The 288,358-nt window shown below is 39.8% G+C and overlaps 10 protein-coding genes, 1 long non-coding RNA gene and 3 other non-coding genes across 17 annotated transcripts; 11 read left to right on the top strand and 3 right to left on the bottom strand.

The window, feature by feature from the left end:
• The first annotated feature begins 6,200 nt into the window (after nucleotides 1–6,200).
• Nucleotides 6,201–6,307, top strand: LOC131217902 (small nucleolar RNA R71). The gene has a single exon (XR_009157487.1). It is a non-coding gene; the product is annotated as a small nucleolar RNA R71 (small nucleolar RNA).
• Nucleotides 6,308–10,553: 4,246 nt separating this feature from the next.
• LOC131257644 (disease resistance protein RPM1-like) lies at nucleotides 10,554–44,119 on the top strand. Its single transcript, XM_058258424.1, has 2 exons — nucleotides 10,554–13,342; nucleotides 43,956–44,119. The coding sequence occupies exon 1, from the start codon at nucleotides 10,554–10,556 to the stop codon at nucleotides 12,873–12,875; it is 2,322 nt and encodes a 773-aa protein (XP_058114407.1). The 3' UTR covers nucleotides 12,876–13,342; nucleotides 43,956–44,119.
• On the top strand, nucleotides 32,073–42,938 carry LOC131257643 (disease resistance protein RPM1-like). Its single transcript, XM_058258423.1, has 2 exons — nucleotides 32,073–32,115; nucleotides 40,019–42,938. Exon 2 carries the CDS (start codon nucleotides 40,173–40,175, stop codon nucleotides 42,936–42,938), a length of 2,766 nt encoding a protein of 921 aa, XP_058114406.1. The 5' UTR covers nucleotides 32,073–32,115; nucleotides 40,019–40,172.
• Nucleotides 44,120–55,057: 10,938 nt separating the features above from the next.
• On the top strand, nucleotides 55,058–55,164 carry LOC131217880 (small nucleolar RNA R71). The gene has a single exon (XR_009157466.1). It is a non-coding gene; the product is annotated as a small nucleolar RNA R71 (small nucleolar RNA).
• Nucleotides 55,165–58,672: 3,508 nt separating this feature from the next.
• LOC131257841 (putative disease resistance protein At1g50180) lies at nucleotides 58,673–63,952 on the top strand. 2 transcript variants are annotated; one of them, XM_058258755.1, is made up of 2 exons: nucleotides 58,673–62,162; nucleotides 63,539–63,952. In XM_058258755.1, the coding sequence occupies exon 1, from the start codon at nucleotides 59,373–59,375 to the stop codon at nucleotides 60,687–60,689; it is 1,317 nt and encodes a 438-aa protein (XP_058114738.1). In that variant the 5' UTR covers nucleotides 58,673–59,372; the 3' UTR covers nucleotides 60,690–62,162; nucleotides 63,539–63,952. The 2 variants fall into 2 exon arrangements, with proteins under 2 accessions (XP_058114738.1, XP_058114737.1); XM_058258754.1 differs by having other exon boundaries at nucleotides 58,691–62,162; nucleotides 63,539–63,950.
• Nucleotides 63,953–74,384: 10,432 nt separating this feature from the next.
• On the top strand, nucleotides 74,385–88,948 carry LOC131257642 (disease resistance protein RPM1-like). Its single transcript, XM_058258421.1, has 3 exons — nucleotides 74,385–74,427; nucleotides 84,736–87,696; nucleotides 88,651–88,948. Exon 2 carries the CDS (start codon nucleotides 84,877–84,879, stop codon nucleotides 87,637–87,639), a length of 2,763 nt encoding a protein of 920 aa, XP_058114404.1. The 5' UTR covers nucleotides 74,385–74,427; nucleotides 84,736–84,876; the 3' UTR covers nucleotides 87,640–87,696; nucleotides 88,651–88,948.
• LOC131257843 (putative disease resistance RPP13-like protein 3) lies at nucleotides 75,049–267,516 on the top strand. The gene is made up of 3 exons (XM_058258758.1): nucleotides 75,049–76,713; nucleotides 171,462–171,588; nucleotides 265,552–267,516. The coding sequence occupies exon 3, from the start codon at nucleotides 265,985–265,987 to the stop codon at nucleotides 266,945–266,947; it is 963 nt and encodes a 320-aa protein (XP_058114741.1). The 5' UTR covers nucleotides 75,049–76,713; nucleotides 171,462–171,588; nucleotides 265,552–265,984; the 3' UTR covers nucleotides 266,948–267,516.
• Nucleotides 104,437–105,055, bottom strand: LOC131257851 (uncharacterized). The gene is made up of 2 exons (XR_009177670.1): nucleotides 104,675–105,055; nucleotides 104,437–104,596 (listed from the first exon to the last, which is right to left on the bottom strand). It is a non-coding gene; the product is annotated as an uncharacterized LOC131257851 (long non-coding RNA).
• LOC131257840 (disease resistance protein RPM1-like) lies at nucleotides 144,765–148,740 on the top strand. Its single transcript, XM_058258753.1, has 2 exons — nucleotides 144,765–146,975; nucleotides 148,091–148,740. Exon 1 carries the CDS (start codon nucleotides 144,765–144,767, stop codon nucleotides 146,934–146,936), a length of 2,172 nt encoding a protein of 723 aa, XP_058114736.1. The 3' UTR covers nucleotides 146,937–146,975; nucleotides 148,091–148,740.
• Nucleotides 195,661–195,767, top strand: LOC131217741 (small nucleolar RNA R71). Its single transcript, XR_009157332.1, has one exon. It is a non-coding gene; the product is annotated as a small nucleolar RNA R71 (small nucleolar RNA).
• On the top strand, nucleotides 205,102–207,864 carry LOC131257641 (disease resistance protein RPM1-like). The gene has a single exon (XM_058258420.1). It carries the CDS (start codon nucleotides 205,102–205,104, stop codon nucleotides 207,862–207,864), a length of 2,763 nt encoding a protein of 920 aa, XP_058114403.1.
• On the bottom strand, nucleotides 220,618–241,448 carry LOC131257849 (protein COP1 SUPPRESSOR 2-like). The gene is made up of 4 exons (XM_058258764.1): nucleotides 241,410–241,448; nucleotides 240,124–240,238; nucleotides 239,520–239,593; nucleotides 220,618–220,739 (listed from the first exon to the last, which is right to left on the bottom strand). Coding segments are annotated over exons 1-4 (270 nt in total). The 5' UTR covers nucleotides 241,412–241,448; the 3' UTR covers nucleotides 220,618–220,660.
• LOC131257847 (uncharacterized) lies at nucleotides 224,673–228,077 on the bottom strand. The gene is made up of 4 exons (XM_058258761.1): nucleotides 227,957–228,077; nucleotides 227,158–227,245; nucleotides 225,867–225,967; nucleotides 224,673–225,768 (listed from the first exon to the last, which is right to left on the bottom strand). Exons 1-4 carry the CDS (start codon nucleotides 228,012–228,014, stop codon nucleotides 225,668–225,670), a joined length of 348 nt encoding a protein of 115 aa, XP_058114744.1. The 5' UTR covers nucleotides 228,015–228,077; the 3' UTR covers nucleotides 224,673–225,667.
• Nucleotides 267,212–269,781, top strand: LOC131257842 (disease resistance protein RPM1-like). 3 transcript variants are annotated; one of them, XR_009177668.1, is made up of 2 exons: nucleotides 267,212–268,528; nucleotides 269,687–269,781. XR_009177668.1 is itself a non-coding variant. In XM_058258757.1 (2 exons), the coding sequence occupies exons 1-2, from the start codon at nucleotides 267,212–267,214 to the stop codon at nucleotides 269,747–269,749; spliced, it is 1,233 nt and encodes a 410-aa protein (XP_058114740.1). In that variant the 3' UTR covers nucleotides 269,750–269,775. The 3 variants fall into 3 exon arrangements, 2 of the variants coding, with proteins under 2 accessions (XP_058114740.1, XP_058114739.1); XM_058258757.1 differs by having other exon boundaries at nucleotides 267,212–268,381; nucleotides 269,687–269,775; XM_058258756.1 differs by having other exon boundaries at nucleotides 267,212–268,510; nucleotides 269,687–269,775.
• Nucleotides 269,782–288,358: the final 18,577 nt, after the last annotated feature.

Raw genomic sequence — 288,358 nt, 5'->3', positions numbered from 1 at the left:
AGAGGATCACCTCAACATGTTCATGATCTGATTCCCTCTACAATACTTACCTACTAAACATGAAGATCACCATTTATGCAACTACCTCCCTTTCAGCTATAAATAGGAGCATCTCCAATGGTGAAAGGTATGCACAATCTCAAGCGTAAAACCTTATTTACAACCAAACGTTCTACTAGACCTAGCTTGCCTATCCGACTTTGGCATCGGAGGGTCCCCAGTCCAAGGTCTTCATCTTTGTCTTCTCTTGCAGGCATCAAGTGGTCAAAGGAGGACATCCGGATTTCTACATCAACATCCACCATCCATCATGTGGGTCCCACCTTCGATGTAGATTTCTATTAGGTGGGGTCCATGTTCACATCCCAAGTATAGGGTTGTGATGTAGTAATAATCTAGGTAAGATCGAAGTCGAATCCACAAGGATTGAACCTTGTATGTATTCTGAAACTAACTAGAACTAGAATAAGTGAAATCTAAATTGAACGAATATGAGGGAATAATGGTGAAATAGGAAACTAAATTTTGTAGAATTCAAAAGTAGGAAACTAGGGATTCAAAGGATTCACTTGTAGAGATCGGGAAATCTACGCTTGATTCACGAACTCAACTGGACTTCGAGTCCTATCTTCATCCTGTTGGAAGATATCTCACTAAAACCAAATCTAACTTCCTTTGATCTAGTTTTCAAAAGATAAGATAGATGTAGATTAGAATGGATTCCATCACCAAACCATGCCGATGAGACAAAGTAAACAACGAGAATTAAACCAATCCACAGCCAATCTGAGAGATGTATGAATGTTAGGAAGGATTCCATCATCCAACCATGTTCAAGGGGCAATAGTGAACAACAAGGCTTCCTAAATTCACAATCAAAATAATGGAAAAGAAATACTCAAAGCTATCGCAGACTCATTGTAATTTTAGTTACAATAAACTATTAAAAACTAGAAGCATTCCTATTAATCAAACTAAAATCAACATAAGTTCAGTCTAACATCAATCAGAGCCATAGAAATATTCCCATCACTCCATAAGCTTCACCTCTTAGCCCTAGCTAAGAGGTTAGCTAACCACAGGCATGATTAACTAATTCTTAAAAGAAAAGGAGGAAGAAGAACTTGTTTTGTCGCTCACGCCCCAGGATCTCACTCTCTCTCTCCTCTTCACGTGTGTAAGATAGCCTACACAGCTGCCCGTCTCAGGTCTTCTCCCTCTCTTTTATAGACTGGAGGGAGGACGGTGGCTGGAGTCGGTGCTAGAGTCAGACCAACTCTGTTTCGCAACAGAGTGTGCAGCTAGCAAATACAAACCATGTTTGGCATGCTTTTGACACTGATAACTGATCCGTTGCAGGGATCTGAGTCGTTCAGGCTTCTTGGCTCTGGTTGGCCCCACCTTGGGAGTGTTTTGAATGGTTCAGATCAGTGAACCGATCATGATCTCGATCGTCGAATGGCTAGGAACATCGGATAATGTCCAGACGTGCGAATTCCTTACGCACTTGTGCTGTGATGCTCGGTGGGCCTCTGATCATTCGTAAAGAAGAAATCCACCATGTTCATTGGATTCCTGGCGAAAAATCAGTCGGGAAGGGGTGGTTTTGGTAGGTTCTAGCGTGGCTCACTGAATCAACTCAAGCTACCGTCCATCTTGCGTTTGACGGTAGAAATCATGTGATCGCGTGCATGGGCCAAAAAGGAAATCTAGGCGAGGGTCTTGCCCCCCCATGGAGTGAATGGACGGTCCGGATTACTGATCCAGACGATGAGTGGGGTCCACTAGACACCCAATCGGATGGGACCGTCCCTGACATGTTTTGAAAAATTTTTAAAAGAAGCATCGGTCAAACCATGCTGACCAATTTCTTGATTTTTGGTGCTCGTCCAGTGCATGTGTGTTGTGTACATGCACTATGTAAAGTGGGTCCCACCTTAATGTATATGAGATATCCTCTTTGTCCATCCATTTTGTCAGCTCAATTAATGAGTTGAGACCAAAATTAAAGCGTATACAGATATCAGGTGGGCCCCAAATTGATAATTCATGGGCTAATCTGACCATTAGACCACTTCCACAAGGATCCAATGGTTGAAATTTGATGTATACGGTTAATTCAAGGTCCTCGGGCCAGATATAAAGTTTCAAGCCGAACGGATGGTGAGAACCCTGTGATCTTGCATTGTGGACGACTGTCAAGCCCTTTTAACTTCAATCACTTGATTTTCTCGGATCTCTAGCATGTAAATTCTTCGATCTCGGTCCCCTGGGGTCTATCCCTTACCTTGGTGATTTTAGAGCATTAAATCCATGCTTTTAGTACCCTTTTCAGTCCAGGCTCCTCAATTCACCTTGCAGCACAAACATGATTAAAATAGGGCGTGAAATGGTATCATGGTCATAAAATCAGGTAATAACTAGGGTCTAATATGTAATATTTGACCCTCAACACAAGTCTCAACCAACATTTTGCTAGTCCCAAGCAAACTATGTGAAAAATAAGTTGAGAACTACGGCATAATTTCTATATATTCAAGTGAATTTTGCAAAAATGATCCAGATACGAGAAATCTAAGATTCATGAATATTGGGCATTCTTTCTTCTGGACTAGTACGTGACAAACTTCATAGTCAAGTTCAAAGTATTAATCCATCGATTAGAAAAATCCTAAATATTGAGTTCCATGGGTGTAAAGTGTAATATCGGCTTATCAACATTAACAGTCACTTCTCTATTTCATGATATCATTGGTAACCAGCAAGAGAATTCATGATGACCAAAACCTAAACCAAAACTTGCCTCACAGATCATCTTTTCATTCTACCAACCTTTGATTTTTCCATTAAAAATAATGCCAAGAGGGGAATCAAATCTTCACCTATAGGGAGCAAACCTATGGTGAAGACCATTGCCCACCCCTTTCCGAATGTCAACCTTAGGAAATCAAATCTTCACCTATAGGGAGCAAACCGATGGTGAAGACCATTTGCCCAACCCTTTCAATTCTTCTTTATGAGCATGATGGGCAAATTTTTCAGGCTAGTTCCTTTCATACTTAGTGATTACCAAGTTAATCCTTCAATATTGAACTAAAACCTCAATGTGTAAGCGAGATGTGACATGTGAAATCATGATTCAATCAATGTTTACAACTTCTAATCATGCATTAATAATTCAAACTCAACTATGAAATCTAACAGATGGCTAAATCCAAGAGACATAAATCCCCAACACTCCGTATCTTATACTTCTCAAATCATGACTATCCTTCAAAATTACTTGAATTTATAAAAGAAGTCCAAAAATTTTAAAAATTTTCACAATTTTGCTCAAGACCGAAAAAACACTGATTAAGTGACCTAATCGCCCACTCTCAACCTAAAATCTACATTGTCCTCAATGTAAAAGAAATAAGCATGCAATGCACATAGGACAACGAAAGTAAAAGAGGAGTGATGGAAAGATAGTATTGGATGAAAGAATTAAGAGGTTTTTCCACAAAGATCTCAACATGAAAGCAAGTTAGCGCAAGAGAGAAACCAACAAAAGCAAACTAACCTAATGACATAGAACCATTTATCCTAGAAAACCTAAAGCAAACTACCCTAGTCCCATGAAATCTAATTCTAATCCTTAATTGTGATGCACCAAAAATCTACTCAATCATGCATCCAAGTTCTTCCTTCGGCCAGTATAATGTAAGTGTGGAAGGGTTTTCAACAAAATCATCCAAAAGTCCATTTTGTAGGAGACTTAAATGTCCTGGAGTGTGAATGTCTAAAGAAATTGAGGAACCTCAGCATAAAGTTTTCTTTTAATCATCTGAAGTGTCCAAAGTATATACAATTCACCTGTGGCAGAAAAAATCTCAGAGTTAGTACACCATGATGAATCAGAGACTACAAGTAGATGAAATTCAGAAAAATTTATAATAGGTGGTGTAGTCTCAACACATACCAAATTTTCACTCTTTAGTTCAATTTTCAGCTCCTCCTCCTTTAATGGTAAACATTCAGGATCTGGGGGAGGAGGTACTTCAGAATAAGGGTTCTCTCGGTCCGTGACAACTACCGAGGTATTGTCTTGCGAGACATCCACTATTTCTTATATCATGGGATCGTTTGAATCTGCAAAGTGTATCAAGCAATCATCCAAAGAGTCGAAACATTCAGTTAAAATAAGTTCATTCATCCTATCGAGATCTGTGATGATATGTCCAATAACTCCTTTATCTTCTTCGAGAGTAAAAATGAGCTTACTCTCTTGTTTGTTCTCAAGGTGGGATGAAATCACCACTGGGTATGTCTCTTCTTGACCTAAATAGGCATATTCCAAATCAGAGGGTAAAGGTTTTAGGTCAAGTGACGGTGCTTTGAGGTTAGACAGTAGAGGCACTGCATCAGTTTGGGGCAACTCTTCAATTTGTGGCCTCCACTGGTTAACTTCAAATACCGGCGTAGTATCAAGCATGACACCCATCTCCCTAATCATGTCATCATTAAAATTATAGGAGTGGGCCAGGCACATCTCTAGAGGGTCAGAGGATAAGGTCAGAGGTGTCCTATCTTCCACGAAAGAGTCAATCATGTTAATGTCGTGAAAATCGTCATCATCCTCGAACCGTCTGCCAGTATTAAAAAAGATATTTAACTCCAATGTCATATTCCCGAAAGACATACTCATAACTCCATTCCTACAATTGATGATTGCATTTGAAGTAGCCAGGAATGGGTGACTAAGAATGACTAGAATCCGAGTGCTCATGTTACTGATGGGTTCAGTATCTTGGACGATAAAATCTATAGGATAGTACAATCTATTAACCTGGACCAACACATCCTCAATTATCCTTCTCGATACACGAACAGAGCGATCAGTAAGTTGTAATGTGGTTAAGGTGGGTTTTAATTCACCGAAACCTAACTGTTTGTACAACGAGTAGGGAATCAGATTTACGCTCACTCCTAATTCAAGAAGTGTGTGCTCAATGTGGTAATTCCCGATTACACAGGTGATGGTTTGGCTACCAGGATCTTTAAATTTCAGTGGCACATCTTGCTTTAGTATGACACTCACTTTTTTAGTTAAAAAGATTTTCTTTTGAATATTTTGCTATCTTTTGGTCATACATAAGTCTTTCAGAAATTTAACATATAAAGGTATTTGTTTTACGGCATCAAGTAGAGGCATATTGACCTTCACTTGTTTTAACACCTCTAGAATATCCTGAGAGTTAAAGAGAGGTTTTGGTGCAACCAACTGTTGGAGAAATGGAGCAACTGGCTTGTCTTGAAGATCCGGTTCTAATTCTTGTAGAGCAATGCTAGGTCTATTATTGTTAGCCTCTTATAGGTCCTTAGGCTTTTCAGCCCTAACCGGAATAGTTTTGTCAATGGTCTTCCCACTCCTAAGAGTGGTGATAGATTTAGTCTACTCCATTTGATCTGAAGAGCTTGGATCACTTATCTCATATTGCAATTTGGGATTGGAGAGAGGTTAAGCAGGAAGCATCCCCTTTCCCCCAATCATTATGTGTGACTCTATCCTTTGAATGGATGATGTAAGTGATCCTATTACTGATCTAATATCTTAGTTGAATAGCTCTTGGTCTTGAATGTGTTTTAGAACTGGATCCTATTGAGGTTTCCCTTGATTTGGAATTTGATTGAAGAAACCTAAAGGGGTAGCAGTTTGTCCATTCCTCCAACTGAAGTTTGGATGATTTCTCTAACTAGGATTGTATGTATTAAAGGTGGGTCTATTGAAAGGTCTTTGGTAATTATTTATGGCATTGGGTTGCTCAGTTAGTATCTCTTGAAAGGCAGATATAATTGGACAATTTTCAGTTGTGTGACTGTTACAACCATAAATACCGCAAACAACTTCCTTACCCTTATCCTTCCTTGATTCCATGGCCTCGAATTTCTTTATGAGATTAGCCACTTTAACATTGATATCATCATCCTCTTTCAGCAGGTATACTCCGCCCCTTTCCTTTGATTGAGTGGGCCTAGAAGTGGTACTCGATTTTGGGTATGTGTCCCATGATTGTGCGTTTTCAGCAAGTCTATCCAAGTAATCCCACACATCATCGACATTTTTATTCATAAATTCTCCATTGCACATCGTCTCAACCAATTGGCGTATGGAGGATGTCAGCCCATCATAGAAAAAGTGCGTAATGTGCCACGTTTTAAAACCGTGTTGTGGGCAAGAGTTGACAAGATCCTTGAACCGCTCCCAACATTGGAAGAATGTTTCATCCTCCCTTTGGGCGAAGTTCATGATTGATTTTCTAAGGGTGTTCGTTTTATGATATGAAAAAAATTTCTTTATGAACTCCCTTTGCATATCATTCCATGTGCCAATAGATCTAGGACGTAGTGAATGTAACTACATCTTAGCTTTCTCTTTCAAAGAAAAGGGAAAGAGTTTCAGCCTGACTGTGTCCTCAGACACGTTTGGAAAATATAAAGTAGTTATAATCTCATCAAACTCTTTCAAGTGTAAATATGGATTTTCTAATTCAAGCCCATGAAATTTAGGAAGGAGTTGGATTACCCCTAACTTGATATCCATATGTCCTGTATTCTAAGGAAAAACTATACATGAGGGCATGCTCACCCCCTCCGGTTGTAAATAATATTGTAAAGTATGAGGCGAGGGTGCTTGATGCACCTCATTCTCATCATGGACTTCCTCTGCCCCATGTGGAGGTAGTACTTGAGCTTGCTTTGCAGCCATAAGCTAAATTAACTCAGGAAATTTCGAGCGGTGTCTAGTCCTGCGATAGACAGCTAACCCCCCAACCAATCCTCCTTCAGTCAAGAGATGTCGAGTGTTGTCACGAGCCCACTTGGGCATGAAACACTCACAGCCCTCAATTCAGATTCTAAAACTAGACCTAAAAGAGAGAGGAAATAAAAATCTAGAAAGAAAGAGAGGATTTGGAAAGAAGTTACCAGATCGGAGTCCCTAAGTTAAAAACCTGCGAAACAAACCAAAACAAGTTAGTTTCTAAAAATAGAAAACCTAAACCTAAAATCTAAGGTTAGAAAAATCCTAATCTTAAACTAATCCCAAAACTAATTAATTTCGAAAACGTAACCGTCAATCCCTGAACGGCACCAAAACTTGTTCACACCCCAAGTATAGCGTTGTGATGTAGTAATAACTGGGTAAGACCGAGGTCGAATCCACAGGATGAACCTTGTATGTATTTTGAAAGTAACCAAAACTAGAACTAAAATAAGCTAAAATCTAAATTGAATGAATATGAGAGAATAATGGTGAAATAGGAAACTAAAATTTGTAGAATTCAAAAGTAGGAAACTAAGGATTCAGAGGATCCACTTGTAGAGATCGGGAAATCTACGCTTGATTCACGAACTCAATTGGACTTCGAGTCCCATCCTCATCCAATTGGAAGATATCTCACTAAAGCACAATTTGAACTTCCTTTGATCTAGTTTTCAAAAGATAAGATAGATATAGATTAGAGTTGATTCCATCATAAAACCATGCCCATGAGATAAAGTAAACAATAGAATTAAACTAATCTACAACCAATCAGAAAGATGTATGAATGTTAGGAAGGATTCCATCATCCAACCATGTCCAATGGGCAATGGTGAACAATAAGACTTCCTAACTTCACAATCAAAATAATGGAAAGGAAATAGTTTAAGCCATCGTGGATCTATTGTAATTTCAGTCACAACCAACCATTAAAAACTAAAAGCATTCCTTATAATCAAACTAAAATAAATATCAATTTAGTCTAACATGAATCAAAGTCGTAGAATCATTCCCATCACGCCACAAGCTTCACCTCTTAGTCCTAGCTAAGAGGTTCAGCAAATCATAATCATACTAAAGCCAGAAAAATAATAAGAGGAAGAAGGAACTGAAGATGAGAAGGCGGAGAAGAAGGATGCCGGCCCATGCTCCAATGCTTACCTCCACGGCTGCCCCCCTACACACTCTCTCTCTTCCTCTTTTTATAAAAACTATAGTCAGTCCACTGGAGTCATGGAACCGACTCAATTTACGTAGCTCCATGCGTAGAAGAACCGGACGCATACCCTATTTTTGCGTATCAAGAAAATGCTAAAAAATCCTGCGTTTGGCCTGAGTTTGGGAGGCTAACCGTCTAGATTCATCAAAACTGATTTCTTGGTTGTGCTTATGGATACCTGTTGCAGCCTGTGAACGGTCCGGATCATGGATTCAGACGTCCCCTTGATCACAGAACGGCCCCACAATGCCGATTTTCATGGACGCACGTAAGCTTACGCACGAGGGCTGTGCTGAGCTCTCGGTGGCCCCCAAGATGATGTTTTCAATGAAATCCACCCCGTCCATTGAATTCCTGGCGAAAAATATGTCATAAATGGATGATCTTGGATTGTTTTAGACGCGGTCCACTGATGTTTTTCTTCCGTCGTCCATCGTGCTTTTGAACGGTGATCTGTCTTTCTTTAAGTGCATGAACCAAAAGGACACCTAGACGTCGATTACACCCGCCCTATGAATTCAATTGACGGTCTGGATCGTTCGTTTGAATGATGAATGGGGCCCACTAAGCAAAACCGACGGACGTCGTTCGTCCGCTATTTCCTTTCGCAGGAAGGAGACGGGTCTCCTTCCTTTGACCGGTTGTCCCAGTCCGGTGCACGTCGAGTGCACTTGTGCACTGTGCACTGTCACTGCCAGTGGGGTCCACTCATGATGTTTCTATCAAATCTGCTCCGTCCATCTGTTTTACAACCTCATTTAAGGGGTTAAGACTAAAATTGAAGTACATCCAGATTTCAGGCGGGCCCCAAATCATGATTTTAGGTGCTGAACTGTCAGTCGGGCTACTTCCACAAGGATCTAAATTGACGTGTATGGTTAATTTATGGTCCTCAGGCCAAATATAAAGTTTCGAGTCGAAGAGATGGTGGGATCTTGCACTCTGGACGATTTTCAGGCCCTGAGTGGCTTGATTTTTCCGGATCTCTGGTGTGTGAATTCACCGATCTTGGTCACCTGGAGTCCTACCCTTGCCTTGGTGATTTGTGAGCGTTAAATTCATACTTTTAGTACCATTTTCCAGTTCAGGCTCCTAAAGTCACCTTGCATCACAAACATGATTAAAATAGGGCGTTAAATGTAATCATGCTCATAAAATCCGGTAATAACTGGGGTCTAATATGCAATATTTTAGGTGGGGTCCACTTGATGTGAATCATCGATCCTAGGAGGCCAAACTTTGATTGGGCAATCCATCATGAGGGGCCCACTTTTGTTGTGAACCATGCATAATGTCGGCCCTCCTTAATGTGGGCCATTCATCATGTGGGCCCACCTTCAATATTGTCGTTCACCATGTCTGCACATGAGAGAGAGAGAGGTCCTAAAGAGGAGAAGAAGGTAATATGGAAATTATTTAAAAAGTTCGTGACCAAACTTGTTCTAAAATTAATTCAAAAATGTCTACTCCTTAGCAAAATAAATCTTAAAATAACAATTAAAGTTCTCTTATCTAAATAATTAGGAAATAAATCTCTTATTTCTAAATTTTGTAGGTGTAAAATTAAACAATTACTTAACAAACTTTTTTTTAAAAGACTTTTTGTCCTTAAAAAAGAAAAAGAAAAAGAAAAAAAAGAAATAAGGTAATAAGCTATCATTAGTAAAGATGCCAAATGCTCCATATCAGTAGCACTACCATCTTGGTCATCCATCCTTTTTTTTTCTTTTTTTTTAACACGCGCACACACCGCAACACACTCACACCTTAGTGGGATTTCGCCTCCTATGGATGCTTGAACCCTTGACCAGGTGTTGAAACTCCTAGGAGTCTATCGCTGGAGCAAGAGCAAGGACCTGAATTTGGAATATCTTTGCACCAAACAAATCTCTATTGATCTGAGTCTGGGGATATCCCCCAGTGGGTCCCACTATTTGGGCTGATTAATTTGAGGCATGTGGATGCCAAGTGTACAATTTCAATATGCATGCATATGGAGCTTCACACTCCACCCGTGTATCAAATAACTTCTCCATTTCCCTTCAGGATCGCCCAATTCTGGGCATTCCACCGAGACCAGAAAACGTTAATGAAGGCCAAGAAATATTATATCACTCAGAAATTTCATTATCTTCACAGGAAACTTGTAATGAAGGCCAAGAAAGCTACCATTCAATTCCAAAGAAATCCTCTGAAGATATCTTTTTATCATCATCGATACAAGTCATAAGAATTACACATTAATATTTTATTTGTAATAAAGCCCAGATTAGCTTAAGGTCACGAGCTGAATCTTTGTTTCCTTTGGCTCCCCACGAAGGACTTGGGAAACAATCCAAGAAATGCAAAAAAGATCCTAACTGATTTTATTTTTTTTCTTTACAGTAATCGTAGTGCAGGATAAAGGAGTGAAGAAAGAAAGCAAGGAGAGGTTAATGTAAGAGGTGGAGGAATCGGAGTTCTCTGCACCCCAAATTCAAAAGAAGGAGAAGTTCTCATTGATTCAGCAGAAAGTGAAACAAGAGTGTAGCAATGGCTGGCGCTGTTCTTTCCTTTTATGTTCAAAAATTGAGTGAGCAAGTCATCCATGAAGTGGAGCTCCTCACTGGAGTTCATGATGATGTTGAGTGGATCAGGAAAGAGCTCCAAACCATTAGAGCTTTCTTAAAGGACGCCGATCAAAGAAAGGAGAGGGAGGAAGTTGTGGCGGCTTGGATTACCCAAGTAAGGTACTTAGTCTTCAATGCCGAAGATGCAGTCGATGAGTTCATGATCCGAATGGAGTCACAACGGGGTCTTCAGAATGAACACATGGGCTGCTTTGTCTTTCATGCCTGTTTCATCAAGCGGTTGATATTTCGGCACCGATTCAGTACTCAAATTCAAAAGATTAGAAAGGAGGTGAAGGAGATACAAGAAAGAGGCGAACGGTTTGGGTTTCACTCTGCATTTCAAGAAGAGAGAAGTTCAATTGCTACAGATGCTGGCAATCGAGATCCTGGAGTTGCTGCTTCTTGGGTCGAAGAAGCAGACATAGTGGGGCTCGAGAATGACGCCATGAAACTGGAGCAATTGTTGCTGGAAAAAGAGGAGACACAACAGCGTACTGTCATTTCGATTGTGGGGATGGGCGGTTCCGGAAAGACGACTCTTGCAAAGAAAGTGTACAAAACTGCAAAGACAAGTTTTGATTGCCATGCATGGATTTATGTGTCTCAATCATTCCAAAAGAAGGAAATCTTGAAGCGCATGCTTGAAGGATTTTATGAGAGCAGGCGGGAGGCGGCTCCAAATCATACAGAGACAATGGATGAGGAAAAATTAGCAGAGATGATCAACAACTATTTGCAAGTAAAAAGGTACGCTCTGTTCCTTGATGATATATGGGATACTAGTGTTTGGGAAGCTGTCAAATATGCTTTGCCTCATGAAGGTGGTAGCAAGATCATCTTCACCACTCGCAGTGAAAATACAGCCCGCCCTGTCCATGAGAAATGGCATATGCACAAAATGAAGCCATTATCTCATGAATTGGCTTGGGAACTCTTCGTAAAAAGGGCATTCATGAACGAAGACACTCAGGGAACCTGTCCGCAGCACTTAGTCGAAGTGGGAAATGCCTTGGTCAAAAGATGCAAAGGGTTACCACTCGCCATTGTGGTAATTGGTGGCCTCATGTCAAATAAGGGAACTGATCTAGCTGAATGGAGTGAAGTGTTTGAAAATCTTGATTCGGAACTGAAAGATAATGAAGATCTTGCAAGATTAAATCGAGCCCTGCTAACGAGTTACAACTATTTACCTTTTCACCTCAAATATTGTTTCTTGTACTGTGGTCTGTTTCCTGAGGATCATGTGATTAAGAGAAAGAAGCTGATTCGCATGTGGGTGGCCGAGGGCTTCATTGAGGAACATCCACGAAAGACACTCGAAGAAGTTTCAAGTAATTACTTTGCTCAGCTCATTGATAGGAACCTGCTCCTACCTGTCATTCATCATGATAGAAGGGAATTGATAGCGTGTCAAGTGCATGACCTCATGCGTGACATTGCTATTCACATGTTTAAGAAGGAAAATTTCGCAGCAATCCTACCAAATCGAAGAAATAATTTCAAAGAAGTGCAACGTCGGTTGGCCATCCAAAACACTGCAATTGATATTCCAGGAAGCATGCCTGAATTGAATCCTCGGTCACTTCTTCTATTTAACGACCAGGAATTTCCCTCTTCCTCTTTCTGTAGAATGTTTTCAAAATTCAAATTATTGAGGGTATTAGATCTAGAAGGCACTAAAATAAAGATTTTGCCGAATGAAGTTGGAGGGTTGATTCACTTACGGTATTTGAGCTTGAGGAGGACAGAGATTGAGGAACTCCCTGTTTCATTGCAAAGACTGCACAACCTACAGACGCTGGATGTCAGAGATTCCCATTTGAAAGGTTTACCCACTGGAATAGAGATGCTTACGACATTGACGCATCTTAATTTGATGAAATTTATTGGCAGTAGGGAATTCTATAAGATGCCTGAGCGAATAGCCAGTTTAAGCAACCTCCAAACACTATCAGGTGCATCAGTCGACGGTGGCTTTTTAAGAGAGTTGGGTTACTTAACCCAACTTAAGAAATTAACAATTGGATTAGTAAAAGAGGAAGATTGTAGACAACTATGTGATTCCATTAGTCAGTTGAAATGGTTGCGATCTCTCAAAATAATGGGCATGGGCTATGATCAAGAACTCAAAGTACAAGAATTGTCGCGGCCTCCACAGTACCTTGAGAAACTTTCTTTGGTAGGTGTGATGAAGGAGTTTCCCCAATGGATTGGTTCACACAACTGTCTCCGGAACATATAACTGTTGCATAGCCAATTTAAGGAAGATCCACTCATTACCCTTGGACAGTTACCCAATCTGGTTTCCCTGTGTCTCAATACTGCTTATGTGGGGAAGCAGATTTGCTGCACGTCTGGAGGATTTCCTAAGCTCAGAACCATGATTATCAGAGACATGGAAGAATTGGAAGAGTGGAGTAGAATAGAGGAGGGTACAATGAAATCTCTACAGCATCTTCTTATTGACAGATGTCCAAAGCTAAAGATGCTCCCAGATGGCTTTCAGCACCTCGCTGCCATCCAACAACTATTTTTAGGTGACATGTCAGAAGAATTCATGAAGAGGGTAAGGGGTGGCGGAGATGACCATCTCAAGGTGCGTCACATCGCTGAAATTAGAACAGTTCGTATTGTTGGTAGAGAAATAATCTCAGAATTGCTATAGATGGGTTGTGCTTTGTGGGCAAGGAGGGACAGCGATGAACAGTTGTACGTCTCCCTCTCTCCCTCTCTTTCTCTCTCACTTGTAAGCAGGGCGCTTGAAATCTGATCTGATGGTGTACCACACATCACCCAACTATGTGGTATGTTAGCGTCACCAAGTTCCTTGGGCTAACCATGAGGTATGTGTTATATCCATACCGTCCATCCATTTTATGAGGTCATTTTAGTCCATGGGCTTATAAATGAGGTGGATCCGAAGCTTAAGTGGGCCACAGAAGTTTTTGATCAACCTAATATTTTTTTTTTTTTCCACACAGGTCAGTGTGACCTTGTGAAGAGGTTGGATGACAAATAAATATCATGGTGGGCCTTAGGAAGGTTTCAACGGTGGATATCATTATCCCCACTTCTGTGGTGTGGTCTAGTTGAGCCTTCTATCTGCCTCATTTTTCTGGCTCATGAACTAAAATGATTTTCCAGAATGTATTGAATGTGTGGATATAACACAAGGCCTATACAACTCGGTGACCACCACCAAGGTGGCTGGTATGTGGCACACCACGTAATCCACTTGCCTCCCTCGCTGGTACTTGTAAGTGGGGCCTACAGTTCATTAACCAGAACATTCATCCGCTGGAAGCGAATTCTGCAGTGACCCCACCAACACCCGCTGTGGTGACCACGGTGATGTGTGTGTTTTATTTCCATGCTCACTTTGATGCCAATTGACGCAAGGATGAACGTGATGAGGATAACTACTCCGAATCCACGGAGCTTCTCTGGACTCCTCACGAGGAAAGAAAGCACGAGTAAAAGAAAGCAGAAAATAGAAATAAATTCTAATAAATTCGAAATTGATTAATTGATGAATAAAAACGAGTTCACAACCCTTTAAATAGGGCTACCAAGCAATGGGAAAGAAATTAGAAGCAAACTACAACTCAAACTCTTAGAATCCGCGACTTACTATAAATAGTAAACTTACTATTTATAGACGGTCGTGATGTCTACTAGTGCGCAAGGTTTTCGGCCAAAAATAGTAAGTGTCCTATTTGGCTTCACCAAACCGTTCTCCTAATTATTCTAAGCTCTTTTCACGTTGGGCGCAACTCCTAAAGCCCGACAGATGAAGAGTTATAATCAAACTAAAACTTACTATTTATAGTAAAAACGAAATTAAAACAGGGAAACGACCGTCAATCCAGGGATTTTTCGCAATTCCGGGCTGCGCAACCCGGCATAGCCGGGTTGGTTGGCTTCAGTAGCTCGTTCTACCCCAAAATCATATATTTTACGTCAGATAACTCATTCCGGATTGCAAGATACGCCCGATTTAAGGTTCGATGGTCTGGATCACTTCTGTCGTCGACCGGGCCTTTTCTGATCCATCTTGGTCATATAACTGTCCGTAACTCACTCTACATCAGTCTCCTCCACTTCAAAAGAACTCGTCCTCGAGTTCTCGTCATGCTTTGGTTCATGATACTCGGTCAGGTCCGCGACATTGAAAGTCTGTGAGATTGCCATGTCATCTGGAAGATCAACAATATAAGCATTATCATTAATCTTTCGGATGATTGGGATGGGTCCAATCTTCTTATTTTTCAACTTATTGTACGTCCCCGTCGGAAATCTCTCTTTGCGCAGATGGACCATAACGCGGTCGCCCACCTCGAACACTTTTTGTCGCCGATGCTTGTTCGCCTGTTCCTTGTACTTCTCGTTCGAGGCATGTAGCTTGGTCTGTACTTCTGCATGGATGCCCATGATCTTGTCTGCCATATGTTCTGCTGCGATGCTCGTGCCTGCGTGCTTGGGCAGAGGGACCAAGTCAAGTGTGTGACGAGGCACTCGTCCGTAAATAATCTGAAACTGTGATTTCCTTGTCGAGCAATTCACCATGTTGTTAAATGCAAACCTACTTGAGACAAGGCCAAATCCCACTTCTTCGGTTTTTCTCCTAAAATACAGTGAAAGAGGTTTCCTAATGTGCGATTCACAACTTCGGTCTGCCCATCAGTTTATGGGTGGTAAGCACTGCTGAATTGAAGTCGTGTATCGAATCGATTCCATAAAGTCCGCCAAAAGTGGCTAATGAACTTTGTGTCATGATCGAAAGTAATGATCTTAAGGACCTCGTGTAGCTATACAACCTCCCTAAAAAATAGATTCGCCACGTGTGTTACATCGAGGGTCTTCTTGCATGGGTTAAAGTGTGTCATGTTGGAGAAACGATCTACCACCACGAACACCGAATCCATGCCACGTTGTGTTCGTGAGAGACCAAGTACGAAGTCTATTGATAAATCCTCCCAAGAACCGTCAGGCACAGGTAATGGGGTGTATTCTGAGATTGCCCCTTGTACGGCTTTTCCCACATCGCGTACTAATTACGGCCAGTAATACCGCTCTTCCACAAGAGCTCACATCTTGTCTCGCCCCAAGTGTCTACCGTAGCCACCTCCATATAGCTCCTGAATAATCTGCTCCCTCAGAGAACTTTGGGGGATACATAATTGATTCCCTTTGAAGAGAAAACCATCCTGTATATGAAGATCACTGGGGTGACCTTCTTAGCACTTCATCCAAGAATCTTTGAAGTCCTCATCCTCGGCATACAGCTCCTTGAGACAGTCGAAGCCGACTACCTCGTTGCTCATTGTTACTAGTAGTGATGCACGACGGCTAAGTGCATCAGCCACCTTGTTCTGCTGCCCTGACTTGTGCTTCAGAACGAACGTGAATTCCTGTAAAAACGCAACCCATCTAGCATGCACACGATTCACGTTAGTCTGACTATTAATAAACTTTAATGCTTGATGGTCAGTGTACAAAACAAACTCTCTTTGAATCAGATAATGTCGCCAATGTCGCAGCGCCTGAACAACTGCGTACAACTCAAGCTCATAAGTCGACCACTTCTTTCGGGCTTCGCTGAGCTTCTCGCTGTAGAAGGCTACTGGCCTGCCTTCCTGTGATAATACTCCTCCAATTCCGACGTATGAAGCGTCACACTCAACCTCAAACAATTTGTCGAAATTAGGAAGCACCAAGACCGGTGTTGTAGACAAACGATGCTTGATCTCATGAAAACTCTTATCAGCTTTATCGGTCCACTGGAACGGTCCTTTTTCTATGCAATCTGTTATAGGCGCGACTATGGTGCTAAAATCTCGCACAAATCGACGATAGAAAGTCGCCAACCCGTGAAAACTCCTCACCTCATGAATGTTTGTCGGGATCGGCCATTCCCTAATAGCTCGCACCTTTTCATCGTCCACACGAATGCCTATGGACGTTACAACAAATCCTAGAAACAATAGGCTGTCAGTTAAAAAACTACACTTCTTCAAGTTGAGGTACAACTTGTTAAGTTGTAGGACCTGTAGCACCTGCCTGAGATGTTTCCTGTACTCCGCCTCATCCTGGCTATATATCAATATGTCATCAAAATATACTACCACAAATCGGCCAGTGAACGGTTTTAGAACTTGATTCATCAAACGCATAAAAGTACTTGGTGCGTTCGATAGGCCGAAGGGCATGACCAGCCACTCATACAACCCTTCCTTGGTCTTGAATGCCGTTTTCCACTCATCACCGGGTCGAATACGAATCTGATGGTACCCGCTCCTTAGATCTAGTTTAGAGAATACCTTAGCCCCTTCTAACATATCGAGCATGTCGTCCAACCGTGGTATTGGAAACCGATATTTGATGGTAATTTTGTTGATTGCTCGGCTGTCGACACACATGCGCCAGCTTCCATCTTTTTTTGGCGTTAATAATGCTGGTACGGCACATGGGCTCATACTCTCTCTCAAGAGACCCTTACGGATCAATTCCTCCACTTGCCCCTGAAGTATCTCGCACTCCTTCGGACTCATCCGATAATGAGGGCGATTGGATAAGCTAGCCCCAGGGACGAGGTCTATGTGATGTTGGATGTCCCTCATGGGGGGCAATCCATCAGGTAAATCCTCAGGCCAGACTTCTTTGAATTCGTTTAGCAACAGTCTTAAACTTGGAGGGATGTTTGAGGGTTCCTCTTCCTCGCCCTTCACTACTACGGCGTATACCTCGCCAGTTTCCTTAGATTCCTCCATGAAATCCCGAATGGTCAAGAGAGAACTCCCCTCCACTTTAGAGGCTTCAGGGTGGTTCTCTGGTGCCATAGGGGCAAGGATTATTTTTCGACTATCCTTGACAAATACGTAGACATTATCTCGTCCCCGATGGGTCGCATCACGGTCCGACTGCCAGGGTCGACCGAGTAACATATGACAAGCTTCCATATCGACCACGTCACAAAGTATTTGATCCTTATAATTTTTGCCAATTGAAAACGAGATAGTGCATTGTTCAGTTACCTTGGTCTCATTCACCTTTTTTATCCAGCCAATAGAGTATGGGGAAGGATGTTTCATCGTTGGTAGCCGCAACTTGTCCACCATTACTCTTGAGACGATGTTTTCGCTACTACCACTGTCTATGATCACATCACAGACCTTTCCGTTGACGGTGCACCGAGTACGAAATATATTGTGTCGCTGTGGATGTAATTCCTTTCGTGGGGCATACAGTAATCGCCTCACAACTAGAAATTCGCCACGATCCTCGCCCGTCACTTCATCGCCACCTGCTATTTCTTCAGTGGTTTGTTCATGTTCATCAAAGCGATGGTCTTCTTCTGCAGCCTCATCTTCAGTGCCCCCTTCGTTTATAGTCAAGTGCGCTGCGGGACGTTGAGGACAAGTGTTTGATAAGTGGCCTGGTTGGCCACAGCGGTAACAATTATTCGACCTTGGCCGAGCATAAGGATTTGGAATCCTACTCGGACTCGCTGTTGCAGGTGCTGCACGTTGAGGCCTGGATGAGCCGCTCCCTGTATCACGGTTTGCGGTTGTAGGAAGTTGAGGTACTGGGTCTTTTCCTCGTGGCAGCACTGGATCCTGCGTGGGACCCGTCATGGGGGGTCGAGTTGAAGGATATGGACGAGCAGGAGCTCTTGCAAGTTGTGTTTCCGCCCTACCCGCCAATTGAACCGCTTCATCCACAGTCCCGACTGGGTACATCTGAACTCGGTCCTGAATTGTCGGTCGCAACCCACCTATAAATCGCGCCACCTTCTGTGACTCCGATTCTGACAGATCGTTTCGTGTAGCCAGCCGTTGGAATTCTTTAGTGTAATCTGTGACTGCTCGATTTCCTTGCCTGCAATTTTGATATTGCTGGAATAATATCTGCTCATAATCACTGGAGAGAAATCGAGATCGAAGAAGACGTCTCATCCGTGGCCATGATGAGATAGGCGCCTTGTTCTGGCGAGCTCGTGAGAGTTGTAATTGTTCCCACCATGCAGAAGCACCAGATTTTAATTTAAACGCTACCAATTTTACCCTTTTATGATCTGGCACGTCCATATAATCAAAATATCTCTCTACTTCGGCTAGCCAATCGAGAAAATCTTCTATACGTAATAAACCGTTAAAACTAGGAAGTTCAGCCTTACCTCGATAGTCTCTTTCAGCACGATCTAGATGATCACCTCCATGGATTGGTCGTCGAGCAAAACCCTCATTAAGGTCCTCGTCGCTAGAACTTGAATCATCTGGTGTAGCCCTACGGTTTGCCACTGGTAGTGCTCTACGAAAATCGGGGTTGTGTCGTACAGCAACCATGGGTGGTGGAGCCACCACGAGTGGTGGAGCACCGCCTAAGGCTCGGGGCGGAAGTAGCGCATCCGCAAGACGGTCAAGAGTTGCCTGCAGCCCTTGCATGGTCAACTGACTCTCCCGGTGGAAAGCTTCCATTCTTTCCGAAAGATAACGAATCCCTGGATCACCGTCCACAGGATTTTGATTCATACCTTCGTTGTTTGCCATCGGCCCGAGGGGAATCCTCGCTTTGATACCAATTGACGCAGGGATGAACGTGATGAGGATAACTACTCCGAATCCACGGAGCTTCTCTGGACTCCTCACACGAGGAAAGAAAGCAGAAAATAGAAATAAATTCTAATAAATTCGAAATTGATTAATTGATGAATAAAAATGAGTTCACAACCCTTTAAATAGGGCTACCAAGCAATGGGAAAGAAATTAGAAGCAAACTACAACTCAAACTCTTAGAATCCGCGACTTACTATAAATAGTAAACTTACTATTTATAGACGGTCGTGATGTCTACTAGTGCGCAAGGTTTTCGGCCAAAAATAGTAAGTGTCCTATTTGGCTTCACCAAACCGTTCTCCTAATTATTCTAAGCTCTTTTCACGTTGGGCGCAACTCCTAAAGCCCGACGGATGAAGAGTTATAATCGAACTAAAACTTACTATTTATAGTAAAAACGAAATTAAAACAGGAAAACGACCTTCAATCCAGGGATTTTTCGCAATTCCGGGCTGCGCAACCCGGCATAGCCGGGTTGGTTGGCTTCGGTGGCTCGTTCTACCCCAAAATCATATATTTTACGTCGATAACTCATTAGGATTGCAAGATACGCCCGATTTAAGGTTCGATGTGGTGACCACGGTGATGTGTGTGTTTTATTTCCACGCCGTCCATCCATTTTTTCGGCTTATTTTAGCAGAAAAGCCCAAAAATGAAGTAGATTGGCAGGGATCCTTACTCTTGCTTGGGTGGTAGACTTTCAGGAGTTTCAACACCCGGTCGACGGTTCGAGTATCCATAAGTGGCAAAATTCCACTAGCGTGAGTGTGTGGGGTGTGTGTGCGTGTGAAAAAAAAAAGAAAAAAAGATTGGGAGCTCAAGTGGACCACACTACAGGAATCAGTGGGGATAATGACAGCCATGATTGAAACCACCATAGGCCGTACTGTAACATACATTTGACATCTGACCTCTTGATAAGATCACACATACCCAAATGAAGGGAAAACACAAATATCAGCTTCATCCAAACGTTTAGTTTAGTGGCCCTAGGTAGTTTTAAATAGTAGTCATTCAATCACCACTGTTTCATGTAGTGGCTTTTGATTCACTTTGTTTTAGGGCTTATAATCTAAAATGACCTGAAAAAAAAATGGATGGATGGCCAGGATATAGAACGCATAAATCAGGGTGGCCCCATAGCACTCAACACCACCTAGCTGGGCAGTGTTCGGGTCACCCCAAACCAGTTCCTCCTCTGATGGGCACCAATGGTGATGGGGATCCTCTGAAAATCCCACTAAAAGGTCATATCTCTCTACCTTTTGGTTTCTTGTTCAGTTGAATGCGGACCACTGCCATATTTCCTTTTGATGGCCTAGTTCTAGCATACACATAGAAGGATTGGGATTGTTTAATCTAGGAGATTGCTGAGAATCCCCCATTCATGATCTGGTGCATCAGATCAATGGGCCCAACTTCCTCAGATTAAAAAGATATCTTCCATTCCTCTCTTTTCTTTTCTTCTATTTTCATTTTCTATTTATTATTTTTTATGTACAAGGAGGTGGATGATTTCACTGGGCTTTTGGAGCGGCTTCGTGGCTAATCGTCCTTGGCAAAGTGAAGAAAGGACATGTCGGTTGCTATTACAGCCATCATCAGAACGCAATCGAGTCATACTGCTTTGGTGTGCATTATGGTTCTCCTCGTACCATAATGGCTTTTACTTGGCAAGTGGGTAGGAGCAGGTGCTCATAATTGATTACCTTCATTAGAGGTCAATGATTATTCCTAATATATGCTTTATATGTATGCAAGATGTAGATGATTATCCATTTCTAGATTGCAAGATTGGTGTGTGTGAGGTTCTTTGGCCTCCTTAACATGTCACGGCTGATGTTGGGGATCGAAGGCTTGTTCCTAGCATGGAAAGATGGAGAATTAGAATATTGTGGAGGCTAGCTTGTGAACTATATGAGAAAGTTATGTATTTTGGGATGGGCTTCTAGTTTAGAAGCTTGATGAATGTATCTGTCTTTCTTAATTCGGGCTGGTGCCAATAGTGTATGTTTTTTTTTTTTGGTTATTGTATTTCTTTGTGGTGTTTTTGTAATAAAAATTCATTGTCTATCAACAGAAAATGTTCCCAAAGAAACATGAATCTTTGTGGCAGTTTTCCTAAAAAACAAAATTCATGACAACAAAACTAAGCTTGCATATGCATGAATCTCTCGAGATAATGAGGTTAAACAAAATAATCAGTATTACTTTCTATGCTCAAATGAACATTTTCCAGAACTTTTCAACATAGAAGCAGGTATATTTCCAAAAGCAAATACTGTAAAAATTAAGAAGCAAGCACTGCAATTAGTGGCCCTGGGAGACCTCCATGTCCTCAAACGGCCTTTTGGATAATGTGATAAACAGGCCATCAAGGACCTGGTCTACAGTGGGCTGGACTTGGGCTTAGCCAGCAATTGGTTGACGGTGATCCGGTGGACCAGATGTGCCTAATACCTGACGAGTTGTTGGCCGGGTAGTGAATCCAGCTCATAAGTCCATTGGGAAATAATTCCTCCATGACCCTTGAATGTAAAGCATACCGTGTGAATGATCGTAGCCATCAGCTTTTCCTGTTGATATTGACCATTAACATTTCGCACAAATGATAGCCCCGTTGAAAAACCCAAACTTCTGAAGTGAAGTTTACCACACTTGCTAGTTTCCATGTCGGCATGAGATCCAAGCTGACCATTAAGTGGGTCTTAGAGGCTAGATTTTTTGGCCAAGGCCGGCCAGTTTATCATGGGGACCAATCTATAAATCGTTGTGCATCCTCCACAAGTGTGTCATGTCTGGCACATTTGGTATTGGGAATCACATAAATTAAAGCAAAAGTTGAAGGAAAAAAAAAAAAAAAGAAGAGGAAAAGGGTAAGGGAAAGTAACCAAAGAAGAGGAAAAAGAAATTTGTTCTTTTCACGGATACATTACTATTATGTGTATTTCAATAAATCTATGCATTTTTTAAAAAGCCAATGTATTGGTTTGATATTTTGTCCTTTTATACTTTTCTTTAATTCTATATCACATAAAATGGGAGAAGAAAAATGTTTTATATATTTGATGGACGTAGATTATTGTCAAACGAGTGTGAAATTCACATCAAATGAACATTTGGTGTGTTTCCCATTCCAGAACTCACCAGAACTCAGGTTTCCCCTATAATTCATCCGGAACTCTGGTCATGGATGGGCTGGATTTCTTAACCACATCTCAGTGGTGGTCGACTGTTATCTATGGTGAGGCGCACCTAAGGATTGGCCAGATTTTTAAGAAAGAATAATTCACAGCAATCCTAACAAACCAAAAAAAAAAAAAAAAAATTGTGAAGAAGCGCAAGGTTGGCAGTCCAAAGCACTGCAATTGACATTCCAGGAAGCATGTCTGAGTTGAATCCTCAGTCATTCCTCATCTTTAATGACAACGAGTTTCTGATGTAGAGCGGGTCACACTTTCATGTCCAAAATAGTTTTTGATTTTCCAAAGGGCAATATTCTTCTCATGAGGGACCGGTTGATCTGTTTTCCCTGTAACACAACTCGTACAGGAAATTACAGAGAACAAGATTTCCCACTGTGCTCTCTGCAGTAGCCCCTGTGCAAAATTTGAAAAGAGGTAATATTAATGGTTCTTATCATCCGAACCAAGAGTTCATGGTACACTTAGTTTTAAAACGTTGAAAAATAACAGTCAAGAATTTCTTGCATCAGGAATTTCTCTAGAAATTATAAATTTTGAGGATTTTATTAACAACTTATAAAGAAAATCTCTCTACAATAAATAAATAAATAAATAAATATATATATATATATATATATATATATATATATATATATATATATATATATATATATATATATATACACCATTGTAAATTAATAAATAATTTTAAATTTAATAATAATTATTTTATTAAAAATTTAAATAATTTTTATGTTAATATCAGAATATTTTCCTAATAATTATTCAATGCTACCCGTATTTTGAGCATATCGTAATATTATTACAAAAATATCATCACACTGGTTGAGAGTCTTGAGAGACCAAGGTCTATCCAATATCCTCAGCCTTGTCAAAGCCCAACATACAAAGTAAAACAAAACAGGCCTGAGCTCAGCCATTATGATTATGTATGGCACAAGCCTGAGTGAGCTGTTTATTGAGTATGCCTCATCATCCAATACGGCAGAAATACCCTTGAAATCCTAAATGGGCTGAGGGTAGCCAGGTTGTCGGGGTCTTCAACAAAGCCCAAGTCCAACCGGTTATTAAATGTGCTTGGCTTTTAGGCCCAGGCCAGTCGTGTTAGGCCTAGTATTCCAGCCCAAGTAGGGGTGTTAATAGGCATCGAGACCAACGGGATAGCTGAATTCACCCTGTCCGATTTTAATGGGCCCAAGTGCTATATTTTGGATACGTTGATAATTCCAGTTAGGTTCAGGTGTCAGCTTTTGGACCGGTTAAAAGTGGACTTTAGTTGAGCTCAGGTCACCTCATGTGATGGACCTAGTTAAAAGTAGGACGGGCCATGTTTAGTCGGGTACAAGTCAGGTCCGATGGTGTTCTATAGTACATTTAGATATTTATTTAATGGGTTTTGCTAACGTATGGTACACCTCCACATGGATGTTAACTTCCCAAAATCTTTTAAATGGCGCCTTGGGTGATCTATCATCAATCCAAACCGCTCATTCATTCATACAACTATGAGCAAGACATGGTGTAAAAAAACGTGCCCATTGTCACCGTGACGTAAGCTTTCAATTAATAGCATGAAAATGGATAGTCATGATTGATTAGAAAAAACAAAATAGGTCCAATTATTATCTTGAAACATATACTAGATTAATCTCACTTTGTATTTATTATAATTCCAAAGTAACACTATGATTTGATGGTTCTAATCATGTGATTTATGCTCATAAATAATGGACGGTGGTAACAAATTAGTCTCATTTAAAGGGTTTGGATAGTCCTATCAGTGTGATTCTTGGACACGGTGACACAAGATGAACATGATGAGGTCGATCACCATCTTCCTCAAAGATAACTACTCCGAATTCATGGAGCTTCTCTGAACTCCTCACATAGACTTCTCGAATCTACGAGGAATAAAAATAGAAATAATTTTAAAATATATGAAAGAAACTTCTTGAATAATTGATGACTGAAATAAATGAGCCTACAACCCTTTGATTAGGGATACCAAGACCTGGAAAAAGTTTAAGAATTAAACTATAACTAAAATTTCCTAAAATTCGCAACTTATTATAAATAGTAAATTTACACACGTTATTCTCTTAATTTTTCTAAACACTTTTCATGTTGTACACAACTCATAAAGCCCAATGGATGAATAGTTATATTTAAACTAAAACTTATTAAAAATAGTAAAAATAGAAATAAACATGGAATTTGACCGTCGTTCTGATGGAATCTCGCAAATTCGGCGTGAGTAACCTGGCTATGCCTGGTTGGTTGGCTAAAGTAGCTCATCCTACCCTAAAATCATATATGGCACGTCGAGTAACTCATTTTGGTTTGCGAGATATGCCTGTTTTAAGGTTCTGACAGTCTTGATGACTTTTGTCGTTGATCGGGCCTTTTCTGATCCATCTTGGTTGTGAAACTGTCTGCAACCTGCTCTACATTAGGTCCACTTGATCTTTGGATATTAAGAGAACATCCTGGTTCAGCCAAATAGGACACTTACTATTTTTGGCCGAAAACCATGGGCACTAGTAGACATCACAATTGTCTATAAATAATAAGTTTACTATTTATAGTATGTGATTTCTGAGAGTTTTAGTTGTAGTTTGATTATGAAACTTCTCTCATACCTTAGTATCCCTATTTAAAGGGTTGTGAACTCATTTATTTCATTCATCAATCAAATTACTAATTTTATAGAATTTATTTTCTATTTTCATTGCTTTTTCCTTATTAATTCAAAAAGTCTCTGTGAGAAGTTTGGAGAAGTTTCTGGAGTTAGAGTAGAATTTATTTTCCATTTTCCTTGTTTTTTCTTACTGGATTCATGAAGTCTTTGTAATGAGTCTAGAGAAGCTTCGTGGATTCAGAGTAGTTATCCTTGAGGAAGATGGTGATCGACCTCATCACATTCATCCTTGCGTCAAAAGCCAGATCCAAATACCTGATAGGTACCTAAACCTGATTGGCTCGAGTCTGGTTAGTCAAGAACTAGATATGGACCCAAAGGGACATGGGCTTGATAAGACCATAACCTGATTATCCCGCGCATGAGTACTATAGGACCGGATCTAAACTTGAAATGTGGATAGCATTAACCTAAGCCCAACCTGGAGAGAGCTAGGCCCAAAAGCCTGATGGGCCATCCCAGCTAACAACCCTACGATCATGGTATCTTGACCACTGATGCACCATCTACTGTGATCTTGATCCCTCTTTGCCCTTGACTTGCTCCTAACATGCATGTAGATGTCCTCGGATGGCATCTAAAGTACCATTACAGAAGGTATGCCCACACTTAGATAGTTTTGTGATGGTGGTCCACAGGGCTCATGTGCCCATAGTCGAAGTTGAAAATGTCCTCCCAAGGTTAAAGACACTGATCCACATATAATAACTGAAAAATCCTTCGAGTCGCCTCGATCGTCACTCGTACAGTCGTACTGGTTAAAAACCTATAGTGGTGGGAATTTAATCTAGCTGCAAGCTGCATGAACGTAAAGATTAGATCCTACGGATGCCATAATGCAATTATTGAAGCATATGGGACCCAGGTAAAAGATCAGTCGGTGGCATAACATGAAAGAGATAACGAGGGGTTTGTTTCGTTCACAAACCAACAGGTAAGGCATAAAATGATTTGGAAAAATGGATGGCCAGTGTGGATATACAACACATTCATCAAGGTGGGCTCATGATCAGAGCTTATCTAAACTCAGTGTTACCGGACCTGACTGAATCTGCTCCCCAGTGGCTTCCGCTGGAAACGTAATAAGTTAAAAAAGTTAAAATAGAAAAATATAATTTTTTACCTGAAAATCCCTCACCAATGACAGTTTTTCAAAAGATACTTTCCGCTCTCATATTTACCCAAATATAGCCCTTAAGAGGAGATTCAAACCCGACAAGATAATAAAGAAAGAAAGCAAGAATCCTGTTAGGCGCATATGTGTGTAAAATAAGGTCATGTGCACAGCCCACGCGTTCCAACGTTGTTCATATATGTGAGATCTAATCTATCCATCATGTTAGTCTGACCTTGTAAATGTTTTCCCAGCAAGAAAATATAGTTTATTGAAAACATTTGAATGAGTTGGAGAAAAATTTCATCCATGTCCTTGTACAACCGTTGAAAGCATGTTGAGGGCTAAGATTTTTTGGATCAATCTTATATTTGTGTTTTCCCTTTATTTAGGTATGTGTGATCTGATAAATAGGTTGGATGACAAATAAAACATTATAGGCTAAGAAGTTTTCAACAATAGGAATTCTATCCCTACTGCTATATGTGATTTGGTCCACTTAGCTTTGGATTTGCATTTTTTTGAGCTCATGCCATCAAATAACAAGAAAATTGTATGGCCGATGTAGGTAGATAACATACATCACATGGGACCCACAAAACTTGGGCCACGTCACACCATATGACTATACCTGTGGCAATTCGCACAGCAGGGCAAGACTCTCTTATAAAATTTAAAATAAATAAATAAATATTTATTTTTTCGCACAGCACTGCAATTAGTGGCCCTGGCTGGCATTCACGTCTTCCACCACATATGGATGGTTGGTCTAGCTCATTTAATGTTTAATACCATCTTCAAAGAGAGTATAATAGACCCCACCAAAGGCCAAGAACTACAAAGCAGCGATTGCAATTCAAACAAGAAAACGCATGATGTTACATGGAGAGAACCATTTTTTATTTTTATTTTTACTTTTGGCCCAACAATGGTACCCGTGGTGCGCATATTTCAGGAACCCAAACCATTGATCTAGTGGCCACACACGAGAAAGGTCATACCTTGATATCTCTCCTATCAAATGATCCTAGCTGTTTAATGAAAATAGGCAATGACAACCAATGGTCCACATTTAATGGCACCCAGTCTCACATTGCATGGTTAAGTCGTCAAATGGGTGAGATTCTTGGGTTAAGTGATGCACCATCCTATTATGATCCCTGACTATCCATATGTACCCTTGACTTGCACCATCCAGTTATGATCCCTGATGATACATATGCGCCCTTGAGTTGCACCTGATCATGTGTTCTGAGCAGTGATACCATCCATGAATGTGTGTCCACTTGAACAGCTTTGTTCCGGTGGTCTACAGGACTGCTGTGCTCATACATTATGGTGGAAACTATCCAACAGGGCCAAAGACCGCATGCAATGTCAGAAAATTTCAGGCCTTTGGATGACCTCGATACCCGGACAGGTAATCAAGCTGCATCAAACCAAGACAATTAATTATTATAAGATGGGGACCCAAGAAAGATCAGTCACTGGCCAACGCAGTTTGGCTGGTTACCCTAGCACCAGCCAGCTAGCTTGTGTTAAGGCTGTATCAACGACACCGTGATGTATGTGTTTTATCCACACATTCTATTCATTTTAAGCCAGAAGCCGAAAACTGAGGTAGATCCAGAGCTCCAGTAGACCACACCAAGGAAACAGCGAAGATCGAACGCTTACATGTAACTTTGATCTCCTTTGAACCGTTCGCACAACTCAGAGCTCGAGGAGCGTCGGTGCTTGTCTTCGCACGACACGTACCTACAGCATGTCAGCAAATTTTGCGGATCCCATCATGAGGTATGTGTTATATCCAAACCGTCCATCCATTTTGTGAGCTTGTCTTAAGGCTTGAGACAAAAAATAAGACAGATCTAAATATACAGTGGACCACACCAAAAAAAGCAGCGGGAGATTGAACGTCTACCATTGAAACGCTTTTGAGGTCACAGAAGTTTTGGATAAACATGAAATTTGTTTTCCTATTTATACAGGTATTTATAAACCTATGAACAGATTGGATGGAAAATAATCATTGTAATAGGCCCTACGAATATTTTAACAGTGAAAATCATTATTCCCGCTGCTATTTTTGGTGTGTGGTAAATTATAATTAATTTTTTGTATAATAAATACATCATTGTGAGGCTTACGTAATTTTGATCTCCTTTGAATCGTGCGTATAAACCAGACATCGAGGAGCGTCTGCGCTCATCATACGCATCTACAGCAGATATCGAGCTGGTGTGTGGTACACCAGCCAATCGGCTTCCCATCTTCACACGACACGACACGTATCTACACAAGCTATATTGCCGGTGTGTGTTACAGCTGCCAATCCACCTCCATATATAGCTCTAGGTCAGTCAACATCGCCCAGCACACCCATAGTGCAATTATTGAAAGACGTGGGATCCACTGTAACGCTTTATCAAAGGATATAGATCCCAGGAAAAAGAACGATATGGGTCCACCATGGTGCATTATTGAGGGCTTGAGATCCGACCGTGACTTGGCCCTGACGGTAAGGTTCACACCAACATATGAATTGAATATCCATGCAGTCCAGCTGTTTTTTCATATTATTTTAGGACATGATTTTAAAATGATGTAGATGTAAATTTCAAGTGGACTGACCACACGAAACAGCAGTCATTGAACACCCACCGTTAAAAACTTCCTATTGTCCAGCTCAATGTTTATTGAGCATCAAACCGATTGATAAGGAAACACACACATGGACAAAACTAAAAACAAATATCAGATTGATCCAAAACTTTTATGACTCATGAAAGGTTTTTAAAATTCAATATTCACAGTTTCCTATAGTGTGGTCCACCTGAAATTTTTATCAGCTTCATTTGTAGAAAATGGTCTAAAATAAGTTGGAAAAACATGTGAACAATATGGATATATAATTCATCCATCAAAGTAGGCCTTACAGTCAGGTCTCACTCACATCGCTGGTACCGGGGCATGCAGGCAAGTGGCGCTCTTGAGATCCTCCGAAGTGCCTCGTCTCAAGAGTCACGAACATGGGATCTAACAAAAGGGGGCGCGGATCTCCTTCCTTAGCTGATGTGTTGACCCAAAGTTCTACGTACCCCCTACACTATTCACCCATTTTTCGAAATCATTTTAATGCATGGCCCTAAAATATGACAGATTCAAAGCTCCAGTGGATCACATTGTAGGAAGCAAATGGGGATTGAATGATCACTAGTGAAAACTTTTTGAGGGTTATCAGAAGTCTACAATCAAGCTAATATTTGTATTTTTCCTTCATCCAAACTTATGTGACCTAATCAACAGGTAGGTTGGATATGGATGATAAGCATTATAGTGGGGCCTAGGAATTTTTAAATGGTGAGACTTCAATCATTATTGTGTTCTATGGCCTTGTCCAGATGAGATTTAAATCTATCAATATTTTCTTATGGCTAATAGTGTTAGATGAGCTAACAAAAAATGGATGGACAGTAGGTATAAAGCATGTATCATTGTGGGGCCAGCGGGGCTTTGACACCAGCTAATTGGAAGGTGTAGGGGTAGAGTTGGGCACAGGACAACGGGATTTGGCAGACTTGACTCATCCAACTTGTTTAGACTTGAACCCGGGGCCAGTCGATCCAAACCAAGTAAACTTCGTCTAATCCAAACTCAAACTGAGTCAAGTTCAGGTCACACAGTGACTTAACTCGACTCAACCTGAAATCTAACTCGGTACTAACTTGACTCGATTTGAAATCCAGCTTGTTAGTATAAAAAGAAAAAACACAGATTTGACATTACAGATTTATGATACCATGTAGCTGACGGAGAGTTTTTAATTCTGGCATGTGCATTTAGGTTCTAAGCTGTGATTTCAACTTGCAAATATCCACCGCACTCGAACCGGCTTTGTGTTGACTCGACCCGACTCGGTACCTATGATTGAGTCAGACTCGGTTCGAGTTAGTCAAGGCTAGACCCAAATTCGGATCAGGCCAGGCATGCCGAACTTGGTACCGAGTCAATTGAGTTCGAGTTAGGTCTGTTTCAAAATAGGGTCAAGTCGGGTCAGCCCTAACTTGTCCCACTCGACTCGATGCCCAGCTATATGCAGTGGTCAGCAGCCAAACCATCGGGATAATACATTAGTGGTGTTACCCTTACCCTAGTGCCCACCTTAATGCTGTCTGTCGGTTTCTCCAGCCAGTTTAGGACGTTTTGTCAAAAATTAAGCATTTCCAAATCCCAGCTGGACCAGACCATAGGAAACAGTGGTGATTGAACTTACACCAAAAAAAAACTTCCTAAGGCCCATAATAACGCCCACCGTAATATTTCCTTTCCATCTAACCCGTTGATAATTTCAACCAAATCTGGATGAAGGGAAAATATAAATATCATCTTGATACAAAACGTTTGTGGCCATGAAAATCTTTTAATGGCCATTCACCACTGTTTCCGGTTGTATGCTCCAACTGAAATTTGGATTTTCGTTATTTTTGGGATCACACCCTAGAATGATATGGGAAAACAGACGGACAACATAGATGTACCAAAAAACTCATCAAGTTGGGCCCTACATTAGGGTAACACCTAATCCACTCCCACTGGCAAAACATCATAAATTAATATTTGATTAGTCACCTATGAGTCCCACCGTGATGTATGGGTTTTATCTACACCGTCCATTTATTTTTTCAGATAATTTTAAGACAGGAACCCAAATATTGATGGATTCAAAGCTCTAAGTGGATCACACAGTGGAGATTGAACTCCCCACCATTAAAAACTTTATGTGAGCGGCCAAAGTTTTAGATCAAACTGATATTGATGTTTTCTATTCATCCGTGTCTATATAACCTTACAAATAGGTTGGATGACAAACAAATATTAATGTGGCCCTTTAAGAAAACTTGAACAGTGAGTTTCACTATCTCTTTCTGCTTCCATGGTGCGGTCCACTTAAAGCGTCCAAAGCGTGCCAGGATGCAATTCACTTCCATCTGCAGAAGCTACATTAGTGCAATTATTGAAAGATCTGCCATTGCGCGTTACTGAAGGGCATGGGATCCAAGAAAAGAGAAGGATATGGGTCCACCAAAGCGCGTTATCGAAGAATATGTGATCCGAGAAAAAGGACTCGGATCGGCAGTGTCCGTGGTGTGTTGATGCAAAGTTCTATGGTCCCACCACGATGTATGAGTTATATCAACACCGTCCATTCGTTTCCTGAGATTATTTTATGGAATGAGCCCAAAAATGAGGTAGGTCCAAAGCTCAAGCGGAACACACCATATGAAGCAGTGAAGATAAACAGCCACCGTTGATTCTTTCCTGGGGGCACCGTGATGTTTATTTACCATCTAACCTGTTCATAAGGTCAGATGGGCTCAGATAAATGGAAAACACAAATATCAGATTGATCCAAAACTTCTACGGCCCTCAAGAAGTTTTGGATGATGGGAATTCAATCCCCACTGTGTGGCCTACTTTAAATTTGGATCTGCCTCATTATTATTTTTTTTTGGTTCATACCCTAAAATGAGCTATAAAAATGGATGGAAGGCGTGGATAAAACATTACATCACAGTGTGCCCAGAGCTTTGGCACGCAGGGGCAGCAGGCAATCATACTACTCGTGTGCGAAGGAGTGCATAGAAAACGGCTCCTTTTCCTTTCCTTACTGGTCTTCCAAATTCCAACCGTCCTGAAAAAATAAAAAGACGAAGAAGAAGGAAGAAGGAAGAAGCAAATACGGGAGAGACGCTGATCGTGTTGTTTCCTTATTTGTATTTATTAGGAGAGATGGGAAGTGAGACGATGATGTGGAGTTTTTCTTGAAATCGATCTGTCATTTACAGGTAATTGGCCTCGCAATACATGTGATTCAATTTATACATCATAATATTCGAGTGTTTATTGTATACACAATCATTATGTGGGATCCTTTAATCAACCAATGATCTATTCCTGTTGAAATTGAATGATTTTGACGGCATACAGAGCTGAAGATCTCATCATGATCATTTCATAAATTAAGATAGCTATCTCTCTTCGGCATATGCATTTTAATACTGCAGCTTTCCTGTTATGCATACGTAAACAACATGCATGCACTTTCTCAATAGTTTACTTTATCCAAGAAGTAGATCAAGCCTTCGATCAACCAATATTCGTCAAATCTTATCATGAAAGCTAATCTTTACACACACAGGGGAAATGGTTCTATGCGGTCGAGCTCATGGGAACTACCCATGAGGTCGAGCTATGTGGGCCCACCATGATGTGTGCCGAACATCTACCATATCTGTCAGATACAGAATTTCACGGTGGGTCTCTTTCTTAAAAATCAAGTCAATCCATGACTAGTGTGGACCACACCATATACAAAAGTAAAGAGGGGTTTTCCTCCCTTTAAAACATTCATAATCATCTGTTGGGCCACCGAGGTGTGGTTCACAAATCCAGCCCATCCATTATGTGTGTCTCACTTGGAAGAAGGGTCAGACCAAGTTTCAAACACATCCAAATTTTAGGTGGGCCCCACCAAGTGCTTTTATATGTTTTAGGCATGTCTTCACGTAATTTTAGATGTTATGGCCTATCGGAGTTCCTTATATGGTTGATTTTTGGGATATCCCATCATTTAAAGGGGACTCATCAAATGCACGGTGTTGATGTTCGACACGCATCATGATGGGGCCCACAAGGCTCAACCCCATGGGAAGTTCCCATGAGGCCGACCTGGTAGAACCATTTCCGGGGGGGGGGGGTGTTCCATGCGGTCGAGCTCATGGGAACTTCCCAAGAGGTCGAGCTATGTGGGCCCCACCGTGATGTGTGTCGATCATCTATCCCATTAGTCACTTGCACCATTCCATGGTGAGCAAGGGTTAAAAAACAAGTCAACCATGACTTTAGTGGGCCACACCACATATAACAGTTGAGAGGAGTTACCCTCCCATTAAAACATTCATAAACATTTATTGGGCCCATTGAGATGTGGTTCACAGATCCAGAACATCCATTGTGTGTGGTCCACTTGGATGAAGGGTCAGACCAAATTTCAGCCACACCAAAACTCAGGTGGGCCCCACCAAGAACTTTTATATGTTTGTCTTCACATGGTTTTAGACGGTATGGCCCACCTGACTTCCGGATATGGCTGATTTTTGGGTTGATTGATTTGAGACATATGGATGCCAGTGGACAATTTCTATGTGCATGCATATGGAGCTTCACGCTCTATAGAAGTATTAAATAACTTCTTCATTTCCCTTTAGGATGGGCGAAGCAGAAGCATCTCTAAGTCCAACACGAGCCAAGACATGTAACCCATCCTAAGATAAACCTGGATTAGGACTGGGATAGGTTGGTATAGCATCTAAACATTGAGACCAACGAATTTTAAGAAACCATTTGGATGGACTTGTTAAAAGGAGTGTTTTCAAGAGGAGTGGTTTCAAGCCTGCTTTTTTGACCAACTTGACAAAAAAAAATCAAAAAAAAAAAAACAGTGTTATGGTGATGTGCAATATCTCGGTTTCATGAGTGCACTAGAGAATTAACTTAATTTTCATAGAAAGCGGCCCTATTTCCACACTCATATAGGTGAGAGTTTATCAATGGTGTTTCTCTAACAACTTTTCATCCCTCCTTAAGTCAATGATATAAATTCATCTAGGGATATACCCAACCTCGAGATGTTACAGAAATTTGCATTACTAATAATCACAGAAAGGGACTCAGAAAAATATTTTCTCCTATGTATGTAATATTTTCTCCTAACTATATAACGTTGTTCAACCAATGAATCACATAGAAACTTTTCTTTTTTATAAAACCAAATTCTTGAAATATCTAATTCTCATGTTTGGTTATTATTTTTAATGATTTAAGTCTCATCTCTTAATTTTTTTTTAAACATTTTCTCTACCTAGAACCTTTGTTAAAGGATTTGCAATATGATCATTGGATTATATAAAGTTCATAGTTATTACACCATTATTTAGTAATTGTCGCACATAACAATGCTTCGGGATGATTTTTCAATATTTTTCATTGTAACACTTGTTATTAGCTTTCCCTATAGTAGGCGAGTTATGACAGTGAGTGAATATAGGTGGTACTGGTTTCACCCAAAAAGGTATATTGATTATTAAGGTTTTAATCCATTTTGTCTTATCACCAACTGCTGTCAAGGCAACCAGCTCAAATTTCATAGTGGATTGGGCCATATAAATCTTCTTATTTCTTATTTTTTTTCATAAAACAACTTTGTCTACTATTGAAAATAAAACTACCAGAAGATTTAGAATCATTTGATCTTAAATTTTGATCAATGTTGCTGTAACTTTTAATTACTATTGAAAATCTTTGATAACAAAGACCCAAGTCATAAGTCCTTTTAAGATATCCAAGGACTCTATATATTGTATTATAATGCATGTTACTCAGATCTACTTTACTTATAACAGATGCAATATCTATTCTAATACACAGTTTTTAGCATAGGCTAGACTACTAATGATGTTAGCATATTCTGTCAAAGATATTCCTTCACTAGTATTATCACGCCTCGAAAATCGACACTTGAGAACAGAGACCCCGGTCCTAAGTTTCCGGGTGTGAATCAAACAAAAATGCACGTGTGACCTCGTTCAGATTCACATTCCTTTTACATACAAGCAATCAGATTAACACAATTCAAATTAGTGGATCCAAAGCGAGGTAGAGATAGTAAAATTAATAAATATAAAGAAGACCATTAAAGTACAATTGAAAAGTGGTGTCCACCCAAATGAGGATTATACAAGCCACAATATACATACCCAAGATGGTTAAAGTGTAAAGTTTTCGATTTACGCCCAATCCTACAAAATATAACGGTGGTGCCACAAGTCGATCTAAGCCTACTCGTCTGAGGTCTCACTAGTACCTTTATCAATTATATGCCTGGTTGGTGCTTTAAAACACCGTCCTAGGTGGGAGTGAATAACTAACTCAGTGGTTCCATTAGTTCTAAGTTACACATGTTATTAACCTAATCAGAACATATAATGATAAAACAAGAAATCAATTAATTCCTAAATACTCTTGTTAAATGCACATATGAAGATATGACAAGATGCATGCTCTTTTCAAACAACACTTCCTCCTAAGCGACTTCAACACCTATTTCGCATATGCCAATACTTCCTCACAGGTGACCCAACGCCAAATCGCAAGTCTTATCTAATGTAATGCGGTGAATACACATGTTAGTTGAATAGTTATTAGGTTTCATTCATCCAACATATTAGGGAAACTAAAGTACCCTCATTTTATCGTGATCTCAATTGAATCATTAGGATCGGGGCGGCTGAAACAACTCTTTACCTATGTCCATTTATCCATATTTGGGTTTACCACCCAGACAATAACTCCCCAATCAATGTGAAACTAACACTGACCAGACCAACTAGCCCCACCGATCTCACATCAAGGATCCGGATGACATAGTTCGGACGCATAGGGTTAAGTAGCCCATCGACGGGTGGTGGACGCCCACAAATGATATAAGAGTTGTCACCCAAACACAAATGTGGAGTGGTCGTGGCATCATTACAGTTTGATGTACTTGGCTCATATTCTCGGTTGCTCATTGGTTACTATGGAGAGGCTCATCACCCCAGTGTAGGCCAACAGATCGAACACGGTATCCCATACTACCATGTCCGACTCATGAGTCATGCGGATCGTACCCCTAACAGTTATAAGTAGACTCATTTAATGGGAATAGAGGTATCCTAGATTCTATTTATCATTGTCATACATTGTGAACACACATGATCAGTTGACTATTGGGTTAATTCGATTGACTTAGAGAACTCCAGCGCAACTAGCATTAGGTGCTAGCATCCCATGTAGTTCAGCTACTGTCGGTTGTCCGTGTTCGACCCAAGTCAACCGAACAAGTCTAAGATAGCCGACCTAGCTTGGGCCCCCAATTAAATTGGTGATTAGCTGACTGACCCAACATCGTAGGCAATTCTAATGTCACTATAAACGTAGCTACTCATCATGTGATCATTGTAAGGTTTCATAAGAATCATAGATTCAACAACCCAAACACTTGGGTATTTCATCAAACATGTGAGCTTCAATAGAGTAATACATTCACTGGAGCATTTTATTAAACACGTGAGCATCAATAAATCAACACATTCAATCTAGAATTTGATCAAACATGTAAGCATATCATTAGAATAACAAGTTTAATCACTTAGGCATTCTATCAAACATGTGAGCATGCATAGACAAGCAATGACACACATTACAATCAAACACAAAATACGAACATACTAGCTACTTACAAATCATTCACCACAAGAAATCATTAATTAAGACCCTCAAGGGTTGATAAATGGAAACCTAGGCGTAATGGTCCGCAGCTTTGTAATAATTCACCTAACTCAAAGTGCTCATAGGATTAGGAATTTGGGAAAAAATGATTCCCATATATACCAATTTAGAAGTAATTAGGTAAGATTCATGCAATTTAATCTAAAAAAGTTTAGGTTGAAAAATAGGGTTTGTTTCTTACCTCTCGATCGTGAGTGGGATGGATTCGATGGAGGAGAACGTCGAAGTTAGGACTTGATTGAAGGGAATCCATCAAGAACACTCTAAGATCTCCCTCTTTAACTCTTTCTCTCTCTCTCTCTTTTTCTTTCATTCTTAGAAAAAATTCGTATGGAGAGATGGAGTGCCCAAATGAAGCCTTTATATAGTTTCAGAAGTTGTACAAATGGCCCCAAGGGCTAGGTTTTTATTATACTAGTGTTATGGGAGAGTGTTTCTAACTTGTAAGGCCCATTATAGGGTGTACATGTCGATATACACCATATGATAGTTAGTCCTAATGATGATCTACGTATGGATATGATCGGCCTGTATTTGGATGCGCTGATCAACGGGTGTGATCAGAAGTCTGTTCGACTGATGGTCGATTGGGGTCGCGGCTAAATGGATATGTGTGGAAAAATATCTTTAATCGGTACCCCGACTTTCGCTATGACTCGACGATTCAAAAGTTACAACTTCATGAAAGAACAAAGTAGCTAGTTTCACTTAAGCTCCAGATTTTCATCTAAGGTATTCGCACAACCCAAGTACTCACCTTACGAGTCAAAGTTAAACGATCCGAGAGACGATCTCGGCTCGATGACCCGTGATGAACATCAAGCCCACAAAGACGAATGTATTTCTATAACCTCAGGTTTAATGGCCCACTAACGAGCGGTCTAGATCTTGTTTGGATAATCAGGGCATTTCTAGAATGAATGTAGCGCCCTGGAAATCGGGGGTCGCGCATCCGCTCGACTCCCGAGTTCCTGAGAGTCACCATTAATAGATAATCATTAACAACGATTCGATCATAATAACCCTAAACTATTGATTCTTAGGCTAAAGAAGTAACTGAATTAATTTGGTTTGTTAATTAAGATCTGACCTTTAGTTACCTCAGCTTTTGGCAGGCTTTTATTTAGTTACAGTCATCTCGATTAGTCAGTGATAGGTCAGCTATATTTGGACCCTACGTGAACAAATTCCAAGGCTAAGCTCGGTGTTTAAGTGATCAGGCGGATTCGTTAACTTCTTACAATTGATTAATCAGATTTGTACGGTGTTTTACTGGTACCACCCGCTTATAGGCTCACTCTGAGCATCAAGGGCCAATAAGCGACAATGTAGCCTAGTCATATTGAAGGTTTTCAAGGGTTTTTGGAAATTCAAAATATTGAAAATCTGGGATGTTACAAGTATTCTATTTTAGCTTTTTATTAAGATCAAAAGAAATGTAAGCTGGTGTATACTATAGCAGTTATATATGTATAACGAATCTACTTTACTTACTACTAATGATGCTGGCATATTTAGCTAGAGATTTTCCTTCACTAGTATTATATTTTAGCTTTATATTAAAGTCAAATGAAATGCAAGCTGGTGTATATTATAGTGGTTATATATATATATATATATATATATCTTCTTTCAATTTATCATTTAAGAAAATAATTTTAGGATTTATTCGGTGAATTAAAACAAAAGCCATTGTTAGTTATTATTATTTAATCCAACTAAATAACCTGCTTTATCCCTACCTTCTTCATAAGATATATGGAAACCAAATTCTTGCATATGTCTGGCATGTGAAAGACATTTGCCATGACAATAGTTTTTCCAGAGATAAAAACTAATTCAACCTTTCTATGTCCGATCAAGTTTACAGTAACAACATTCCCCATTTAAAACATTTTTAATGAAGAAACCTCTTCAGAGCTCTTGAACCATGTGCGATTGTAACACACGTGTGTGCTAGTAGCTATGACTATCCACCAACAATTGCAAGGATCAATATGAATATATTCACCTATGCAACTATAGTCATTATTTTACTTCTTCTTGTTATTTATTTATTTATTTATTGGATTTGCCTAAGGTACATGTGTTGGTTTCTTTTTACGTTTAGAGCATTCTCTCATGAAATGACCTAATTTTCCACAAAACATAGCAATAAGATGATTTGTCCTTTTTTGTTTTTGTTCTTTTTCTTAAGTTTGGACTTCTTTTTTTAAACAAATTTCAATTTGTCTTCAGGTTATTTGATTTCTTTTATTGATTTTGGCTATATTGCTTATTTACTAATAAAACTTTAGATATATCTTCTTTCTTGCCTTCTATTTTATCTTAGAGCCTTGCCTCTTCCTTGATTAAAAGACAAATGGCTAGTTGCTCCATCAAGAGTTCTTTTATTTTATATTTTATGTCGTAAGAAATTTCAAAATCCTTCAAAAAAGCAACAATTTATCATTCACAGCTGCTACTTGGAAGAATTTGTTTAACTTAATTCATTAAGATATAATTTCATGGGCTATGAGATCAAACTCATTCACCTATTATACCATAAATTTCTCATCTACCATCTAGAATGAAAGTATCCACTTATGTTAGATTTCTTCACGTCCACATCTTAGGTTTTGTACTTCTACTTTAGGGCTTTTCAGATTTTAGCTGAGTTATCATAATCTCATATAACTAGTTTGACATTGCACGAAGAATATAGTTCTTCCATATAACTGGTTCGAAACTGTTCAAAATTTAAAAGATTGGCTAACCATTATGAATTTAAAACACTACATAATCGTCAGCCGTTGTGAATTTTAAATTACCCGCTCTTTTATTTTTCTTTTGAAGTACACTAGCAGGATGGTCTCGGGCTGGTCCGAGACAACCCATTTGCCACCCTAGCTTTTGCAAGTCGACCGGAACCCAGCCTACTGGATCAGGAAGGCTCCTTCGGTACCAATACCTAACAAGGAAAAGCAGAAGCAACCAAAGGAGAAGAGGAAAATATATAATTTTGTTCTACCTCTCTTTTATAATTATTTGCATGAGTCTTATGAGTATAGAAATTTCATAAAAGTACGACATTATATATATCACTCAGAAATTCCATTATCTTCACCGGAAACTTGTAATGAAGACCAAGAAAGCTACCATTCAAATCCAAAGAAATCCTTTAAAGAAATTTCTTATCATCATCGAATTAAGTCATAAGCTGTAAAAACTAATTAAATTTCTTATTTGTCATAAAGCCCAGCTTAGCTTAAGCTCACAAGCTGCATCTCTGTTTCCTTTGGCTCCCCACAATGGATTTGGGAAAAAGATCCTAAAATGCAAAAAAGATCCTAAATGGTTTTTTTTTTTTTTTCTTTACAGTAATCGTAGTGCAGAATAAAGGAAGGAGTGAAGAAAGAAAAACGTAAGGAGAGGTTAAAGTAAGAGGTGGAGGAATTAGAGTTCTCTCCATCCAAACTACAAAAGCAGGAGAAGTTTTCGTTGATTCTGTGGGAAGTGAAACGAAAGCCTAGCAATGGCCGAGGCTGTTCTTTCCTTTTTCGTTCAAAAATTGGGTGAGCAACTAGTCCATGAAGTGGAGCTCCTCACTGGAGTTTGCGATGACGTTGTGTGGATCAAGGATGAGCTCCAAAGCATGAGAGCCATATTAAAGGACGCCGATCAAAGAGGGGAGAGGGATAAAGGTGTAGAGGCTTGGATTACCCAAGTGAGGCACTTGGTCTTCAATGCCGAAGATGCAGTTGATGAGTTCATGATCCGAACCGAGTCACAACGCCGTCTTCGGAATGGACCGGTGGGATGCCTTGTCTTTCATGCCTGCTTCATCAAGCACTTGATAGTTCAACACCAATTTGGTACTCAAATTCAAAATATTAGGAAGGAGGTGAAGGAGATTCAAGAAAGAAGCGCTCGGTACAGGTTTCAGGATGCATATCAGGAAGGGAGCAGTTCAAATGCTACAGATTCTGGCAATCGAGATCCTGGAGTTGCTGCTCCTTGGTTCGAAGAAGCAGACATCGTGGGGCTCAAGAATGACACCATGAAACTCGAGAAATTGTTGCTGGAAAAAGAGGAGACACAACAGCGGACTGTCATCTCCATTGTGGGGATGGGCGGTTCGGGAAAGACGACTCTTGCAAAGAAAATCTACAAAACAGCAAAGACAAGTTTTGATTGTCATGCATGGATTTATGTGTCTCAATCATTCCAAAAGAAGGATATCTTGAAGCGCATGCTTGAAGGATTTTATGAGAGTAGGAAGGAGGCGGCTCCAAATCATGGGGAGACAATGGATGAGACAAACATAGCGAAGATGATCAACGACTACTTGCAAGGAAAAAGGTACGCTCTGTTCCTTGATGATATATGGGATGCTAGTGTTTGGGAAGCTGTCAAATATGCTTTGCCTCGTGAGGGTGGAAGCAAGATCATCTTCACCACTCGCAGTGAAAATGTAGCACATCCTGTTGATGAGAATTGGTATATACACAAAGTGAAGCCATTATCTCATGAATTGTCTTGGGAACTCTTCCAAAAAAAGGCATTTATGAAGCAAGACACTCAGGGAACTTGCCCGCCACACTTAGTCGAAGTGGGAAATGCCATGGTCAAAAGATGCAAAGGGTTACCACTCGCCATTGTGGTAATTGGTGGCCTCATGTCAAAGAAGAGCACTGATCCAGCTGAATGGAATGATGTGTTTGAAAATCTTGATTCGGAACTGAAAGACAATGAAGATCTTGCAAGATTAAATCGAGTCCTGTTAACGAGTTACAATTATTTACCTTTTCACCTCAAATATTGTTTCTTGTATTGTGGTCTATTTCCCGAGGATTATGTGATTAAGAGAAAGAAGCTGATTCGCATGTGGGTGGCCGAGGGCTTCATTGAGGAACATCCACGGAAGACACCTGAAGAAGTTTCAAGTAATTACTTTGCTCAGCTCATTGATAGGAACCTGCTCCAACCTGTCATTGATGAGAGAAAAGGGGAATTGAAAGCATGTCAAGTGCATGACCTCATGCGTGACATTGCTATTCACATGTTTAAGAAGGAACAATTCGCAGAGATCCTAACAAATCGAAGAAATAATTTTGGAGAAGTGCAGCGTCGGTTGGCCATCCAAAACACTGCAATTGATATTCCAGGAAGCATGCCTGAATTGAATCCTCGGTCACTTCTTCTATTTAACGACCAGGAATTTCCCTCTTCCTCGTTCTGTAGAATGTTTTCAAAATTCAAATTATTGAGGGTATTAGATCTAGAAGGCACTAAAATAAAGATTTTGCCGAATGAAGTTGGAGGGTTGATTCACTTACGGTATTTGAGCTTGAGGAGGACACAGATTGAGGAACTCCCTGTTTCATTGCAAAGACTGCACAACCTACAGACGCTGGACGTTAGAGATTCCCACTTGAAAGGTTTACCCACTGGAATAGAGATGCTTACGAAATTGAGGCATCTTAATTTGAAGAAATATTCTGACCATAGAGAAGTCTATAAGATGCCTAAGCGAACAGCCAGTTTAAGCAATCTCCAAACACTATCAGGTGCATCAGTTGACAGTGGCTTTTCGAGAGAGTTGGGTTACTTAACCCAACTAAAGAAATTATCAATTGGAAAAGTAAAAGGGGAAGATTGTAGACAACTATGCGATTCCATTAGTCAGTTGAAATGGTTGCGATCTCTTCAAATAGAGTGCCCGGGCATAGATGAAGAAGTCGATTTACAAGAATTGTCGCAGCCTCCACAGTACCTTGAGAAACTTTCTTTGGTAGGTGCGATGAAAGAGTTTCCCCAATGGATTGGTTCACACAACTGTCTCCGGAACATACAACTGTCGTTTAGCCAATTTAAGGAAGATCCACTCATTGCCCTTGAACAGTTACCCAATCTGGTTTCCCTGCGTCTCAATAATGCTTATATAGGGAAGCAGATTTATTGCACGTCTGTCGGATTTCCGAAGCTCAAAAGCATGGCATTCATAGGTATGAAAGATTTGGAAGAGTGGAGTAGAATAGAGGAGGGTACAATGAAATCTCTGCAGCATCTGTTTATCGTCAGTTGTCCAAAACTAAAGATGCTCCCGGATGGCTTTCAGCACCTCGCTGCCATCCAATATCTATATTTACGTGACATGTCAGAAGAATTCATTGAGAGGGTAAGGAGAGGCGGAGATGACTATCTTAAAGTGCGTCACATCCCTCACATTAATACAATTAGTAGAGATAGTGATGGGAAATACATATATGAATCACTCTCGGATAGAGAAAAGAACTGATAGCGTCATCCATGCGGGTTGTACTGTCTTCGCAAGGAGGTACAACAATCAACAGCTGTAAGTGGATACTTGATCCACCGAGGTGTGTGGATCCCCATACTGTGGGGACTACGGTGATGTATTATCCTTAAATCCCCACCGTCCATCCGTTTTTCAGGTCATTTTAAGGCATGTTACCAAAAATGAAGTAGATCTTAGGTGGATCACACCACAAGAAGTTGATTGAATTCCCAACATTAAATGCTTCTTGGGGCCACCAGAATGTTTATTTACCATCCAACTTATTGATAAGGTCACAAAAATCTAGATAAAGGTGACACAAAAATATCAACTCATTCAAAACTTTTGTGACTCATACCAAGTTTTTAATGGTCAATCACCACTGTTTCCTGTAGTGTGGTCCACTTGACATTTTGATCTACTTAATTTTTAGGATCTTTACTTAAAATGGGTTGGCAAAACGGATGGATGGCATGGATGAAGAGGAAAACACAAATATAAGCTTGATCCAAAAGTACTGTGGGGCATATATGTTTCACTTGAGCTTTTGAATTCTTAATTTTTTTTGGCTTATACTTAAAAAAAATTGAGTTTACAAAATGGATGGACGGCGTGGATATAAAACATATACTTTACCGTGGGCCACACAGCTCCCAAGCGGTGTTGGGGTCACCCCCAATCCACAAAGATCATTTGGTTTTTTGTTAAGTTGAATGTGGACCACTGCTCTATTTCCTTCTTGACTGCCAAGTTCTACCAGGCAGATTTGAGGACTCAGATTGTTTAATCTAAGAGATTGCAGGGATCCCATTCATGATCTAGTGCATTAGATTAAAAGACGTTTTCCATTTTATTTTATTTTTTTGGGGTCCCCGTTGAGAAATGGACCCAACTTCGATGGATTAAAAGACGCTTTTTAAAAATAAATAAAATTTAATTTTAATTTTAATTTTTAAACATAATAAAGTTCTTTTTACCCCAGCTGAGTTGTATATGGTTTTATGTTCAATGGATAAGGAGGTGGTTGATTTCATTGTACTCTTGGAGCGTCTTCAAGGCTACCACCGTTCGCAAGGTTAGGAGGATGCAATGGCGTGGAGGGAGGAAAAGTCCAGTCAATTTTCTGTCCGATCTTTTTATGGGTTGCTATTTCAGTTATCATCACAGAGAGCTTGCATAACACCGCTGCTCCTAAGGTATTGGCTTTCACTTGGCAAGTGAGTAGGAATAGGTGCTCAGAGACTGAGGGCTTGTTCCTAGCAAGGCATGACAGTGAGATTTGGAAAAAGTAAAAAGAAGTAGAAAGTAGGGTATTGTGATGGTTGGCTTTGTTCGCTAGGGTTTTTAGAATAAAATTAGAGTGGTCTTTGTATTATTTTCTAGTGCAAGTGATGTATTTTGGGATGGGCTTCTAGTTTAGAAGCTCTTGACAGGTGTTTCTTTCTTTCTTGATTTGGGCTGACATTATTGTTTATATATGTGTGTCTGTGTGTGGTGTTTTTCTAATAAAATTCCAGTACTTGTCAAAAGAAAATGTTCCAAAAAGTTTCTTATGCAGTTGTCTAAGGAATATAATCTTTTATGAATATCATGATGAAAGGATGACATATTGCAAGGTTAAACAGGCTAGAATTGTATGGGATCATGGGCCATACAGGGTCCATGGATACTTTTTTTTTTGGACGCATGGACCTCAATTCAGGCCATATTTAATGTGGTTATCATTACCAACTAGGACATTCACCAAATCTGCACATCAGGTGGTGTATCCATGGGACCACAACATGTGCGTAACATGTGGACCACAACATGTGCAGATTTAGAATGGACAGAGTCTACAGTACACCTAGCTCCATGGGGCCACAAGACATGATCATCATCAGGTCACTTGAAGTCAAGAACATAGAGATCAACACCTGGACAATGATCGTGTGGACCCTACATTTGCTGGGAAGGTGACACATGGGCGCAGCTTAGAACGGGATAATAATTTTCCTCCCTTATCTCAATTGTCTGGTTCCGGAATACAGATCAAATGGCTAGGAATAGGATTGTTTAATCAAAGAGAGTACTGCTAGGAAATACCCCATTCATGTTGGGGAATATTGTAGGGGTTCATCATATCAATGGTCTGAACCACCAACTGATGGGCCTAACTTGCAAACACCATAAAAGAATTCTCTTTTTTCTTTTCATTCTTTTCTTTTTCCACCATATTCTTCATCTTCTTTCTTCATTTATTACTTTCTACCACAATTGAGCTTTATATGGTTTCATGTTCAGATTGGTTTGTGATACAGCCTGCCTTAGGCCCAAAATCTTTTATGATTCTCTTTGCAGGCTGGACACCTTTTCAAATGAAAAAAGAATGTGTGGACCCACCATGTTAATAACTGAATATTAGAATGGGCGGTGTGTTGGGTGCCTGGCTGCATGGGATTTGATTTGGCTAGTGACCCCAACGCCAGCCAACGCCAGCCAGCTAGCTAGGTCAAGGCTCTATGCGTCCCATCATGATGTATGTGTTTTATCCACGCCGTCCATCCATATTTCTAGCTCATTTTAGAGCTTGAGAACTAAAATAAAGTAGATCCAAATCTATGTTAGACCACACCATAGGAAACAGTGGGGATTGAACACTCACTGTCGAAAACATTTTAGGGGCCACAGAAGTTTTGGATCAAGCTGATAATTTTTGTTTTCCTTTTATCCTGGTCTTTATAACATTATCAATAGGTTGGATGCCAAATAAACATTATAGTGGGTGTTAGGAAGTTTTTAATGGTGGGCCTTCAATCAACACTATTTTCCTGTGGTGTGGTCCACCTGAGATTTGGATTTGCTACGTTTTTGGGTTCATAACCTAAATTTAGCTGGAAAAATGGATGGATGGCATGGATAAAACACATACATCATGGTGGGGCACACAGAGCTTTGACACCAGTTGGCTGTGTTGGGGTCACCAGCCAAATTGCGTTCAGTTGCATTAGAGATAGTTCTTGTTGGGTCTTCAGATCCTTCATGGAAGGATTTGAAGGGTTTTCTCATCCCCAAGTTTAGAAATCCATGTTTTAATTTCCACTAATCATTTAATCATAGAAAATGCTTTGATTAGTTCTATAAGGTTAGTATATAAGGACATGTTTCTTTTCCTTCATTGAGTGCGTAGGAAACCATTGGATGCTTACCAACAGATTGTTTTAAATTAATGCACACATGAACCCTAGTTGAATGGATTGGCCTGGTTATTAGGCCAAATCATCTACGAGCAGAGCATCCCAGTTGACCTGTGGGCCGCAGAGGTGAATCATGCCATTACACAATTCATCTAATTGAATATGTGGATCGCTGTCCATCAGACCATTCAGTTGGCCTGACCCTTACTCTGGCAGCAGTTGGGCCCTTTTTGTTGATCTGATTGTCCTTTGCAAGAATTCCGAATGCGGTCAGCTTTAGTATGAATGGTTAAACAGAAAAGGGTTTTAGTTAAAATATGACGCCTGGAGATTCCCAAATACAATTCATTCTGTTTCTGCAAGTATTGTTTTGAAAGGACGGAGAGATTGATGAGTATATTTTGAATGATGTGAAGATTTCTTCTAGTGGTGGAGCAGCGGACATGACCTTCTCATCTTCTTCCACGCTTCCTCCCCTCATCAGGGGAGCTCTTCTACTAGACAGAGAGAACGTGGGGCGGCTGAGGAGAAGGAAACGGAAAATGGGAATTGGTTAGCTTTGCTGGAGTGTCTGCCAGGGGCTTCTCCCCGTGCAGCACCCCAATTGATTGTGACCTCTTTATTTCAGACCCTCTTTTGTTTCTTGGTCAGCCTCTTCCCCTGTGCGATGTCTCGTCTCTGTGGTCTCGCTGTTCTGTGGCGGTCCAGGGTCCGGACCCTGGATTTTTCACTTTTCCTCTGTTTGTTTTCCCTGTTGCTAGTTTCTTTATATGATAGATGAGGCCCGACCTTTTTGTGGTGCCCATCTGAATCTGTGAATTGTACAGGCTCTTATTTTCAATTTTAGGGGCTTGACCCCACCTTTTAAAAAAAGAAAAGAATAAATAAATAAATAACAGACAGTTGCTTAACCAGGAATGTAGGGCATATTATGACGCACCATATCCTGAGATGAGCATTGTCGAGACAAGGACATCGAGATGGATGCGTGCGAAATCTGTAAGAATGAAGAACAAAAGCAGCATATGAGTGGGACTCGGTTAATTATGATGGAAAGCTAACCGAAATGGTTCAACCATGTGGTGTGGATACCAGAGATGGCCTGTAAGAAGGGAACTTTGATTATGATTGAAGGGGGCTTGAAAAGAGGATGATGGAAAGGCTTAAGGGTAGGAAGGCTGGTTAAGGCCTGTGATGAAGTTAATGAATGGAGATAATGATGATGGCGGACAGCCTATTTGAACCGTGATATCTTCAATCAAATTTCAGCACTGATGCAGCCTGCATTATAAGCCCAGCTCACAATTTATCTGAACTCTGTGCTATGTTTAGAGTTGGGCACGGGACGACTTGAAGAATTCTAGCTTGTAGAAAAACGTGGCCACCTGGCCCATGGCAACGACTGGGTGGATGTCCACTGCCTCAGTAATCTCGCCTATCCACGGAAGGATGCCCTCTGTCACGATGGAGGCAGATTGAAGAACCACCCGAGCCTCGCCCTCTTGGCGACTAGCAGAACTGCTCACATAAGCTCAGGCAATGGGGGGTTGAGCCTCGGAGATAAGCTCTGTTCGAATCGCAGAGGGTTGGGCTTTGGCAACATGGACTGCCTCCCTTGCTGGGGCGACCTCAACCACTTCTGGAACCACTGGAGGGTCCAAAGTGATTGTAGCAAGAGTGACAACAGGGTCCGCAGCCGAGCTCGATTGACCCGCAGTGGGTGGAGGGACAGTCGCCCTCCTCTTTGGGGGCGGTTTCTGTTTCTTCTAAACCAGTTCAGCCTCAGAAGGAGCGTGACATTTGAAGTGAGGTTGGTCAGCCATCCCTACACAACAAAACTAAATGATCAATAATATAGAAATGAAATTATTTTTAACTAAGTCAACCCGGATATACCTGATACCGACGGGGTAAGACCAGAACGGTATAACAGCTCGGGCATGATCAACAACTTCCAAGATCTCACCGAAGCATCCACCGATCTTGCCTCGGCAATTTGGTTGCGCTTTGACTCGCTCACCCTAGAAGAATACTTGGGCAAAACTTCCAAAGACCACTACAATTAGGAATAAGACAACAAAAATAAAAGCTGAAAGAAATGACGGTTTGGATATACCCGACTTAAATGAGTAAAGCAGGTCGGAACCCGGGGTCATAGCCCAGAAGTCATTGAAGCCTCCCAGTTTCCTGATACCCAGAACCATTTACTTTTTCAGTTCTTATTTGAGGTCGGGGCGTCTATAATGAAGGCCTTTCCTGTTTATGGTCAGGAAGAAAAAAAATTCCAACCCTCATGGTGAGAGTTGGCCTTCACCTGGTAAAGGTAGAGGAACTCATTCACATTCAACTCGGGTTGTTCAAGCTAGAACCATAAAATAAAAGACCCCACTAAGGCTCTCTAAGCGTTCGGAATTATCTACCTAGAAGCCATCCCCAGGCGCAAGAGGACCTCCTTAATAATGCGATGGAAAGGAAGTGTCAAACTGCACTGCGGGGAAACTAGGAACACAATCACCTCACCATCCATGGGATCGCTTGAAATTTAGCCAAGTGCAGGAGCTGGAGCACCACTGAGTCCAGAATGTGGTACTCTAACCTGATCTGCACTGGGGCGAATTCCTTTAGCATCGACCCAATCGGGCTAGTATCTTCTGACTCTGCCGAAGACTGGGCAGCCTCTTCCCTTGTTGGGGCAAACCCCTCAGCATCCATTGGTTGCTCGGCCGAGGACTGAGCAGCTATCCTCAACCGAAGATCTCTGAAGATAACTTCAACACGAGTTTGCTCAAGATCTCAAACAAAGATATCAGAGGATCACCTCGACATGTTCAGGATCCGATTCCTTCTACAATACCCACCTACTAAACATGGAGATCATCATCTATGCAACTACCTCCCTTTTAACTATAAATAGGAGCATCTCTAATGGTGAAAGGTATACACAATCTCACGTAGAAAATATTCTCCAAAACCTTACGATTTAATTAGATCCAGATTCCTTTTCTAATTTAAGCATCGGAGGGTCCCTACTTGAGCCTGGGTCTTCCTTGTCTGTCATTTATGCGGGTTCGTTGGTCTAAGGAAGGCTAACTAGATTTCTACATCAACAATTATCTAGTTCAAAGACACCAATGAAATCATTATAATTATTCTATTAAAAATAATATAGTACTTGACCAATCAATCAAAAGGTCATGTTTGAGAGTTATATTAAAATTCAGCATAGATACACTAAATTTGATGAATATGAGGGAATAATGGTGAGATAGGAAACTAAATTTTGTAGAATTCAAAAGTAGGAAAAGTAGGGTTTCAAAGGATCCACTTATAGAGATCAGGGAGATTTACGCTTGATTCATGAACTCAATTGGACTTCGAGTCCCATCTTCTTTCAGTTGGAAGATATATCACTAAAACTTAATCTAAACTTCCTTTGATCTAGTTTTCAAAGAGATGAGAAGTATGTAAATTAGATTTGATTTCATCACAAAACCATGCCCATGAGACAAAGTAAACAACAAAATTAAACTAATTCATAACCAATTAGAAAGATGTATGAATGTTAAGAAGGATTTCATCATCCAACCATATCCAAGGGTCAATGGTGAACAACAGGGCTTCCTATCTTCACAATCAAAATAATGGAAAGGATATACTTAAAGTTATCGCAGATCTATTGTAATTTCAGTCACAACAAACTATTAAAAACTGAAAGCATCCCTATTAATCAAACTATAATCAAATTAGTTCATAACATGAATCAAGGTCATAAAAATCACCCCATCATGCTACAAGCTTCACCTCTTAGCCCTAGCTAAGAGGTTAGCTAACCACAGGCATGATTAACTAATTCTTAAAGGAACAAATAAAAAAACTCTAAAACAAACTCTCTCTCTCTCTCTCTCTCTCTCTCTCTCTCTCTCTCACTGACGTCCCAGCTTGAATGCCATTACACTTTCTCTCTCCCTCTTTTTATAAAAACTGTAGTCGGTCCACTGGAGTCATGGAACCGTCTCAATTTACGCAGCTCAATGCGTAGAAGAATCGGATGCCTGTTTTTGTGTAAAAATCCTGTGTTTGGCCTGAGTTTGGGAGGCTAACTGTCCAGATTTATCAAAACTGACTTCTTGCACAGAGTTAGGACCATCATCACAAGAGTTTGGACGGTTTGGATCATCAATTTGATCCCGATCTTGACAACTCAGCGCTCGTCTTGGGATGGATTTCACGGACGCAGGGCGTGCGGGAATCGGCTTACGCTGATGCTTGGTGGGTCCCACTGCATCTGTCATTTGAGAAATCCACGCCATCCACCGGATTCTTCTCAAAAAACCAGTTGGGTATGGTATATTTTGGTTCAGATTCGTTGTGGCCCATAGGTTCTTCAAACCGCCGTCCATCCTCCTTTTTTCAACGATCCTCTTATATATGTGCACAACAGGCAAAGAGCCACCTAGACGAGGGTCATGCCACACCTCTAGAGCAGATGAACGGTCTAGATCGTCCACTTGGACGATGGGTGGGGTCCACTAACAAAACCCGACGGACGTGGTGCGTCCGCTGGACGTCCGCGCTGAAGAAGGATCGGGTCATCCTTCTTGTTGACTAGATCTTGGTACGGTGCACGTCTGCTACATGTAAACTATGTACACGTGTGTGTACATGTGGGTTCCACTGTGATGTTTATGCGACATCTTCTCCGTCCATCCATTTTATCAGATCATTTAATGAGTTAAAACCAAAATTGAAGCATATCCAGATATCAGGTGGGCCCCAAATTGATAATTCATAGGCTGATCTGACCTTTGGGCCACTTTTACAAGGATCCAATGGCTGAAATTCTACATGTACGGTTAATTTATAGTCTTCAGGCCAGATATAAAGTTTCGAGCCGAACGGATGGTGGAAACCCTGTGATCTTACATTCTGGACGATTTTTAGGCCTGTTTAACATGAGTGGTGTGGTTTTCTCGGATCTCTTATATGTAAATTCTTTGATCTCAGTCCCCTAAGGTCTGTCCCTTGCCTTGGTGACGTTTGAGCGGATGACACCATATTCCTTCCCAACGCAAAGAGACATAGTTATTGCATGCATGACACTACACAACTACATCAGAAAAGAATCCATTAAACGGTATCATGCTCGTAAAATCCGGTAATAACTGGGGTCTAATATGTAATATTTGACCCTCAACATAACTCCCAACCAGCATTTTGCTAATCCCCAGCAAAGTGCGAAAAATAAGTTGAGAATTACAGGATAGTTTTTATGAAACCAAGTGATATTTTGAAAAACGATCCAGATACAAGAAATCTAAGATTCATGAATATTGGGCATTCTTTCTTCTAGACTCAAGTGCACGGCAAACCTCATAATCAAGTTCCAAGCATTTACCCCTCAATTACAAAAATTCTAAACATTGAGTTCCATGGGTATTTAGTGAAATCTCGACTTATCAACATTAAGATTCAATTCTTTATTTAATGATATCATTGGTAACCAACAAAAGAATTCAAGACAACTAAAACCTAAATCAAAACTTGCCTCACAGATCATTTTTTTATTCTTCTAGCTTTTAATTTTTCCATTATAAGTAACACCAAGGAAGGGAATCAAATCCTCACTTATAGGGAGCAAACCTATAGTGAAGACCAGTCACCCATCCTTTTCCGAATGTCAACCTTGGGGAATCGAACCTTCACCTATAGGGAGCAAACCTATGGTGAAGACCATTTGCCCAACCCTTTCAATTCTTCTTTATAAGTTGATGTAAAATTTCTCAAGCTAGTTCCTTTCATGCTTAGTGATTACTAAGTTAATCCTTCAATATCGAACTGAAACCTCAATGTGCAAGAGAGATGTGACATATGAAATCATGACTCAATCAATGTTTACAACTTCTAATCATGGATTAATAATTCGAATGTAACTGTGAAATCTAACAAATGGTTGAATCCAAGAGTCATAAATCACCAACATTCCATATCTTATACTTCTCAAATCACGACTATCCTTCAAAATTACTTCGAATTCACAAGAAAGTCTAGAAAAATTTTAAAAATTTCTACAATTTTTGCTCAAGACTAAGAAAGCACTGATTAGGTGACCCAATCTCCCACCCCCAACGTAAAATCTACATTGTCCTCAATGTAAAAGATATGAGCATGCAATGCACATGAGACAATGAAATTGAAAGAGAAGTGATGGAAAGATAATACCTGGATAAAAGAATCAAGAGGCTTTTCAAAGATATTAGCGTGAGTGCGAGTTGGTACAAAATCAACGAAAGCAAACTAACCTAATGGCATAAAACCGACTATCCTAGAACAACATAAAGCAAACTACCCTAGTTCTATGAAAGCAGCAAATTCTAATCCTTAACTGTGAAAGCATGGGAAATCTACCTAGTCATGCATCCAGGTTCTTCCTTCGGCCAGAATCTTGGTAAGTTTCTCAGAAGGTTTCTCAACAAAATCATTCAGAAGCCCTTCTTACAGTAGGCTTGGATGTCTTGGAGCATGAATGTCCAGGGAAATTGATGGACCTCAGCATAAAGTTTCTTTTTAATCTTTTGAAGTGTCAAAAGTATATATGATTCACCTGTGACAGAAAAAATTTTGAAGTTAGTACACCATGATAAATCAGAGACTACAAGTAGATGAAATTTAGAAAAATTCGTAGCAGGTGTAGTCTCAACACACGCCGAAGTTTCACTCTTTGGTTCAATTTTCAGCTCCTCCTCCTTTAATGATAAACATTCAGGATCTAGGGGAGGAGGTACTTCAGAATAAGGGTTCTCTCGGTCCGTGACAACTACCGAAGTATTGTCTTGTGAGGCATCCACTATTTCTTGTATCATGGGATTGTTTGAATCTGTAAAGTGTTCTTAGCAATCATCTAAAAAGTCAAAACATTCAGTTAAAAGGAGTTCATTCATCCTATCGAGATCTGTGATGATATGTCTAATGACTCATTTATCTTCATCGAGAGTAGAAATGAACATACTCTCTTGTTTGTTCTCAATGTGGGATGAAATCACCACTGGGTATGTCCCTTCTTGACCTAAATAAGCATATTCCAAATCAGAGGGTAAAGGTTTTAGTTGAAGCTTCGGTGCTTTGAGGTTAAACGGTAGAGGCACTGCATCGGTTTGGGGTAACTCTTCAAATTGTGGCCTCCACTGGTTAACTTTAAGGACCAGCACAGTATCAAATATGGTAATCATCTCCCTAATCATGTCATTATTAAAATTATAGGAGTGGGCCAGGCACATCTCTAGAGGGTCAGAGGATAACGTCAGAGGCGCTCTATCTTTCATGAAAGAGTCAATCATGTTAATGTCATGGAAATCTTCATCATCCTCTAACCGTCTGCCAGTATTGAAAAAGATATTTAACTCCAATGTCATATTCCCGAAAGACATACTCATGACTCCATTCCTGTAATTGATGATTGTGTTTGAAGTGGCAAGGAATGGGTGACCAAGAATGACGGGAATCTGAGTGCTCATGTTACTGATGGGTTCTGTATCTAGGGCGATAAAATCTACTAGATAGTAGAATCTGTCAACCTGAACCAACACATCCTCGATTACCCCTCTCGGTACACGAACTGAGCGATCGGCAAGTTGTAATATGGTTGGGGTGGGTTTTAATTCACCCAAACCTTAACCGTTTGTACACCGAGTAAGGAATCAGATTTACGCTGGCTCCTAAGTCAAGAAGTGCATGCACAATTTGATAGTTCTTGATTACACATGATATGGTTGGGCTACCGGGATCTTTGAATTTTTGCGGCACATCTTGTTTTAGAATGACACTCACCTTTCAGTTAAAAAGATTTTCTTTTTGATGCTTTGTCGTCTTTTGGTCATACACAAATCTTTTAGAAATTTGGCATATGAAGGTATTTGTTTTATGGCATCAAGTAGAGGAATATTGACCTTCATTTATTTCAACACCTCTAGAATATCCTGAGAGTTAGAGAGAGGTTTTGATGCAACCAACCGTTGGGGAAATAGAGCAACTGGCTTATCTTGAAGTTCCAGTTCTAATTCTTGTGGAGCAATGCTAGGTCTATCATTGTTATCCTCTTTTGGGTCCTTAGGCTTTTCAACTCTAACCGGAATAGTTTTGTCAATGGTCTTCCCACTCCTAAGAGTGGTGATAGATTTAGCCTGCTCCATCTGATCCAAAGAGCTTGGATCACTTATCTCATATTGCGGTTTGGGATCAGGGAGAGGTTGAGTAAGAAGCATCCCCTTTCCCCCAATCATTATGTGTGACTCTATCCTTTGAATGGATGATGTAAGTGATCCTATTGCTGATCTGATATCTTGGTTGAATAGCTCTTGGTCTTGAATGTGTTTTAGAACTGGATCCTCTTGAGGTTTCCCTTGATTTGGAATTTGATTGAAGAAACCTTGAGGGGTAGCAGTTTGTCCATTCCTCCAACTGAAGTTTGGATGATTTCTCCAACTAGGATTGTACGTATTAGAGGTGGGTCCATTGAAAGGTCTTTGGTAATTATTTACGGCATTGGATTGCTCAGTCAGAACCTCTTGAAAGGCAGATATAGTTGGACAATTTTCAGTTGTGTGACTGTTACAACCACAAATACCGCAAACAACTTCCTTACCCTTATCCTTCCTCGATTCCATGGCCTCGAATTTCTTTATGAGATTAGCCACTTTAACATTGATATCATCATCCTCTTTCAGCAAGTATACTCCTCCCCCTTCCTTTGATTCAGTGGGCCTAGAAGTCGTACTTAATTTTGGGTATGTGTCCCATGATTGTGCGTTTTCGGCAAGTCTATCCAAGTAATCCCACACATCATCGATATTTTTATTCATAAATTCTCCATTGCACATCGTCTCAACCAATTGGCGCATGGAAGATGTCAGCCCATCATAGAAAAAGTGCGTAATGCGCCACGTTTCAAAACCGTGTTGTGGGCAAGAGCTGACAAGATCCTTGAACCGCTCCCAACATTGGAAGAATGTTTCATCCTCCCTTTGTGCGAAGTTCATGATTGATTTTCTAAGGGTGTTCGTTTTATGATATGGAAAAAATTTCTTTATGAACTCCCTTTGCATATCATTCCATGTGCCAATAGATCTAGGACGTAGTGAATGTAACCACGTCTTAGCTTTCTCTTTCAAAGAAAAGGGAAAGAGTTTCAGCCTGACTGTGTCCTCAGACACGTTTGGAAAATATAAAGTGGTTATAATCTCATCAAACTCTTTCAAGTGTAGATACGGTTCTTCAGATTCAAGCCCATGAAATTTAGGAAGGAGTTGGATCACCCCTGGCTTGATATTCATGTGTCCCGTATTTTCTGAAAAAACCATGCATGAGGGCATGCTCACCCCCGCCGATTGTAAATAATCTCGTAAAGTACGAGGCGGGGGTGCTTGATGCACCTCATTCTTATCTTGGACTTCCTCAATCCCTAGAGGTCGTCTTCCCGATTGATTTACAGCCATAACCTCAATTAACCCAGGGGATTTCGAGTGGTGTCTAGTCTGCGATGGATAATTAACCCCTCAACCAATCCTTCTTCGATCAAGAGACGTCGAGTGTTATCACGAGCCCACTTGGGCATGAAACACTCGCAGCCCTCAATCAAATTCTAAACCTAATCCTAAGAAAGGAAATAAAAATCTAGAAAGAAAGAGAGGGTTGGAAAGAAGTTACCAATAGAAAATCAGAAAGATACTACCAATTTAGAACGTATATATTCCTACAAAACAGGAAAAATAGGTTAGTTTCTAAAAATCAGGAAAACCTAAACCTAAAATCTAAGGTTAGAAAAATCCTAATCTTAAACTAATCCCAAAACTAATTAATTTCGTAAAGCGTAACCGTCAATCCCTAATGGCACCAAAATTTGTTCACACCTCAAGTATAAGGTTGTGATGTAGTAATAATCTCGGTAAGATCGAGGTCGAATCCACATGGATTGAACCTTGTATGTATTTTGAAAGTAACTAGAATTAGAACTAAAATAAGATAAAATCTAAATTGAATGAATATGAGGGAATAATGGTGAAATAGGAAACTAAAATTTGTAGAATTCAAAAGTAGGAAACTAAGGATTCAGAGGATCCACTTGTAGAGATCGGAAATCTACGCTTGATTCACGAACTCAACCGGACTTCGAGTCTCATCCTCATCCAATTGGAAGATATCTCACTAAAACCAAATTTGAACTTCCTTTGATCTAGTTTTCAAAGAGATGAAAGGTATAAGAATTAGAGATGATTCCATCACAAAACCATGCCCATGAGACAAAGTAAACAACAGAATTAAATTAATCCTCAACCAATCAGGAAGATGTATGAATGTTAGGAGGGATTTTATCATCCGACCATGTCCAAGGGGCAATGGGGAGCAACAGGGCTTCCTAACTTCACAATCAAAATAATGGAACAGGAATACATAAAGCCATCACAGATCTCTTGTAATTTCATTCACAACAAACCATTAAAAACTGAAAGCATTCATATTAATCAAACTATAATCAATATCGGTTCATAAACATGAATCCAAGCCGTAAATCACCCCATCACGCTACAAGCTTCACCTCTTAGCCCTAGCTAAGAGGTTTAGCCCAATATGATTGGGCTGGATCTCTAAAAAAAATAATTAAAAAAAACAGTAAATAAACAAATAAAAAAACTCTAAAACAAACTCTCTCTCTCTCTCTCTCTCTCTCTCTCTCTCTCTCTCTCACTGACGTCCCAGTAATTGATGCCATTACACTTTCTCTCTCCCTCTTTTTATAGAAACTGTAGTCGGTCGACTGGAGTCATGGAACCGACTCAATTTACATAGCTCAATGCGTAAAAGAACCGAAGAACCGGACGCATACCCTATTTTTACGTATCAAGAAAACACTAAAAAATCCTGTGTTTAGCCTGAGTTTGGGAGGCTAACCATCCAGATTTATCAAAACTGACTTCTTGGACAAAGTTAGGACCATCATCACAAGAGTTTTGACGGTCTGGATCATCGATTCGATCCCGATCTTAATCATGAATCGGCCCGCAGCGTTCGGATTTCACGGACGCAGGGCGTGCGGAAATCGGCTTGCGCTGATGCTTGGTGGGTCCCACTGTGTCTGTCATATGAGAAATCCACACCGTCTATCAGCTTAGTGACGAAATTTTAGCTGGAGAGGGCTGGTTTTGGATTGCTTCTGACACGGCCCACTTGATTTTCGAATTTGCCGTCCATCCTACGTTTTGACGGTTGAAATCTGATACATACTGCTTCTTGGAAAATTTCCACCCAGGTGGGGTCATAGCCCCCCTCCGGACATGATGAACGGCTCCAATCATCTAGTTGCACGATGATGGTGGGCCATTGATGGATCAGCGGACGGACAAGTGGACGTCCAGCGACAAGGAAGGAAGAAGGAGTGTGTACATGTGGGGTCCATTGTGATGTGTATGAGAAATCTACTCCGTCAATCCGTTTTATTAGCTCGTTAAATGAGTTGAAACCAAAATTGAAGCATATCCAGGATATCAAGTGGGCCCCAAATCAATAATTCATAGGCTATCCGTTAGGCCACTTCTACAAGGATCCAATGGCTGAAATTTGACGTGTACAGATTAATTTGTGGTCCTCGGGCCATATATAAAGTTTCAAGCTAAACGGATGGTGAGAACCATGTGATCTTGCATTCTTTATCAATTTCGGGTATCTCTAATGGTGAAAGGTATACACAATCTCACGTAGAAAATATTCTCCAAAACCTTACGTTTTACTAGACCTAGTTTTTCTTGTGACTTTGGCATCAGAGGGTCCCCTGCTTCAGCCAGGGTCTCCATCTTTGTCTTCTCTTGCAGGCATCAAGTGGTCAAAGGAGGACATCTGGATTTTTGCATCAACATCCACCATCCATCATGTGGGTCCCACCTTCGATGTGGATTTCTATTAGGTGGGGTCCACTTAATGTGAATCATCGATCCTAGGAGGTTACACTTTGATTGGGCAATCCATCATGAGGGGCCCTCCTTATTGTGGGTCATTTGTCATGTGGGGCCCCACCTTCAATATTGTCATTCTCCATGTATGCACACTTGAGAGAGAGAGGTCATAGAGAGGAGAAGAAGGTAATATGGAAATTATTTAAAAAGTTCATGATCAAACTTGTTCCAAAATCAATTTAAAAATGTCTACCTCTTGGCAAAATAAATCTTAAAATAACAATTAAACTTCTCTTATCTAAAGAATTAGGAAATAAATCTCCTATTTCTAAATTTTGTAGGTGTAAAATTAAACAATTACTTAACAAACTTTTTTTTGAAAGACTTTTTGTCCTTAAAAAAGAAATAAGAAATAAGGTAATAAGCTATCATTAGTAAAGATGCCAAATGGCCTGAACTTACCATCCTAGTTGACTGATTTTGAGGACATGCAATGGATGGTTAGAACTCAAATAGTCAATATTCTATGTTAAAGATAATAAGCTATCATTAGTAGAGATGCCAAATGGCCCTGAACTTACCATCCTAGTGGACTGATTTTGAGGACATGCAATGAATGGTTAGAACTAAAATAGTCAATATTCTATGTTCAACAAACAAATCTCTATTGATCTGAGTCTGGGGATATCCCCCAGTGGGTCCCACTATTTGGGCTGATTAATTTGAGGCATGTGGATGCCAAGTGTACAATTTCAATATGCATGCATATGGAGCTTCACACTCCACCCGTGTATCAAATAACTTCTCCATTTCCCTTCAGGATCGCCCAATTCTAGGCATACCATCCAAACACTGAGACCAGAAAACGTTAATGAAGGCCAAGAAATATTATATCACTCAGAAATTTCATTATCTTCACAGGAAACTTGTAATGAAGGCCAAGAAAGCTACCATTCAATTCCAAAGAAATCCTCTGAAGATATCTTTTTATCATCATCGATACAAGTCATAAGAATTACACATTAATATTTTATTTGTAATAAAGCCCAGATTAGCTTAAGGTCACGAGCTGCATCTCTGTTTCCTTTGGCTCCCCACAATGGATTTGGGAAACAATCCAAGAAATGCAAAAAAGATCCTAAATGGTTTTTTTATTTCTTTACAGTAATCGTAGTGCAGAATAAAGGAAGGACTGAAGAAAGAAGAAAGCAAGGAGAGGTTAAAGTAAGAGGTGGAGGAATTGGGGTTCTCTCCATCCAAAATTCAAAAGCAGGAGAAGTTTTCATTGATTCAGTGGGAAGTGAAACGAGAGTGTAGAAATGGCTGAGGCTGTTATTTCCTTTTTCGTTCAAAAATTGGGTGAGCAACTAGTCAATGAAGTGAATCTTCTCTCTGGATTTCATGATGATGTTGTGTGGATCAAGAATGAGCTCCAAACCATGAGAGCTTTCTTAAAGGATGCTGATCGAAGAAAGGAGAGGGAGAAACTTGTGGAGGCTTGGATTACCCAAGTAAGGAACTTAGTCTTCAATGCCGAAGATGCAGTTGATGAGTTCATGATCCGAATGGAGTCGCAACGCCGTCTTCAGAATGGACTCATGGGCTGCTTTCTCTTTCATGCCTGCTTCATTAAGCACTTAAAAGTTCGACACCAATTCACTACTCGAATTCAAAATATTAGAAAGGAGGTGAAGGAGATTCAAGAAAGAGGTGATCGATTTGGGTTTCAGGCTGCATTTCAGGAAGGGAGAAGTTCAATTGCTAACGATGACGGACATCGAGATCCTGGAGTTGCAGCTTCTTGGGTTGAAGAAGCAGACATCGTGGGGCTCAAGAATGACACCATGAAACTCGAGAAATTGTTGCTGGAAAAAGAGGAGACACAACAGCGTACTGTCATCTTGATTGTGGGGATGGGCGGTTCCGGAAAGACGACTCTTGCAAAGAAAGTGTACAAAACTGCAAAGACAAGTTTTGATTGCCATGCATGGATTTATGTGTCTCAATCATTCCAAAAGAAGGAAATCTTGAAGCGCATGCTTGAAGGATTTTATGAGAGCAGGCGGGAGGCGGCTCCAAATCATACAGAGACAATGGATGAGGAAAAATTAGCAGAGATGATCAACAACTATTTGCAAGTAAAAAGGTACGCTCTGTTCCTTGATGATATATGGGATACTAGTGTTTGGGAAGCTGTCAAATATGCTTTGCCTCATGAAGGTGGTAGCAAGATCATCTTCACCACTCGCAGTGAAAATACAGCCCGCCCTGTCCATGAGAAATGGCATATACACAAAATGAAGCCATTATCTCATGAATTGGCTTGGGAACTCTTCGTAAAAAGGGCATTTATGTACCAAGACACTCAGGGAACCTGTCCGCAGCACTTAGTAGAAGTGGGAAATGCCATGGTCAAAAGATGCAAAGGGTTACCACTCGCCATTGTGGTAATTGGTGGCCTCATGACAAAGAAGAGCACTGATCTAGCTGAATGGAGTGATGTGTTTGAAAATCTTGATTCGGAACTGAAAGATAATGAAGATCTTGCAAGATTAAATCGAGCCCTGCTAACGAGTTACAACTATTTACCTTTTCACCTCAAATATTGTTTCCTTTTATTGTGGTCTGTTTCCTGACGATCATGTGATTAAGAGAAGGAAGCTGATTCGCATGTGGGAGGCCGAGGGCTTCATTGAGGAACATCCACGAAAGACACCTGAAGAAGTTTCAAGTAATTACTTTGCTCAGCTCATTGATAGGAACCTGCTCCAACCTGTCATTCATCGTGATACAGGGGAATTGAAAGCGTGTCAAGTGCATGACCTCATGCGTGACATTGCTATTCACATGTTTAAGAAGGAAAATTTCGCAGCAATCCTAACAAATCGAAGAAATAATTTCGAAGAAGTGCAACGTCGGTTGGCTATCCAAAACACTGCAATTGATATTCCAGGAAGCATGCCTGAATTGAATCCTCGGTCACTTCTTCTATTTAACGACCAGGAATTTCCGTCTTCCTCTTTCTGTAGAATGTTTTCAAAATTCAAATTATTGAGGGTATTAGATCTAGAAGGCACTAAAATAAAGATTTTGCCGAATGAAGTTGGAGGGTTGATTCACTTACGGTATTTGAGCTCGAGGAGGACACAGATTGAGGAACTCCCTGTTTCATTCCAAAGACTGCACAACCTACAGACGCTGGACGTTAGAGATTCCCATTTGAAAGGTTTACCCACTGGAATAGAGCTGCTTACGAAATTGAGGCATCTTAATTTGAACAAATTTAGAGCCGGTAGGAGATTCTATAAGATGCCTAAGCAAACAGCCAGTTTAAGCAACCTCCAAACACTATCAGGTGCATCAGTTGACGGTGGCTTTTCGAGAGAGTTGGGTTACTTAACCCAACTTAAGAAATTAACAATTGGAGAAGTAAAAGGGGAAGATTGTAGACAACTATGTGATTCCATTAGTCAGTTGAAATGGTTGCGATCTCTCAAAATAGTGGGCCTGGGCTATGATCAAGAACTCAATTTACAAGAATTGTCACAGCCTCCACAGTACCTTGAGAAACTTCATTTGGTATGTGCGATGAAAGAGTTTCCCCAATGGATTGGTTCACACAACTGTCTCCGGTGCATCGCACTGACGAATTGCCAATTTGTGAAAGATCCACTCATTACCCTTGGACAGTTACCCAATCTGGTTTCCCTGTGTCTCAATAATGCTTATGTAGGGAAGCAGATTTATTGCACGTCTGTCGGATTTCCGAAGCTCAGAACCTTGATTATCACAGATATGGAAGAATTGGAAGAGTGGAGTAGACTAGAGGAGGGTACAATGAAATCTCTACAGTATCTCGTTATTGGCAGTTGTCCAAAGCTAAAGATGCTCCCAGATGGCTTTCAGCACCTCGCTGCAATGCAACAATTATATTTAGTTGGAATGCCAGAAGAATTCATGAAGAGGGCAAGGGGCGGCGGAGATGACCATCTCAAGGTGCGTCACATCGCTGAAATTAGAACATTTCGTGAAGTTGGTGGAAAATACATCTCAGTATTGCTATAGATGGGTTGTGCTTTGTGGGCAAGGAGGGACAGCGATGAACAGTTGTACGTCTCCCTCTCTCCCTCTCTTTCTCTCTCACTTTTAAGCAGGGCGCTTGAAATCGGATCTGATGGTGTACCACGCATCACCCAACTATGTGGTATGTTAGCGTCACAAAGTTCCTTGGGCTAACCATGAGGTATGTGTTATATCCATACCGTCCATCCATTTTATGAGGTCATTTTAGTCCATGGGCTTAAAAATGAGGTGGATCCGAAGCTTAAGTGGGCCACAGAAGTTTTTGATCAACCTAATATTTTTTTTTTCCACACAGGTCAGTGTGACCTTGTAAAGACGTTGGATGACAAATAAATATCATGATGGGCCTTAGGAAGGTTTCAACGGTGGATATCATTATCCCCACTTCTGTGGTGTGGGCTAGTTGAGCCTTCTATCTGCCTCAATTTTCGGGCTCATGAACTAAAATGATTTTCCAAAATGTATTGAATGTGTGGGTAGATATAACACATGAGGTAGGCCCATACAGCTCGGTGACCACCACCAAGGTGGGTGGTATGTGGCACACCACGCAAGCCACTTCCCGCCCCCGCCAGTACTTGTAAGTGGTGCCTATAGTTCAATAACCAGAACATTCATCCGCTGGAAGCAAATTCCGCGACCCAACAACACCGGTTGTGGTGACAGCTGTGATGTATGTGTTTTATTTCCACACGGTCCATTCAATTTTTTCGGCTTATTTTAGCAGAAAAGCCCAAAATTGAAGTAGATTGGCAGGGATCCTTACTCTTGCTTGGGTGGTAGATTCTCAGGAGTTTCAACAGCCAGTCAAGGGTTCGAGTAATGAAGGGGAAAACACAAATATCAGCTTCATCCAAACGTTTAATTTAGTGGCCCTAGGTAGTTTTTAATAGTAGTTGTTCAATCACCACTGTTTCAAGTGGTGTGGTTCACTGGAGCTTTTGACTCACTTGGTTTTAAGGCTTATAATCTAAAATGAACTGAAAAAAAAATGGATGGATGGCCAGGATATAGAACGCATAAATCAGGGTGGCCCCATAGCACTCAACACCACCTAGCTGGGCAGTGTTCGGGTCACCCCAAACCAGTTCCTCCTCTGATGGGCACCAATGGTGACGGGGATCCTTTGAAAATCCCACTAAAAGGTCACATCTCTCTACCTTTTGGTTTCTTGTTCAGTTGAATGCGGACCACTGCCATATTTCCTTTTGATGGCCTAGTTCTAGCATATACATAGAAGGATTGGGATTGTTTAATCTAGGAGATTGCTGAGAATCCCCCATTCATGATCTGGTGCATCAGATCAATGGGCCCAACTTCCTCAGATTAAAAAGATATCTTCCATTCCTTTCTTTTCTTTTCTTCTATTTTCATTTTGTATTTATTATTTTTTATGTATAAGGAGGTGAATGATTTCACTGGGCTTTTGGAGCGGCTTCGTGGCTAATCGTCCTTGGCAAAGTGAAGAAAGGAAAAGTCGGTTGCTATTTCAGCCATCATCGGAAAGCAATCGAGTCATACTGCTTTCGTGTGCATTATGGTTCTCCTCCTACCATAATGGCTTTTACTTGGCAAGTGGGTAGGAGCAGGTGCTCATAATTGATTAGCTTCATAAGAGGTCAATGATTATTCCTAATATATGCCTTATATGTATGTAAGATGTAGATGATTTATCCATTTCTAGATTGTAAGATTGGTGTTTGTGAGGTTCTTTGGCCTCCTTAACATGTCACGGCTGATGTTGGGGATCGAAGGCTTGTTCCTAGCATGGAAAGATGGAGAATTAGAATATTGTGGAGGCTAGCTTGTGAACTATATGAGAAAGTTATGCATTTTGGGATGGGCTTCTAGTATAGAAGCTTGATGAATGTATCTGTCTTTCTTAATTCGGGCTGGTGCCAATAGTGTATGTTTTTTTTTTTTTGCCAATGTATTGGTTTGATATTTTGTCCTTTTATACTTTTCTTTAATTCTATATCACATAAAATGGGAGAAGAAAAATGTTTTATATATTTGATGGACGTAGATTATTGTCAAACGAGTGTGAAATTCACATCAAATGAACATTTGGTGTGTTTCCCATTCCAGAACTCACCAGAACTCAGGTTTCCCCTATAATTCATCCGGAACTCAGGTCATGGATGGGCTGGATTTCTTAACGATATCTCAGTGGTGGTCAACTGTTATCTGTGGTGAGGCCCACCTAAGGATTGGCCTGATTTTTAAGAAAGAATAATTCACAGCAATCCTAACAAACTGAAAAAATAATTTCTAAGAAGCGCAAGGTTGGCAGTCCAAAGCACTGCAATTGACATTCCAGGAAGCATGTCTGAATTGAATCCTCAGTCATTCCTCATATTTAATGATAATGAATTTCTGATGTAGAGCGGGTTGCGGACACTTTCATGTCCAAAATAGTTTTTGATTTTCCAAAGGGCAATATCCTTCCCCTGAGAGACCGGTTCTGTTTTTCCCGTAACACTACTTGTACAGAAAATTACGGAGAACAAGATTTCCCACTGTGCTCTCTGCAGTAGCCCCTGTTCAAAATTTGAGAAGAGGTAATATTGATGGTTCTTATCATCCGAACCAAGAGTTCATGGTACACTTAGTTTTAAAACGTTGAAAAATAACAGTCAAGAATTTCTTGCATCAGGAATTTCTCTAGAAATTATAAATTTTGAGGATTTTATTAACAACTTATAAAGAAAATCTCTCTACAATATATATATATATATATATATACACCATTGTAAATTAATAAATAATTTCAAAGTTAATAATAATTAGTTTATTAAAAATTTAAATAATTTTTATGTTAATATCAGAATATTTTCCTAATAATTATTCAAAGCTACCCATATTTTGAGCATATCGCAATATTATTACAAAAATATCATCACACGGGTTGAGAGTCTTGAGAGACCAAGGTCTATCGAATATCCTCAGCCTAGTGCAAGCCCAACATACAAAGTAAAACAAAACAGGCCCGAGCTCAGCCATTATGATTGTATGGCACAAGCCTGAGTGGGCTGTTTATTGAGTATGCCCCATCATCCAATACGGCAGAAATGCCCTTGAAATCCTAAATGGGCTGAGGGCAGCCAGGTTGACGGGTCTTCAACAAAGCCCAAGTCCAACCCGGTTATTAAATTTGCTTAGCTTTTAGGCCCAGGCCAGTCTGTTAGGCCTAGTATTCCAACCCAAGTAGGGGTGTTAATAGTATTCCAACCCTAGTATTCCATACCAACGGGATAGCTGAATTCACCCTGTCCGATTTTAATGGGCCCAAGTGCTATATTTTGGATACGTTGATAATTCCAGTTAGGTTCAGGTGTCAGCTTTTGGACCGGTTAAAAGTCGACTTTAGTTGAGCTCAGGTCAGCTCATGTGATGGACCTAGTTAAAAGTAGGACGGGCCATGTTTAGTCGGGTACAAGTCAGGTCCGATGGTGTTCTATAGTACATTTAGATATTTATTTAATGGGTTTTGCTAACGTATGGTACACCTCCACATGGATGTTAACTTCCCAAAATCTTTTAAATGGCGCCTTGGGTGATCTATCATCAATCCAAACCGCTCATTCATTCATACAACTATGAGCAAGCCATGGTGCAAAAAGCATGCCCATTGGGTGACCTATGCTTTCAATTAATAGCATGAAAATGGATAGTCATGATTGATTAGAAAAACAAAATAGGTCCAATTATTGTCTTGAAACATATACTAGATTAATCTCACTTTGTATTTATTATGATTCTAAGGTAATACTATGATTTGATGGTTCTAATCATGTTATTTATGCTCATAAATAATGGACGGTGGTAACAAATTAGTCTCATTTAAAGGGTTTGGATCGTTTTACCAGTGTGATTCTTGGACACATTGACACAGGAATGAACGTGATGAGGTTGATCACTGTCTTCCTCAAAGATAACTAATCTTAGTCTATGGAGCTTCTCTGGATTCCTTATAAAGACTTCTCAATCCTCAAGGAAAAGAAATAGAAATAATTTTAAGATATATAGAAGAAACTTCTTAAATGATTGATGGCTGAAATAAATGAGCCTACAACCCTTTAATTAGGGGTATTAAGACTTGAAATAAGTTTATGAATTAAACTATAACTAAAACTTTCTAAAATTTGCAACTTACTATAAATGGTAAATTTACCCACCTTATTCTCCTATTTTTTCTAAACACTTTTCATGTTGTACACAACTCTTAAAGCCTAACATATGAAGAGTTATAATCAAATTAAAACTTACTAAAAGTAGTAAAAACGAAAATAAACATGGAATTTGATCGTCGTTCTAATGGAATCTCACAAATTCGGCAAGGGCAACCCAGCATAATAGCTCGTCCTACCCCAAAATCATATATAGTACGTCGAGTAACTCATTCCGATTTGTGAGATATGCCTATTTTAAGGTTCTGACGGTCTTGATGACTTTCGTCATGGATCGGGCCTTTTCTATCCATCTTGGCCGGGAAACTGTCCGCAACCCACTCTACATTACATCCAGCATGGAAACTGCTTAGAGTAATTAAGAGAACATCCTGGTTCAGCCAAATAGGACACTTACTATTTTTGGCCGAAAACCATGGGCACTAGTAGACATCACAACTGTTTATAAATAGTAGTTTACTATTTATAGTAAGTTGCGATTTTTAGGAGTTTTAGTTGTAGTTTGATTCCGAAACTTCTCTCATAGCTTAGTATCCCTTAAAGCGCTGTGAACTCATTTATTTCATTCATCAAGCAAATTATTTTCCTTGTTTTTTCTTAGTGGATTCGAGAAGTCTCTATGAGAAGTTTAGAGAAGTTTATGGATTCAGAGTAGAATTTATTTTCTATTTTCCTTGCTTTTTCCTAGTGGATTTGAGAAATCTCTATTATGAGTCTAGAGAAGCTCCATGAATATAGTTATCCTGAGGAAGACGATGATCGACCTCATCACGTTCATCCCTGCGTCAAAAGCTAGATCCAATACCTAATAAGTACCCAAACCTAATCGACCCGCGTCTGGTTAGTCAAGAACTAGATATGGGCCCAAATGGACGTGGACTTGATATGACCATAACCCGGTTATCCCGCGTATGAGTACTATAGGGCCAGATCTAAACTTGAAATGTGGATAGCATTAACCTAAGCCCAACCTGGAGAGAGCTAGGCCCAAAACCGTGATGGGCCAGCCCAGCTGACAACCCTACGATCATGGTATCTTGACCACTGATGCACCATCTACTGTGATCTTGATCCCTCTTTGCCCTTGACTTGCTCCTAACATGCATACAGATGTCCTCGGATGGCATCTAAAGTACCATTACAGAAGGTATGCCCACACTTAGATAGTTTTGTGATGGTGGTCCACAGGGCTCATGTGCCCATAGTTGAAGTTGAAACTGTCCTCCCAAGGTTAAAGACGCTGATCCACATATAATAACTGAAAAATCTGAGCCTTTGGGTCGCCTCGATTGTCACTCGTACAGTCGTACTGGTTAAAAACCTATAGTGGTGGGAATTTAATCTAGCTGCAAGCTGCATGAACGTAAAGATAAGATCCTACGGATGCCATAATGCAATTATTGAAGCATATGGGATCCAGCTAAAAGATCAGTCGGTGGCATAACATGAAAGAGATAACGAGGGTTTTGTTTCATTCACAACCAACAGATAAGGCATAAAATGATTTGGAAAAATGGATGGACAGTGTGGATATACAACACATACATCAAGGTGGGCTCATGATCAGAGCTTTCCTAAACTCAGTGTTACCGGACCTGACTGAATCTGCTCCCCAGTGGCCTCCACTGGAAACCTAATAAGTTAAAAAAGTTAAAATAGAAAAATATAATTTTTTACCTGAAAATCCCTCACCAATGACAGTTTTTCAAAAGATACTTTCCGCTCTCATATTTACCCAAATATAGCCCTTAAGAGGAGATTCAAACTCGAGAAGATAATAAAGAAAGAAAGCAAGAATCCTGTTAGGCGCATATGTGTGTAAAATAAGGTCATGTGCACAGCTCACATGTTCCAACGTTGTTCATATATGTGAGATCTAATCTATCCATCATGTTAGTCTGACCTTGTAAATGTTTTCCCAGCAAGAAATATAGTTTATTGAAAACATTTGAATGAGTTGGAGAAAAATTTCATCCATGTCTTTGTGAGCAACCGTTGAAAGTTTTTGAGTGCTAAGATGTTTTGGATCAAGCTTATATTTGTGTTTTCCCTTTATTTAGGTATGTGTGATCTTATAAATAAGTTGGATGACAAATAAAGCATCATCACAATTAGGCTAAGTTTTCAACAATAGGAATTCAATCCCTACTGTTTTCTTTGGTTTGGTCAACTTAGCTTTGGATTTGCATATTTTTGAGCTCATGCCATCAAATAACAAGAAAACTGGATGGCCGCGGTAGATAGATAACATACATCACATGGGACCTACAAAACTCGGGCCACGTCACACCATATGAATATAGCTGTGGCAATTCGCACAGCAGGGCAAAACTCTCTTATAAAATTAAAATAAATAAATAAATATTTATTCGAACAGCACTGCAATTAGTGGCCCTGGCTGGCATTCACGTCTCCCACCACATATGGGATGGTTGGTCTAGCTGATTTAATGTTTAATACCATCTTCAAGAGAGTATAATTGACCCCACCAAAGGCCAAGAACTATAAAGCACCGACTGCAATTCAAACAAGAAAACGCATGATGTTACATGGAGAGAACCATTTTTTTTTTTTGGCCCAACAATGGTACCCGTGGTGCCCATATTTCAGGAACCTAGACCATTGATCTGGTGGCCACACATGAGCGAGGTCATGCCTTGATATCTCTCCTATTAAATGATCCTAGCTGTTTAATGAAAATAGGCAATGACAACCAATGGTCCACATTTAATGGCACCCAGTCCCACATTGCATGGTTAAGTTGTCAAATGGGTGAGATTCTTGGGTTAAGTGATGCACCATCCTATTATGATCCCTGACTATCCATATGTACCCTTGACTTGCACGATCCAGTTATGATCCCTGATGATACATATGCGCCCTTGAGTTGCACCTGATCATGTGTCCTGACCAGTAATACCATTCCTGAACGTGTGTTCACTTGAACAGCTTTGTTCCGTTGGTCTACAGGACTGCTCATATATCATGGTGGAAACTATCCATCAGGGCCAAAGACCGCATGCAATGTCAGAAACTTTCAGGCCATTGGATGACCTCAACACCCGGACAGGTAATCAAGCTGCATCAAGACAATCAATTATTATAAGATGAGGACCCAAGAAAGATCGGTCACTGGCCAACGCAGTTTAGCTGGTTACCCTAGTACCAGCCAGCTAGCTTGTGTCAAGGCTTAATCAACCCCACCATGATGTATGTGTTTTATTCACACTGTCTATTATTTTTTCAATTCATTTTAAGCCATAAGCCTAAAACTGAGGTAGATCCAAAGCTCCAGTGGTCCACACCAAGGAAACAGTGGGGATCGAACGCTTACATGTAACTTTGATCTCCTTTGAACCGTTCGTACAACTCGGAGCTCGAGGAGCGTCGGTGCTGGTCTTCGCGGAAGCGGATTGGCTGGTGTAGTTGCTGTATTGATGTCAGCAAATTTTGCGGGTCCATCATGAGGTATGTGTTATATCCAAACCGTCCATCCATTTTGTGAGCTAGTCTTCAGGTTTGAGACGAAAAAAATAAGACAGATCTAAATATAAAGTGGACCACACTGAAAAAAGCAGTGGGAGATTTAACTTTTACCACTGATACTCTTTTAGGGTCACAGAAGTTTTGGATCAACATGAAATTTGTTTTTCCTATTCATAGAGGTATTAGTAACCTTATGAACAGATTGGATGGAAAATAATCATTGTAATATGCCCTACGAATTTTTTAACAGTGAAAATCATTATTCCCGCTGTTATTTTTGGTGTGGTAAATTATAATTAATTTTTTGTATAATAAATACATCATTGTGAGGCTTACATAATTTTGATCTCCTTTGAACCGTCCGTATAACCAGACATCGAGGAGCGTCTGCGCTCATCATACGTATCCACAGCAGATATATAGCTGGTGGGAACGGATTGGCTACTCCCCCTGACACCACCCAATGGCTGGTGGTCAGTGCTACGTGGGCCACACCATGATGTCTTTTTTTCATCCATGCCATCCATCTGTTTTTACAGATCATTTTACGGTATAACGCCAAAAATGAGATATATCCACATCTCAAGTGGACCACATTACAGGAAACAGTGTTGAATGAGGGTCGACCATTAAAAACATTTTGGGGGCCATAAAAGTTTTGGATCAAGCTGATATTTGTTTTTTCTCTTCATCTGCAAATTTATGACCTAATCAATAGATTGGATGTCAAATAAACAGCATAGTGGGCTATAGGAAGATTTTAATGGTTGATATCCAATCACTATTGTTTTCATGTGGGGTGGTCCACCTGAGATTTATATTCCTCTCATTTTTGGGTCAAAGTAATAAAATGGTCTTTAAAAATGGATGAACGGAATGGATGAAACACATACATCATGGTGGGGCCCACAGAGCACCGAACACCAGCCACGGAGCTGGTGTCAGGGGGAGTAGCCAATCCGTTTCCATAGCTGGTGTGTGGTACACCAGCCAATTGGCTTCCCGTCTTCACACGACACGACACGTATCTACACAAGCTATATTGCCGGTGCGTGTTACAGCTGCCAATCCACCTCCATGTATAGCTCTAGGTCAGTCAACATCGTCCAGCACACCCATAGTGCAATTATTGAAAGACATGGGATCCACTGTAACTCTTTATCAAAGGATATAGATTCCAGGAAATAGAACGATATGGGTCCACCATGGTGCATTATTGAGGGCGTGAGATCCGACCGTGACTTGGCTCTAGGGTTCACACCAATATATGAATTGGATATCCATGCCGTCCATCTGTTTTTTAAGATCATTTTAGGATATGACTTTAAAATGATGCAGATGTAAATTTCAGGTGGACTGACCACACGAAACAGTGGTCATTGAACACCCACCATGAAAAACTTCCTAGCGTCCAGTGTAATGTTTATTGACCATCAAACTGTTTGATAAGGTAACACAGACATGGAGAAAACTAAAAACAAATATCAGATTGATCCAAAACTTTTATTACTCATGAAAGGTTTTTAAAATTCAATATCCATCGTTTCCTATAGTGTGGTCCACCTGAAATTTTTATCAACTTCATTTGTAGAAAAATGGTCTAAAATAAGCCCGAAAAATAGATAAACAGTATGGAATACAATTCATCCATCAAAGTGGGCCCTATAGTCAGGTCTCACTCACATCGCTGGCACCGGGGCATGCTTGCAAGTGGCGCTCTTGAGATCCTCCGAAGTGCCTTGTCTCAAGAGTCAAGAACATGGGATCTAACAAAAGGGGGCGCGGATCTCCTTCCTTAGCTGATGTGTTGACCCAAAGTTCTACTGTCCCTCCTACACTATTCATCCAATTTTCGAAATCATTTTAATGCATGGCCCTAAAATATGGCAGATTCAAAGCTCCAGTGGATCACATGGTAGGAAGCAAATGGGGATTGAATGATTACTAGTGAAAACTTTTTGAGAGTTATCAGAAATCTACGATCAAGCTAATATTTGTATTTTTCCTTTATCCAAACTTATGTGACCTAATCAACAGGTTGGATATGGATAATAAGCATTATGGTGGGGCCTAGGAATTTTTAAATGGTGAGACTTCAATCATTATTGTGTTCTATGGCCTTATCCAAATGAGATTTAAATCTATCAATTTTTTCTTATGGCTAATAGTGTTAGATGAGCTAACAAAAAATGGATGGACAGTAGGGATAAAGCATGTATCATTGTGGGGTCAGCGGGGCTTTGACACCAGCTAATTGGAAGGTGTAGGGGTAGAGTTGGGCACAGGACAACTGGATTTGGCAGACTTGACTCATCCGACTTGTTCAGACTTGATCCGAGAGGGTGAGTCAATCCAAACCGAGTAGACTTCGTCTAATCCAAACTCAAACTGAGTCAAGTTCGGGTCACACAGTAACTCGACTCGACTCAACTTGAAATCCAACTTGGTACTAACTTGACTCGATTCGAAACCCATCTTGTTAGTATAAAAAGAAAAAAACACAGATTTGACATTTCAGATTTATGATACCATATAGCTAATGGAGAGTTTTTAATTCCGGCATTTGCATTTAGGTTCTAAGCTATGATTTCAACTTGCAAATACCCACCGCACTCGAACCCACTTCGTGTTGACTCGACCCGACTCGGTACCTGTGATTGAGTCAGACTCGGTTCGAGTTAGTCGAGGCTAGACCCAAACTCGGATCAGGCCAGGCATGCCGAACTTGGTACCGAGTCAGTCGACTTCGAGTTAGGTCTATTTCAAATCAGGGTCAAGTTGGGTCAGCCTTAACTTGTCCAACTCAACTTGATGCCCAGCAATATGCAGCAGTCAGCAGCCAAACCACCGGGATAATACATTATTGGTGTTACCCTTACCCTAGGACACACTTTAATGCTGTCTGTCCGTTTCTCCAGCCAGTTTAGGATGTTTTGTCAAAAATTAAGCATATCCAAATCCCAGGTGGACCACACCATAGGAAACAGTGGTGATTGAACTTACCCCATAAAAAACTTCCTAAGGCCCATAGTAATGCCCACCATAATATTTCCTTTCCATCTAACCCGTTGATAATGTCAACCAAATTTGGATGAAGGGAAAATATAAATATCATCTTGATCTAAAATGTTTGTGGCCATGAAAATCTTTTAATGGTCATTCACCACCGTTTCCCGTTGTATGTTCCAACTGAGATTTGGATTTGCTTTATTTTTGGGATCACACCCTAGAATGATATGGGAAAACAGATGGACAACATAGATGTACCAAAAAACTCATCTAACACACTCCCACTGGCAAAACTTGGTATATTAACATTTGATCAGTCACCAATGAGTCACACCGTGATGTATAGGTTTTATCTACACCATCCATCTATTTTTTCAGATCATTTTAAGATAGGAACCCAAATATAGATAGATTGAAAGCTCTAAGTGGATCACACGGTAGAGATTGAACTCCCCACCATTAAAAACTTTATAATGTGAGCGGTCCAAGTTTTAGATCAATCTGATATTTATGTTTTCTATTCATCCATGCCTATATTACCTTACAAATAGGTTGGATGCAAACAAATATTAGAGCGGCCCCTTAAGAAAACTTGAACGGTGAGTTTCACTATCTCTTTCTGCTTCCATGGTGCGGTCCACTTAAAGCGTCCAAAGCGTGTATTAGTGCAATTATTGAAAGATCTGCAGAAGATCTGCAGAATCTGCATTAGTGCAATTATTGAAAGATCTCCCATTGCGCGTTACTGAAGGACATGGGATCCAAGAAAAAAGAAGGATATGGGTCCACCAAAGCGCCTTATCTAAGAATATGTGATCCAAGAAAAAAGAAGGATATGGTCCACCAAAGAGCGTTATCGAAGAATATGTGATCCAAGAAAAAGGACTCGGATCGGCAGTGTCCGTGGTGTGTTGATGCAAAGTTCTATGGTCCCACCATGATCTATGTGTTATATCAACACCGTCCATTCGTTTCCTGAGATTATTTTATGGAATGATCCCAAAAATGAGGTAGGTCCAAAGCTCAAGCGGAACACACCATATGAAGAAGTGAAGATAGACACCCACAGTTGATTCTTTCCTAGGCGCTACCGTGATGTTTATTTACCATCCAACCTGTTCATAAGGTCAGATAGGCTCAGATAAATGAAAAACACAAATATCAGATTGATCCAAAACTTCTACGTCCCTCAAGAAGTTTTGGATGATAAGAATTCAATCCCCACTGTGTGGCCTACTTTAAATTTGAATCTGCCCCAGTTTTTGGTTCATACCCTAAAATTAGCTATAAAAATAGATGGACAGCGTGGATAAAATATTACATCACGGTGGGCCAACAGCTTTGGCACGCAGGGGCAGCAGGCAATCATACTACTCGTGTGCGAAGGAGTACATAGAAAACGACTCCATTTCCTTTCCTTACTGGTCTTCCAAATTCCAGCCATCCCGAAAAAATAAAAAGACGAAGAAGAAGGAATAAGGAAGAAGGAAGAAGCAAATACGGGAGAGACGCTGATCGTGTTGTTTCCTTATTTGTATTTATTGGGAGAGATGGGAAGTGAGACGATGATGTGGAGTTTTTCTTGAAATCGTTCTGTCATTTACAGGTAATTGGCCTCGCAATACATGTGATTCAATTTATACATCATAATATTCAAGTGTTTATTGTATACACAATCATTAGGCGGGATCCTTCTGATCAATCAATTATTTATTCCTGCTGCAGTATATATGCTTGAATGATTTTGACTACTACACAGCTGAAGATCTCATCATGATCATTTCATAAATTAAAACAGCTACCTCTCTCATCGGCATATGCATTTTAATTATGCACTCTTCCTGTTATGCATACTTAAACAATATACACTTGCACAGTAGTTTACTTTATGAAGAAGTAGATCAAGCATTCAATCAACCAATATTGGTCAAACGTGGGATAAGGGATAAGGCAGACGGTATGGATGAAGGCGCTCTTTTGTGTGAGTTTTCTTATCTCGCATGCATTTTACCCTATTCTCTCTCTCTCTCTCTCTCTCTCTCTCTCTCTCTCTTATTTTTTATTTTTAAATTTTAAACTCACGCCACAGTGGGATTGCACCACCTATGGATACTCTTACCCTTGACCGAGTGTTGAATCTCCCGAGAGTCTAACACCAGAGCAGGAGTAAGGGTCCGATCTTCACCAATTCTCTGACTCTCCAACGGATGCGGCGGAAATTCTTCTGCTGCAATTTTAGGTGGGTCCCACCAAGATGTTAGTGATAAATCCATGCCGTCCATAAATTTTTAAAAATAATTTTATGATATGAACCCAAAATTGAGGTAGATCAAAATCTCAAGTGGGCCACACAGTGTTGATTGAACTCTCACCATTAAAAACTTCCTGGGGCTATCAAAATTTTGAATCAAGCTGATATTTGTTGTTTGCCATCATCCAGGTCTGTATGACCTAATCTACTAGTTGGATGTCAAATAAATATCACGGTGGGCCCTAAAAAATATTTAACGGTGAGAATCATTATCACCGCTACTTCATGTGGTGTGGTCCACTTGAGATTTGGATCTGTCTCAGTTTTGGGATAATGCCCTGAAATGATAAGGAAAAATGGATGGACGGTGTGGATAAAACCCATACATCATGTGACCACTCAAAGCTCTTGCCGATTCCTAGATGGAGACGGGCAGCGGTAGGATGCAAAATCGGATTGCTACTGAGTAAACTCAGTCGGGCCCACCCTGAATCTATGTGGTCTATCCACCTCGATCAGTTTTTCCATCTAATTTAAGGGTTGGTGCCCAACATTGAAGCATATCCAAAGATAAAGCGGATCATACCACTGGAAATAATGGGGATAATGATTTCCACCGTTGAAACCATTCTAGGCCCAACAGTGATGTTTATTTGTCATCCAATCTGTTCGTAAGATTATACAATCATGGATGAAGAGAAAAAACAAATCTAAGCTTGATCCAAAACTTCTGTGCCCCGTAAAAATTTTTCAGCAGTGACGTTCGATTCAACTGTTTCCTCGTATTTTGGCTCAAGAAAAATGACTCGGGTAGGCAGCGTCGGTGGTATGTTGATGCAAAGTTCTATGGTCCCACCAAGATGTATGAGTTATATCAATATTGTTCATTCATTTCCTGTGATTATTTTATGGTATGAGCCCAAAAATGATGTAGATCTATAAAGCTCAAGCGGAACACACCGTATGAAGCAGTGAAGATAAACACCCACCGTTGATTATTTCCTAGGGGCCATAGTGATGTTTATTTACCATCTAACCTGTTCATAAGGTTAGATGGACTCAGATAAAGGGAAAACACAAACATCAGATTGATCCAAAACTTCTACAGCCCTCAAGAAGTTTTGGATGATAGGCATTCAATCCCCACTGTGTGGCCTACTTAAAATTTGGATCTACCTCATATTTCTTTGGTTCATGCCTAAAATGAGTTATAAAAATGGATGGAAGGCATGGATAAAACATTACATCACAGTGGGCCCACAGCTTTGGCACGCAGGGGCAGCAGGCAATCGTCCAACCTCTCTCGTACTACTCGTGTGCGAAGGAGTGCATAGAAAACGACTCCATTTCCTTTCCTTTCTACATTCTCCAACTGATCTCTTACTGGTCTTCCAAATTCCAATCGTCCTCAAAAAAATAAAAGGAAATAAAGAATAAAAAGAGGAAGAAGAAGGAAGAAGCAAATCATGGAGAGACGCTGATCGTGTTGTTTCATTATTTGTATTTATTAGGAGAGATGGGAAGTGAGACCGGAGTATAGCAATGGCTGATGCTAATCTTTCCTAATTTCTCGTTCAAAAAATGAGCAAGCAGCTCGTCGATGATGTGAAGTTCTTCTTGAAATCGATCTGTCATATACAGGTAATTGGCCTAGCAATACATGTGATTCAATTTATACATCATAATATTCAAGTGTTTATTGTATACACAATCATTATGTGGGATCCTTTGATCAATCAATGATCTATTCCTGCTGAAATTGAATGATTTTGACGACATACAGAGCTGGAGATCTCATCATGATCATTTCATAAATTAAGATAGCTACCTCTCTTCGGCATATGCATTTTAATACTGCACTGTTCCTGTTATGCATACGTAAACAACATGCATGCACTTGCACAATAGTTTACTTTATGCAAGAAGTAGATCAAGCCTTCGATCAACCAATATTCGTCAAATCTTATCATGAAAGCTAATCTTTACACACACACACAGGGGAAATGGTTCCATGCGGTCGAGCTCATGGGAACTACTCATGAGGTCGAGCTGTGTGGGCCCACCGTGATGTGTGCCGAACATCTACCATATCAGTCAAATATAGAATTTCACGGTGGGTCTCTTGCTTAAAAATCAAGTCAATCCATGACTTGTGTGGGCCACACCATATACAAAAGTAAAGAGGGGTTTTCCTCCCATTAAAACATTCATAATCATCTGTTGGGCCACTGAGGTGTGGTTCACAAATCCAGCCCATCCATTATGTGTGTCTCACTTGGAAGAAGGGTCAGACCAAGTTTCAAACACATCCAAATTTTAGGTGGGCCCCACCAAGTGCTTTTATATGTTTTAGGCATATCTTCACATAATTTTAGATGGTATGGCCTATCGGAGTTCCTTATACGGTTCATTTTTGGGATATCCCATCATTTAAAGGGGACTCATCAAATGCACGGTGTTGATGTTCGACATGCATCATGGTGGGGCCCACAAGGCTCAACCCCATGGGAAGTTCCCATGAGGCCGACCTGGTTGAACCTCCTGGGAACTTCCCATGAGGCCGAGCTGTGAGGTCGTGATGTATGTTGAGCATCAACACCATCAGTAGATGCACCATTCCAAGGTGGCTCGTGTTCTTAAAAAGCAAGTCAATCCATGACTTGGGTGGGCCACACCACATATAACATTTATAGTGGTTATCCTCTCATTAAAATCTTCATAATCATTTATTAGGCCCACTAAGATGTGGTTCACAAATCCAAACATCCATTGTGTGTGGTCCACTTGGATGAAGGGTCAGACCAAATTTCAGCCACACCAAAACTCAGGTGGGCCCCACCAAGAACTTTTATATGTTTGTCTTCACATGGTTTTAGACGGTATGGCCCACCTGACTTCCGGATATGGCTGATTTTTGGGTTGATTGATTTGAGACATATGGATGCCAGTGGACAATTTCTATGTGCATGCATATGGAGCTTCACGCTCTATAGAAGTATTAAATAACTTCTTCATTTCCCTTTAGGATGGGCGAAGCAGAAGCATCTCTAAGTCCAACACGAGCCAAGACATGTAACCCATCCTAAGATAAACCTGAATTAGGACTGGGATAGGTTGGTATACCATCTAAACATTGAGACCAACGAATTTTAAGGAACCATTTGGATGGACTTGTTAAAAGGAGTGTTTTCAAGAGGAGTGGTTTCAAGCCTGCTTTTTTGATCAACTTGACAAAAAAAAAACAAAAAAAAAAAAACAGTGATTTAACGCTTATTTTATTGAGTGGGGAGATGAGATGAGGGTTCGGAGGGTGCATCTATAGGCACGAGATAGACTACAATTTGGATCGAAATAGAGTTTAGGCCTCAAATAGCCTTTCGGATGATGTGGCCAAATGGGCTAGTTATAAAAGAATGTAACATTATCTTGAACCTCACTTAGTGAACCGTGTTTAGACCATAAGAAATTAGTAAATTGGGTCTTTAATTAAATTTCTTTACAAGTATAATATATATAGAACACAAACTGTAGTTTAGATCTTACAAGGTGTTATAATTGCATGTTATGGTGATGTGCAATATCTCGGTTTCATGAGTGCACTAGAGAATTAACTTAATTTTCATAGAAAGCGGCCCTATTTCCACACTCATATAGGTGAGAGTTTATCAATGGTGTTTCATCCCTCCTTAAGTCAATAATATAAATTCATCTAGGGATATACCCAACCTCGAGATGTTACAGAAATTTGCATTACTAATAATCACAGAAAGGGACTCAAAGAAATACTTTCTCCTATGTATGTAATATTTTCTCCTAACTATATAACGTTGTTCAACCAATGAATCACATAGAAACTTTTCTTTTTTATAAAACCAAATTCTTGAAATATCTAATTCTCATGTTTGGTTATTATTTTTAATGATTTAAGTCTCATCTCTTAATTTTTTTAAAAACATTTTCTCTACCTAGAACCTTTGTTAAAGGATTTGCAATATGATCATTGGATTATATAAAGTTCATAGTTATTACACCATTATTTAGTAATTGTCGCACATAACAATGCTTCGGGATGATTTTTCTATATTTTTCATTGTAACACTTGTTATTAGCTTTCCCTATAGTAGGCGAGTTATGACAGTGAGTGAATATAGGTGGTACTGGTTTCACCCAAAAAGGTATATTGATTATTAAGGTTTTAATCCATTTTGTCTTATCACCAACTGCTGTCAAGGCAACTAGCTCAAATTTCATAGTGGATTGGGCCATATAAATCTTCTTATTTTTTATTTTTTTCATAAAACAACTTCGTCTACTATTGAAAATAAAACTACCAGAAGATTTAGAATCATTTGATCTTAAATTTCGATCAATGTTGCTGTAACTTTTAATTACTGTTGAAAATCTTTGATAACAAAGACCCAAGTCATAAGTCCTTTAAAGATATCCAAGGACTCTATATATTGCATTATAACGCATGTAACTCAAATCTACTTATAGCAGATGCAATATCTATTCTAATACACAGTTTTTAGCATAGGCTAGACTACTAATGATGTTAGCATATTCTGTCAAAGATATTCCTTTACTAGTATTATCACCCCTCGAAAATCGACACTTGAGAACAGAGACCCCGGTCCCAAGTTCCTGGGTGTGAATCAAACAAAAATGCACGTGTGACCTCGTTCAGATTCACATTCCTTTTACATATAAGTAATCAGATTAGCACAATTCAAATTAGTGGATCCAAAGCGAGGTAGAGATAGTAAAAATTAATAAATATAAGAAAGACTATTAAAGTACAATTGAAAAGTGGTGTCCACCAAAATGAGGATTATATAAGCCACAATATACATACTCAAGATGGTTAAAGTGTAAAGTTTTCGATTTACGCCCAATCCTCCAAAACATAATAGTAGTGGCACAAGCTGATTTAAGCATACTCATCTGAGGTCTCACTAGTACCTGCATCAATTATATGACCGGTTGGTGTTTTAAAACACCGTCCTAGGTGGGAGTGAGTAGCTAACTCAGTGGTTCCATTAGTTCTAAGTTACACATGTTATCAACCCAATCAACACAGGTAATAATAAAATAAGAAATCAAATAATTCGTAACTACTCTTGTTAAATGTGCACATGAAGATATGACATGATGCGTGCTCTTTCCAAACAACACTCCCTCCTAAGTGACTTCAATGCCTATTTCGCATATGCCAACACTTCCTCACATGCGGCCCAATGCCAAATCACAAGTCCTATCTAATGCAATGCGGTGAACACGCATGTTAGTTGAATAATTATTAAGTTCCATTCATCCAGCATATTGGGGAAGCTAGGGTACCCTCATTTTATCGTGATCTCAAATGAATCATTAGGACCGGGGTGGCTGAAACAACTCTTTACCTGTGTCCATTAATCCATATTTGGGTTTACCACCCAGATAATAACTCCCCAATCAATGTGAAACTAACACTGACCCGACTAACTGGCCCCACCGATCTCACATCAAGGATCCGGATGACATAGTTCGGACGCATAGGGTTAAGTAGCCCATCGACGGGTGGTGGACGCCCACAAATGATATAAGAGTTGTCACCCAAACACAAATGTGGAGTGGTCGTGGCATCATTACAGTTTGATGTACTTGGCTCATATTCTCAGTTGCTCATTGGTCACTATGGAGAGACTCATCACCCCAGTGTAGGCCAACAGATCGAACACGGTATCCCATACTACCATGTCCGACTCATGAGTCATGCGGATCGTACCCCTAACAGTTATAAGTAGACTCATTCAATGGGAATGGAGGTATCTTAGATTCTATTTATCATTATCATACATTGTGAACACACATGATCAGTTGACTATTGGGTTAATTCGATTGACTTAGAGAACTCCAGCGCAACTGGCATTAGGTGCGAGCATCCCATGTAGTCCAGTTACTGTCGGTTGTTCGTGTTCGACCCAAGTCAACTGAACAAGTCTAAGATGGCTGACCTAGCTTGGGCCCCCCCTTAAATTGGGTAATTAGCTGACTGACCCAACATCGTAGGCAATTCTAATGTCACTATAAACATATCTACTCATCTTGTGATCATTGTAAGGTTTCATAAGAATCATAGATTCAACAACCCAAACACTTAGGTATTTCATCAAACATGTGAGCTTCAATAGAGTAATACAGTCACTGGAGCATTTTATTAAACACGTGAGCATCAATAAATCAACATATTTAATCTAGCATTTGATCAAACATGTAAGCATATCTTTAGAATAACAAGTTTAATCACTTAGGCATTCTATCAAACATGTGAGCATGCATAGACAAGCAATGACACACATTACAATCAAACACAAAATACGAACATGCTAGCTACTTACAAATCATTCACCACAAGAAATCATTAATTGAGACCCTCAAGGGTTGATAAATGAAAACCTAGGCATAATGGTCCGCAGCTTTGTAATAATTCGCCTAACTCAAAGTGCTCATAGGATTAGAAATTTGGAAAAAAATAATTTCCATATATACCAATTTAGAAGTAATTAGGTAAGATTCATGCAATTTAATCTAAAAAAGATTAGGTTGGAAAATGGGGTTTGTTTCTTACCTCTCGATCGTGAGTGGGATGGATTCGATGGAGGAGAACGTCGAAGTTAGGACTTGATTGAAGGGAATCCATCAAGAACACTCTAAGATCTCCCTCCTTATCTCTTTCTCTCTCTCTCTCTTTTTCTTTCATTCTTAGAAAAAATTCGTATGGAGAGATGGAGTGCCCAAATGAAGCCCTTATATAGTTCCAGAAATTGTACAAATGGCCCCAAGGGCTAGGTTTTTATTATACTAGTCTTATGGGAGAGTGTTTCTAACTTGTAGGGCCCATTATGGGGTGTACATGTCGATATACACCATATGATAGTTAGCGCTAATGATGATCTACGTATGAATATGATAGGCCTGTATTTGGATGCGCTGATCAATGGGTGTAATCAGAAGTCTGTTCGACTGATGGTCGATTGGGGCCGCGGCTATACGGATGTGTGGAAAAATATCTTTAATCGGTACCCGGACATTCGCTATGACTCGACGATTCAAAAGTTAGGCTAGTTTCACTCAAGCTCCAAATTTTCATCTAAGGTATTTGCACAACCCAAGTACTCACCTTACGAGTCAAAGTTGAACGATTTGAGAGACGATCTCTGCTCGATGTCCCGCGATGAACATCAAGCCCACTAAGACGAATTTATTTCTATAACCTGAGGTTTAATGGCCCACTAACGAGCGGTCTAGATCTTGTTTGAATAATCAGGGCATTTTTGGAATGAATTAGGTATCAAGATTTCTTGTGCGCAATGATTAGGGTTTGGATTAGCTAAGTTCATAGTGTGACCTATTTGTAATTGCGGAAACAACGATTCGATTATAATAACCTTAAACCATTGGTTCTTAGGCTAAAGAAGTAACTGAATTAATTTGGTTTGTTAGTTAAGATCTGACCTCTAGTTACCTCATTTTTTGGCAGGCCTTTATTTAGTTACAGTCATCTCGATTAGTCAGTGATAGGTCGGCTAGATTTGTACCCTCCGTGAATAAATTCCAAGGCTAAACTCGGTGTTTAAGTGATCGGGCGGATTTGTTAACTTCTTACAATTGACTAATCAGATTTGTACGGTTCTTTACTGGTACCACCCGCGTATAGGCTCACTCTGAGCATCAAGGGGCTAATAAGTGACAATGTAGCCTAGTCATATCGAAGGTTTTCAAGGGTTTTTGGAAATTCAAAATATTGAAAATCAGGGATGTTACAAGTATTCTATTTTAGCTTTTCATTAAGGTCAAAAGAAATGCAAGCTGGTGTATACTATAGTGGTTATATATATATATATATATATATATATATATATATATATATTTCTTTCAATTTATCATTTAAGAAAATAATTTTAGCATTTATTTGGTGAATTAAAACAAAAGCCATTGTTAGTTATTATTATTTAATCCAACTAAATAACCTGCTTTATCCCTACCTTCTTCATAAGATATATGGAAACCAAATTCTTGCATATGTCTGGCATGTGAAAGACATTTGCCATGACAATAGTTTTTCTAGAGATAAAAACTAATTCAAAGTTTCTATGTCCGATCAAGTTTACAGTAACAACATTCCCCATTTAAAACATTTTTAATGAAGAAACCTCTTCAGAGCTCTTGAACCATGTGCGATTGTAACACACGTGTGTGCTAGTAGCTATGACTATCCACCAACAATTGCAAGGATCAATATGAATATATTCACCTATGCAACTATAGTCATTATTTTACTTCTTCTTGTTGTTATTTATTTATTTATTTATTGGATTTGCCTAAGGTACATGTTGGTTTCTTTTTACGTTTAGAGCATTCTCTCATGAAATGACCTAATTTTCCACAAAACATAGCAATAAGATGATTTGTCCTTTTTTTTTTTGTTCTTTTTCTTAAGTTTGGACTTCTTTTTAAACAAATTTCAATTTGTCTTCAAGTTATTTGATTTCTTTTATTGATTTTGGCTATATTGCTTATTTACTAATAAAACTTTAGATATATATCTTCTTTCTTGCCTTCTATTTTATCTTAGAGCCTTACCTCTTCCTTGGTTAAAAGACAAATGACTAGTTGCTCCATCAAGAGTTCTTTTATTTTATATTTTATGTCGTAAGAAAATTTTGAAATCCTTCAAAAAAGCAACAATTTATCATTCACAGCCGCTACTTGGAAGAATTTGTTTAACTTAATTCATTCAGATATAATTTCATGGGTTATGAGATCAAACTCATTCACCTATTATACCACAGATTTCTCATCTACCGTCTAGAATGAAAGTATCCACTTCTGTTAGATTTCTTCACATCCACATCTTAGGTTTTGTACTTCTTCTTTAGGGCTTTTCAGATTTTAGCTGAGTTATCATAATCTCATATAACTAGTTTGACATTGCACGAAGAATATAGTTCTTGCATATAACTGGTTCGAAACTGTTCAAAATTTAAAAGATTGGCTAACCATTATGAATTTAAAACACTACATAATGGTCAGCCGTTGTGAATTTTAAATTACCTGCTCTTTTATTTTTCTTTTGAAGTACACTAGCAGGATGGTCTCGGGCTTCACTGGTCCGAGACAACCCATTTGCCACCCTAGCTTTTGCAAGTCGACCGTAACCCAGCCTACTGGATCAGGTAGGCTCCTTCGTAACCAATACCTAACAAGGAAAAGCAGAAGCAACCAAAGGAGAAGAGGAAAATATATAATTTTGTTCTACCTCTCTTTTATAATTATCTGCATCAGTCTTATAAATATATAAATTTCATAAAAGTACGACATTATATATATCACTCAGAAATTCCATTATCTTCACAGGAAACTTGTAATGAAGACCAAGAAAGCTACCATTCAAATCCAAAGAAATCCTTTAAAGAAATTTCTTATCATCATCGAATTAACTCATAAGCAGTAAAAACTAATTAAATTTCTTATTTGTCATAAAGCCCAGATTAGCTTAAGCTCACGAGCTGCATCTTTGTTTCCTTTGGCTCCCCACAAAGGACTTGGGAAACAAGCCAAGAAATGCAAAAAAGATCTTAAATGATTTTTATTTTCCTTCCTCTTTACAGTAATCCTAAGAAGAAAGGAAGGAGTGAAGAAAGAAAGAAAGCAAGGAGAGGTTAAAGTAAGAGGTGGAGGAATTGGAGTTCTCTCCATCCAAAATTCAAAAGCAGGAGAAGTTTTCGTTGATTCATTGAGAAGTGAAACGACAGCATAGAAATGGCTGAGGCCGTTCTTTCATTTTTCATTCAAAAATTGGGTGAGCAACTCGTCCATGAAGTGGAGCTCCTCTCTGGAGTTCACGATGATGTTGTGTGGATGAGGAATGAGCTCCAAACCATGAGAGCTTTCTTAGAGGATGCCGATCCAAGAAAGGAGAGGGAGCAACTTGTGGAGGCTTGGATTACCCAAGTAAGGTACTCAGTCTTCAATGCCGAAGATGCAGTTGATGAGTTCATGATCCGAATGGAGTCACAACGCCGTCTTCGGAATGGACACATGGGCTGCTTTGTCTTTCATGCTTGCTTCATCAAGCAGTTGATATTTCGACACCGATTCAGTACTCAAATTCAAAAGATTAGAAAGGAGGTGAAGGAGATGCAAGAAAGAAGCGAACGATTCGGGTTTCACTCTGCATTTCAGGAAGGGAGAAGTGCAATTGCTACAGATGACGGACATCGAGATCCTGGAGTTGCTGCCCCTTGGGTCGAAGAAGCAGACATCGTGGGGCTCAAGAATGACGCCATGAAACTTGAGCAATTGTTACTGAAAAAAGAGGAGACACAACAGCGTACTGTCATTTCGATTGTGGGGATGGGCGGTTCCGGAAAGACGACTCTTGCAAAGAAAGTGTACAAAACTGCAAAGACAAGTTTTGATTGCCATGCATGGATTTATGTGTCTCAATCATTCCAAAAGAAGGAAATCTTGAAGCGCATGCTTGAAGGATTTTATGAGAGCAGGCGGGAGGCAGTTCCAAATCATACAGAGACAATGGATGAGGAAAAATTAGCAGAGATGATCAACAACTATTTGCAAGGAAAAAGGTACGCTCTGTTCCTTGATGATATATGGGATACTAGTGTTTGGGAAGCTGTCAAATATGCTTTGCCTCATGAAGGTGGTAGCAAGATCATCTTCACCACTCGCAGTGAAAATACAGCCCGCCCTGTCCATGAGAAATGGCATATACACAAAATGAAGCCATTATCTCATGAATTGGCTTGGGAACTCTTCGTAAAAAGGGCATTTATGAACGAAGACACTCAGGGAACCTGTCCGCCACACTTAGTTGAAGTGGGAAATGCCATGGTCAAAAGATGCAAAGGGTTACCACTCGCCATTGTGGTAATTGGTGGCCTCATGTCAAAGGAGAGCACTGATCTAGCTAAATGGAATGATGTTCTTGAAAATCTTGATTGGGAACTGAAAGATAATGTAGATCTTGCAAGATTAAATCGAGCCCTGTTAACGAGTTACAATTATTTACCTTTTCACCTCAAATACTGTTTCTTGTATTGTGGTCTGTTTCCTGAGGACCATAAGATTAAGAGAAAGAAGCTCATTCGCATGTGGGTGGCCGAGGGCTTCATTGAGGAACATCCACGGAAGACACCTGAAGAAGTTTCAAGTAATTACTTTGCTCAGCTCATTGATAGGAACCTGCTCCAACCTGTCATTGAAGAGACTACGGGGGAATTGATAGCGTGTCAAATGCATGACCTCATGCATGACATTGCTATTCACATGTTTAAGAAGGAACAATTCGCAGAGATCCTAACAAATCGAAGAAATAATTTTGGAGAAGTGCAGCGTCGGTTGGCCATCCAAAACACTGCAATTGATATTCCAGGAAGCATGCCTGAATTGAATCCTCGGTCACTTCTTCTATTTAACGACCAGGAATTTCCCTCTTCCTCGTTCTGTAGAATGTTTTCAAAATTCAAATTATTGAGGGTATTAGATCTGGAAGGCACTAAAATAAAGATTTTACCGAATGAAGTTGGAAGTTTGATGCACTTACGGTATTTGAGCTTGAGGAGGACACAGATTGAGGAACTCCCTGTTTCATTGCAAAGACTGCACAACCTACAGACGCTGGACGTTAGAGATTCCCACTTGAAAGGTTTACCCACTGGAATAGAGATGCTTACGAAATTGAGGCATCTTAATTTGAAGAAATATTGTGATAGAGAATTGTATAAGATGCCTAAGCAAACAGCGAGTTTAAGCAACCTCCAAACACTATCAGGTTCATCGGTCGACGGTGGCTTTTCAAAAGAGTTGGGTTACTTAACCCAACTTAAGAAATTAGATATTGGAGAAGTAAAAGGGAAACATTGTAAAGAACTATGTGATTCCATTAGTCAGTTGAAATGGTTGCGTTCTCTTAAAATAGTGGCCCTGAGCATAGATGAAGAAATCAATTTACAAGAATTGTCGCAGCCTCCACAGTACCTTGAGAAACTTTTTTTGATATGTGTGATGAAAGAGTTTCCCCAATGGATTGGTTCACAAAACTGTCTCCGGTATATAGTCCTGGAGAATAGCCAATTTGTGAAAGATCCACTCACCACCCTTGGACAGTTACCCAATCTGGTGTACTTGTTTCTCTTTAAAGTCTATGTGGGGAAGCGGATTTGTTGCACGTCTGATGGATTTCCAAAGCTCAGAACCATGTTCATCAGAAATATGGAAGAATGGGAAGAGTGGAGTAGAATAGAGGAGGGTACAATGAAATCTCTCCAGTATCTCGTTATTGACAGTTGTCCAAAGCTAAAGATGCTCCCAGATGGCTTTCAGCACCTCGCTGCCATCAAACAACTATATTTAGAAGGCATGTCAGAAGAATTCATGAAGAGGGTAAGGAGAGGCGGAGATGACCATTTCAAAGTGCGTCACATCCCTCACATTAATAAAGTTGGTAACGATGGTGATGGGAAATACATATCTGAATCACTCTGCGATGGAGAAAAGAACTAATAGCGTCATCTATGCGGGTTGTGCTGTCTTCGCAAGGAGGTACAACAATCAACAGCTGTAAGTGGATACTTGATCCACCGAGGTGTGTGGATCCCCATACTGTGGGGACTACGGTGATGTATTATCCTTAAATCCCCACAGTCCATCCGTTTTTCAGGTCATTTTAAGGCATGTTACCAAAAATGAAGTAGATCTTAGGTGGATCACACCACAAGAAGTTGATTGAATTCCCAACATTAAATGCTTCTTGGGGCCACCAGAATGTTTATTTACCATCCAACTTATTGATAAGGTCACAAAAATCTAGATAAAGGTGACACAAAAATATCAACTCATTCAAAACTTTTGTGACTCATACCAAGTTTTTAATGGTCAATCACCACTGTTTCCTGTAGTGTGGTCCACTTGGCACTTTGATCTACATAATTTTTAGGATATTTACTTAAAATGGGTTGTAAAAACGGATGGATGGCATGGATGAAGAGGAAAACACAAATATAAGCTTGATCCAAAAGTACTGTGGGGCATATATGTTTCACTTGAACTTTTGAATTCTTAATTTTTTTTGGCTTATACTTAAAAAACAATGAGTTGGCAAAATGGATGAACGGTGTGGATAACATATACATTACGGTGGGCCACACTGCTTCCAAGCGGTGTTGGGGTCACCCCCAATCCACAAAGATCACATTGCTCTGACATTTGGTTTTCTGTTCGGCTGAATGTGGACCACTGCTCTATTTCCTTCTTGATTGCCAAGTTCTACCAGGCAGATCGGAGGACTTAGAGATTGTCGGGACCCATTCATGATCTAGTGCATTAGATTAAAAGACGTTTTCCATTTTATTTTATTTTTTTGGGGTCCCCGTTGAGAAATGGACCCAACTTCGATGGATTAAAAGACGCTTTTTAAAAATAAATAAAATTTAATTTTAATTTTAATTTTTAAACATAATAAAGTTCTTTTTGTCCCCAGCTGAGTTGTATATGGTTTTATGTTCAATGGATAAGGAGGTGGTTGATTTCATTGTACTCTTGGAGCGTCTTCAAGGCTACCACCGTTCGCAAGGTTAGGAGGATGCAATGGCGTGGAGGGAGGAAAAGTCCAGTCAATTTTCTGTCCGATCTTTTTATGGGTTGCTATTTCAGTTATCATCAGAGAGAGCTTGCGTCATACCACTTTCATGTGACGTTATGCTGCTGCTCCTAAGGTATTGGCTTTCACTTGGCAAGTGAGTAGGAATAGGTGCTCAGAGACTGAGGGCTTGTTCCTAGCATGGCATGACAGTGAGATTTGGAAAGAAAATAATTTAAAAAAAAAACAAAAGAAAAAAGTAGGGTGTTGTGATGGTTGGCTTTGTTCGCCTGTGTTTTTAGAATAAAAGTACAGCGGTTTTTGTATTATTTTCTGGTGCCAAGTGATGTATTTTGGGATGGGCTTCTAGTTAATTTAGAAGCTCTCGACAAGTGCATTTTTCTTTCTTGATTTGGGCTGACATTATTGTTTATATATGTGTGTGCGTCTTTGTGTGGTGTTTTTCTAATAAAATTCCAGTACTTGTCAAAAGAAAACGTTCCAATGAGTTTCTTATGCAGTTGTCTAAGGTATATAATCTTTTATGAATATCATGCTGAAAGGATCACATATTGCAAGGTTAAACAGCCTAGAATTGTATGGGATCTATGGATACTTTTTTTTTTTTTTTTTGGACACATGGACCTCAAATCAGGCCATATTCAATGTGGTTATCATTACCAACTAGGACATCGACCAAATCTGCACATCAGTTGGTGTATCCATGGGGCCTTCTAGATTAGATCTCATTTCATCTAAATGCATAACATGTGGACCACAACATGCCCAGATTTAGAATGGACAGAGTACCGTACACCTGGCTCCATGGGCCACAAGACATGATAATCATCAGGTTACTTGAAGTCAAGAACATAGAGATCAACACCTGGACAATGATCGTGTGGACCCTACATTTGCTGGGAAGGTGACACATGGGCGCAGCTTAGAACGGGATAATAATTTTCCTCCCTTATCTCAATTGTCTGGTTCCGGAATACAGATCAAATGGCTAGGAATAGGATTGTTTAATCAAGGAGAGTGCTGAGAAATACCCCATTCATGGTGGGGAATGTGGGGTGCGTCATATCAATGGTCTGGAACACCAACTGATGGGCCTAACTTGCAAACACTATAAAAGAATTATCTTTTTTTTCTTTTCTTTTTCCACCTTATTCTTAATCTTAATTTTTCATTTATTACTTTCTACCACAATTGAATTTTATACGGTCTCATGTTCAAAGAGATTTGTGATACAGCCTGCCTAAGGCTCGAAATCTTTTATGATTCTCATTGCAGGCTAGACACCATTTCAAATGAGAGCAGAATATGTGGACCCCACCATGTGAATAACTGAATATTAGAATGAGCGGTGTGTTGGGCGCCTTGCTGCACGGGATGTGGTTTGGCTAGTGACCCCAACGCCGGCCAACACCAGCCAGTTAGCCGGTTTCAAAGCTCTATGTGTCCCACCATGATGTATGTGTTTTATCCATACCGTCCATCCATATTTCGAGCTCATTTTAGAGCTTGAGACTAAAAATGAAGCAGATCCAAATCTAAGATGGACCACACCATAGGAAACAGTGGGGATTGAGCACTTACTGTTGAAAACATTTTAGGGGCCACAGAAGTTTTGGATCAAGCTGATAATTTCTGTTTTCCCTTTATCCTGGTCTATGTGACATTATCAACAGGTTGGATGCCAAATAAACATTATGGTGGGTGCTAGGAGGTTTTTAATGGTGGGCCTTCAATCAACACCGTTTTCCTATGGTGTGGTCCACCTGAGATTTGGATCTGCCACTTTTTTTGGTTTCATGCCCTAAATTTAGCTGGAAAAATGGATGGACGGCGTGGATAAAACACATACATCATGGTGGGACAAACAGAGCTTTGACACCAGTTGGCTGTGTCGGGGTCACCAGCCAAATTGCGTTCAGCTGTACGAGAGATGGTTCTTTGGGTCTTCAGATCCTTCATGGAAGGATTTGAAGGGTTTTCTCATCCCCAAGTTTAGAAATCCATGTTTTAATTTCCACTAATCATTTAATCATAGAAAATGCTTTGATTAGTTCTATAAGGTTAGTATATAAGGACATGTTTCTTTTCCTTCATTGAGTGCGTAGGAAACCATTGGATGCTTACCAACAGATTGTTTTAAATTAATGCACACATGAACCCGTGCCATTACCCAATTCATCTAATTGGATATGCGGATCACTCTCCATCAGACCAGTGAGTTGGCCTGACCCTTAGTCTGGCAGCAGTTGGGCCCTTTTTGTTGATCTGATGGTCCTTTGCAAGAATTTGGAATGTGGTCAGCATTAGTACGAATGGTTAAAGAGAAAGGGGTTTTAGATAAAATATGACGCCTGGAGATTCCCAAATACAATTCATTCTGTTTCTGCAAGTATTGTTTTGAAAGGACGGAGAGATTGATGAGTATATTTTGAATGATGTGAAGATTTCTTCTAGTGGTGGAGCAGCGGACATGACCTTCTCATCTTCTTCCACGCTTCCTCCCCTCATCAGGGGAGCTCTTCTACTAGACAGAGAGAACGTGGGGCGGCTGAGGAGAAGGAAACGGAAAATGGGAATTGGTTAGCTTTGCTGGAGTGTCTGCCAGGGGCTTCTCCCCGTGCAGCACCCCAATTGATTGTGACCTCTTTATTTCAGACCCTCTTTTGTTTCTTGGTCAGCCTCTTCCCCTGTGCGATGTCTCGTCTCTGTGGTCTCGCTGTTCTGTGGCGGTCCAGGGTCCGGACCCTGGATTTTTCACTTTTCCTCTGTTTGTTTTCCCTGTTGCTAGTTTCTTTATATGATAGATGAGGCCCGACCTTTTTGTGGTGCCCATCTGAATCTGTGAATTGTACAGGCTCTTATTTTCAATTTTAGGGGCTTGACCCCACCTTTTAAAAAAAGAAAAGAATAAATAAATAAATAACAGACAGTTGCTTAACCAGGAATGTAGGGCATATTATGACGCACCATATCCTGAGATGAGCATTGTCGAGACAAGGACATCGAGATGGATGCGTGCGAAATCTGTAAGAATGAAGAACAAAAGCAGCATATGAGTGGGACTCGGTTAATTATGATGGAAAGCTAACCGAAATGGTTCAACCATGTGGTGTGGATACCAGAGATGGCCTGTAAGAAGGGAACTTTGATTATGATTGAAGGGGGCTTGAAAAGAGGATGATGGAAAGGCTTAAGGGTAGGAAGGCTGGTTAAGGCCTGTGATGAAGTTAATGAATGGAGATAATGATGATGGCGGACAGCCTATTTGAACCGTGATATCTTCAATCAAATTTCAGCACTGATGCAGCCTGCATTATAAGCCCAGCTCACAATTTATCTGAACTCTGTGCTATGTTTAGAGCTGGGCACGGGACGACTGGAGTCTTCCGACTCATTCGAGTCGATCCGAACTGAGTAGCCTTTGTCCATTCCGAACTCAAACCCAGTCGAGTTCAGGTTAAACTTGATCCAAAACTCGACTTGTGTGTGTATAAACTCAGATTTAACGTTTTATGGAGAGGCTGCAATTCTGGCAATTGCACCTAAGTTTTGAGTTGTGATTTCAGCCCGTGGATACCCACTGCACCCGACCCGACTCGGTACTTGTGACCGGGTCGGACTAAGGCCGGATTAGTCCAGGCCAGACCCAGACTTGGATTGGGTTAGGCATGTTGGACTCGGTACCAAGTCGGGTCGAGTTCGGGTAAGGTCTACTTCAAAACCGGATCGACTCGTGTCAACCCTAACTCAGTCCAACTCGACTTGATGCCCAACTATTGCTATGGGTGATCGACATTACTACCAACAGGATGGATGGTCTTGATAACCCGAAATGAAGCCACGTGGACCCCATTCAACAAGACATGCTAGATCAGTGTGATTTACCACCCACAAATGGTGCAGTCAAATAGCTTAATCTCACCAGTGATTGTTTAACCTATGATGTTGTGCAAGCCTTAAACCTTCAAATAGAATAAATAACTCATGTTTTTTTTTTTTTTTTTTTGATTAAACATCTACGATGAGAAGATTACCTCAGGATAATCAAACAGCTTTTCTCTTTTTACATACCAAAAGCCCATGGATCGCCCAACATTCATTTTACAAGGCAACAGCAAGAGGACGGCCAGCCCGGCTAATTTTCAATTCCAGCTGGCCAGACTCAACCGAGCACCGATTGGTGATGCTGGGGAAACACAAACTTCAGTGAGGCCTTGAAGTGGGGCCCACCTTGATGTATGTGTTGTATATCCATGCCATTCATCTGTTTTGCAACATCATTTTAGGGCATGGGCCCAAAAATGCAGCAGTGGTGATCCGTCACCACTGTTACCTATGGTGTGGTCCACCTGTGATTTGGATCTGCTTCATTTTTGGGCCCATGCCCTAAAATGAGCTGGAAAAATAGGTGGACGGTGTGCGTATACAACAAATTCATGTATACCTAGCTAATTTGAAACATAAGCCAAAACATGTCTTTTTCTTTTGTGTTTCTTCCTTCTTCTTTGTGTTAATCCCTAAGTTGTTTTATAATAAAATCAAGTGAGGTCTGGATCCTTACTCTTGCTCGGGTGGTAGATTCTCAAGAGTTTGAACACCTGGTCAAGGGTTCAAGTATCCATAGGTGGTGAAATCCCACTACGGCATGAGTGTGTGGGGGTGTGTCTGCGTGTGTAAAAAAAATAAATAAAATAAATAAATAAAATCAAGTGAGGTCTTGGTATGTAGGCCAGCTTACCAACTAAAATATAGTATTATGCAATGCTCAGATCGTGGAGCAAGTACGACTCATGGTTCATTGGTCTAAACAGTTGAGAAAGACAATGCAACAACAGATCACAATAACCAAGAAAAGGGAAAATATCATACAGGCATGGATCTTCCAAACTGCAGTATGCATGAAAACCATGCAATAACATGATCTCAACTAGACAATCGAACAAATCGAAAACTCCTAATCGTTCAATTGGTGACCTGAAGACAGAAACAAAATGGACCAAGGCCCACTAATAGTTTCCAGTTAACATGGAAATCATCATTTTATTTGATGGTTGTGGTCATCTAACAGTTATGACTGGTTAGGAAATGGTGAGGGAGCATATTCTTTCCATCACCACCCTAGGCTCGGTCTCTTCTTTTTGTGACTTTTTATGTGTGGATTATATGACAGGTGAGGCCCTGTTCTTTTCATGGCACCCACCTGAATGATTGTTCATTGAGTTTTTTAATTCAATGAAGTTACAGGTGGTGTACTCCCACCATCCTGTAAAAAAAAAAAAAAAAACAGAGAGAAAAAGAACAAGAAGAAGATCATATAACTGGCTATAGTAGTGGCTCATTTATGACGAGTATTACCAATGAATGGTTAAAAATCTAAATCAACACATTGGTGGAAACACGTAGAGTAGAGATGGTCCAAGCATGAAGGACGAAAATAACATCTATTATTGAAGTAGCAGCTATTAGCACAACTCAGACCCAGCATCCCCGATAGCTGCAAGACTATCGCAACTCAAGCTGCAAGAAAAGGTCTCGGTGTAGTCTAACTCATCAACTTAATGATAACCCCTTACTACAACTCGAGCTTTGAGACGATCTAGTGAGTCATCTGGTTTGAGTTTTGACTTGAGCACCCATTTAGAGCCAATAACATGCATGTCAGAAGTGTGAGGAACAAGTTGCCAAGTCTGATTTTTATGAAGAGCCTCAAGTTCCTCATCCATTGCAGCCTTCCAGCCAGGGTGAGCTAAGGTAAATCGAATATTATGAGGTTCACGAGGGATATTGGCTGAGGATGTGGAGGAAGTCAAGGCATATTTTGGATTAGGTTTAACAATTCCTCTATGTGAGCGAGTAACCATGGAATGTGAGAGGGGTGCTTGTGCTTGTGCTTGTGGAGGTTGAATTATTTCAATTAGGGGCTTTGAGATTGTTTGAAAGGGCTCAGACTCAGGCTGTGAAGAATATGTGGGTTGCTCATGCATCTCAGACTCGAGTTGGAGTGAGTTGTGCTCAAGGGGTGCCAACTGCACTGGATCATTTCCTTACAACATAAATCTAATTTTGTAAATGCTTATTTAGTCTTTGAACAGTATGTTACCAAACAATTCAACAAACAAATCAAGATTTTTCACTCTGATGGAGGAGGAGAATTCATAAACTCCATTTCTTTCCACAGGTATCATAACAACTCAGTTTCCTGTTAATTGTGAATTCTCTAATATTGACTTTTATGTTAAGGATCGACAAACCGGACAACTGGTGATCACAGGGAGGCGCAAAGGTGATCTCTATGTTCTTCCCACTTCGCCAAAGCTCTATTTTTCTCATCGATTCAAATCCGGCTCAACTAACGTTTGGCATCAACGCTTATGACATCCTCAGTTTTCTGTTTTACAGTTATTAAAGAATAAATGATTGATTGATGTTATAATCTCTCAATGTTGGTAATTTATTACCCTCAAACTCAGTCCTACAAATTATCCCTTGTGGCGTGAACAAGTCTTGGCTCTTGCAGAAAGCCAAGAACTGGTCAGCCACCTTACTATTAAAGATCCTACCCCCACCAAATACATCATACCAGATTCAAATAACATCACAGATACAAAAAGTTCTGCACTAAGATTAACCGAAGCATACATCGTCTTTTTCATGGGTGGATAATTAGAACACTCTCTGAATAAACTCCCGGCCTTGTTGTTGGCTTAGACACAACCCATACTGTCTGGTATGCACTCAAGAATGCATATGCGGAAGATTCACAAGAACGTGAATTCACACTTAGACAACAGGTAACATATCTTCGCAAAGAAGATGACAAACCCATTGGAGAACATATTCGCACCTTCAAGGGTTTAAAGCAAAGACCAAGACCTCATCTACTGACATCTTATTAGACGATCCAAGTTACTTTCGAGGACTTGTTGGTGCTTTACTGTAGCATCGAAAGCATAGGATTCTTTGGAGGTCCCAAAGCATATGAAATTATAAATTGCTGGACTCTGGTGGGCATTAAGAGCATTATAACTCTCTCTCTCTCTCTCTCTCTCTCTCTCTCTCTCTCTCTCCCCAATATCTCTCTCTTCATAGATAGAAGAAGAAGAAGAAGAAGAAGAAGAAAACAAGTGAATTTTTGCAGGCATGGCTGAGGCTGTTGTTTCCTTCTTTCTTGGAAAATTGGGGAAGCAACTCTCACAAGAAGCGCAGCTCCTCTCTGGAGTTGAAGACAACGTAGCATGGATCAAAGCCGAGCTTCAATCCATGAAATCCTTCCTGAAAGATGCTGACCATCGAAGAGAGAGGGATGCTGGTGCAGAGGCTTGGATTATGCAAGTCCGGCGGTTAGTCTTCGACACTGAAGATGCTGTGGACGAGCACATGATCGAAACAGAGGTGCATCTGTCTCAGGGACCGATACATGGGCTGTCTAGTTTTTCATGCTTGCTTTGTCAAGCACATGATAGCTCAGCATCTATTCAGTACTCGGATGCAAAGGATTAGAAAGGAAGTGAAAGATATCCATGAAAGGAGAGCTCGATATGAGTTCATACTCCACCTCATGACGGGACGAGTTCAAATGTTGCTGATGGCGGCATGGAGATGAAGGAATTGCTCCTCCTTGGGTCGAAGAATTGGATATCATAGGGCTTGAGGAAGATGTCAAACAATTAGAAGAATGGCTGCTAAAAGAAGAGGTGCCGCATCAGCGTAAAGTAATTTCGATAGTTGGGATGGGCGGTCTGGGCAAGACCACTCTCGCAAAGAAAGTTTACAAAGTTGCAGAGAGGTGTTTTCAGTGTTTTGCATGGGTTCATGTGTCTCAATCCTTCGAAATAAAGGATATTTTGAAGCGCATGTTGAAAGATTTCTATGAGAGCAGGAGGGAGATGGCTCCAAATAATTCAGAGTCATCGAATGAGATAGAGCTAGCAAGGATGATCCACACCTGGACACTGATCATGTGGACTCTACATTTGATGGTCATGTGACACATGGCAGCTTAGAATTGAAGTAGATTTTTTGAGAGATTTTTGCACTCTTGGTTTTGACAGATCTTTGAAGAGATGTACTTTCCTTCCATTGTATGGTAGAATTGGAGTTTCTTTTATATTCTCCTGCTGTATAGAAGCTCGCCACTTCTGCATACTGCCTCATGATGTTCCAGACCATTCATCTCGAAGGTCTCACCATAGTTGGGCAACATGGCAAAAACTTCACAAGGTGTGTTGGATATCCAGCTCTTTATGGCGCAGCATTACGATGTGCTGGTTCTACTAAAGGCAGCACCAGTGGCACTGGACACTGTGCCTTATCCTGGCGCTACACCACCATTTAAACCTAGAGAACAAGGGAAAGAATGAAATGCACAATTTAAGAGTAAGGAAATATGATACACAAATAATTGTATCAAGAAGGTAATGTAGCACATTTTTATATCAATTGAACAAGAAATGCATTTCCTCGAAACATTTTTGTTGTGTTTGGATCTAGCAAAGTGCTTCAGGCCAGACCTGAATTGTTCCAAGTATTGATTTGGGTGCCAAAATTTCAAAGTTAGTGTAATTTTGTTAGAAGATCCCTACCACCCAAATGCTTTATGGAAGGGAAAACAATCTTTTTAGCCAAAATGTCTACTTAGCAATTTAGGGCACATTAAAATGTAATCACAAGCGCATTTAAAAAACAAATCAATGATTAAGAAAGCATCTTCATTCAACAATATGCAACAACAAAAGTAATGTATTTCAAGATACATACTGAGGTAGAAATTAAGATCGGTCCTGCTTTTCTATGCTCAAGTAAACATCTCCCTAGCTTTTCAATGTGGAGATACAAAAGAAGATAGAAAAATTGAGAAGTGAGTACTACAATTAGCGGCCCCTCGACAACATCCCAATGGTCTAGCCGATTTAATACTGACACGGGTCATACAGACCCCAGATGCATGCGTATAGACTTACCTATTATAGTCTGTGTATATATTGAACCGTTTAGGAAGAATAAGAAGTGACGTAGTAGGGATCCAAACCATTGATGGTATATGTGGCACTATGGATCGCCCACACACCATACATCTCCTTGACGAAAACAAATCTTAGCCCTTTAATAAGTGGCCAACAAATGGACGGTTAAGTTAGATAATACAGCAATGGTTCCATTCTAACAAAGCACCAAATAATATTTCAGGGGTTTTCAAATGGCCACTTTTTTATGCTAGAAGATGTAAACAATGCATTGTATGTGGAAGGATGTCCATTGCATGCCTCGTAAACTCTGTGAGACCCACAATGATATGTACGTAAATTACACGTGCCATCCATCGCTTAATTTAAGACAAGTTAGAATTTAAGCATGAGTGCGGATCCTCTGCCTCTGGAAGGCAGGTGCCTCCCTGCCTCCCGCGTTTTCATTGGTCAACGTCATTATAAGTGCCACGTCATTCGATTTTTTTAATGAGTGCGGGTCCTCTGCCTCCCGGAGGCAGGAATTCCCTACCAGCATTTTCATTGGTCAACGTTACTATAAGTGCCACGTCATTAGAATTTTTTAAATAGATTTAAAAAAGTGGTAATGGAGACGTTAAACGGAAGCAATTTGCGTGCCGAGTAAATCAGTATGGCAAGCGTACTCAGTAAAGTATGTGGAGCCCACCGTGCACTATATCAACTCCGCCCATCTCTTTTATCATCTAATTTTAGGGTTTTACAACAAAAATTAATCATATCCAAAGATCAATTGGACCATACCACTTGAAACCGTGTGAATTGAATTCTACCATTGAAAAGTTGTTGGGGGCCCACGGAAGTTTTATATCAAGATGATATTTGTTTTTTCCATTCATCCATATCTTTGTGATCTTATGAACAGTTTGGATGAAAAATAAACATCAGTGGGGGCTTAGAAACATTTCAATGGTGAAAATCAATACTTCCACTGTCTCGTTTGGTATGGTCTACTTGAGCGTTTGATATACTTCATTTTTGGGGTCAACTCCTAAAATGATATGAAAAAATGGATGGACGGCGTGGATAAACCACATGAATTCACAGTGGGCCCAACAGAGTTTACTCAGTACGACAAGACTCAGTACGCAATCCGGTTTCACGTGTCTAACAGGGACACGAATTTCCTACCAAAGCCTTTTGCGGTAAGCAGAGCTGGGCAAAACAGGTTCGAACCGGTGGATCCGACCCGATCCTAACCGAACCGATGGCCTAGATCAGGCAGATCAAGTTAGGCATTTCGAATCCGAAAGATTTTCAGATCAGGATCGGATCCTGGTCAACCTGGACCAATCCGATCCAAATAGACCCGATCCAGAGCCTTAGGAGGATTTTAATGGAGGATATCCAATCATTATTGTTTTCTTGTGGTGTGGTCCACCTGAGATTTTTATCCCTCTAATATTTTGTATCAAGCATTGAAATGATCCGTAAAAATGAATGAACGACATCAATGAAACACATACATCATAGTGAGGCCCACAGATCACTAAACACAGGACTAGGCAGTAGTCAATCCGTCAGCGTCAGTACAACGCAATAGCCTAGAGCCTATTGCCTACTGTTGTTGCTTAGGAAACGAGGGAAATAGGATTGTGTATTGAGCTACTCGGTAGGCTTTTATCATACAGAGTAAACTTTGTTGGGCCTACCATGATTGTATTGGATTATCCACGCCGTCCATTCATTTTTCAAGATCATTTTAGTGGTTGAATTTAAAATAGAAGTATTCCTAATGCTCAAATGGACCACACTATAAGAAACAATGCGAGTAATAACTTTCACTATTGAAACCTTCTAGGGCCCATAGTGATTTTTATTTGTCATCCAACTTGTTCATAAGATTACGCAGACATGGATGAAGGTAAAAAAACAAATATCAGCTTGATCCAAAACTTCCATAGGCCCTAAGAAATTTTCAACGGTAGAATTTCAATTCGCACTATTTCCCATGGTGAGGTCTTGAGATTTGGATATATCTCATTTTTGGGATGAAACCATAAAATTATCTTTTAAAATGGATGGACATAGTAGATAAAATATGCAAATCACAGTGGACCCCACAGAGTTTACTCCGTACACTTGTACTGAGTTACAATAGTACACAATCGACTTCCGTAGCTATGGTAGCTAGCTAGGTACGTGGCGTGCAACGACCCTCCTCGAGCTCCGAGTTGTATGAACGATTCAAAGGAGATCAAAGTTATATGGGCCCTACAGTGATGTATTTATTATATCTACACCGTTCATATATTTTTAGATATCATTGTAAAATATTATCCAAAAAATGAATAATATCCAAAGATCATCTGGACCACATTACAAATAGCAGTAGTGAATGATTTTCACCATTAAACATCTCATGGGGTCCACTTGATAGTTAGATCTGTCTTATTTTTCGCCTCAAGCCTTAATACAAGCTTGCCAAATGGATGGACGGTTTGGATATAACACATACCCTATGATCAAACCCACAGAACATGCTAACATCAACACAGCAAGTACAACACTTGCATGAAACATTAGGAAACGTCACTGCACTTTCGTGCAGTGCATGTCTAAAATATCTAATATATATCCCATGAAAGTAAGGATACGTAGATGGGTAGTTCCTTCAAATCCATGTGGGGGCCCCCTTGATGTATATGTTTTATCTAAGCCGTTTATCCATTTTGACATATCATTTTAAGCTTTGAGCACAAAAAGGAGGTATAATAAAGGCTGAAATAGACCACACCACATAAAACAATCAGATTAAATTTATATGATCCGAGTTCTACAAAATCCGATCCAACTCGGTTTCCCTGACCGAGTCGGACTCAGTTCGAGTCAAGCCAACCAAGTATCGGATCAGTCCGAGGCAGGTAACCCGTACTCGGTTCCGAATTGGATCGAGTTCGGGTTAGGACAATGAGACTTCAGATCAAGTCGAGTTATACCCAATCCGGTCCGATCCAAACCGATGCCCAGCTCTAGCGGAAAGATCTTGCGCAAGGATTCCGGATGGGCCCACTGTGACGTTTGTGATAAATCCGACTCATTCATCCATTTTTAGATATCATTTTAGAACATAATACCAAAACTAAGGTGTATACAAAACTCAAATGGGCCACACAAGAGGAAATAGTGGGGATTTAGTGTCCACCGTTGAAATATTTATATGGCCACAAAAGTTTTGCATCGATCTAATATTTTGGTGTTTTCACTTCATCCTAGTAAAAATGACCTTATAAACAGTTTGGATGGCATATAAACATCAAGACACCTAGGAAGGTTTCAACTGTAGGAATTTCTTTCTCCACTGTTTCATCTTGTATGGCCTAGTTGAGTTTTTGATCATCCTAATTTTTGGTTACATGTCTTAAAATGAGCTCTAAAAATGGATGAATGGATTGGAATTCTTATAAACATCATGGTGGACCCCACCATACATCCCAGCACTGGAACTTCATGCAAAAGGCTTTCCCCAGTGAATCCACGTCCACGGTTTCCATTGGAAATGGACTGGCTACTCCCCTGCCACTCGGTGCTATGTGGGCCCACCATGACTATGTGCTTCATCCATACCGTCCATTTATTTTTCTAGATCATTTTATGGTCTGAGACCAAAAATGAGGTATAACCCAATCTCAAGTGGACCACATTATATGAAATAGTGTTGAATGAACGTTGACCATTAAAAACTTTTTGACGGCCATAAAAGTTTTGGATTAAGCTAATCTTTGTTTTTTCCCTTCATCTGGGTCTTTATGACCAAACCAATAGATTGGTTGTCAAATAAACAGTACGGTGGGCCTTAGGAGGACTTTAATGATGGATATCCAATCACCATTGTTTTCCTGTGGTGTGGTCCATATGAGATTTATATCTCTCTCATTTTTGGGATCAGCCCCTAAAATTATATGTAAAAATAGATTAATGGAATAGATGAAACACATACATCATGGTAGGGCCCATAGAGCACTGACCATCACCACTAGCAGGCTTGGGGGGTGGGTTTCAGTGCCACATTGAACAGTGAGACTCGCTATTAAAGTGATGTCACCTATTTATATAGGTCCCACTATGATGTATGTTTTGTATCCACACCGTCCATCCATTTGGAGAGATCATTTTAGGGCATGAGCCAAAGAATGAATCAAATCCAAAACTCGAGTGAACCCCACCACAAAAAATATTGGAGAGAGTCATGCCCACCATATATTTAAAAAATCTGTTGACGTGGCACTTATAGTGACGTTGACCAATGAAAACGCTGGAGGCAGGGAGTTCCTGCCTCCGGGAGGCAGAAGATCCACACTCTATTGTTTATATATGTGTGCGTGTCTGTGTGTGGTGTTTTTCTAATAAAATTCTAGTACTAGTCAAAAGAAAATGTTCCAATAAGTTTCTTATGCAGTTGTCTAAGGTATATAGTCTTTTATGAATATCATGCTGAGAGGATCACAAATTGCAAGGTTAAACAGGCTAGAATTGTATGGGATCATGGACCATACAGGGTCCATGGATACTTTTTTTTGGACGCATGGACCTCAAATCAGGCCATATTCAATGTGGGTATTATTACCAACTAGGACATCCACAAAATCTGCACATAGGTTAGATCTGATTTCATCTAAAATGCATAACATGTGGACCACAACATGTTAATGGACAGAGTCTACCGTACACCTGGCTCCATGGGCCACAAGACATGATAATCATCAGGTCACTTGAAGAACACTTTAAAAGAATTGTTTAATCAAGGAGCGTGCTAGGAAATACCCCATTCATGGTGGGGAATGTGGGGGTGCATCATATCAATGGTCTGGATCACCAACTAATGGGCCTAACTTGCAAACACTACAAAAGAATTATCTTTTCTTTCTTTCTTTCTTTTCTTTTTCCACCGTATTCTTCATCTTCTTTCTTCATTTATTACTTTCTACTGCAGTTGAGTTTTATATCGTTTCATGTCCGGATAAGTTTGTGATACAGCCTACCTAGGGCCCAAAATCTTTTAGGGCATGTGTGGTCCATGGAATTGAATGGTGTTGAATTGTATTAGATGGGATTGACATCATTGCATGTCTGGAAATACTATGGTATTGTAACCATTCAATCCCATGTTTGGAATAAAATTTTTGCAATGGAAAAACACCATATTAAACAAAATCATGTTTGGTGGACCATTGAATTGTAGTCAATGACCAAATTCATAACGGATGTCATTCACTTGTACACATATATATAACTAGAATGTCATGTGTAAACAGTGTATATGGATGGATGGCATGGATAAATGCATGCATCAATGTGGGGCCCACATGCGTAGTAGATTTTAAAATCAACATAAATCCTACATGGGACCAAATACAATTCCATGGGACTAAATGGAGTTCCATCCAACTTAATTCCGACCTTTCCCATCCTCTCCAAATTCTGGATGTAATTGCACGGACCGAATGCAATTCTATTACACCTAATCCCATCTAATACCCTGGGCCAAACGCCCCCTTATGATTCTCATTGCAGGCTAGACACCATTTCAAATGAAAGCAGAATATGTGGACCCCACCATGTGAATAACTGAATATTAGAATGGGCGGTGTGTTGGGCGCCTGGCCGCGTGGGATGTGGTATGGCTAGTGACCCCAACGCCAGCCAACACCAGCCAGCTAGCTGGGTCAAGGCTCTATTGGTCCCACCATGATGTATGTGTTTTATCTATGCCGTCCATCCATTTTCTAGCTCATTTTAGAGCTTAAGCTTAAAAATACAGTAGATCCAAATCTAACTTGGACCACACAATAGGAAACAGTGGGGATTGAACACTTACTGCTGAAAACATTTTAGGGGCCATAGAAGGTTTGGGTCAAGCAGATAATTTCTGTTTTACCTTTATCCTGGTCTCTATGACATTATCAACAGGTTAGATGTCAAATAAACATTATAGTGGGTGCTAAGAAGATTTTAATGGTGGACATTCAATCAACATTGTTTTCCTGTGGTGTGGTCCACCTGAGATTTGGATCTGCCACATTTTTTAGTTCATGCCCTAAATTGACCTTACAAAATGGATGGACAGCGTGGATAATACACATACATCATGGTGGGACACACCAGGCTTTGACACCAGTTGGCTCTGTTGGGGTCACCAGCCAAATTGCGTTAAGCTGTACTAGAGATAGTTCTTTGGGTCTTCAGATCCTTCTTCGTAGGATTTGAAGAGTTTTCTCATCCCCAAGTTTAGAAATCCTTGTTTTGTGTTCAACATCTTGTGGTGAGATTGTTAGCAACTCAATGTAAGACTAACAGACAAGCATTTTAATTTCCACTAATCATTTAATCATAGAAAATGCTTTGATTAGTTCTACAAGGATAGTATATAAGGACATGTTTCTTTTCCTTCATTGAGCGTGTAGGAAACCATTGGATGCTTACCAACAGATCGTTTTAAATCCACACATGAACCCTAGTTGAATGGATTGGCCTGGTTTTGAGGCCAAATCATCTACAAGCAGAGCATCCCATTGACCTGTGGGCCACAGAGCTGAGTCGTGCGATTACACAATTCATCTAATTTGATATACGGATCACTGTCCATCAGACCATTGAGTTGGCCTGATCGACCTTTAGTCTGGCAGCAGTTAGGCCATTTTTGTTGATCTGATGGTCCTCTGCAAGAATTCGGAACGCGGTCAGCTTTAGTATGAATGGTTAAAGAGCAAAGGGTTTTAGTTAAAATACAATTTCAGGAGATTCCTTAACACAATTCATTCCATTTCTACAAGTATTGTTTCGAAAAGACGGAGAGATTGATGAGTATATTTCAAATGAAGTGAAGATTTCCTCTAGAGTGCTGTGAAATCGCAACATGCTGATGGAATTTATGAAAATAAATAAATAAATACAAGACGGTTGCTTGACTAGGAATGTAGGGCAGATTGAGACTCACCATATGTTGAGATAAGCATCATCGTCATCGAGATGGATGCATGCGAAAATCTGAGGAAAGAATGAAGAACGAAGGCAAACAAAATCAGCATACGAGTGAGACTCAGTTAATTATGATGGAAAGCAAACCTAAATGGTTCAACTATGTGGTGTGGATGCCAGAGATGGCCTGTAAGTAGGGAACTTTGATTATGATTGAAGGGGGCTTGAAAAGAGGATGATGGAAAGGCTTAAGGGTAGGAAGGTTGGTTAAGGCCTGTGATGAAGATAGTGAATGGAGATTATGATGACGGCCGAGAGCTTATTTGGACTCAATCAAATTTCAGCACTGATGCGGCCTGCATCAGCCCAGATTATAATTTATCTGAACTCTGTGATATGGTTGATCGACATTACTGCCAACAGGATGGATAGTCCTGATAACCCAAAATGAAGCCACGTGGGCCCCATTCAACAAGACATGCTGGATCAGTGTGAGTTACCACCCACAAGTAGTGCAGTCAAATAGCATAATCTCACCGGTGATTGATTAACCTGTGATGTTGTGTCAGCCTTAACCTTAAAAAAGAATAAATAATTCATGTATACCTAGCTAATTTGAACTAATTAATCTTGTTTACATAAGCCAAAACATGTCGTTTTCTTTTGTGTTTCTTTCTTCTTCTTTTTCTTAATCCCTGTGTTGTTTTATAATAAAATCAAGGTCTTGGGTCGCAGGCCAGCTTAGCAACTAAAATATTGTGTTATGCAATGCTCGGATCTTGGAGCAACGGCTCATTGTTCAATGGTCTAAATAGTTGAGAAAGACAATGCAACAACATATCACAATTAACCAAGAAAAGGGCAAATATTATACAGCTTGGATCTTCCAAACTGCAGTATGCGTGAAAACCATGCAACAACATGATCTCAACATTGGTGACCACTTAAAGTTCATGAAGTGTGGATGGGCCACACCCAAACAAAACGAACAAATCAGAAACTCCTGCCTGTTCAATTGGTGACCTGAAGACAGAAACAAAATGGACCAAAGCCCACTAATTGATGTAGAGCAGGTCACAATATCCAAACAAATAGAACAAATTGGAAACACCAATCGTTCAATTGGTGACCTGAAGGTATAAACAAAATGGACCAAGGCCCACTAATTTATCTAGAGTGGGTCACAACATCCAAACAAATAGAACAAATCGGAAACTCCTAATCGTTCAATTGGTGACATGAAGACAAAAACAAAATTGACCAAGGCCCACTAATTAATGTAGAGTGGGTCACAACATCCAAACAAATAGAACAGATCAGAAACTCCTAATCGTTCAATTGGTGACCTGAAGACAGAAACAAATTGGACCAAGGCCCACTAATTGATGTGGAGCAGGTCACTGACACTTTCATGGCAAGGATGGATCAGACAAGGCCCGATCGGAGGCAGAAATGATCAGGACCCTTAGAACCTTAAAACAGTTATATCTACTGAAATGAGTTTTTGGACATCACATATGATTTTGGGATAGGAGAAGCTACTTTAGCCAACCAACCCGCTATGCCGGGTTGCCATGCCCGGTTTGTGAGATTCCATCAGATCAATGGTCAAAAGTCCATTTTATTTTCATGTTTACTATAAATAGTAAGTTTTAGTTGATCATAACCTTTGATCCTTTTGTAGGAGTCGTGCCCAACATGAAAAGGGCTTAGAAAAATTATGAGAATGATGTGGTTAGGCCAAATTGAACACTTACTATTTTTGGCCAAAAACCATGAAATGTAGTGGGAATGGTGACCGTATATAAATAGTAAGTTTACCATTCATAGAAAGTCACATTTTTAAGGAGTTGGAGTTCGAGTTTTAGTCTAAAACTTCGTCCTAGGTTTGAGCTCATTATTTAAAGGATTGTAAATTCGTTATTTATTTATTTATTTATTTTATCATCAATCAAATTATTTTCGAATTTATTAGAAATTATTTCTATTTTATTCCTCATGGATTCGAGAAAATTCTGTGAGGAATCCAGAGAACTCCGGGGATTTGACTCCCACCATCAGGCAGGCCACACATTTATACTGAATGAGACTATTAACACATCTAATTCAAACTGTCCGTTGTTATTTCATAAGTGATCTTCACTTCGGGGTCGACCTTATGACTGCTCTGATGTTCTCCACACACACCACATTGGTTTGTAAGATAGGTCGATAACAAAGATGATGATGGTGATGATGGCAGTAATGATATTTAAAATCCCAAATCTTAAAGATTTCGAATATAGAAATATCTTCAAATCAAATATCAACTTTCAAAAAACTTGGCATTGACTAGAGGATCAATTTACTTCTGAATTGAGTTCATCTCAGCTCAGCCTAATCGATTTTTTTATAAAAGAAAGATTGTAACTTTTTTCCGAATCGAGCATCCAAACACAACCCAAGAATGGAAATCTTACATATTAGGATCTTCGATCGTCGGTTTCTTGAGCGAATGTATCCTGTGTTATATTTTGTTTTAAAATAGTATTAAAATTTGAATTTTCAATTTTTCGGTAATTTCCCTCCATTTTTGAAAAGTTGTAGTACTTTTGAGTTGTGGGTTTTATCCCACATCGGATTTGACATAGTAAACTATCTTGTATATAAGATAGTCTTTTTGCCTAGGGCTTGAGCCCCTTTCAGGGGGCATGTGAATTTGGTCCTGTGGGGGGGCTATGCCAATAGCTCTAATCTATGCCATTGACCACACGTGCGCGCACCGAGCCAAGCCGAGCCGTGCCGAGCCGAGCCGAGTCCGAGTCCGAATCCGTGTTCGTATCTGTGTGCGTGTGCGCGTGCGCGTGTGCGTGTGATGTCCCCATCAAAGGCTGGGCTGTGCGCGGGTGCGGTGCGGGTGCGGTGTGTGTGTACTCGCATGGGTGTGTGTATGGGTACTCATAGGAGTGTACTCGCACTTACGCTTTTTCGTTTTAAACAAGAGAGATGCGTCCCTTCAAGTTGGTCGCCCCTGTTGGGTTTAAACCCAACGGACCTAACCTTTTATAAAGGGTGCTTATGCACCACTTCGAAGTCTATATAAAGATTACCAATTCCAGTTTTAAATATATAAAATTATTATCTATGCCATTGACCACATATGCGCGCGCGCCGAGCCGAGCCGAGTTGAGTCCGAGTCCGAGTCCGTGTCCGTGTCCGTGTTCGTGTGCCTCTGTGCGTGTGCGCGTGTGCGTCTTGCGACGCGACGGACGGCCGGTGTGGGCGGCGCGTGCGGAGTGCGGTGTGTGTGTACTCGCATGGGTGTGTGTACGGGTACTCGCAGGAGTGTACTCGCACTTGCGCTTTTCGTTTTAAACAAGAGAGATCCATCCTTTCCGTTGGTCGCCCATGTTGGGTTTAAACCCAATAGACCTAACCTTTTATAAAGGGTGCTTATGCACCACTTGAGTCTATATAAAGACTATCGATTCCAGTTTTTAAATATACAAAAATTATTATCTCTCTTATAAAACTCTCTCGATATAATTTTAAGAATTTTCGAGTTCATCGTTGAGTCAACTCGGCACTTTCGGATTAAACCGTAAGTGGTTCGAGCTCGTTTACAAATGAGTGCACCGCTGGGACCGGGTCATAGTCGTTGTATCCTGGAGGTCGATTGCTCTGGAAACCTGTTGCACTTGGGACGCTGTCCAAGGGGAGCAAATTCGATTTCAAGCCGAGTGACTCAGTCACGCCTCGACTCAATTCAATAAGTTCTTCTTTCTCAAAATTTATTTTCCTTTTTTGGTTCTCAATTTTTAATAGTCTATTTAATTCAACCAAATATTCCAACAATCTTGAAATCGAATTTGTTGAATTACATAGACTATGGCTACAGTAACAGTAAATGCTTCTACTGAGTTAGCCAAAATCGAACCGTTCGCTGGACAATGCTTTAAACGGTGGAAACAGAAACTGATGTTCGCTCTGACCACCCTGAAAGTTTCATACATTTTATCTGAATCATTTACTATAGATCCAGCAAATCAAACTGAAGTAACAGATGAAAATAATTGTAAAAATTATATTCTAAACTCTTTATCCAACGAACTATATGACGTGTATGCTTCTTACGTGTCTGCTAAAGACATATGGACTGCTTTGGAAAAGAAATACATATTAGAAGATGCAGGCGCTAAGAAACATGCAATTGCTAATTTCCTTCATTATGAAATGACAGATGATAAACCTGTCACAAATCAAATTCACGATTTTCAAAGTCTAGTTCATGAACTATCGACAGAAGGAATTAAGTTGGATGAAGTGTTTCTGTCAGGAGCACTAATAGAAAAGTTACCGCCCTCCTGGAAAGAATATAAGAATAGAATGAAACATAAAAAGAACGGTGTTTCTTTGGAAACCACTATCGTACACATACGAATAGAGGAGGCCAATAGAATCAGGGACCAAAAAGAAAATAAAAATGAGATAGATTCAAAGGCGAATCTTGTGGAATCAAGTCGGGCAAATAATAAGAAAAAGGGCAACTGTCATAACTGTGGCAAACCTGGACATTATGCAAATGAATGCAGGCTCAAAAAGAAGAATGCAAACAATCAATTCAAGAAAAAGGGAAACTGCTACAACTGTGGAAAGCCTGGGCATCATGTTAAAACCTGCAGGCTTAAGAAAAACAAAGATAAGCCGCAAGCTAATCTTACAGAAACAAGCAATGAGTCTGACATGATAGTAGCTGTGGTATCAGAAGTCTTCCTTGTAAACAACTTGGAATGGGTACTTGACACTGGTGCAACTAGGCACGTGTGCAAGGATCGTAGCATGTTTACCTCCTACCAAATATCAGGAGATGATGAACAGGTGTTCATGGGTAATGCTAAAACGTCTCCAGTTGTAGGGAAGGGGAAAGTACTTCTGAAACTCACTTTTGGAAAGACTCTAATGTTGAATGATGTCCTACATGTGCCCGACATTAGAAGAAACTTGGTCTCTGGTTCACTCCTCAATAAGGCTAGTGTTAAGTTAGTATTTGATTCAGATAAGCTTGTAATGACTAAGAATGGAACCTTTGTTGGTAAGGGGTACTGTAGCGACGGTTTATTCATTATAAATGTATCCAATGATAATAATAATAAGACATTCAGTTCTGTTTATATCGTTGAACCTTTTTATCTATGGCATAGTAGATTAGGTCATGTGAATATAGCATTTTTAAAGAAAATGAAAAGATTAGGTTTATTACCTAATATATCTAATGAAGAATTTGACAAATGTGAAACATGTGTCGAATCAAAATTCATTAAAAAACCCTTTAAACAAATAGAAAGATCATCTGTTCTATTAGAGTTAATACACAGTGACTTAGGTGATTTTAGAAATCATATGTCTAGAGGTGGAAAAAGATATTACATAACTTTTGTAGATGATTACTCTAGGTTCACTAGAGTCTATCTGTTAAGGAACAAAAATGAAGCTTTAGATGCTTTTTCTAAATACAAAATTGAAGTTGAAAATCAATTAAATATAAAAATTAAAAGACTTAAAACAGATAGAAGAGGTGAATATGAATCTTTTCAATTTAGAGAATTATGTGAAAAGAATGGAATAATTCATGAAACTACAGCTCCTTATACACCAGAACATAATGGAATAACAAAACGTAAGAATAGAACTCTAAAAGAGATGATGAATGCTATGTTAAATAGTTCAGGCTTACCCTCAAATATGTGGGGAGAAGCAATTCTATCTGCTTGTTATATTCTAAACTTCTAAATCTTCTGAACAAACACTATATGAACTTTGAAAGAATCATGTTTCTAGTTACAAATATATTAAAGTGTGGGGGTGTCTTGCTAAAGTAGGATTACCTGAAACTAAGAAAAGAAAGTTAGGTCCTAAAACGACCGACTGTGTATTTATAGGTTACGCACAAAACAGTGCGGCCTATAGGTTTTTAGTTTTAAAAACTAAGGATAATATTCTAGATCCTAATACAATTATAGAAGTTAGAGATGCAGATTTCTTTGAGAACGTATTCCCTATGAAATCTAAATCTATAGGAATAGAGGAAGTCAATGAATCAGATATTGCATCTACTAGTAAAAATGCATACGAGAAAGTAGTAGAAGAGATACAACCAAGAAAAAGTACTAGGGTTAGAAGAGAAACTAACCTAGGAGATGGTTTTTTCACTTTCTTAGTAGAAGATGATCCTACAACCTATATAGAAGCAATTAACTCTCCAGATGCAACCTTTTGGAAGGAAGCAATAAATGATGAGTTAGAATCTATTATATCTAATAAGACTTGGAAAATTGTAGACCTACCACCTGAAAATAAACCAATAGGTTGTAAATGAGTCTTTAGAAAGACACTAAAACCAGATGAGACTATTGATAAGTTTAAGGCTAGGTTGGTAGCGAAAGGCTTTAAACAAAAAGAAGGAATAGATTACTTTGATACATACTCTCTTGTAACTAGAATTACAACTATCAGGGTCTTAATAGCGATAACCTCCATATATAAACTGGTGGTACACCAGATGGACGTTAAGACAGCTTTTCTAAATGGAGACTTAGAAGAAGAAATATATATGGAACAACCTGAGGGTTATAAGATATCAGGAAAAGAAAATAAAGTATATAGACTAATTAAATCATTATATGGTTTAAAACAGGCTCCTAAACAATGGCATGAAAAATTTAATGGTGTTTTAAAATCAAATGGTTATCATATAAATGATGTAGATAGATGTGTATCTGATAAAAATTTTGAAAATGAATATATTATTATATGCCTTTATGTTGATGACATGCTTATTTTTGGAACTAATATTAAATTAGTTAATACAACTAAGAAATTTTTGTCATCTAAGTTTGACATGAAAGACTTAGGAGAGGCTAGTGTAATCTTGGGTATTGAAGTAACCAGGAAAAATGGTATTATTATATTATCTCTCTCATTTTATTGAGAAGATATTGAGAAAGTTTAACCATTTTGACTATTTACTTGTCAATACTCTTATAATTATAGTATGACTCTCATGAAGAATACAAAATAGTGTGTCTCAATTGGAGTATTTCAAAATAATTGGTAGCCTTATGTATCTAACAAACCGTACTAGACCAGACTAGCTTTTGCAGTAGGAAGACTAAGTAGATATACACATAACCCTCGGAAAAGAGCATTGAAATACTTTGTCTAGGATTTTGAGATACCTAAAAGGCGTATAGTCTATGGTTTACATTATAATGGTTTTCTTGCTGTATTAGAAGGATACAGTGATGCTAACTGGATTAGCGATTCAAATGAGACAAAATCCACTAGCAGATATGTCTTCACTTTGGGTGGAAGAGCAGTCTCTTGGAAGTCTATTAAGCAGACACGTATTGCTCGGTCAACTATGCAATCTGAGTTTATTGCCTTAGAAAAGGTTGGATCAGAAGCCGAGTGGCTTAGAAATCTCTTAGTTTATGTACCATTGTGGCTAAAGCATCTATCGGCCGTATTTATTCATTGTGATTGTCAAGCAGTTATATCAAAAGCAAAGAGTAAAATATATAACAAAAAGAGTAGGCAAATTAGACTCAGGCACAACATAGTGAAACACATGTTGCATGATAGATTCACATCTATTGACTTTGTGAGGTCAGAAAAGAATCTAGCAGATCCTCTGACCAAAGGACTATCTAAAAGGTTAGTCAATGATACATCGAAGGGAATGGGGCTGAGCCTAATATATGAGCTACCAGTGTCGGCAACCCAACCTATACAAGTGGAGATCCCATAAGATAGGTTCAATGGGTAAAAAACAAGACACGAGGTAGACGATTGCACTGAGTTGTATGAGCCCCTTCTATGGTGTATAGTGCGAGCAACAACGTAGAAGGATGAGTTGTTAGAACTCTTAATGAATCCATAGCCATATATTTGGTGGTGTATACAGTTGCTGCATACACTTGATGGAATTCACCTATATGGGTGTGGAGGTGGAGGCCGCTTCCTATGAGAATCTAGGCGAATTCTCTAGAGCACTCATGAAATCCAGGTAATGGTGTATGGCCGAAACGCACCGAACCGCAGAATCACTTGCAGAGGAAGAGTTGTGTGAGTGGCATGTACTTGCGATCTACATTAAAAGGATTCAGGTTCAAGACTATGGTGTCACCTGATTCCTGTAGACCTGTCTTGCTTACTCTAATGTCGGTTCAAGTCTATGGTGACACCGGCACCATTGCACAACTATTACGCTTTAATCCGAAAGGGTTTTATTTTAAAACATGTGGGGGATTGTTATATTTTGTTTTAAAATAGTATTAAAATTTGAATTTTTAAATTTTCGGTGATTTTCCTCCATTTTTGAAAAGTTGTAGTACTTTTGAGTTGTGGGTTTTATCCCACATCGGATTTGACATAGTAAACTATCTTGTATATAAGATAGTCTTTTTGCCTAGGGCTTGAGCCCCTTTCAGGGGGCATGTGAATTTGGTCCTATAGGGGGCTATGCCAATAGCTCTAATCTATGCCATTGACCACACACGCGCATGCGCGCGCCGAGCCGAGCCGAGTCGTGCCGTGTCGTGCCAAGCCGAGTCTGTGTCAATGTGCGTGTGCGTGTGCGTGTGCGCGACGGGACGAGACAGGTTGGGCTGGGCTGGGCGTGGGCGCGGGTGCGGGTGCGGTGTGTGTGTACTCGCGTGGGTGTGTGTGTGGGAGTGTACTCGCATTTGCGCTTTTTCGTTTTAAACCAGAGAGATGCGTCCTTTCCGGTTGGTCGCCCCTGTTGGGTTTAAACCCAATGGACTGAACCTTTTATAAAGGGTGCTTATGCACCACTTCAGAGTCTATATAAAGACTACCGATTTCAGTTTTAAAAATACAAAAATTATTATCTCTCTTATAAAACTCTCTCTGATACAATTTTAACAATTTTACTGTGTTCATCGCTGAGTCAACTCAGCACTTTCGGATTAAACTGCAAGTGGTTCAAGCCCGTGTACAGTGAGTGCACCGCTGGGACCGGGTCATAGTTATTGTATCCTGGAGGTCGATTGCTCTGGAAACCTATTGCACTTGGGACGCTGTCCAAGGGAGCAAATTCGATTTCAAGCCGAGTGACTCAATCACGCTTCGACTCAATTCAATAAGTTCTTCTTTTTCAAAATTTATTTCCTTTTTTGGTTCTCGATTTTTAATAATTTATTTAATTCAACCAAATATTCCAACATCTTGCAACACCAAATCATCCTTCTCCCCATCACCTCCTTCAGTCTTCTCGCTTGGCTTCGTAACTACGCCGACGACCGATTGAATGGTCAAGATCGCAGGGATTCCTAATTTCCTCTCCCGCTGCTTCTGAAGGAATTTTACCTCCTCCAATACAAATCTAAGAAAAATCAAAATCCAATTCTAGAAAATAAAAGAGAGAGAGATAGAGAAATTTACCTCCTTTCCTCTTCATCTTCGGATAGAGTATCTTTCTGTTTTTCCTCATCTACGAGATTTCTCTTCCTATAATTCTTTCCCATTGGAATTTTCTTTTTCGTCGACGATACTGAAAAGCTTACCCTAACTCGTTAGGATTATATGATACACGGCCCGCGTCGTATATGCGGGTTATTAATTCTCGCAGGCGGAGCCCACTTTTGGGTAATGGTCTGATGTGTCCCACCGACGATGGACTATCTCTCCGTGACGCGGATTGGCTTCTGACAGGTTGGGTAGCGAGATTGCTGCTGAAGTGACGTCACCAAGTTTTGTGGGCCCTATCATGATGTATGTTTTGTATCCACGCCGTCCATCCATATGGAGAGATCATTTTAGGATAAGATCCAAAGAATCTTCCTGCTGTTTTCTGTGGTGGGTCTACTAAAGCTTTGGATCTGCTCGCCCATGCCTTAAAATAATATCTCCAAATGGATGGACGTTGTGGATACAACACATACACCATAGTAGGGTCCACAGAACTTCGTGACTACTCAACCTTTCAAAATCTAATCCGCGTCCCATGAACTCTATGCTTCCCACGTTAACATGCGTTTCATCCCTGCCGTTCATCTGTTTTTACAGCTCATTTTGGGGTGTGAAGCCAAACTTGAAGTATATCCAAAGCCCAAGTGGACCACATCATAGAAAACAGTGGGGATAATGACTTCCACCGTTGAAACCTTCCTAGGTCCAGGCAGGGCATACTCGTTGGATCCTTGGACACAATCCAATGTCCAGTTCAATTAATCATGGGTCTAAAACTCAGCTCCAAACCCAACGGCCTCAAGGCCCACATTGAACTAGACCAGCCAGCTGGATCAAGATTGTTGTGCCCAACATCTTTATAAATTGATGGTGGGTCAGTAAATCCAGTCCATCAGTTCATTGAGATATAATTCCACGTAAAGCTCACTACATGAATGATTCGTAGCCCCACCGGTGCTGGATCCAAGAAATGCAAAGAAAGATGCTAAATGTTTTTTTTCTTCTTCTTCTTCTTCAAGTAATCTTAGCAGAGAATAAAGAAAGGAATGAAGAAAGAGATAAGGCAGGGAGAAGTTAAAGTGAGATGCGAAAGATGAAGAAGCAAAGTATATTTTCTTTAAGCGACCAACAAGGCAAATCATTCTATATAAGAGGTAGACGAATTGGAGTCCTCCCCATCCTATTTTTTTTTAAAAAAAAAAAGAGGAGAAACTTTGGTTGATTAAGTGGGAAGTGAAGCTCTTCTTTGAATCGATCCATCACTTATAGGTAAGCGGTCTTGCAACACATGTGATTTAATTCATACATTATAATTATCAAGCATTTATTGTATATGCAATCATCAACTAATAATCTATTCCAGCATTAATATGTAGGCTTATACAATCTTGATAGGATGCAGAGCTAATTGTGCTGATCCCCGTGAGATCTTACCGTGATTTTTTAATAAATTAATATGAAGGTACATGTCATATGCACTTGCATCTCAATTATACACCATTCCTATTGTGAATACTGCACAATAATTTTTACTTTCTATTAGTAGATCAAGCCTTTACTCGATGAATATTGGCCAAACCTCATTTTCAAATTCAATCTTAATATCTATGTGCATACATCATATATTCATGAGCATAAAAAAATACCAACATAATCCATTGAATAACTATGTACACATGTCAAAAAAGGGTCAGATGGGCGTCATAAAGTCTAGCTCATGGGAGCCTACAATCAATGGCTGCCTCTTGTACAGGTGGTGTGGTTAGTCAAGACAAAATATGTCCCTTTGGAGGGAAAAAATGGTCATATGCACAACTAGGTGGCAATTTGTACATAAACTATACACGTGCCACACACATGACTCATGGGTCATCCATCATGTCGAACATTGGATGTGGATTGTCTACAATGTGGAGCTCGCCTTTGATGTTGATCATCCATTGTGTGGGCGAAACCTTTGAAGTAGGCCGTCCATCATGTGGTTGCCTTTGATGTGGACTATTTATCATTAGGGGTCGATCTCTTATGTGAACCATCCATTATATAGGGCCCACCTTGATGTAGGTCATCAATAATGTGAGGCCCACCATTAGTGTTAATTGTCCTTTCTACGGTGCCTTCAATATTGTCCATTGCCCAACACATGGAACCCATATATATTTGATGTTCCCATCATGTGGGCACCACCTTTGAAGCGGGTTGTCCATCAAGCAAGGCCTTGCCTTGGATGTGGGTTGTTTGTCATTAAGGGCCGACCTCTAACGTGAACCATCCATTATGTGGGGCCTACCCTGATGTGGTCATCCATCAAATGAGGCCCATTTGATGTGGGTTGTCCATCATGTGGGGGCACACCTCCTATGTGGATCATCCATCATGTTGGGCCACTTAATTTGGATATGATTCATCTATCATGTGAGACCTTGGATGTGGACAATCCATAAGGTGGGGTCTACTTAATGTGGATAGTCCGTCATGCGGGGCCACACTTTGATGTGGGTCATTCATCATGTGAGGCCCACTCCATCCATTATGTGGGCCCACCGTATTGTGAATCATTCATCATATGGGGCCCCACCTTCAATATGGGTCATTTATTATATGGACCCACCTTTGATGTCAATCGTCCATCATGTCAGCCCACTGTCATTGTCCACCATCCATCTTGTGGGTCCTATCTTAGATGTGGACAGTCCATCAGGTGGGGCCAACTTGATGTGGATGGTCCATCATGTGAGGCCACACTTTAATGTGGACCATCCATCATGTGGGGCCCATCTTTGATGTGGACCGTCCATTATGTGGGTCTACCTTGATGTGGACCATTCATCATGTGGCCCTTTAATGTCAACCTTCCATCATGTGGGCCCACACCCTCAATGTCCACCATCCATCATGTAGGACATCCCACCTTTGATATGGACTATCCATTAGGTGGGGCCCACTTAATGTGGATCATCGATCATGCAAGGCGACAGTTTTGATGTGGGCCATCCATCATGAGGGGCCCACCTTTGATCTGAACCATCCATTATGTCGACCCTCCTTGAAGTGGACCATTCATCATGTGGGCCCCACCTTCAATATTGGTTGTTCATTGTATGAGCCCACCAGAGAGAGAGAGAGAGAGAGAGAGAGAGAGAGAGAGGGTGTAAAGAAAATAGAAGAGGGCATGATTAAAATAACTTAAAAAGTTCGTAAATAAGCTTGTTTCAAATTAACCTAAAAAGGTCTACCTGCTTTAGCAAAATAAATCTTAGAAAAAAAAACTTTCTATTGGACCGCACCAAGGTAGCCTGCAGGATGGTTCGCGGGAGACCATTATATATATATATATATATATATATATATATATATATAGATATATATATTAAAAAAGACTTATCTTTTTTAGAAATAAGCAAATAAACTCTTATTAGTAGAGATGCATGTTGTGAGTAAACCCGCTCTATATCACGCCTCAATGATGTAAAACTGAACCAACAACAAACACGTATCAAACCCTAGGTGTTAAAAATTTGAATTTGATCTAACACCATCGCCAATCCGTGCACTTTGCAAAAGCACGATAAACGAAGATAAAATAATATAATGATGCATGATAACTAAACTAAAAAATAAACAACCACAAATACAATGATATTTTACATGGAAAAACCTTTGCGGGAGAAAACCATAGCACAAAGTGACATAGATCCATTATAATAAAAACCTTGGAGTTGTACAGACTCACTTTCTTCAATTACAGTTGTACCCGATCTTCCTTTGCGATGCACACCTCTAAAAAACCCCTAGACCCCATGAGAAATCCTTTCTAAGACCTTTACAAGTGTATAAAATCCTCTCCCTTAACTAATCTTAGTCCCTTGAAAGAAAATACTTGTATTACTCTTAGCCCTAATGAAAAAAAAAAAGAGTTTATATACTCCGTTTCATGCAAAATCATGAAAATCGACGGTTGACCGTGAACATCATAGAAAGTCATGGTAGATTGTGGAATTCCACAGTCGACCGTGAACATCATAGTGAATCATGATCAACTGTGGATCCTCACGGTCGACCACGCCTCGCAGAATGCAAGGCATCTACACAACAATGTCTACCTTGACTTGCATTCTGTCAAGTCATCTTGAAGACCTCTCATGCAATCTCCACCTTGAGCGTAAACTGCTCCCTACATCCCTCCACCTGGAACACAACTATATCCGCACCCCTGTGCAAGGATGCTTAATCTCATTAATGGCTAATAAGATTGATCAAGCTGAAGCAATACTTGAACTTCTTTATGGTTATTGGCTTTGTCAACATATTCGCAGCATTCCCATCCGTATGAATCATCAGAAACATAATTTCCCCTTAAGCAATGAGCTTCCGTATATTGTGGAACCTCACATCGATGTGCTTGGTTGGTGCGTGATACACATGATTCATTGCCAGATGGATAGCACTCCGACTATCACAATGCAACCAAATTGCCTCCCACTTCAATCCAAGTTCACCTATCAGACCTTTTAACCATAATGCCTCCTTTGACGCTTTTGTCACAGTCATGTATTCCGCTTCAGTTTTATACAACGCTATGTAGACTGTAACATATATCTTCAACATACCGGTCCGCTTGCTAATGTCAAAACATACCCCATAGTGGACCTCCAGTTGTCTAAATCACCTGCATAATATGAATCCACGTAGCCTACAACTTCACCTAAAGCTATGTGTCCTGTCCACCAAACATGATTCCAGTATCGACTGTGCCCCTTAGATACTTAAGAATCAACTTGACAACATTTCAATGCTCTTTCCCTAGATTCGTCATGTACTTGTTGACCACACTGATTGCCTATAAGATGTCTAGCCTCGTGCAAACCATTGCATACATCAGATTTCCCACTGCACTAGTGTATAACACCCGTGGCATTTTTGAAATATCTTCTTCTGTACTTGTACATGACTTGGCTGATAACTTAAAGTGACCTACTAGATGTGTGCTAACTAGCTTAGCACTTTTCATGTGGAACCTCTCTAACGCCTTTTACACATGACCCTTCTGAGAAAGCCATAGTTTTTCGGACTCTTTGTCTCTATTAATTTCCATGCTTAAGATCTTCTTCGCAACGCCTAGATCATTCATGTCAAACTCCTTACTTAACAGAGATTTAAGTAAGTGTATCTCCATCTTATCCTTTGTAACAATCAACATATCATTTATATAAAGTACCAGTAGAATGTATGACCTGTCATCAAGTATCCTGTAGTATGCGCAACAATCTTACTCGCACTTGTTATACCCAATCTCAACCATGTAAGAATCGAACCGCTTGTACCACTGCCTTGGAGACCGCTTAAGCCCATATAACAACTTCTTCAGCCTACACACATGGCCCTCCTTACCAAGTTCCTTGAAACCTTCAGGTTGCCTCATGTAAATGACTTCTTCTAAGTTCCCATGAAGGAATGTCATCTTCATATTGAGTTGCTCCAATTTTAAATTGGATTCCGCTACCATCTCTAGTAATACCCTGATTGAGCTATATTTTATGACCGGAGAGAAAATTTCATTGCAATCTACTCCTTTCCTCTGCGAGTACCCATTCGCTCTAAAAGCTCAAACTGTTAGAGTATGACGAATTAATCCTTTTATCTCATAGCCCATGCCTCACATCTCATGGTTAGGACCTCGGCCGAACCCCCTTCGTGGGTCCCAAATCACATGGGTCGTCTACCCCGAGTGTGTCCCCACATCCCACGGGCTACCCCACTCGAGCCCGGTGTGAAATGCGCATTACTCACCCCTGGTAAGGAGTCTCGAATACGAGACCTCCCCCGTGGGCCCCAAATCACATGCGAGCCACCCACCACGAGTGTACCCCTGCATCCCACAAGCCATATCACTCGAGCTCGATGTGAAAATGTCCCCGCATTAATCACCTCCGGTGAGGAGTCTCGAACACGAGACCTCCCGCTCTGATACCAATTTGATGCAAGACAATTAACCACTTGCTCTAAAAGCTCGAACTGTTAGAGTATGGCGAATTAATCATTTTATCTTATAGCCTAGACCTCACATCTCATGGGTTTAGGATCTCGGCCGAAATCCCTTCGTAGGCCCCAAATCACATGGGCCGCCCACCCTGAGTGTGTCCCCGCATCTCACGAGCTACCCCACTCGAGCCCGGTGTGAAATGCGCATTAATCACCTCTGGTGAGGAGTCTCGAACACGAGACCTCCCCTGTGGGTCCCAAATCACATGGGTCACCCACCTCGAGTGTGTCCCCGTATCCCACGGGCTACCACACTCCAGCCCGGTGTGAAAATGCCCCCGCATTAATCACCCCCGGTGAGGAGTCTCAAACACGAGCCTTCCCCCGTGGGCCCCGCCCACCCCGAGTATGCCCTTGCATCCCACAGGGGACCCCACTCGAGCCCAGTGTGAAAATGCCCCTGCATTAGTAGGTAGATATAAGGCTCAAGTGGAACAACTTCTTCAGCCTACACACATGGCCCTCCTTACCAAGTTCCTTGAAACCTTCAGGTTGCCTCATGTAAATGACTTCTTCTAAGTTCCCATGAAGGAATGTCATCTTCATATCGAGTTGCTCCAATTTTAAATTGGATTCCGCTACCATCTCTAGTAATACCCTGATTGAGCTATATTTTATGACCGGAGAGAAAATTTCATTGCAATCTACTCCTTTCCTCTGCGAGTACCCATTCGCTATGAGTCTTACCTTGTACTTTTCATCATCATTTTCTTTTAATGCTTCTTTATTCCTGTAGATCTATTTGTGCACTATAGCCCGCTAACCTTTAGGAAGTTCCACCAACTCCCATATTCGATTCTTGTGGAGTGATTCCATCTCCTCTGCAATGGCTGATAACCACTTGTCGACATCCTTTTCAGATTTAACTTCTTGAAATGTGAAGGGATCTCCACTCCCAATGAATAACGCAAACAAGACTGTATCCACGAACCTGTATCGAACATGGGCTCTAATGGTTCTTTCTCCTTGTTCCCGGCTAAACTTTCCTGTGTATCTTGCAGATTATTTTACTTAGTGTCTTGCTCCTGCTAATTTTAACCTTTAGTAACATACTCAACTGGCTCCACTTGCACCAACAATCTCATGGTCTCATCTGACATATCAACCGCAACTTCCTTGTTGGTTCTCAACATTGAGGCCACATTAAAGATGACATCTCTGCTAAAAACCACATTCTGAGCATATATGAATCCCAAAGTTTTTAATCCTTCACACATTTCTCATACCCGATAAAGATCCATTTTCTAGACTTTAAAGCTAATTTCGTCCTCTGTCTACTCTACACGTGAACATGTGCTGGATACCTGAAGATTCTTAGTTCTGAGTAATCGACGTCCTTACCTATCTAAACTTCCTCTGCAACTTTAGAGTCTAGCTCTGTAGATGGTGATTGATTTACAATGTAGCATGCCATAGTTACCGCTTCAACTCATAAGCTTTTAGGCAGCCCTGCATGCAATCGCATACTTCTCGCCCTCTCCAACAAAGTTCTATTCATCCTCTTTACCAACCCATTATCTTGTGGGGTCCCTGGAGTTGAGAAGTGCCTTGCGATGCATTAATTCTTGTTGAATTTCATGATTTCCCCTCTTTGTACTCCATACTATTGTTTGACCTGAGACACTTGACATGTCTGATCTGGTTTGCTACTATACTTTTACCTTCCATTACTTGAACCTAGCGAACACTTCAGTTTTGTGCTTCATGAAGTAGACTTAAACCTTCCTTGAGTAATCATCTATGAAGGTTATGGAGTATTGTACCCCTCCCTTAGACGGTGTTGTCACTAACCCCTAGACATCAGAATGAATATAGTCAAGCACCCCGCTGCAAGTGTTCAATCATGCCCCTCTCGCTCATATGCCCTAACCGTATATGCAATATATTTGTATCATCTATGCCGCATATGCCCTAACCAGATTCTGCATGCGAGGAGATGTAATACCCCAGTTTTTGAACCCCGAGCACAACACTCTTTAGCTTCGAAAATCCGAGTGTTATCTAAGAGTGCCACACACGTGTAGCAATTTACAGTAATCAGAGTGCAAGGAATTTAAAAGTAAACATAGTGAACCATTTTATAGTAAATCATATCCAAATCCTAGTCCACTCAATTGGGGACTATTATTAGAAAACCATAAATTTTAAATGTTTTAAGAGTCAATAACTAGAAAGAAAATAACTGCAACTACTGATTGAGCCCATAAAATTCTGCCACCTCCTAGCGGCATCTCCTCTTCATATAAGTCTTCTCACAATCCTGTGGGATCTGCGTCCAGGTCCGCTCCATAAATACCCTCATCTACGCTTGCATTATCTGTACGGTTATATATTCAAAGGATGAGTGGCCAACTCAGTGGGAACTCCCCTCAAAATTACACATTACCGCATTAGTTACACATAGTTGTAAATAATAAGACATACAAAATAGTCCATGATACGATCTTATTTAAGTGCATAGATGCACGAGTGCACATCAACTGGGGAGGCACATCCAGTTGGCCAAATGAACGGACCTTTCAAACAGTCAGTCCATTCATGTAAGGTAATGGGCCTTTCAAACAGTCAGCTCATTTAACTTGCAAGGGAACGGGTCTTTTAAACAGTCGACCCGCTCACGTAGAGGAGTGGGCCTTTCAAACAGTCGGCTCACTTAGACATGAATGGGTCTTTCAAACAGTTAGTTCATTCATGCCTGGGATGGGCCTTTCAAATAGTCAACTCATCCCTAATAGGGGGATGGACCTTTCAAATAGTTAGTCCATTTAAGCAAGAGAATGAATCTTTCAAACAGTCGACTCGATTAACTTACAAAAGAATGGGTCTTTCAAACAGTCGACCAGCTCAAGTAAGATTGTGGGCCTTTCTAACAGTCGGCTGACTTAAGCAAGAATGAGCCTTTCAAACAGTCGGATCACTCAAGCATGGGAATGGGTCTTTCAAATAGTTAACTCATCTTTAATAAGAAAATGGACCTTTCAAACAGTCAATCCATTAGAATGCTAGTGCCATGAATGCATGATTAATCCCTGCCATTATTATTCCAATTTACAAACAGCCAATTTAGAAAAACTCAAAGATCACTATGGGGGGCTCGTCACCTAACATAGGCCGACAGCTTGGGTGTAATGTAACATCCTGAATTTTCACTGTTTTGAATTTCCAAAAATCCTTGAATTTTTATTTTATTTTTATTTTTATTATTAATTAACTTATTATATCACTTAAATGATCAATAGCACTTAATGTTAGTCTATACAAGGGTGAAGCCAGTAAAGAACCGCACAAGTCCGGTTAATCATGTAACGTCCTGTCCAACCAGAACAGTGTACTGAGGCGTCCTTGTAAGATTTGCCGCAGGACCGTTCATTTAAACTACTCATGGTTTGGTGCCATAACTAAATTAAGTTAGGATTAGCCCATTAGAGTAGACCAGTCGGGTTGTGATTGGGCCAAGTGCGGGCCGTCAAGCCAAATGGCCATTTACACTTGGCAGCAGCCCGTGCGGGCTATACCGCGACATAGGAAGGTCAGAAAATTATAAAAATTGAGGGGAGCATAGATCTCACTGGGCTTGGGGACCATCGCGGACCGCGGACCCGGTAGACACCTAGAAGTGGGCACTTGCCAGATGCGCCCCCCAATGCCAAAATTGGAATCTGGCACGTGTAAATAAAAACTGAAATGTAAGACATTTCAGCCCTCGGATTTCTTCATAATTTACGATGAGGGTCTAATGTATTTTTCTACGCCCGTCCATAAAATTTGGGTCCCGATCGTGGCACGGTGACCGTTGATCGCGAATCAGACCCGTGCGACCAAACCCCATATTTGATCATTCTCAAATTTTGCATGACCCTTCATCGGGCCATGGAGCACCTATCCTATAAGTTTCATGGTCAGAGGGCCACCAGAACTGCCCCGGTTATCCAAACAAGCTCTAGACCGCTTGTTGGTGGACCACTAGTTCCAAAACTATAGAATAATGTCCGTCTCATTGGGCTTGACGTCCATCGCGGGAATCGGACCTGGGTACGGTCCAGAACCGGTCAACTTGAGCTGAAGGACGAGTGCATGAGAAGTGCAAATACCTTAAAGGAAGGAGTTGGAACTTAAGTGAATTGAGTCGTCCACTCTTATGCAAAGTTGAGGATTTCGGACCGTCGGTTTGCGACCAAACTTCACACATAGAGTGAGGATATTTCCCTGCTCATATCCGTATAGCCGCGGCCCCGATCGACCATCGGCGACCGTTGAACAGACTTCTCATCATATCTGTCGATCGGCGCATCCAAATGGCGGGCCGATCATATCCATACGTAGATCATCATTAGGGCTAACTATCCTACGGTGTATATTGACTTGTACACCCCATAGTGGGCCCTAGAGCTTAGAAAGACCCTCTCATATGTCTAGTATAGTAAAAACCCAACACTTGGGGCCATTGTCACTAAATCTGGCATTATAAAAGGACCTCATTTGGGGCACCCCTCTCTCATACGAATTTACCCTAGGGAAAAAAGGGAGAGAGGAGAGAAAAAGGAGAAGGAAGAGAGGAAGAAGAGAAAAGAGGAGAAAGAGAGAAGGAGAGAAGGAAGAAGGGAGAGAAAGGTGGGCCAAAGGGAGGTGAGATCTAGAAACCCCTCTTCCCTTTCCTCAAGAAACCCCACATCCACAAATGCAAGCGATTTCCATCCAATTAGGGAGGTAAGCACCCATCCTTTTTGTAATTCTTTGTGTTGAGCTAGGATTTGTATGAAATCCTAACATGCAAGTGCATTGTCTTAGGATTCTGGCCGATCGACACTGAGTTTGGCGCTTCTAGGTCATTTCTCAAAACTTCAACGATCCATAGGTGCGGACTATTGTTCTTAGGTGGCATAGCACCAATTTTTAATATGAATCTAATGATTTTGCTTGCTTGTATGATGCATTTTAAGAATCTAGACAAATCTAGGGAAGACCACACCCTTGATCCTATCGATTCACATAAAATGGTTATGGAATGTTGTTGCCTTTCGTGTAATTTGGTTTGAATGGATGATTGCATGTACTTGTCTTATTTGGTTATCACATGATGTTGCCTCATAGCATGTATGATCCATTAACTCTTGTGTGATTTGGTTCTATTAAGTATAGGAAGTGCTTAGCTTCCTCACTAACCCACACAAAACACTTGCACTCTTGATTCATGATATTAGTAGCTTGCTTGATAGGAAAATCTAAATTGTATGTTGAGAAAATATGAAATATGATATTATTTTATGCTAGATGATAACCCTGCTAGTTGACATGCCATGAGTCACTATTCCTACCCTTGGGTTGGTCAGGAACATGAGGAGAGCGAAGGTGGTTCCGTTGGTAGGACCACCTTGAGGCTAAACCCATAGGTTTGGACGAGTATGTGTGGGCGACAGTAGTCAGGCTACATGGGTCGCTTGTACCCGATGTCGTTCCACCACATACTTGCCTAAGCTCGTGCGGTTTAGTCCACTGGCTGACCCACATAGTTTGTTAACTTTGTTTGCTCACATATGTATGGAAACTAGAACACCCCACTACCGTTGTAGCCCATCGATACCGGATGGAATATTGATCCACAATCTCGTGAGCCGGGCATGGTGGAATGGGACACTATGTCCGAGCTGTCGGCCTACGCTGGGTGACGCGCCTCCCGTAGTGACCTCGAGCAACATTTCATTCAGCACCCCGCATGTGCTTGAAGTCGGGGATGGGGAAAACCCGACGGGGTCAAGGATCGCGGGGTCTCGGCCTCACACATTGGGGGGTCTTGGCCTCGCAACTAGTTCAGGGCATTTGATACGTGGGGTGTATCAGATTCTCAAATCTGCTGGATGAATGGACTTAACTAAGAACCCGGTTAACATCATCATTGCATGACATTAGCTAGGTTGGCGACTCGGCAGTCGAGGTCGCACTGAGGGAGTGTTGGCATTGGCGATCGTTAGATGTTGTCGCACGAGGGAGCGTTGTGGTGAGGGCATACATCATATCATCCTGCATGCATGCACATTAACAAGACTAGATAGATGTTTATGATTGATTGCTTTTCATTAAATTCTTATTAAAATTGATGCCTGTTGCAACTTAAGACTAATAGCACCCACTGAGTTGATCACTCACTCCCACTCTGGGACGGTGTTTTAAAACACCAACCAGACTCTTTAGTAGTTGCAGGTAGCGATGAGTTCGAGGAGGACGAGCTGTTCTACTTCCAGCTGATGGGCGGTTCGTCATAGATTAGCAGCCTATTGTGGATCGCTGAGTGGTGAACTCAGCTTATCATCCTTTTTTTAATATATTTTTGTAATTTTGTTGGGCAACGCCTTGGGCGACCCTTATATATTCTTTTGGGCACTCTTTTCATTTCAGTAGACTAGTTGTGGTTGTGTTCCATGTTCCAGGTAACTCTAAGCTGCGCATTTAAACTTGATTTAAGCGCATATTAATGAAAACCAGTTATAAGTGACCCCGGGAACTCGGGAGTCGAGTGTATGCACGACCCCCGATTTTCAGGGTGTTACGGCATAATGTCCCATTCCACCATCCCTGGTTCATGAGACTCCATCATTAGGATGTTTTAATGACATCCTCCTCAACCAGTGGTCAGTCACGATTTAACAGTGGGGCTTGTCATTGCAGGACTTGGGCTACTAGTTGTCCCAGCTCATCCCGAGTCGAGTTTACTCGGCTACCTGGTGTGGTGCGGCACCACAGATGTGCCGATGCTCTCTCTCTCTCTCTCTCTCTCTCTCTCTCTCTCTCTCTCTCCCGCCTTCTCTCCTCCTTTCTCTCCCCCCTTTTCTCCTTCCTTCTCCCCTTCCAGAGCTACCGAGGCGTGCCTCAACTCGGGTTAAGATGGCAGTGAGTCCAGGCGCCAGCAATCCCACTCTCTCACCCTCTCTCTTTCTTCTCTCTTTTCTTCTTGTATCCCCCCGGAATCAGTGCTACTGGACCACCCCAACACACCCCTGAGGCAGCCCTGTTCGAGTCGACTGAGTCGACTCGATGCAGTTGACTGAGTCGACTGGTGTAGTGCGGCACGACGCTTGCTATTGTACCCTCTTTTCTCGATCGCTCCCTCTCTTTCCTCTCCTGAATTCTTGGTGGGAATCATGAGAGGAACGGGTCCCATTTATAGCCTTAGGGTTTATTCACGACCGCTCCTATCCTTACGGTCAGGATAGGTGGTTACATCTCGAGCTTCCTCTCCCTAGCTTTGTTTTGCATGGTAATGATCCATCAGTGGGATGGATTTCTCGTTTCCATGGCCCAATGGATGAGTGTGTTTGATCTGGAAATGAGGCCCACTGCATCGCGGTGGGTTCTTTAGTTAGACGTAGAAGATGGGTTTGCCGTTGCAGATTTTTATCGATGGTCCATCTTGTTGATCCAATCCATTTGGAGGGACCGGATGGATCTTATGATCATTGTAGGGCAATCTTTTCGGGGAAGCTACTAGGGCCGTTTCTGCCCTAGGTTGGAAGTTCGAGATGGTCAGGCGAAGTCTGGGCGAAAGGCTCGGATTGAGCCAGCGTGCTTTCCCGAAGAGGAAAACATCTGACCGCCTTTCGCCATCAGCAGGATGTCTCTCCCTTTTGGTTATTGGGTTAAAGGCAGGGATTGACGAAGGAGGGACGGTTGGGATTAAGAGGGGAACGGAGCACGCAGATCTCCAGCATGGCAGCCTCATATTTCCCGTTTTGAAAGGGAATTGTTGCACACTTCCGTTTGGGCCCCTGCTTGTGCGCATGAAAATTTGAATGGGCTCAAACAATTGACAAGGTTCTGGTCATCTGGGGTCCCTCTATCCAATTAACGGTTTGGATCGGTGATCTGATCACCATAGGTGGACCACTTCGACGTTTGCATGGACGGCTTGTTTGAATCCTCACACGCGGGAAATGAAAGAGGAGAGAAAAGCTCCTCTTTGGTCGGGTCAACAAGGTTTGACTGGGTCCCATCATCTAGTGCACCGCGAGTGCAGCTCCTACGGTGTACACATGACGTGTTGTGGGGTCCATAGGGATGATTTTCAAGGATCCGCTCTGTCCTTGACACTCCATGGGTTTATATGGGCCACTTGACTTGAGAAGAGGCAGATCCAACCCATCGATGGGCCTCCTCTCGTGATCTTGGCTCCTACTGGTGCTCCTACCAATCCGACAGTCAAACCCACTTTTAGATCTGATCTTTGGGGCTAGTGTCTGATCCTAGCCTATTTTGAAGGAAGTTTAGCAGTTGGATTGACCTACTGCCATTGCTTAATGGCTTAAAGGGCTCCAACTAACCTAGGTGATCGGTGCATTTTTAGGTTACGATCAATGTGGGTCATCGATCATGGTCTTGTGGCCTGATGGGTGATGTTCTCTAATGATCCAGGGTTTAATACTGTAAGTGTGGTGTGATGGCCCATCTTGAATGTTAACAAGTGAATCGCTTAACTTTCAAGTGGGGTTTTTCCCCAACGGTTGGATGTAGTCCATTACGATTCTGGACATTACCTTTAGTTAGGTTTAATTTCACATTTGATTAAGTTATGTGGTAACACCCGAGTACCGAGAAGGCGGGGTGTTACAGGTGGTAGCGGCCTCACCCATAATTGTGCTCCCGACCAACTTATATAGATTTTCAACCTTATATCCCTTTATCAACACCATTGCACCTCTGGTGACATTTAAGACACCGCTAGATGCGATGAATGTGCAATCATTCATATCTAAAAACTCCAAGGATATTAAGTTTTTCTTCAGATTTAGAATATGCCCTGCATCACTAAGAGTTTGAATGACTCCATCAAACATCCTTACTCTGATGGTCCATATTCCGATAGCCTTACATGCTGCATCTTTCCCATTAGAATACTTCCACCATCATTGGACTTGTACAAATCAAACCAAGTCCTATCTGGGCACATGTGATTCGAATATCCTGAGTCTAGAATCTAAGTATCTAAGAGACGATTCATACCTAAGAGATTGAGAGGAGGTATCCTTTGGAGTTCTCTTTTGCTACTTTCGTTGATTCACTTGTATTTCGTTTTCCTTTGCTTTTACTTTCCATGTCATCCTTCTGTTTTCGACAGTCTCTCTTGAAGTGCCCCTTAATGCCGCAATAGAAGCATTCATCCTTTGCCTTCAACTTCGATCTGAACTTTTTCTTCTTGTCAGATTGATATCGCTCCACAGATCGCCCATGTCCCTAACCCCATTTTGTGACTAGCACTTATGCCTGAGAGTCCTCATCATCCAACTTCTTCCTCATCTCGTTAGAAACGAGCGCCGTAGTGATTTCTTCAACCTTCACTATATTTTTCCATATAACAAAGTAGTGACGAGATGTTCGTATGATGAGGGAAGTGATGCTAGAAGTAGCATTGCTTTGTCTTCTTCCTTGATCATCTCTCCGAGCCTTACCAACTCGCTACATAGCTTTGTAAACAAGTTCATGTGCTCCAGGAGATCTGATCATTCCTTTTATTTCAACTCAAAAAGTTATTTATTCATAAACGACTTATTTATGAGGGACTTTGACATATACATGTCTTCTAGCTTCTTCCACATCATAAGGGGAGATTCCTCATTCAGGACATTGTACACAACCTCATCCGACAGATAAAATGGATTGTGCTCATAGCTTTCTTCTTGAGATCACTTTAGTCATCATCCGACATCTTCTCCAGTTTTATTTCCAATAAATGTCTTTCTTAACCCTTGTGAAACTAGAATGTTCTCGACCTTCCGTTGTCATAAACTGAAATTGTTCTTCCCACCAAACTTCTGTATATTGAATTTTGATCTTGATATCTTTACTCAAACCCAAACGTCCAACCTGACCCTCTGATACCACTTTGTTATGAGTGAACCTACTTTATATCACACCACAATGATGTAAACCCGAGCCAACAACAAACTTGGATCAAACCCTATGTGTTAGAAATTTGGATCTAATACCACTGCCAATTCATGCGCTTTCCAGAAGCACAATAATTAAAGATAAAACAATATAATGATGCATGATAACCAAACTAAAAAACAAACAATCACAATTACAATGATATTGTGCGTGAAAAAACCCTTGCGGGAAAAAACCATGGTACAAAGCGATAGAGATCCAGTATAATCAAAACCTTAAAGTTGTACGACTCACCTTATTCAATTACAGATGTATCCAATCTTCCCTTGCAATGTGCACCTTTAGGAAACCACTAGATCCCTTAAGAAATCCTTTTGAAGCCATTTATAAGTGTAGAAAACCCTCTCTCTTGACCAATCTTAGTCCCTTGAGAGAATACACCCGTATTACTCTTAGCCCTAATGAAAAAATGAACTTAAATATTCCATTTCACACAAAATCACGAAACTTGATGGTCGCACCAATGGTCAAGCATAAACATCACAGCGAGTCACGATCGACTGTGAACATCACGGTGAGTCAGGGTTGACCGTGGATCCTCACGGTCGATATATAATGCCATGTAGAATGCAAGGCATCTACATAACAATGCTAAATGGCCTCAAACTTGCTATCATAGCTAGCTAATTTTGAGGACATCCAATGGATGGTTAGAACTAAAATAGTCAATGTTCTATATTCAACAAACAAATCTCCGTTAATCTGAGTTTGCGTATACACCCCATTTATTGTGGGTCCCATTATTTGGGTTGATTGATTTGAGACATATGGATGCCAAGTGGACAATTTCTATGTGCATGCATATGGAGCTTCACACTCTATAGAAGTATTAAGTAACTTCATTTCCCTTTCAGATGGTAAATGGGCCAAGCAGATGCATCTCTAAGTCCGACACAAGAGCCAAGACATGTAAGTACCCATCCCAGATAAGCCTGAATCAGGACCGTGCTAGGTTGGTATACCATCTAAACACTGAGACCAACAAATTTTAAGGACCCCATTTGGATGCACTAGTTAAAAGGAGTGTTTTCAAGAGGAGAGGTTTCAAGCCTGCTTTTTTGGTAAACTTGACAAAAAAAAAAAAAAAACAGTGATTTAACGCTTATTTTATTGAGTAGGGAGATGAGATGAGGGTTTGGAAGGTGAATCTACACGCATGAGATAGACTACAATTTGGATCAAAATGGAGTTTAGGCCTCAAACAACATTTTGGATGATGCGGCCAAAGGGGCTAGTTATAGGCCCAGCCAAGGCATACTTGTTCTGGTGTTTGTCTAGTTGCCTTTTCTGTTTTCGGCCTCACGATTGGCTCAGAATAGGCTATGTGCCTTTCGAGCCTGAATGTAAAGCGGCTGTACATGCTGATTTTGATCAATGAAATTCCTTTTGTTAAAAAAAAAAAGGCATACTTGTTAGGCCCTTAGTTAGACACAAGCTAGTGTCTAGTCTAATTAGTCATCGGGTCCAAAACTCAACTCCAACCCATGAGCGTTAAGGCCCACATCGACCCTGACTAACAGTGGGCCATGTTAAAAACCAAAAAAGATTGGTATAAAAAATAATTTATAAAATGGAATCTCACACCTATAGATCGAAAAGAACATACATCGACTAGGCAATTAAACTTCAAGATTTCTACTGGGTGGAAGCGCGAACTAGGTTGCTATCTTTGAGATAGTTCTCAGTTTTCGGTGAGTTGAACCACTACAGAAGGCTCCAACACACTATCCCTAGGATACAATCATCCCTTATTTCGGATCACCACTGTGTGCACTGGTGGTGGTAAAATCCCATCACGACCCTTAGTTAAAAGCCAACAAAAGGTCACCTCCGTATTGCTATAGAGAGAGAGAGAGAGAGAGAGAGAGAGAGGGAGAGAGAGAGAGAGGATTTCTTATGTTGTTGTAAAAGGAGAGGTATATATGGGGGTGTTTTTTTAGAGATTGGAGTTCTAACGCTTGACCGTTATAGATTTAAAAGACTACGTAATGGTTAATCGTTACAAAATTAAAAGATTATGTAACAGTTTAATGTTATAAACCGTTATGAATTTTAAAATATACATTTTCTTTTACTTTTCTATTGAAATACACTAATAATCCCCCTCTTATTTCAAAAATAAAAAATGATAATACATACAAGTACTGTACATAAAAGAATGTGACATTTTCTTAACCCTACTTAGTGAAACGTGTTTAGACTATAAGAAATTAGTGAATTGGATCTTTAATTAAATTTCTTTAAAAGTATAGTGTATATGGAATACATACTGTACTTTATATCTTACAAGGTGTTCATAACTGCATGTAATGACCAAGTGCGATATCCCGGTTTCATGAGTGCATTAGAGAATTAACTGAATTTTCATAGAAAGTGGCCCTATTTCCACACTCATATAGGTGAGTTCATCAATGATGTTTCTATAACAACTTTTCATTCATTCCTAAAGTCAATGCTATAAACTCATCAAGGAATGTACCCAACCTCAAGATGTTATAGAAATTTGCATTACTAATAATCATAGAAAGGGGCTTAGAGAATTATTTTCTCCTAATTATATAAAGTTGTTCAACCAATGAATCACATAGAAACTTTTTTTTAAAATTTTTTTTTATATTAAACCAAATTCTTGAAATATATAATTCTCATGTTAGGTTATTATTTTTAATGATTCATTTTTATGGATTTAAGTCTCATCTCTCATGATGCTTTTTAGACAGACATTTTCTCTACCTAGAACTTTCGTTAAAGGATTTGCAATATGATCGTTGGATTATATAAAGTTCATAGTTATCACACCATTATTTAGTAATTGTCTCACATAACCATGCTTCAGATGGATTTTTCTATATTTTTCACTGTAACACTTGTTATTAGCTTTCCCTATAGTAGGCAAGTTATAACAGTGAATGATTATAGGTGGTACTGGTTTCGCCCAAAAAGGTATATTGATTATTAAGGTTTTAATCCATTCTGTCTCATCACCGACTGCTGCTCATTAGGCAACCAGCTCAAATTTCATAGTGGATTGAGCATTACAAATCTTCTTTCTTTTTCTTTTTCTTTTTCTTTTTCTTTCTTTTCTTTTTTCTTTTTCATAAAACAACTGTCTTCCATCGAAAATAAAACTACTCGAAGATTAAGAATAATTTGATCTTAAATTTTGATCAATGTTGCTGTAACTTTTAATAACCGCTGAAAATATTTGATAACAAAGACCCAAGTCATAAGTCCTTTTAAGATATCTAAGGACTCTATATATTGCATTATAATGCATGTAACTCGGGTCTACTTATAACAGAGACAATATCTAGTCTAATCCGCAGTTTATAGCATAGGCTAGACTACTACTGATGCCGGCACATTCAGTCAAAGATATTCCTTCACTACTATTATATTTTAGCTTTATGTTAAGGTCAAAAGAAATGTGAGTTGTTGCATACTATAGTGTTTATATATATATATATATATATATATATATATATATATAAACTCGAATCTACTTACAACAAAGGCAATATCTAGTATAATGCGCAGTTTATAGCATGGGCTAGACTACTTAATGATGTTGGCATAGTCAGTCAAAGATATTCCTTCACTAGTATTATATTATAGCGTTATCTTAAAGTCAAACGAAATTTTTTGCGTTTCGTGTTTCCAGGTTGTAATTTTTTGCCATATATGATATCAGGTGGTGCGTTCCCACCTTTCTCTAAAAAAAAAAAAATGTCAAAAAAAGTCAAACGAAATGCTCTCTCTCTCTCTCTCTCTCTCTATATATATATATATATATATATATATATAAACCAAGGTAGGGATTTGACATATTTCTTTCTTCTGTTTTTCTGTTTTTTTCAAAAAAGAAGCCTCTTTTCATTTCCTTCACAACAGAGTACAAACCATGTACAGTAATTCGGGCATCTGCATAGAGAGAAAAGACTGAGCGGAAGCCCATAATAAGGGCCTCATGCTGAGCACCCGAAGGACATGACCTCCCCAAGCGGAGCTACCAAACACTTTTTAAGGGGAAACTGCTTTTCTAATCGAGCTTAATCCTGCATTATCCAAGAGGAAACAACCCTTAACAAGGCAAGGAAGGGCTGAGCCGCCATTGAAAAAACTGTCAGACTGATTTCTGCTGCCCGGCCACTTGGCTAAACCATCCGCCACCCCATTCGCTTCTCTAGGGATATGGGAGAGACGAAAGGAGCCTCTCGAGCTGAGCCTCTTAATCTTAGAAATCTAGTACTTCCATTTTCAGGCGCAGGTAGTCTTCTCCAACAAGCTATCCACCACCCACTTAGAGTCAGATTCGATGTAAACATTCCCCACCCCACGAGCTAAACAAAACATCATCCCCTCATAGACTGCTCGAAGTTCAGCCCCATTGTTGGACGAGGTCCCGTACCCTTTGACGAAAGAAAAAATCATGTTACCGTTGTGGTCCCTGCATATGCCACCCCCACCAGCTGGCCCTGGATTAGAGAGAGCTGAGCCGTCAATGTTTAACTTACTCCAACCCTCTCTCGGCATATGCAGTATATAGAAGCCGTGGGGATGGTGGTCCTGACGGGGCACTGACGAAGGGCAACCGGATGAGGGGAGACCTCCATCTGGAAGAGAGAGTGCTGAATATGAGGGAAGCTCAAATCCAACCACCATTTGATCCTGGCGAACACACCTTGAACCGAAGAACCTTGGCCGTCGAATCTAGCTCCATTCCTGGCCTTAAATTATTTTCTTCAATGATAAATTGAAAGAAGATATATATATATATATATATATATATATATATATATATATATATATATATATATATATATATATATATATTCTTTCAACTTATCATTTAAGAAAATAATTTTAGCATCTATTTAGTGAATTAAAACAAGAGCCATTGTTAATTATTATTATTTAATCTGACTAAATAACCTGCTTTATACCTAACTTCTTCAAAAGATAATTTGAAACCAAATTCTTGCATGTCTGGCATGTGAAGGACATTTGCCAAGATAATAGTTTTCTGGAGGTAAAAACTAATTCAAACTTTCTATGTCTGAATAGGTTTACAGTGACAACATTCCCCGTTTGAAACATTTTTAATGAAGAAACCTCTTTATACTAGTTAAACAATGTGCAATTGCGACACAAGTGTGTGCTAGTACCTATGACTATCCACCAGCCATTGCAAGGATCAATATGAACATATTCACCTCTTCAAATAGTCATTATTTCAGGTTGTTTTGTTCATATTTGCCTGAGGTACATGTGTTGGTTTCTTTTTACATTTTAGAGCATTCTCTTGTGAAATGACCTAATTTTCCACAAACATAGAAACCAGACTATTTGTCCTAATTGCTACTTTTTTTCTTTTTTTTTTTGTTGTTCTTTTTCTTAAGTTTAGACTTCTTTTTAAACTAGTTTTAATTTGGCTTCAGGTTATTTGGTTTCTTTGATTGATTTTGGCTATACTGCTTATTTACTAAAAGAACTTTAGATATATCTTCTTTCTTGCCTTCTATTTTATCTTGGAGCCTTGCATCTTCCTTGATTTAAAGACAAATGACTTGTTGTTCCATGGAGAGTTCTTTTATTTTATATTTTATGTTGTAAGAAAATTTTGAAATCCTTTAAAAAAAGTAACAATTTATCATTCCAAGCCACTACTTGGAAGAATTTGTTTAACTAAATTCATTCATATATAATTTCATGGACTATGAGATCAAACTCATTCACCTATTTTACCACAAATTTCTCATCTACCATCTAGAATTAAAGTATCTACTGATGGTAGATTTCTTCACGTCCACATCTTAGGTTTCGTACTTCTTTAGGGCTTTTTCAGATTTTAGCTGAGTTATCATAATCTCATATAACTAGTTTGACATTGCACGAAGAAAATAGTTCTTGCATATAACTGGTTCAAAACTGTTCAAATTTTAAAAGATTGGCTAACCATTATGAATTTAAAACACTACATAATGCTCAGCCGTCGTGAATTTTAAATTACCTGTTCTTTTATTTTTCTTTTGAAGTACACAAGCAGGATGGTCTCGGGCGTCACTGGTCCGAACCAGCCCATTTTCCACCCTAGCTTTTGCAAGTCGACCGTAACCCAGCCTACTGGATCAGGAAGGCTCCTTCGTAACCAATACCTAACAAGGAAAAGCAGAAGCAACCAAAGGAGAAGAGGAAAAGAATTTTGTTCTACCTCTCTTTTATAATTATCTGCATGTCTTATAAGTATATAAATTCCATTATCTTCATAGGAAACTTGTAATGAAGACAAAGAAAGCTACCATTCAAATCCAAAGAAATCCTCTAAAGAAATTTCTTATCATCATCGAATTAAGTCATAAGCAGTAAAAAATAATTAAATTTCTTATTTTTCATAAAGCCCAGATTAGCTTAAGCTCACAAGCTGCACTCTGTTTCCGTTGGCTCCCCACAATGGATTTGGGAAACAATCCAAGAAATGCAAAAAAGATCCTAAATGGTTTTTTTTTTTTTTTTTTAGAATAAAGGAAGGAGTGAAGAAAGAAGAAAGCAAGGAGAGGATAAAGTAAGAGGTGGAGGAATTGGGGTTCTCTCCATCCAAAATTCGAAAGCAGGAGAAGTTTTCATTGATTCAGTGGGAAGTGAAACGAGAGTGTAGAAATGGCTGAGGCTGTTATTTCCTTTTTCGTTCAAAAATTGGGTGAGCAACTAGTCAATGAAGTGGATCTCCTCTCTGGATTTCATGATGATGTTGTGTGGATCAAGAATGAGCTCCAAACCATGAGAGCTTTCTTAAAGGATGCTGATCGAAGAAAGGAGAGGGAGGAACTTGTGGAGGCTTGGATTACCCAAGTAAGGTACTTAGTCTACAATGCTGAAGATTCAGTCGATGAGTTCATGATTCGAATGGAGTCACAACGCCGTCTTTGGAATGGACACATGGGTTGCATTGTCTTTCATGCTTGCTTCGTCAAGCAGTTGATATTTCGACACCGATTCAGTACTCAAATTCAAAAGATTAGAAAGGAGGTGAAGGAGATACAAGAAAGAGGTGATCGGTTTGGGTTTCACACTGCATTTCAGGAAGGGAAAAGCTCAATTGCTACAGATAACGGACATCGAGATCCTGGAATTGCTGCTTATTGGGTTGAAGAAGCAGACATCATGGGGCTCGAGAATGACACCATGAAACTCGAGAAATTGTTGCTGGAAAAAGAGGAGACACAGCAGCGGACTGTCATCTTTACCGGCAGTCAAAACCACTGGCAAATCCTTTGCCCGTGGTCAGCTAACAGCTGGTAAAGCCTCGGTTGGTAAAGGCTTTACCGGCGGTCAGGACCTTTACTGACAGTTGTGCTGGACGCCGCTAAATTATCAGTTTTTTGCTACACTACCAGAATGTAGGTCAAAAGCTACGGATAAAATCCGTAGCGGAAGATGACCATCCCACAGTACGACCGTAGCCATTCGGATCGTAGCTCTTTAAAACTTCTTACGGTTTAAATCCGTAGCTATAGAGATCATGGCCACCTAAAACCCGTAGCAATAGAGAAAATCTTTCTTATCAAAAAGTATTAAAAAAAAAGAAAAAAAGAAAAAGAAAAGGTGACCCACATGTATCCTAGTTTTTTTTTTTTTTTTAATTATACACCAATCTAAGCAGCTAACATACCTTGGTTAATGTCAATGATCTCCTCGTTGCCAATGATTGCCATTGTTTCCAAGGGACTGGTTTCTTCTGTCGATCTTTGGTGAGCTGTGTAGCTGCCATTGAGGTTCACTCTACTTGCCTTCAAACAGGCTGTAAGAGATTCTCTACCTTGTAGAGTGTTAACTAGCTTGCAGCGGGTGAGAAATTGCGGGTATGCCTCCACCTTGTAGACAACTCAGAATTTGGAGTTCTTGTTGAGCTTCCTTGGGAGTTCACCTTATACACATTAGTCGATGAAATGGATCTCTTATCAGGAGAAGACCAGTCCGAGTCTACGGAATAAAAATCCGCTGAACTCTCGGCATTATTATTTGATAATTCCAGTTCATTGATTTTTCCTACAACAGATCAAAGGTAAAATGAGAATTGGTTGATGCCAATTCAGATCCAGCAAAATTCAGATAAAACCAAACAATAATTTAATCAAAACCAATTGAGAAATATTATGCATTCATCTGGCTGCAAGCAAGATCCAATCGAACTTGCTCTGCTTAAATGAAACAACTAAAACAAGCTCAAATCGTTTGACCCAGAAAAGGTTCAGTTTCATAGTCTGCTGGACTACCAAAGAAAGATGTTTGAGTGGAACAAATGGACCAACTTATTTTCAATTAGAACCAGCATCACCATCATCAAGGTTTACTACTCAAGGAGGTCTGCTACTCTGCTTAGGGTGAATCAGAATCCAAGTGGCCAATTCAAAAAACCAGCATCACCATGAAGGCCACATCTCGGATTGGCGACCACCTGATGATTGGTCATGATTGATTTTTGGGCCATGTCATCTTAAGAGCAGATCCCATCTATGAAAATGAAAAGTATTGCTTGCTAATAATAGATACAACATTTCCAAATAACTTCATGCACAACATAAATAGGAACACAGATGGAAAGTTACAAAATAATAATAATAATAATAAGGAAAGCAATATCTGCTAGTACAATACTTCGATTGGAAACAAAAGCTGAAATAATGAAAAAGTGCCCTGGCCAACAAAACAATGTACAAAACCGATTGGAAAATCCAAACAAGCCTTTTGTACTATTTTCAAAATGAGGGCAGTCATCAACTGTATTGCCCACATTGTACACAATTTAGTCTTGCAATGACCCACCAGGATTTATTCTCATTGGATTGAAAGCTTAAATTTCAACATAAATCAAGATGTTAGAAGTTAAGAACTAATGAATGACCCTTGCATTACTCATCATGTACAATTTTCTTCTTTCGACAATTGAGCCTAAATCAAAGCTTATTTAGCAATCTGCCAAGAAAAAGTACCAGAAAATTAAGCACAGTAACTTGCCTCACAGACCCACCAACCAACCAAAAAACAGGATAGTCGTTTGATTGGACAAAATATCAGCAACCAATTAAGCTAAGAAATTAATTACCCAAGTTATTGGAACAGAAAAATACTAGTGAATGGTCAAACAAATCAGGATATAACTGAAAGGATTTGAAAAAATGGATGGACAGCATGGATGAAACAAATACATCATGATGGATCCACATATAAATGAATTGATTAAGTACTTGTAAGTAAAAAAGTTACTTATAACTAATCATAAACAAAACTTATCTGAAATAAGTTACTTATCTACTGCTGTAAATTGAAAAAGTAACTTATTTGACGATATCCAAACAGGGCCTTAATCATAAATTCATACTTGTCAAATAAAAAAATAAAATTAGTGGAATAGATTTGAAGTGTGTAAGAGAAGTTGTATTCATTAAGTATATGCAGAAACAACTATCTGCATATCCTGTCTTTTATCGAAATTCCTTTCAAGGCAACATAGGTCAGATATGGTTGCCCAAACCTAAATCTCTGCTTTGTTAGTGTCTTCTATTGTGGAATGATCCGATTTAAACACTTTAACAAAATCTAATGTGTTAGCAAACTTTGGGATCATCATACAATTCTGATCATTCCTCTAATACATGTGGTGCTCCATGCTTGTCACAATGTCCAACCTATAGACCAGATTTTGTTAACCTTGCATATGCTTTAAGTCGGAGTAAGCTACAGTTGCAACTTAAACTATCAGTTGGTATCCAGATCAGTGGATGCATGTATCCATCCTGATTTACTTAGGTATGAATCCAGATTTCTGGACCAATTAATTATTGGGTCAGGTTTGGGTCCACATGCAATTCTGTCTAGAATCTAAGGTGTTTTTTTTTTTTAAAATAATTAATTACATTCATTATTTAAAAGCGATAAAAAGGCATTTTCTACTATGCACCTGACCATGATTCTTAGACCTGAACCCCATTCTGAACTCTAAATCATGCTTAAAATAGACCTGATAGGACCTGATGGAGCTACTCAAATCAGATCAGATTTGGATTGTGTACCTCATGTGTGTTAACATCCGGATATGGGAACACCAGTAACTGACCTGAACCTGATAGTGACAGCCCTAGCTGCCACTAACTGCTCCTGGCCCAAGTTTGGCCTAGGTCTGGCCTGAGGCCAGCTAGCATTGGTATCAAGCTAGAGTTTCGAGTTGAATGTGCCTAAGCAGGCCTTGCTAATCAGTCCAGCCTGAAGGATTAACAATTTGTAAGCCAAGTATTTGGCTGGTGAGACTGGCCTGGCCTGAGCATGATTCTTAGGGGGTGTTTGGCGCATGGTATTGGGAAGGATCAGGTGGGATGGGTTCAAAAAGTGTAATTATTACATGTGTAAGGGATTGTCCCCTGTTACCAAGTGGGCTCCACCTGTTAGATGGGCTACAAGTTGTCACTGCTCCTCATCAAATGACTTCCACCAAAGGTTGCTACTCTCATTTGTTAGCAGTTACAGAGGCATAAACTGTGTGCATAGATTTTTTATGTGGGTTAGGGATGGATTGGTTTGTTGCATGGAAGGGAAAAAAAGTTTGGATTTGAGATGGGTTTTCTGAAAAGAAAAAAGTTGTAAACATTGTTACTTGCTTCATGATTATCATTTCATTGTGGTTATATTATAGTCGATTCATGAACTGTTGTTCAATTTAATAATCTTTCTATGCATCCAGGTTGGATATGATATGCAAAAAAAACACTTGGCTCATACACTACCTTTATTTCTTCTGTGAAGATTCCACAATAAGCAATCGGGGCAACCATCAACCATCAACCCACGTGCCACTCCTGCTTCAAATTAGGCTATGAGCACTCACTGTTGCTCCCTCTCCTGCTTCCTAGATGTTCACATACTTGCTAACTTCTAGAAGTGAACCTTTCGTATAGAATGAACTCCAACTAATGAAGCAATAAATTTCCCCACAAAAGCAGCAAAACAAAAAAAAAAAAGAAGAAGAAGAAGAAGAAGAAGAAAAAAAGAAAGAAAAGGAAAAGAGATTAAAATATGGAATTGAGAACACCATCCAAAGTGTTGATATATGATGGGAGCCATCATGGATGTACCACATCTCCTAGATTGGAAGATCTAGTCCAATTGATGGCCAATAAATGGACAGTTAAGAAAGAAAATATAGCAATGGTCCACATTCAACCCAAAAGGCCAAAGACTCAATGGCTAGAATCTTCCTTTCTGGGGCATTTTTGGTTTGTGGCCACCATTCATATCTACAGTTTCAATCATTGAACCATGGTCCCAACTTTTACAAACTGAAAACCCCAATGCATCATAGAAACTAGGAGCAATGCCAGGACTGTTATCATTCATAAATATAATTGTTTTCATCTTTTGACATTAAAAAGCACACAAAAAATACCAAATCCCTTCAAGAAAATTGAATTGTGCCCACCTTTGTAACAACAATAGATCAGAGCTCAGCTGATCGACTACCTTGGACTACATCAACAGCTACATTTGAAATTGGGCTTGTCCATAGATGTTGCAACACATCCCTCACTTGAATCCTTCCAAATTCAACATCTACAACCACAATAAGTGCATTTTTCATTTATGGCATGCACTTACTGTTTGCGCCCAAACACAATAGCGATAGTTCTCTAAAATTCCAACTAACCTAATGATGCATTCGGACCCAAAGTTTATTCATCTCTGGGAAGTTTTGAAGTACAAATTCCATAACATCATTAACAGTGTTAGCATCCCTGTCGGAAGACAATGGACAGGGTATAGAGCATTTTATCAGCGATCTATAAAAAGATATCATTCATTTTAAAAGATATCTACACCATATATCACATAAGAACCTTAGATCTGACAAGAAATCAAGGAAAATCAAAGTAGAAGGGCAGAAAACGTAGACATCGAAGAAAAAAGATCATTCAAAGTTCAGACACATTGCCTAAGCAACCCTACCTGAGGAAATGCCGCTGAAACAGAAAATAAAATGTGGATCAGTGAGTGAGATGGCAAAGAACCATACAAAAGTAAGAGGAAATAAAATGTGCAACAATAAGACAAAGGGATACTATGAAACTCAATCCATTCCAAGGATTTAGTTGGATTGGATGGCATCTCTAGAGCATTTGATTCCTTTCCAGCTCTCTCCACAGGGGTCACCACCGACAAAATTCCATCCAGTGAGTTGGGGTGGGAAGTTCAGGGAGATGTTGTGCCATCCTTTCTTATAGTGTACATATAAATAGGGGTACTCCAAATTCCCTATTTAAGAATGAAATCAGAGCTTCTTAAAGGATTTCATCTTAAGCAATTTGAATATAGTTGGAAGTGGATGGGCAGCAAATTCCATATTTTTCTAAGGTAAAAAATATTTAAATAGACTAGTTTGCAACATCAGGTTGGTGATCAGCTGTTGATTAGTTACCTAAACGGTTCTGCAGCAACTATTATACTACCAACCATTTAAAGTTGTCAGGAAAAAGAAAAAAGAAAAAGAAAGAAAGAAAGAAGAAACCAGCAAGGTGGGAAACCAGAGGGTAATGGAGAGTTTGTGCAGTTCTAAAATTGGATCTGCAATGGAGATTCTTCATTCAATTTGTAAATTAAAGAATCCAAGTTCCACAGTTAGTTGTGAGGGATGCAAAGATGTAGCTCTCTCTCTAGAAAGCACTTATGACCGTATCTTGGAGCAAGGCTACTCTAATGGCCATGCTAAAACAAATACATCTTTCAACTCTACAATGCAATTTGAACATGATTTGCTCATTGATACCCTACTTCTGCATGTTAGGATGGCACTCACTGTGTTTGTATTCTCTCATATAGTTATTAAAAATAATAATAATAAGCAAACACTCACAGTCAGAATTGCTTTTCCAGTGTTGTCAAGCTTCAGTCCTGGACCTTTCATATCAGTTTCAAGGAAAAAATGTTTTCATTTTACCGCTTCGGTCATTGCAATGTCTCTTAGTTCCTGCATGTTTTCCATGGTAATGTTGTCATTGTATTTCAACTTTGCCATCTAATGGCAACAGGAATAAAATTTGAATGCCTATAGAGTAACTATTCAAATGGACTTTGCAGATTGTGAGCTGAGTTGAGATTTACTTACTAGAGCCTTTTTCCAAGTATCTTCTGGTGACTTGGCCCCAAAACATGAAATAGGATCCATTTTCAAGCATTTCCCAGAAGCCAAACATGTGCAGCAACCCTTGCTAATGGATTCCATTTCAATTAGGGTTACTTTCTAGGAGCCAAATCAACCCAACAAAAGATAAGAAATCAGTAACTAATGTGTGAAATAAATGAGCTGGAAAAAAAAAAAAAAAAGACAAAGAAGAAGACAGAAAATCGACAATGCAAATTTCTAAAAATGGATTCGACAACGCAAATCCCTAATTAGGGATTTGTAGTCAACAAAGCATACCTGAGATGGATGAGAATCTAAGATCCACAAGCAGTAGAAGACCGAACTACAGCAGAGGGCCGAGGAGAGAGAGAGCAGTTACATGGCCAAGATGGATCAGAAAAGGCCCGGTCGACGACAGAAGTGATCCAGACCATCGAACCATAAAATAGGCATATCTCGCAAACCGGAATGAGTTAATCGACGTACCATATATGATTTTGGGGTAGAACGAGCTAATTTAGCCAACCAACCTGGCTATGCCAGGTTGCCCATGCCGAAATTTGTGAGATTCCATCCTATTGACGGTGAAATTCCATGTTTAGTTCCGTTTTTACTATAAATAGTAAGTTTTAGTTTGATTATAACTCTTCATTCGTTGGGTTTTAGGAGTTGTGTCCAACATGAAAAGTGCTTAGAATAATTAGGAGAATAACGTGGTTAAGCCACATACGAAACTTACTATAAAAAGTAAATTTACTATTTATAGTAAGTTGCGAATTTATAGGAGTTTTAATTTTAGTTTGCTTCTGATTTCTTTCTTATTGCTTGGTACCCCTATTTAAAGGGTTGTGAACTCGTTTTTATTCATCAATTAATCAATTTCGAATTTATTAGAATTTATTTCTATTTTCTTGCTTTCTTTCCTCGTGGATTCGAGAAGTCTCTGTGAGGAGTCCAGAGAAGCTCCGTGGATTCGGAGTAGTTATCCTTGAGGAAGAATCCGAGATCCACGAGCAGTAGAAGACCGAACTGCAGCAGAGGGCCAAGGAGATAGGGAGAAAGAGAGAGAGAGGAATACGGTTTTGAGAGAGAGATAGATAGGGAGAGTGAGAGTGAGAGGAGAGCGAGCGGAGAGCGAGAGGGAGAGGGAGAGGGAGAGCGTGCGAAGGGGAGAGGGAGAGGCAGAGAGAGGGAGGGAGAGGGAGAGGGAGAGCACGCGAGAGGGAGAGAGACGGAGAGAGAGCGAGAGAGAGCGCGCGAGAGGGAGAGGGAGAGGGAGAGGCAGAGAGAGGAAGGGAGAGCACGAGAGGGAGAGGGAGAGGCAGAGAGATTCGGCGCCCAAATAGAAATTAGGGCTGGCTTTGTTTTTTTATTTTATTTTATAAGGCGTCCCTTTGCCCGCAGCCGATAAAACTGGCTGCGGGTAAAGGGTTGGGCCATCGGTCGGCTTAGGCCTCCTTTCTTGTAGTGTAGTACTGTCATTTCGATTGTGGGGATGGGCGGTCTGGGAAAGACGACTCTTGCGAAGAAAATCTACAAAATTGCAACGACAAGTTTTGATTGCCATGCATGGATTTATGTGTCTCAATCATTCCAAAAGAAGAATATCTTGAAGCGCATGCTTGAAGGATTTTATAAGAGTAGGAAGGAAGCGGTTCCAAATCATGGGGAGACAATGGAGGAGACAAACATAGCAAAGATGATCAACGACTACTTGCAAGGAAAAAGGTACGCTCTGTTCCTTGATGATATATGGGATACTAGTGTTTGGGAAGATGTGAAACATGCTTTGCCTCATGAGGGTGGAAGCAAGATCATCTTCACGACTCGCAGTGAAAATAGAGCCCGTCCTGTCCATGAGAAGTTCCATATACACAAAGTGAAGCCATTATCTTATGAATTGGCTTGGGAACTCTTCCAAAAAAAGGTATTTCTGAACCAAGACACTCAAGGAACTTGTCCGCAACACTTAGTCGAAGTGGGAAATGCCATGGTCAAAAGATGCAAAGGGTTACCACTCGCCATTGTGGTAATTGGTGGCCTCATGTCAAAGAAGAGCACTGATCCAGCTGAATGGAATGACGTGCTTGAAAATCTTTGTTGGGAACTGAAAGATAATGAAGATCTTGCAAGATTAAATCGAGCCCTGCTAACGAGTTACAACTATTTACCTTATCACCTTAAATCTTGTTTCTTGTATTGCGGTCTATTTCCTGGGGATTATGTGATTAAGAGAAAGAAGCTGATTTGCATGTGGGTGGCCGAGGGCTTCATTAAGGAACATCAACAGAAGACACCTGAAGAAGTTTCAAGTAATTACTTTGCTCAGCTCATTGATAGGAACCTACTCCAACCTGTCATTGATGAGTACACGGGCGATTTGATAGCGTGTCAAGTGCATGACCTCATGCGTGACATTGCTATTCACATGCTTAAGAAGGAAGAATTCGCAGCAATCCTAACAAACCGAAGAAATAATTTCGAAGAAGCACAGCGTCGGTTGGCCATCCAAAACACTGCAATTGATATTCCAGGAAGCATGGGTGAATTGAATCCTCGGTCAATTCTTCTATTTAACGACCAGGAATTTCCCTCTTCCTCTTTCTGTAGAATGTTTTCAAAATTCAAATTATTGAGGGTATTAGATCTAGAAGGCACTAAAATAAAGATTTTGCCGAATGAAGTTGGAGGGTTGATTCACTTACGGTATTTGAGCTTGAGGAGGACACAGATTGAGGAACTCCCTGTTTCATTGCAAAGACTGCACAACCTACAGACGCTGGACGTTAGAGATTCCCACTTGAAAGGTTTACCCACTGGAATAGAGATGCTTACGAAATTTAGGCATCTTAATTTGATGAAAATTTCTGATAGTAGAGAATTTTATAAGATGCCTAAGAAAACAGCCAGCTTAAGCAACCTCCAAACACTATCAGGTGCATCAGTTGACAGTGGCTTTTCAAGAGAGTTGGGTTACTTAACCCAACTTAAGAAATTATTAATTGGAGAAGTAAAAGGGGAAGATTGTAGACAACTATGTGATTCCATTAGTCAGTTGAAATGGTTGCGATCTCTCAAAATCTTGGGCCAGGGCGAAGATGAAGAACTCAATTTACAAGAATTGTCACAGCCTCCACAATACCTTGAGAAACTTATTTTGAAATGTGTGATGAAAGAATTTCCCCAATGGATTGGTTCACACAACTGTCTCCGGTATATAACCCTGATGAATAGCCAATTTGTGAAAGATCCACTCACCACCCTTGGACAGTTACCCAATCTGGTGTACTTGACTCTCTTTAATGCTTATGTGGGGAAGCAGATTTGCTGCACCTCTGGAGGATTTCCTAAGCTCAGAACCATGAGAATCTCATATATGAAAGTATTGGAAGAGTGGAGTAGAATAGAGGAGGGTACAATGAAATCTCTCCAGTATCTCGTTATTGACAGTTGTCCAAAGCTAAAGATGCTCCCAGATGGCTTTCAGCACCTCGCTGCCATCAAACAACTATATTTAGAAGGCATGTCAGAAGAATTCATGAAGAGGGTAAGGGGAGGCGGAGATGACTATCTCAAAGTGCGTTACATCCCTCGTATTGTTAAATTTGGTGAAGTTGTTGACGGGAAATACATATTTGAAACACTCTCTTATGGAGAAAAGAACTAATACCGTCATCTATGCGGGCTGTGATGTCTTCGCAGGGAGGTACAACAATCAACAGCTGAACGTTTCTCTCTCTTTCTCTCTCTCTCTCCCCCCAGGTGCGTGGATCCCCTTACTGTGGGGCCCACGGTAATGTATTATCCTTAAATCCCCACTGTCCATCCGTTTTTCAGATCATTTTAATGCATGTTACAAAAAATGAAGCAGATCCAAATCTTAAGTAGACCACACCAAAGGAAACATTGTTGATTGAATTCCCAGCATTAAATGCTTCTTGGGGCCACCAGAATGTTTATTTACCATCCATTGATAAGGTCACAAAGATCTATATAAAGGTGGCACAAAAATATCAACTCATTCAAAACTTTTGCCACTCATACGAAGTTTTTAATGGTCAATCACCACTGTTTCCTGTAGTTGACACTGTGATCTGATCAATAGGTTGGATGGAAAATAAACATTATAGTGAGCCTTAGGAAATTTTTAATGGCAAGCGTCCAATTACCACTGTTTCCTGTGGTGTGGTACACCCAAGATTTTGATATAACTCATTTTTGGGCTCTTGCCCTAAAATGAACTGGAAAAATAGATAGACGGTGTAGATAAGACAAATACATCATGGTGGGGCCCACAAAGTATTTCCAGAACTGGAGCTCGTACGGGAGGGATTCCTACCACAACACCACCTGGTCTAGATCCTACCATGATGTATTTGTTTTATATCCATGCCATCCATACACTTTGATAGCTCATTTTAGGACAAGAGCCCAAAAATGAAACAGATCCAAAGCTCAAGTGGACCACACCAAAAGAAACAGTAGAGATAATGACACTAACCCTTGAAACCTTTCCAAGGCCCATCGTAAGATGTTTATTTGTCATCCAACCTATAGATAAGGCAATTCAGCCTGGATGAAGAGGAAAACACAAATATCAGATTGTTTAATCTAAGAGATTGCAGGGATCCCATTCATGATCTAGTGCATTAGATTATTGGTCTAGCCCCTTGAGCAATGGACCCAACTTCCATGGACTAAAAGACGTTTTCCATTCTTTCTTTTTAAATTTTTTTTTTTTTTTTTTAATTTCTTTTTACATAATAAAGTTCTTTTTGCCCCAGCTGAGTTGTATACATGGTTTTATGTTCAATGGATAAGGAGGTGGTTGATTTCATTGTACTCTTGGAGCGGCTTCATGGCTACCACCGTTCGCAAGGTTAGCGGGATGCAATGGCTTGGAGGAAGTAAAAGTCCAGTCAATTTTCTGTCCGATCTTTTTATGGGTTGCTATTTCAGTTATCATCACAGAGAGCTTGCGTCACACCGCTTTCATGTGACATTATGCTGCTGCTTATAAGGTATCGGCTTTCACTTGGCAAGTGAGTAGGAATAGGTGCTTAGAGACTGATGGCTTGTTCCTAGCATGGCATGACAGCCAGATTTGGAAAAAAAAAAAAGAAGGTAGGGTGTTGTGATGGTTGGCTTTGTTCGCTAGGGTTTTTAGAATAAAATTAGAGTGGTCTTTGTATTATTTTCTAGTGCAAGTGATGTATTTTGGGATGGGCTTCTAGTTTAGAAGCTCTTGACAAGTGTATCTTTCTTTCTTGATTTGGGCTGACATTATTGTTTATATATGTGTGTGCGTCTTTGTGTGGTGTTTTTCTAATAAAATTCCAGTACTTGTCAAAAGAAAACGTTCCAATGAGTTTCTTATGCAGTTGTCTAAGGTATATAATCTTTTATGAATATCATGCTTAAAGGATCACATATTGCAAAGTTAAACAGGCTAGAATTGTATGGGATCATGGGCCATACAGGGTCCGTGGAAACTTTTTTTTGGACACATGGACCTCAAATCAGGCCATATTCAATGTGGACATCCACCAAATCTGCACATAGATTAGATCTCATTTCATCTAAATGCATAACATGTGGACCACAACATGCCCAGATTTAGAATGGACAGAGTACCGTACACCTGGCTCCATGGGCCACAAGACATGATAATCATCAGGTTACTTGAAGAACACTATAAAAGAATTGTTTAATCAAGCAGAGTGCTAGGAAATACCCCATTCATGGTGGGGAATGTGGAGGTGCTTCAAATCAATGGTCTGGACCACCAACTGATGGGCCTAACTTTCAAACACTATAAAAGAATTATCTTTTTTTTCTTTTCTTTTCTTTTCTTTCTTTCTTTCTTTTCTTTTTCCACCGTATTCTTCATCTTCTTTCTTCATTTATTACTTTCTACCACAATTGAATTTTATATGGTTTCATGTCCAGATAGGGTTTGTGATACAGCCTGCTTAGGGCCTATGTGGTCCATGGAATTGAATGGTATTGAATTGTATTAGATGGGATTAACATCATTGTATGTCTGGAAATACCATGGTATTGTAGCCATCCAATCTCGTGTTTGGAATAACATTTTTGCTATGGGGAAACACCAGATTAAACAAAATCATGCTTGGTAGACCATGGAATTGCAATCAACGACCAAATTCATAACGGATGTCGTCGTTCACTTCTACACATATATAACTAGAATGTTAGGTGTAAACAGTGTATATGGATAGATGACATGGATAAATGCATGCATCAATGTGGGGCCCACATGTGTAGTGGATTTTAAAATCAACATAAACCTGCATGGGACCAATACAATTCCATGGGACTAAATGGAGTTCCATCCGACCTAATTCCAACCTTTCCCATCCTCTCCAAATTCTGGATGGAATTGGACGGTGCTATCACACTTAATCCCATCTGTTACCCTGGGCCAAATGCCCCCTTATGATTCTCATTGCAGGCTAGACACCATTTCAAATGAAAGCAGAATATGTGGACCCCACCATGTGAATAACTGAATATTAGAATAGGAGGTGTGTTGGGCGCCTGGCTGCATGGGATGTGGTTTGGCTAGTGACCCCAAAGCCAGCCAGCTAGCTGGGTCAAGGCTCTATGCGTCCCAACATGATGTATGTGTTTTATCCATGCTGTCCATCCATTTTTCTAGCTCGTTTTAGAGCTTGAGCCTAAAAATGAAGTAGATCCAAATCTAATATCCACCACACCATAGGAAACAGTGGGGATTGAACACTTACAGGTGAAAATTTTTTATGGGCCACAGAAATTTTGGATCAAGCTGATAATTTGTGTTTTCCCCTCATCCTGGTCTCTATGACATTATCAACAGGTTGGATGTCAAATAAACATTATAGTGGGTGCTAGGAAGTTTTTAATGGTGGACATTCAATCAACACTGTTTTCCTGTGGTGTGGTCCACCTGAGATTTAGATCTGGCACATTTTTGGGTTCATGCTCTAATTTGAGCTGGCAAAATGGATGGACAGTGTGGATAATACACATACATCATGGTGGAACACACAAGGCTTTGACACCAGTAGGCTCTATTGGGGTCACCAGACAAATTGCGTTCGGCTGAACTACAGATAGTTCTTTGGGTCTTCAGATCCTTCTTGGAAGGATTTGAAGGGTTTTCTCATCCCCAAGTTGAAATCCTTGTTTTGTGTTACAAGCATTTTAATTTCCACTAATCATTTAATCATAGAAAATGCTTTGATTAGTTCTATAAGGTTAGTATATGAGGACGTGTTTCATTTCCTTCATTGAGCGCGTGGGAAAATGCACACATGAACCCTGGTTGAATGGATTGTCCTGGTTATTATGCCAAATCAGCTACAAGCAGAGCATCCCATTGACCTATGGGCTGCAGAGATGAATCGTGCCATTACCCAATTCATCTAATTGGATATGCGGATCCCTATCCATCAGACCATTGAGTGGCCCGACCTTTAGTCTGGCAGCAGTTGGGCCCTTTTTGTTGATCTGATGATCTTTTGCAAGAATTCGGAATGCGGTCAGCCTTAGTATAAATGGTTAAAGAGAAAAGGGTTTTAGTTAAAATAGAACGCCAGGAGATTCCTTAACACAATTCATTTTATATCTACAAGTACTGTTTTGAAAAGACGGAGAGATTGATGAGTATATTTTGAATGAAGTGAAGATTTCCTCTAGAGTGCTGTGTAATCACAACCTGATGGTGGATTTTATGAAAAAATAAAAAATAAATACAAGACAGTTGCTTGACTAGGAATGTAGGGCAGATTAGGACACACCATACGTTGGGATGAGCATTGTCGAGACGAGGACATCGAGATGGATGCACGTGAAGTTCTGTGAGGAAAGAATGAAGAACAAAGGCAAACAAAAGCAGCATACGAGTGGGACTCGGTTAATTATGATGGAAAGCTAACCGAAATGGTTCCACCATGTGGTGTGGATTGCAAATATGGCCTGTAAGAAGGGAACTTCGATTATGGTTGAAGGGGCCTGAAAAGAGGATGAAGGGTAGGAAGGCTGGTTAAGGCCTATGATGAAGATAATGAATGGAGATTATGATGACGGCGGACCTATTTGGACCGTGTCATCTTCGATCAAATTTCCGCACTGATGCAGCCTAAATAAGCCCAGCTCACAATTTATCTGAACTCTGGCACAAGATGACTTGACTCGGCAAATTCAACTCGTTCACACTAGACTCGATCTGAACTGAGCGAACCGAATAGCCTTCATCCCATCCAAACTCAAACCGAGTCGAGTTCAGGTTACCTAGTAACTCGACTCGACTTGACCCAAAATTCAACTCGGTATTGACTTGACTTGATCCGAAACTCGAATCAGGTGTGTGTGTGGGTGTGTGTCTGTGTGTGTGTAACTCAGATTTAACATTTCACGGAGAGGCTGCAATTTTGTCCTGACTTGGTACTTGAGACTCGGTCGGACTCCGTCCAGATTAGTTCAGGCCAGACCCGGATTCGGATTAGGTCAGGTAAGCTGGACTCAGTAACGAGTCGGGTCGAGTTTGGGTCAGGTCTATTCAAAACCGGATCAAGTCAGATCAGGCGCCCTAACTTGGTCCAACTTGACTCAATGCCCAGCTCTAGCTATGGTTGATCAACATTACTGCCAATAGGACGGATGGTCCTGATAACCCCACGTGGGCCGCATTCAACAAGATATGCTGGATCAGTGTGAGTTACCACCCCAAAGTGGTGCAGTCAAATAGCGTAATCTCACCAGTGATTGATTAACCTGTGATGTTGTGCAGCTTGTGCTAGCCTTAACCATCAAATAGAATAAATAATTCATGTATACCTAGCTAATTGGAACTAATCTTGTTCACATAAGCCAAAACATGTCTTTTTCTTTTGTGTTTATTTCTTCTTCTTTTTGTTAATCCCTGTGTTGTTTTATAATAAAATCAATTGAGGTCTTGGGTCGCAGGCCAGCTTACCAACTAAAATATGTTATTATGCAATGCTCGAGTCGTGGAGCAAGCACGACTCATGGTTCAATGGTCTAAACAGTTGATATTAATTATCGGCTCCATGGTGGATAGTTGAGAAAGACAATGCAACGACATATCACAATTAACCAAGAAAAGGGAAAATATTATACAGCTTGTGTTGGGGATCACGGAAGCACACAATGATGGATCAAGAATAGCAATCAAAAGGTAATAAGCAAAAAAGAGAAGAACGCAACGATTTTAATGTCGAAAAACCCTTGCGGGAAAAACTGCTACACAAAGCGACAAATATTACCATGAAAGCATAAATTATAAAGAGAAAACGATTACCCAATTCGAACAACCTCGAATCTCACCCTTGCTACATAATTTAAAACTCTTGGACAATTTAGGAACTCTTAGAAATTTTTTCTCTCAATCCCGTTTACACCCACATATATAGCCTTGGGAAGAATCCCAAACGAAATCAGAAACAAATTTCGTAGATCCGTCAGATCTGCAAAAATTCTCACGAAATAGTTCAATGTCATTGACATTTAACCTTTGATGAATAAAAAAAACTGTCAAAACTATCTACGGACAAAACATGGATTTTCCAGAAATATTCAATTACTCGACCTAGCTTCGATGGCATCGACCGCTCCTCAATGTCGTCAAACACTCCTCGATGTCATCGAAAAATTGCACGAATATGTCCAACAACCAACAGAGGAAATCCAAGAAATACTTGATAGCATCGAGTTGACTATGATGGCATCAAAACCTACTCGATGACATTGAACCTGTCATCGACAGATTGTTGCATTACAGATTTAAGACATCTATCAACAACAATCTCCACCATGTCTTCAATCTTCAAGCATGTAGCTTCTTCTCATCTTTTCTTCTCGCTGTCTCGTATCATAGTTCCATCGACGCTTCTCGTGCACACTTTGTCCTCCTATTATGCCATCGTTAAGCCCGGAGAAGTCGCACAAAACTTAAACTTCTCTGCAGGAACCACCTTGGTGAGCATGTCTATCGGATTTATGCTAGTGTGAATCTTCTCTAAAGTCACACCTCCTTCCTCAAGCACCTATCAGATAAAATGGTGATGAACATCAATGTGTTTAGTACATAAGTAGTAAATAAATTTTTTAGCCGAATTGATAGCGCTCTCGCTGTCATAATTAACTAGCACGACCTCCTGCTGAAGTCCTAATTGATTTATCATGCCTCTCAACCAAACACATTCTTTAACTACTTCTGTCACTCCCATATACTCAGCTTCAGTCATGGAAAGAGTTACCACAGACTAAAGCTTCGACATCCAATTGATTGCTCTACCCATTAGCACAAGCGAGTAACATAAAGTTGACTTTTTAGAAACTATACTGCCTGCGTAGTCTAAATCCACATACCCTGCTAACTTTGTTCGCGTCTTCTCAAAAGTTAACACGTAGTTTTTTAATTTGTACCTTGAATATATTGAAGTAGCCATTTCATCACTTCCCAATGTTGCTTACCAAAGTTTAACATGTATCTGCTCACAACATAGATTGCCTGTGAAATATCCGGTCTCGTACAGACCTTGACATACATTAAACTACTAATGACATTCGAATAAGGCACATAAGTCATAACCTGCTTTTTCTCATTTGATTTAGGACATTGTTCTGATGAAAGGTTGAAGTGAGTCGTGTGGGGAACACTCACCAGCTTTGCCTGGTTGTAACGCCTAAAAAATCGGCACTCAAGTATAGAGACTTTGATCCCAAGTTCCTGGGTGTTGACCTAACAAATCTGTATGTGTGTCCTCATTCAGATTTACATTCATTTTATATACAAATAATCAGAGTAATGCATTTTAATTTAGCGGAACCAAAGCGTAGAGATAGTCAAATTCAAAAATATAGGGCTACCACCTAAAAATTATAGTTCCAAAAGTGTTGACCACCTATGTCAATGTTCACTCCCCAAGTATAGGATTGTGATGTAGTAATAAACTCGGTAAGACCGAGGTCGAATCCACAGGGACTGATACCTGTACGTTATCTGAAACCTATAACTAGAACTAGACTAAGATGTGATCTAAACCAAATAGAGTTTAAGGAATAATTGTGGAATAATTATCTAAAACTTTAAGAAATTCGGAGGAAGGAGACTAGGGATTCGGAGGATCCACTTGTAGAGATCGGGAGATCTTATGCCTACATCAAGGATTATGGAATTCAAACCGAACTTACTTGATCCGGTTTTAAGAGATGAAAAAGTATATGAATTAGAATGGATTCCATCATCTAACCATGCCCAGGAGACAAAGCAAACAACAGGATTAAACTAATTACCAACTAATCAACAATGTATGAAGATCAGGAAGGGTACTGTCATCTTACCATGCCCATGGGACAATGATGAACAACAGAGCTTCCTGACTTCATAAACATAAAAAGGGGAAGGAAATACTCAAAGCCATTGCAAACCCATTGTAATTTCAGTCACAACAGACCATAAAAGACTAATATTCCTTTAATAATCAACTTAAAACCAAGTTCAGTTCAGAAATTTTAACTTAAACGCATGAAACAGTATCTCCCATCTCGCTACAAGCTTCACCTCTTAGCCCTAGCTAAGAGGTTTAGCCACACATAGGCATGATGTGGCTGAACTTAAAAATAAAAAGAAATATAAAGGAAAAGAAGAAAGGAAACCAAGCTTAGCTCACGTGCCACCTGCCTCCACCTTCCTTCTTTCGTACTAAAAACGAGCCTTGTCCAGCCTCTGCTCACGTTCCCCAGCCCTTCCTCTGCCTTTCCAACCACGCCCGCTCCAGCAGCAGATGTCCCAACTCCTTTCTTTTTCCTCCGCTGTTCTCCCTTTCCTTCCCTTTATAGAACTCGTCCGAGCCCAATTTCCCCACTCTAGGCGGAAGTCTTCCGCACAAGAGATCGTGTTGGAGTCGGAATAAGAAAACTTTCGCGGCAACAGGCGGAGGACCTGCGATCAACCCGCATTTGGCTTGAGATTTTGGACGACTAATCGTCCAAAATCAGAATCGGACTTCTTGGTGGTGGTCACGGCTCCCTGTTGATGAGAATGAACGGTTTGGATTGCTGATCTGATCACCATCTTGATCAGGGAATGGCCCGGAAGTCTCGGCTGCGCGCAACAGGGCTTGCGCGCTTCTTGCACTGGGATGTTGGTGGAGGCCATGAACGATGCTGGAGAGAAAATCCACCCTGTCAGTTGGATTCGCCTCGGAATTCCGGTAGGAGATGGACGGTTTTGGTTGTTCGTTGATGCGGCCCATTGAATTGCAACTCAGCCGTCCATCCTGCATTTAAACAAAGACCCACGCATATATGCGTGTATGGGTTTGGAGAAACCCCTCTTGTACGGTCGGTTGGAATGACTGAACGGTCCGGATTGTCGAAATGAGGCGCGAGTGGGGTCCACATCGAGCGCCCGACGCTATTTCCTTTTTAACAACGGACTTGGTCACTCGATTTTTGACCGGACTCTCCATCCGGTGCATTGCTCGTGCACATGTACCCTATGTACATGCAATGTACATATGGGTCCATCGTAATGTTTGAAGAAATCTGTGCCGTCCATCCATTCTGTCATATCTTATAAATCGTCCATACCAATTTTGAAGTATATCCAGATATCAGGCGGGCCCCACATAATGATTAAAGGGGCTGATTTGTCCGTTGGGCCACTTCCACAGTGATTCAGGAGCTGAAATTTTACGTGTACGGTTCATTTATGGTCCTCAGGCCACGTATGGAGTTTCGAACTGATCGGATGGTAGGAACCCTATGATCTTGCATTCTGACTAATTTCGGGTCACTTGAGCTTCAATTTCTCGATTTTCTTGGATCCTTGGCGTGCAAATCGCCGATCTTGGTCTCCTAGGGTCCGTCGCTTGCCTTGGTGCCTTCGACCGTTAAATTCATGCTTTTAGCATCCCAATCCAGTCCCAGCTCGCCACCTTGCAACAGAAACATGATCAAAATGAGCTATTAAACGGTGCCATGTTCATAAATCTAGGCAACAACTGGGTCTGATATGCAATGTTGACCACCTATATGAGAGTTATACGAACGACAATAATTGTAATAATAATAATAAAAGAACAACTACCAAGCAGTAAGAAGCTGAAGATCTATTAGGCGCTCTGAGTGCACCACCGACTGGTTTTATTCCTGAGTTATCCGCATATGTCAAATAGGATGCATCAAACGCCAACATAGTGAAGAAATATCCCCAAGATTGTTACTTGTGACATTTTAGTGATTAGCAGGTTCACAACAAATACATATTCATACACTTAAGCATGTTATCTTTAACGCACAACCACTAAGCAAGTTACACATGTTATCAACACAACCAAACACAAGTAACGGTGACATAAGAAACAAATAAATTTCTAATCTATTTGGTAAATATATTAATACTATAATGAAATGATGCATGCTCCTTATAATCTAACACTCCCTCACAAGCGACTTTTACACCTATTTCGCAAATGCTAACACTCACTAACAAGTAACTCCAACGTGAAATCACAACTTATCCTAGTATATGCAGGATTTTCCAAGTTATTATTAGTTCCACTTCATACAACAGGTTGGCAAAGCCAGTATACCGCCATTATGTCACGAGTCATTATTCGTATCATGTAGTTCGTTGCAGCACGTGGTGACTCCTCACCAGTGTCCCTTGATCCAGATTTAAGGCATCGACAAGGTACAGGTCATCACCCGATACCGAGTATAAACTATTAATTTAGAAGAGTGAGCTTGTCACTCAAAACTAAATTAACACGAAGGAATTGGCTCGTCACCCAATTCCATTCACGCCCGGTTGTTAGAATAGTACTCTAGTACGGTACTATCGACTGAGTAATTTGACGGGGGTTGTTCGAAAAAAATTCTATCACTTCTATCAGTGCTCAATGATCACTATGGGGAGGCTCGTCACCCCAGTATAGGCCGACAACTCGAACTCGGTGTCCCATATCACCATTCTCAGCTCATGAGTATTTGGGGATGGTTATGGGTAGACTAAGTCAATGGTAACAATGATATCAAAGATTCTATTGAATGTTATACAATCACCAAGCATAAGAATGATTGAACTTACATTAAACTGATACGATCGATTATAGAGGACATCTGATAAATCAACATTGGGTGCCAGGCATCCTATGTAGCTCCAACTACTGCCGATAGTTTGCATTCAACTTTAGTCGGCCATATAAGCTTGGGATAGCCATCTTAAAGTGGGCTATCCACACATTTAAATAATTTAAGGAGCTCGATCCACCACAACAATAATTTAATCATATTAACATTTTTAAGTATTTAACATCTAAGCATTATAATATTAAGAGTTTCATGTCATTCTGGCATTTCATCGAGCATGTTATAAACCAAATAGAAAACAGACACATTTATTTATTCTAAAATGTCAAGTAGAAGCTTGAGGGTAGATCTTCACCTTAGAATCGAAATTCTCGACTCAGATGTACCCCTATCATCATGAATTTGGGGAAAAACACTTCAAACCTAAATTACAGTACAAGACTATCATTAGTGATATGAATTTACTCCTAATGAAATGTTAAATAACGAATTATGACTCAACTAACTCGATTGGAATGATCCCTCAACTTGGTTCGACGAATCATATCATGGAATCTGTGCGCAACCGAAACCCTAACAAAATCGAGCCCGAGTACGGCTCCCGCAAGAGTATGGACTGCTCCAATCGATAATTGGAACTCAAAACCTTAACAAACTCAACCCTAACATTAGGGTTCGTGAGAATCGATAGAAACAAAATGGAGTTTCTAACCCTAATGGTTCAAAATGTAGGAAGTGAAAGAAAGAGACAGAAAGACAAGTAGAAAAATCTCTTACCTATTAAGGAGGTAAAGAATTTATCCTGAAATCGTCGGATTCTAGTTGTGAAAAATGTGAAACCGAGCGTAGAAGCGAGACCTTGCAAGATATCACGGCGATCAGATGACGACATCTAGCACCGCAGTCCGCCATTTCTCCATTCCCTCTTCTTCTTCTCTTCCTCTCTTTCTCTCTTTCTCTCCTTTACTAGGGAAAATTCGTATGGGGAGAGGGAGAATGAAATAAATGGGTATTTAGAGTGTTAGGTGTGGTGCAAATGATTTTAAGGCCTATGTTTCATTATATTAGTCTTATGGGGAGTTGTTTCTAATCTTTGGAGTCCATTATTAGGTGTAAGAGTCAATATACACCATAGGATAGTTGGCCCTAATGATGATCTACGTATGGGTATGATCGGCCCGCCATTTGGATGCATCAATAGACGAGCATGATCAAAAGTCAGTTCGACGGTCACTGATATGGTTGATTGAAGCCACGACTATATCGATATGTGTAAGATATTAATTTCGATTGTTGCCCTAAATTTGGTAATGATTTAACGGTCCAAAAGCCACAATTTGGGTAAAAACCGAATGTATTGAGCGATTCAAGGCATGATCTCAGCTCGATGTCCTGCGATGGACGTCAAGCCCATTAAGACGAATGTCTTATGTCTTTCTATAGTATCGAGTTTAGCGGCCCACTAACGAGTGATCTAGAATTTGTTTGGATAATCGGGGCATTTCTTGAGTGAATCAGGTAGCGAGATTTCTTATGCACAATGATTATGGTTTGAATTGACTAAGTTCATAATGTGGCCTATTCGCAACTAGGAGAAATAACGATTCGATCATAATCACCATAAACCATTGATTTTAAGTTAAAAAGATAATTTGCTCAGTTTGGTTTGTTAATTAAGAGTTGACCCCTAGTTGTCTCAACTTTGGGTAGATCTTTATTTATTTGTGGTTGTCTTGATCAGTCAGTGGTAGGTCGGATAGATTTGGGCCCTTTGTGAACAAATCACGAGGCTAAACTCGATGTATAAGTGATCGGGTGAATTCGTTGGCTTCATACGATTGATGAAGTAGATTTGTGCAGTTATTTACTGTTATCACCCACTTATAGGCTCACCTCGAGTGTAAGGGTTAGTAAATGACAATATAGGCTAGTTATATCGAAAATTTTCAATTTTTTTAGATATTCAAATTGGCAAAAATACAACTCAAAGCTTGAGGAGCATTAGCGCTCGTCTTCATACAACACATACCCATGCCAACTATGTTGCTGGTGTGTGGTACACCAGCGAAAGCGGATTGGCTGGCATGGTGTATGAAGAGCGCCGCTCCTCGAGTTATGATTTGTAGGAACAGTTCAAAGGAGATCAAACTTATATGGCCCCCAAAATGAAGTATTTATTATATCCACACCGTGCATCCATTTTTCAAGATCATTTTAGTTCTTAACTCAAAAAATTATTCATATCCAAATCTTAAGTAGAGGGGGGGCAATGATTCTCATTGTTAAAACATTTATAGGGCCCACCATGGTGTTTATTTTCCGTGCAACCTATTCATCAGGTCACGTATACCGGGATAAAGAGGAAAAAACCCCCACTGCTTTTTGAAGCGTGGTTCACTTGATACTTGGATGCCTTAGTTTTTGGCTCAAGCCTTAGGCCGAACTAGCCAAATGGAAGGACAACTGGGATATAACACATACCTCACGATGGGACCCACATAAGTTGGTGACGTCAACACACCAGCCAGATTGGTGACCTGTGTTACACCAGCCAATCGGCCTTCCGTTAGAATGAGAACAAGTATTATAGGACCCGACTTGAACCTAATCAATTTGTCAGCGCTTAACCCAAGCCCAGCACCGCTGACATAGGCGTTAAAGCTTGACTGGTCAGCCCAGCCAATGGACAACGATATGCTTGATCATGTGCCCTGACTACTGAAGCACCACATATATATCCTTTTGTGATCCCCGATTACCCCTATGTGCCCTTGAATTGCTCCCAACATGCATGTAGATGTCCCCGAGGTGGCAACTAAAATATCGTCCATAAAGGTTTGCCGGCTTGAATAGCTTTGTTCTGGTGGTCTGCAGGACTCATGTACTCATTGGTTACGGTGGAAACTATCCACCAGGACTAAAGACTGCACGTAATATCAGAAAATTTCAGGCCCCTGGATGACCTCAACACTATGACAAGTAAGCAACCTGCGTGAAAGCAAGACGATCAATTAATATATGACGCGGACTACGCCCAACCCCTGTCTTCAGCTGGGAATGGCAGGAGCTTTGTGTGGCTTCCGTGATGTATGGGTCATATCCACACCGCTCATTCAATTTTTTTATTTATATCATTTTAAGATATAGTCCCAAAAATGAAGCAGATATAAGGTTCAACTGGACCACACCACAGGAAGCAGCAGTGATAATGATTCTCATCGTTTAAACTTTTCTAAGACCCACGGTGATGTTTATTTGCTATCCAACCTCGGATGAAAAGAAAACACAAATATCAGCTCCATCCAAAACTTCGGTGGCCCCCAATAAGTTTTCAACGTTAAGAGTGTGGTCCACTTGAGCCTTGGATCTGCCTAACTTTTGGGCTTATGCCCTAAAATAATATCGAACAATAGATGAACAATAATATCACGGTTCTGCAGGTGATCTCAGCACCAGTCAGCTAGCTGGTGTCAAGGCTTTGCGGGTCCCACCATTATATGTGTTTTATACACTATCTATCCGTTTTGCCAGCTTATTTTAGGCCATAAACCCAAAATGAGGTAGTTCCAAAGCTTAAGTAGACCACACCACACGAAATAGTGGGGATTGAATACTTACAATTGAAAACTTCTTAAGGGCATAAGATGTTTTGGATAGAGATGATATTTGTGTTTTCCATTAATGAGGTGACCTAATCAACATGTCGATGACAAATAAACATTACAATAAACCTAAGAAATTTTTAACAATGTGAGTTTAATCACCACAGTTTCATGTGGTAAACATGAGATTTAGATGTACTTTATTTTTCGGCTACCCTACCAAGATAACCGATTGGCCACTTTTCCTGCCACCAGCCCGGTTTGGTAGTCAGTGCTCTGTGAGCCCCTCCATGATGTATGCGTATCATCCACTCTGTTCATCCATTTGTATAGATTATTTTAGACTTGATTCCAAAAATGCGAGGGATACAAATCTCAGGTGGACCCCACCACTAGAAAACAATACTAATTAGATATCTACCATTAAAATTCTCCTAAGGCCCACTGAACTATTTATTTGACATCCAATCTATTTATTAGGTCATATAGACCCAAATGAAAGGAAAAAAAACAAAGATCAACTTGATCCAAAACTTTTATGGCCCTCAAAAAGTTTTTAATTGTCGACATTCATTCAACACTGCTTCATGTAATGTGTTTCATTTGAGAATGCAATATACCTCATTTTTGGTTTTATAGCATAAAATTATCTAGAAAAATAGATAAACGGCATGGATGAAACACATAAATCATGATGGGACCCACCAGCCATTGGCTGGTGGTAGGGAGAGTAGCCAATCCGTTTCCCCCTGCCAAATGGATTAATGCGATAAAACACATACATCGTTGCGGGCCCGCGTATCTTTGACACCCGCTAACTGGCTGATTGGGTCACCAGCCAAACTGCGTCCGTCACTAGAAAATCACGTAATGGACTTAGTCATGACATCATGCAGCACGCCATAGTGCAATTATTGAAAGATACCTGATCCATCATCAGTGTAATATTAAAGTACATGAATCTAAGACGTCAAGCGGATTGGCTGGTGTACCGTGTACCACACACCTGCTATATAATGTGCGAAGACGAGCAATGACGCTCCTCGAGCTCGAGTTGTAAGTTACATGGCCCGCACAGTTATATATTTGTTATATCTACATCATTCATCTATTTTTAGAGATCAGTTTAGAGCATTATCCAAAAAATGAATCATATCCAAAGATCAGCTGGACCACACCACAAATAGCAGTGGAGATAATGATTTTCACCGTTAAAAATTTTATAGGGCCCACCATAACGTTTATTTTCCATCCAATCCGTTCATAAGGTCACAAAGACCTGTATGAGGGGGAAAAAAATTCATATTGATCCAAAACTTCTATGACCCCAAGAAGGGTTTCAATGGTAGACATTCAATCTCCCACTGCTTTTTGTAGTGTGGTCCACTTGATAGTTAGATCTGTCTTATTTTTTGTCTCAAGCCTTAAGACGAGCTCGCCAAATGGATGGACAGCTTGGATATAACACATACATCATAATAAGATCCACAAAACTTGTTAAGGTTATATAGATGGTGTGAGGTACACCAGCCAATTCGCTTAGGGAAAAAGAACGATTTGGGTCCAGTACCAACGCAGGTTGTTAAGGAATACGAGATCCAACAAAAACAAAAGGGAAGCAAGTTTTCCTGGTGTCTCCAGGCAAATTTGTTCTACGAACCCTATCATAATATAGGTGTTATATTCACATTGCCATCTGTTTTCAGATATCATTTTAGAACATGAGCATAAAAATATAACAGATTCAAAGCTCAAGTAGACCACATCATAGGAATCAATGAAGATTGGATGCTTACAGCTGAAAACTTTTTAAAGGTCTCCAATGTTTTGGATTGAGTTTATATATATATATTTTTCCCTACATCTAAGGTTATGTGACCTAATCAACACATTAGATGATGGTAAATAAACATTACAGTGGGCAAATTTTTAACAGTGGGAATTTAATCACCACTGTTTCATGTAGCGTGATCCACGTGAGATTTAAACTTATCTTATTTTTGGGATCATACCTAAGCCCAAAAATGAACTTACAAAAATGAATGAACAACCGATGAAACACGGATCAGCCAAACTCGCTTAGCGTATTACGTGTTACCCAGGTAACACATTAGTGGATACTACCCTTACACTAGGGCCCATCTTATTGATGTGTTTTATATCCATGCCATCTGTCCATTTATCTAGCCCACTTTAAGATGTTTTGTCAAAAATTAAGTAGATCCAAATCTCAAGTAGACCACACCGTAGGAAACAGTGGTGATTGAACTTATACCATTAAAAACTTCCCACGGCCCACTATAACGTTTCCTTTCCATCCAACCTGATGATAAGATCAATTCGGCAAAATATAACTATCATCTTGATCCAAAATGGTTGTGGCTAATAAAAGGCTTTTAATAGTCATTTACCACTATTTTCAATTGTATGGTCCACCTAGGATATAGATCGGCTTATTTTTTGGGATCACATCCTAGAGTAAAAACGGATGGGCAACATGGATATATAAATAAATGAATAAAATAAAATAAAATAAAAACACGGTAGAGGTGGGTCCCTCACGTTATTAGTAACACCTAATCCGCTCATAGTAAAATAACATTTAATCACTTATTGACGAAAGCCGATTGCGACTTGCCCCCGCGTGGACCATAATCCATCCAGGAAAGGATTTGTGGGTCCCATTGTGATGTATGGGTTACATCTATTCCATCTATACATTTTTTCAGATCATTTTAGAATATAGACTTAAAAATGAAGTAGATTGAAAGCTCAAGTGGACCACAAAGTGGGGATTGAACTCTCACCATTAAAAACTTCATACGAGGAGTGGAAGTTTTAGGTCAATCTGATATTTGTGTTGGCAAATAAACATCAGGATGGCCATTAAGAAAGCTTCAACCGTGAGTTTCAGTATCTCTCCTGCTTCTGCGGTGCAGTCCACCTGATGCGTCCCAACGTGGAAATTGGATTGAGTATCCAAAAATGAGAGGGATATAAATCTCAGGTGGACCACACCACACAAAATAGTGGGGATTGAATACCAACCATAGAAAACTTCTTAAGGGCCTCAGAAGTTTTGGATCGAGATGATATTTGTGTTTTCCCTTTATCCATAATCAGGTGACCTAATCAACAGGTTGGATGACAAATAACCATTACAATAAATTAACCTAAGAAATTTTTAGCAATGTGATTGGATATGCACCATTAAAATCCTCCTAAGGCCCATTGTACTGTTTATTTGACATCCAATCTATTTATTAGGTCATAAATACCTAGATGAAGGTAAAAAATAAAGATCATCTTGATCCAAAACTTTTATTGGCCCCAAAAAGTTTTTAATGGTCGAAGTTAATTCAACACTGTTTCCTGTAATGTGGTCCATTTGTGATTGCAATATACCTCATTTTTTGTCTCATATTATAAAATGATCTAGAAAAATAGATAGACGGCATGGATGAAACACATACATCATAGTGGGGCCCACGAAGCACCGACCACCAGCCATTGCCGGGTAATGGCTGGTGGTAGGGGGAGTAGCCCATCTGTTTCCCCCTACCAAATGGATTAATGCGTGGATAAAACACATGCATCATGGCGGGCCCACGTATCTTTGACACCAGCTAAATGACTGACGTTGGGTCACCAGCCAAACTGCCCCCTTCACTAGGAAAACACGTAATGGACTTGGTCAGGACACAACATATCGTGCTGTGATCCATCATCAGTGTAATATTAAAGTACATGAATCTAAGGAAGAAGAACGATGTGGGTCCACCAACGCAGGAATGTGAGATCCAACAAAAAGGGGATGGCGGATCTAGTTTTGGTGGTGTGTTAACGCAAAGTTCTTTGAACCGTACCACAATGTATGTGTTATATCCACATTGTTCATCAGTTTTTAGAGATTATTTTAGAACATAAGCATAACAATGTGGCAAATTCAAAGCTCAAGTAGACCACACTTTAGGAAGCAATGAAGATTGGATGCTTACTGCTGAAAACTTGGTATAAGCTACAAATGTTTTGAATTAAGCTTACATTTTTGTTTTCCCAACATCTAGAGTTATGTGACTTAATCAACACACTGGATGGTAAATAAACATTACAGTGGGCCCTAGCAAATTTTTAACAGTGGGAGTTCAGTCACCACTGTTTCCCATGGTGTGATACATATGAAATTTAAATTTACACGTTGGATAAAACACATATATCATCGTGGGACAAGGGAGCTTTGACACCAGCTAACTGCACTAGCCAAACCGTGTCCGTCGTTAGCGGATTAGGTGTTACCCAGGTAAAACATTAGTGGATGCTGCCCTTAAACTAGGGCCTACCTTAATGATGTGTTGTATATCCATGCCGTCTGTCCATTTCTCTAGCCCAATTTAAGATATTTTGTCAAAAATTGAGCAGATCCAAATCGCAGGTGGACCACACCATAAGAAACAGTAGTGATTAAACTTATACCATTAAAAACTTCCTACGGCCCACATTAATACCCACCGTAACATTTCTTTTCCATCCAACCTGATGATAAGGTCAACCAGACCTGGATCGGGAAAATATAAATATCATCTTGATCCACACCTGTTGTGGCTCATAAAAAGCTTTTAATAGTCATTTACCATAGTTTTTAATTGTATGGTCCACTTATGATATAGATATGCTTAATTTTTGGGATCACATCCTTAGAATAATATAGAAAAATGAATGGACAACATGGGTATACAAAAACACATGGTAGAGGGTACACCTAATTCCCTTATAGTAAAATAATATTTAATCAATCACCAACGGAAGCGGACTGCGACTTGCCCCGCCTGGACCATAATTCATCCAGTAAGCACTAGGTGGGTCCCATCGTGATGCATGGGTTACATCTATTCCGTCTATCCATTTTTCTAGATCATTTTAGAATATGACATGAAAATGAAGTAGATTGAAAGGTTAAGTGGACCATGCAGCGGGGATTGAACTCCCACCGTTAAAAACTTTATATGAGTGGTGGAAGTTTTAGATTAATCTGATATTTTTGTTTCCTGTTCATCCAGGTATATATAACCTTATGAACAGGTTCGATGGCAAATAAACATCAGGATGGCCATTAGGAAAGCTTCAACGGTGAGTTTCAGTATCTCTTTTGCTTCTTTGGTGCGGTCCACCTAATGCGTCCAAGCGTGCTAGGACGCAATTCGCTTCCGTCATCGACGCGACATCATTGCAGACTCTGCACTAGTCCAATTATTAAAGATTAGTGCAATTATTGTTGAAGGATACGGGTCCACCATAGTTATACCTAAGGGCATGGGGTCCACCAAAGCGCGTTATCGAAGAATATGGGATCCACGAAAGCGCGTTATCGAAGGATTCGTAGTGTCGGTGTGTGTTGATGCAAAGTTTTTTGGTCCCGCCATGTTGTATGTGTTATATCAACACCATTAATTCATTTTCTGAGATTATTTTATGGTATGAGCCAAAAAATGAGGGGGGTCTAAAGCTCAAGCGGAATACACCCTAAGAAGCAGTGAAGATAAACGCCCACCGTTGATTCTTTCATCAGGCTCATTGTGATGTTTATTTGCCATCTAACGTGTTTATAAGGTCAGATGGATTTGATCCATTATTTCTATGGCCCTCAATAAGTTTTGGATGATGAGCGTTCTCATGGTGGGCCCACAACTTTGGCACGCAGGGGCAGCGGGCAATCATACTACTCGTGTGCCAAGGAGTTCAGAGAAAACGACTTCATTTCCTTTCCTCTCTATATTCTCCAATTGCTCTCTTACTAGTCTTCCATATTCCACCCGTCCTCAAAAAAATTAAAAGAAATAAAAAATCGGAAGAAGGAGAAGGAAGAAGCAATTCTTGGAGGAGACGCTGATCGTGTTGTTTCCTAATTTGTATTTACTAGGAGAAATGGGAAGTGAGACGATGATGTGGAGTTTTTCTGATGCTATTCTTTCCTTTCTGGTTCAAAAAATGAGCAACAGCTTGTCAATGTTGTGGAGTTCTTGAAGTAACCGATCTGTCATTTACAGGTAATTGGCCTGGCAATACATGTGATTCAATTTATGCATCATAATATTCAAGTGTTTATTGTATACTGCACAATCATTAGGTGGGATCATTCTGATCAATCAATGATCCATTCCTGCTGCAATATATATATATAGAGTCATGCTCCCCTGCGCACCTACGCACGTGCGCACCTTTGCACACGTGCCATGGTTGTCTAATTTGAACGGTCCATGTGATGCGGAATCACATAAAACCTCATGTATCAAGTTTTCATCCTGATATAATATTCTGGTGGACCATAGCAAAGAGAAATGCAAATCAAGGGAGGAAACTGTTTTCATTTTTCATGGCCCATCAAAGTTTTAGATCAAACTAAAACGTGGACCTCGGAGGTTTCAGGAGGTGCTGCTTCACATGAACGGTTCAGATTTTGGATCCACATCACATATAATGGGTTCTCAAAAAAGTTCGTACGTCGTACGTACGAACTGGTTCACAGGTGAGCGTTTCCCTATATATATATATATATATATATATATATATATATATATATATATATATATATATATATATATATATATATATATATATGCTTAAATGATGATTTTGACGACATGCAAAGCTGAAGATCTCAACATGTTCATAAATTAAAACAGCTACCTCTCTCATCGGCATATGCATTTTAATTATGCACCCTTCCTGTTATGCATACTTAAACAATATGCACTTGCACAATAGTTTACTTTATGCAAGAAGAGATGAAAATGGTACTATGAGGTTGACCTCATGGGAACTTCCCATGAGGTTGAGCTGTGTGGGCCCCTCCGTGATGTGTGTCGATCATCTATCCCATTAGTCAGTTGCACCATTCCATGGTGGCCTATAAGATTAAAAATCAAGTCAATCCATGTCTTGGGTGGAACACACCACATATAATAGTTGAAAGGGGTTACCCTCCCATTAAAACATTCATAAACATTTATTAGGCCCATTGAGACGTTGTTCATAGATCTAGACCATCCATTTTGTGTGGTCCACTTGGATGAAGGGTCGAACAAATTTCAACCACATCCAAAACTCAGTGGGCCCCACCAAGATATTTTATATATTTTATGCATTTCTTCACATAGTATTAAATGATACGGCCCACCTGAGTTCCGTATACAGGTAATTTTTAGGATATCCCATAACCTAAATGGGACCCATCAAATGTAGGGTGTTGATGTTCAACACACATGATGGTGGGGCCCGTTTGGCCGGGTGAATCAAAGAATGAATCAAATCTAAAGCTTGAGTGGACAATCAAAACCAATCTGAAATCTGAAGTTAAAAACTTGTTTGATAATTAAGGCTGAAGTAAAAATTAAATATTGAATTTGAAACAACCTGTTTGTTAACCAACATTTGAAATATCTCCTGTTTGGAAATGTTTTATATTATAAAACATTTATTTTTTATTAAATGAAAATAAAAGCATTATATTTAATTCAAATAAACTAAAATACTTAATAGAAAACTAAAATATCATTATTCATAATGCCCTCAATTCCTTTTAGCGGGAAGATTATCACTATGATGCAATCTTAGCACCAAGAAGAACAAAAAATTTATATTGATCGTGACCACCACTATCCCTCTTGTTTCTCATTGCGCTTTGATATGTTGTGTGTGGGCCAACGTAATGTATTTGTTTTATATCCATTCCATCCATCCCCTTTGCCATCTCATTTTAATGCATGGGCCAAATAGACCTAATCTCCGGTGGACCACACCACCGTAACAGACGAGACAATGGTGCCCACCTCGGGTGCATCCAGATGCATGCGGATTGGGTGGACGGGGATTTTGGTGGAAAGGCTTTAGCGGGAAGCTCCTACGATAGGAACCTATGTAGAGCCCACCGTAATGTTTTTGATAAATCCACCACGTCCATCCGTTTTGTGAGCTCATTTTAGGAGAATGAATGATCCGGATCGAAGATTCAAGTGGGCCGAAAAGGAGAGAATTAAACGTCCACGGTTGAAATATTAGTGGGGCCACAGAAGTTTTGAATCAGGCTGGTATGTTTGTATTCAGTTCATCTCTGTAGGAATGACGTTATGAACGGTATAGGTGGCATGTAAGCATCTCTGTCGACCTTAAGAAGGTTTCGACTGTAAAAATTTCCCTACTCACCTTTTCCTTACTGCGGTCCACTTGAGTGTTGGATCCGGCTTATTTTGGCCTCCTATCCTAAGATGAGCTCAAAAAAAGGATGAGCATGTTAGATTTATCAAAAACATCATAGTGGGCCCCACACAGGTTCCCAGCGCAGGAACTTCCTATGAAACATTCCTCACGGTTCTTTTTTATATCATGGATAAAGAATGGATGCGGATTTCTTGTAAAAGCCTTTCTCAGAAGTTCCTGGCGCTAGGAACCTAGGTGGGGCCCACTATGATGTTTATGAGAGATCCACCACATCCATCCGTTTTTGAGATCATTTCAAGATATAAGGCCGAAACGATCTAGATCCAATACTCAAGTGGGCCGTACTAAAGGAAAAGGTGAGTAGGAAATTCTTACCGTTGAAATCTCTCCAGCCATACCGTTCACAACGTCATTACTACTTGGATAAACTGAAAACACAAATATTAGCCTAATTCAAAACTTTTTGGCCCCACAAATATTTCAATTGCAGAAGTTAAATCCTCACTTTTGCTGTCCACTTGAGTATTAGACCCGGCTCATTTTTGGCCTAATGTCCTATAATGATCTCACAAAACGTATCCCCATGATGGATCTCTGGTAAACATCATGGTGGGCCTCACTGGGTTCCCAGTCAGAAACTTTACGGGAAAGGCTTTGGCAGAATTCTGCTTCCGGATTGCACACTGATTAATGTAATATTAAACTTAGTTGGGCCCACCTTAAATGTATATATATTTTATCCGCGCCATCCATCCATTTTTTCAGCTCATTTAAGAGGTTGAGTCCAAAATTTAATCATATACAAAGCTAAAGTGACCATACCATTGGAAACCGTGGGAATAATGATTTCCATGGTTGAAACTTTACCCCCACCATGATGTATACTTGTCATCCATGCTGTTAGAAAGATCATACAGATATGAGAAAAGGAAAACAAAGGGAAAACATGCATAAAGGCTTGATCCAAAACTTACTTGGCCTGAAGAATTTTTCAATGGTAGACATTCAATTCACATTGTTTATTGTGATGTGGTCCATTTAAGCTTTGGATGTGATTCATTTTAAGTCTCAAGCACTAAAATTATCTGATAAAATGGACGAACGGAGGGGATAAATTACATAAATCATGGTAATCATGGTGAAGCTCACGGGGTTTACTCGTTACAGTAAGCGTACTTCAGTACGCAATCCGCTTCCTGCGGAAAGGGATTTGGCTACTCCCTGCCATTGGCCAATGCCTTGTGGCCGGTGCTATGTGGGCCTCACCATGATGTATGAGTTTCATCCATGCGGTCTATCTATGTTTCTAGATCATTATATGGTATGAGACCAAAAATAGGTATATCCCAATCTCAAGTGGAACACATTACAAAAAAGTTGAATGAACGTCGACCGTTAAAATCTTTTTGTGGGCCATAAAAGTTTTGGATCAAGCTGATCTTTGTTTTTCCATTCATCTGGGTCTCTACGACCTAATCAACATATTAGATGTCAAATAAACAGTACATTGAGCCTTTATTGAAGCATTAGTGCAATTATTGAAAGATCTGCCATTAATTATTGTTGAAGGCTATGGGATCCCATAGTTTTATCTAAGGGTATGGGATGCACCAAAGCGCGTTATTGAAGAATATGGGATCCATGGAAAAGGACTCGGATCCGTAGGGTCGGTGTGTGTTGATGCAAAGCTTTTTGGTCTCATCATGATGTATGTGTTATATCAACACCGTTCAGTCATTTCCTAAGATTATTTTATGATATAAGCCCAAAAATGAGGCGGGTCCAAAGCTAAAGCGGAACACACTGTAAGAAGCAGTGAAGATAAACGCCCACCGTTGATTCTTTCGTAGGGCTCGCTGTGATGTCTATTTGCCATCTAACGTGTTTATAAGGTCAGATGGATTTGATCCATTATTTCTACGGCCCTCAATAAGTTTTGGATGATGAGCATTCTCATGGTGGGCCCACAACTTTGGCACACAGGGGCAGCAGGCAATCATACTACTCGTGTGCGAAGGAGTGCATAGAAAACGACTCCATTTCCTTTCCTCGTTACATTCTCCGACTGCTCTCTGACTTGGGGTGCATAGAAAACGACTCCATTTCCTTTCCTCTCTGCATTCTCCAACTGCTCTCTTACTAGTCTTCCAAATTCCAATCGTCCTGAAAAAAAAAAAAGAAGAAGAAAAAGGAAGAAGCAAATCTTGGAGAGACGCTGATCGTGTTGTTTCATTGTTTGTATTTATTAGGAGAGATGGGAAGTGAGACCGGAGTACAGCAATGGCTGATGATATTCTTTCCTTTCTCGTTCAAAAAATGAGCAAGCAGCTTGTCGATGATGTGGAGTTTTTCTTGAAATCGATCTGTCATATATAGGTAATTGGCCTCGCAATACATGTGATTCAATTTATACATCATAATATTCAAGTGTTTATTGTATACACAATAATTAGGTGGGATCCTTCTGATCAATCAATGATCTATTCCTGCTGCAATATAATGATTTTGACTACTACAAAGCTGAAGATCTCATCATGTTCATTTCATAAATTAAAACAGTTACCTCTCTCATCGGCATATGCATTTTAATTATGCACCCTTCTTGTTATGCATACTTAAACAATATGCACTTGCACAGTAGTTTACTTTATGCAAGATGAGGTGAAAGGCTCTCTTTTCTTGGACAAGGTAGGGTTGGGGAATATTAGATTGTTTAATTCTGCTGGGTAGGGCTCGGTGTTTTTCTTTTGTATTTTGTTATTTATTCACGATAGGAGTGGCCTGCGGGGGGCGGCCCTCTTGAATTTACGTGTACATGCCCCCCTGGTTTTTTAGCAATGAAGTTTTTTTTTTTCAAAAAAAAAAGGTATTGCTACGTCAAGAAAAAGGCGTTGTTTCAACCAATATTGGTCAAACGTGCAACTTAGCTAATCTATATATATATATATATATATATATATATATATATATATATATATATATGTGTGTGTGTGTGTGTGTGTGTGTGTGTGTGTGTGTGTGTGTGTATATATATATGTCCATGAGGTCAAGCTGTGTGGGCCCCACCATGATGCGTTTCGAAAATCTACCCCATCAGTTAGATGCACCATTCCATTGTGGGCCTAGGTCTCAAAAATCAAGTCAATCTGTGAATTTTGTGGGCCACACCACATACAGAAGTGAAGAGGGGTCATGCACCATTAAAACATTCATAATCATTTTTTGGGCCCACCGAGATGTGGTTTGCAAATCCAACCCATCCATTATGTGTGTCCCACTTGGATGAGGGTTCAGACCAAGTTTCAGACGCATGCAAATTTCAGGTGGGCCCCACCAAGTGCTTTTATATGTTTTAATGGTGTCTTCACATGATTTTAGATGGTATGGCCCACCTGAGTTCCGTATACGGCTGATTTTTGGGATATCACATAATTTAAAGGGAATCCATCAAATGCACTGTGTTGATGGTTGACACGCATCACGGTGGGACCCACATAGCTCAACCTTACGGGAGCTTATCGTGAGGCCGAGCACATAGTACCTTTTCCCATATATATATATATATATATATATATATATATATATATATATATATATATATATATATATATATATATATATATATATATATCATGAGAGCTTATGATGTGGGCCCCACCATGATCTATATTGGACATCCACACTGTGCATTTGGTGGGTCCCCTCTACATTACAAGATATTTTTTAAAAAATAAAAAAATCAGCTATATTTAGAACTCAAATGGGTCATACCATCGTAAAATATGTAAAATTGTGCCTAATTAAGGGCCTGAAAATTTTTTAATTAATGTGGAATATGGAAACCGCTTGATGTTTAGTGGTATTTGTTAATGCCAGACAAGGAAAGTGCTCCATCATTTTATGCTGAAATTTTTTGGTGACAAAGGTTTATCTTAATGGTGAATTCAGGATGCACTTCATGAACTTTTTAAAAAAATAAATCCAAAATGACCTGTACAATAAAGATTTTCTCCTTTATGCAATAAACAACCTAACTTCAAAGGTGTGATACTTTTCTGGGCCCACCATGATTTATGTGTTACATCCACACCATCCATCAACTTTTTTATATCATTCTAAATTATTATGCCAAAAAATATGTACATCCAAAGTTCAAGTCGACCACACCACAGAAAGTAGTGGGAATGGAATGACTACTGTTAAAACCTTCCTACTAACCTCTTCATGAGGTCATTTGCCATCTAACCTCTTCATGAGGTCACACAGACCTTGATGAAGGGAAAACACAAAAATCAGCTTGACCAGAGCCTTCTGTGGCCCTGAGAAGGTTTTAATGGTACCCTAATTCTCATTGGTCCACCCCCATACAGACATGAACATCCATCCCTGGCTATATCGAAGTAGGATAGTACGCGAACCCTACCCGGATTTTGCTGGGAGTGGATTGGGGGAGACCTTGGATACACCGAGGTGGGAGGGACCTCAAACTATGGGCCTACGGTGATGTATGTGAGTACATCCACACCGTTCATCCATATTGAAAGCTCATTTTAGGGCATAATCCAAAAAATGAAGCAGCTCCAAATCCCATATGGACCAAGGTGCAGGAAACAGTGGTGTTTAACCATTAAAAACTTCTTATGGGCCACAAAAGTCTTGGATCAAGATGATACTTGTGTGGCCTCTTCATCTAGGTCTGTGTGACCTTATCAATAGGTTGGATGGCAAATAAACATTTTGGTGGAATCCATGAAGTTTTTAATGGTGAGAATTAAATCATGACTGTTTCCTATGGTGTGGTCCGCATAAAATTTGCGTCGGCTTCATTTTTGGAATAATGCCCTAAAATGAACTTTTAAAATGGCTGGATAGTTTGGATTTAAGGTGCACACATCATTGTGAGCCCCACAGCCAGGGGTCCCACCCCTGTGGGTGGATATGGGATCTCACCTAATCCACTCTCAGATTTTGGGGGTTTAGCAGATTGTGTGGTGTGCCACATGCCACCGACCTTGGCCCTCACCGTGGGGCCCTCCTTGATGTGTATATTCTATATCCACTCCGTCCATTCATTTTACTAGATCATTATAGTGTGTGAATTCAAAAAATGAAGCAAATCCAATTATCAAGTGGACCCTACCATAGGAAACAGTGGTGAGTGACCATTAATCAGCCACAAAAGTTCTAGGCCACATGAGATTTGGATCATCCTCATTTTTGGGATCATTACCTAAAATGATTTGGAAAATGGATGAATGGCGTGGACAAAAACACACACTATGATGGGGAAGCGGATTGCGTGGTGTGCCACATTCCACCCACCTTGGCCCTAACCATGGGTCCCACCTTGATGTTTGTATTCTATATCTACGCTGTCCATCTGTTCTTTCAAATCATCTTAGGGCATTATATAAAAAATGAAGCAAATCCAATTATCAAGTGGGCCATACTGTAGGAAATAGTGGTGATGTATGTATCTTATATCCACTTGTCCGTCCATTTCTTCAAATCATTATGTGGCATTATAAAAAAAAATGAAGCAAATCCAATTATCAAGTGGGCCATACCATAGGAAATATTGATGAGTGACCATTAATGGGCTAAGAAAGCTCTAAGACACATGAGATTTGGATCATCCTCATTTTTGGGATCAATCCCTAAAAAGATTTGGAAAAATGGATGGACGGTGTGGATAAAACACATACATTATGATGGGGGCCACACAATACCGTCCAATAGCTAGGAGCTATTATGCAATCTGGATCCACAAAGCTGGGTGGGACCCTGACTATGAGGCCCATGGGGATGTATGTGACTACATTCATGCTATCCATCCATATTGAAAGCTCATTTTTGGGCATGATCCAAAAAATGAGGTAGATCCAAATCTTAGATGGGCCATAGTACAAGAAAAAGTGGTAAATAACCATTAAAAATTTCTTACGAGCTACAAAAGCTTTGGATTAAGATATATTTGTGTGGTCTCTTCATCTAGGTGTTTTTTACCTTATAAACATGTTGGTAAATAAACATTTTGATTGAATCCATGAAGATTTTAATGGTAGGGATTCAATCATGATTATTTCATAAGGGCAAATGTGTCAAATTAACATATTCCAAACATTTCAGATGTTAGTTAACAAACAGGTTGTTCTAAATTCAATACTAGGTTTTCGACTTCAGATTCAGACTTTAGATTCTGATTTCAGATTCATACTTCAACTTCAGATTTAACAAACAGGCCCTAAGACCTTGTCTATTTGAGTTGTTCTACTTACTATAAACAGTAAACTTACCATTTATAGATGACCTCTATTCCTATTAGACTTCATGATTTTTGGCCAAAAATAGAAAGTGTCCAATTTCTAAACCATTTTCATGTCGGACACGACTTCTATAACTTAAAATGATCAAAATTTAATATACTCGAAATAAAACTTAATATTTATAGTAACAACAAAAGTAAATGGGACTTATGACCGTCAAATTGATGGAATCTCGTAAATCCGGCGTGGGCAACCTCGCTTAACGGGGTTGGTTGGCTTAAGTGGGTCCTACCCCAAAATCACATATATATATATCGAAAAACTCATCTCGGTTTCCAAGATATGACTGATTTAAGGTTCTGACGGTCTGGTTCATTTCGGCTTCTGATCGGGTCTTCTCTTCATCCATCTTTGCCATGAAAGTATCTTAAATCCGCCCAACATCACTGACATTCCTACATTTAAACTTGAACATGAGAAAATCTTGATATTAATTGAGTTAATAGTTATTTACATGCATCAATAATGTCCAATAGAGCTCCCAAAGCTTAACACATGAAACCCTTCAATCAACAACTGCCTCCGATAAAAATCTGTAAAGATAATGTGATTAGTCTTCGAGGAAAAATATCTCCCTGTAGAGGAAAAAACAAACGGCCGCATGCACAATTAGATCTGAATATGTATACAAACCATACATGCAGCACACATGTGACTTGAATTCAAACGGTCTAAATATTGTAGCCCAATTGCAGTGTATACATGTGTCCAAAAAAAAAAAAGCATTAATTGCCTCTATGGCATCTCTTATCTAAAACAAGAAAAAAATGGTTTTTCTTTTTTCTTTTTTTTTTTTGAAAAAACACAGCTCGAATAATTCATTTCACCAGAAAATATACAGCCATTTAGGAGGGTCCTTACAAAAAAGGAGAGGACCCCTCCTATCGTATAACTCAATCTGCACAAAAAAACCACCCGACAAGGGAAGGAAAATGGAGAAAACAAAAGGACCCCAACTATGTAATCCTAATATTCCCCATGCCAGCTTTATCTAGGAGAAGGGCCCCACGCACCAGTCTTGGAAGGATGGCGTACGAATCGTACAACCTATTTGGGCATCCTTCACTCGCCATCCTGGCCAATGCATCTGCAACCGAGTTCCCTTCTCGGTAGATGTGGCTGAATTGAAGCTCAAGGGAATGCCGAAATAGCTGAATTTTCCCCAGCTTGTCCCAGATGTTCCAAGAGTCGTGGAAACAGGATTTTTGACCGAAATAGTAATGGTCTTCGAATCAGATTCCACCATAATTCTGGAAAGACCCAGATTAGAGCAAATAGTGATGTCGTCTAGCATCGCTTGGGACTCAACAATAGTGTTTGTAGTATGGTCATAGTTTCTGTGAAAGGTGAAAATAATGTTGCCTTGGTGATCCCGGCAGACTCCCCCCCCCCCGAACTCGGGTTACCCCTGGAAGATCCATCAACATTTAGCTTCACCCAACCCCGAGGAGGCCTGGACCAAGTGACCTTGGTGCATTTTCTTGCGGGGAGAGGGTGGGCTTTATTGATCATGAAGGCTTGGAGAGTGATGTTGTGAATCATGGAGTTCCTATCCGGGGCTTGGATGCTTGATCCTAGTTCATACAACCATCGGTTTACCTTGAATATGATCTGATTTGCAGACATTGGGTGGCCCTCAAACCGAGCCTGGTTTCTGCTGAACCAAATCTCCCATACGATGATGCTAGGTGCCAGACCGATGAGATAAGAGATTCTGAATTTCTTACTAGCTTTAGCAGTCCAGCTTTGGATTTGCGGCAGAATAGTCTGATTGGGGAGAATGGCAACTTCAAAAAGGCGGCCGAAATAGCTCCAAATACACGTAGCAATTGCGCTCTGGCAAAAGAGGTGATCCAGAGTCTCCACAGCAGCAGATGTAAAAACAGAGATATCCTGGTGGCCCTTGATCGGCGCACTGAGAGAGAGAGCTACCGGCAACTGAATTGGTGAATGGAGACGGTCATTCGGGCTATGCGAAGCCTACTGACGACCGTTGGAGTGGTTCCCACCGTCAGGATGATTCGTGGGCTGAAGGACCCAATGCTGGCTTGAAGAAGATTGCGGGATCGAATGGTGATGCTGAGTTAGCGCAGGTGGCCTGATCTGGGGGCTGTTATGATTCTGCATACAACATTCACAGAGCGAAGGTGTAAAGTAACTCCACAATTCTGCACGGCCTGATCCACGGGGACAGCTTCATGGATGACTTTCCAGGCAAAAATACTCAATTTCGGGGGGATGGTTTTGTTCCATATCCATTTGGCCCAAGGGAGAAGAGGAAGGTGCTGCCTGATGCCATTCCAAGCCGATTTGATTGAGAACTTACCTGTCGCAGTTAGGTCCCAAATGAGATGATCCGGCTTATCTGTTAATGCAATTGGAATGGCAGAAATTGTCTGCATCGCTGCTGGGGTAATATATGGCTAAATTTCTGACAAATTCTGAGAAGCTGGATGAGCAAAAAATTCTTTGACAAAAGCTTCCTTGAGATGATTGGGGATAGGCCTGATGGTCGCACCAGCAAGAAGGCCTTTTCCTGACCAGTTCTGAGACCAAAATTTAATCTTCCCTTCCCCTATCAACCATCTCGAATGGTGAAATAACGTATTGCAGGGTTCTGAAAATCTCTTTCCAGGAGAGTGTACTGGCTGAACCATTATTTCCTTACGCTGCAACAATCTTCTGGAAATATTTGGCTGAAAAAAAATTAGCCCATAAAGACTTGCCTTGCAGAAGACACCATCCCATCTTTATTCTGAATGCTTGCGTGGTGTCACCAAAAGTTCGGATGCCTAAGCCTCCTTCCTGAATAGGGGTGCACAAGGACGACCATCTGATCCAGTGCATCTTCTTACCTCGTTTGGAAGAGCCCCAGAAGAAGTTCGCCATCGCTCGATCGATTGATTTCGATACAGATTTGGGAATGGTAATGGCAGCGAGCACATGGATGGGAATTGCGGCCAAAACGTGTTTAATCAACACCATCTTGGCCGCCTGGTTGAGAAGCCTTGCCTTCCAGCCATCGATTCTGCTAGTAATCTTTTGGATGAGTGGTTGTAAGAGAGAGGCAGAACTTCTTCCTTTAGAAAGAGGAACACCAAGATACATAGTAGGGAGCGTTGCCTGCCTGAACCCAGTTAATGTACGAAGCTTCTGATTCTTGAGTCTTGAAGATTTTGTCAGGGTTATGAAGGATGTCTTGGAGGCATTCACCTTTTGGCCAGAAGCATTCTCGTACTGTGTGAGGAATTTGAGAAGAGTTCGCACATTGGATAACCTGCCATTGAGAAACAAAATAGCATCGTCAGCGAAAAAGAGGTGGATGATTGTTGGGCAATTCCGGGGCAATTTGAAAGGCTGGCAACATCCAGAAGAGAATAGCTTGGACAATCCCCTACTGAAAACTTCTGCCGCAAGGATGAAGATGGATGGAGAGAGTGGATCCCCTTGCCTCAAACCCCTTGAAGATTTGAAGAAGCCAAAGCTTCTGCTATTAATAAGGACGGAAAACCAATTATCTTCCCAGCATTGCTGAACTCCCGATATCCATTGCGGTTCAAACCCGAATCTATTGAGAACCTGGGGTGATAAAGCCCCATTCAAGCCGGTCATACGCTTTCTCCATGTCGATTTTGATGATCAAGTTCCCGCCGAAAGCCTTGCAGTCAATCTCATAAGCCATCTCTCTAGCAATAGAAATGTTCTCAATTATGGATCTTCCTTGGACAAAAGCACCCTGCTCCTCAAAAATCAATGAAGGGAGAATGGTTGCAAGCCTTACCGCCATGATCTTTGATAAAATCTTCATTATACAGATGCTTGGAATGCCCTTGGAATCCCCCCCGCGGAAGAAGTCCTTGGCTGCTTCATGAAGATCATTCCCTATAATCTCCCAGCAAGATGAGAAAAAAGCTCCTCCAAAACCATTAGGCCCAAGGGCTCTATCAATCGGGATAGATAGAGCGGCCCCCTTAACCTCCTCTATCGTTGGGGGCTTCTTGAGGTCCGCGTTCATTTGGCTAGAAAAGAGCCTGGGAATATAGTTGACTATATCCCCAATGTGATCGGAAGAGCCGGAGGAAAAAAGGTCTTTGAAGAAAGAGACCGCTTCCTCACCAATGTCTTCGGTCTTTTCGATCGGCTCTCTTGTGACTCTTTTCATCTTGAAGATTTTCAGCCTTCGGCGTCTGTTCACTCCCAAGTATAGGGTTGTGATGTAGTAATAAACTCGGTGAGACCGAGGTCGAGTCCCAAGGGACTGATACATGTACGTAATCTTGAAACTAAATAGAACTAGAACTAGAATGAGATGAAATCTAAATCGAATGAATTTGAGGGAATAATGGTGATATATTAATCTAAAACTTGAGAGAAATCAGAGATAAGAAACTAGGGATTCAGAGAATCCACTTGTAGAGATCAGGGAGATCTTTATGCCTGCTTCAAAATTCATGGAACTTAAACTGAACTTCCTCTGATATAATTTTTTAAAAGATGAAAGGTATATGAATTAGAATGGATTCCATCACCAAACCATGCCCAGGAGACAAAGTCAATAATAGAATTAAACTAATTACGAACCAATCAGATGTTTATGAAGGTTAGGAAGGATACCGTCATCCAACCATGCCCAGGAGACGATGGCGAATAACAGGGCTTCCTGACGCCATAATCAAAATAAGGAAAAAGAAATACTCAAAGCCATTGTAAACCCATTATAATTTCAGTCACAACCGGCCATTAAAAACTACAAATATTCCCACAATAAAATTAAATAAAAAAATCCTTTCAATCTAAACAAAAGAAAAACCAGATAATACTCTCTCTCTCTGCTTACATCAGCCCAAGCCTTGCTCACGTGCAGCCACCGCCTCCAACTTCCCTTCTCAGCTCCCCCTTGCAATCGTCCAAGCCCAAAACCCCCGATTCTTCCCCCCTTTTTCTTCCCCTCTCTCCCTTTTATCTCACGACTGAGGGAGGTGGATAGCTGTTTACACACAACCTCAGAAGTCGATGTGGAAACTTTTCGCACTCCCTGCGTGCGTAAGCGTAAACTGTCTTGCGCTCGACCGGTGTTTTTGGACGGTGCACGACTTCACCTTCCATTCTTTCATCATATCTAGGGTCGGCCTGGGCTTGTGCTCCATGTGGATGGTCCGAATTTTCTATCTCAGAAGATTTGGTGGGCCACATCTTTCCCGAACGTCCGAAAATCGCGTGCGTGCGTATCTTGCGCACAGGAACTGCACTGAGCTCTCGGTGGGGCCCACTGAGGCTGTCTTTTGAAAAATCCCCCCATCAATCTTACAGCCGTTCAACAAGTGTTGGAATGGTTGGGATGCCATTATCGCTGTCTTTTTGAAATTATGTCACCTAGGCTTGGATTATAGGAAGCCTGGACTTATGATGGACGGTCTGGATCGGAGAGACAGCTCGTGATAGTGGCCCACAAGGAAGAATCGCAAGCTCTGTTGCGCAACAGAGCTTCCGCGTCTTTGCTGTGATGTCGGTGGAGTCCATGATCGAGTTCGGTTGAGAAATCCACACCGTCCATTGAAATCCTTGCGAAAAACCATTCGGGAATGGTAAATTTTAGAGTGAAATCGGTGGGGTACACAAGATCTTCTACTCCCCCGTCCATCCTGCGTTTAACGGCTGGGATCGTGAAGATGCTTGCATAGTGGCAAAAAGACACTTAGGCGTTGGTCTTGGCCATCTTATAAGACATGTGAACGGGTCGGATCATCGAACTGAGGAGCGAGTGGGGCCCACTGCTGAAAAACGGACGGACAGCGTCCGTCCGCTGTTGCTGCGGAAGAAGAAGACGGGTCAGCCCGTCTTTGACCGGGCTGACCGTCCGGTGCACGGCCGGTGCGTGTACACTATGTACACGCACTGTACATGTAGGGTCCACTGTGATGTTCGTGAGACATCTGCTCCGTCCATTTGCTGTGTCACTCCATTTAAGGCATTGAGAACAAAATTGAAGCATTTTCAGATGCCAGGCGGGCCCCAAATCACTGATTTATGGGCTGATCTGTCCGTTGGGCCACTTCCAGAGGGATCCAATGGCTGAAATTTGACGTGTACGGTTAGTTTTTGGTCCTCGAGCCATGTATAAAGTTTCGAGACGAACAGATGATGGAAACCTAGTGATCTTGCATTCTGGCTGACTTTCAGGCCGCTTGAGCTTCAGTTTCTCGATTTTCGCGGATCCCTGGCGTGTAATTCCATCGATCTTGGTCCCCTGGAGTCCGTCCCTTGCCTTTGGTGTCATCAGAGCGTTAAATCCATGGTCTAGACACCCTTTTTCAGTCCATGCTCGTAAATACACTCTGCATCACAAACACGATTAAATCGGGCCATTGAACGGTATCATGCTTGTAAATCCAGGTAATAATTGAGTCTAATATGTAATATTTGACCCTCAACAGCTCGTCACCCCCAACCAGCATTTTGCTAGTCCCGAGCAAAATATGCGAAAATTACTTTCAGAACTAAAAGACAATTCCTGTAAACCCGAGTGTCTTGTGAACAAATAGTCGAGATGTGAAAATTCTAAGATTCATGAATGTTGGGCATAATTCTCTCCTAGACTCAAGCACATGATAACTTCATAATTAAGTTCAAAATATTAGTCTATCAATTTGAACAATTCTAAACATTGAATTCCATGGATGTATAGTGTAATCTCGACTTATCAACATTAAGATTCACCTCTCTATTTAAGGATATCATTGGTAACCAATAAGAGAATTCACGATAGCCAAAACTTACCTCACAGATTATCTTTTTATTCTTTTAATTTTTAATTTTTTCATTAAAAGTAACACCAAGAAGGGGAATCAAATCCCCGCTTATAGGGAGCAAACCTATGGTGAAGACTGTACACCCAACCTTTTTTGAAAGTCAACCTTGGGGAATTAAACCTTCACCTGTAGGGAGCAAACCTATGGTGAAGACCATTCACCTAATCCTTTCAATTTCTCAGGTTGGTTCCTTCCATGCTTAATGATCACCAAGTTAATCCTTAAATATCGATTGAAACCTTAATGTGTAAGCGAGATATGACATGTAAAATTATGATTCAATCAATGTTTAAAACTTCTAATCATGGATTAATAGTTCTAACTTAACTGTGAAATCTAACAAATAGTTGAATCCAAGAGACGTAAATCCACAACACCCATATCTTATAATTCTAAATCAATGATGATCGTTAAAATCACATCGAATTCACAAGAATTTCCAAAAAAAATTTAAAATTTTTTCACACAATTTGCTCAAGATCGAGAAAGTACTGATTAGGTGACCAAATCTCCCACCCCCAACCTAAAATCTACATTGTCCTCAATGTAAAAGAATAAGCATGCAATGCACATGGGACAACGAAAGTAAATGAGAAGTGATGGGAAGATAATACCTGAACGAAAGAATCAAGAGGCTTTCCATAAATATCTACGTAAAAGGGGGTCAGTACAAGAGAGAAACCAACAAAAATAAAGATAAAATCCTACCTATACCACTTTCGCAGGTGCTCTCGATTGCATTTAGCGTATGCAATAAGCCTTTAAACCCCTAGGTTGCCCCTAGTGGACGAGTTGTAGTCTCGTGAGGGTTTGCAGCAATGTTACCCACAAACATTGAACTAAGAAAATAAAACGGAATGAAAAGCTAGGATGCCTGCCAGGAGTGCTAAGTTTATCATCTATCCTAAAGCAGTATAAAACAAACTACCCTAGTCCTATGAAAGCAGGGAAAAACTACTCGATCATACCGCAAGGTTCCTCTTCCGGCCAATATCTTGACAAGTTTCTTAGTAAGTTCCTCAACAGGATCATCCAAAAGCCCTTTTTGCAATAGGCTTGGACGCTCTGGAGCATGACTTTCCAGAGAAACTTATGTACCTCATAAGAAATTTTCCATTGAATTGCTTGAGGTATCCAGAGTATATACGATTCACCTGTGACAAAAGAAGTTTTAACATTAGTATCCCATAGTGAAACAAAGACTACAAGTAAATAAAGTTTAGAAAACTTTTTAAGAAGTGATGTAGTCTCAACACATTCCGAAGTTCCAAACTTCGGTTCAATTTCCAGCTCCTCTTCCTTTACTGGTAGACATTTAGGATCAGGGGAAGAAGGGGCTTCAGAATAAGGGTTCTCTCGGTCAGTGATGACTACCGAGATGTCGTCTTGCAAGGCATCCACTTTATCCTTTGACATGGGATCGTTTGAATCTGCAAAGTATGCCAAGCAATCATCCAAAGAGTTGGGAAGTTCAGCTGAGTGTGACTTATTTTTCCCATTGTAGCTCGCGATGATCTGCCTAAGGAAACCATCATCCTTGACAGTAGCCAGATGTACGCTTTCTTCCTCCAGTCCTGCACAGACAGATTGAAAATCAATAGGGTAAGCATCGATGTGATCACTTTGTTTATTGAGACTACTCAATCGAGGCGTTGAATTGTCAAATGTGTATAGCTCAGATGGTGGCCTCAATTGAGTGGTTTCAAATTCCAGGGTCGTAGCGAGCAACTCGTCCTTCTCCTGAATCACATCATCATTCGATTCAGAGGCGTGGTCCAAACATGTTTCACAAGAGTTAAAAGGGTCGGTTGTAAGGAGCTCTTCCTCCACCTTTAAATCAGACATGTCAGGTGAGGGGAGTGACTCATTATGACCGACCACTTTGTGTGCATCTTGATCATTGACCTGGACCAACCTTGAGATGGATTCCAGGGGAACTGTGGCTACACATTCAGGATCGCCGTCCCAATATTCATCATATTCTAGTTCAGTGCAGTGCACATTTGGGATGGGATCGCCTTCCTCACATTCTATTCCTAAATTTGGTTGAGGTTCAAATAAACTAACCTTTACCTCATCATTGAAATCCTGTGTGTCATGTAAGGAAGGTGTGTCATCATCACTATATTTAAAAGACACCCATGTATCTTCACCATTCCTTTGAACAGTCATCGAGATCTTCTCATCAGGAGATTGAACCGCATGCTCATTAATGGAATCCAACTCCTCATTCTAAATTCCAGATTCCTTCAAAAGTGAGTGAGGATCACTTTCCTCGCATTGTATTTTTAGATTGGGTTGTGGTTGGGATGAGAAAGCTTCCTCTATCCTTTTGAGGTGCGAAGTGAGTGTTTCCATTGCTTTTCTAATTTCCGCAAGACAGGCCATGTCATGTTGAAGTGAATCCTCTTGGGTCATTTCTGGTTGGATTTCAAAGGTATGGGATCCAAGAGAATTATTATAACATGTTGATGGTTCATTTACCCAATTTTGATGTTCCCACCGGTTATAGTCATACTGATCATAGGTGGGAGAATCTGCTGGTTGGTAATACTTATTATCACTCATGATATAATCACGCATTGTTTTCTTTTTATCAGATGGGTGATAATAATTCTCACAACCATAATTATGATAACCCCAACACTCACGTACTGTTTTGTTAATCCGTGGGGTGTAATTGTTCTCCTGCATATAATCACGTAAGGACTTCTTAGCCGGTGGATCTTTATATTCTGATCGGTTCTCACGGATAGTTTCAGAAAAGTTTTAAGACATAGGTTGATTTATATCTTCATCATCCCAAAATAGGTTATTCTTCTCAGCATACTGACGTTCCCACTCGTGCATATACATGATGAAACCCTTAATCTGAATTTAATCCTAAGAAAAACAGAAGAAAAGATCCTACAACAATGTGTAAAGTAAGAGGAGGAGAAGTTAGAAAGAAGGTACCGCATGAGAAGTTCCTATGTTAAGACCCTGAAAAAAGAAAAACAAAAGAGATTAGTTTCTAAAATACAAAGTCTAAAGTTAGAAAGTTCCTACAATTGAAATAGAATGTTAGTTTCTAAAAAAGAAAGTTCCCTAAACCTAAAAGCTAAGTTAGTTTCAAAAAAGAAAACCTAAAATAGAAAATCTAAACCTAAAAATAAACTAATTCTTGAAAAGGAAAGTTTCTAAAAATAAAATAAAGGAAATATGAGTTAGTTTCTAAAATTAAAAAGAATTTCTAAAAAGGGAAATAACTAACCTAGTTTCTAGAAACAAAAGAGGAAAGTTTCTAAAAATAAACTAGTTCCTAAAAATAGAAAAATACTAGAAAATAGAAAATTTCTAAAATTAAAAGAAAGCCTAGAATAAGAAAATTTCTAAAACTCAAACAATAATTCTAAAAATAGAAAAAGTAGAGGAATTAGAAAGGGATTACCAATTTAGAAGTTATTTCAGGATCCTACAAAACAGGAAAGTTAGTTCTAAAAATCAAATAGAAAAAAAAAAAGTCTAAAACTAAAGTTAGTAAAATCTTAATATTAAACTGATTCTAAATCCAATTAATTTAAGAGAATCGTAGCTGTCAATCCCCAGCAACGGCGCTAAAACTTGTTCACTCCCCAAGTATAGGGTTGTGATGTAGTAATAACCTCGCTGAGACCGACGTCGAATCCCAAGGGACTGAAACTAAATAGAACTAGAACTAGAATGAGATGAAATCTAAATCGAATGAATTTGAGGGAATAATGGTGATATATTAATCTAAAACTTGAGAGAAATCAGAGATAAGAAACTAGGGATTCAGAGGATCCACTTGTAGAGATCAGGGAGATCTTTATGCCTGCTTCAAAATTCATGGAACTTAAACTGAACTTCCTCTGATATAATTTTAAAGAGATGAAAGGTATATGAATTAGAATGGATTCCATCACCAAACCATGCCCAGGAGACAAAGTCAATAATAGAATTAAACTAATTACCAACCAATCAGATGTTTATGAAGGTTAGGAAGGATACGGTCATCCAACCATGCCCAGGAGACGATGGCGAATAACAGGGCTTCCTGACGTCATAATCAAAATAAGGAAAAAGAAATACTCAAAGCCATTGCAGATCCATTGTAATGTCAGTCACAACAGGCCATTAAAAAGTACAAATATTCTCATAATAAAATTAAATAAAAAATCTCTTCAATCTAAACAAAAGGCACACGCATACAATCTCCCTTCACTCTACAAGCTTCACCTCTTAGCCCTAGCTAAGAGGTTTAGCTGTTTATGCACAGCCTCAGAAGTCGGTGTGGTAAATTTCTGCACTCCCTGCGTACGTAAGCGTAAACCGACTTGTGCTTGACCGGTATTTTTGGACCGTGCACGATTTCACCTTCAGATCTTTCATCATATCTAGGGTTGGCCTGGGCTTGTGCTCCATATGGATGGTCCGGATTTGCCATCTCAGAAGATTTGGTGGGCCACATCTTCCCAAAAGTCCGAAAATCGCGGGCGTGGGTAACTTACGCACAGGAACTGCGCTGAGCTCTCGGTGGGGCCCACTGAGGCTGTCTTTTGGAAAATCCACGACGTCCACCAAATTACTCTTGGAATTTCGGTCAGGAAAGGATCGTTTTTTGCTGTCCGTTGATGCGGCCTACCTGATTAATATTACACCTGTTCAACCAGTGTTGGAATGGTTGGGATGCCATTATCGTTGTCTTTTTGAAATTATGTCACCTAGGCTTGGATTATAAGAAGCATGGACTTATGATGGACGGTCTGGATCGGAGAGACAGCTTGTGATGGTGGCCCACAAAGAAGAATCGCAAGCTCTGTTGCGAAACAGAGCTTCTGCGTCTTCGCTGTGAAAGACGATGGGCCCATGACCAGCGTATACTCAAAAATCCGATCCGTCCATTGAAATCCTTGCGAAAAACCATTCGGGAATGGTAATTTTTAGAGTGAAATCGGTGGGGTACACAAGATCTTCTACTCCCCCGTCCATCCTGCGTTTAACGGCTGGGATCGTGAAGATGCTTGCATAGTGGCAAAAAGACACTTAGGCGTTGGTCTTGGCCATCTTATAAGACATGTGAATGGGTCGGATCATCGAACTGAGGAGCGAGTGGGGCCCACAGCGATCACCCCATGGGTTTAGTGTTCACTCCCTAAGTATAGGGTTGTGATATAGTAATAAACTCGGTGAGACCGAGGTCGAATCCCAAGGAACTGATACCTGTGCGTAATCTAAAACTAATTAGAATTAAAACTAGACTAAGATAAAATCTAAATCGAATGTAATTTGATTAATAATGATGAAATAATTATCTAAGATTTTAAGAATTCAGGGAAAGGACACTAAGGATTTAGAGGATCCACTTGTAGGGATTAGGGAGATCTTATGCCTGCATCAAGAATCATAGAAATTAAACTGAACTTACTTGATTTAGTCTTCACAAGATGAAAGGTATATGAATTAGAATGAATTTCATCACCAAACCATGCCCAGGAGACAAGACAAACAATAGAATTAACCTAATTACCAACCAATCAACAATGCCTGAAGGTTAGGAAGGGTACCGTCATCCGACCATGCCCATGAGACTATGGTGAACAATAGGGCTTCCTGACGTCATAAACATAAAAAGAGAAGGAAGATGCTCAAAGCTATCGCAGACCCATTGTAATTTCAGTCACAACAGACCATTAAAAACTAAAAACATTCCCTTAATAATCAAACCACAATCAAGTTCAATGCACAATTTAATAGTTAAATCAAGGCATAAAAATAGAGTCTCCCATCTCACTACAAGCTTAACCTCTTAGCCCTAATTTAGAGATTTCAGCCAAGCATGATCATGCTAGAACCAAAGAAAAACATCAAAGGAAAGAAATAAATATCACGTGCAACCACCCCCGCTAAATTCCACGTCCAGCCCTCCCTTCAATCCCTGTCTCTTTCCTGTCTTTTTCTTTTCCAATCAGCCCAACTCCCCTTCTTATAAGCAACCGAGGTTGGCTGGGAGGTGCTGAAACTCCACGCTGAAGTTTCCTTACGTAGCAACAAGTAGTCCAGGAAATTCAGAATTATCGCAGTATGGGCAGAACCTGTTTCGGCAGCTAAGAAAACGACATCTATTCTCCCACTTTCTAATCTTTCTTTTCAAAGCAACAACATCCCTTGGGGAATATTTGGATGATCTACATGATGGACAGTTTGGATCATCCATCTGATTAAAGATCGTGGCCCACAGGATTTCGGAACATCCGAAAATCGCGGTCGTGCGGAAACAGGGCCCTCGGACTGACGCTGGATGTTGGTGGGGCCCACTTCCTAGTGTTTCTAGACAAATCCAGTCCGTTCATTGGATTTCTTATGGAAAATCAGTGGGGGATGGTGAAATTGGAATGATTTTGGCGTGGCCCAAATGTTCTTCCAATCAGTCGTCCATCTTGCGTTTGAATGGTTGGGAACCAATCCTTGCTTGTATTTTACAATTCCGTCACCTAGGTCGTGGTGATATGGGCCGTATAATTATGATGGACGGTCCGGATCAGTTCATTGCATCACGGTGGTGGGCCACAAGAATCACCCGCAACCTTTGTTCGCAGGCAGAAAATACGGCAGTTGCCGTTTATGAAACAGGCTCGGTCAGCGTCTGTTTTGATTGCGTTATTGGTCTGGTGTAACGCAAGTGAACGTGCTCTGTGTACACGCCAGTCACATAAAGTGGCTCCCTTGATGTTTCTATAAAATCCACACCGACCATCTGCTTACCCATCTCATTTTAAGCGTTGAACCTAAACTTGAAGCAGATCCAAACATCAGGTGGGCCTTTAATTGTTGATGTGTGGGCTGATATGTCCGTTGGGCCACTTCTACAATGATTCGATGGCTGAAATTTGATATGTACGGTTAATTTATGGCCTTCAGACCATGTATGAAGTTTCGAGCCGAATGGATATTGGAAACCTTGTAATCTTGCATTCTGCGCCAGTTTCGGGCCTCTTTAACGTGAACGGCTTTATTTCCTCGGATCCTTGGTGTGTAAATCCTCTATCTTGGTCCCATGGAGTCCCGTCCAATGCCTTGGTGATGCTTGAGCGTCAAATCCATGCCTTTAGCATCCTTTTCAATCCATGCTCGTCAATTCTCCTTGCATCACAAACACGGTTAAAATAGCCCGTTAAAACATTATCATGTTCGTAATTCAGGAAATAACTGGGGTCTAATATGCAATATTTGACCCTCAACACAACCCCCAACTAATATTTTGCTAGTCCCAAGCAAAGTATGCGAAAAGTAAGTTGAGAATTACAGAACAATTTCTATAAACTCGAGTGATTTTTGCAGAATAATCCAGATATGAGAATTCTAAGATTCATGAATGTTAGCATTACTTTCTCTTGAAATCAAGCTCACAGTAAACTTCATAATCAAGCTTAAATATTAATCCAATAATTAGAACGATTCTAAATATTGAGTTCCATGGGTGTATCGTGTAATCTCGGCTTATCATCAAGGTTCACTTCTTAATTTCATGATATTATCGGTAAACACTAAGATAATTCATAATAACTAAAACTTTCCTCATGGATCATCTCTTCATTAATCGACCTTTGATATATTTTTTTTCATTAAAATACCGTCAAGGGGAGAAATCAAATCTTCATCTATAAGGAGCAAACCTATGATGAAGACCATTGCCCACCCCTTTCCGTCGGCTACTTTGGGAAATTGAACCTTCACCTATAGGGAGCAAACCTATGGTGAAGATTATTCACCCAATCCTTTCAATTTTCTCAGCCCGGTTCCTTTCATGCTTAGTGAGTACCAAGTAAATCCTTCAATATCAAACTGAAACCTTAATGTGAAAGCGAGATGTGACATGTGAGATCATAACTCAATCAATGTTTATAACTTCTAATTCTGGATTAACAATTCAATCTTAATTATGCAATCCAACAGATATTGAATCCAAGCGTCTTAAATTTCCAACATCATGAATCTTGAAATTCCAAGTGCCCTAGATGACTGTCAAAATCCCTTCGAATTCACAAGAAAGTCCAGAAAAATTAAAAATTTTCACAATTTTTGTTCAAGACCAAGAAAATGCTGATTAGGTCACCTAATCTCCCACCCCTAACCTAAAATCTACATTGTCCTCAATGTAAAAGATATGAGCGTGCAATGCACTTGGGACAACAAAAAGTAAATATGAAGTGATGGAAAGATAGTACCTGGATGATGAATCAAGAGACACTTTCCAAGAGATCGCAGCATGGGCGTCGGTCAGCACGAGAGAGAAGGCAACACGAAAACAACAAAAATAAAATCCTACCTATACCACTTTCGTAGGTGCTCTCGATTGCATTTAGCGTATGCAACAAGCCTTTAAACCCCTAGGTTGCCCCTAGTGGACGAGTTGTAGTCTCGTGAGGGTTTGAAGTAATGTTACCCACAAACATTGAACTAACTAAAAACGAAATGAAATGAAGAGCTGGGTTGCCTCCCAGGAGCGCTAAGTTTACCATATTCAGCCAGACAAATAAAGCAACTACCCTAGTCCTATGAAAGCGATAAAGCTACCTATACCTCCATCAGACTAGGAGATCAATCCTGATAAACAGGAGTAATCAAGGGCATGGACATATCCTCTGAATCAAATTTCTCGACAAATGGTTTCAATCGATGTCCATTGACTTTAAACTCCTTGCCATTGTCGGGATCTCTTATCTCAACGGTCCCATGAGGAAAAACAGTAACAACAATGTAAGGGCCGGTCCAACGAGATCGAAGCTTACCCGGAAAGAGATGTAATCGAGAATTGTACAAAAGGACCTTCTGACCAGGCGTGAATGATTTTCGTAAAATGTGTTGGTCATGAAATGCTTTCATCTTGTCCTTGTAAATTCTCGAATTATCGTACGCATCATTCCGGATTTCCTCAAGTTCATTCAATTGAAGTTTGCGTAGTGAGCCAGCGTTGTCCAGATTGAAATTAAGATTTTTGATCGCCCAATATGTTTTATGTTTCAGTTCCACAGGCAAGTGACAAGCTTTCCCATAGACAAGTCTAAAGGGAGACATTCCAATAGGGGTTTTAAAGGCAGTACGGTATGCCCATAAGGCATCGGTCAATCGGATTGACCAATCCTTACGATCAGGGTTAACCGTTTTCTCCAAAATGTGTTTAATTTCCCTATTAGAAATCTCGGCTTGCCCACTTGTCTGTGGGTGGTACGGGGTGCTCACCTTATGAGAGATACCGTATTTCTTCATTAAGCTCTCAAATGGTTTATTACAAAAGTGTGAGCCCCCATCACTAATGATGGCTCGAGGCGTTCCGAATCAAGAAAGGATGTTTTCTTTTAGGAATTTAATGACCGTGCGATGGTCATTAGTTCGACACTGATCGCTTCACCCATTTAGTGACATAATCCACTACGAGCAAAATATACGATTTCCAAACGATTGAGGGAATGGTCCCATGAAATCGATGCCCCAAAGAATCAAATGCTTCAATGATAAGGATGGGATTCAAAGGCATCATATTTCAACGGGATAATGCTCCCAATTTCTGACAACGCTCACAAGCTTTGCAAAACTCATGAGTGTCCCTAAACATAGTGGGCCAGTAAAAGCCACACTGCAGAATCTTGGCCGTGGTCTTTTTAGCAGAAAAGTGACCACCATAGGCCTGTGAATGACAAAAGGAGATGACGCTCTGATGCTCATCGTCTGGTACACATCTCCTTAGGATTTGGTCTGGGCAATATTTAAATAAATAAGGATCATCCCAGAAAAAGTTGCGCACCTCGGTGAAGAATTTCTTCTTATCTTGCACAGTCCACTGTGTCGGTATGGCACCTATAGCAAGATAATTAACAATATCAGCGAACCAAGGTGAATGGGAGACTCTGAACAGTTGTTCATCAGGGAACATGTCGTTGATATGGGTCGTCTCAAGGAAATCAGAGGTATTAAGGCGAGAAAGGTGATCGGCCACAACGTTCTCTACTCCCTTTTTATCTTTAATTTCCAAATCAAATTCTTGGAGTAGAAGGATCCATCGTATCAGGCGGAGCTTAGAATCATTCTTAGAAAGAAGATACTTCAGTACCGCATGATCTGTATAGATAATGATCTTGGATCCGATTAGGTAGGACCTAAATTTGTCCAAGGCGAACATTACGGCTAAGAGTTCCTTTTCCGTAGTTGAGTAGTTTACTTGGGCCGAATTTAAAGTCCTACTCGCGTAATGGATGACATAGGGTCTCTTATCCTTTCTCTGGCCTAGAATCGCTCTAAGAGCATAATCAGAAGCGTCGCACATAAGCTCAAAAGGAAGGCTCCAGTCGGGTGGCTGCATGATAGGTGCAGTGGTTAACATGCCCTTAAGCTTGGTGAAAGCTTCCTGGCATTGCTCACCCACTCGTATGGTGCATCCTTTTGAAGAAGATTATATAAGGGACGAGAGAGGAGACTAAAGTCCTTTATGAATCGCTGTAAAATCCCCTGCGTGTCTTAAGAAGGACCGCACGTCTCCGATGTTCTTGGGTGGAGATAGGTTAGAGACAAGATCAATTTTTACCTTATCTACCTCGATTCCTTTGGACGAGATGATATGCCCAAGGACAATTCCCTTCTGAACCATGAAATGACACTTCTCCCAATTAAGTACCAAGTTCTTTTCTTCACATCTTTTCAGCACACATTTAAGACTTTCCAAGCACTTGCTGAAAGATGGACTGTAAATAGAGAAATCGTCCATGAAGACCTCTAGATATTGCCCTACCATATCAGAAAAGATACTAAGCATACATCGCTGAAAGGTGGCAGGGGCATTACATAGTCCGAATGGCATCCTTCGATAGGCAAAGGTGCCGTAGGGACATGTAAATGTGGTCTTTTCCTGGTCTTCAGGGGCTATCTCTATCTGGTTGTAGCCTGAATACCCGTCAAGGAAACTGTAATAGGAATGACCAGCTAACCTTTCCAGGATCTGATCAATGAATGGTAAAGGAAAGTGGTCTTTCCTCGTGACGGTATTCAACTTCCTGTAGTCAATGCACATTCTCCAACCAGTAGTGACTCTAGTTGGCACGAGTTCATTATTAGCATTGGCTACGATGGTGATTCCGGACTTCTTAGGGACCACTTAAGTTGGACTCACCCATTGACTATCAGATATAGGGTATATGATACCCACGTCCAATAGTTTAAGAACCTCGGCCTTAACCACTTCCTTCATGTTTGGATTTAGTCTACGTTGTGGTTGCCGAGCGGTTTTTGCATTATCCTCAAGATATATGCGGTGAGTACAAATCGAGGGATCGATTCCCTTGAGGTCCGCTATCGTCCATCTCAGGGCTCCTTTATGCTCAATGAGAGTAGATATGAGCATACTCTCCTGTTCTTTCTCCAGGTGGGCAGAGATCACCACCGGGTATGTCTCATCTTGACCTAAATAGGCATATTTCAAATCAAAGGGCAAAGGTTTTAGGTCAAGCTTCGGCGGCTTGAGGTTAGACGGTAGAGGCACTACATCGGTTTGTGGCAATTCTTCAAATTGTGGCCTCCACCGGTTAACTTCAAGTACCGGTGCAGTATCAAGCAAGGCGCACGTCTCCCTAATCATGTCATCATCAAAATCATGGGAGTGGGTCAGGCACGTCTTTAGATGGTCGGAGGATAAGGTCAGAGGTGTCGTATCTTCCACGAAAGAGTCAATCATGTTAATGTCGTGGAAATCGTCATCATCCTCTGAGTTGCTGCCGTTATTGAAAAAGATGTTTGACTCCAATGTCAAATTTCCAAAAGACATAGTCATGACACCATTCCTGCAATTGATAATTGCATTTGACGTGGCAAGGAATGGGCGACCAAGAATGACGGGAATCTGAGTGCTCATGTTATTGATGGGTTCAGTGTCCAGGATGATAAAATCTACAGGGTAGTAAAATCTATCAACCTGGACTAACACATCCTCAATTATCCCTCTTGATACACGAACAGAGTGATCAGCAAGTTGTAGTGGAGTTAGGGTGGGTTTTAATTCACCCAAACCTAACTGTTTGTATACTGAGTAAGGAATCAGATTGACGCTCACTCCTAAGTCAAGAAGTGCGTGATCAATTCGATGGTTCCCGATTACACATGATATGGTTGGGCTACCGAGATCCTTGAATTTCTGCGGCATGTCTTGCTTCAGGATGGCACTCACTTTCTCAGCCAAGAAGATTTTCTTTTGAATAATTTACCGTCTTTTGGTCGTGTATAAGTCTTTCAGAAATTTGGCATATGAAGGAATCTGTTTCACGACATCAAGTAGAGGAATGTTGACTTTCACTTGTTTCAACACCTCTAGGATATCCTGAGAGTTAGAGAGAGGTTTTGGTGAAACCAACCGTTGGGGGAACGGAGCAACTGGCTTCTCTAGAAGTTTCGGTTCTAATTTTTGTGGGGCATCACTAGATCCATCATTGTTGTCCTCTTCTGGTTCTTGAGGCTTTTCGGGCCTAACCGGAAGAGTTTTATCAATGATCTTTCCACTCCTAAGAGTGGTGATGGATTTAGCGTGCCCCATCTGATTTGAAGAGCTGGGATCATTAATCTCATACTGCGGTTTAGGATTGGGGAGAGGTTGTGCAGGAAGCATCCCCTTTTCTATAACCGTCATACGAGAATCTATCTTTTGCATAAAATCTGTAATTCCCCGCATTGCCTGAGCCAGCTCTTGTATGGAATTTTGAACCGGTTCCTCTTGAGGTTTCACTTGATTTGGATTTTGATTGAAGAAACCTTGAGGGGTAGCCATTTGTCCATTCCTCCAACTAAAGTTTGGATGATTTTTCCAACCAGGATTGTACGTATTGGAGTTAGGTCCAGTAAAAGGTCTTTGATAGTTGTTTACGGCATTAGCTTGTTCATTCAACACTCCTCGAAAGGCGAGTATTGTAGGACAATTTTCAATTGTATGAATGTTGCAATCACAGATGCCGTAAACAATTTCATTAACCTTATCCTTCTTTCCTTCCATGGCCTCAACTTTCCTTATGAGCGTAGTCACTTTACACTTGAGATCATCCTCTTCTTTCAAGAGATATAATCCACCTTTCTCCTTTAATTGAGTCGGCCTAGACGTGGTGTTCGACTTTGGGTAATAGTCCCATGATTGTGTTTTTTCAGCAAGACTATCGAGGTAATCTCATACCTCGTCAACATTTTTATTAATGAATTCTCCATTACACATTGTCTCGACCATTTGGCGCATGGAAGATGTCAGTCCATCATAGAAAAAATTTGTAATGCGCCACGTTTCAAATCCGTGTTGTGGGCATGAACTGACCAAATCTTTGAACCTTTCCCAACATTGGAAGAATGTTTCATCTTCCTTTTGGGCAAAGTTCATGATTGCTTTTCTGAGGGTAATCGTTTTATGATGTGGGAAGAATTTTTTTATGAATTTCCTCTGCATGTCGTTCCATGTGCTAATGGATCTAGGATGCAGTGAATGTAACCACGTCTTAGCTTTCTCTTTTAAGGAAAAAGGAAAGAGTTTCAGCCTGATTGTATCCTCAGATATATTAGGAAAATATAATGTAGCTATAATCTCATCGAACTCTTTCAAATGTAAATATGGATTCTCTGATTCAAGTCCATGAAATTTGGGAAGGAGTTGGATAACTCCCGGCTTGATGTCCATTTGTCCTGTGTTTTCAGGAAAAATCATGCATGAGGGCATACTCACTCCCGCCGGTTGTAGATAATCTTGTAAAGTACGAGGCGGGGGTGCCTGATGCACCTCATTCTCATCTTGGGTATCCTCCACCCTAGGTGGAAGTAGAGGAGGTTGGTTTGCAGCCATCACTTCAATTAACTCAGGGAATCTCGAGCGGTTGCTAGTCCTACGATGGATAGTCAACCCCTCAACCAATACTCCTTCACTCAAGAGACGTCGAGTGCTGTCACGAACTCACTTGGGCATGAAACACTCACAGCTCTCAATTCAGAGTCTAAACCTAAACCTAAAAGAAGAAAAGGAAATAAAAATCTAGAAAGAAAGAGAGGGTTGGAAAGAAGTTACCAACTTGGAGTCCCTAAGTTAAAAACCTGCAAAACAAACCAAAACAAGTTAATGTCTAGAAACAGAAAAAATCTTTTAAAAGAAAGATAGCAGTAAACTGATTTCTAAAAGAAGAAAGTATTAAACTAGACAGTATATTACTATAAGAGAATTGAAAAAATAGAACTTAGAGAGAATGAAGTCATCGAATTAGAAATTTCTATCTTAAAGGCCTACAGAATAGGAAAGTTTCTAAACAAAAATTCTAAAAATAAATTAGGAAACAAAATTAGATTCTAAAAAAGTTAAAATTAGAAAGTTACTAAAAATAAAAATAAAAAGTTAATTTCTAAAAAGGGAAATAACTAACCTAGTTTCTAAAAACAAAAGAGGAAAGTTTCTAAAAATAAACTATTTCCTACAAATAGGAGGATACTAGAATTAGAAAATTTCTAAAATTTAAACCCTAATTTTAAGAGTAGAAAAAGTAATGAAATTAGGAAGGAATTACCAATTTAGAAACTCATGACAGGGTCCTACAAAATCAGGAAAACAGGTTAGTTCCTAAAAATAAATTAAAATAACAACCTTTAACCTAAAGTCAGTAAAATCCTAATCCTAACCTAATTCTAAAACTAATTAATTTCAGAAAAACGTAACCGTCAGTCCCCAGCAACGGCGCCAAAAACTTGTTCACTCCCCAAGTATAGGGTTGTGATGTAGTAATAAACTCGGTAAGACCGAGGTCGAATCCACAGGGACTGATACCTATACGTTATCTGAAACCTAGTAGAACTAGAACTAGACTAAAATGTGATCTAATCAAATAGAATTTTAAGGAATAATTGTCTAAAACTTAAGTAATTCAGAGGAAGGAAACTAGGGATTCAGAGGATCCACTTGTAGAGATCAGGGAGATCTTATGCCTGCATCAAGAATCATGAAACTTAAACTGAACTTATTTGATCTAGTTTTCACGAGATGAAAAGCATATGAATTAGAATGGATTCCATCACCAAACCATGCCCAGGAGACAAAGTAAACAACAGATTAAACTAATTACCAACCAATCAAAAGTACATGAAAGTTAGGAAGAGTACTATCATTCAACCATGCCAAGGAGACGATGGTGAACAACAGAGCTTCCCGACGTCATAAACATCAAAAGAGAAAAAGGAAGATAAGAGAGAACCATTGCAGACCCATTATAATTTTAGTCACAATACAGACCATTAAAACGTAAAAACATTCCCTTAATAATCAAATCACAATCAAGTTCAATTCATAAATTTAAATAATTAAATCAAGGCATAAAAATAGTGTCTCCCATCTCACTACAAGCTTCACTTCTTAGCCCTAGCTAAGAGGTTTAGCCACACATGATATGGGCTAAATTCCAATTAAAAAGAAGAAGAAGAAGAAGAAAAAGAGGAAGAAGGAGAACCGGGTCAGCTCCCACGTCCAGCAGTCCCACAATCCAGGTGCTGAAACTTCACGCCGAAGTTTCCTTACGCAGCAACAAGTAGTCCAGGAAATTCAAACTTATCGCAGTATGCGCAGAACCTGTTTCGGCAGCCAAGAAAACGACATCTATTCTCCCACTTTCTAATCTTTCTTTTCAAAGCAACAACATCCCTTGGGGAATATTTGGATGATCTACACGATGGATGGTTTGGATCATCCATCTGATTAAAGATAATGGCCCACAGGATTCCGGAACATCCGGAAATCGCGGTCGTGCAGAAACAGGGCCCTCGGACTGACGCTGGACGTTGGTGGGGCCCACTTCCTAGTGTTTCTAGACAAATCCAGTCCGTTCATTGGATTTCTTATGGAAAATCAGTGGGGGATGGTGGAATTGGAATGATTTCAGCGTGGCCCAAATGTTCTTCCAATCAGTCGTCCATCTTACGTTTGAATGGTTGGGAACCAATCCTTGCTTGTATTTTACAATTCCGTCACCTAGGTCGTGGTGATATGGGCCGTATAATTTTGATGGACGGTCCGGATCAAATCATCGCATCACGGTGGTGGGCCACAACAATCATGTGTAACCTCTATTCGCAGGCAAAAAATACGGCAGTTGCCGTTTATGAAATAAGCTCGGTCAGCGCGCGTTTTGACAACGTTATTGGTATGGTGTAACGCAAGTGAACGTGCTCTGTGTGCACGCCAATCACATAAAGTGGGTCCCTTGATGTTTCTATAAAATCCACACCGACCATCTGCTTATCCATCTCATTTTAAGCGTTGAACCCAAACTTGACGTAGATCCAAACATCAGGTGGGTCTTAAATTGTTGATGTGTGGGCTGATATGTCCGTTGGGCCACTTCTACAATGATCCGATGGCTGAAATTTGATATGTACGGTTAATTTATGGCCCTCAGACCATGTATGAAGTTTCGAGCCGAACGGATATTACCTTGTAATCTTGCATTTTACGCCAGTTTCGGGCCTCTTTAATGTGAATGGCTTTATTTCCTCGGATCCCTGGTGTGTAAATCCTCTATCTTGGTCCCATGGAGTCCCGTCCAATGCCTTGGTGATGCTTGAGCGTCAAATCCATGCCTTTAGCATCCTTTTCAATCCATGCTCGTCAATCACCTCGCATCACAAACACGATTAAAATAGCCGTTAAAACATTATCATGTTCGTAATTCATAATAATCGGGGTCTAATATGCAATATTTGACCCTCAAAAGATATCATATTGTTGAAATTGGAAGAAGAAGACGGTCAGAAGTTGGATTGACCACCGCCGGTGCGTGTACACTATGTACACGCAATATGTAGGGTCCACCGTGATGTTCGTGAGACATCTACTCCATCCATTTGCTGTGTCAACTCCATTTAAGGCGTTGAGAACAAAATTGACGCATTTTCAATATTCAGATGTCAGGTGGGCCCCAAATCAGGTTTATGGGATGATTTGTCCGTTGGGCCACTTTCAGGGATTCAATGGCTGAAATTTTTGACGTGTACGGTTAGTTTTTGTTCCTTGAGCCATGTATAAAGTTTCAAGACGAACAGATGATGGAAACCTAGTGATCTTGCATTTTGCTTAACTTTCAGGCCATTTGAGCTTTCTCGATTTTCGCGGATCCCTGGCATGTAATTCCATCGATCTTGGTCCTTTGGATCCGTTCCTTGCCTTTGGTGTCATCGAGCGTTAAATCCATGGTTTAGACACCCTTTTTCACCCATGCTCGTAAATACACTCGCATCACAAACACGATTAAATCGGGCCATTAAACGGTATCATGATTGTAAATCCAAGTGTAATAATTGAGTCTAATATGTAATATTTGACCCTCAACAATCTTAAATGCATATCCTAGCAATAGCATGGAAGAATCGAGTGTTCTTGTCCCCTCCGATAGCCATTTAATCCTGGATTTTTGTTCCAAAAAATCTCCTCCTGGAGATAGGCCCTTTTCAGTTTGGCCTGGGCCTGATTGAGCTTGATGGTATCCTCCTCCAATTGCGAGGTGAGCAAAGAAAATTCTGCCTTGAGAACATCATTCTCCGCCTCTTGGACATTTTTGTTGACATCCCCGAACACTTCTTTATTTCAAGTTTTCAGCACGGCCTTCAACTTCTTCATCTTACCACTTATTTTACATTAAACTCATTGGGTAAAACCACTTTTTTAGAACTGAAAAAGGTTATTTGAGAAAAGTGTGTTTGATAAAATATTCAAATGAGAGCTTTTTTTTTTTTTTTTTGATGAGTAGTTACTATCATTTTAAAATTTGCAACAATTTCATTTCCAACAAGCACTCCATTTTACATCTTGGATGTGGGTCATCCACGTGGAGTACACCTTTGATGTGGACAGTCCATGTGGGTCAAACATTTGAAGTGGGCGATGTATCATGTGAGACCTACATTGGATGTAAACCATTCATCATTAGGGGCCGACCTTTGATGTGCACCATCCATTATGGGGGGCCCACCTTGATTTAGGTCATCCATTATGTGGGGGGCTATGCACCTTGATTTAGGTCATACATCATGTGGAGCCCACCATCAATGTTAATTTTCCTTCATGTAGGTCACTTGAATGTCCACTACCCATCAAACGGAGCTCACATTTGATGTGTCCATTGTGTGGGCGCCGCCTTCAAAGTGAGTTGTCTATCTTGCAGACCATTCATCATTAGGGATGACTTTTGATGTGGTCTCAACGGTCTTCTCTACAAGACTCTCCTTTGCCTCCTCGCATTCCTTCGCGATGCGTTTCATTTCGTGACGAGCAAATAAGATAGCAGGGGTGAATTGAAAAGAGACGCACGTCAAAAAAAAAAAAAAAACTAAGTACAAAAGGCCACTACTACGAAATAAGGGAAACATCCTACCTTGTAGAAAAACACAGCCACCTGGCCTATAGCAGCAATCGGTTGCGTCTCCATCGACTTGTTGAACTCGACATCAGGGACATGCTAATCTATCCACGGAAGGATGCCCTTTGTCACAATGAAGGCAGATTGAAGAACCACCCAAGCCTCGCCCTCTTGGTGACCAGTAGAACTGCTCGCATGAGCTCGGGCAGTGGGGGGTTGAGCCTTGGAGACAGGCTCTATTCGAACCGTAGAGGGTTGGGCTTTAACAACATGGACTACCTCCCTTGTTAGGGTGAGCTCAACCACTTCTGGAACCACTAGTGAGTCCGAAGTGATTGTAGTAGGAGTGATGACAGGGTCTGCAGCCAAGCTCGATTGACCCATCGTGGGTGGAGGGATAGTTGCCCTCCTCTTTGGGGGCAGTTTCTGTTTCTTCTAAACCAGTTCGACCTCAGAAGGAGTGCGACGTTTGAAGCGAGGTTGGTCAGCCATCCCTACAAAACAAAAGCAAATGATCATTAATAGAGAAATGAAATGATTTTCAACTAAGTCAACCTAGATATACCTGATACCGACGGGGCAACACCAGAACGGTATAGCAGCTCGGGCGTGATCAACAACTTCTAAGATCTCGCCGAAGCATCCACCGTTCTTGCCTCGGCAATTCGGCTGTGCTTTGACTCGCTCACCCCAGAAGAATACTTGGGCAAAACTTCCAAAGACCACTACAGTCAGGAACAAGACAACAAAAATAAAAGGTGAAAGAAATGACGGTTCAGATATACCTAACCTAGATGAGCAAGGTAGGTCGGAACCCGGGGTCATGGCCCAGAAGTCACTGAAGCCTCCCAGTCTCCTAATGCCCAAAACCATTTACTTTTTCAGTTCTTATTTGAGGTTGGGGCGTCTATAATGAAGGCCTTGCCTATTTACGGCCAGAACGAAAAATAATACCAACCCTCATGGTAAGACTTGGCCTTCACTTGGTAAAGGTGGGGGAACTCATTCACAGTCAACTCGGGTTGTTCAAGCTAGAACCACAAAATAAACGACCCCACTAAGGCTCTCTAGACATTCAGAATTATCTGCCTAGGAGCCAGCCCTAGGCGCAAGAGGACCTCCCTAATAATGCAATGGAAAGGAAGTGTCAAACCACACTGCAGGGCGACCAGGAACACGACCACCTCACCATCCATGGGATCACTTGAAATTTCGTCAAGTACGGGAGCTCGGAGCACCACTGAGTCCAAAATTTGGTACTCCGACCTGATCTGCACCAGGTCGGTTCCTTTAGCATCGACCCAATTGGGCCGGTGTCTTCTGACTCATGGGCCACTCAGCTGAGGACTGAGTAGCCATCCTCGATCCATGAGACACCGCGAAATCCACATCACTCATAATCATGAGCAGAGATGGCAGATCCTCCAGCAAGTCCTAGTCCTTTGGCTCACGATCGCCAGGGAATGCCCCAGGACCCCAAATGTCCGATGGATAGGACATTTTTGGTTGGAAAATGGGGGTAGCGAAATAGAAAAGAGAGAAGGAAGGAAGAAGGCCGAAGAAGAAGGGAAGAAAAGTCAGAGAGACAAAGTTCCAACTTACCGAAAATCACCGACTCTGGTGGGTAGCAGTAGTAGAGAAGGGCAGCAGAGGCAAATACCCCTCACACTACTAAGGCATCCCCATATATAGGGAATTCGGGTATACGACAATCACTGCTCCCATTTAATGCGACAATCAAAATGGTTCCTCAATGCTCGTGCTCTGCTACGTGGAGCTCTCTCACTCATTGAACGACTCGACTCCCCAGAAGATGCCACGCATTGCGTCCCATAAGGCGAGGTCCGACAGGCACTCTGCTAGCACATGTGACCTCGAGCCAACGCACGCTACATCGAGCGTGTCATACCATGATTGAGGATTTGCTTTGATTTCCATGCATGCCCCCTTACTCAGCATTAATGACAAGTGCATGCCGCCTTATTCCGCATTAATACAAGCACAGTCCATGTGCAAGAAGGTCCGACCTCCCTAAACCAACTTACTTCCCGAGCCTACTGCGTAAGCTTGGAAGCAGGGGGCTGTTGTTATGGGTAAAAATGGACTGGCTAAGGAAGAGAGGTCAACTCGGACCTCTGTGCTCGTCGTATGAACAGTCAATGCCAGTCAGGACCAAGGAGCCCCTCAATGGCCAGAAAGAAGTAATCCACTGCTGGGGAAACAACTTACTCCTCGAGCTCAGCCATTAGAAGATGAAGTATCTACACTTCCGTCAGATGATGAGCCCTTCTACGATCCCATCTATTTCCAAGCTTTTGCTCGAAACGTCTCTTGATGAGGGCCTCCAAGGTACGACCCTACACGAGGCAAGAGTCTGAGCCGCTACACTCAGGAAAACCCTGCCTCATACAGTAAGGTGAAGAGGATGATCATCCCCTATTCTACCAAGGAAAGGAGCTCGAACACAACTCTCAAGGGCAGGTCGGCAGGTCAGCAATCTGCTCAATACCAAGGGAAAACTCAATCACGACACACTGGAGAATTCAGGTCGGCAAACTACCCTTTGGGACGGCCGTATAAGTCATCTCAGACTCTCCACCTTGGCCTCCTACTACGTGTTTCCTTTGATCTTACCAAAAAGATCTGTTTGAGATCATAGCCGAAGATCTCTGAAGACAACCTCAACACGAGTCTGCTCGAGATATCAGCCGAAGATATCCGAGGATCATCTCGATATGTTCAGGATCTAATTCTTTCCACAATACTGACCCACTAAACATGGAGATCACCATTTATGCAACTACCTCCCTTTCAGCTATAAATAGGAGCATCTCTAATGGTGAAAGGTATACACAATCTCATGCAGAAAATATTTCCCAAAACCTTACATTCTAGTAGACCTAGTTTTTCTTGTCTGACTTTGGCATCAGAGGGTCCCCTGCTTCAGCCAGGGTCTCCATCTTTGTCTTCTCTTGCAAGCATCAAGTGGTCAAAGGAGGACGTCTAGATTTTTGCATCAACATCCACCATCCATCATGTGGGTCCCACCTTCGATGTGGATTTCTATTAGGTGGGGTCCACTTGATGTGAATCATCGATCCTAGAAGGCCACACTTTGATTAGGCAATCCATCATTGTGAACCATGCATAATGTGGGCCCTCCTTATTGTGGGCCATTCATCATGTGGGGCCCCACCTTCAATAATGTCGTTCACCATGTATGCACACTTGAGAGAGAGAGAGGTCATAGAGAGGAGAAGAAGGTAATATGGAAATTATTTAAAAAGTTCATGACCAAACTTGTTCCAAAATTAATTTAAAAATGTCTACTCCTTGGCAAAATAAATCTTAAAATAGCAATTAAAGTTCTCTTATCTAAATAATTAGGAAATAAATCTCTTATTTATAAATTTTTTAGGTGTAAAATTAAACAATTACTTTACAACTTCTTTTTTTTTTAAAAGACTTTTTGTCCTTAAAAATAAGAAATAAGAAATAAGGTAATAAGCAGCTATCATTAGTTGGCCCTGAACTTACCATCCTAGTAGACTGATTTTGAGGACATGCAATGGATGGTTAGAACTCAAATAGTCAATATTCTATGTTCAACAAACAAATCTCTATTGATATGAGTTGGGGATATCCCCATCTACAGTGGGTCCCACTATTTGGGCTGTTTGAGGCATATGGATGCCATTGTACAATTTCAATATGCATGCATATGGAGCTTTACACTCTACCCATGTATCAAATAACTCCTCCATTTCCCTTTAAATATGGCAAGTGAACCAGGCTGAAGCATCTCTAAGTCCAGGCCAAGAGTCAAGATATATGACCAACCCCAAACCAGCTTCAATCAGGATCGTCCTATTCTGGGCATACCATCCAAACACTGAGACCATAAAACGTTAATGAAGGCCAAAAAATACTATATCACTAAGAAATTCCATTTTCTTCACAAGAAACTTGTAATGAAGGCCAAGAAAACTACCATTCAATTCCAAAGAAATCCTCTGAAGATATCTTCTTATCATCATCCAATTAAGTCATAAGAAGTACACATTAATATTTTATTTGTAATAAAGCCCAGATTAGCTTAAGCTCACGAGCTGCATCTTTGTTTCCTTTGGCTCCCCACAAAGGACTTGGGAAACAACCCAAGAAATGCAAAAAAGATCCTAAATGGTTTTTTTTTTTCTTCGTCCTTACAGTAATCCTAAGAAGAAAAGGAGTGAAGAAAGAAAGCAAGAAGGTTAAAGTAAGAGGTGGAGGAATTGTAGTTCTCTCCATCCAAAATTCAAAAGCAGGAGAAGTTTTCGTTGATTCATTGAGAATTGAAACGACAGCATAGCAATGGCTGAGGCCGTTCTTTCATTTTTCATTCAAAAATTGGGTGAGCAACTCGTCCATGAAGTGGAGCTCCTCTCTGGAGTTCATGATGATGTTGTGTGGATCAGGAATGAGCTCCAAACTATGAAAGCTTTCTTAGAGGACGCAGATCGAAGAAAGGAGAGGGAGCAACTTGTGGAGGCATGGATTACCCAAGTAAGGTACTCAGTCTACAATGCCGAAGATGCAGTTGATGAGTTCATGATCCGAATGGAGTCGCAACGCCGTCTTCGGAATGGACACATGGGCTGCTTTGTCTTTCATGCTTGCTTCGTCAAGCAGTTGATATTTCGACACCGATTCAGTACTCAAATTCAAAAGATTAGAAAGGAGGTGAAGGCGATACAAGAAAGAAGCGAAGAATTCAGGTTTCACTCTGCATTTCAGGAAGGGAGAAGTGCAATTGCTACAGATGACGGACATCGAGATCCTGGAGTTGCTGCTTCTTGGGTCGAAGAAGCAGACATCGTGGGGCTCAAGAATGACGCCATCAAACTCCAGCAATTGTTGCTGGAAAAAGAGGAGACACAACAGCGTACTGCCATTTCAATTGTAGGGATGGGCGGTTCTGGAAAGACGACTCTTGCAAAGAAAATCTACAAAACTGCAAAGACAAGTTTTGATTGCCATGCATGGATTTATGTGTCTCAATCATTTCAAAAGAAGGATATCTTGAAGCGCATGCTTGAAGGATTTTATGAGAGTAGGAAGGAGGCGGCGCCAAATCATGGGGAGACAATGGATGAGACAAACATAGCAAAGATGATCAACGACTACTTGCAAGGAAGAAGGTATGCTCTGTTCCTCGATGATATATGGGATACTAGTGTTTGGGAAGATGTGAAACATGCTTTGCCTCATGAGGGTGGAAGCAATATCATCTTCACGACTCGCAGTGAAAATACGGCCCGTCCTGTCCATGAGAAGTGCCATACACACAAAATGAAGCCATTATCTCATGAATTGGCTTTGGAACTCTTCCAAAAAAAGGTATTTCTGAACCAAGACACTCAAGGAACTTGTCCGCAACAATTAGTCGAAGTGGGAAATGCCATGGTCAAAAGATGCAAAGGGTTACCACTTGCCATAGTGGTAATTGGTGGCCTCATGTCAAAGAAGAGCACTGATCCAGCTGAATGGAATGATGTGCTTGAAAATCTTGATACGGAACTGAAAGATAACGAAGATCTTGCAAGATTAAATCGAGCTCTGTTAACAAGTTACAACTATCTACCTTTTCACCTCAAATATTGTTTTTTGTATTGTGGTCTGTTTCCTGAGGATCATGAGATAAAGAGAAAGAAGCTGATTCGCATGTGGGTGGCCGAGGGCTTCATTGAGGAACATCCACGGAAGACACCAGAAGAAGTTTCAAGTAATTACTTTGCTCAGCTCATTGATAGGAACCTGCTCCAACCTGTCATTCATGAGCTCACCGGGGAATTGATAGCGTGTCAAGTGCATGACCTCATGCGTGACATTGCTATTCACATGTTTAAGAAGGAAAATTTCGCAGCAATCCTAACAAATCGAAGAAATAATTTCGAAAAAGCGCAATGTCGGTTAGCCATCCAAAACACTGCAATTGATATTCCAGGAAGCATGCCTGAATTGAATCCTCGGTCACTTATTGTATTTAACGACCAGGAATTTCCCTCTTCCTCTTTCTGTAGAATGTTTTCAAAATTCAAATTATTGAGGGTATTAGATCTAGAAGGCGCTAAAATAAAGATTTTGCCGAATGAAGTTGGAGGGTTGATTCACTTACGGTATTTGAGCTTGAGGAGGACACAGATTGAGGAACTCCCTGTTTCATTGCAAAGATTGCACAACCTACAGACGCTGGACGTTAGAGATTCCCATTTGAAAGGTTTCCCTACTGGAATAGAGAAGCTTATGAAATTGAGGCATCTTAATTTGACGAAAAGTTATGGAAGTAGTGAATTCTATAAAATGCCTAAGCAAACAGCCAGTTTAAGCAACCTTCAAACACTATCAGGTGCATCAGTCGACGGTGGCTTTTCAAGAGAGTTGGGTTACTTAACCCAACTTAAGAAATTAGCAATTGGAGAAGTAAAAGGGGAAGATTGTAGACAACTATGTGATTCCATTAGTCAGTTGAAATGGTTGCGATCTCTCAAAATAGTGGCCCTGGGCAGAGATGAACTCAATTTACAAGAACTGTCACAGCCTCCACAGTACCTTGAGAAACTTCATTTGGTAGGTGTGATGAAAGAGTTTCCCCGATGGGTTGGTTCACTTAACTGTCTCCGGCATATAAACCTGACGTGTAGCCAATTTGAGAATGACCCACTCACCACCCTTGGACGGTTACCCAATCTGGCGGTCTTGGGTCTCGTTAATGCTTATGTAGGGAAGCAGATTTATTGCACGCCTGTCGGATTTCCGAAGCTTAGAACCATGATAATCATAAATATGGAAGAATTGGAAGAGTGGAGTAGAATAGAGGAGGGTACAATGAAATCTCTACAGTATCTCTATATTGAGAGTTGTCCAAAGCTAAAGATGCTCCCAGATGGCTTTCAGCACCTCGCTGCCATCCAATCTCTATATTTACGTGACATGTCAGAAGAATTCATGAAGAGGGTAAGGAGAGGCGGAGATGACCATCTCAAAGTGCGTCACATCCCTCACATTAAGAAAGTTAGTAACGATGGTGATGGGAAATACATATCTGAATCACTCTGCGATGGAGAAAAGAACTAATAGCGTCATCTATGCGGGTTGTGCTGTCTTCGCAAGGAGGTACAACAATCAACAGCTGTAAGTGGATACTTGATCCAGCGAAGTGTGTGGATCCCCATACTGCGGGGACTACGGTGATGTATTATCCTTAAATCCCCACCGTCCATCCGTTTTTCAGGTCATTTTAAGGCATGTTACCAAAAATGAAGTAGATCTTAGGTGGATCACACCACAAGAAGTTGATTGAATTCCCAACATTAAATGCTTCTTGGGGCCACCAGAATGTTTATTTACCATCCAACTTATTGATAAGGTCACAAAAATCTAGATAAAGGTGACACAAAAATATCAACTCATTCAAAACTTTTGTGACTCATACCAAGTTTTTAATGGTCAATCACCACTGTTTCCTGTAGTGTGGTCCACTTGACATTTTGATCTACTTAATTTTTAGGATCTTTACTTAAAATGGGTTGGCAAAACGGATGGATGGCATGGATGAAGAGGAAAACACAAATATAAGCTTGATCCAAAAGTACTGTGGGGCATATATGTTTCACTTGAGCTTTTGAATTCTTAATTTTTTTTTGGCTTATACCAAAAAAATCAATGAATTGGCAAAATGGATGAACGGTGTGGATAACATATACATTACAGTGGGCCACACTGCTCCCAAGCGGTGTTGGGGTCACCCCCAATCCACAAAGATCACATTGCTCTGACATTTGGTTTTTTGTTCGGCTGAATGTGGACCACTGCTCTATTTCCTTCTTGATTGCCAAGTTCTACCAGGCAGATCGGAGGACTTAGAGATTGTCGGGACCCATTCATGATCTAGTGCATTAGATTAAAAGACGTTTTCCATTTTATTTTATTTTTTTGGGGTCCCCGTTGAGAAATGGACCCAACTTCGATGGACTAAAAGATGCTTTTAAAAAAAAATAAAAAAATTTAATTTTAATTTTTAAACATAATAAAGTTCTTTTTGTCCCCAGCTGAGTTGTATATGGTTTTATGTTCAATGGACAAGGAGGTGGTTGATTTCATTGTACTCTTGGAGCGGCTTCATGGCTACCACCTTTCGCCAGGTTAGCAGGATGCAACGGCGTGGAGGAAGGAAAAGTCCAGTCAATTTTCTGTCCGATCTTTTTATGGGTTGCTGTTTCAGTTATCATCAGAGAGAGCTTGCGTCATACCACTTTCATGTGACGTTATGCTGCTGCTCCTAAGGTATTGGCTTTCACTTGGCAAGTGAGTAGGAATAGGTGCTCAGAGACTGAGGGCTTGTTCCTAGCATGGCATGACAGTGAGATTTGGAAAGAAAATAATTTAAAAAAAAAACAAAAGAAAAAAGTAGGGTGTTGTGATGGTTGGCTTTGTTCGCCTGTGTTTTTAGAATAAAAGTACAGCGGTTTTTGTATTATTTTCTGGTGCCAAGTGATGTATTTTGGGATGGGCTTCTAGTTAATTTAGAAGCTCTCGACAAGTGCATTTTTCTTTCTTGATTTGGGCTGACATCGTTGTTTATATATATGTGTGTCTGTGTGTGGTGTTTTTCTAATAAAATTCCAGTACTTGTCAAAAGAAAATGTTCCAATAAGTTTCTTATGCAGTTGTCTAAGGTATATAATCTTTTATGAATATCATGCTGAAAGGATCACATATTGCAAGGTTAAACAGCCTAGAATTGTATGGGATCTATGGATACTTTTTTTTTTTTTTTTTAGACACATGGACCTCAAATCAGGCCATATTCAATGTTGTTATCATTACAAACTAGGACATCCACCAAATATGCACATCAGGTGGTGTATCCATGGGGCCTTATAGGTTAGATCTAATTTCATCTAAATGCATAACATGTGGACTACAACATGTGCAGATTTAGAATGGACAGTTTACCGTACACCTAGCTCCATGGGCCACAAGACATGATCATCATCAGGTCACTTGAAGTCAAGAACATAGAGATCAACACCTGGATAATGATCGTGTGGACCCTACATTTGCTGGGAAGGTGACACATGGGCACAGCTTAGAACGGGATAATAATTTTCCTCCCTTATCTCAATTGTCTGGTTCCGGAATACAGATCAAATGGCTAGGAATAGGATTGTTTAATCAAGGAGAGTGCTGAGAAATACCCCATTCATGGTGGGGAATGTGGGGTGCGTCATATCAATGGTCTGGAACACCAACTGATGGGCCTAACTTGCAAACACTATAAAAGAATTATCTTCTTTTCTTTTCTTTTTCCACCTTATTCTTAATCTTCATTTTTCATTTATTACTTTCTACCACAATTGAATTTTATACGGTCTCATGTTCAAAGAGATTTGTGATACAGCCTGCCTAAGGCTCGAAATCTTTTATGATTCTCATCGCAGGCAAGACACCATTTCAAATGAGAGCAGAATATGTGGACCCCACCATGTGAATAACTGAATATTAGAATGAGCGGTGTGTTGGGCGCCTTGCTGCACGGGATGTGGTTTGGCTAGTGACCGCCAACGCCGGCCAACGCCGGCCAGTTAGCCGGTTTCAAAGCTCTATGTGTCCCACCATGATGTATGTGTTTTATCCATACCGTCCATCCATATTTCGAGCTCATTTTAGAGCTTGACACTAAAAATGAAGCAGATCCAAATCTAAGATGGACCACACCATAGGAAACAGTGGGTTGAGCCAATAACATGCATGTCAGAAGTGCGAGGAACAAGTTGCCAAGTCTGATTTTTATGAAGAGCCTCAAGTTCCTCATCCATTGCAGCCTTCCAGCTAGGGTGAGCTAAGGCAGATCGAATATTATGAGATTCACGAGGGATATTGGCTGAGGATGTGGAGGAAGTCAAGGCATATTTTGGATTAGGTTTAACAATTCGTCAATGTGAGCGAGTAACCATGGAATGTGAGAGGGGTGCTTGTGCTTGTGGATGTTGAATTATTTCAATTAGGGGCTGTGAGACTGTTTGAAAGGGCTCAGACTCAGGCTGTGAAGAATGTGTGGGTTGCTCATGCATCTCAGACTCGAGTTGGAGTGAGTCGTGCTCAAGGGGTGCCAACTGCACTGGATCATTCCCTTACAACATAAATCTGATTTTGCAAATGCTTATTTAGTCTTTGAACAGTATATTACCAGACAATTCAACAAACAAATCAAGATTTTTCACTCTGATGGAGGAGGAGAATTCATAAACTCCAAGCTATCATCTCATTTTCTTTCCACAGGTATCATAACAACTCAGTTTCCTATTAATTGTGAATTATCTAATATTGACTTTTGTGTTAAGGATCGACAAACCGGACAACCGGTGATCACAGGGAGGCGCAAGGGTGATCTCTATGTTCTTCCCACTTTGTCAGAGCTTTATTTTTCTCATCGATTCAAATCCGGCTCAACTAATGTTTGGCATCAACGCTTAGGACATCCTCAGTTTTCTGTTTTACAATTATTAAAGAATAAAGGATAGATTGATGTTATAATCTCTCAATGTTAGTAATTTATTACCCTCAAACTCAGTCCTACAAATTATCCCTTGTGGCGTGAACAAGCCTTGGCTCTTGCAGAAAGCCAAGAACTGGTCGGCCACCTTACTATTAAAGATCTGCCCCCACCAAATACACCATACCAGATTCAAATAATATCACAGATACAGAAAGTTCTGCACCAAGATTAACCAAAGCATACATTGTCTGGCGAAAGGCGGATCATCTTTTTTGTAGGTGGATAATTGGAACACTCTCTGAAGAAAATCTCGGCCTCGTTGTTGGCTTAGACACAGCCCATGTTGTCTGGGATGCACTCAAGAATGCATATGCGGAAAATTCACAAGATCGTGAATTCACACTCAGACAACAGGTAACATATCTTTGCAAAGAAGATGACAAACCCATTGGAGAACATATTCACGCCTTCAAGGGTTTAAAGCAAAGACCAAGACCACATCTAATGACATCTTATTAGACGATCCAAGTTACTTTCGAGGACTTATCAGTCCTTTACTGTAGCATCGAAAGCATAGGATTCTTTGGAGGTCCCAAAGCATATGAAATTATAAATTGCTGGACTCTGGTGGGCATTAAGAGCATTATAACTCTCTCTCTCTCTCTCTCTCTCTCTCTCTCTCTCTCTATATCCAATATCTCTCTCTTCATAGATAGAAGAAGAAGAAGAAGAAGAAGAAGAAGAAGAAAACAAGTGAATTTTTGCAGGCATGGCTGAGGCTGTTGTTTCCTTCTTTCTTGGAAAATTGGGGAAGCAACTCTCACAAGAAGCGCAGCTCCTCTCTGGAGTTGAAGACAACGTAGCATGGATCAAAGCCGAGCTTCAATCCATGAAATCCTTCCTGAAAGATGCTGACCATCGAAGAGAGAGGGATGCTGGTGCAGAGGCTTGGATTATGCAAGTCCGGCGGTTAGTCTTCGACACTGAAGATGCTGTGGACGAGCACATGATCGAAACAGAGGTGCATCTGTCTCAGGGACCGATACATGGGCTGTCTAGTTTTTCATGCTTGCTTTGTCAAGCACATGATAGCTCAGCATCGATTCAGTACTCGGATGCAAAGGATTAGAAAGGAAGTGAAAGATATCCATAAAAGGAGAGCTCGATATGAGTTCATACTCCACCTCATGACGGGACGAGTTCAAATGTTGCTGATGGCGGCATGGAGATGAAGGAATTGCTCCTCCTTGGGTCGAAGAATTGGATATCATAGGGCTTGAGGAAGATGTCAAACAATTAGAAGAATGGCTGCTAAAAGAAGAGGCGCCGCATCAGCGTAAAGTAATTTCGATAGTTGGGATGGGCGGTCTGGGCAAGACCACTCTCGCAAAGAAAGTTTACAAAGTTGCAGAGAGGTGTTTTCAGTGTTTTGCATGGGTTCATGTGTCTCAATCCTTCGAAATAAAGGATATCTTGAAGCGCATGTTGAAAGATTTCTATGAGAGCAGGAGGGAGATGGCTCCAAATAATTCAGAGTCATCGAATGAGATAGAGCTAGCAAGGATGATCCACACCTGGACACTGATCATGTGGACTCTACATTTGATGGTCACGTGACACATGGCAGCTTAGAATTGAAGTAGATTTTTTGAGAGATTTTTTCACTCTTGGTTTTGACAGATCTTTGAAGAGATGTACTTTCCTTCCATTGTATGGTAGAATTGGAGTTTCTTTTATATTCTCCTGCTGTATAGAAGCTCGCCACTTCTGCATACTGCCTCATGATGTTCCAGACCATTCATCTCGAAGGTCCCACCATAGTTGGGCAACATGGCAAAAACTTCACAAGGTGTGTTGGATATCCAGCTCTTTATGGCGCAGCATTACGATGTGCTGGTTCTACTAAAGGCAGCACCAGTGGCACTGGATACTGTGCCTTATCCTGGCGCTACACCACCATTTAAACCTAGAGAACAAGGGAAAGAATGAAATGCACAATTTAAGAGGAAGGTAATATGATACACAAATAATTGTATCAAGAAGGTAATGTAGCACATTTTTATATCAATGGAACAAGAAATGCATTTCCTCGAGACATTTTTGTTGTGTTTGGATCTAGAAAAGTGCTTCAGGCGAGACCTGAATTGTTCTAAGTATTGATTTGGGTGCCAAAATTTCAAAGTGTAACAAAAGTATTGTATTTCAAGATACTGAGGTAGAAAGATCGGTCCTGCTTTTCTATGCTCAAGTAAGCATCTCCCTAGCTTTTCAATGTGGAAGCAGGTTACTTTTACAAAAGAAGATATAAAAATTGAGAAGTGAGTATTACAATTAGCGGCCCCTCGACAACATCCCAATGGTCTAGCTGATTTAATACTGACACGGGTCATACAGACCTCAGATGCATGCGTATAGACTTACCTATTATAGTCTGTGTATATATTGAACCGTTTAGGAAGAATAAGAAGTGACGTAGTAGGGATCCAAACCATTGATGGTATATGTGGCACTATGGATCGCCCACACACCATACATCTCCTCGACAAAAACAAATATTAGCCCTTTAATAAGTGGCTAATAAATGGACGGTTAAGTTAGATAATACAGCAATGGTTCCATTCTAACAAAACACCAAATAATATTTCAGGGGTTTTCCAATGGCCACTTTTTTATGCTAGAAGGTGTACACAATGCATTGTATGTGGAAGGATGCCCATTGCTTGCCTCGTAAACTCTGTGAGACCCACAATGCTATGTACGTAAATTACTCGTGCCATCCATCGCTTAATTTAAGCCAAGTCAGAATTTAAGCATGAGTGCGGATCCTCTGCCTCTGGGAGGCAGGTGCCTCCCTGCCTCCAGCGTTTTCATTGGTCAACGTCACTATAAGTGCCACGTCATTAGATATTTTTAATGAGTGTGGATCTTCTACCTCCCGGAGGTAGGGATTCCCTACCAGCATTTTCATTGGTCAACGTTACTAAAAGTGCCACGTCATTAGAATTTTTTAAATAGATTTAAAAATGTGATAATGGAGACGTTAAACGGAAGCAGTTTGCGTGCAGAGTGAATCAGTATGGCAAGCGTACTGAGTAAAGTATGTGGAGCCCACCGTGCACTATATCAACTCCACCCATCTCTTTTATCATCTAATTTTAGGGTTTTACAACAAAAATTAATCATATCCAAAGATCAATTGGATCATACCACTTGAAACCGTGTGAATTGAATTCTACCGTTGAAAAGTTGTCGGGGGCCCACAGAAGTTTTATATCAAGATGATATTTGTTTTTTCCATTCATCCATATCTTTGTGATCTTATGAACAGTTTGGATGAAAAATAAACATCATTGGGGGCTTAGAAACATTTCAATGGTGAAAATCAATACTTCCACTGTCTCGTTTGGTATGGTCTACTTGAGCTTTTGATATAGTTTAGTTTTGGGCTCAACCCCTAAAATGATATGAAAAAACGGATGGACGGCGTGGATAAACCACATGAATTCACAGTGGGCCCAACAGAGTTTACTCAGTACGATAAGACTCAGTACGCAATCCGATTTCACGTGTCTAACAAGGACATGGATTTCCTACCAAAGCCTTTTGGGGTAAGCAGAGCTGGGCAAAACAGGTTCGAACTGGTGGATCCGACCCGATCCTAACCGAACCGACGGCCTGGATCAGCCAGATCAAGTTAGGCATTTCGAATCCGAAAGATTTTCGGATCAGGATCGGATCCTGGTCAACCCGAACCAATCCGATCCGAATAGACCCGATCCGGAGCCTTAGGAGGATTTTAATGGAGGATATCCAATCATTATTGTTTTCTTGTGGTGTGGTCCACCTGAGATTTTTATCCCTCTAATATTTTGTATCAAACATTAAAATGATCCGTGAAAATGAATGAACGACATCGATGAACACATACATCATAGTGGGGCCCACAGATCACTAAACACAGGACTTGGCAGTAGTCAATCCGTCAGCTTCAGTACAACGCAACAGCCTAGAGCTTATTGCCTACTGTTGTTGCTTAGGAAAGGAGGGAAATAGGATTGCGTATTGAGCTACTCGATAGGCTTTTATCATACAGAGTAAACTCTGTTGGGCCTACCATGATTGTATTGGATTATCCATGCTGTCCATTCGTTTTTCGAGATCATTTTAGTGGTTGAATTTAAAATAGAAGTATTCACAATGCTCAAATGGACCACACTATAAGAAACAATGCGAGTAATAACTTTCACTATTGAAACCTTGCTAGGGCCCATAGTGATTTTTATTTGTCATCCAACTTGTTCATAAGATTACGCAGACATGGATGAAGGTAAAAAAACAAATATCAGCTTGATCCAAAACTTCCATAGGCCCCAAGAAATTTTCAACGGTAGAATTTCAATTCACACTATTTCCCGTGCTGAGGTCTTGAGATTTGGATATATCTCATTTTTGGGATGAAACCATAAAATTATCTTTTAAAATGGATGGACGGAGTAGATAAAATATGCAAATCACGGTGGACCCCACAGAGTTTACTCCGTACACTTAGTGTACTGAGTTACAATAGTACACAATCGGCTTCCGTAGCTATGGTAGCTAGCTAGGTACGTGGCGTGCAACGACCCTCCTCGAGCTCCTAGTTGTATGAACGGTTCAAAGGAGATCAAAGTTATATGGGCCCTACAGTGATGTATTTATTATATCTACACCGTTCATATATTTTTAGATATCATTGTAAAATATTATCCAAAAAATGAATAATATCCAAAGATCATCTGGACCACATTACAAATAGCAGTAGTGAATGATTTTCACCATTAAACATCTCATGTGGTCCACTTGATAGTTAGATCTGTCTTATTTTTCGTCTCAAGCCTTAATACAAACTTGCCAAATGGATGGACGGTTTGGATATAACACATACCCTATGATCAGACCCACAGAACATGCTAACATCAACACAGCAAGTACAACACTTGCATGAAACGTTAGGAAACATCATTGCACTTTCGTGTACTGCATGTCTAAAATATCTAATATATATCCCATGAAAGTAAGGATACATAGATAGGTAGTTCCTTCAGAGCCATGTGGGCCCCCCCTTGATGTATATGTTTTATCTAAGCCGTTTATCCATTTTGACATATCATTTTAAGCCTTGAGCACAAAAAGGAGGTATAATAAAGGCTGAAATAGACCACACTACATAAAACAGTCAGATTAAATTTATACGATCCAAATTCGACCAAATCCGATCCGACTCGGTTTCCTTGACCGAGTCGGACTCAGTTCGAGTCAGGCCAACCAAGTATCAGATCGGTCCGAGTCAGGTGACCCGTACTCGGTTCCGAATCGGATTGAGTTTGGGTCAGGACAATGAGACTTCGGATCGGGTCGAGTTGTACCCAATTCGGTTCGATCCGGACCAATGCCCAACTCTAGCGGTAAGATCTTGCGCAAGAATTCTGGATGGGCTCACTGCGACGTTTGTGATAAATCCAACCCGTTCATCCATTTTTAGTTATCATTTTAGGACATAATACCAAAACTAAGGTGTTTACAAAAGTCAAATGGGCCACACGAGAGGAAACAGTGGGGATTTAGTGTTCACTGTTAAAATATTTATATGGCCACAAAAATTTTGCATCGGTCTAATATTTTGGTGTTTTCACTTCATCCTAGTAAAAATGACTTTATAAACAGTTTGGATGACATAAAAACATCAAGACACCTAGGAAGGTTTCAACTGTAGGAATTTCTTTCTCCACTGTTTCATCTTGTATGGCCTAGTTGAGTTTTTGATCATCCTAATTTTTGGTTACATGTCTTAAAATGAGCTCTAAAATGGATGAATGGATTGGAATTCTTATAAACATCATGGTGGACCCCACCATACATCCCAGCACTGGAACTTCATGCAAAAGACTTTCCCCAGTGAATCCACGTCCACGGTTTCCATTGGAAACGAACTGGTTACTCCCCTGCCACTCGGTGCTATGTGGGCCCACCATGACTATGTGTTTCATCCATACCGTCCATTTATTTTTCTAGATCATTTTATGGTCTGAGACCAAAAATGAGGTATAACCCAATCTCAAGTGGACCACATTTTATGAAACAGTGTTGAATGAACGTTGACCATTAAAAACTTTTTGGGGGCCATAAAAGTTTTTAATTAAGCTAATCTTTGTTTTTTCCCTTCATCTGGGTCTTTATGACCAAACCAATAGATTGGTTGTCAAATAAACAGTAGGCCTTAGGAGGACTTTAATGATGGATATCCAATCACCATTGTTTTCCTGTGGTGTGATCCATATGAGATTTATATCCCTCTCATTTTTGGGATCAACCCCTAAAATTATATGTAAAAATAGATTAATGGAATGGATGAAACACATACATCATGGTGGGGCCCATAGAGTACTGACCACCACCACTAGCAGGCTTGGGGGGTGGGTTTCAGTGCCACATTGAACAGTGAGACTCGCTATTAAAGTGATGTCACCTATTTATATAGGTCCCACTATAATGTATGTTTTGTATCCACACTGCCCGTTAATTTGGAGAGATCATTTTAGGGCATGAGCCAAAGAATGAATCAAATCCAAAACTCGAGTGAACCCCACCACAAAAAATATTGGAGAGAGTCATGCCCACCATATATTTAAAAAATCTGTTGATGTGGCACTTATAGTGACGTTGACCAATGAAAATGCTAGAGGCAGGGAGTTACTGCCTCCGGGAGGCAGAGGATCCACACTCTATTGTTTATATATGTGTGCGTGTCTGTGTGTGGTGTTTTTCTAATAAAATTCTAATACTAGTCAAAAGAAAATGTTCCAATAAGTTTCTTATGCAGCTGTCTAAGGTATATAGTCTTTTATGAATATCATGCTTAGAGGAACACAAATTGCAAGGTTAAACAGGCTAGAATTGTATGGGATCATGGACCATACAGGGTCCATGGATACTTTTTTTTGGACGCATGGACCTCAAATCAGGCCATATTCAATGTGGGTATCATTACCAACTAGGACATCCACCAAATCTGCACATAGGTTAGATCTGATTTCATCTAAAATGCATAACATGTGGACCACAACATGCGCAGATTTAGAATGGACAGAGTCTACCGTACACCTGGCTCCATGGGCCACAAGACATGATAATCATCAGGTCACTTGAAGAACACTTTAAAAGAATTGTTTAATCAAGGAGCGTGCTAGGAATTACCCCATTCATGGTGGGGAATGTGGGGGTGCATCACATCAATGGTCTGGACCACCAACTGATGGGCCTAACTTGCAAACACTATAAAAGAATTATCTTTTTTGTTTTTTCCTTTCTTTCTTTCTTAATTTATTTTCTTTTTCCACCATATTCTTCATTTATTACTTTCTACCACAATTGAATTTTATATGGTTTCATGTCCAGATAGGGTTTGTGATACAGCCTGCTTAGGGCCCAAAATCTTTTAGGGCCTATGTGGTCCATGGAATTGAATGGTATTGAATTGTAATAGATGGGATTAACATCATTGCATGTCTAGAAATCCCATGGTATTGTAGCCATCCAATCCCATGTTTGGAATAAAATTTTTGCTATGGGGAAACACCAGATTAAACAAAATCATGTTTGGTAGACCATGGAATTGTAATCAATGACCAAATTCATAACAGATGTCGTTCACTTGTACACATATATAACTAGATCGTCACATGTAAACAGTGTATATGGATAGATGGCATGGATAAATGCATGCATCAATGTGGGGCCCACATGTGTAGTAGATTTTAAAATCAACATAAACCTGCATGGGACCAATACAATTCCATGGGACTAAATGGAGTTCCATCCTACCTTTCCCATCCGCTCCAAATTCTGGATGGAATTGGACGGACCGAATGCAATTCTATCACACTTAATCCCATCTATTACCCTGGGCCAAATGCCCCCTTATGATTCTCATTGCAGGCTAGACACCATTTCAAATGAAAGCAGAATATGTGGGCCCCACCATGTGAATAACTGAATATTAGAATAGGAGGTGTGTTGGGCGCCTGGCTGCATGGGATGTGGTTTGGCTAGTGACCCCAACGCAAACCAACACCAGCCAGCTAGCTGGGTCAAGGCTCCGTGCGTCCCACCATGATGTATGTGTTTTATCCTTGCCGTCCATCCATTTTTCTAGCTTGTTTTAGAGCTTAAGCCTAAAAATCAAGTAGATCCAAATCTAAGTTGGACCACACCATAGGAAACAGTGGGGATTGAACACTTACTGTTGAAAACATTTTAGGGGCCACAGAAGTTTTGGATCAAGCTGATAATTTCTGTTTTCTCTTTATCCTGGTCTCTGTGACATTATCAATAGGTTAGATGTCAAATAAACATTATAGTGGGTGCTAGGAAGATTTTAAAGGTGGACATTCAATCAACATTGTTTTCCTGTGGTGTGGTCCACCTGAGATTTGGATCTGCCACATTTTTTTAGATCATGCCCTAAATTGACCTTACAAAATGGATGGACAGCATGGATAATACACATACATCATGGTGGGACACACAAGGCTTTGACACCAGTTGGCTCTGTTGGGGTCACCAGCCAAATTGTGTTCAGCTCTACTAGAGAAAGTTCTTTGGGTCTTCAAATCCTTTTTGGAAGGATTTGAAGGGTTTTCTCATCCCCAAGTTTAGAAATCCTTGTTTTGTGTTCAACATCTTGTGGTGAGATTGTTAGCAACTCAATGTAAGACTATAACAGACAAGCATTTTAATTTCCACTAATCATTTAATCATAGAAAATGCTTTGATTAGTTCTACAAGGTTAGTATATAAGGACATGTTTCTTTTCCTTCATTGAGCGTGTAGGAAACCATTGGATGCTTACCAACAGATCGTTTTAAATCCACACATGAACCCTAGTTGAATGGATTGGCCTGGTTTTGAGGCCAAATCATCTACAAGCAGAGCATCCCATTGACCTGTGGGCCACAGAGCTGAGTCGTGCGATTACACAATTCATCTAATTTGATATACGGATCACTGTCCATCAGACCATTGAGTTGGCCCGATCGACCTTTACTCTGGCAGCAGTTAGGCCATTTTTGTTGATCTGATGGTCCTCTGCAAGAATTCGGAACGCGGTCAGCTTTAGTATGAATGGTTAAAGAGAAAAGGGTTTTAGTTAAAATACAATTTCAGGAGATTCTTTAACACAATTCATTCTATTTCTACAAGTATTGTTTCAAAAAGACGGAGAGATTGATGAGTATATTTCAAATGAAGTGAAGATTTCCTCTAGAGTGCTGTGAAATCGCAACATGCTGATGGAATTTATGAAAATAAATAAATAAATACAAGACGGTTGCTTGACTAGGAATGTAGGGCAGATTGAGACTCACCATATGTTGAGATAAGCATCATCGTCATCGAGATGGATGCATGCGAAAATCTGAGGAAAGAATGAAGAACGAAGGCAAACAAAATCAGCATACGAGTGAGACTCAGTTAATTATGATGGAAAGCAAACCTAAATGGTTCAACTATGTGGTGTGGATGCCAGAGATGGCCTGTAAGTAGGGAACTTTGATTATGATTGAAGGGGGCTTGAAAAGAGGATGATGGAAAGGCTTAAGGGTAGGAAGGTTGGTTAAGGCCTGTGATGAAGATAGTGAATGGAGATTATGATGACGGCCGAGAGCTTATTTGGACTCAATCAAATTTCAGCACTGATGCGGCCTGCATCAGCCCAGATTATAATTTATCTGAACTCTGTGATATGGTTGATCAACGATACTGCCAACAGGATGGATGGTCCTGATAACCTGAAATGAAGCCACATGGGCCCCATTCGACATGACATGCAGGATTAGTGTGAGTTACGACCCACAAGTTGTGCAGTCAAATAGCATAACCTCACCAGTGATTGATTAACCTGTGATGTTGTGCCAGCCTTAACCTTCAAATAGAATAAATAATTCATGTATACCTAGCTCATTTGAACTAATCTTGTTTACATAAGCCAAAACATGTCCTTTTCTTTTGTGTTTCTTTCTTCTTTTTGTTAATCCCTATGTTTTTTTTATAATAAAATCAATTGAGGTCTTGGGTCGCAGGCCAGCTTACCAACTAAAATATGGTATTATGCAATGCTTGGGTCGTGGAGCAAGAACGGCTCATGGTTCAATGGTCTAAATAGTTGAGAAAGACAATGCAACAACATATCACAATTAACCAAGAAAAGGGCAAATATTATACAGCTTGGATCTTCCAAACTGCAGTATGCGTCAAAACCAACAACATGATCATCTCAACATTGGTGACCACTTACCGTTCATGAAGTGTGGATGGGCCACACCCAAACAAAATGAACAAATCAGAAACTTCTGACTGTTCAATTGGTGACCTGAAGACAGAAACAATATGGACCAAAGCCCACTAATTGATGTAGAGGGGGTCGCAACATCCAAACAAATAAAACAAATCGGAAACACCAATCGTTCAATTGGTGACCTGAAGACATAAACAAAATGGACCAAGGCCCACTAATTTATCTAGAGTGGGTCACAACATCCAAACAAATAGAACAAATCGGAAACTCCTAATCGTTCAATTGGTGACATGAAGACAAAAACAAAATTGACCAAGGCCCACTAATTAATGTAGAGTGGGTCACAACATCCAAACAAATAGAACAGATCAGAAACTCCTAATCGTTCAATTGGTGACCTGAAGACAGAAACAAATTGGACCAAGGCCCACTAATTGATGTAAAGCGGGTTGCACACACATTTATGGCAAAGATGGACCAAAGAAGGCTGGATCATAGGAAGAAGTGATCAGGACCGTCTGAACCTCAAAACAATTGTATCTCACAAACCGAAATGAGTTTTTCGACATATCATATATGATTTTGGGTAGGAGAAGCTACTTTAGCCAATCAACCCCACTACATAAGGTTGCCTGACCCACACTAGATTTGCGAGATTCCATCAGATTGATGGTCAAAAGTCCATTTTATTTTCATTTTTATTATAAATAGTAAGTTTTAATTCATTCATCCTTTGAGTTGTAGGAGTCGTGCCCAACATGAAAAGGGCTTAGAAAAATTAAGAGAATAATGTGCTTAGACCAAATTAAACACTTACTATTTTTGGCCAAAAACCATGAAGTCTAGTAGGAATGATGACCTTCTATAAATAATAAGTTTACTATTTATAGTAAGTCACGTTTTAGGGAGTTTTAAGTCTAAAACTTTATCCTAGGTTTGAGCTCACTATTTTAAAGATTATAATTTCTTTTTTTTATTCATCAATCAATTTATTTTCGAATTTATTAGAAATTAATTCTATTTTTTTACCTCATGGATTCAAGGAAACTCTGTGAGGAATCCAGAGAACTCCGGGGATTTGGAGTAGTTATCCACGAGGAAGACGGTGATCGACCTTATCACGTCCTTCCTACATCATTAATAGTTCACAGGTAACATGGAAAACATTGGATGTTAGCCTCGGGGGTAACATCGACCTCAGGGGTGTCTTCGATGTTTCCATTTCCCACACCCCTATGGAGGCGAATGCGGTTGCTGATAGCCTCACAAAGCTTGGTAGTGGCTCTCAATTTAGTTTATTTCTCAACTCCCAGGCGGATCTTCCTTGTATCCCCAATGACAAAGTGGGATTGGATAACCTGAGAGTGAGATAGTTCTTTTTACGATAGGCGGGTCCTTGTCTCTTTTTGTTCGCGGTCCGGCCCGAATCTCAGTTGTAATTACCTATGATCAATGAAAAGTCTTATCCTTAAAAAAAAATAAAAAAATAAAAAATCATGGAAATCATTGGAAGGGAGAACATGGCCTCTACTGCACAGGACTTTCAAGAAGAGGACTGGATGGGGTTTCCATGGATGCACAGAACGTGGCTGATGACATTATGGTCTTGGATGATTCTAATTAAATGTTAGAAGCCTAATAACAACCAACATACAATATACATACATGTGTAACATCACCATACACCAACTAAATAGATGATGATAGTATGTGTTGCAATTTTGAGAAATAATACCAACATACCTTATATTTGTTATCCCAAAAAAAAAACAAAAAAAACATGGAAATCATCATTTTATTTGATGGGTGTGGTCATATATAACAGGTATGACTGGTTGGCCAACGGTGAGGCAGCATATTCTTTTTGTCACCACCTTGGGCTTGGTCTCTTCCTTTTGTAAATTTGTTTCGTGTGGATTATATGATAGGTGAGGCCCTGTTATTTTTGTCTCACCCATCCAGATGATTGTTCATTGAGTTTTTCAATTTAATAAATTTTCAGGTGATGTGCTCCCACTATTCTGGAAGAGAGAGAGAGAGAGAGAGAGAGAGAGGGAGAGAGAGGAGGAAGAAGAAGAAGAAGGTATAACTGGCTAGCAGTGGCCCATTCATGATGAGTATTACCAATGAGTGGTTTAAAATCTAAATCAACACATCGGTGGCAACGCGTGGAGTAGAGATGGTCCAAGCATAACATCTATTATTGAAGTAGCAGCATCGAAAGTATAGGATTCTTTGGAGGTCCCAAAGCATATGAAATTATAAATTGCTAGACTGGTGGGCATTAAGAGCACTCTCTCTCTCTCTCTCTCTCTCTCTCTCTCTCTCTCTCTCTCTCTCTCTCTCTTCATAGATAGAAGAAGAGAGGAGAAGAAGAAAACAAGGGAATTTTTGCAGGCATGGCTGAGGCTGTTGTTTCCTTCTTTCTTGGAAAATTGGCGAAGCAACTCTCACAAGAAGTGCAGCTCCTCTCTGGAGTTGAAGACGACATCGCGTGGATCAAAGCTGAGCTTCAATCCATGAAATCCTTCCTGAAAGTTGGCTCGGCTTGGTTAACCAGTTCTATTTTTCAAACCTTTTTGAGCATGGGTATCAACCAAGAATTGTGAGCTAATGAAATACCATGAAGAGATTAAATCCTTTTTAATCATCTAGTTGCATGCCAAAAGTCTAATAAAATCTTTACAATGTGGGGACCACCTAAAGTGACGCCCAGCATGGAATGTTGAATGCTTGCATCAAACAAAAAAAAAAAAATATATATATATATATATAATAAATCTGAGAAACCAACCTAAATTGGGTGTTGGGAGACATGTTTGCAGCTCTGGCATTGTAGCCTCAGCACAATCTTTTTCATAGTTTCACCCGTAAGATAGATCTAACAAAATGGCATTACAAAGTTTGGGGGCAAAGTAAACTGACTTGGTAGGTGCAGTAAATCGACAAACAGCAGAAAGACATCCAGTAAATCAACAAACAGCAGAAAAAAAAAAAGGGTCTCACTTGGGAGAATAGCTACAGCAGAAAGACATCCAGTAAATCGACAAATACACCTTTTGGCGAAGTGAGTAACGTTTATATGATGTTTCAGGGTTTCCAACTACATGCATGTTGGGATAAACAACACCTTTTGGCGAGGCCCGGCACGTCGAAAGTGTGTCCCTCTTCGGCTACTCTTGTGAACAACAATCTATGAAACAAGGAAATGAAAATAAGTAAATTGATTGTAATTGTTAACAGCACAACCTTTTGAAACACCATGTGCATCAAGACTGAAAAAGACAAAAATCCATTTCAGATTCAATCAAGTGAATGTACAAAATCACAACTATTGCATTCAAATAAAAAAATAAATAAAGGATGTGACTTTTGTTATCCTTCAAAATAGCATAGTTGTACATATGCTATTCACTGTTTCTTAAATGGTGCATTTAGCATTCATGTATATCAGTCAAGACCATCCATATCTCCTACAGTGCATTTAGCATTCATGTATATCAAATCAGGAAATAGAAGTTACTCCTTAACTATCATACTTTGAAGGATCACTAGTAGTTCTGAATTCTGTAGTACATGCAACTGTGAAAAACTTGATTTAAAAAAGAAAAACAACAGCTGCTAAAAAAGTCGGCATGAATCCAAACTATACCAGTGATGTTATGAATTTAAATCTACTAAAAATTCATTCAATTTGTTTGTGAAAGAAACCAATGTAAACTTCATTCATAATGTATTAAATCAATGACTCAACTCATACCAAATGTGAATACAAAACAAGGACAACACTAATTTCTTTGTCTAATCTCTTGAAAAGTATACTAGAATCGTACAAGAGACCATTTCAATCAACAAACACGTATGCCATTTGCAAATGACAAACCAACCTGAGGTGGATTGTAACCAAATACAAAAGCAGCATCAAAGTAACCAGAGATGAAAACTCATACCCTATTACAATATCAGTAATTTGAACTTAAGGCAAACACATAATTGAGGAAACTGTAATTTTCCCATCTGACTGAGTATTGAGATATCATAGACTAACCCTAGTTCCAATAACAAACGGAACCAAACCTGCTGCTGTCAATCACAGGCTCCTCCGGATGTGGCTCCCCATTTCTCAGAAATGCTCGAGCATAAAGCTCTCCTGCTTAAAACATTCCATGTGCTCAATAGAAATAATGGTATTGTCTAAGACTGCATCAATTTCTTTTCCTCTTAATTGTAACTAAAAGATTATTGAACCTGTGGTCTTATCTTCAAGCTTGATAATGCACTCCTCCCCTCTGCTGATTACTTTTAATGCCCCTTCCCATGCCCATTTGTTGACATTCCATTCATCAGCCCTAGAACAAACATAATTATTTAGAAACTGTCTCCATTAAGTGCAATGCTTTTAAGTGCTCCTATGGCAACCCATGAAAGTAGGATCTCAATCCAACTTCCTAAAATGTACCATGGGTGACAGATCCAAGTGATTCCTCAAGAGGTGCTGGACCTACCATATCTTCTATCACCTGAAAATCAGACCAATCCAGTCATCAAGTGTGGACCACTGATCAGTTCTCCTAACCATCCTTTCTTTGTACACGTGGCCCATCTGATGACCATTCATACCTGAAATTTGGGCTTTGGCACAAACATGGCAGGCCCACCTGAGGAATGCCCTAGGTCTCTCGCACACACATGGCACATACATGGCAGGCCCACCTGAGGAATGCCCTAGGTCTCTCGCACACACATGGGAGGAATGCCCTAGGTCTCTCGCACACACATGGCACATACATGGCAGGCCCACCTGAGGAATGCCCTAGGTCTCTCGCACACACATGGGAGGAATGCCCTAGGTCTCTCACACACACATGGCACATACATGGCAGGCCCACCTGAGGAATGCCCTAGGTCTCTCGCACACACATGGCACATTCTCAGCAGTATCCATCACATTCTCAGTAGTATCCTGACCCGATTTAGATCTTCCGGCTCAATTTTTTTTTTTAAAAAAAAATCAGGCCATTTCACTCCTCTGGCAGGTGACAATGTACTAAACAAAATGGTTGGTTAAAATGAATTTTTTTTGTAGTCATCCATTTTGTTTTACATATTGTGGCCCACCTGTGGAGTGAAATAAACATAGTTTTGGTTCATGAGATAGAATGAGTGTGGCCCACTGATGGAAAGCTTGACTCTTTCGCACTTGTGCCATATTGACACATATTGATGGAAAGCTCGACTCTTTTGCGCTTGTGCCATATTCTACTTTGAAAGGTGCAAAATTCTATAACGATTTCAAGTTCTATAAAATGGAGAGTAAGTTCCGAATTCTATAAAATGGAGAGTAACTTATTGCTTGTACCTGAAAGTACTAACAAAAGAATGGCAGTAAAAGCAGATAAAAATAGATCTAATCATCAACTTGAAATATCTATTTGACATGCCTCACCTTGGATTGCTAATCATTCTAAAGAATGCTTTTGTCACATGATGATAAACATATACAAACATTTTCCAGACATTTACAAATATTTTCATGTACCTGAAATCTAAATCTTTCACAGAGGCATGGGCATCAGGCTGATCAAGGACTTCCATACTAGCCACGTGAAAACTCTTAAATGGCCATCCTACATTCAACAAAGCTAAAGTGTAACATACCACCTTGAAGATTAATCACATTCAACTTAATCTATGCATTCAGACTAAAAATAATGGCATGATGATTTTGCATACACATGCACACAACCAGCTTGCTACATGCTTAAATGCAAGATTGGACATAAAAAGAAACTGGCCAAAGACCCACTTATCACGAACAGGCCCTTCTTAACCATGAACTTTTTCATAGTATCACCTTTTAAACATGGAGACATTCTGACAAACTGGGCCATAAAGTTCAGATGTGGAAAATCATCACCACAGACAAATCAAAGAAAAACATGAAAAGATGGCATCTTTACAACAAATTCCAGGGAAAAAAGAACTCTAATGGCAGACATGCTGATGTACAATGTTTTGGTGACTAGACATGTGACGTACAAAACCATCATCAATGATCCAACGTAGATTGTCCTGATTATAACACTGAAGCACAACGAATGAGTTCCCTAATGCTGAAAAGACGGAAGGGAGCATGAGGGGGGATCCCTAAGAAGCGAATCCAAACACCTTGATGGGCTTGGGCGAGGGCAGGGGACCATACATCAACCCTATCAAATCCCATACTGGAATGCAGGATAGTATCAGTAAAGAAGGAGATCAGTTCCATCCTAGTCTTCAAGACCAAGAGAAACTGATCCTCCCCAGTGCGGATGATGTCTATGGCAGAGGAGATATACCTTGAGTCATTGAGGCATTTAACCAAATGGCTGATGGACAGGTCACTTTTGGAGGCATACCCCACCAAGGCGAGGCTCAGATCTCGTAGCTTTTCTCGGACCTCCTTAGAATCTGCATGCAGATGCGCGGCTTCTGGTTGGAGACTTGGGCAGATTGGTGGGTCCGGATGCAGATCTGGTAGGGCTTTTGGCTACATCAACAAAGGAGCAGCCGGCACTCAATGTTTGAGCAGGAGATGCCCTTGAGTTGGAATCTTCGATGAGGGGCTCTGATCTGGTGGGACAGGGAGGAACCCTGGGTTTAGCCCAGGAGATTCCCCAAATCCTTCCGTCCACCATCTTCCCATCAAGGAAACCCATAGTCGCACGCACGTCATCTTCGTACAGGAAACGGATGAAGGCGTAGTTGTGAGGTCTCCTGAAGGTGGGGATCCAGGGTATGTAGATGTCTGCTATCTCCGCATTGTAGGTGTTGCCGATGAATAAGGAGAAATAGGTGGAAAGGGTAGCTGAAAATGCGGGTTTCGGATTTTTTCGAGAAACCACTTTCCAATCGCTGGGGCGAATGACAGGATTTTGGACTTGATGCAGCGAAGAAGGGTGGATGGAGTGGCGATTTGGCGGGGTAGGGTGCTCATCGGGGTTTCTGGAATGGGAGGGATTGAGGCGGATGGGGTTAGGGTTTCTGGAATTTGGGGGTTTTTTGGGGTTTGGGGGTTTTTCGGACGCATGCTCTCTTACTAAATCTGTTTTTAACAAGGCCTCCAACATCATGGTGGGCCTGATCTTAATGAAGTGTTCTCTATCTCTGTACTCGCGTACGGTTCCAAACCGTTTTGAATTAGAAAGCGCTTAAAACCGTTTCTGAACCAAAACTATAGCCGTTCCTGAACAGTAATTTTGGTGTATTGTCACTTAAAAGTCTGGAACATATATGTCAACACCTGGACACTGAACATGTGGACCCTCCATTTGTTGGGCATGTGACACATGGGAGCTTAGAATTGGAGTAGATTTTTTGAGAGATTTTTTCACCCTTAATTTTGACAGATCTTTAGAGAGATTTACTTCTATAGAATTGGAGTTTCTTTTATATTCTCCGGTTGTATAGAAGCTTGCCACTTCTGCCCACAGCCTTGTGATCATCCAGACTGTTCATCTCGAAGGTCCCATCATAGATGGGCAACATGGCAAAAACTTCACAAGGTTTGTTGGCTATCCAGCTCTTGGTGGTGCAGCATTACTATATGCTGGTTCTACTAAAGGCAGCGCCAGTGGCACTGGTTCTACATCACCATTCAAACCTAGAGAACTAGGGATGGAATGAAATGCACAATTTAAAGAGGAATGTAATCTATGATACACAAATAATTGTATCAAAAAGACCAGGATTGCTTATACCACATTTTTATACACATTTTTATATGAATGTAACAAGAAATGCATTTCCTCGAAACATTTTTGTTGTGTTTGGATGTAGCGAAGTGCTTCAAGCCAAACCTAAATTGTTCTGAGTATTGATTTGGGTGCCAAGAGTTCAAAGTGAAATTTTGTTATGTGATCCCTACCACCCCCAAACACTATGGAATGGAAACCCATCTATTCTGCCAAAAGGTTCACCTAGCAATTTGGGGCACGCCGTGCCAAAATTGTGAAATTGAGACGGACCAGATCCGTCGACATGATCTGTCACTGTTTTCTGTGTCATAAACATTAAATATTCGTTTCGTTCTAAAATTCAGGGACGAATTTACAGAAATTAGCGACGGATGTGGTCCGTCGCTAAAATTTCCACAGCATCTGCTTCGTTTTGGTTTGGTTTTTTTTTTTTTTTTTTTTTTTTTTTTTTTTTACACCTGACAGTCATGCAAAAAAAAAAATTCACATGATTGTTTAATAATAATCCCATTCACAAAATTCAAAAGATTAGCTTTGTTTTTTTTTTAAAAAAAAAAAAAAAAAAAAAAAAAACAAAACCTATTACAACTGACAGTCATGCAAAAAAAAATTCACATGATTGTTTAATAATAATCCCATTCACAAAATTCAAAAGATTGGCCTAAAAACGAAACTAGAGTAAATATAATTTTGGGTGTGTTTGGATGCTTGGTTGGCCTGAATAGGAAACTGAACAACATATGTAGTAAATAGCCAAAATTGAAGTATGGCAGCATTGCCATCTTATCATTTAAGTGTGTCAAACATGCATTAGTTATGAACATCTCTTGTATATTATCAAGGGACTCTCTCAAGTTCAAAAAATATGCTCAAATCTAGTAGTTATACTTACCAGCCCCATATCACTATGATTGTGCTTTTTGACTTCTTATTGCTTTGATTAGAAGAAGTCCAAATGACAGGACCAAAGCAAACATTCCATTGGAAAACCTCCATGAAGGTATGAATTCTATTAAATTTTGATTTTCTCGTTTGGGTATACACAACTAATCCACAAGAACCTATATAGCAGCCAATCCATGAATTAATGATAAGGTCGAGTTTATGAAAAGAGTAATGGCTTACATCTCATAATAATGTACTGACACAAAAGATACATTTCAATAAGATAATTGCTTGAAGGATCAGATTTTTCTAACATGTTCTCATATTGGCTTTTTTGTTTATTTTATTTTTATTTTTATTTTATTTTTTTATTTTTTTTACACATGCACACACACCCCCACACTCTCACGCCATAGTGGGATTTCACCACCTATGGATACTCAAACCCTTGACTGGGTATTAAAACTCCTGAGAGTCTACCACCCGAGCAAGAGTAAGGATCAATATATTTTGGCTTGATTGAAAATCTCAAATGATGGTGGAAAAGAACAATAAGAACTCAACAACCCTGTTTTAGCTGAATTTAGAAGTTATCCAAGTGCCATCAATGATAGAAAATAGTCATCAATATATTTGAAAGAATTAGTTTATGGGTCTTCTTAAAAGACATCATAATACATGAAGCCTGCCAAAATAAGCATTAAAATCCTTATTTTTATATCCTGTTGCATGAAGAGTATCGCGATAAGGAGACCAAACAGCTCACCGGCTATGCAGGTAAACCTATTGATAATGGAGCATGCCCCCAAAATAGCAAATAAGAACAACAACTATGCAATCCACATGTATACCCTGCCCATCCAAATGATACAAGTAGTTGTAGTGAAAGGAAACTCATTTTGCATGTATCATGAACATGAAATTCAGTAACCTTATTTTTTCCATTGAACACAACCAAATAACATACCACCCAGTCCATGCTAGAAACAACTTTCATCCCAAATTTGGTCTCACTCAATTCTTTTCAAAATCTCAATTTTTTTGAAACATTATTTCTTTTTAAAATAATATAACTTTGTTTTTCAAAATCATATTTTTAAAAACCTTTTCAATTTTATTTTTTTCAAAATCTCATTTTTTTTTCTAAAAAATTTTCAAACAGTCTTTTTTTTCCCCCGAGTTCTGAATTTATTTATTTATTTTTTAATCACAAATTTTTAAAAGACTTATCAATTTACTTTTTTTCAAAATGTTAAATATCGCCAAACTCAACTCCGGTAGCACTCAAACAAGTCACTGATGGCACACCTAATCCCCAACACCACATTTTTCTTTCATGCCCACGATACAACATCCCTCAACAAGGATCCAAGACAAGGATGACTTCAAAATCTTCAAACCTTCTTTGTTTTCTCACCCTGGCTTGGCGTTATTCGAGTATTTGAGCCTAATTAGAGCAGAAGGAAAAGCTCAACTACATCTCCATTGCCACTAAAAACACCATACATACCAGCCGGTTTCCAATTGAGCTATCGACATCAAGTTTGATAGAGTCAATGAATTGTTCGAACATTTAATACTCTCTCAAAAACTTATTTCTTACATAAAGGCAGGTTTGCCCAAAATATATCCAGGAAATTCCATGAGTATATCACATTTTCTGAAGTTCATTGAATTCTCCAAAATGTCCAAATAATGTCATATGCACTTTACTTAAAACATTCAATCAGTACAACTGGTTTTTACGAATTGATCAAGGGACTAAATGTCAAGAATATCCTTGCGACAAAGTAAGATATGTTGCAAAATTTTAAGCTGTCAACACATACCAATGCATAGGAAGACTTGTGCGTGTTCTACCATTGAACTGGAGACACCTATGAAAAATCTAAATAATTTTGACGACCAGTTCTTAGATTCAAAGCTCAGAAGTAGCAAATGCGGTGGCTGCTTTCAACAGTTTAATGATATCTAGGGACAACTAACTACTTAAAACCAAGTTCCACCCATGAAGGCTTGTTCATGTTCTTTTACTTGGGTGCATAGTGTCACGCCCCGAAATCCGAGTACAGAGTGTGCACCCTCAAACCTGAGTTTTGTACTAATTTAATTCATTAATCAGTTTTATCAGAGATGCTAATTATATTCAATATAAGGTCCATCATAATCTCAATCACACATGTATAATACTTAGCACCAATCAACTAAACATATATAAATCTTGATGACTCTTAAAATAAAATAAACCTTAAAATCATTCATTTATTATACCATTATAATATAATGATATTTATTCCATGCTAACATTATTACAAAGAAATAAATCTAAATAATTGCTCAAAGTCTCAAAATAAATGTCAGTATGCATTATTCGTTAATTAAACCGTGCTAACAAAATAAAACATATAATTAAAAATTTTCTAATGCCGCCACTTCATCCTTGGATAGGTATGGCCATGTTTCAGGCAGGTCGTGTTTAGGTACAGTAGATCCTTTCGATTCTTGCGTCACATCATCTGATAATGGCTCCTCTGTACGGTTTTTCCATCAATAAAATGTAAGCTGGCCAGGCTTAGTGATATAACCCAACATGGTTCATAATCATAGCAATTAAAATAATACATAAATACATGTACAATGATATGAATGTAAAATGATATATGAATGCATCAGATGGGATGATCGTCCATCTGCTTGGGTTGGAGGTCGTCAACCCGCATCCACCCGTTGGGTAGGCTTCCACCTTTCGGTAGGCTTGGGCATAGCCCGCATCTGGTAACGCTCTACCAGGATCGACATTTCTTCCAGGGAGGGCCCCTAGGATCGACCATGCATTATGCAATGCAATGAATGAAGGATGATATGTAAATGCATATTTTTCATATTTGGCATAGTTGTCTTGATTAAAATATTCACATATAAATTTATCATACAATTATCATATCAAAATATTTAAACCAGTAAATCAATCAAACAATCACAATGATTTATTTTAATTTTAATGAATTATGAGACAAGTTGGGTTACTCACCTGAGTTTGGTAGTGTAGAATCCACAGGGTAATTATGTTGGTTTGAATTCAGAAATCCTATCAGTTATATCAACAACATTATTATTCATATGTTTTTATTACATGGTGGGGCCCACCTCTGATTAACATCCTAGGTGGCCAGATCCAAAATAATCAAATAATTAAAATTTCTATTCTATTTTTTTTTTCTTTTTAAAATTATAAAATTGAATAATAATTACTTGATCGGGGTGGTCCATCGGATGGTCAGATCATTCAGATTCTTGAGGTATTATCATGTTTTGCCTCTACACATTAGATGGATGGTGTGGATCTAACCACACATACACTGATGACGCATCTCGACCTTCTACGCCAAGTGATACCAACACTTGCGCAAAAATATAAGATTCTTTTATTAAACACTTTTAGATCTGACTAATGTGGCTTATCTGATTGTTAGATTGATCTAAAAATTATGGCCCTTGTATATTTTGGCCATAAGAATCATATGATCCGTACAGATCTATCATAGCACAAGCAGATTCCATCCATTTAATTTATTCCTAAAATATTACTAATTAGACCGAAATCATAAAAACATCACTTTATTAAAATTGCCTATACACACTTATACAATGATGGTGTGGATGATCCACGCCATCCATTGTATAGATCAAGAAGAAATTAATAACATAATAAAAAGTTAAAAAGATCTAACGATTAAAACTTACCTGATCGAACCTTCTTAGATTTTCCTCTTCCTTTTACTTTAGGGCTTCCTATCTCCTTTTTTATCCCTTTTAAAGAAAATTCTCATAAGATATGATAAGCACATCCTCCCTTATCCTGAATTTGAATTTTTTTATGATATTTAATAAAAAATTTATTATTACTACTTCAAGAATCGATCTTTAAACCTCTCTCTCAATTAAGAATTTCACTACCAACTCAACTATTGACTTGTTTTTATTTTTTATTTAAAAATAAAATCTTTAAATATTTAATTTAGTTTTTTTATAATATACTAAAATTTAGGGTTGTTACATTCTACCCCCCTTAAAATAAAATCTCGTCCTCGATATTTATAAACTAACATTTCAATTTTTATTTTTATTTTTTATTTTTGCTTTTAATGGCATTGGTCACACTTATGTAATAGATGGTTTTATACACTGGATTGGTCTTTTAGTTTTTGTAATAGTGAATTTATAAATATGTAAAATTTTGTCAAAAACTATGGTTTATTGAAGATTCAAAAATTCAGACAGTGAAGGTTGTCTATAAATAAACATTTTTTTTTCCAGTTAAAAATAAATTTTAGTTTTTAAAAAACAAATTAAAATTTTATTTTCGTAATCATTTTCTTTTGAACTCGATTTATTAATCTATGATGTAGCCTTTGAATTACCTTAATTGGACTCGTACTTAATTAGTTATGAGTTTTTCAAATTAGGTGATTTTCATTATTTAACAAAATATAAGGAGTAAATTTATTTTTATTTTTAAATATTATGGGGTCTTAAGTTGGGTTTTTAAGTTTCAAATATCATAACAATCAATGATCTTATATATTACATATCTCAAAATAATCAACGGAATATTTTAAATTTGGACTCACATACACAATGTTATTTACAAAATTTTAACATTTGAATCAAAAGTTAGAATGACTTGAAATTTGGAATGTCATTAATTATATAATGAAAAAAAGAAAAGAAAAAACAGATTAAAATTATTACTTTTACTATGGTTTTTATCGCTGCTAAGGGTGAAAAATTATGTTGTCCAACAATCGTTTCTATTATTTACAGTCTAGTGTTTAAATGTTTATAATTTCTCTACAACTCGAATCATCATAAAATTTTATGGAGTTGTTTAGGGGTATTTATATGACTAAAAAATATATTTAGGAATTATTTTGAATGATAATTTTATCTAGTTTGATCAGGGATACTAAACTGGTTTAGATTTTCACTCTATAATGTTGAAATTTATTAGAAAATTAGAAATAATTTAACCATACCTTGAAATTTAGGGAAGACATTGTCCTATACTTGAAAAAAGTTCTAATGAGTTTGATATTTAAATATTTTTTTTTTCTATTTTTTTTAAGTAAATTTTTTTTCCACCAAATATGGACTTATGATCTTATAAGAAGGAATTTTTAAATTTTAATAGAGATTATGGTTATTTTATTTTATTTTATTTTATACTTAATATATTTTTTTTCTTTAAATAAAATACTTCAAATAAAAATATTTATTTAACCAAAGGTAATTATCAAAATGAAAATTTCTGTTAATTAAATCTATATAAAGCCAGTATGGGCAGATTGAATTTCGGTTTGATGACTGATGTTTATATCATATTTTATTATAGTTTAAAATTTCAGATTAGATTCAAATTTTTTTTCTGGATATCTTATTATAAGTTTACTATGTCTTTGTAAAATCTTATCTAAAAATTTCAATTATAAAATTTTTTAGAATTCCTACAGTCAGACCTATCCAGAATTTGATGATTTATGACCAGCGTATACTAATTCACTAGAACAGTATAGTTACTATGAGATCCAAATTTTATTATTATTTTTATCTTAATTTAGACTTGTTTATCTTCGATCAGGCTTTTGAATCGCCTCAATCGGAATAGTACTTTTATACTTATGAATTTTACAAGTTGAATAATTCTTGCTGCCCATTGCTGTCCAGCAGAATTTTGTGAATTAAAATATCTTTAAAATTCATTTTCGTTATATTAATCCATCTTAATCTAAATTATATTCAAATAAGAGTATGGGGAATCTAAATTCTTATTTCTAAGTTTAACAAAAATTAATAGGAACTTAGTTTTAAGTTTCTCAGTTCATCAATCCATACATCAATCAAGAGGGATATCTTAATGAAACATTTCTAATTTCAAGGGTCTAAAATTTGTGAAATTTAATGGGGTACATAACCTACAGGTCACTCTAAGTTTTAGAAAAGATCTCTCTTTGATACCATTCTGTCATGCCCCGAAATCCGGGTACAGAGTGTGCACCCTCAGACCCGAGTTTCACTTCGTAACTCGTACACAAAGTGTACTAATTTAATTCATTAATCAGTTTAATCAGAGATGCTAATTATATTCAATATAAGGTCCATCATAATCTCAATCACACATGCATAATACTTAGCACCAATCAACTAAACATATATAAATCTTGATGACTCTTAAAATAAAATAAACCTTAAAATCATTCATTTATTATACCATTATAATATAATGATATTTATTCCATGCTAATATTATTACAAAGAAATAAATCTAAATAATTGCTCAAAGTCTCAAAATAAATGTCAGTATGCATTATTCGTTAATTAAACCGTGCTAACAAAATAAAACATATAATTAAAAATTTTCTAATGCCGTCACTTCATCCTTGGATAGGTATGGCCATGTTTCAGGCAGGTCGTGTTTAGGTACAGTAGATCCTTTCGGTTCTTGCGTCACATCATCTGCTAATGGCTCCTCTGTATGGTTTTTCCATCAATAAAATGTAAGCTGGCCAGGCTTAGTGATATAACCCAGCATGGTTCATAATCATAGCAATTAAAATAATACATAAATACATGTACAATGATATGAATGTAAAATGATATATGAATGCATCAGATGGGATGATCGTCCATCTGCTTGGGTTGAAGGTCGTCAACCCGCATCCACCCGTTGGGTAGGCTTCTACCTTTCGGTAGGCTTGGGCATAGCCCGCATCTGGTAACGCTCTACCAGGCTCGACATTTCTTCCAGGGAGGGCCCCTAGGATCAACCATGTATTCTGCAATGCAATGAATGAAGGATGATATGTAAATACATATTTTTCATATTTTGCATAGTTGTCTTGATTAAAATATTCACATATAAATTTATCGTACAATTATCATATCAAAATATTTAAACCAGTAAATCAATCAAACAATCACAATGATTTATTTTAATTTTAATGAATTATGAGACAAGTTGGGTTACTCACATGAGTTTGGTAGTATAGACTTTATGAGGTAATGGGTTGGTTTGAATTCTGAGGTCCTATTAATTATATCAACGATATTATTATTCATCTATTTTTATTACATGGTGGGGCCCACCTCTGATTAACATACTAGGTGGCCAGATCCAAAATAATCAAATAATTAAAATTTCTATTCTATTTTTTCTCCTTTTTAAGATTATAAAATTGAATAATAATTACTTGATCGGGTGGTCCATCAGATGGTCAGATCATTCAGATTCTTGAGGTATTATCATGTTTTGCCTCTACACATTAGATGGATGGTGTGGATTTAACCACACATAGACCGATGGCCCATCTCGACCTTCTACGCCAAGTGATACCAACACTTGCGCAAAAATCTAAGATTCTTTTATTAAACACTTTTAGATCTGACTAATGTGGCCTATCTGATTGTTAGATTGATCTAAAAATTATGGCCCTTATATATTTTGGCCTTAAGGATCATATGATCCGTACAGATCTATCATAGCACAAGCAGATTCCATCCATTTAATTTATTCATAAAATATTACTGATTAGACCGAAATCATAAAAACATCACTTTATTAAAATTGCCTATACACACCTATACAATGATGGTGTGGATGATCCACGCCATCCATTGTATAGATCAAGAAGAAATTAATAACATAATAAAAAGTTAAAAAGATCTAACGATTAAAACTTACCTGATCGAGCCTTCTTAGATTTTCCTCTTCCTTTTACTTTAGGGCTTCCTATCTCATTTTTTTTTTTAATGCAGAAACCTTCCGTATCCCTTTTAAAGAAAATTCTCATAAGATATGATAAGCACATCCTCCCTTATCCTGAATTTGAATTTTTTTATGATATTTAATAAAAAATTTATTATTACTACTTCAAAAATCGATCCTTAAACCTCTCTCTCAATTAAGAATTTCACTACCAACTCAACTATTGACTTGTTTTTATTTTTTATTTAAAAATAAAATCTTTAAATATTTAATTTAGTTTTTTTATAATGTACTAAAATTTAGGGTTGTTACACATAGCCTAAGGAATAAAAATCCAGATACTTTCATCAATTATTCAGCAAGCAAAACGTCAGTGTGATAACTTTCGAAAGTTTGTGAGTACTTAGCTCTCTTTGTTAAGTCAACAATCTCGCAACAGAAACAACTTGCATGTTTGTAATCTTCACTTAAATCATAATGAACATCTAAAGTTCTATTAAAATTCATGATTGTATGTTTTGATAGATTTGGAAATATGTAGGTACTAGGTAGCTGAGAAAAGTCGTGTACCCTAAGAGCACAAGTCCCCCTCCGGATTTGTTTCCCAAGTTTATAGATGTTGCGGTAAAGGGTTACAATGCCTTAGGAAAGAGTTTTAATTAGTTCTTTTCGATGGCTGCATATGCAGTTAACGCTACTAAAAATAGGCCGGCAACGAAAGAATTGTGGAAATCAAGAAAACAATCAATGTATAGATCCTTAGCAGCACCTCAGAGTCAGACTCCTTCGACTTCCTCTCATACAGGTCCAGTTTGGCACTACAGAGTACCCCCTAAGGTGGTGGCTTTTGGCTGGCTTCTGGGTAGAAAACAAGTTCTGACAATCAACAACTTAAAGAAGAGAGGAATGGCCATTCCAAGTGTTTGTTTGCTGTGCTTTTAAGGAAGAGGAAACAGTAGATCATCTCTTTATCCACTGTCCCTATTCTAAGGATTTTTGGTGGAGTGTTCTTACGATGGCGGGAATATCGTGGGATCTCGTGGACTATGCCTATCGCAATCGAACACCTTTTCTGCTTGTGGCACAATAAGCACAGAGGGGCCTTAGGAAAAAGAAAGTGGAGGATGTTCTGTTGGCTGTGTTGGGCCGTGTGGGTGTAAAGGAACAATCGTTGTTTCAGGAATCAGAGCTCTTCTTTGATCAGGGTGCTCTTGAAAGTCCTTGTTTTGTTCAGGGATTGGGCTCCCTAGCTGTTAGGTTCCCCTGCAGCTTCTGGTTGCTTCTGTATATAGGGTTTCTTCCTTTCAGCAGTGGGGCTGAAGTTAGTATTATAGCTTTAGTTCTTTCTAGTTCTGTCAGCAGTGGGGCTGAGGGTTGTACTTTAGTTTCTGTTTTTAGGTTTTTCCTCTTCTTCTAGGTTTTTTCTTGTTCTTTCTTTTTTCCCTTTCCTTGGAATCTTGTTTCTTTTAATAATATTCACTTAAAAAAAATAAATAAATTATAACAGGATTGTCGTACTCAATAGGGAGTTCAACTTCTGCAATCCCAGTAGTCCACTGTGTAGAACTTTCTTCTGAGTTCCTCCTCTTCACCTGAAAGAGAAGTTGTCAAATTCACGATTCAGTAGAGATTGGATGGTACCACAAAGAAAATATGGCTGCAAGATTTGGTAACAAGACATGCGAATTTGAAGTAAGAATTACTGACCTTAGCAAACAAGAGATGCTCGGCAAAAAATAAATAAAATAAAATAAAACAAATAAAAAGTAAAAACAGAAGAAGACATCAACAATGAGCATAATGACAATCCCATCAATGTCTAAAATTAGTCTGTGATAGATTTACAAGAATTATTTTTTTAAATTACTATTTAGTATGAGGGGTTGAATACACAATCCTTCGAGTAATAACAGAATCATATGAATATCAACAGGATATGATTGCATGTGGAGCAAACAGTTAAAGGCATGTCCATCAAAAACCATATAGACATGGCTATGTGGGCTGTCAATCTCAAGAAAGGGGGCTAGAGCAGTCCAGATACAACCATTGTCAAAGGAAAGCAGCCCCAAGGCACTGTTCTAATAAAAACAATGAGGAGATGTAATATCACCAATCTCACCTTAAGATGCTCTGGAATGATGTACAATTCATCCTCTGCACTTTTTAAATCATTCTCAATTTCATCAATACTCTTGCCCCTTTTCTTTGCCAATTCTTGTAAAACATACTTCAACCTATAAACAAGAAAACATGGAAATATGGGAGTTGATACAAGTTGAAGGAGTCAGTCAGTACAAGTTGAAGGCTCTAAAAGAGCAAGGGCAAGGGCCAAAAGGACATGGGTGGAGGTAGTAAGAAAAGACTTGATGACATAAGGTCTAACAAAAGTTATCACCCCTGATAAAGTGGGATCGCAGAACAGGATTTATGTAGCCGACCTCAATTAATATGATGATGATGATTCATGTAGCCAACCTCAATAAATATTAATATAAAGGTAGTGGCAGTGTAAATATGGGTTACGGAAGATATGAGAATGCATATCCTTCTTTACTGACTAGCTTCTGCTTTGTGAAAATACAGCTGCGACAGGATGCTCTATTGCATTGAAATTTGATTTGTATAATAGTTCCATAAAATGGAAATCACCAAATTGCTTTAATACTGAGGAATCAGTCTCCAAAATATGATTACATTACTTTTAAGTTTGATTTGAAAGAAATTAAATGCAATTTGAGAGTTACATCCTCATCATAGATGCAAGGAAAAGTCACCACAATCTCATCATTTCCTCTAGGTTCAGCCTCACCAAATGCACCCTAAGCTACATGAGCTGTAATGGTACCACCAAGCAACTCATTAGCATTTCATGACTAGATTCATCTATGAAAAGGGGAAAAGCTAATGAAAACACTAAAAATAGAGGAACAATCACCCACAAGGCCATAACCAGTTGCAAGAACACCTGGCACAAAAATCAGGCTAGTTCATTGACTCCCACCATCAGGCAGGCCACACATTTATACTGAATGAGACTATTAACACATCTAATTCAAACTGTCCGTTGTTATTTCATAAGTGATCTTCACTTCGGGGTCGACCTTATGACTGCTCTGATGTTCTCCACACACACCACATTGGTTTGTAAGATAGGTCGATAACAAAGATGATGATGGTGATGATGGCAGTAATGATATTTAAAATCCCAAATCTTAAAGATTTCGAATATAGAAATATCTTCAAATCAAATATCAACTTTCAAAAAACTTGGCATTGACTAGAGGATCAATTTACTTCTGAATTGAGTTCATCTCAGCTCAGCCTAATCGATTTTTTTATAAAAGAAAGATTGTAACTTTTTTCCGAATCGAGCATCCAAACACAACCCAAGAATGGAAATCTTACATATTAGGATCTTCGATCGTCGGTTTCTTGAGCGAATGTATCCTGTGTTATATTTTGTTTTAAAATAGTATTAAAATTTGAATTTTCAATTTTTCGATGATTTTCCTCCATTTTTGAAAAGTTGTAGTACTTTTAAGTTGTAGGTTTTATCCCACATCGGATTTGACATAGTAAACTATCTTGTATATAAGATAGTCTTTTTGCCTAGGCTTGAGCCCCTTTCAGGGAGCAAATTCGATTTCAAGCCGAGTGACTCAGTCACGCCTCGACTCAATTCAATGAGTTCTTCTTTCTCAAAATTTATTTTCCTTTTTTGGTTCTCGATTTTTAATAGTCTATTTAATTCAACCAAATATTCCAACAATCTTGAAATCGAATTATTGTATCACATAAACTATGGGTACAGTAATAGTAAATGCTTCTACTAAGTTAGACAAAATCGAACCGTTGCTGGACAATGCTTTAAACGGTGGAAACAGAAACTGATGTTCGCTCTGACCACCCTGAAAGTTTTATACATTTTATCTGAATCATTTACTATAGATCCAGCAAATCAAACTGAAGTAACAGATGAAAATATTTATAAAAATTATATTCTAAACTCTTTATCCAACGAACTATATGACGTGTATGCTTCTTACGTGTCTGCTAAAGACATATGGACTGCTTTGGAAAAGAAATACATATTAAAAGATGCAGGCGCTAAGAAACATGCAATTGCTAATTTCCTTCATTATTAAATGATAGATGATAAACCTGTCACAAATCAAATTCACGATTTTCAAAGTCTAGTTCATGAACTATCGACAGAAGGAATTAAGTTGGATGAAGTGTTTCTGTCAGGAGTACTAATAGAAAAGTTATCGTCCTCCTGTAAAGAATATAAGAATAGAATGAAACATAAAAAGAACGGTATTTCTTTGGAAACCACTATCGTACACACACGAATAGAGGAGGCTAATAGAATCAGGGACCAAGAAGAAAATAAAAATGATATAGATTCAAAGGCGAATCTTGTGGAATCAAGTCGGACAAATAATAAGAAAAAGGGCAACTGTCATAACTGTGACAAACCTGGATATTATGCAAATGAATGCAGGCTTAAAAAGAATAATGCAAACAATCAATTCAAAAAAAAAGGAAACTGCTACAATTGTGGAAAGCCTGGGCATCATGTCAAAACCTACAGGCTTAAGAGAAACAAAGATAAGCCGCAAACTAATCTTACAGAAACAGGCAATGAGTCTGGCATGATAGTAGCTGTGGTGTCAGAAGTCTTCCTTGTAAACAACTTGGAGTGGGTGCTAGACACTGGTGCAACTAGGCACACGTGCAAGGATCGTAGCATGTTTACCTCCTACTAAGTATCAGGAGATGATGAATAGGTGCTCATGGGTAATGCTAGAACATCTCCAGTTGTAGGGAAATGGAAAGTACTTCTGAAACTTACTTCTGGAAAGACTCTAATGTTGAATGATGTCTTAAATGTGCCTGACATTAGAAGAAACTCGGTCTCTGGTTCACTCCTCAATAAGGCTGATGTTAAGTTAGTATTTGATTCAGATAAGCTTGTAATGACTAAGAATGGAACCTTTGTTGGTAAGGGGTACTGTAGCGATGGTTTATTCATTATAAATGTATCCAACGATAATAATAAGAAGACATTCAATTCTGTTTATATCGTTGAACCTTTTTATCTATGGCATAGTAGATTAGTTCATGTAAATATAGCTTCTTTGAAGAAAATGAAAAGATTAGGTTTATTACCTAATATATCTAATGAAGAATTTAACAAATGTGAAACATGTGTCGAATTAAAATTCATTAGAAAACCCTTTAAATAAATAGAAAGATCATCTGTTCTATTAGAGTTAATACACAGTGACTTAGGTGATTTTAAAAATCACATGTCTAGAGGTGGAAAAAGATATTACATAACTTTTGTAGATGATTACTCTAGGTTCACTAGAGTCTATCTATTAAGAAACAAAGATGAAGCTTTAGATGCTTTTTCTAAATACAAAATTGAAGTTGAAAATCAGTTAAATATAAAAATTAAAAGACTTACAACAGATAGAGGAGGTGAATATGAATCTCAATTTAGAGAATTATGTGAAAAGAATGGAATAGTTCACAAAACTACAGCTCCTTATACACCAGAACAGAATGGAATAGTAAAACGTAATAATAGAACTCTAAAAGAGATAATGAATGCTATGTTAAATAGTTCAGGCTTACCCTCAAATATGTGGGGAGAAGCAATTCTATCTGCTTGTTATATTCTAAATAGGATTCCTTCTAAACTTCTGAACAAACACCATATGAACTTTGAAAGAATCATGTTCCTAGTTACAAATATATTAAAGTGTGGGGGTGTCTTGTTAAAGTAGGATTACCTGAAACTAAGAAAAGAAAGTTAGGTCCTAAAACGACTGACTGTGTATTTATAGGTTATGCACAAAACAGTGCGGCCTATAGGTTTTTATTTTTAAAAACTAAGGATAATATTCTAGATCCTAATACAATTATAGAAGCTAGGGATGCAGAGTTCTTTGAGAACGTATTCCCTATGAAATCTAAATCTATAGGAATAGAGGAAGTCAATGAATCAGATATTGCGTCTACTAGTAAAAATGCTTACGAGAAAGTAGTAGAAGAGATACAATCAAGAAAAAGTACTAGGGTTAGAAGAGAAACTAACCTAGGAGATGGTTTTTTCACTTTCTTAGTAGAAGATGATCCTACAACCTATATAAAAGCAATTAACTCTCCAGATGCAACCTTTTGGAAGGAAGTAATAAATGATGAGTTAGAATCTATTATATCTAATAACACTTGGGAAATTGTAGACCTACCACCTGAAAATAAACCAATAGGTTGTAAATAGGTGTTAAGAAAGAAACTAAAACCAGATGAGACTATTGATAAGTTTAAGGCTAGGTTGGTAGCGAAAGGCTTTAAATAAAAAGAAGGAATAGATTACTTTGATATATACTCTCCTGTAACTAGAATTACAACTATTAGAGTCTTAATAGCGATAGCCTCCATATATAAACTGGTGGTACACCAGATGGACGTTAAGTCAACTTTCCTAAATGGAGACTTAGAAGAAGAAATATATATGGAATAACCTGAGGGTAATAAGATATTAGGAAAATAAAATAAAGTATGTAGACTAATTAAATCATTATATGGTTTAAAACAGGCTCCTAAACAAGGCATGAAAAATTTGATGGTGTTTTAAAATCAAATGGTTATCATATAAATGATGTAGATAGATGTGTATATAGTAAAATTTCTGAAAATTAATATGTTATTATATGCCTTTATGTTGATGACATGCTTATTTTTGGAACTAATATTAAATTAGTTAATACAACTAAGAAATTCTTGTCATTTAAGTTTGACATGAAAGACTTAGGAGAGGCTAGTGTAATCTTGAGTATTGAAGTAACCAGAAAAAATAGTGTTATTATATTATCTCAGTCTCATTACATTGAGAAGATATTGAGAAAGTTTAACCATTTTGACTATTTACCTGTCAGTACTCCTTATAATAATAGTGTGACTCTCATGAAGAATACAAAAAATAGTGTGTCTCAATTGGAGTATTTCAGAATAATTGGTAGCCTTATGTATCTAACAAACTGCACTAGACTAGACATAGCTTTTGCAGTAGGAAGACTAAGTAGATATACACATAACCTTGGAAAAGAGCATTGGAATGCTTTGTCTAGGATTTTGAGATACCTAAAAGGCAGTATAGTCTATGGTTTATATTATAATGGTTTTCTTGCTATATTAGAAGGATACATTGATGCTAATTGGATTAGTGATTCAGATGAGACAAAATCCACAAGTGGATGTCTTCACTTTAGGTGGAGGAGCAGTCTCTTGGAAGTCTACCAAGCTGACATGTATCGCTCGGTCTACTATGGAATCCGAGTTTATTGGCTTAGAAAAGGCTGGATCAGAAGCCGAGTGGCTTAGAAATCTCTTAGCTGATATACCATTGTGGCCAAAGCTTGTATTGGCCGTATCTATTCATTGTGACTGTCAAGCAGGTATAGCGAAAGCAAAGAGTAAAATATATAATGGAAAGAGTAGGCATAGCAGACTCAAACACAACATAGTGAAACATATGTTGTGTGATGAAGTCATATCTATTGACTTTGTGAGGTCAAAAAAGAATCTAGCAGATCCTCTGACTAAAGGACTATTTAAAAGGTTAGTCAATGATATATCGAAGGGAATGAGGCTAAGTCTAATATATGAGCTACCAGTGTCGGCAACCCAACCTATACAAGTGGAGATCCCATAAGATAGGTTCAATGGGTAAACAACAAGACACGAGGTAGACGATTGCATTGAGTTGTATGAGCCCTTTCTATGTTGTACAGTGCGAGCAGCAACGTAGAAGGATGAGTTGTTAGAACTCTTAATGAATCCATAGCCATATATTTGGTGGTATATACAATTGCTGCATATACTTGATGGAATTCACCTATATGGGTGTGGAGGTGGAGGCCGCTTCCTATGAAAATCTAGGCAAATTTTCTAGAGCACTCATGAAATCCAGGTAATGGTGTATGACCGAAATGCACCGAACCGCAGAATCACTTGCAGAGGAAGAGTTGTGTGAGTGGTATATACTTGCGATCTACATTAAAAGGATTCAGGTTCAACACTATGGTGTCACCTGATTCCTGTAGACCTGTCTTGCTTATTCTAATGTCGGTTCAAGTCTATGGTGACACCGGCACCATTGCACAACTATTACGCTTTAATCCGAATGGGTTTTATCTTAAAACATATGGGGGATTGTTATATTTTGTTTTAAAATAATATTAAAATTTGAATTTTTAAATTTTCGGTGATTTCCCTCCATTTTTGAAAAGTTGTAGTACTTTTGAGTTGTGGGTTTTATCCCACATCGGATTTGACATAGTAAACTATCTTGTATATAAGATAGTCTTTTTGCCTAGGGCTTGAGCCCCTTTCAGGGGGTATGTGAATTTGGTCCTGTGGGAGGGCTATGCCAATAGCTCTAATATATGCCATTGACCACACATGCGCGCGCGTTGAGCCGAGCCGAGCCGTGCCGTGCCATGCCGAGCCGAGTCCGAATCCGAGTCCGTGTCCGTGTGCATGTGCGTGTGCGCGACGCGACGCGATGCGACGGGACGGGACGGGCTGGGCGTGGGTGCGGGTGCAGTGTGTGTATACTCGCGTAGGTGTATGTATGGGTACTCGCAGGACTGTATGTGCGAGAGTGTACTCGCACTTGCGCTTTTTCGTTTTAAACCAGAGAGATGCATCCCTTCCGGTTGGTCGCCCCTGTTGGATTTAAATCCAACGAACCTAACCTTTTATAAAGGGGGCTTATGCACCACTTCGGAGTCTATATAAAGACAACCAATTCCAGTTTTAAATATACAAAAATTATTATCTCTCTTATAAAATTCTCTCTGATACAATTTTAAAAATTTTACTGAGTTCATCGTTGAGTCAACTCAGCACTTTCGGATTAAACTGCAAGTGGTTCAAGCCCGTGTACAGTGAGTGCACCGCTGGGACCGGGTTATAATCGTTGTATCCTGGAGGTCGATTGGTCTGGAAACCTGTTGCACTTGGGATGCTGTCCAAGGGGAGCAAATTCGATTTCAAACCGAGTGACTCAGTCACGCCTCGATTCAATTCAATAAGTTCTTCTTTCTCAAAATTTATTTTCCTTTTTTGGTTCTCAATTTTTAATAGTCTATTTAATTCAACCAAATATTCCAACATCTTGCAACACCAAATCATCCTTCTCCCCATCACCTCCTTCAGTCTTCTCGCTTGGCTTCGTAACTACGCCGACGACCGATTGAATGGTCAAGATCGCAGGGATTCCTAATTTCCTCTCCCGCTGCTTCTGAAGGAATTTTACCTCCTCCAATACAAATCTAAGAAAAATCAAAATCCAATTCTAGAAAATAAAAGAGAGAGAGATAGAGAAATTTACCTCCTTTCCTCTTCATCTTCGGATAGAGTATCTTTCTGTTTTTCCTCATCTACGAGATTTCTCTTCCTATAATTCTTTCCCATTGGAATTTTCTTTTTCGTCGACGATACTGAAAAGCTTACCCTAACTCGTTAGGATTATATGATACACGGCCCGCGTCGTATATGCGGGTTATTAATTCTCGCAGGCGGAGCCCACTTTTGGGTAATGGTCTGATGTGTCCCACCGACGATGGACTATCTCTCCGTGACGCGGATTGGCTTCTGACAGGTTGGGTAGCGAGATTGCTGCTGAAGTGACGTCACCAAGTTTTGTGGGCCCTATCATGATGTATGTTTTGTATCCACGCCGTCCATCCATATGGAGAGATCATTTTAGGATAAGATCCAAAGAATCTTCCTGCTGTTTTCTGTGGTGGGTCTACTAAAGCTTTGGATCTGCTCGCCCATGCCTTAAAATAATATCTCCAAATGGATGGACGTTGTGGATACAACACATACACCATAGTAGGGTCCACAGAACTTCGTGACTACTCAACCTTTCAAAATCTAATCCGCGTCCCATGAACTCTATGCTTCCCACGTTAACATGCGTTTCATCCCTGCCGTTCATCTGTTTTTACAGCTCATTTTGGGGTGTGAAGCCAAACTTGAAGTATATCCAAAGCCCAAGTGGACCACATCATAGAAAACAGTGGGGATAATGACTTCCACCGTTGAAACCTTCCTAGGTCCAGGCAGGGCATACTCGTTGGATCCTTGGACACAATCCAATGTCCAGTTCAATTAATCATGGGTCTAAAACTCAGCTCCAAACCCAACGGCCTCAAGGCCCACATTGAACTAGACCAGCCAGCTGGATCAAGATTGTTGTGCCCAACATCTTTATAAATTGATGGTGGGTCAGTAAATCCAGTCCATCAGTTCATTGAGATATAATTCCACGTAAAGCTCACTACATGAATGATTCGTAGCCCCACCGGTGCTGGATCCAAGAAATGCAAAGAAAGATGCTAAATGTTTTTTTTCTTCTTCTTCTTCTTCAAGTAATCTTAGCAGAGAATAAAGAAAGGAATGAAGAAAGAGATAAGGCAGGGAGAAGTTAAAGTGAGATGCGAAAGATGAAGAAGCAAAGTATATTTTCTTTAAGCGACCAACAAGGCAAATCATTCTATATAAGAGGTAGACGAATTGGAGTCCTCCCCATCCTATTTTTTTTTAAAAAAAAAAAGAGGAGAAACTTTGGTTGATTAAGTGGGAAGTGAAGCTCTTCTTTGAATCGATCCATCACTTATAGGTAAGCGGTCTTGCAACACATGTGATTTAATTCATACATTATAATTATCAAGCATTTATTGTATATGCAATCATCAACTAATAATCTATTCCAGCATTAATATGTAGGCTTATACAATCTTGATAGGATGCAGAGCTAATTGTGCTGATCCCCGTGAGATCTTACCGTGATTTTTTAATAAATTAATATGAAGGTACATGTCATATGCACTTGCATCTCAATTATACACCATTCCTATTGTGAATACTGCACAATAATTTTTACTTTCTATTAGTAGATCAAGCCTTTACTCGATGAATATTGGCCAAACCTCATTTTCAAATTCAATCTTAATATCTATGTGCATACATCATATATTCATGAGCATAAAAAAATACCAACATAATCCATTGAATAACTATGTACACATGTCAAAAAAGGGTCAGATGGGCGTCATAAAGTCTAGCTCATGGGAGCCTACAATCAATGGCTGCCTCTTGTACAGGTGGTGTGGTTAGTCAAGACAAAATATGTCCCTTTGGAGGGAAAAAATGGTCATATGCACAACTAGGTGGCAATTTGTACATAAACTATACACGTGCCACACACATGACTCATGGGTCATCCATCATGTCGAACATTGGATGTGGATTGTCTACAATGTGGAGCTCGCCTTTGATGTTGATCATCCATTGTGTGGGCGAAACCTTTGAAGTAGGCCGTCCATCATGTGGTTGCCTTTGATGTGGACTATTTATCATTAGGGGTCGATCTCTTATGTGAACCATCCATTATATAGGGCCCACCTTGATGTAGGTCATCAATAATGTGAGGCCCACCATTAGTGTTAATTGTCCTTTCTACGGTGCCTTCAATATTGTCCATTGCCCAACACATGGAACCCATATATATTTGATGTTCCCATCATGTGGGCACCACCTTTGAAGCGGGTTGTCCATCAAGCAAGGCCTTGCCTTGGATGTGGGTTGTTTGTCATTAAGGGCCGACCTCTAACGTGAACCATCCATTATGTGGGGCCTACCCTGATGTGGTCATCCATCAAATGAGGCCCATTTGATGTGGGTTGTCCATCATGTGGGGGCACACCTCCTATGTGGATCATCCATCATGTTGGGCCACTTAATTTGGATATGATTCATCTATCATGTGAGACCTTGGATGTGGACAATCCATAAGGTGGGGTCTACTTAATGTGGATAGTCCGTCATGCGGGGCCACACTTTGATGTGGGTCATTCATCATGTGAGGCCCACTCCATCCATTATGTGGGCCCACCGTATTGTGAATCATTCATCATATGGGGCCCCACCTTCAATATGGGTCATTTATTATATGGACCCACCTTTGATGTCAATCGTCCATCATGTCAGCCCACTGTCATTGTCCACCATCCATCTTGTGGGTCCTATCTTAGATGTGGACAGTCCATCAGGTGGGGCCAACTTGATGTGGATGGTCCATCATGTGAGGCCACACTTTAATGTGGACCATCCATCATGTGGGGCCCATCTTTGATGTGGACCGTCCATTATGTGGGTCTACCTTGATGTGGACCATTCATCATGTGGCCCTTTAATGTCAACCTTCCATCATGTGGGCCCACACCCTCAATGTCCACCATCCATCATGTAGGACATCCCACCTTTGATATGGACTATCCATTAGGTGGGGCCCACTTAATGTGGATCATCGATCATGCAAGGCGACAGTTTTGATGTGGGCCATCCATCATGAGGGGCCCACCTTTGATCTGAACCATCCATTATGTTGACCCTCCTTGAAGTGGACCATTCATCATGTGGGCCCCACCTTCAATATTGGTTGTTCATCGTGTGAGCCTACCACAGAGAGAGGGAGGGAGAGAGAGAGAGAGAGAGAGAGAGAGAGAGAGAGAGAGAGAGAGAGAGAGAGATTGTAAAGAAAAGAGAAGAGGGCATGATTAAAATAACTTAAAAAGTTCGTAAATAAGCTTGTTTCAAATTAACCTAAAAAGGTCTACCTGCTTTAGCAAAATAAATCTTAGAAAAAAAAAAAAAAAACTTTCTTTTACTAAATAATTGAGAGGTAAATCTCTTATTTTTAAAATTTTGCTGACGTAAAATTAGACCATTACATATCAATATATATATATATATATATATATATATATATATATATATATATATATATATATATATATATATATAAGACTTATCTTTTTAAGAAATAAGCAAATAAACTCTTATTAGTAGAGATGCATGTTGTGAGGAAACCCGCTCTATATCACGCCTCAATGATATAAAATTGAACCAATAACAAACACGTATCAAACCCTAGGTATTAAAAATTCGGATTTGATCTAACACCACCGCCAATCCGTGCACTTTGCGAAAGCACGATAACCGAAGATAAAATAATATAATGATAAAGGATAACTAAACCAAAAAATAAACAACCATAAACACAATGATATTTTCAATGGAAAACCCTTGTGGAAAAAAACCATAGCACAAAGCGACATAGATCCATTACAATAGAAACCTTGGAGTTGTACAGACTCACTTTCTTCAATTACAAATGTACCCGATCTTCCCTTGCAATGCACACCTCTAGGAAACCCCTAGACTCCTTGAGAAATCCTTTCCAAGACCTTTACAAGTATATAAAATCCTCTCCCTTAACTAATCTTAGTCCCTTGAGAGAAAATACTTGTATTACTCTTAGCCATAATGAAAAAAATGGGTTTTTATACTCCGTTTCATGCAAAATCATGAAACCCAGCGGTTGCACCAACAGTCGACCGTGAACATCACACCAAGTCACGGTTGATAGTGGAATTCCATGGTTGACCGTGAACATCAGAGTGAGTCATGATCAATTGTGGATCCTCACGGTCGACCGTGCCCTATAGAATGCAAGGCATCTACACAACAATGTCTACCTTGACTTGCATTCTGTCAAGTCATCTTGAAGACCTCTCATGCAATCTCCACCTTGAGCGTAAACTGCTCCCTACATCCCTCCACCTGGAACACAACTATATCCGCACCCCTGTGCAAGGATGCTTAATCTCATTAATGGCTAATAAGATTGATCAAGCTGAAGCAATACTTGAACTTCTTTATGGTTATTGGCTTTGTCAACATATTCGCAGCATTCCCATCCGTATGAATCATCAGAAACATAATTTCCCCTTAAGCAATGAGCTTCCGTATATTGTGGAACCTCACATCGATGTGCTTGGTTGGTGCGTGATACACATGATTCATTGCCAGATGGATAGCACTCCGACTATCACAATGCAACCAAATTGCCTCCCACTTCAATCCAAGTTCACCTATCAGACCTTTTAACCATAATGCCTCCTTTGACGCTTTTGTCACAGTCATGTATTCCGCTTCAGTTTTATACAACGCTATGTAGACTGTAACATATATCTTCAACATACCGGTCCGCTTGCTAATGTCAAAACATACCCCATAGTGGACCTCCAGTTGTCTAAATCACCTGCATAATATGAATCCACGTAGCCTACAACTTCACCTAAAGCTATGTGTCCTGTCCACCAAACATGATTCCAGTATCGACTGTGCCCCTTAGATACTTAAGAATCAACTTGACAACATTTCAATGCTCTTTCCCTAGATTCGTCATGTACTTGTTGACCACACTGATTGCCTATAAGATGTCTAGCCTCGTGCAAACCATTGCATACATCAGATTTCCCACTGCACTAGTGTATAACACCCGTGGCATTTTTGAAATATCTTCTTCTGTACTTGTACATGACTTGGCTGATAACTTAAAGTGACCTACTAGATGTGTGCTAACTAGCTTAGCACTTTTCATGTGGAACCTCTCTAACGCCTTTTACACATGACCCTTCTGAGAAAGCCATAGTTTTTCGGACTCTTTGTCTCTATTAATTTCCATGCTTAAGATCTTCTTCGCAACGCCTAGATCATTCATGTCAAACTCCTTACTTAACAGAGATTTAAGTAAGTGTATCTCCATCTTATCCTTTGTAACAATCAACATATCATTTATATAAAGTACCAGTAGAATGTATGACCTGTCATCAAGTATCCTGTAGTATGCGCAACAATCTTACTCGCACTTGTTATACCCAATCTCAACCATGTAAGAATCGAACCGCTTGTACCACTGCCTTGGAGACCGCTTAAGCCCATATAACAACTTCTTCAGCCTACACACATGGCCCTCCTTACCAAGTTCCTTGAAACCTTCAGGTTGCCTCATGTAAATGACTTCTTCTAAGTTCCCATGAAGGAATGTCATCTTCATATTGAGTTGCTCCAATTTTAAATTGGATTCCGCTACCATCTCTAGTAATACCCTGATTGAGCTATATTTTATGACCGGAGAGAAAATTTCATTGCAATCTACTCCTTTCCTCTGCGAGTACCCATTCGCTATGAGTCTTACCTTGTACTTTTCATCATCATTTTCTTTTAATGCTTCTTTATTCCTGTAGATCTATTTGTGCACTATAGCCCGCTAACCTTTAGGAAGTTCCACCAACTCCCATGTCCGATTCTTGTGGAGTGATTCCATCTCCTCTGCAATGGCTGATAACCACTTGTCGACATCCTTTTCAGATTTAACTTCTTGAAATGTGAAGGGATCTCCACTCCCAATGAATAACGCAAACAAGACTGTATCCACGAACCTGTATCGAACCTGGGCTCTAATGGTTCTTTCTCCCTGTTCCCGGATAAACTTTCCTATGTATCTTGCAGATTATTTTACTTAGTGTCTTGCTCCTGCTGATTTTGACCTTTAGTAACATACTCAACTGGCACCACTTGCACCAACAATCTCATGGTCCTATCCGACTTCTCAACTGCAACTTCCTTGTTGGTTCTCAACATTAACGCCTCATTGAAGATGACATCTCTGCTAATAACCACATTCTGAGCATATATGAATCCCAAAGTTTTTAATCCTTCACACATTTCTCATACCCGATAAAGATCCATTTTCTAGACTTTAAAGCTAATTTCGTCCTCTGTCTACTCTACACGTGAACATGTGCTGGATACCTGAAGATTCTTAGTTCTGAGTAATCGACGTCCTTACCTATCTAAACTTCCTCTGCAACTTTAGAGTCTAGCTCTGTAGATGGTGATTGATTTACAATGTAGCATGCCATAGTTACCGCTTCAACTCATAAGCTTTTAGGCAGCCCTGCATGCAATCGCATACTTCTCGCCCTCTCCAACAAAGTTCTATTCATCCTCTTTACCAACCCATTATCTTGTGGGGTCCCTGGAGTTGAGAAGTGCCTTGCGATGCATTAATTCTTGTTGAATTTCATGATTTCCCCTCTTTGTACTCCATACTATTGTTTGACCTGAGACACTTGACATGTCTGATCTGGTTTGCTACTATACTTTTACCTTCCATTACTTGAACCTAGCGAACACTTCAATTTTGTGCTTCATGAAGTAGACTTAAACCTTCCTTGAGTAATCATCTATGAAGGTTATGGAGTATTGTACCCCTCCCTTAGACGGTGTTGTCACTAACCCCTAGACATCAGAATGAATATAGTCAAGCACCCCGCTGCAAGTGTTCGATCATGCACCTCTCGCTCATATGCCGTAACTGTATATGCTACATATTTGTATCATCTGTGCCGTATATGCCCTAACCAAATTCTACATGTGAGGAGGTGTAATACCCCGGTTTTTTAACCCCGAGCATAACACTCTTTAGTTTCAAAAACTCGAGTGTTATCTAAGAGTGCCACACACGTGTAGCAATTTTCAGTAATCAGAGTGCAAGGAATTTAAAAGTAAACATGGTGAACAATTTTATAGTAAATCATATCCAAATCATAATCCACTCAGCTGGGGACTATTAGTATAAAACCATAAGTTTTAAATGTTTTAAGAGTCAATAACTAAAAAGAAAATAACTACAACTACTGATTGAGCCCATAAAATTCCATCACCTCCTAGCGGCATCTCCTCTTCATATAAGTCTTCTCACAATCCTGTGGGATCTGCGTCCAGGTCCGCTCCATAAATACCCTCATCTACGCTTGCATTATCTGTACGGTTATATATTCAAAGGATGAGTGGCCAACTCAGTGGGAACTCCCCTCAAAATTACACATTACCGCATTAGTTACACATAGTTGTAAATAATAAGACATACAAAATAGTCCATGATACGATCTTTTTTAAGTGCATGGATGCATGAGTGCACATCAACTGGGGATGCATACCTAGTTGGCCAAATGAATGGACCTTTCAAATAGTCAGTCCATTCATGAAAGAGAATGGGCCTTTCAAACAGTCAGCTCATTTAACTTGCAAGGGAACGGGTCTTTTAAACAGTCGACCCGCTCACGTAGAGGAGTGGGCCTTTCAAACAGTCGGCTCACTTAGACATGAATGGGTCTTTCAAACAGTTAGTTCATTCATGCCTGGGATGGGCCTTTCAAATAGTCAACTCATCCCTAATAGGGGGATGGACCTTTCAAATAGTAAGTCTATTCAGGCAAGAGAATGAGTCTTTCAAACAGTTGACTCATTTAACTTATAAAAAAACGGGTCTTTCAAACAGTCGACACGCTCAAGTAAGATAGTGGGCCTTTCAAATAGTCGGCTCACTTAAGCAAGAATGAGCCTTTCAAACAATCGGATCATTCAAGCACGAGAATGAGTCTTTTAAACAGTTAACTCATCTTTAATAAGAAAATAGACCTTTCAAACAGTCAGTCTATTAGAATGCTAGTGTCATGAATGCATGATTAATCCCTACCATTATTATTTCAATTTACAAACAACCAATTTAGGAAAGCTCAAAGATCACTATGGGAGGCTCGTCACCCAGCATATGCCGACACCTCGGGCATAATGTCCCATTCCACCATCCCTGGTTCATGAGACTCCATCATTAGGATGTTTTAATGACATCCTCCTCAACCAGTGGTCAGTCACGATTTAACAGTGGGGCTTGTCATTGCAGGACTTGGGCTACTAGTTGTCCCAGCTCATCCCGAGTCGAGTTTACTCGGCTACCTGGTGTGGTGCGGCACCACAGATGTGCCGATGCTCTCTCTCTCTCTCTCTCTCTCTCTCTCTCTCTCTCTCTCTCCCGCCTTCTCTCCTCCTTTCTCTCCCCCCTTTTCTCCTTCCTTCTCCCCTTCCAGAGCTACCGAGGCGTGCCTCAACTCGGGTTAAGATGGCAGTGAGTCCAGGCGCCAGCAATCCCACTCTCTCACCCTCTCTCTTTCTTCTCTCTTTTCTTCTTGTATCCCCCCGGAATCAGTGCTACTGGACCACCCCAACACACCCCTGAGGCAGCCCTGTTCGAGTCGACTGAGTCGACTCGATGCAGTTGACTGAGTCGACTGGTGTAGTGCGGCACGACGCTTGCTATTGTACCCTCTTTTCTCGATCGCTCCCTCTCTTTCCTCTCCTGAATTCTTGGTGGGAATCATGAGAGGAACGGGTCCCATTTATAGCCTTAGGGTTTATTCACGACCGCTCCTATCCTTACGGTCAGGATAGGTGGTTACATCTCGAGCTTCCTCTCCCTAGCTTTGTTTTGCATGGTAATGATCCATCAGTGGGATGGATTTCTCGTTTCCATGGCCCAATGGATGAGTGTGTTTGATCTGGAAATGAGGCCCACTGCATCGCGGTGGGTTCTTTAGTTAGACGTAGAAGATGGGTTTGCCGTTGCAGATTTTTATCGATGGTCCATCTTGTTGATCCAATCCATTTGGAGGGACCGGATGGATCTTATGATCATTGTAGGGCAATCTTTTCGGGGAAGCTACTAGGGCCGTTTCTGCCCTAGGTTGGAAGTTCGAGATGGTCAGGCGAAGTCTGGGCGAAAGGCTCGGATTGAGCCAGCGTGCTTTCCCGAAGAGGAAAACATCTGACCGCCTTTCGCCATCAGCAGGATGTCTCTCCCTTTTGGTTATTGGGTTAAAGGCAGGGATTGACGAAGGAGGGACGGTTGGGATTAAGAGGGGAACGGAGCACGCAGATCTCCAGCATGGCAGCCTCATATTTCCCGTTTTGAAAGGGAATTGTTGCACACTTCCGTTTGGGCCCCTGCTTGTGCGCATGAAAATTTGAATGGGCTCAAACAATTGACAAGGTTCTGGTCATCTGGGGTCCCTCTATCCAATTAACGGTTTGGATCGGTGATCTGATCACCATAGGTGGACCACTTCGACGTTTGCATGGACGGCTTGTTTGAATCCTCACACGCGGGAAATGAAAGAGGAGAGAAAAGCTCCTCTTTGGTCGGGTCAACAAGGTTTGACTGGGTCCCATCATCTAGTGCACCGCGAGTGCAGCTCCTACGGTGTACACATGACGTGTTGTGGGGTCCATAGGGATGATTTTCAAGGATCCGCTCTGTCCTTGACACTCCATGGGTTTATATGGGCCACTTGACTTGAGAAGAGGCAGATCCAACCCATCGATGGGCCTCCTCTCGTGATCTTGGCTCCTACTGGTGCTCCTACCAATCCGACAGTCAAACCCACTTTTAGATCTGATCTTTGGGGCTAGTGTCTGATCCTAGCCTATTTTGAAGGAAGTTTAGCAGTTGGATTGACCTACTGCCATTGCTTAATGGCTTAAAGGGCTCCAACTAACCTAGGTGATCGGTGCATTTTTAGGTTACGATCAATGTGGGTCATCGATCATGGTCTTGTGGCCTGATGGGTGATGTTCTCTAATGATCCAGGGTTTAATACTGTAAGTGTGGTGTGATGGCCCATCTTGAATGTTAACAAGTGAATCGCTTAACTTTCAAGTGGGGTTTTTCCCCAACGGTTGGATGTAGTCCATTACGATTCTGGACATTACCTTTAGTTAGGTTTAATTTCACATTTGATTAAGTTATGTGGTAACACCCGAGTACCGAGAAGGCGGGGTGTTACAGGTGGTAGCGGCCTCACCCATAATTGTGCTCCCGACCAACTTATATAGATTTTCAACCTTATATCCCTTTATCAACACCATTGCACCTCTGGTGACATTTAAGACACCGCTAGATGCGATGAATGTGCAATCATTCATATCTAAAAACTCCAAGGATATTAAGTTTTTCTTCAGATTTAGAATATGCCCTGCATCACTAAGAGTTCGAATGACTTCGTCAAACATCCTTACTTTGATGGTCCATATTCCGATAGCCTTGTGTGCTGCATCATTTCTCATAAGAATACTTCCACCATCATTGGACTTGTATGAATCAAAGGAAGTCCTATCCGGGTACACGTGATACGAACATCCTAAGTTTAGAATCTAAGTGTCTGAGAGATGACTCGTACCTAAAGAGATTGAGAGGAGGTATCCTTCTAACTTTTCTTCTGCTACACTTGTTGATTCACTTGTGTTTCATTTTCCTTTGCTTTTACTTTCCATGTCATGCTTTTACTTTCCATATCATCCTTTTGTTTTTTACAGTCTCTCTTAAAGTGCCCCTTAATGCCATAATAGAAGCATCCGTCCTTTGTCTTCAACTTCGATCTGGACTTTTTCTTCTTGTTAGATTGATATCGCTCTACGAATCGCCCATATCCCTGACCCCATTTCGTGAGTAGCCCTTCTGCCTGAGAGTCCTCATCACCCAACTTCTTCCTCATCTCATTGGAAATGAGCGCCGCAATGATTTTTTCATGCTACACTATATTCTTTTCATATAGTAAAGTAGTGATGAGATGGTCTTATGACGAGGGAAGTGATGCTAGAAGTAGCACCACTTTGTTTTCTTCCTTGATCATCTCTTCGGACCTTACCAACTCGCTACATAGCTTTGTAAACAAGTTCATGTGCTCCAGGAGTCTGATCTTTCCTTTTATTTCAACTCAAAAAGTTATTTATTCATAAACGACTTATTTATGAGGGACTTTGACATATACATGTCTTCTAGCTTCTTCCACATCATAAGGGGAGATTCCTCATTCAGGACATTGTACACAACCTCATCCGACAGATAAAATGGATTGTGCTCATAGCTTTCTTCTTGAGATCACTTTAGTCATCATCCGACATCTTCTCCAGTTTTATTTCCAATAAATGTCTTTCTTAACCCTTGTGAAACTAGAATGTTCTCGACCTTCCGTTGTCATAAACTGAAATTGTTCTTCCCACCAAACTTCTGTATATTGAATTTTGATCTTGATATCTTTACTCAAACCCAAACGTCCAACCTGACCCTCTGATACCACTTTGTTATGAGTGAACCTACTTTATATCACACCACAATGATGTAAACCCGAGCCAACAACAAACTTGGATCAAACCCTATGTGTTAGAAATTTGGATCTAATACCACTGCCAATTCATGCGCTTTCCAGAAGCACAATAATTAAAGATAAAACAATATAATGATGCATGATAACCAAACTAAAAAACAAACAATCACAATTACAATGATATTGTGCGTGAAAAAACCCTTGCGGGAAAAAACCATGGTACAAAGCGATAGAGATCCAGTATAATCAAAACCTTAAAGTTGTACGACTCACCTTATTCAATTACAGATGTATCCAATCTTCCCTTGCAATGTGCACCTTTAGGAAACCACTAGATCCCTTAAGAAATCCTTTTGAAGCCATTTATAAGTGTAGAAAACCCTCTCTCTTGACCAATCTTAGTCCCTTGAGAGAATACACCCGTATTACTCTTAGCCCTAATGAAAAAATGAACTTAAATATTCCATTTCACACAAAATCACGAAACTTGATGGTCGCACCAATGGTCAAGCATAAACATCACAGCGAGTCACGATCGACTGTGAACATCACGGTGAGTCAGGGTTGACCGTGGATCCTCACGGTCGATATATAATGCCATGTAGAATGCAAGGCATCTACATAACAATGCTAAATGGCCTCAAACTTGCTATCATAGCTAGCTAATTTTGAGGACATCCAATGGATGGTTAGAACTAAAATAGTCAATGTTCTATATTCAACAAACAAATCTCCGTTAATCTGAGTTTGCGTATACACCCCATTTATTGTGGGTCCCATTATTTGGGTTGATTGATTTGAGACATATGGATGCCAAGTGGACAATTTCTATGTGCATGCATATGGAGCTTCACACTCTATAGAAGTATTAAGTAACTTCATTTCCCTTTCAGATGGTAAATGGGCCAAGCAGATGCATCTCTAAGTCCGACACAAGAGCCAAGACATGTAAGTACCCATCCCAGATAAGCCTGAATCAGGACTGTGCTAGGTTGGTATACCATCTAAACACTGAGACCAACAAATTTTAAGGACCTATTTGGATGCACTGGTTAAAAGGAGTGTTTTCAAGAGGAGAGGTTTCAAGCCTGCTTTTTTGGTCAACTTGACAAAAAAAAAAATCAGTAATTTAACGCTTATTTTACTGAGTGGGGATGATGATATGAGGGTTTAGAAGGTGCATCTACACGCATGAGATAGACTACAATTTGGATCAAAATGGAGTTTAGGCCTCAAACAACATTTTGGATGATGCGGCCAAAGGGGCTAGTTATAGGCCCAGCCAAGGCATACTTGTTCTGGTGTTTGTCTAGTTGCCTTTTCTGTTTTCGGCCTCACGATTGGCTCAGAATAGGCTATGTGCCTTTCGAGCCTGAATGTAAAGCGGCTGTACATGCTGATTTTGATCAATGAAATTCCTTTTGTTAAAAAAAAAAAGGCATACTTGTTAGGCCCCTAGTTAGACACAAGCTAATGTCTAGTCTAATTAGTCATCGGGTCCAAAACTCAACTCCAACCCATGGGCATTAAGGCCCACATCAACCCTGACTAACAGTGGGCTGTGTTAAAAAAATATATATTGGTATAAAAAATAATTTATAAAATGGAATCTCACACCTATAGATCGAAAAGAACATACATCGACTAGGCAATTAAACTTCAAGATTTCTACTGGGTGGAAGCGCGAACTAGGTTGCTATCTTTGAGATAGTTCTCAGTTTTCGGTGAGTTGAACCACTACAGAAGGCTCCAACACACTATCCCTAGGATACAATCATCCCTTATTTCGGATCACCACTGTGTGCACTGGTGGTGGTAAAATCCCATCACGACCCTTAGTTAAAAGCCAACAAAAGGTCACCTCCGTATTGCTAGAGAGAGAGAGAGAGAGAGAGTGAGAGAGAGAGAGAGAGAGAGAGAGAGAGAGAGAGAGAGAGAGAGGAGGAGGAGGAGGAGGAGGAGGAGGAAAAGGAGGATTTCCTATGTTGTTGTAAAATGAGGGGTATGTGGGTGTTTTTATAGAGATTGGAGTTCTAACACTTGACCGTCATAGATTTAAAAGATTACGTAGTGGTTAATCGTTACAAATTTAAAAGATTATGTAACGGTTTATTATTATAAATTTAAAACACTATGTAACGATTGACCATTACGAATTTTAAAATATACGTTCTTTTATTTTTCTTTTGAAATACACTAATAATCCCCCACTTATTTCAAAAATAAAAAATGATAATACAAAGAACTATTGTACATAAAAAAATGTAAGATTGTCTTGAACCTCACTTAGTGAACCATGTTTAGAGTATAAGAAATTAGTAAATTGAGTCTTTTAAATATCTTTAAAAGTATATTGTATACAGAACACATACCGTAGTTTAGATCTTACAAGGTGTTCATAATTGCATGTTATGGTGATGTGCAATATCTCTCTTTCGTGAGTGCACTAGAGAATTAATTTAATTCTCATAGAAAGAGGCCCTATTTCCATACTCATATAAGTGAGTTCATTAATAGTGTTTCTGTAACAACTTTTCATCATTCCTTAAGTCAATAAGGGATATCCCCAACCTCGAGATGTTACAGAAATTTGCATTGCTAATGTCACATAAAGGGACTTAGAGAAATATTTTCTCCTAATTATATAAAGTTGTTCAACCAATGAATCACATAGAAACTTTTTTTTAAAATTTTTTTTTATATTAAACCAAATTCTTGAAATATCTAATTCTCATGTTAGGTTATTATTTTTAATGATTCATTTTTATGTATTTAAGTCTCATCTCTCTTGATGCTTTTTAGACATTTTCTCTACCTAGAACTCTCGTTAAAGGATTTGCAATATGATCATTGGATTATATAAAGTTCATAGTTATCCTACCATTATTTAGTAATTGTCTCACATAACTATGCTTCAAATGGATTTTTCTATATTTTTCACTGTAACACTTGTTATTAGCTTTCCCTATAGTAGACAAGTTATGACAGTGAATGAATATAGGTGGTAATGGTTTTGCCCAAAAAGGTATATTGATTATTAAGGTTTTAATCCATTCTGTCTCATCACCGACTGCTGCTCATTAGGCAACCAGCTCAAATTTCATAGTGGATTGAGCATTACAAATCTTCTTTCTTTTTCTTTTTCTTTTTCTTTTTCTTTCTTTTCTTTTTTCTTTTTCATAAAACAACTGTCTTCCATCGAAAATAAAACTACTCGAAGATTAAGAATAATTTGATCTTAAATTTTGATCAATGTTGCTGTAACTTTTAATAACCGCTGAAAATATTTGATAACAAAGACCCAAGTCATAAGTCCTTTTAAGATATCTAAGGACTCTATATATTGCATTATAATGCATGTAACTCGGGTCTACTTATAACAGAGACAATATCTAGTCTAATCCGCAGTTTATAGCATAGGCTAGACTACTACTGATGCCGGCACATTCAGTCAAAGATATTCCTTCACTACTATTATATTTTAGCTTTATGTTAAGGTCAAAAGAAATGTGAGTTGTTGCATACTATAGTGTTTATATATATATATATATATATATATATATATATATATAAACTCGAATCTACTTACAACAAAGGCAATATCTAGTATAATGCGCAGTTTATAGCATGGGCTAGACTACTTAATGATGTTGGCATAGTCAGTCAAAGATATTCCTTCACTAGTATTATATTATAGCGTTATCTTAAAGTCAAACGAAATTTTTTGCGTTTCGTGTTTCCAGGTTGTAATTTTTTGCCATATATGATATCAGGTGGTGCGTTCCCACCTTTCTCTAAAAAAAAAAAAATGTCAAACGAAATGCAAGCTGGTGTATACTCTCTCTCTCTCTCTCTCTCTCTCTCTCTCTCTCTCTCTCTCTCTATATATATATATATATATATATAAACCAAGGTAGGGATTTGACATATTTCTTTCTTCTGTTTTTCTGTTTTTTTCAAAAAAGAAGCCTCTTTTCATTTCCTTCACAACAGAGTACAAACCATGTACAGTAATTCGGGCATCTGCATAGAGAGAAAAGACTGAGCGGAAGCCCATAATAAGGGCCTCATGCTGAGCACCCGAAGGACATGACCTCCCCAAGCGGAGCTACCAAACACTTTTTAAGGGGAAACTGCTTTTCTAATCGAGCTTAATCCTGCATTATCCAAGAGGAAACAACCCTTAACAAGGCAAGGAAGGGCTGAGCCGCCATTGAAAAAACTGTCAGACTGATTTCTGCTGCCCGGCCACTTGGCTAAACCATCCGCCACCCCATTCGCTTCTCTAGGGATATGGGAGAGACGAAAGGAGCCTCTCGAGCTGAGCCTCTTAATCTTAGAAATCTAGTACTTCCATTTTCAGGCGCAGGTAGTCTTCTCCAACAAGCTATCCACCACCCACTTAGAGTCAGATTCGATGTAAACATTCCCCACCCCACGAGCTAAACAAAACATCATCCCCTCATAGACTGCTCGAAGTTCAGCCCCATTGTTGGACGAGGTCCCGTACCCTTTGACGAAAGAAAAAATCATGTTACCGTTGTGGTCCCTGCATATGCCACCCCCACCAGCTGGCCCTGGATTAGAGAGAGCTGAGCCGTCAATGTTTAACTTACTCCAACCCTCTCTCGGCATATGCAGTATATAGAAGCCGTGGGGATGGTGGTCCTGACGGGGCACTGACGAAGGGCAACCGGATGAGGGGAGACCTCCATCTGGAAGAGAGAGTGCTGAATATGAGGGAAGCTCAAATCCAACCACCATTTGATCCTGGCGAACACACCTTGAACCGAAGAACCTTGGCCGGCGAATCTAGCTCCATTCCTGGCCTAAAATTATTTTCTTCACTGATAAATTGACATAATATATATATATATATATATATATATATATATATATATATATATATATATTCTTTCAACTTATCATTTAAGAAAATAATTTTAGCATCTATTTAGTGAATTAAAACAAGAGCCATTGTTAATTATTATTATTTAATCTGACTAAATAACCTGCTTTATACCTAACTTCTTCAAAAGATAATTTGAAACCAAATTCTTGCATGTCTGGCATGTGAAGGACATTTGCCAAGATAATAGTTTTCTGGAGGTAAAAACTAATTCAAACTTTCTATGTCTGAATAGGTTTACAGTGACAACATTCCCCGTTTGAAACATTTTTAATGAAGAAACCTCTTTATACTAGTTAAACAATGTGCAATTGCGACACAAGTGTGTGCTAGTACCTATGACTATCCACCAGCCATTGCAAGGATCAATATGAACATATTCACCTCTTCAAATAGTCATTATTTCAGGTTGTTTTGTTCATATTTGCCTGAGGTACATGTGTTGGTTTCTTTTTACATTTTAGAGCATTCTCTTGTGAAATGACCTAATTTTCCACAAACATAGAAACCAGACTATTTGTCCTAATTGCTACTTTTTTTCTTTTTTTTTTTGTTGTTCTTTTTCTTAAGTTTAGACTTCTTTTTAAACTAGTTTTAATTTGGCTTCAGGTTATTTGGTTTCTTTGATGCATTTTGGCTATACTGCTTATTTACTAAAAGAACTCTAGATATATCTTCTTTCTTGCCTTCTATTTTATCTTGGAGCCTCGCCTCTTCCTTGATTTAAAGACAAATGACTTGTTGTTCCATAGAGAGTTCTTTTATTTTATATTTTATGTTGTAAGAAAATTTTGAAATCCTTTAAAAAAGTAACAATTTATCATTCACAGCCACTACATGGAAGAATTTGTTTAACTTAATTCATTCATATATAATTTCATGGACTATGAGATCAAACTCATTCACCTATTGTACCACAAATTTCTCATCTACCATCTAGAATTAAAGTATCTACTGATGGTAGATTTCTTCACGTCCACATCTTAGGTTTTGTACTTCTTCTTTAGGGCTTTTTCAGATTTTAGCTGAGTTAACATAATCTCATATAACTAGTTTGACACTGCACGAAGAATATAGTTCTTGCATATAACTAGTTCAAAAATGTTCAAAATTTAAAAGATTGGCTAACTATTATGAATTTAAAACACCACATAATGGTCAGCCGTTGTGAATTTTAAATTACCTGTTCTTTTATTTTTCTTTTGTAGTACACTAGCAGGATGGTCTCGGGCTTCACAGTTCCGAGCCAGCCCATTTGCCACCCTAGCTTTTGCAAGTCGACCGTAACCCAGCCTATTGGATCAGGAAGGCTCCTTCGTAACCAATACCTAACAAGGAAAAGCAGAAGCAACCAAAGGAGAAGAGGAAAAGAATTTTGTTCTACCTCTCTTTTATAATTATCTGCATGTCGTATGAGTATATAAATTCCATTATCTTCATAGGAAACTTGTAATGAAGACAAAGAAAGCTACCATTCAAATCCAAAGAAATCCTTTAAAGAAATTTCTTATCATCATCGAATTAAGTCATAAGCAGTAAAAACTAATTAAATTTCTTATTTGTCATAAAGCCCATATTAGCTTAAGCTCACAAGCTGCATCTCTGTTTCCTTTGGCTCCCCACAATGGATTTGGGAAACAATCCAAGAAATGCAACAAAGATCCTAAATGGTTTTTTTTTTTTTTTTTTTTCTTTACAGTAATCGTAGTGCAGAATAGAGGAAGGACTGAAGAAAGAAGAAAGCAAGGAGAGGTTAAAGTAAGAGGTGGAGGAATTGGGGTTCTCTCCATCCAAAATTCAAAAGCAGGAGAAGTTTTCATTGATTCAGTGGGAAGTGAAACGAGAGTGTAGAAATGGCTGAGGCTGTTATTTCCTTTTTCGTTCAAAAATTGGGTGAGCAACTAGTCAATGAAGTGGAGCTCCTCTCTGGATTTCATGATGATGTTGTGTGGATCAAGAATGAGCTCCAAACCATGAGAGCTTTCTTAAAGGATGCTGATCGAAGAAAGGAGAGGGAGGAACTTGTGGAGGCTTGGATTACCCAAGTAAGGTACTTAGTCTACAATGCTGAAGATTCAGTCGATGAGTTCATGATTCGAATGGAGTCGCAACGCCGTCTTTGAAATGGACACATGGGTTGCATTGTCTTTCATGCCTGTTTCATCAAGCAGTTGATATTTCGACACCGGTTCAGTACTCAAATTCGAAAGATTAGAAAGGAGGTGAAGGCGATACAAGAAAGAGGCGAACGGTTTGGGTTTCACTCTGCATTTCAGGAAGGGAGAAGTTCAATTGCTACAGATGACGGACATCGAGATCCTGGAGTTGCTGCTTCTTGGGTTGAAGAAGCAGACATCGTGGGGCTCAAGAATGACACCATGAAACTCGAGAAATTGTTGCTGGAAAAAGAGGAGACACAACAGCGTACTGTCATCTTGATTGTGGGGATGGGCGGTTCGGGAAAGACGACTCTTGCAAAGAAAATCTACAAAACAGCAAAGACAAGTTTTGATTGCCATGCATGGATTTATGTGTCTCAATCATTCCAAAAGAAGGTTATCTTGAAGCGCATGCTTGAAGGATTTTATGATAGTAGGAAGGAAGCGGCTCCAAATCATGGGGAGACAATGGATGAGACAAACATAGCAAAGATGATCAACGACTACTTGCAAGGAAAAAGGTACGCTCTGTTCCTTGATGATATATGGGATACTAGTGTTTGGGAAGATGTGAAACATGCTTTGCCTCATGAGGGTGGAAGCAAGATCTTCTTCACCACTCGCAATGAAGATACAGCCCATCCTGTCCATGAGAAGTGCCATACACACAAAGTGAAGCCATTATCTCATGAATTGGCTTGGGAACTCTTCGAAAAAAAGGTATTTCTGAACCAAGAAACTCAAGGAACTTGTCCGCCACACTTAGTCGAAGTGGGAAATGCCATGGTCAAAAGATGCAAAGGGTTACCACTCGCCATTGTGGCAATTGGTGGCCTCATGTCAAAGAAGAGCTCTGATCTAGCTGAATGGAATGATGTACTTGAAAATCTTGATTCGGAACTGAAAGATAATGAAGATCTTGCAGGATTAAATTGAGCCCTATTAATGAGTTACAACTATTTACCTTTTCACCTCAAATATTGTTTCTTGTATTGTGGTCTATTTCCCGAGGATTATGAGATTAAGAGAAAGAAGCTGATTCGCATGTGGGTGGCCGAGGGCTTCATTGAGGAACATCGACGGAAGACACCTGAAGAAGTTTCAAGTAATTACTTTGCTTAGCTCATTGATAGGAACCTGCTCCAACCTGTCATTCATGAGGGTACTGGGGAATTGAAAGCATGTCAAGTGCATGACCTCATGCGTGACATTGCTATTCACATGTTTAAGAAGGAAGAATTCGCAGCAATCCTAACAAATCGAAGAAATAATTTTGAAGAAGCACAACGTCGGTTGGCCATCCAAAACACTGCAATTGATATTCCAGGAAGCATGCCTGAATTGAATCCTCGGTCACTTCTTCTATTTAACGACCAGGAATTTCCCTCTTCCTCTTTCTGTAGAATGTTTTCAAAATTCAAATTATTGAGGATATTAGATCTAGAAGGCACTAAAATAAAGATTTTGCCGAATGAAGTTGGAGGGTTGATTCACTTACGGTATTTGAGCTTGAGGAGGACACAGATTGAGGAACTCCCTCTTTCATTGCAAAGACTGCACAACCTACAGACGCTGGACGTTAGAGATTCCCACTTGAAAGGTTTACCCACTGGAATAGAGATGCTTACGAAATTTAGGCATCTTAATTTGATGAAAATTTCTGATAGTAGAGAATTTTATAAGATGCCTAAGAAAACAGCCAGCTTAAGCAACCTCCAAACACTATCAGGTGCATCAGTTGACAGTGGCTTTTCAAGAGAGTTGGGTTACTTAACCCAACTTAAGAAATTATTAATTGGAGAAGTAAAAGGGGAAGATTGTAGACAACTATGTGATTCCATTAGTCAGTTGAAATGGTTGCGATCTCTCAAAATCTTGGGCCAGGGCGAAGATGAAGAACTCAATTTACAAGAATTGTCACAGCCTCCACAATACCTTGAGAAACTTATTTTGAAATGTGTGATGAAAGAATTTCCCCAATGGATTGGTTCACACAACTGTCTCCGGTATATAACCCTGATGAATAGCCAATTTGTGAAAGATCCACTCACCACCCTTGGACAGTTACCCAATCTGGTGTACTTGACTCTCTTTAATGCTTATGTGGGGAAGCAGATTTGCTGCACCTCTGGAGGATTTCCTAAGCTCAGAACCATGAGAATCTCATATATGGAAGAATTGGAAGAGTGGAGTAGAATAGAGGAGGTTACAATGAAATCTCTACGGTATCTCTATATTGAGAGTTGTCCAAAGCTAAAGATGCTCCCAGATGGCTTTCAGCACCTCGCTGCCATCCAACAACTATATTTAGGTGACATGTCAGAAGAATTCATGAAGAAGGTAAGGAGAGGCGGAGATGACCATCTCAAAGTGCGTCACATCCCTCACATTAATAAAGTTGGTAACGATGGTGATGGGAAATACATGTATGAATCACTCTGGGATGGAGAAAAGATCTAATACCGTCATCCATGCGGGTTGTGCTGTCTTCGCAAGGAGGTACAACAATCAACAGCTGTACGTTTCTCTCTCTCTCTCTCTCTCTCTCTCTCTCTCTCTCTCACCCAGTATTGTAGGTCGCGGCTTAAGTGGATACTTGGATCCACCAAGGTGGGTGGATCCCCTTACTGTGGGGCCCATGGTGATGTATTATCCTTAAATCCCTACCGTCCATCCGTTTTTCATATCATTTTAATGCATGTTACAAAAAATGAAGCAGATCCAAATCTTAGGTAGACCACACCATAGGAAACATTGTTGATTGAATTCCCAGCATTAAATGCTTCTTGGGGCCACCAGAATGTTTATTTACCATCCAACTTATTGATAATGTCACAAAGATCTAGATAAAGGCGGCACAAAAATATCTACTCATTCAAAACTTTTGTGACTCATACCAAGTTTTTAATGGTCAATCACCACTGTTTCCTGTAGCTGACACTGTGTGACCTGATCAATAGGTTGGATGGAAAATAAACATTATAGTGGCCTTAGGAAGTTTTTAATGGCAAGCGTCAAATTACTGCTGTTTCCTGTGGTGTGGTACACCCGAGATTTTGATATAACTCATTTTTGGGTTCGTATCCTAAAATGATCTGCAAAAATAGATAGACGGTGTAGATAAGATAAATACATCATGGTGGGGCCCACAAAGTATTTCCAGCACTGGAGCTCATATGGGAGGGATTCCTACCACAACATCACATGGTCCAGATCCTACCATGATGGATAAGTTTTATATCCATGCCATCCATTCACTTTGTCAGCTCATTTTAGGACATGAGCCCAAAAATGAAACAGATCCAAAGCTCAAGTGGACCACACCAAAAGAAAAAGTAGAGATAATGACACTAACCCTAGAAACCTTTCCAAGGCCTATCGTAAGATGTTTATTTGTCATCCAACCTATAGATAAGGCAATTCAGCGTGGATGAAGAGTAAAACACAAATATCAGATTGTTTAATCTAAGAGATTGCAGGGACCCCATTCATGATCTAGTCCATTAGATTAATGGTCTAGCCCCTTGAGCAATGGACCCAACTTCCATGGACTAAAAGACGTTTTCCATTCTTTTTAATTTTTTTAAATTTTTTTTTTTTTTAAATTTCTTTTTACATAATAAAGTTCTTTTTGCCCCAGCTAAGTTGTATATGGTTTTATGTTCAATGGATAAGGAGGTGGTTGATTTCATTGTACTCTTGGAGCGGCTTCATGGCTACCACCTTTCGCAAGGTTAGCAGGATGCAATGGTGCTGAGGAAGGAAAAGTCAATTTTCCGTTCGATCTTTTTATGGGTTGCTATTTCAGTTATCATCACAGAGAGCTTGCGTCACACCGCTTTCATGTGACGTTATGCCGCTGCTTATAAGGTATTGGCTTTCACTTGGCAAGTGAGTAGGAATAGGTGCTCAGAGACTGATGGCTTTGTTCCTGGCATGGCATGACAGTGAGATTTGGAAAAAGAAAAAAGAAGTAGAAGGTAGGGTGTTGTGATGGTTGGCTTTGTTCGCTAGTGTTTTTAGAATAAAAGTAGAGTGGTCTTTGTATTATTTTCTAGTGCAAGTGATGTATTTTGGGATGGACTTCTAGTTTACAAGCTCTTGACAAGTGTATCTTTCTTTCTTGATTTGGGCTGACATTATTGTTTATATATGTGTGTGTGTCTGTGTGTGGTGTTTTTCTAATAAAATTCCAGTACTTGTCAAAGGAAAATGTTCCAATAAGTTTCTTATGCAGTTGTCTAAGGTATATAATCTTTTATGAATATCATGATGAAAGGATCACATATTGCGTTAAACAGGCTAGAATTGTATGGGATCATGGCCATACAGGGTCCATGGATACTTTTTTTTGGACGCATTGACCTCAAATCAGGCCATATTCAATGTGGGTATCATTACCAACTAGGACATCCACCAAATCTGCACATAGGTTAGATCTGATTTCATCTAAAATGCATAACATGTGGACCACAACATGTGCAGATTTAGAATGGACAGAATCTACCGTACACCTGACTCCATGGGCCACAAGACATGATAATCATCAGGTCACTTGAAGAACACTATAAAAGAATTGTTTAATCAAGGAGAGTGCTAGGAAATACCCCATTCGTGGTGGGGAATGTGGGGGTGCATCATATCAATGGTCTGGACCACCAACTGATGGGCCTAACTTGCAAACACTATAAAAGAATTATCTTTTTTTTCTTTTCTTTTCTTTTCTTTCTTTCTTTCTTTTCTTTTTCCACCGTATTCTTCATCTTCTTTCTTCATTTATTACTTTCTACCACAATTGAGTTTTATATGGTTTCATGTCTAGATAGGTTTGTGATACAGCCAGCCTAGGGCCTATGTGGTCCATGGAATTGAATGGTATTGAATTGTATTAGATGGGATTAACATCATTGTATGTCTGGAAATACCATGGTATTGTAGCCATCCAATCTCGTGTTTGGAATAACATTTTTGCTATGGGGAAACACCAGATTAAACAAAATCATGCTTGGTAGACCATGGAATTGCAATCAACGACCAAATTCATAACGGATGTCGTCGTTCACTTCTACACATATATAACTAGAATGTTAGGTGTAAACAGTGTATATGGATAGATGACATGGATAAATGCATGCATCAATGTGGGGCCCACATGTGTAGTGGATTTTAAAATCAACATAAACCTGCATGGGACCAATACAATTCCATGGGACTAAATGGAGTTCCATCCGACCTAATTCCAACCTTTCCCATCCTCTCCAAATTCTGGATGGAATTGGACGGTGCTATCACACTTAATCCCATCTGTTACCCTGGGCCAAATGCCCCCTTATGATTCTCATTGCAGGCTAGACACCATTTCAAATGAAAGCAGAATATGTGGACCCCACCATGTGAATAACTGAATATTAGAATAGGAGGTGTGTTGGGCGCCTGGCTGCATGGGATGTGGTTTGGCTAGTGACCCCAAAGCCAGCCAGCTAGCTGGGTCAAGGCTCTATGCGTCCCAACATGATGTATGTGCTTTATCCATGCCGTCCATTCATTTTTCTAGCTTGTTTTAGAGCTTAAGCCCAAAAATCAAGTATATCCAAATCTAATTTGTACCACACCATAGGAAAGAGTGGGGATTGAACACTTACTGTTGAAAACATTTTAGGGGCCACAGAAGTTTTGGATCAAGCTGATAATTTCTGTTTTCTCTTTATCCTGGTCTCTGTGACATTATCAACAGGTTAGATGTCAAATAAACATTATAGTGGGTGCTAGGAAGATTTTAAAGGTGGACATTCAATCAACATTGTTTTCCTGTGGTGTGGTCCACCTGATATTTGGATCTTTCACATTTTTTTAGTTCATGCCCTAAATTTACTTACAAAATGGATGGACAGCGTGGATAATACACATACATCATGGTGGGACACACAAGGCTTTGACACCAGTTGGCTCTATTGGGGTCACCAGCCAAATTGCGTTCGGCTGTACTACAGATAGTTCTTTGGGTCTTCAGATCCTTCTTGGAAGGATTTGAAGGGTTTTCTCATCCCCAAGTTGAAATCCTTGTTTTGTGTTACAAGCATTTTAATTTCCACTAATCATTTATTCATAGAAAATGCTTTGATTAGTTCTATAAGGTTAGTATATATGTTTCTTTTCCTTCATTGAGCGTGTAGGAAACCATTGGATGCTTACCAACAGATTGTTTTAAATCCACACTTGAACCCTAGTTGAATGGATTGGCCTGGTTTTGAGGCCAAATCATCTACAAGCAGAGCATCCCATTGACCTGTGGGCCACAGAGTTGAATCGTGCGATTACACAATTCATCTAATTCGATATACAGATCGCTGTCCATCAGACCATTGAGTTGGCCCAATCTTTAGTCTGGCAGCAGTTGGGCCATTTTTGTTAATCTGATGGTCCTTTGCAAGAATTCGGAACGCGGTCAGCTTTAGTATGAATGGTTAAAGAGATAAGGGTTTTAGTTAAAATACAATTTCAGGAGATTCCTTAACACAATTCATTCTATTTCTACAAGTATTGTTTCGAAAAGAGGGAGAGATTGATGAGTATATTTTGAATGAAGTGAAGATTTCCTCTAGAGTGCTGTGAAATCGCAACCTGCTGATGGAATTTATGAAAATAAATAAAAATAAATAAATACAAGACAGTTGCTTGACTAGGAATGTAGGGCAGATTAGGACGCACCATACGTGGAGATGAGCATTGTTGAGACGAGGATATCGAGATGGATGCGTGCGAAGTTCTGTGAAGAAAGAATGAAGACCAAAGGCAAACAAAAGCAGCATTAGCATACAAGTGGGACTCAGTTAATTATGTTGGAAAGCTAACCAAAATGGTTCAACCATGTGGTGTGGATGCCAGATATGGCCTGTAAGAAGGGAACTTTGATTATGGTTGAAGGGAGCCTGAAAAGAGGATGAAGGGTAGGAAAGCTGGTTGAGGCCTGTGATGAAGATAATGAATGGAGATTATGATGCCGGCTGAGAGCCTATTTGGACCGTGGCATCTTCGATCAAATTTCAGAACTGATGCAGCCTGCATCAGCCCAGCTCACAGTTTATCTGAACTCTGGCACAAGATGACTTGACTCGGCAAATTCAACTCGTTCACACTAGACTCGATCTGAACTGAGCGAACCGAATAGCCTTCATCCCATCCAAACTCAAACCGAGTCGAGTTCCGGTTACCTAGTAACTCGACTCGACTTGACCCAAAATTCAACTCGGTATTGACTTGACTTGATCCGAAACTCGAATCAGGTGTGTGTGTGGGTGTGTGTCTGTGTGTGTGTAACTCAGATTTAACATTTCACGGAGAGGCTGCAATTTTGTCCTGACTTGGTACTTGAGACTCGGTCGGACTCCGTCCAGATTAGTTCAGGCCAGACCCGGATTCGGATTAGGTCAGGTAAGCTGGACTCAGTAACGAGTCGGGTCGAGTTTGGGTCAGGTCTATTCAAAACCGGATCAAGTCAGATCAGGCGCCCTAACTTGGTCCAACTTGACTCAATGCCCAGCTCTAGCTATGGTTGATCAACATTACTGCCAATAGGACGGATGGTCCTGATAACCCCACGTGGGCCGCATTCAACAAGATATGCTGGATCAGTGTGAGTTACCACCCCAAAGTGGTGCAGTCAAATAGCGTAATCTCACCAGTGATTGATTAACCTGTGATGTTGTGCAGCTTGTGCTAGCCTTAACCATCAAATAGAATAAATAATTCATGTATACCTAGCTAATTGGAACTAATCTTGTTCACATAAGCCAAAACATGTCTTTTTCTTTTGTGTTTATTTCTTCTTCTTTTTGTTAATCCCTGTGTTGTTTTATAATAAAATCAATTGAGGTCTTGGGTCGCAGGCCAGCTTACCAACTAAAATATGTTATTATGCAATGCTCGAGTCGTGGAGCAAGCACGACTCATGGTTCAATGGTCTAAACAGTTGATATTAATTATCGGCTCCATGGTGGATAGTTGAGAAAGACAATGCAACGACATATCACAATTAACCAAGAAAAGGGAAAATATTATACAGCTTGTGTTGGGGATCACGGAAGCACACAATGATGGATCAAGAATAGCAATCAAAAGGTAATAAGCAAAAAAGAGAAGAACGCAACGATTTTAATGTCGAAAAACCCTTGCGGGAAAAACTGCTACACAAAGCGACAAATATTACCATGAAAGCATAAATTATAAAGAGAAAACGATTACCCAATTCGAACAACCTCGAATCTCACCCTTGCTACATAATTTAAAACTCTTGGACAATTTAGGAACTCTTAGAAATTTTTTCTCTCAATCCCGTTTACACCCACATATATAGCCTTGGGAAGAATCCCAAACGAAATCAGAAACAAATTTCGTAGATCCGTCAGATCTGCAAAAATTCTCACGAAATAGTTCAATGTCATTGACATTTAACCTTTGATGAATAAAAAAAACTGTCAAAACTATCTACGGACAAAACATGGATTTTCCAGAAATATTCAATTACTCGACCTAGCTTCGATGGCATCGACCGCTCCTCAATGTCGTCAAACACTCCTCGATGTCATCGAAAAATTGCACGAATATGTCCAACAACCAACAGAGGAAATCCAAGAAATACTTGATAGCATCGAGTTGACTATGATGGCATCAAAACCTACTCGATGACATTGAACCTGTCATCGACAGATTGTTGCATTACAGATTTAAGACATCTATCAACAACAATCTCCACCATGTCTTCAATCTTCAAGCATGTAGCTTCTTCTCATCTTTTCTTCTCGCTGTCTCGTATCATAGTTCCATCGACGCTTCTCGTGCACACTTTGTCCTCCTATTATGCCATCGTTAAGCCCGGAGAAGTCGCACAAAACTTAAACTTCTCTGCAGGAACTACCTTGGTGAGCATGTCCACCGGATTCACGCTCGTGTGAATCATCTCTACAGTCACACCTCCTTCTTCAAGCACCTATCAGATAAAGTGGTGATGAACATCAATGTGTTTAGTATGTGAGTGATAAATAAAATTTTTAGCCAAATTAATCACGCTTTCGCTATCACAATTGACTAACACGGCCTCCTATTAAAGCCCCAACTAATTTATCATCCCTCTCAACCAAACACCTTCCTTGAATGCTTTGGTCACCGCATATACTCAGCTTTGGATGTAGAAAGAGCTACCACAGACGGAAGCTTCGACATCCAACTGATTGCTCCACCCGCTAGCACAAACGAGTACCCTTAAGTCGACTTTCTAGAATTTATACTACCCGCGTAATTGAAATTCATATAACCTACTAACTTGACCCCTAATTTCTCAAAATATAAGACCTAATCTTGCATACCTCAAATGTATCCAAGTAGCCATGTCACTGTTTCCCAGTGTTGATTTTCGTAGTTAGACATGTATCTGCTAACAACACCAACTGCATGTGAAATATCCGATCTAGTACAGACCATGGCATACATCAAACTGCCCACCGCATTCAAATAAGGCACACTTGACCGGCAGTTAAGAAGATCGACGCTCTGCTTTCAACCCGTTTATCCAAACTGTTTGGGTTGGGTTTTTTCAAGAGGCTTCCCGACTTCATAAACATAAAAAGCCGTGTAAATCATAAAAGACTAAAAATATTCCTTTAATAATCAACTAAATCAAATTCAGTTTATGAATTGAAATCAAACTCCCATCTCGCTACAGCTTCACCTCTTAGCCCTCTGTTTAGCCACACATAGGCATGATTTACTTAAAAATAAAAAGAAATATACATTAAACTACTAATCACATTCAAATCTCTCGGCTGCACACTACCAAAAAACCTCCTCCTTCCCGTTTTTCTTCCTTCCCTTTATAGAACTCGTCCGAGCCGAAGTCTTCCGCACAAGAGATCGTGTTGGAGTCGGAATAAAACAAACTTCTGATTGTCCAAAATCAGAATCGGACTTCTTGGTGGTGGTCACGGCTCCTGATGAAGTTTGAAAGGTTGAAGTGAGTCGTGTGGGGAACACTCACCACTTGGATTCGCCTCGGCCTGGTTGTAATGCGCCCATTGAATTGCAACTCACCGTCCATCCCGCATTTAATGGTTATGATCTTTCAGCACCCGAGTATAGAGACTTTGATCCCAAGTTCGGATTGTCGAAATGAGGCGCGAGTGGGGTCCACATCGAGCGCCCACCACGGACTTCGGGTTAGCTCGATTTTTGACCGAACTCTCCGTCCGTATCGTGCACATGTACCCTATGTACATGCAATGTACATGTGTCCTCCACCTTTGTTAGAAATTTATCCATTCATTTTATCTATGTTAACCAGATATCCGGCGGGCCCCACATAATGATTAAAGGGGTATCTATCCGCTGCCATTTCCAGGAGCTAATTTTACGTTAGCATTTATGGTCTTCAACCACGTATGGAGTTTTGCGTAGAGACCCTAGATCTTCAAACTTTTCGTTCACTTGAGCTTCAATTTCTCGATTTTCTTAGATCCTTGAATATAGGGCTACCACCTAAAAATTATAGTTCCAAAAGTGTTGACCACCTATATGAGAGTTATACGAACGACAATAATTGTAATAATAATAATAAAAGAACAACTACCAAGCAGTAAGAAGCTGAAGATCTATTAGGCGCTCTGAGTGCACCACCGACTGGTTTTATTCCTGAGTTATCCGCATATGTCAAATAGGATGCATCAAACGCCAACATAGTGAAGAAATATCCCCAAGATTGTTACTTGTGACATTTTAGTGATTAGCAGGTTCACAACAAATACATATTCATACACTTAAGCATGTTATCTTTAACGCACAACCACTAAGCAAGTTACACATGTTATCAACACAACCAAACACAAGTAACGGTGACATAAGAAACAAATAAATTTCTAATCTATTTGGTAAATATATTAATACTATAATGAAATGATGCATGCTCCTTATAATCTAACACTCCCTCACAAGCGACTTTTACACCTATTTCGCAAATGCTAACACTCACTAACAAGTAACTCCAACGTGAAATCACAACTTATCCTAGTATATGCAGGATTTTCCAAGTTATTATTAGTTCCACTTCATACAACAGGTTGGCAAAGCCAGTATACCGCCATTATGTCACGAGTCATTATTCGTATCATGTAGTTCGTTGCAGCACGTGGTGACTCCTCACCAGTGTCCCTTGATCCAGATTTAAGGCATCGACAAGGTACAGGTCATCACCCGATACCGAGTATAAACTATTAATTTAGAAGAGTGAGCTTGTCACTCAAAACTAAATTAACACGAAGGAATTGGCTCGTCACCCAATTCCATTCACGCCCGGTTGTTAGAATAGTACTCTAGTACGGTACTATCGACTGAGTAATTTGACGGGGGTTGTTCGAAAAAAATTCTATCACTTCTATCAGTGCTCAATGATCACTATGGGGAGGCTCGTCACCCCAGTATAGGCCGACAACTCGAACTCGGTGTCCCATATCACCATTCTCAGCTCATGAGTATTTGGGGATGGTTATGGGTAGACTAAGTCAATGGTAACAATGATATCAAAGATTCTATTGAATGTTATACAATCACCAAGCATAAGAATGATTGAACTTACATTAAACTGATACGATCGATTATAGAGGACATCTGATAAATCAACATTGGGTGCCAGGCATCCTATGTAGCTCCAACTACTGCCGATAGTTTGCATTCAACTTTAGTCGGCCATATAAGCTTGGGATAGCCATCTTAAAGTGGGCTATCCACACATTTAAATAATTTAAGGAGCTCGATCCACCACAACAATAATTTAATCATATTAACATTTTTAAGTATTTAACATCTAAGCATTATAATATTAAGAGTTTCATGTCATTCTGGCATTTCATCGAGCATGTTATAAACCAAATAGAAAACAGACACATTTATTTATTCTAAAATGTCAAGTAGAAGCTTGAGGGTAGATCTTCACCTTAGAATCGAAATTCTCGACTCAGATGTACCCCTATCATCATGAATTTGGGGAAAAACACTTCAAACCTAAATTACAGTACAAGACTATCATTAGTGATATGAATTTACTCCTAATGAAATGTTAAATAACGAATTATGACTCAACTAACTCGATTGGAATGATCCCTCAACTTGGTTCGACGAATCATATCATGGAATCTGTGCGCAACCGAAACCCTAACAAAATCGAGCCCGAGTACGGCTCCCGCAAGAGTATGGACTGCTCCAATCGATAATTGGAACTCAAAACCTTAACAAACTCAACCCTAACATTAGGGTTCGTGAGAATCGATAGAAACAAAATGGAGTTTCTAACCCTAATGGTTCAAAATGTAGGAAGTGAAAGAAAGAGACAGAAAGACAAGTAGAAAAATCTCTTACCTATTAAGGAGGTAAAGAATTTATCCTGAAATCGTCGGATTCTAGTTGTGAAAAATGTGAAACCGAGCGTAGAAGCGAGACCTTGCAAGATATCACGGCGATCAGATGACGACATCTAGCACCGCAGTCCGCCATTTCTCCATTCCCTCTTCTTCTTCTCTTCCTCTCTTTCTCTCTTTCTCTCCTTTACTAGGGAAAATTCGTATGGGGAGAGGGAGAATGAAATAAATGGGTATTTAGAGTGTTAGGTGTGGTGCAAATGATTTTAAGGCCTATGTTTCATTATATTAGTCTTATGGGGAGTTGTTTCTAATCTTTGGAGTCCATTATTAGGTGTAAGAGTCAATATACACCATAGGATAGTTGGCCCTAATGATGATCTACGTATGGGTATGATCGGCCCGCCATTTGGATGCATCAATAGACGAGCATGATCAAAAGTCAGTTCGACGGTCACTGATATGGTTGATTGAAGCCACGACTATATCGATATGTGTAAGATATTAATTTCGATTGTTGCCCTAAATTTGGTAATGATTTAACGGTCCAAAAGCCACAATTTGGGTAAAAACCGAATGTATTGAGCGATTCAAGGCATGATCTCAGCTCGATGTCCTGCGATGGACGTCAAGCCCATTAAGACGAATGTCTTATGTCTTTCTATAGTATCGAGTTTAGCGGCCCACTAACGAGTGATCTAGAATTTGTTTGGATAATCGGGGCATTTCTTGAGTGAATCAGGTAGCGAGATTTCTTATGCACAATGATTATGGTTTGAATTGACTAAGTTCATAATGTGGCCTATTCGCAACTAGGAGAAATAACGATTCGATCATAATCACCATAAACCATTGATTTTAAGTTAAAAAGATAATTTGCTCAGTTTGGTTTGTTAATTAAGAGTTGACCCCTAGTTGTCTCAACTTTGGGTAGATCTTTATTTATTTGTGGTTGTCTTGATCAGTCAGTGGTAGGTCGGATAGATTTGGGCCCTTTGTGAACAAATCACGAGGCTAAACTCGATGTATAAGTGATCGGGTGAATTCGTTGGCTTCATACGATTGATGAAGTAGATTTGTGCAGTTATTTACTGTTATCACCCACTTATAGGCTCACCTCGAGTGTAAGGGTTAGTAAATGACAATATAGGCTAGTTATATCGAAAATTTTCAATTTTTTTAGATATTCAAATTGGCAAAAATACAACTCAAAGCTTGAGGAGCATTAGCGCTCGTCTTCATACAACACATACCCATGCCAACTATGTTGCTGGTGTGTGGTACACCAGCGAAAGCGGATTGGCTGGCATGGTGTATGAAGAGCGCCGCTCCTCGAGTTATGATTTGTAGGAACAGTTCAAAGGAGATCAAACTTATATGGCCCCCAAAATGAAGTATTTATTATATCCACACCGTGCATCCATTTTTCAAGATCATTTTAGTTCTTAACTCAAAAAATTATTCATATCCAAATCTTAAGTAGAGGGGGGGCAATGATTCTCATTGTTAAAACATTTATAGGGCCCACCATGGTGTTTATTTTCCGTGCAACCTATTCATCAGGTCACGTATACCGGGATAAAGAGGAAAAAACCCCCACTGCTTTTTGAACTGTTCGTCTGACTTGATACTTGCATGTCTTATTTTTCGGCTCAAGCCTAAGGACAATCTAGCCAAATGGAAGGACAACTGGGATATAACACATACCTCACGATGGGACCCACATAAGTTGGTGACGTCAACTCACCAGCCATGTTGGTAGCGTATGATACACCAACCAATCCGCATCCCATTATATTGGGAACAAGTACTATAGACCTGAACCTAATCAATTGTCAGCCTGAACCGAAGCCCAGAACAGTTGACATAGGCCTTAAAGCTTGACCAGTCAGCCCAGCCAATGGACAACGACATTCTTGATCATGTGCCCTGACCACTGAAGTACCATCCTTTTGTGATTCCTGACTATCCCTATGTGCCCTTGAATTGCTCTCAACATGCATTTAGATGTCCTCAAGGTGGCATCTAAAATATCGTTCATGAAGGGTTGCAGGCTTGAACAGCTTTGTTCCGGTGGTCCGCAGGACTCATGTACTCATTGGTTACGGTGGAAACTATCCACCAGAGCCAAAGACCGCATGTAATATCAAAAAATTTCAGGTCGTTGGATGACCCCAACACTCGGACAAGTAAACAACCTGCATGAAAGCAAGGCCAACAATTATTAGGACGTGGACTGCGCCATACCCCTACCATCTCCAGCTGGGAACGGGCATGAGCTTTGAGTGGCCACTGTGATGTATGGATCTTATCCACACCATCCATCAACTTTTTTTGTATCGTTTTAGGGTACATGCCTAAAATTGAGGCAGATACAAGGCCCAAGTGGACCACACCACAGGAAGCAACAGTGATAATGATTCTCATCGTTTAAACTTTTCTAAGACCCACGGTGATGTTTATTTGCTATCCAACCTCGGATGAAAAGAAAACACAAATATCAGCTCCATCCAAAACTTCGGTGGCCCCCAATAAGTTTTCAACGTTAAGAGTGTGGTCCACTTGAGCCTTGGATCTGCCTAACTTTTGGGCTTATGCCCTAAAATAATATCGAACAATAGATGAACAATAATATCACGGTTCTGCAGGTGATCTCAGCACCAGTCAGCTAGCTGGTGTCAAGGCTTTGCGGGTCCCACCATTATATGTGTTTTATACACTATCTATCCGTTTTGCCAGCTTATTTTAGGCCATAAACCCAAAATGAGGTAGTTCCAAAGCTTAAGTAGACCACACCACACGAAATAGTGGGGATTGAATACTTACAATTGAAAACTTCTTAAGGGCATAAGATGTTTTGGATAGAGATGATATTTGTGTTTTCCATTAATGAGGTGACCTAATCAACATGTCGATGACAAATAAACATTACAATAAACCTAAGAAATTTTTAACAATGTGAGTTTAATCACCACAGTTTCATGTGGTAAACATGAGATTTAGATGTACTTTATTTTTCGGCTACCCTACCAAGATAACCGATTGGCCACTTTTCCTGCCACCAGCCCGGTTTGGTAGTCAGTGCTCTGTGAGCCCCTCCATGATGTATGCGTATCATCCACTCTGTTCATCCATTTGTATAGATTATTTTAGACTTGATTCCAAAAATGCGAGGGATACAAATCTCAGGTGGACCCCACCACTAGAAAACAATACTAATTGGATATCCACCATTAAAATCCTCCTAAGGTGTACTGTTTATTTGACATCCAATCTATTTATTAGGTCATACAGACCTAGATTGAGGGAAAAAACAAAGATCAGCTTGATCCAAAACTTTTATGGCTCCCAAAAAGTTTTTAATAGTCAACGTTCATTCAGCATTGTTTCTTGTAATGTGGTCCATTTGAGATTGGAATATACCTTATTTCCAGTCTAATATCATAAAATGATTTAGAAAAATAGATAGACAGCGTAGACGAAACACATACATAATGATGGGCCCACGGTGTACCAACCACCGGCCATTGGCAGGTGGCAGGGGAGTAGCCGATTGGTTTTCCCCTACGAAATGGATTAATGCGCGAATAAAACACATACATCTTCGTGGGTCCACGTAGCTTTGGCACCAGCTAACTGGCTGATGTTGGGGTCACCAGCCAAACTGCGTCCACCACTAGAAAACCACGTAATGGACTTGGTCAGTCATCGACGCGACATTGTGCTGCACGTCAAGCGGATTGGCTGGTGTACCGTGTACCACACACCTGCTATATAATGTGCGAAGACGAGCAATGACGCTCCTCGAGCTCGAGTTGTAAGTTACATGGCCCGCACAGTTATATATTTGTTATATCTACATCATTCATCTATTTTTAGAGATCAGTTTAGAGCATTATCCAAAAAATGAATCATATCCAAAGATCAGCTGGACCACACCACAAATAGCAGTGGAGATAATGATTTTCACCGTTAAAAATTTTATAGGGCCCACCATAACGTTTATTTTCCATCCAATCCGTTCATAAGGTCACAAAGACCTGTATGAGGGGGAAAAAAATTCATATTGATCCAAAACTTCTATGACCCCAAGAAGGGTTTCAATGGTAGACATTCAATCTCCCACTGCTTTTTGTAGTGTGGTCCACTTGATAGTTAGATCTGTCTTATTTTTTGTCTCAAGCCTTAAGACGAGCTCGCCAAATGGATGGACAGCTTGGATATAACACATACATCATAATAAGATCCACAAAACTTGTTAAGGTTATATAGATGGTGTGAGGTACACCAGCCAATTCGCTTAGGGAAAAAGAACGATTTGGGTCCAGTACCAACGCAGGTTGTTAAGGAATACGAGATCCAACAAAAACAAAAGGGAAGCAAGTTTTCCTGGTGTCTCCAGGCAAATTTGTTCTACGAACCCTATCATAATATAGGTGTTATATTCACATTGCCATCTGTTTTCAGATATCATTTTAGAACATGAGCATAAAAATATAACAGATTCAAAGCTCAAGTAGACCACATCATAGGAATCAATGAAGATTGGATGCTTACAGCTGAAAACTTTTTAAAGGTCTCCAATGTTTTGGATTGAGTTTATATATATATATTTTTCCCTACATCTAAGGTTATGTGACCTAATCAACACATTAGATGATGGTAAATAAACATTACAGTGGGCAAATTTTTAACAGTGGGAATTTAATCACCACTGTTTCATGTAGCGTGATCCACGTGAGATTTAAACTTATCTTATTTTTGGGATCATACCTAAGCCCAAAAATGAACTTACAAAAATGAATGAACAACCGATGAAACACGGATCAGCCAAACTCGCTTAGCGTATTACGTGTTACCCAGGTAACACATTAGTGGATACTACCCTTACACTAGGGCCCATCTTATTGATGTGTTTTATATCCATGCCATCTGTCCATTTATCTAGCCCACTTTAAGATGTTTTGTCAAAAATTAAGTAGATCCAAATCTCAAGTAGACCACACCGTAGGAAACAGTGGTGATTGAACTTATACCATTAAAAACTTCCCACGGCCCACTATAACGTTTCCTTTCCATCCAACCTGATGATAAGATCAATTCGGCAAAATATAACTATCATCTTGATCCAAAATGGTTGTGGCTAATAAAAGGCTTTTAATAGTCATTTACCACTATTTTCAATTGTATGGTCCACCTAGGATATAGATCGGCTTATTTTTTGGGATCACATCCTAGAGTAAAAACGGATGGGCAACATGGATATATAAATAAATGAATAAAATAAAATAAAATAAAAACACGGTAGAGGTGGGTCCCTCACGTTATTAGTAACACCTAATCCGCTCATAGTAAAATAACATTTAATCACTTATTGACGAAAGCCGATTGCGACTTGCCCCCGCGTGGACCATAATCCATCCAGGAAAGGATTTGTGGGTCCCATTGTGATGTATGGGTTACATCTATTCCATCTATACATTTTTTCAGATCATTTTAGAATATAGACTTAAAAATGAAGTAGATTGAAAGCTCAAGTGGACCACAAAGTGGGGATTGAACTCTCACCATTAAAAACTTCATACGAGGAGTGGAAGTTTTAGGTCAATCTGATATTTGTGTTGGCAAATAAACATCAGGATGGCCATTAAGAAAGCTTCAACCGTGAGTTTCAGTATCTCTCCTGCTTCTGCGGTGCAGTCCACCTGATGCGTCCCAACGTGGAAATTGGATTGAGTATCCAAAAATGAGAGGGATATAAATCTCAGGTGGACCACACCACACAAAATAGTGGGGATTGAATACCAACCATAGAAAACTTCTTAAGGGCCTCAGAAGTTTTGGATCGAGATGATATTTGTGTTTTCCCTTTATCCATAATCAGGTGACCTAATCAACAGGTTGGATGACAAATAACCATTACAATAAATTAACCACACCACATGAGAACAATGTGATTGGATATGCACCATTAAAATCCTCCCAAGGCCCACTGTACTGTTTATTTGACATCCAATCTATTTATTAGGTCATAAAGACTCGGATGAAGGGAAAAAACAAAGATCAACTTGATCCAAAACTTTTATGGGCCCGAAAAAGTTTTTAATGATCGAAATTCATTCAACACTGTTTCCTGTAATGTGGTCCATTCGAGATTGCAACATACCTCATTTTTAGTCTCATACCATAAAAGAAAAATAGATGGACGGCATGGATAAAATACATACATCATTGTGGGGCCCACAAAGAACCAACCACCAGCCATTGCCTGGTAATGGCTGGTGGTAGGGGGAGTAGCCCATCTGTTTCCCCCTACCAAATGGATTAATGCGTGGATAAAACACATGCATCATGGCGGGCCCACGTATCTTTGACACCAGCTAAATGACTGACGTTGGGTCACCAGCCAAACTGCCCCCTTCACTAGGAAAACACGTAATGGACTTGGTCAGGACACAACATATCGTGCTGTGATCCATCATAGTTTAATATTAAAGTACATGAAGTCCAAGGAAGAAGAACGATGTGGGTCCACCAACGCAGGAATATGAGATCCAACAAAAAGGGGATGGCGGATCTAGTTTTGGTGGTGTGTTAACCCAAAGTTCTATGAACGTCCCTAACACAATGGATGTGTTATATCCACATTGTTCAACCGTTTTTAGAGATTATTTTAGAAAATGAGCATAAAAATGTGGCAGGTTCTAAGCTCAATTAGACCACACTTTAAGAAGCAATGAAGATTGGATGCTTACCGCTGAAAACTTTATATGGGCCACAATTGTTTTGGATTAAGCTTTTATTTTTGTTTTCCCAACATCTAGAGTTATGTAACCTAATCAACACATTGGATAGTAAATAAACATTCGGTGGGCCCTAGCACATTTTTAACAGTGAGAGCTCAATCACCACTATTTCCCTTGGTGTGATCCATATGAGATTTAAATTTACGCGTTGGATAAAACATATATATCATTATGGGGCTAGGGGGCTTTTACACCAGCTAACTGCACCAGCCAAACCGTGTCCGTCGTTAGCGGATTAAGTGTTACCCAGGTAACACATTAGTGGATGCTACCCTTACACTAGGGCCCACTTTAATGATGTGTTGTATATCCATGCCGTCTGTCCATTTCTCTAGCCCAGTTTAGGATATTTTGTCAAAAATTAAGCAGATCCAAATCGTAGTGGACCACATCATAGGAAACAGTGGTGATTAAACTTGTACCAATAAAAACTTCCTACGGCCCACGGTAATACCCACCGTCACATTTCTTTTCCATCCAACCCGACGATAAGGCCAACCAGACCTAGCTAGATGGGGAAAATATAAATATTATCTTGATCCAAACGGTTGTGGCTCGTAAAAAGATTTTAGTAATCATTTACGGATGTTTTCAATTGTACGGTCCACCTAGGATATAGATCTGTTTAATTTTTTGGATCAGAATAATATGAAAAAACGGATGGACAGCATGAATATACAATAAACAAAAAAAAAAAAAAAAACACGGTAGAGTTGGGCCCCACACGTTAATGGTAACACCTAACCTGTTCATGGTAAAATTACATTTAATCACTTTCGTCGAAAGCGGATTGCGACTTGCCCCGCCTGGACCATAATCCATCCAGTAAGCGCTCGCTCGGTGGGTTCCATTGTGATGTATGAGTTACATCTATTCCGTCTATCCATTTTTCTAGATCATTTTAGAATATAAACTGAAAAATGAAGTAGATTGAAAGCTTAAGTGGACCACGCAACCGGGATTGAACTCCCACCATTAAAAACTTTACATGAGTGGTGGAAGTTTTAGATTAATCTGATATTTTTGTTTCCTGTTCATCCAGGTATATATAACCTTATGAACAGGTTCGATGGCAAATAAACATCAGGATGGCCATTAGGAAAGCTTCAACGGTGAGTTTCAGTATCTCTTTTGCTTCTTTGGTGCGGTCCACCTAATGCGTCCAAGCGTGCTAGGACGCAATTCGCTTCCGTCATCGACGCGACATCATTGCGGACTCTGCACGAGTCCAATTATTGAAGATTAGTGCAATTATTGTTGAAGGATACGGGGTCCACCATAGTTATATCTAAGGGCATGGGATCCACCAAAGCGCGTTATCGAAGAATATGGGATCCACGAAAGCGCGTTATCGAAGGATTCGTAGTGTCGGTATGTGTTGATGCAAAGTTTTATGGTCCCACCACGATGTATGTGTTATATCAACACCATTAATTCATTTCCTGAGATTATTTTATGGTATGAGCCAAAAAATGAGGGGGGTCTAAAGCTCAAGCGGAATACACCCTATGAAGCAGTGAAGATAAACGCCCACCGTTGATTCTTTCGTCAGGCTCATTGTGATGTTTATTTGCCATCTAACGTGTTTATAAGGTCAGATGGATTTGATCCATTATTTCTATGGCCCTCAATAAGTTTTGGATGATGAGCGTTCTCATGGTGGGCCCACAACTTTGGCACGCAGGGGCAGCGGGCAATCATACTACTCGTGTGCCAAGGAGTTCATAGAAAACGACTCCATTTCCTTTCCTCTCTATATTCTCCAACTGCTCTCTTACTAGTCTTCCAAATTCCACCCGTCCTCAAAAAAATTAAAAGAAATAAAAAATCGGAAGAAGGAGAAGGAAGAAGCAATTCTTGGAGGAGACGCTGATCGTGTTGTTTCCTAATTTGTATTTACTAGGAGAAATGGGAAGTGAGACGATGATGTGGAGTTTTTCTTGAAATGCTATTCTTTCCATTTTCGTTCAAAAAATGAGCAAGCAGCTTGTCCATGATGTGGAGTTTTTCTTGAAATCGATCTGTCATATACAGGTAATTGGCCTTGCAATACATGTGATTCAATTTATACATCATAATATTCAAGTGTTTATTGTATACACAATAATTAGGTGGGATCCTTCTGATCAATCAATGATCTATTCCTGCTGCAATATATATATATAGAGTCATGCTCCCCTGCGCACCTACGCACGTGCGCACCTTTGCACACGTGCCATGGGTGTCTAATCTGAACGGTCCATGTGATGCGGAATCCCATAAAACCTCATGTGACAAATTTTCACCCTGATCTAATATTTTGGTGGGCCATAGCAAAGAGAAATGCAAATCAAGGGAGGAAACTATTTTCATTTTTTATGGCCCATCAAAGTTTTAGATCAAAGTAAAACTTGGGTCCGTGAGGTTTTAGGAGGTGCTGCTTCACATGAACGGTTCAGACTTTAGATCCACATCACGTATGATGGGTTCTCAAAAAAGTTCGTACGTAGTACGTACGAATTGGTTCGCAGGTGAGCGTTTCCGTATATATATATATATATATATATATATATATATATATATATATATATATATATATATATATATATATATATATATATATGCTTGAATGATTTTGACTACTGCAAAGCTGAAGATCTCAACATGTTCATAAATTAAAACAGCTACCTCTCTCATCGGCATATGCATTTTAATTATGCACCCTTCTGTCATGCATACTTAAACGATATGCACTTGGACAGTAGTTTACTTTATGCAAGAAGAGATGAAAATGGTACTATGAGGTTGACCTCATGGGAACTTCCCATGAGGTTGAGCTGTGTGGGCCCCTCCGTGATGTGTGTCGATCATCTATCCCATTAGTCAGTTGCACCATTCCATGGTGGCCTATAAGATTAAAAATCAAGTCAATCCATGTCTTGGGTGGAACACACCACATATAATAGTTGAAAGGGGTTACCCTCCCATTAAAACATTCATAAACATTTATTGGGCCCATTGAGATGTGGTTCATAGATCCAGAACATCCATTGTGTGTGGTCCACTTGGATGAAGGGTCAGACCAAATTTCAGCCACACCAAAACTCAGGTGGGCCCCACCAAGATATTTTATATGTTTTAGGCATGTCTTCACATGATTTTTG

Source organism: Magnolia sinica, chromosome 10 (genome assembly GCF_029962835.1).
Source record: "Magnolia sinica isolate HGM2019 chromosome 10, MsV1, whole genome shotgun sequence".
Classification (NCBI taxonomy): domain Eukaryota; kingdom Viridiplantae; phylum Streptophyta; class Magnoliopsida; order Magnoliales; family Magnoliaceae; genus Magnolia; species Magnolia sinica.
Note: the sequence above shows the minus strand (reverse complement) of the source record. Positions and strands in the feature narration are given on the sequence as shown.

Excerpts from the sequence above, each read along its gene's own strand:
- LOC131257644 (XM_058258424.1), top strand. The coding sequence starts at position 10,554 with ATGGCTGGCGCTGTTCTTTCCTTTTATGTTCAAAAATTGAGTGAGCAA.
- LOC131257643 (XM_058258423.1), top strand. The coding sequence starts at position 40,173 with ATGGCCGAGGCTGTTCTTTCCTTTTTCGTTCAAAAATTGGGTGAGCAA.
- LOC131257841 (XM_058258754.1), top strand. The coding sequence starts at position 60,724 with ATGTGGGAGGCCGAGGGCTTCATTGAGGAACATCCACGAAAGACACCT.
- LOC131257642 (XM_058258421.1), top strand. The coding sequence starts at position 84,877 with ATGGCTGAGGCCGTTCTTTCATTTTTCATTCAAAAATTGGGTGAGCAA.
- LOC131257840 (XM_058258753.1), top strand. The coding sequence starts at position 144,765 with ATGGGCGGTCTGGGAAAGACGACTCTTGCGAAGAAAATCTACAAAATT.
- LOC131257641 (XM_058258420.1), top strand. The coding sequence starts at position 205,102 with ATGGCTGAGGCCGTTCTTTCATTTTTCATTCAAAAATTGGGTGAGCAA.
- LOC131257847 (XM_058258761.1), bottom strand. The coding sequence starts at position 228,014 with ATGCCTCCAAAAGTGACCTGTCCATCAGCCATTTGGTTAAATGCCTCA. Across the intron at positions 227,246-227,956 it reads AAATGCCTCAATGACTCAAG|GATGGCCATTTAAGAGTTTT; the intron begins GTATATCTCCTC and ends TGTTGAATGTAG. Across the intron at positions 225,769-225,866 it reads GCTTGAAGATAAGACCACAG|GAGAGCTTTATGCTCGAGCA; the intron begins GTTCAATAATCT and ends TGTTTTAAGCAG.
- LOC131257849 (XM_058258764.1), bottom strand. Across the intron at positions 239,594-240,123 it reads TCATTCCAGAGCATCTTAAG|GTGAAGAGGAGGAACTCAGA; the intron begins GTGAGATTGGTG and ends CTTCTCTTTCAG. Across the intron at positions 220,740-239,519 it reads GAAGTTGAACTCCCTATTGA|ATTTTCGCATGCATCCATCT; the intron begins GTACGACAATCC and ends TTCTTTCCTCAG.
- LOC131257843 (XM_058258758.1), top strand. The coding sequence starts at position 265,985 with ATGGGTTGCATTGTCTTTCATGCCTGTTTCATCAAGCAGTTGATATTT.
- LOC131257842 (XM_058258756.1), top strand. The coding sequence starts at position 267,212 with ATGCGTGACATTGCTATTCACATGTTTAAGAAGGAAGAATTCGCAGCA.